Source organism: Eubalaena glacialis, chromosome 19 (assembly GCF_028564815.1).
Source record: "Eubalaena glacialis isolate mEubGla1 chromosome 19, mEubGla1.1.hap2.+ XY, whole genome shotgun sequence".
NCBI classification, from domain to species: Eukaryota; Metazoa; Chordata; class Mammalia; order Artiodactyla; family Balaenidae; genus Eubalaena; species Eubalaena glacialis.
In genome coordinates, this window is record NC_083734.1 from 22,457,702 (window position 1) to 22,710,818 (window position 253,117).

Below are 253,117 nucleotides of genomic sequence, written 5' to 3' on the forward strand. Positions count from 1 at the left end.
GCTAGATTTTACTACTGGGAACTGGCTTCCTACCTTCCCGGAAGGAAAAGTGTGAACGCTATTGTTAGACCACGGGGTTTCACAGGTGGTCTCATTCATTGTGTACAATGCCCCATCCCCTACACTTTAGGTTTCGATATTTCACAGATGATGAACCTGAGGCTTAGAGAGGGGAAGGGGGTGTTCTCTGCCCCAGGAACTATGGGACTGTGAGTGATAGATCCTAAAAAGCCCCTGTTCTTCTGCAGGTCCGGTCCAGCCTGTAGGTCTGGGTGCGACTCCTGCATCCTTCCTTCCCCTGGGCGCCTCAGGGAGAGGCAGGTGAAACTCCGATAGTGCTGAAAGGTTCCCGGCTTCCTTCCTGGGCCAGGCCGGCGTGGAAAAATACTTCTTTCCCCCAGCGGCTTAGTCCGCGCCTTCCCAACTTGGCGTGGGAGACGCCTGCCAGGGCCACCTTGACCTCGCCTCTGCAGAGCGCCGCCCCTGGCCCCGGGAACCGCTGTGTCCTGGAGCTGCGAATAAACCAGAAATCAGTGGGCCCAGAGAACATGAAGCTCCAACTGTCCATCCAGCTGCAGGCCAAGCTTTGCTTTCACTGCCGGAAAGGAAGGCCCAGCAATCCTAGTTTTGCCCCGAAAGCGGAGGCGCTTTGATAGTCCTAGTTTAAACCGGGGAACCCAGTGGCCCAGGCGTCCAGCTTTCCACGGCTCGGCCAGGCTGGGTGCTGGTGCAGACCCGCTGCTGGGGGAGCTCAACTTCGGCTACTCCCTCTGGTCATAAATTAGTCGGTGCCTCCTCCCAAGTGTTCTCCGGGCCTCCTTCCCTCTTGCCTACGCTCTCGGGCCGGCAGTTCTGCAAATCCAAACCGCTAGACCCAGCTGGTGAGGGCCTGGGGTCCGCAGAGCGGTAACTCAGGTAGAAGTAAATGGGACCCCCGCCCCCGCAACCCACACTCACCCCACCTAATACGTCCCATTTTCCCCAGGTCTCCGCGTCCATTCCCCTGCGGTCAGTTTATCCTCCGCCCGCCTGGCTCTCCCGGCCCATCGCCTGCGTCGGTTGGGACGCGTCGGAGGGTCCCTGCTCTTCGCATCCTCCTCCATCTCCTTCTTCCAAGAGCACCCCAGCTTCCTCCAGCTCTCACCTGAACCCCCGAAGCGCAGTTTCTTCTTCTCTCCGGACTAAAGCCGGACCCGCAGCCGGTGGAAAAGTCCCGGAGCCTTCCACACTAGGCTGCAAGCTACTTGTTTAACAAGTCCAAAGGTCAGCTAAAGTTTGGCTGATAAACAGAACCAGGACAAGAATCTCTTCAGCCCCCTGGCGTGAGTACAATGGACCCTGGCAGCCCCGCTCCCGGCCCGGGTCTCCTGCTCTCCCCGTCTGCCCCTCACGCTCTCCCTCTCTCGGTTTTCCCCCCTCCCCACGACCATTTGCATCTGGCCGAAAGCCGGGCCCTCCCCACTAATTTGCATATCTTATATGGCCTAATGGTGGCGATCATGGCAAGTTAGAAGTTTTCTGACTCCTCTCGGAGGAGACTCCGGACCCCGGGGAGTAACAGGTGTTTGGAGGCTGAAGGGTGGGGGGGTTCCTGGACTTGGGGTTCGCTTGTGAAACTCCCCTCCACCCTCCTCTCTCGCACCCACCCACCCCCTCACCCCCTCACCCCCTCACCCCCTTCTTTTTCTGTCCTTGGAAAATGGTGTCCAAGCTCACGTCGCTCCAGCAAGAACTCCTGAGCGCCCTGCTGAGCTCCGGGGTCACCAAGGAGGTGCTGGTCCAGGCCTTGGAGGAGTTGCTGCCATCCCCGAGTTTCGGGGTGAAGCTGGAGACGCTGCCCCTGTCCCCTGGGAGTGGGGCCGAGCCGGACACCAAGCCGGTCTTCCATACTCTCACGAACGGCCACGCCAAGGGCCGTCTGTCCGGGGACGAGGGCTCCGAGGACGGGGACGACTATGACACCCCACCCATCCTCAAGGAGCTGCAAGCCCTCAACACCGAGGAGGCGGCGGAGCAGCGGGCGGAGGTGGACCGGATGCTCAGGTAGGCGCGGACCGAGGTGCGGAGTGTGCGCCCGAGCCCCTTGAGACCCCGGCCCTGTGCCTGAGCGACACTGCGCGCGACCGCTCTTGCCAAGCCTGGTTCCCACCAGAGAAGTCCCCCGGGGGGCGCTCCACTTCTCTCCCAACACCTGGACCCCTCCAAGTCCCTCAACTGGACGGCGCGAGCCCCGAGGCTTCGGGAACGCCTGCCCAGGCCAGCGCCCGGGACCCGCGGGGCCCTCCCGGCCGGGCTGGGACTCGGCCTGGGAGAACCCGAGCTGCGGGGCCCTTTGCCCGGAGGTTTGCCCACGCGGCGGAAGGTGCAAGTGGGCGCAGTGAAACCGCTGCGATTCCCAGGAGACCAGGCTCGGGCCCGCATCAGCCCCAGGCCAAGCCTTTCTCCGAGGTAACGCCTCCGCGGTCCGGGGAAACGCAGCCGGCCTGGGGCACGGCGTCCTGACGCTCTTAGCAGAGGGACAGGCGGCACCCGGGCCGGGATCTGGGGGGCGACTTCTCTGGAGTGCACTCCCATTTGCAGCGCCCGTGCGAGACCCCAGGGTTATCCGGAATCCCCAAAGCCCGTTTAGATTCGCGAAAGGAAATGTTTGCACGTTGTCAGGTTAGGGTGGATCCTCAAGCGGCCGAAGAAACCACGTCACTAAGCAAGCGAGGGGAAAATGCGGCCAAGACCCCAGTTCGCAGCGGATTTGGTGGGAGAAAGGAGGGCGTTTCCGGATCTCGCCGCCGACACCCCGGCGTCCCCGGGGAATCCAGGCAGGCTGGCGGGAGGTCTATCTCCCGGCCCCGGGTCGTTTGCTAAAACTTCCCGAGCGGCCCAGGGCTTTGACAGCTGGTTACTAATTATCCAAGGAGCCGAGCGGTCCCCTTAGACCGCACGTCGCTCCCGGCCACTCTGCTTTAGGACCAAGCCCCTCGCTTGGCCTCGGACCCTTCAGAGCCGCGGTCTCTAGGCAGGGCCAGGACCAAAGTCGCTCCGGGGACTCGGGCAGCCTCGGTCACCCGCCCGCAGTGGCAGTTTGGGATGGGATATGACCTTGCATTTGAATTTGCTACCTGGGGACCCGGCGGCTAACTCTCTAGCAAAACAGTCAGGGGAATTTCTAGATTTTTTTTACTTCCCGAAAGTATGTTGCTACAGTTCTGAGGTTTGAGGTTCTTCCCTCGCGGTTTCGCCCGTGGCGGCGGTTTCTCCCCAGCCGGGGTTAGGGTGCAGGAAGGTGAGAGGGGTCTGAAGAGGAGCGGCTGGGGCGCCAGGGCGGCCCGGAGGTTGACCCGGGCCCGGCGGACCCACCGATCTCCCGCCGCCCACCGGCGGGCACCCCCCCGCCCCGCCCGGGACCTAGGCCCATCTGCCTGGCCGCAGGCGCCCGCCTTCCAGCTGGGATTTGGAAGGACCTGGGAAGCCCGAGGCGACCTGGGGCGCCCCTCGGCACCCAGCCCCGCGCCGGGCCGGACGCGGCAGAGATGTAATATAAACTGCAGCACGTGGAGTTCGGGTGTTATTAATTTATTTCTATAAATCATCAACAGAAAGATACACAAAAAGTCGTGATTAGGTTGAACGGAGAGGCGGGTTATTCATTGGTGAAGTTGTAAACGCGGCGGCTTCGAGGGGGAAGGAAGAGCAGAACGCGGACGCGGGGCTGGTCGCCGCTCCCCGCGCGCACGCACCACGCTGCCGGGCCCTCCCAGCAGAGCCCCCGCGCCGCCCGGAGACCCGGCGCCGGACCCGGGCTGCCCCAGGGCCGCCGACGCCGCAGGCTCGGCGGACAGAGAGCCAGGCCCGGCCCGGAGCCCCGGACCTCAGCGCTCTTCGCTGAGCAGAGCCCCCGGCTCCAGGGGGCGGGGAGCGAGGCTAGGGGGCGCGAGACCCCCGCTGGGGCGGGGGGACGCAGGACAGACCCCAAGGTTTCGCTCCCTTTCCCCAGCGGTTGCTGCCTTCCCTCCCCCAACTTCGGGAGTGGTCGGACTTGATTAAAGTAATTTTTCAAGAAATCGCTAGCGGTCCCCAGGTCACTGCACAGTCGGCTGCTGACCGCCAGACGCACGCACTCCCTTTTTGGCCCACCTCGCTCCCCCAAGGCGGAAAGAAAAGAACAGGGCAAGTCACTCTGGGGAGCGCCCGGCCGCTCTTTCCATCTCCTAGAAGAGAAAGGCGAGAAAAGCAGGCCGAGGTTTGCGCGCTGCCGGGTCCCCGACCCCAGCTCTAGGCTGGCGCGCGGTGGAAAGTTGGAAAGTTGGTTGCTCCCAAGAGGCCGGGCTTGAGGCTTCTTAAAGAAGAATCACGGCGATCTGAGACGGGGTCCAGGGCCTCTCCGCTTGTGGGCGGCCGAGGCATTGTTTGGAAAGGAGCGTGCTGGGCTGGCCAGGCGGGCGCCGAGGTCGGGCGCTTGACACCTGCGTCCTGAGCACAATGCCGGGGCGCGCTTCTCCCGTTCTGTGTGTTTATCGGGGTTGGGAACCCCTGATCACGGGCTGTATTTTCAAATTTCAAAACGTAACCGACTCTCGGGGCTCTTCCCGGTGAATGCATGAGAATTCTGTGGTCAGAGCTGTAAAGGTGTAACTACGCCATCTTATCCCCAACTCTGGTCCTTCAATGCGGGCTGAAAGATTTGCTATCGTTTATAAGGTTTTACTGGTTTGTTTGTTTTTTTTAAACCTTCCCAATTGTTAAGCTAATTCACTCTTAACAACGGAATCATTCGCTCTTAGAACATTACACTATTTCAGTTAGGTTTCTTAGACACACGAAATAAATACAAGTAAAAACATATTAAAACCAAAAAAGTCAAAGAATCTGTCGAAGCAGCATTAACTTTTAAAATCCAAATACTTTTTCTAACTTTCGAAGCTATTGTTGGTATCCGTTGAAGGTGTTTTTCTACCCTAAAAATATCTGTGGAAATATTCACCAGAAATAAGATTTTAAATGAGCTCTGATGTTTACACGGGTATGTGCAAAATGTTACATTACTTTCCTCTTACTCAAGGTGAATTCTCCATGCTTGAAACCGGGACGCAGTTCCTCATTTTTTGTTCCTGTTGTTACTTCATTATGTTGTATTACATGGAAGTACCTTTATAAATGTTTGAGAAATATATTAAGCTATATGTAATTAATCTTGTTTGCATTTCTCAAAACATGTCTGTCAAAGCCTGTGTTTTCATAAATTTAATGTTAGAGACTTGCTAAAATGATCACAATTTTTCAAATGCTTACAAAAATCTCAGTTTAATTACTAGATTTTTAAAAATTCATTACACAAACATAACTTTAGTTGACATATTATAGATACCATTTAGAAATAAATCGGTTATTTCATTTGCAACACTGTAAATGTTGCTTTTCAGCATTGTTTTTTATTACCTCTGAAACTAATTTTTCCCTTCACTTTTTTTCATGTTCTGTCAGGCTATTATATACATCAACATACAGTAAAGGGATGCTGTTTTTTTTTTTTTTTTAGTTAAATAGGTAGCTGCATTAAACAAATAGTATATGTGGATGTATTGCTTCTTGAATATTTTTGTTCTATACTGTGCACTGTTTTCTTAATTTCTGCTTTCAATTATATCTCTCACTTTTAAGTCACCTATTCAGTAAGCAAGAAAAGATATTGGCAAAGTTGAAAACATTTGGAATAAATTCAAAGGCACTAATACAGTGTTCTAAAGAAGCTTTTTGCATTACCTGTGTTTATGAGAAATGTAAGTCCTTATCCCAAGCTTAAAATTTATGAGAAAGATTAACTTCCAGACACTCTTACCCTGTCAGAGGAGAAATGTAAGAATACAGGAAAACATGGCATTTGGAATCATTCATATCTTATTCAGAAATTGAAATTATTCTCCCTCCGTTTGGTCTTATTTGAGAGGCGGGGCTGTGAAGATTTTTTTTTTTTTTTTTTAACTTTACTGGCCTCACTTCAGTGCAGCAATTCTTCAGCCCCAGGGAGGAGCATCATTTCTTAAAACTTTTCTGAAACTCTGAAAACTGTTTAACATTTGGCTAAGAAGTCCTCCTTGCTTCTCAGGAGGTGGACACAAAAGTTTTACTCCTGTTTTATAAGACAAGAAATGGAGACACCCATTCTGAAGGAAAATAATGGGGGAGCAGTCCAGGTGAATTTAGAGATTCTGCCCTCTGTCATTGTCGGATCAGCCAGCCCAGCCCCAAGCTAATGGCACCTCCACTGTCCAGTGGGCCTCTTGCCGTTGTTTAAGTCTCTCACATTCCAGGAAAGTGAAGGAAAGCAAAATAAAGCAGGAACTTCTCTTTCTGCTTCCCAAGAGAGAGTGCTGGGCTGCTTTCCCATTCCTGAAGCAGGGAAATCATCTTCCTCTTTGCCCTCCTAATCTCAGATGAAAGGGATGGAGTACACTCTATAGGAGCTTTCATCTCCTCTTTTGTTTAGGTTCTATGTTGGCCTCTCCCCAGGATGTAACTTGGACAGGAGGAGAAACAGGGGAAGGTCAGAGTTTTACACAGAGTTTAGGTAAACCCTCTAGAAAGAGGGTCTTTCTCCCCGACCTCTTCTACCAGCATCCTAACCATCTGCTTATCTGTCTAGCGAGGACCCTTGGAGGGCGGCCAAAATGATCAAGGGCTACATGCAGCAACACAACATCCCCCAGAGGGAGGTGGTCGACGTCACCGGCCTGAACCAGTCACACCTGTCCCAGCATCTCAACAAGGGCACCCCTATGAAGACCCAGAAGCGCGCCGCCCTGTACACCTGGTACGTCCGAAAGCAACGGGAGATCCTCCGACGTAAGTGCTTTCATCCTGCCTCTGCCTCAACAAGGAGTGACCTTTGCCCTAACTCTGACCCCTGTGCAATGAATGCCTCAGTTTCCTCTTCATCAACAAGGTCTGCGTAGCACTTGGCAAATATAAGGAAGCTGGCATGTGGATCTGGCCTTCAGAGCTGCTGTACAATGGGTTGACTTACATCATTTTCTTCTCCCACGATCCCCTAGTACCCAGCCAGTTGCTTTGACAAGTCCTTCAGTTGTGTGCAGCGCACCTTGCATATTTTGGTCCCTGCTTCCAACATCTTTCTCTTTGAAACCAAGTAGGTAACAGTGGAGTATCGTCCCCAAAGTAAGCCAAGCATCTCCCCTTGATACATGACCACGGATGAGTTTCCAAGGAAGACATTTAGTAGCAATCAATAATATTGATCACTATTATCGTTGTTTTCCTCCTCTCTGAAAAGAGGATAAAAAATAGAAGGCATTTGTATATATAGATATATTCAGAACCTGATCCTGTTATTTGGGAGGGTTGGGTAGGGGGGTGCAACTGAGTTCTGAAGCAACTTAAGATGCTTGCTCACATTTACCAGAATCGGTAGAGTTTTGAGACCCCCAGCCGGTGAGCCTTTCGGAGGAAGAAGCTGCTTCTAGCTAAAGCAGGACACACTAAAAGTGTCTGCATTTGCAACTCTGACCCATGAATTCTAGTCATTCCCATTGTCATTCCCAAATTTCCTTTTTGTCCCAAGATTTCTTCTACCCAATAACACAAAGATTTTTGTTTTGAAGTCTAGGGAAGTTTGAACTGCCTTTCAATAATAAGAGTATCAGTGACCTACTGTTTTTACTTTCGGAAGGTATACTTTTACATTACACTTTGATTATTTCGATCCAGCCCTTTTTCTAGGAAAAATTTATATGAGCTTTCACTCCTCCCACACACACTATCCTCTGGGCCGTGGGCTTCTCTGCCAAGATATGAGTTTCTACCACTTTCTGAGCAGGGTTTTTCCCCTCTCACTGGAGGGCTACTTTTTAAAATCACTCTTGTTTTCTGTCACACACTGACCTGAAGTGATTGTTTCAGTATTTATTGTCTCAATGTCTGTGGACTGCAAAGGACTTCAAGGTGGAGGGAAAGGGTTTAAGGGTTCATCTCATATTGTGGTGGTTTGCTCTTTTGTTGGAAGCATTAGATGGGTAGGTTAGAAGAAGCAAAGTGAGAGCTCTTTGCTACTGAGGGGAAGAGACCCCTTTTAATCTCTGGGATGATCCACCATCCATGGTGACTAGGTCTTTAAGAATTTGTGTATCTGACAAGAAGCAACTCCCTGTAATTCCTGGAAAGCCCGAGAAAATTTTTAAGGAGCCATAGTCTCCAAATGCCAGAGAACCCTTGGGACACGCCCTCATTCCAATACAAGCCTCAGGCAGCATCTCCAGCTTTGAGCTACCTCTCTGTGTGCCATGGGATTTCCCTCAGAAAGGAGAAGGAGGACAGCCGGAAGCTTCTAAAAAGACAAAAGTCCCAAAAAGTTTCTCAAGATGCTTGAGAATGACATTTTGCAAAAATGTATGACAGTCTCCGCAAAGGATTTTAAAATTATTATTATTGTTTTAAAGTCCTATGAGGCATAAAGCTTACGAAGCATCCCTTCATTCTGTAAATATTGTATGAGCACCTATGAGGTGCCAAGCACTTGCTGGGCTGTGAGATACACAGGTCCTTTTCTCCAGGGATTTACAACCTAACGAGGGAGATGAGATGTTTGAAAAAATAATGACAGCTGCTTTCTAAGAGTTGTTATAAAAGTATACACAAGGGGCAGCAGAGGAATTGCTAAATTGCCTAGAGACATCACGGAGGGCTTCCTAGAGGAGGCGACATTTCAACCAATTCTTAAAGGATGAATATAAGACATGCACGCATGGGATAAAATATAGGAAGTGAGATGAATAAAAGAGGGACACAAGTGAACGTGGCAAGTGGTAAGAGAGAGTGGGGAAGATGAAAAAAGATGACACATGATAAATTTTCTTGAGAAACTAAAAATAATAAATGGTAATATTCATGAACCCATCTATGCAGATAGAATCTCCTTGTCCAGGCTGGCTCCTGAGCCTGTAAAGAGGTTGCCGAAGCCAACTTCTCCAAGTTCATTTTTATGGGCAATGAACATTTTCTGTGCCCCTCCCGCAATTAATCTGGAAGGAAGTGGGGGAGAGTTGGTGGTGGATGGAGGACATGGGGGAGTCTAGTTCTTCAAAACGGGCAGCCAGCAGCCAGAGGCAGCCCCCATAGTGTGGGCAACTGCGGGCGTGTCTCGCAGAGCTTCAGGAGTCAGTTCAGTTACCTCTACCCAAGGCCAATTGGAAGATTTTGTGGGTGTGTTGTTTGGGTTTTGTTTCAAGCGAGAGGTGATGCATATGGTGCATCACCATGCATATGCATGGTGATGCAATGGTTATGAGTTTAGCGTCTACAGGTTGGGTTCACGTCCTGGCTCCCGCCCCAAGCCCATGCAACTTTAACTGGTCTGAACCTTAATTTCTTCATCTGTAAAATGGAGATAACAATACTTCTTGCACAGAGAGGTGTGAGAATTAGATGAAGGGATACATTTGGAGAATTCTGTGTAATACCTCACTGTAGAAATGGTTCAGTAAATGTTCCCTGTGATGACATCTGTTCACATCAAATGAGGAACCTCATACTGATCCTGGGTCCTTGGGATCATCCATACTGGCTTTGGCTATTATTCATGGTAACTCCGCAGGGCCACAGGGAGGAGAGGAGTCACTGAGACAGACACCCACTGAGCAGGGGACTTCCTTCTCCCACTGTGATCCTCCCCAAAGTCACTGTACTTAGATGGCTGCTATGAAGACCAAATAACATAGGAAGTGTAAAAGCACTTTGAAAAGTATAGCTTCCGTAGGAACTTGGGTGATCATCATTATCATCACCGTTATCCTGACTAGGGGCAGATGTTCTAAAAGACTATTTAGTGCCCGTAGGTCTTCACCCAGTCCCATTCCACAGGCGGGGAAGCTGAGGGACCAGGAATTAAGGAACTTGGTTGGGGCCCTACATTATTTCATTGAGTCTGTGACTTCCTGCCAGTAAATTTGGCAGAGACATTCTCAGGTATCTAAAGGAATTGTTGGGAACCAGTGAAAACAGAGCCCTAAGCGGCCTGAGAATCATCCAAAGTGGGTGGGGCCCAAATCAAAGGCCCCAGTGACACGTTCAGTCCATCTACCTGGGAGACAGCTCGTTAACTTGGCCGATCAGCAACTGGTTAAACAAAGGCCAACACCACCTGCATCTGGGGTCCAGGCTTGTTAGGGGCCCACGGCTCCTTGTGATGGACCAAAATGGAAATGGATCCTTAGATGGTAGTAAGTTCCCCATTGCTGGAGATGGATGGGCTGGAAGGCCATGTGGTAGGGTGTTGTGGATGGGATTCAAGCACTAAGTAGTGGCCTGACTTTGGACCTTGAGGATTTTCTGAGACCTGTGGGGATGACTCCAGGAACCAAGAAAGAAAAACATCAAGGTCCAGAACCCAGGGACCAGGAGTTAGGAGATGAATCCGTTACGTGTCCTTGTTCAGCAGGGTCCTTGGCCTCTATGCTTGTTCATCTGTAAGATGGAATTAATCACCCTGATGAACCCTTTTTCACGCACATGTGAGGAAGAGGACAACGAGGCTGCCTCTTCCATGAGCAAATATCAAATCTCATTGCAACCACAAAGGCTAGGGAATCACCGTCAGGCGAACTGCCGTCTTTCATTCATTCATTCAACCAAAATATATTGAGGGTCACAGTGTGCCTGGGTCCTGGGAATTGGACTGACAAGGGGCATCATGCCATCTATATTTACCTTTCTCCAGCTCATTAAATGCCATTCCCAGGAAGGTCCTGTGTTTCCTATCTCCTGCATTTCCCATCTTTCAAATGTGAGGGCAGGTCTGTAAGACCTTTCCCTCTTGGGCTGTTTCCCTCCTGAATGGACCCCTGGACACACACACACACACACACACACACACACACACACACACATACATACACACACACCATTGCCTCCGAAATGATCTGAGCTCTAAGGAGCTTCTTCTCTCTCCAATACAAAGGTCCAGTTATATTTATTTCAAAGCAGTAGTCAAAAGATTTGGGGTTTGGGGTTTTTCAAAGAGCGTAACATTATAATGTTGATCCCTAGGAATTATGAGGAGAGTGGTGGGAGGAGCTATTTTCAGCCTCCGAACACTTTGTCTAAGTGCAAATAGTACTTTTGAGCATTTTTTCCCCTAGACCTGAGACTTGATGGAGTTCATCTCCTTGACATCAAAACACAAGAGTTCAGGATTCAGAGTGTTGCTTCATGTCTGAGAACCAGTGAGCCAATGAAATAATAATAATAATAAATTGTCCTGCAAACAATGGTCGGCCACGTTTGAGCTCCTCCAAAGAAAAGAAAGGGGTGGCTTTGGTGGAGCCAACAGAAGTGGGCAGTGAGGGGCCTGAGCCGAGCCTACCCCCTGCACCCCCATCCGCAGTAACAGCAGATCCCAAAGCTCAGGGGAGAGGAATAAAGGTGTTTTTTTCCGTTGGTCTATCTGTCTGTGTGTCTGCTGAGTGAAGGCTACAGACCCTATCAAATCTACTCCTTTCTCTTTTCAGAATTCAACCAGACAGTCCAGAGTTCTGGAAATTTGACAGACAAAAGCAGTCAGGATCAGCTGCTGTTTCTCTTTCCAGAGTTCAGTCAACAGAGCCAGGGGCCTGGGCAGTCCGATGATGCCTGCTCTGAGCCCACCAACAAGAAGATGCGTCGCAACCGGTTCAAATGGGGGCCCGCGTCCCAGCAAATCTTGTACCAGGCCTACGACCGGCAAAAGAACCCCAGCAAGGAAGAGAGGGAGGCCTTAGTGGAGGAGTGCAACAGGTAACACCACCAGAAGCTCACCCGAGCAGGCAGGCAAGCACATGGACCCGAGCCTCCATCCCCTCAGTCCTGGAATATTGAGACATTAGTTATCCAGATAAGTGGCCAAATCAGGGTTTCCCAAAGTGTGTTCCACAGAACCCTCATTTCAAGCCATTAATAAATCAGTTTGAGAAGCATCATTCTGCATACTTCCTCTTAGGGAGTCACGACATACATTAATATTTTAAAGGCTCTGAGAAGTCCTGCAGTCAAGAAACCCACTTCACTTTGCTGAATTGGTTGTTAACCATGGGAGGTCTCTCTGTGGTATACCCCTATGAACTATTATCCCAGAGAATGCTGGAGAATGCTGGTCTAAAATATGATGCCAATGAAGGGAGAATCATGTGTTTGACCTCCCTTACAGACCAGGGAAAAGCTATCCCTTAGCCACAGACTGGCTTTGGCCTCGACCAAATGTTGTACACACATTGGTTCAAAGGAAACTTAGCAGGAGAGCAAGAATTACTCAGATCTTCCCTCCACTCTGCCCACACTGATTAGAGTTCTTTTTGTAGAGTTCATTTGTTCTTAACGACATGGAATTTTAAAGAAAACTATTAGAAATCCTCAAGATATCTTTTTGCTTCATTCCTGCCCCATCCGCCCTGACTCCAACCTTGACTTACTAAAAAATCTGCTCTTTGCTCTGGTTAAGACCTCTCTCTGGGCTGGACTGGCTCTGGCAGTGGGAGGATACAGCCCGGGAGGTCAGGCTGGGGAGTGGGAAGGCGAAACGATCCACCCGTACATGTCACAGCGTCCTCCACTGTGCTCTGGCCCCCTCCTGATGAGAAGCATCCCCCAGTATCCACTGGTGTCTAAGAATCTCTCTCACGCCTGGCACTGGGGTTTCATCAGCAGTGATAAAACTAGAGACCAGCCGTCTTTTGCGTGTCCTCATTTATACCTCACCCAGCCTGCCCCTTGGAGGGGGTTCTGCTGTGTAAATAAGGAATCTCGCTTCCCTGGTACCTGTGTGGGATGTCCAAACCCCAGAAGACCAGAAGTCGTTTCGGGGTGCTTTGGAAGGGCTTAGACAGAGCCGGGAGCTTGCCTTTTGTAGGGTGGGAAGAATAACCACATCAGGAGGAGTCAGGAGGCCCACCTGGACCTGCTCCCTGAGCTGCCTGCCCCTCGGCTTCCTCTCTTTTTCAGGAGCCACACCAGAGGCTGCGCCCCTGACTCCCGGGGCAGCGAGCCTGCTCCAGACCTGTGTTCCGCCCCACTCCCGCCGTCTCATCAGATAACTACATGGGCTGGCCTTTTCTCAGGACAGGCTTTCCCCCACTCTATCCGTGGCCTCTTCGCCCTCCTTGCCAAGGCCCCCCGTGATTGTGCGTCTGGAGCCAAACGCCGGCGGGCCGGCCCCGGGCCGCCCTTGCTCACCACCTCCCCTCCTTCCTGTTCTCAGGGCGGAATGTTTGCAGCGAGGTGTCTCCCCCTCCAAGGCCCATGGCCTGGGCTCCAACCTGGTCACTGAGGTCCGCGTCTACAACTGGTTCGCGAACCGCAGGAAGGAGGAGGCTTTCCGGCAGAAGCTGGCCATGGACGCCTACAGCTCCAGCCAGACGCACGGCCTGAACCCGCTGCTCTCCCACGGCTCCCCCCCGCACCAGCCCAGCACTTCCCCTCCCAACAAGCTGCCAGGTAAGCCGGGCCCCAACGCCTCGGCGACCCGACCCTCCGGCTTCTCCCCACGGCGCTCAGGGTATCTCAGAGGAGGCAGTGCTTTTGGATGGTCCTAGGGCTGGCCTCCTCCTCCTGCTGGAATATTCTCGTGAGAAGAGCGTGTGGCTCTAGTTGGCTTTGCTCTGACTCCTTGCTCGGCCTCCAGGGAGCCCTCCGCCCGCCTCGTTCTCCAGGATCCTCTCTTCTGCCCTTGCGGCTGCTGACTCAGCGGGTCAGGGCCACCACCGAATGAGATGGAGCAGGCTGCCTCGCGGGTTTGCCCGGCCCACACCGCAGGCAGAGGGGTCGCCTCCTCCACCCCATCCAGGTGCATCTCCAGGGCTCTGTCCAGCTGCCGCGGGAGGAGCCCAGGGCCCTCTGGGGAAGGGCCACTCTGCTTGTTGGCGTCTGTGCTCCGCCAGAGTTAGGGCAGGGCGGGTCACTTGAAATCTTGGTGGTGATGAGTTGGCCAAAATTGGTTGAGTACCTATGTGTGCTGCTGCATGCCAGGCCCCGGCCGGGATTAGGTGCCTCTGCTCTGGGCTGTGGGCTTGTCAGGATGGAATCCTACACCTTCCTGGTGGGAAAGCACCCGCATAGGCTGAGGGCTGCGTCGGGCATAGGCTGGGGATGGGATGAGTACATCTTCCCCTGGGGCTTCGTCCTCCCAGGAAAGCCGGCTTCCCGGAGTGGATGTGTTTACTGAGGTCGGTTTGGTGCCTGCTCTGGGGAAGGGTTTGCAGAAGGAGAGCTGAGCGCCATTTCTAACTCGGGGGACGGTTCTGAAACTGCTCGTCCCCTCGCCTGCTGGTTGCCCTTCTGATGGGAGAGGCCTGAGACCTGGGCGCTGACCTAAGTGCTGGGGGCACAGGCTCAGAGCCAGCAGCTGGGCCGTCTCCAAGCATCTGTTCCACACTGCACCCCATCCCCCCAGCATGACCCCTTCAGGTGTCTCTGGGAGCCTGCTACTGTCCAGCGTGAAGCCTGGGGGGCCAGGGAGGGGAGCTTTTCTGGGTCCCGCTGCCACAGAAGGGGAGGGCTCAGCCACACGGGAAGAAAGTTGGGGTTACTCTTGAGAGGCAGAGAAGCCTCCAGATGAACACTGGCCCCTGTGCAGTAGTAATCCGTGAAGCTGGAGCGGGGAGCTCCCGGGGGGGCGTGGCTGGGGTTAGGGGCGTTACTGAGAAGACAATGGCTATTGTGCTGGGACCTGTGATCTCCACACCAAAGTCAGGGAGCCTGCAAGCCAAACAAAGGCCCGGCAGCTCTCTGACAAGCTGGGGTTGTGGTGAGGTCACCAGGCGGTTGTTGGCTTAGGCATTCTGTATGGTGACAGGAGACCCAGAGAGGCGGGGCCGGAGGGGCTGGAGCAGGTACTAGGGACAGGGCAGGGGTCGGGCGGGAAACACAGCCCTGAGACACCACTGAGCTGTCTGAGGAGGCGTATCCCACTGGAAGTGGATTCTCTAGCGTCCCCGGAAGTCGCAACCTTTTTAAAACTCAGTGAATATTAGAACCGGGAGGAACTTGGAAGAAGGAAACTGAGGCCCAGAAGGAGGTAGTGACTTTGCAGAGTTCCACAGGGCGACGGTAGCAAAACAAGGGCTAGAACCCAGCCCTGCCGATTCCCACCCTGTACTTTCCCGCAGCACAGACACGCGCTGAGTCCGGGCACCACGTCAGTGATGAGTAAGACACACACGCGTCCCTGCCCCTGGGGGCTTATGGTCTTGTTGGGAAGACCTCCTGCTGGCGTAGAGTCCCTAGAACTGGCTGGGGGTCAAGGTTATCGTTGGGGGGTTTGTGCGTCTTTCTAGCTATTTATGGAGCAATAATTATGGGCCACTGTGTATTTTCAGTGGCTACCTCCCCCTCTCCCTTAATTTCCATTCAGGGTTCATCAAAATAGTCCCGGGACTGATTCTCTGGACTTAGTTTTGAATCCTGGTTCTAACCTGGTTCTAATTCCCATAACTGCAGCGTGGCCAGTTCACATAACTTCTCTGAGTCTGAGTTTCCTGTCTGTAAAATGGAGATATAGTACCTACCTCATAGGGGCCATGTGAGAATTAAACGAGAGAGTGTGTAAACACCATCTTTCCCAATAAACCATAACTACTATTATCATTATTATTATCACAGAAGGCTAAACAAGCGGCAGTGGAAAGAGTGACGGGCAGCAGAAATCTATTTCCTTTTCAATTTCATACACGGGCGTTGTTCCTAAGAGGCAGTGAGGTGTGTTCTGGGGCTGGGGTGCAAATGCTGGGATCAGGCCCTGCCCCCCTCGCAGGCTGCTGGTGGAGGCAGCGCATGGGCTGTGACAGGCTCCTAGGGAGTGTGCCCAGGGCCAGCCAGACGGCAGGCTGAAGCCCAGCGCTCAGGGAAGGTTTGATCTGAACTTCTCACGATATATTTCCCATCACGGTCCCTACAACCAAGGTATGGTCTCTAAGCAAGCCCCAAACCTACCTGGCTGCAGAAAAGAGCTCTGCGGTGGCCGAGGAGAAGCCAACAGCTGGAGTCAGCACTAGCAAATTCTAAGGCTGAGCTGGGGAGATGAGGTCCCCACCCCCTCCCCACTTTCCCCTCCAAACACCAGTCTCTGAGCCAGGAGGACAGGAGGCACCTTTGAGACAAATCTTTCCCTTGACCCCTCTTCCTGGAGAGGAGAGCATCCCTTCTGTACCTGAGCCCCTTCCCTCCCAGCCACGCTTACGGTGCTGTGGCCCACTTGCCCACGGTGACCACAGGGTGACCCTGGTCCTGGAATGTCCAGCACAATAGGAGTGGCAGGAGGAGCCCTTTGCCTCTGTCAGCAGAGGCTGATTGGTTACAAGGTGCCCTACAAACACACTGTCAGCAGAATCAGCTGTTTTCAGCGTTGCCCCTCCCGACTTTACAATCACACGCCAGCATGCAGCCCAGGGTTGTCATGGCTTTGTCTTCCTCATGCATGCTTAATTGACAATTAAGTTGGGGCTTTGAACCAGCCTGGCTGCCTCTGATGGGGCTTCATCTTTCCAGTGAGTGTCACAGGGGCACCCTTTGTTTGCTCTTCTTGGGGGCCTGGAGTTACTGTAGCAGGCTGCGGGCAGCCATTTATCTTCAGCCGGGAAGGCCTTTATCTGCACCCCCCCCATCCCAGCTCTCGCCAGCAGGAGCTGTCCCTGGTTATAGGCCCTGTGACAGCCCATTCTGAGGCCTTTGAGCAGGCCCGGAGTGATGGCTCCGACCTCCATTCTGGAGTGGAATCAAGAGAAAGGCCCCCCAAAGGTCAGAGAGCAGGGCTGTGGCCAGGAAGCAGACTGGTTGGAGACTGGTGCCTGTATTGATCAGCCCGAGGAGGAGGAAGTTGGCGTGGGATGGAAGCTGGGCTAGCCTTGGCCCAAGCCCTGGGATCCGCTGCACGATCTGCGGTGGCCTTGCGTACTGTCCCCTTTGCTCCAGTCTGTGGCAAACTCGCCTGGTCGCCTCCAGCAAACTCACCTGGCCGCCTTGCGACAGCGAGGAAGGGGCAGAGGTCTTCATCAGCCTTCACTCACCCCACACCTAATGGCCTCCCTCTTGTATCATCTTTCGAGAAGGAGATAGAGGCTCATTCTCCTAGTAAGAAAGTGAGGCCCAGAGGCGAGAACAAGCCCTACCAGGATAACCTTTGGATGTCCTGAGCCACACAGCCTCTTTACCCAAGAAGAGGAGACGTTTATTTCTGTGGCTGCTTACTCCTCACTCCCTTCAAATTCTACTCCTCCCTCTCCAAGCCCAGGGGCTGTGATTGCCCCCATGGTCAGATCAGAGCTTGAGGACCTGACAATCCAGCCTCCTGCCTCCCCCCGAACCCCTCTTACATCTCCTCCTAACTTGCCTGCAGAAATCTAACCCTGGATCTTAGACAAACCAGACTCTGGGCCAGGATATCATGTGGTCGCTGTGGTTTTCCCTGACACTGAAATCTGCAGAACCCAAGGAAATCTCAAAAGTGCCCAGTGGCGGGGTCGTGAGTAAATTTGAATAATCAGAACAGCTAGTGCTGATCGAGCGCTTCCTGGGTACCAGGCCCTGGGCTGAGTACATGCATCATCTTATTTAATCCTCACAACTTTGTAGGGTAGACACCATCCATAACCTTACCCTTATTTTACAATCAAGGAAGGTGAGATATTTCGTATGTCAGTAATTTGCCCAAGTTCATATAGTTTGTAAGTGGCAGAGACAGGTTTTGAGCTGTTACACACTGACTATCACTTTGCTTTACACAGATGCTAAGGACTTTCAGGCATGGAAATCAACACACACACACACACACACACACACAATCCTCCCACAGTTCCTTCTTCTCCTATATTCTTACTGTTCCCCTCTGAATGACAAAGGGGCTTTGCGAGGTGGGTTAAGAGTGGGGTCTCCCAGTCTGGCTAGTTTGCTACTTCCGCCTCCCTCTCAACCTCTCCCCGCCCCCCCCCCCACCAACTGTTGCCCCTGACCAAGGTGGATTCTGTGCCCTGCCCAGGGAAGAAACCAAAGCCCCCTCTTTCACAACCCCATCCCCATCTGGGTGGGGATTTGAACTGCCCTTGCAGTCGGCTCTGTCTGGGGCACTAAATGCCTTAACAACTTAATGGGGCTTCTGAGACAGTGCAGGCACCTCAGCTCACCTCTGGAGCCCCGCCCACTCCCTGGGCAGCAGACGAGTGCAGGGGGTTTATGAGGGCAGTCGTAAAAATATTCATCTCCGCAGCAAAGATCCCCACAGTAAATAAGCCCCATTGTCCCTAAGTAGCAGGTTCTTTGAGTTCAGAAGAGAAACAGATCCTGCCTTGAGTCATCTGCTGTTTTAGAAAACACATTTATACTGATTTGGAGTTCCACAGTGACCACGGCTCCAATGTTCTCCTTGTAGGGACTTTATCTGACTGCCATTTTATCTGTTGAATTCGAAGGTCATTTTATCTTGCGGGTACCACCCCATCGGCTGCCACTAGATTGGGGAAGACAATCAGGATATTAATGAGCTTAAGAGGCCCAGCCTTCAGAGCATTCTGCTGGCAGCCTCCCCCTGATAGCGGACCAACCCTGGTCTGCATACAAAGAAACCCGGCTGCCCTGGCTGGTGGGACTCCAGCCTCCTCACAAAGGGGCCAAGGAGATACCGGAGTTCTATCACTGAAGGCAGCCCTACCTGCGTGCCTAATCCCCCTGAAGGACCCTTAGAGAATTCAAGGACTCCTTGATGCCTCCTGTCCGATCCGAGGAGGAAGGAAGCTGCCTGCAAGCACATTGCCCCAGCCCGCAAGTTATGGGAGAAGTGTCCTTGGAGTCTGTTTGTTGAAGGTTTGATGGAAACTGACAAGAACTGGGAGAGAATTAAGCACCAAAGGTGCAGAGAGAGAGAGGCAGAGAGCTATGCAAGGGTCTATGAGGCTGACTGCTGGCCAGGAAGCCACAAGATCAAACACAAACGGGGAGAGGGGAAAAAATATATATATGAAACGTATAAAAGTAAATATATATGAAACATATATATATATATATATATGAAACATAGCCCCAAAATAAAGTCAAATACATTCAATCCTGGTTAGCATCCTAGCTGTGCATAAGAACTCTAGTATAGGGGATGGCAAACTTTCTGTAAAGAACTAGATAGTGACTATTTTAGGCTTTTCAGGCCATACTGTCTCAGTCACAGCTGCTCAGCTCTGCCTTTGGAGAACAAAAGCAGCCATGGACCATATGTGAACGAATGGCCATGGCTGTCTTCTAGTAAACTTCATTGGTGGGGATTGAAATTTGAATTTCCTACTATTTTCGCATATCACAAAATATTCTTTTTTTATTTTTAAAAACTATTTAAAAATGTGAAAACCATTCTGAGCTCGTGGGTCATACAAAAACAGGCTGCTTGGCCTGCAGACCACAGTTTGCTGACCCGTGCTCTAGGACAACAGTTCCTAAATCTCGCCACCTCTTAGAATCAACTGGGGGACTTCCAAAAATCCCAGTGCCTGGGCTGTACCATAGATGCCTGACCGTCAACAGTACCGACATTGAATATATGCTAAAGATACTCTGGGGAAATGCTGTTATAAATCCAAGTGGGCGTAGCAACAAAGTCATGGGTATGGAGGTCGACCTGAATCCCAACCTCAACTTGGCCACAGATCAGCTGTGTGACTCTGGACTCTGGGCCTCAGTTTCTCAGTGCATAAAATGGAGACACCCGCTCATGCAGATGTGGGAAGGATTAAATGAGATAACATATGCAAAGCACCCCAGATGTAGCAGGCTCTCATAAATGGTACCTATTACCATAACTTGCGGAGCCTAGTGGTTTGGGTTTCTTTTTCCTCTTTACCTCTGTTCCTCTTATAGGTTTATTTCAACCTCAATTTTGAGATGATTTGAGTAGTTCTACTAGATACTCATCTTGATGTTTGCAGTAGACTCAGGCTGGCTTCTTGTAGTAATTGAGTCTCAAGCAGGCTCTCATGCTTCCAGGAAGGACTGCTCTGTGACATCCATAAGGCATTTGCAAGTGCCATATCCAGTGCCACAGGCTTTCAGTGCAAAGACACTAAACAGTGAGAGAAAGCTGGGAGGAACCATGGATGGTGGACGGGATGGCAGGTCATGACCATGTAGCAAGGTCAGGTACATAAGATGACCCTGAATTTCCTGTACCTAATAAGGCATTTCTCTCCTTTAATGAAAGGAGGTGTGAGTACCCCTGCTCGTTGGTAATTAGCCCTGGGAACCTGCCACTTAGAGAGGGTGTGGTACTTTCCTGGTGGAGGCCAAATCTGAGAAGCTTCATGACCTTTGTTCTTAGGAAGGAAGCTCCCCCAAACTTCACGCAAAAGAGCAGTAAGAAGGGGTGGGGTAGACACGATTCCTGCAGTGAACGCAGAAAACCTCAGATGCTCCTGAGGGCTGATTTTCTGGAAGCGACATTCCTCTACCTGAAAGCAGGCATCTGCTTAAGATACCTCCCCAGCACCCTCTGTTCTGGCTTCAGCAGCCCGGTCCAAAGCACCCCTGTGTGAGTTCAGCCACGGAGGAGCTGACCAGCGAGGCTCAGTCTCTCTAGTGCTCTCAGGACATCAAGAAATTTTTCAGGACGTGTACACTGCATGTCCCTCCCAAGTTGGAGACACACCGTGCATGCAGATGATCTTTAGCATTTAATGACTTTCCCAAGGGAAATCCACATCCCCCAGGCGAGCTGGTCACAGGCAGTCCATTGCCAGGACCACACTCAGATGGGTGTGTCTGGGTAGCAAGGTGTAGCACCCCAAACAGGCTTGGGCTTGAATTGTGGTTCTGTCCCTGTCTGGCAGTGTGGCCTCAAACAAGTTACTTAGCCTCTTTGAGCCTCAGTTTCTTCATCCATAAAATAGGGATCGTAATACTTATCTCCTTCAGACTACTGAGGGGCTTAAAGGTGATAAAATGCACCCAGTGCCCCGCACAGTGCTTGACGCAGAAGGGGTTATTAGGTTGACTCAGGAACCCTCAGGGCGTCAAGAGAGAGGAAGAGCTTTGGTTCTCCCTGGGTTCTTGACAAGGCTGTGGTTTGCAGTTTCACCCTGGAAGAGTTTCCCTTCTTATGAACCCTGCTTTTCATCTGAGACATCAGGAACAGTGAAACCCAAGTATTGACAAGATCTGTGGTTCTCAGATCTCCTTCCCAGGCCACATGTAAGGCATCTGGGGAGCTTATTAAAAGTACCCATGTCTCCCCCATCCACGCCTTTTAGAATCAGAATTTGGAACAAGGGGTCAGGCATGGGAAGTTTCAACAAACTCCCTAAGAGATGTGGATATACAATCAGGGCTGGACATCATAGGCTAGACGGGAGAAGGCTAGAGTCTCAAGGGGTTGGCGACAGTCCTGATGGTCCCCTGCTGAAGTAAAAGAGATGAGGCAGCTGGGCTGAGGGCCCCAGACTCGGATCCAGGAGCCCTGAGGCACTGAGGAGCAGGGGTGACCTTGGGCAAATCACTTAATTTCTCCGGGAGTCTGGCAAATGAGACCTTTCAGCTCTGGCCTTTCAGCTCTGACAGGTTATTATTTGGACACTGGGGCCCAGGGCTCTGCTGTTTGAAGTAGCAGAGGGAGCTTTGCCATTGTGATACTTTATTGTTAAACTCATCATCTGTCTCTCTCCCTCCTGGTCTCCCTCACTCCCTCACTTCTTCCCCATTTCAGGAACTGTGTGCCTTCCACCTTTATTAGGGACCATTAGAGCTTTACAGCACCAGCAGATTGGGTGGGGCCAGTCACAATAAACAGATTTAAAATGGGTATAAACGAGGCACCTATAACTGCTGGAGGTTAACACTTTCAGGGCCTTTGAGTGGCAGCCTGACTGCCCAGGCCTTCTGGCCCTGCCCGCCACAGGGTGCCTCTCCCAGTCGGCACCTGTTGGATCAGGCTGGCAATGAAGCCCAGTGAGTCCTTGCTCAGCAAGGCTGGAAAACCTCTGAACAGCATCTCCCATAGGAGAACATCAGTTTGCATGGTGAGCACAAAATAGGTGCTTAATTTATCTCAAGATGTCTTACGGATGGAAACAGAAATGAGCCTTCTCCTCCTTCGTCTTGAGAATCCCACTGCCAGGTGGAGTGTAGGGTTTGCATTCCTACCTGTCAAAGACAGAGAAAAGAACCAAGAAAGTCTTATTCTCACCATGAAAAAGGTAGTCCCTGAAGTCTCTAAAAATCCAGCTCCTTATGGCTTTTTTTTTTTTGGCTTTTTTCACCACTGAGTCTCTAGCCCAAAGCCCCGTGCCTGGCACATGGTAGACCGTTCATATATTTGTGGAATGACAACCTCTCTTGTAGAGGGCTTCCTGTTCAAAAGCTTCATGCATAAATCCCCTGCTTTATAAGTGTGTTATTCACTTTCAAACTGAGCATGGAATTAGTTTCATTCTACATAACTATGTACATATTATTATGTAAAGCATATTCTCCCCTTTCCAGAAACAAGTCATTCAGCTCCACCTCCATGAATACTGCTTAACTAAAGTATACAGTTCACCAAAAAATCCCTCAACGTTAAATGCTACCAGGAAGTTTTCAAGGAACATGTTATTATTCTTTCTCCCTTGTGTTCTACTAATTTAGCTTCTCCTTGTTTAGTGTATTAGCTGAGTTTAGATTACTAGTTCAGTTCAGTTCTACTACATTACTTCCTTTTTTAATAACAGTTTTTATTGGAGTATGGTTGATTTACAATGTTGTGTTAGTTTCAGGTGTACAGCAAAGTGAATCAGTTATATATACACATATATCCACTCTTTTTTTAGATTCTTTTCCCATACAGGCCATTACGGAGTATTGAGTAGAGTTCCCCGTGCTATACAGTAGGTCCTTATTAGTTATCTATTCTATATATAGTAGTGTGTATATGTCAACCCCAGTCTCCCAATTTATCCCTCCTCTCCCTCCCTTACCCCCTGGTGACCATAAGTTTGTTTTCTACATAAGTTTTGTTTCTTATCTGTTTTGTAGATAAGTTCATTTGTACCCTTTTTTTAGATTCCACGCATAAGTGATATCATATGATATTTGTCCTTCTCTGTCTGACTTACTTCACTCTAGATTACTTCCTTTTATAATCTCTTACCAGCATCCCTTGGGCAAGCAAAGAGCAAGAATTACTCTTCCTGAGTTTCTATTGAACAACTGAGGACTAGAAAAGGGATTGGGCTTATTGCAAATCAGTCATTTGGAGAAACGGGAAGGAAACTCCCCAGCTCCAGGCTGCCACCAGGTCTCTGGGGTGATCCCTAAGCACGTTACTGGTGCTCCTGGTCAGTGGAAGCCAGTGATCATCCACCTTGCAAGGTATCAGTGCCCAACACACGCTGCTCCCTGGGACCAGCATCCATGAGCCTGCCGGGTGATCAGTGGCTATCTGTCATGATGATGGTGATGATGATGATGATAATGATGCTGGAGCTGCCCACCACGACGGTGATGAAGAGACTGAGGTCTGGCCAGGCAAGCTCCCATAATGAGGCGGCTCTGACACTTGCCAGGCCTCCAAGGATCTTTTCCCCGGGTACCACTTCCCAGTAGGGTCCTGCTTATGAATAGGTCGCAGTGGAAAACCTCCCTCTTCTAAGGCAATTTTATTAGCCCTTCAGTCACAGTACAGATGTCTGTTTATGGGACCTCACTTTTATGTGGACACCCAGGGGCTCAGTCTGCTGATGACTTTATAGCCTTTCCCGTTCCCCAGACCCACTAGAAGCATCATCATTCTCCTCGTCAGCCAAGCCTAGGGGCCTTTGTTGCAGCCGCATTACCCCTGCCTGCAAAGGCAGCCTCTCAGAAAAGACACCCCAGGAGCCAGACGGTGGCAGGGCTGTGTCTGCCCACACAGACTTTCGGCCTAACGATGTCCGTCATTAACCCTTCTTAGTTTTACCCTAGATTCCTTTGGAGAAAGGCGTTTGAGTTACTCAGGTTGCCACAGTAAATCCCCAGTAATTGATCCTCCTGACCCCCAAATAAACCCAAGGGGCCTAAAACTGGGTTCTAACATGGCAAGTCTAAATTTGGGGCTCCCACCAGCAGCCCAAACACTTTAGAAACGGTCAGCCCATCAGGACCCTAGGTAACGGGTATGTTCTTAGGCCTCAAGAAGTAGGGAATGGGTAGGTCCTTGCAGGCATCCCACTGGCCCTTTGCACTCTGGATAAAGCACTGTCCAAGGTGTCCGGTGCGGAAAGGAAGAGCTGCGACGTCGTACTTACTCCTCAGCACCCCCACCTCGCACCTTCCAACATGAAGTTGCTGAAATGCATCCGTGCTATCTCTTCATTTTGATTAGATTTTAATCTCTCTTTCTGCTCTCTCCTTCTCTGCTACTCCTCCTTAAAAATACATGCCTCCCGTCAACCTCAGAAAACCCGGGAGATCAGAGAATAAATTATACCATTGTGACTTCTCCACTGCTCAGTCAGAGTTGAAGTGCAGGTCAATCATTCATTCATCACATGCTCTTATCAAGGAGGCAGAGCATAGTCTGTACAAGGTGCTGAGGAAGGAGATCATGGAGAAGACAGATGAGGTCCTGCCCTCACTGGGCTTACATTCCAGTGAGAGATGCAGCCAAGAAAACAAATGAAATCATTTCAAACTATTAGTGCGTCACGATGGGAGGCTCAGGATATGTGGAGTCAGTGTGGGGCTATCGGGGAAGAGGGAGAGGGGCCAGCTTCGGGATACTACTGCTTTGCTGGGAGACCCTTAGCAAGAGATGGTGGAAATGACTTCTTCCTCTCTGAACCTCAGTGTTCCACTCTGTCAAATGGGCGTCTGGGACACATTGAGAAGCAGACTGTGTAAAACACTTACAGAGGTGAGGACCTCTCAAGTACTCGAGGGTTGGCTGGGTTTCTTTCACCTGCAGCAGCATCTCCCGGCTGACATGTTCGTTGCAAACCCTCTCTTGTTTGCCTGCAGAAACCAGCTCTCTGCTAAAGAGCAGGCGTGGTAGCCGAGATGGGCTTAGTGGGAAGGACAGGCAGCCCTTTCTACCTCCCCACATGTGCCATTTTTTCAGGTGCACATTCATTTCTGTTCTCAGCCAAGATGCTTTTGATGGAAGCCTTTGTCTTTTCTTGGTTACATTTGCTTTGATTTTTATAAGAAAACCAGTTTGTGGGCTTCCCTCAAGTATCACTCAACTTTTACTCCTTGAGTTCAAGAATGTTTACCGTCCCCGCAGGCCTGTCTGTGTTTCTCCTCTTATGAATTGGGCTCCTAACTAAGCCACCTCGGGTAGAAAGAGATCTGGAATTGAAACCAGCCCCATGTTTAAACTGCTTTCATCTTGCTTCAGATTTTTCCTCCCAGGCTTTCAGATTTTTAGTCTCCTCAACTCTTGGCAAACATTCATCTTTATCCTCAGAGAGAAGGAAATATTAATAAGAACCGGCAATAGTCCTGCGTGACCAATGAGGAAACTGAGGCAGCAGTGCCAGCTTATTTGAAAGCTTTCATTTTTGGAGTTCCCAGTTTCAAGCTGGGGGAATTGTTCACATTCTTTTACCCTAAATGAGTGTCTTAAGAAGTTCTCTAGACTGAATCATATGTGTCTCTGCCTCTCTCCTCAAGAAAGTGACTCGTTTGGGGGAAAAGGGGGAGTGGGTTTATAAGGATGCAGTACTGGACCCAGCGAGACTGGCCTAATTCCTCCTGGTGCCCCTACCCCCAAACCTCTGTTTTGGCTTCATAAGAAAGACAGCTCTGTCTACTTATAATTGATGGACACGGTTGTTTCCTTTTTGGAAGAGCTTTCCCCTCTGCACTCTCCCTCCTGCCTGATTTTAAATTCCCAGTTTCCAGACCCGACAGTGCTGGGCTGCACTCTGCGTGAGGTTAGGAACACAGGGGAAGAATGTGTGTGACAGAGCCCCGGCCGGTTGAGTAATGTTTACTCTGTTGGTGGCTGGGACGCTCACTCGAGCTGGCAGCGGTCCACCAGCCAGAGGAACATTCCTGCATTATCAGGGATGGGAGATTGGCTTTGAAATGTCAAGAGTGAAAGGCAGCCCACCAGATTCTGGGTGCAGCTCACAGACCCCAGTGAAAGGGACCCCCAGGCTTCAGGCTCAAAGGCCACGTGAGGTCAAGCTGAGCCTCCCACTGCCCAGGAGACCACACCTCCCTCTTTGCTTCTTTCTAAAAGAGCAATTCTGGTCATGCTTTCTGGGCTGACGCTGCTGTTCTGTTTGCCCAGCATTTTCTTTTTCAGGAAAAACCAGTGTTTCTCTAACCTTATTTTATTCATTCATTATTCTGGCTTCCGAGGAAGGGAGATCTGTATGCCCATTTTACAGATAAAAATGCCAAGGCCCAGAAGTTGACTGGCCCAGAATCATCAGAGAGTCAAAGCAGAGAGATAGAGAGAGTATGAATTTAAAGTGGCTGGACACTGGTGCCCAGTTGATTTCTGGAGTTGTGGAATTGGGGTCTCAGCTGGTTTTTCTTTTTTTTTTTTTTAACCGCACCACATGGCTTGCGGGATCTTAGCTCACCAACCAGGGATTGAACCCGGGCCATGGCAGTGAAAGCGCCGAGTCCTAACCACTGGACAACCAGGGAACTCCCTCAGCTGGTTTTTTTAAACCATTTTTTAAAATTGAAGTGTAGTTAATTTACAATGTTGTGTTAGTTTCAGGTGTACAGCAAAGTGATTTGGTTATACATATATATTCTTTTTCAGATTCTTTTCCCTTATAGGTTATTACAAAATATTGAGTATAGTTCCCTGTGCTATACAATAGGTCCTTGTTGTTTATCTCTTTTATATATAGTAGTGTGTATTTTTTTTTAATATTTACTTATTTCTTTATTTATTTGGCTGCACCGGGTCTCAGATGCGGCACACGGGATCTTCGTTGCCTCGTGAGGGATCTTTAGTTGCGGCACGCGAACTCTTAGTTGTGGCATGTGGGATCTAGTTCCCTGACCAGGGATCCAAGCCGGGCCCCCTGCATTGGAAATGTGGAGTCTTAGCCACTGGACCACCAGGGAAGTCCCATAGTAGTGTGCATATGTTAATCCCAAACTCCTAAGCTGTTTTTTGAAGCTCATAGAGAGCAGGATTAGATACCCAGGGCTCTATGGGGTAGTCCAAGCCCCTGAAGCACAGGTTTCTGAAAAGTTTCTGTGGTTAATTACACCCTGGGTAGCTCCTCTCTGGGGTCCTCCTGGGAGGCAGTTGCTTCCATCTTTGAACACAGGGGCACAGTCAGTCCTATAGAACCCAACATACCCATCATAAAAACCACCGTGCTTTGCAAGGTCACACAATAAAAACCACAGGGCTTATGGGAAAAAAATGCGGTTAAGGGCACAATACTCCAAAACTTTGTCATTGACACCTTTTGAAAAGATAAGAATCTAATAAAAACATTAGCAGAGTTTTACACCTGTTAAATGCTTAAGAAATACGTAAACACTGTACAACAATAAATATGGCACTTTACCTTGAGAAAGTCCTAAAATTTGCCCATTGAACTGAGCATCGGAAGGGTTGCAGCTGGTGAGTTATTGTGAGGTGGGGGATGGATGTGGCTTACAGCACATGCAGTGAACCAATGGTAGCTGGTAGATGTTTGAAGAGTGTGAGAGTGTGTGTGTGTGTGTGTGTGTGTGCATTTAGTGTATTCCTATGTGAATGGATAAACAAGTTCCTACTGTATAGCACAGGGAACTATATTCAATATCCTGGGATAAACCATAATGGAAAAGAATATAAAGAAGAATGTATATATGTGTATAACTGAATCACTTTGCTGTACAGCAGAAACTAACACAATGTTGTAAATCAACTATACTTCAATTTTTTAAAAAACTAAAAAAAAAAAAAAAAGCAATTGTAGTATATTCCTCTGTGGCTCCATTCAGCTGGGTGCAGATTTCTGAATCCCTCAAATATGAAATTCATGTTGTACTCAAGTTATTCCCTAATATATCAATAGAATTGGAACCAATCCACACTGTTAATACCAATATTACCGCAGAACTGACTGTATTTTCTCCTTCTGCCAGAAGGGATGCTCCCTTGTTCTCTGGGGCAAGGATCCTCAAAGCATCTGAGGGCTTATTCCCTCATTCAATGAATATTCACACATCAGCCCCTCTGCTAGGCTCTGAGGATGCACTAATGAGTAAAAAGCCATCTCTTTAAGAGGGAGAGAGAAGGAAACATATCATCAGAGCATTTTAGTGCAGGGCGACCAGCTCCTGCTGTAAGAGTCTCTACTGTATGTAAAATGCAAAGGATGGAGCAGATAACTACCAGTATGAATCAAGGAGAGCTTCACAGAAGAGGTGACATTTAGCCATTTTAAATGATGGGACATGGAGAAGAAGGGAAGAGTTCTCCAGGCACAGGGAACAGCATAAGCAAAGGCACAGAGGCAGGAGATGGCAGGGTCTGGGTGAGGAGTGGCAGGGCTCTGACATGGCTGTATGGAATGTGGTGACAGATGATACCAATAAGGCAGACTGGAGTCACAACGGCCCAATTCTGCCGTTCAGGTGTTGGGGCTTTTCCAGAAGGCAGTGAGGAGCAGCGTTAGGTTTCCAAACAGTGCAGTGACATGGTGCAATTTTGTTCTAGAAAGAAATCTCAACCTGCCGTAGTGTGAAGAGTGCCCTGGATTGGGTGCTGGTACAGGAAGGCAGGGTATGGAGAAGCTGGCTTCTGGAACCATAAGCTTCCTTCATGTTTTGTCACTTCTGACCAAGTCATACTGGATAGAAACCAAATGATTTGTCTCTGTCCCACATGCTGTCAGGAGTTCAGAAATAGCATCATCACCCATGATGCTGAGGACTGGGAACAGGTGAGAGTAGATACCTCTGCTCCAACGCCTCAGGGATGTCTCTAGATTCCAGCTAAGATGCCTTTTGCTGCAGGACATACTTGCCGTGGTTCTTAGGGCTGGTGATAGGGATGTGGCCAATTAGTGACTTGAGCCAGGAAGTGAGTGGAAAGTACATGACCACCTTCTGGCCTTGTCATTTCTCCTATGGGACCTCTGTGGCTATTAGCCTGGCATCTTCAGTCAGTCACTATTAAACCAGACCCCTCGTCGTATGTTCATTTTCAGAGCCTGCAGTGGTGAAGGGAGAAGGGAAGATGCCATTCCACTTCTTACAGGCTCCCTGCCACAATGCCTGGCACAGGATAGGTGCTCAATGAAGTTTTGTGAACTCAGCCTTCCTAAAAATATCTTTTAGACAAAGACAATCCCCAAATAGGAGGAACAGATGTGTCTCGAGTAACTGTTGTGTGCCAAGCGTGGCCTGGGTAATTTCACACCCATAACTCATCCAATGACCGAAGGGATGGAAATTGTTAACAATAAAGAAACTGAAGCTCAGGGAGGTTAAGTAATTCCCCCAAGGTCACACAGCTATTATGTGGTAGAACCAGGATTTAAACCCATGTCACCTGGCACCAGAGCTTATTCTACTTTGGTTCTCCTTTCAAGCGCTCTTCTGGGTTTGTGAAATACACAAGGACCTGGCCTCTCCTTCCTCCAACGAGAACATCGATTTCTGGTCTCACCAGCAGAGACCTTGTGATACACCGTCCACCTCCGCACCCCCTTTTAAGGCGGCTGGCTGATTACAGCCACCCTCTCAGGAGCCTGAGTGATTGCCAAATTCTTGGCAAGAGGAGTGTCAGTGGGAAAAGCTACAGGTGCACCTGGAGCGGATGAGCAGCCTCGTGCCCAGCTCTCACCACACTCTGCAGTGATGATAGCCCCCTCCCCACAGTAGGCACTCCTCTGGCTGAGAGCTGAGGGAGCTAGAGCTCACCCAATACACTGATGGCAGAGCTGAGTTCAAAACAGGGATCCCCTAATCCCCAGCCAGACGCTATCTCTTAACCAGCGGTCCTTAAAGGGAGGTGCAGAGGTCTAGGCCCATCTGTCTTTGAAGAGAGCAGCTCCATCATTATATTTCTCATATAATGAAGTTCCGCTGGGGGAGAAAACAAGGTTTACAAAGCACAGCAGCCTTGGGCTATGCTGCCGGGATTCTAACAAATGGCTCTTGCCTCCCTCCTACCAGGCTCCCTTGTAAAGAAGGCTTTTGTTTCCTGCAGATATCTTTGGTTAATTATTTTTAAATAAATAATTATGTAGCCTGAGGTAGGGGAGAAGTCTCCCCACGACCCATATTCGATCACCAGAGGGCTGGCCCTCTTCCTTCAGCCAAATTAAATAGGCGAAAACGAGCGTCTGTTTGACTTGAGACTGAATCAATGATGGGGACAAGCTGGGAGGTGAAAACACACCTGACTCCCAGCGTTATCACTGCTCTCTCAGGAGCAGAGCATCTTGGGGAGGTAAATAGCTGGTCAGGGAGTCAGAGGAAGCAGGAGAAAAACAGGGTGAAGTCCAGTTTCTCCAAAAGGAAAGAACAAGAGGGCCAGGGGCCAGGCCTCCCTCCCAAGTTGCTTCCAGGACAAAGCATCAGTGGTTGCAGCAGAGTTGGATTCTTTGGAAATGATTCTCCGTGGAAAGGTAATTCCATTCAGTACTTAGAATCTACCATTCATTGTCCAGAATTCTAGAGCCTTAGGGCAAATATCTTGGACTCCATCCCTACACCAGCTCCCTTCTTGCAGCATCCCTAGCCGTGTTTGCCATTTATTTGGCATTCTGCTGAGAGCTTTATAGATGTTATCTCTAATCCAAACTAGCCCTATTAAGGAAGCGTTCTCTTCACTTTATGAGAGGAAACTGAGCCACAGAGAGAGAGAGTGATTTTTCCAAGATCATGCATCTGTTAAGAGCAAAGTCAGGATTGGAACCTGAGTTTGTCCAGCTCCAGAGCACACAATCTTCCCATTAGCCCTCCTTGTTAGAAAATCCTTCGTTTAACTGATTTGAAGTCTGTCTCCCCCTTTTCTACTGGACCCAGCTGCCTTCTGAGCTCACAAGTTCCAGATCTCTCTTCTCCTAAATAAGCATCCTGCTGGGAACCCAGTGGCAAATATGAGTGGAGAAAAAGGACCTAATTTAACCCAACGGGATGGAGTAGAGGGTGGTAAAGAGGAGACCTAGGGGCTACAGGTAGGTGCAGAGGAAGACAGACAGGACTGGGCAGGCAGTGTTGGTTTGGAGACGTGGAAGTCTTTCTTCCTCTTAGCTTCATGGTTCCTGTTCCCCACCACCACCAAAATATAGTGCTCCAGACCTATAACTACCAAATTCCAGGGCTACCCCTCTGCCAACACCCCCACCCCCCAGCAGCCCCTTGAATCAAAGGATGGGGAAACAACCAATAGAAGAAGCCCACAGAGCATGCATCAAGCCACTTCATAGTCAAACAAGTTGCTCCTGAAGGTTAGAACCCTGCCCTAGCATTTGTTTGTTTTCTCCCTAGCCCTCTTAAGCTCTAGGTCATATCAGCCTTGGGGAACGTCCTTTGCACAATTCAAGGAAAACTAGCTTGGATCTCCTCTTGGCAAGCTTTGTCTTCGTGAATAAGAGGCTGCTGGTTAGGGCAGCTTGCCTGGCTCCCGGGGGTGCGGAGGGGGACTTTTGTAGGCTCCTCGAGCAGATGGGGCTCCAGGTGGGGCAGGAGGCAGGGCAGGGGGCAAGCGGACCAACAGACCTCGGATACTTGATACAGTGATGTTTGATCCTGGGGAACTGGGCAAAAGGGAAAACGAAGGAGAAGTTGGCCCTCCTCTCCAAATAATTCCATGCCTAAGGCGTTTGGTCTCCGTCCCTTGCAGGTAGGAACAGGGTCCCCCGAACCTTTTTGTCGAATCCAAAGCATAAACCAGAACACTGTCTTTCTCAGCTTTGAGCTGAGGGTGAGATGCCCCAGCTACCCCTGGCTTTGTCTTTGGCTGTTTCATGGGCACATCAAGCAGGACTTTGCACACTGGGCCCACGTTCTCTTCCCCCTTCAGCTCCCTTCAGTCGCCTGGTCTCTGCCCAGCACTGTCCGTTTCCTGAGCACAGACCTGCGCTTTGGTTCCCGAGCGAGAGGGAGGGTCAGAGCAGTGACGTTGTACACATGCTTGGTTCTCCCCTCCCTTGCAGACCAAACTGCAGTGGTTTACTAGCCATCCACCTCCTGCCTGTGCATGCTGCCTGCCCCACCTCCCAGCAGACACGCCTTCCCCTGGGCCCTGGAAGTCAGCCAAATGGGACCCCACCAAAGGAATGTGAGTTCCAGAACCAAAGACTCCTAGCTTCAGCCCCATCCTGATCCTGCTCTGCCTGTGTCCCCCTGGCCTCTTGGGCTTGGCCAAAATGGTGGGGCACAGAGTCTGGTGCATTTTGTTGTGGTCCTTAGAAGGGCCGCTGGGCCAGTGCCTCTCTGTAAAATCCGTCAGCTCATGCTTTGAAGCCCTACTCGGCCAAGCGATGCCAGGGAAACATTTCTAGAAGGCATTTTGAAGAACAAAAGAAATACGCCAGCCAGAAAGAGAAGGCCCTAAATCCTAAAAGAACTATGCTGAAGCAACAAGAATCAGAATCCATTCATTTGTTCATTCGTTCGTTCATTCATTTGACAGATATTTATTGAGTGGCTACCAAGGGAATACAGCAATGAACAAAACAAAACAGATCAAAACATGCTGCCCTCATGGAGATCACATTCTAGAATTCAAGCAGAGGCCATGCAACCTCTACCCTAGAGAAAGACAGCTGATACTTCTCATGGGTAGACAGGGGAAAGAAGGCAACTTTTCTTCCTCGTCATCCACCCTAGAAAGCAAGTGTTCTCGGGGTCAGGTGACACTAATATTCGCTGTTGGGTCTGCCTTGTTTTGCAGGAGTGCGCTACAGCCAGCAGGGAAACAATGAGGTCACTTCCTCCTCAACAATCAGTCACCATGGCAACAGCGCCATGGTGACTAGCCAGTCTGTTTTACAGCAAGTCTCTCCAGCCAGCCTGGACCCGGGCCACAATCTCCTCTCACCTGATGGTAAAATGGTGAGTACACCTGGGCCATTGTAGCTCTGGAGCTGATAAGATAAGAGGCAAAACAAACACAACTTCTCACAAGGCCTGCCTCAAACAATGAACCATTGTAGCCCCACAGGGGAAAATGGGGGCCGTCCAGAGTTGGAACGGAAAGGTAGAACCGGTGACCCAGCCTTTGGCGGGTGGAAGAGGTGTTCGGTTTGAACCCAGCCAATAAATCTGACAGAGCCCTGCTCTCGTTTTATTGATTGAATGCCTCATAAAGGAGCAAACCGGGTGGGACACTGTTTGTTTTGGGGCTGCCAGTGACATTTGAGTTGATAAAATGCTCATTCATCCCCCCCAACCCAGGGCCTCCAAAGCCAGTTTTTTAACCCAGAGAGCACCTCACTTTGAAACAAGCCCCCTCTTTCTCTTCACACCCCCCTGGTCCTGGCAAGGAGGGTAGTTAAGTCAGGATTGAGTGGATGGCGAGAGGTGGGGAAGCTTCTGGCACGGGGGTTTTGAAGGACACTGGACGGCAGTGAAGATCACAGCACAAAATGGCAGGTGGGGTGGGGCGGTGCTTACAGGGTGAGTGGGAAACACCGACTTTGAAGTTACAAGGACCCGGGTTCAAATCCCAGCTCTGGCACTTAATAGCTGTGTAGCCTTGGGCAGGTTCTAGCTCTTTCTTTCTCATCTATAAAAAGTAATAACACTAGGGTTGTTGGCGGAACAAATGTGATAACACAAGAGGCACGGTGTTTGGGACAGTAAATATTCAATGAATGACAACGTGGTTATTGTTAGGTGAATGTCAGTATTATTCTCCCTAAATGAAGCTGTCTGTACGCATAACTACAGCCCAGCCCCAGATGTCAGTTGAGCAGCCCCGCCCGGTGAGGAATAGACTAGTTGATGTTGAATTTTCGAGCAACACAAGTGCAGCAGGGGAGGGCGGCTTCCGAGAGAACACGAGCATGACGACACTAGGAAGGGTAGGACGTGGAAAACTTGATTCTTTGGGTCATGCTCTGTGTTTCAGGAGAGGGAGGAGCCGTGGGTTCCTGGCTTCCAAGCTCAAGGTGGAGCCGTATGCCTTCCTTCAAGGTGTCTGACCTAGAGGCGGGGGGAGGAGGGGGCAGGGAGCCGATGCCATTTTAGACCTTGACGTGTGTGCCGTGTAGGCAACATAGGAATGGTGAGTCACAGGTGACTGAGTCCCCAGCTCCCTGGAGGAAAAAACAAAGTGTAATATCCGAGGGGAGCGCCAGGCCCGGCCAACTCTAGTTTGGGGGCTTGAACTGATCGCTCCCTGGTAGTGGTCTCTGCAAAAGGAAACGAAAGATGCTCCTAGGGGAGCCCTTTTGCAGCCCCCCTGCCCACCTCTCATCCTTTAAGCTTCTTCTTTGGCTGCCTTGTGAGACCCAAATAAGTTAAAGGATTGCCCAGACTTCCCTGGAGGAGGGGGCCTTGCGGGAGAGATCTTGGCTTCCCAGCGGAGGAAACAGGTCTCCTCTCCTATTGCTTGAAGGTCCTTGGGGTTTCCCTGTGAGCCCTCCCGCCCTTCCTCCTAACAAGCAAACTGCCTCACCCAGGCCGGGGCGCTCTAAAGGCAGCCGCAGGAGACGCTTTTTTCTTCTCTTCTGCTCGGCAGCGCCCTAATGGGCAGTATGTTATTGGATTGATGATTGACCAAGACAGCACACCTCAACGTTAGCAAACACCTGGAAGCTTGTTTGCAGGGACCAGCTTTTCTCTAGTTTCCAACACCCTGGCTCATATGTTATGTCACTATCGCTGGATGCCCAAATTCAAGAGTCTGTTTTCGGTTAATATATAACAAGCCATCACAAATCTTGGTCCACCAAAGACAGGAGTGGAGTATGGTTAAAAATAACGCAGCAAGGGAACTAGTGTGTCCACGTCTTGGGTTCTGTTGTTTATCAGCCATAGGATGGACGTTGCTTAACTTCAGTTTCCTCATCTGGAAAATGGGGGATAACAATGCCTGCATCACCAGGGTGGTGTAAGGATTGTCTGTAACTCTGCTGTTTTGGGGATAAGACCCATCCAGGGAATGACAGTCTCCGTGTGCTGACCTGTGGTAGGATGTGCATTTGAAATCTTCCCCCAGGGATTGGTTTTGGAAATAATGGTGATCCATTTGAGTTTTCTTTTGCTCTATTTGGCCCCCACCCCATGCCCAAATGGCATGCGTCCACAAAGAGCTGGCCAGGTTTCGGATTGCAGTCTGTGTGTGCTGAACCTTGTGTTTTAGAAAAGCACATGCTGGATACTTTCACAGTATCAAAGCAGTAGAGCTTAATAGTGAAAAGCTCAGGCCTGGAGGCAGATCGCCTGCTCTTCATGGCCACTGTACCACTTGGCAACATTTCTTAACTTCTCCAAACTTCCGTCTCCTTGTCTGCAAAGGAGGGTTAATAGTACCAACCTCGTAGATGGTAGGTATGTAAAGCACAAAGCAAAGGATTGCAAAAGGCATCGTTGATACCGTTCAAACTCTCTGGATTATCCTGTGAGGATCATGACCGATATTCTTGGCAGCTCCCTGGCTTCCATCAGTCCTGAAGGCAAATAGAAAATGATGGTTGCATTTTAGAGTGGGAAGGAACTTGACCAAGGTGCCCCCCAAAATAGTAAGTGGATGGGATTTAAAGCCCAGCAACACTGGGTTTGAATTCTGGCTTCCTCGCTTACTAGTCAGGTGACACAGAGCTACTCTCTCAACTCTTCTGAGGCTCACTTTCTTTTTCTTTTTTAAAAAATTTTTATTGAAATATAGTTGATTTACAATGTTGTGTTAGTTTCAGATGTACAGCAAAGTGATTCAGTTATACATATATAAATATATATATATATTTTTCACATTCTCTTCCATTGTAGGTTATTACAAGACATTGAGAGAGGCTCAGTTTCTTAATCTGTACCATAGAGCAATAATCATAATGCCTTCCCTATGTGTGTCATTAACTATTGAGGACAATCAGTGAAAGCGCTAAAGCCATACACATTTAAATTGTTTTTATCATTAGCACCCACGTTTCTCTTTCACCACTAAAACCAGACATTGAAATGGCAGAGATTACTGTCACTCCATTGACTTTCTCCAAAGGACTGCATTACTCAGGGGAAGTCTGAAGGCAGGTCACTGATTTTTTTTTTTTTTTTTTTTTTAATGACTCTGACATTTTGAAAAACAAGTCCAGCAAACAAGCTGGTTCTCTCTTGTTTGATGTGGTCAGAATTCCTTCTTGGTCACGTGACCCCTAACTCATGTCTTGATGCTCATTTTAAAAACACAAACAAACCTGTTTGGTTTTTCCTTTCTTTCTTTTTCAAATTCACCTTGGAAGCTATGGGGTTGATCAGAAGGGCAGGCAGGAGATAGTGTCTTCCCCCCTGGGTGCTGGTGTGAGACCTATAGTCTAAGGAGCTCTGGGTCACAAGGGAAGGAAGAAGGAAAGGGTGACTCAAACATCTGATGTATGTATCCCAACCCTAACCCACCTGTCAGCATTCCTGATGCCATCAAGAATGTCTGAGTTATTTCAGAGTGAGGGGGGACAGTCCTTTCTTAGTAATACTTTTAAAAATTATTTTAAAACTATAAATAGTAAACTACTTTATCATGAATAAAAGTATGTTGTGTGTATGTGTGTTTTGTGTGTGTGTGTGTGTATGTGTGTGTAAAACTGAAAGCTCCTTATAATTAATGGGGAGACATTGGAAGCATTTCTGATAATATAGAATCAAAGTAAGTACATCTATTACCTCTGTTACTGGTTAATACTACTGGGAAAATTCTAACCAATGCAATATGACATGTAGACATATTAGCACTAGCAAGGAAGAGACCCAATTAGCATTATATGCCTGTGATGCCGTTATATATATACTTGGGAAAATGAAGAAAATCAATAAGCAAAAGACACTATTAGGAATAAATAAAAGGATTCAGAGTGGCCTTGGACAAAAATACACAAAACTCAGTAGGTTTCTCTTACTAATCTGTCATTAAAATATAATGGTGAAACAGAATAGGGGTACCTGGAGCCAAGCCTCATTTAGTAGCTTTGTTATTACAATAGTAGCTCCTTGCCAAAAAAAAAAAAAAGTTGTTTTTTTTTTTTTAATGTATAGTAGAGATTTGGGAAAAGTAGAGAAGCCCAATAATGGCTGATCTCCCCCAGACAAACCTTAGTAATAATTGTCGGGGAAAAGTCCTCTGTAAAAAGTAAGAACTTGAATTTTAGAGTCAGACAGACTTGGGTTTGAATACAAGAGTTACCATTTACTAGTTGTCGGATCTCAGGCAATATGCACAACTACTCTGAGCCTCAGTTTTTTAATCTGTGAAATGGGAATGGCAGAAGTATCTGCCTCGTGTCTATAGTGAGGTTTGTGAGTTAATGCATGAGCAGTGCTTCCTAGAACCTGTACTCAGTGAAAGCTTCCCTGTGCTCCTGCCTGGGCCCTAATCTGCTATGCTAGGGAATCCCAGGGCATTTCTTCAGCTACTATTTTTAGCAATCACGTGTCTTTAGCACCAATAATATAGAGGGCATAGAGCAGAACAGAGGATACTTTCAACATGAGCCAGAGACAATCATATAATACACATGGGCTGAGGAATCTCTAAGGCAAGCTAGTAATTCAAAGGTAGTCAACAAACAGAGGCACATGAGGGAAGGGATTATGGTCAATATTACTTACCACTCCACCCTCTGTACCTAGAACGGTGCCTATCCCTCACTTGGTGCTTAATAATTGTTCCTGAATGAATGAATGAATGAACCAGTGAATTAGCTGTGCCAAGGAATTGCTAAGCCACGTCGTTTTGGACACTGCTCTTTGCAACCCCGATTCCGCTCATGCTGCTGTTGTTTTTTTCTCTCCAGCAGATCTCAGTGTCAGGAGGAGGTTTGCCCCCGGTCAGCACCTTGACGAATATCCACAGCCTGTCCCACCACAATCCCCAGCAACCTCAAAACCTCATCATGACCCCCCTCTCTGGAGTCATGGCCATTGCACAAAGTAAGCTCTGTTCTTGGTCAGAACACCTGGGGGCAGGGAGAAGCAGCGTGGGAAATGAGTCAACCTGATTTTTAAAAAAAACAAAAACAAAAACAGAAGAACTAAAGAAGATCCCCTTAAAACTCACCCACCACTTGTAGGTTTGATTCACCTCGTTTCATTCCTTATCTCTCTCCTCAACAAGATTTGGATTGTTTAGCCTAAAATAAGAGAAAGTTATGGAACGGAGTTGAATCTTGGTCACAGCTCACCAGCTGTGCATTGTGGGTCAAATCATTGAAGCTTTATGAGGGTCAGTCTCCTCATCTGTAAAATGGGTTGCTGAGGCAATCCAATGACCGTGTGTGTAGACACTCCTGTAAATCGATAAAGCATGAGTATGTATAATATTGTAGCTTACACTTTTGTCTGGTGTTCATTCCTATCCCTAAGTATGTGGTGGATTTTCCAGGAGGTTGGCTTGTGTTGATGTTTCTTTGTGTTGGCCAAGATGGAGCAAGACATGAGGGGCTTCCTTCTTAAAGGGGAATTCTGTGTGGTCGAACGAGACCTCCTTGGCCCACGGTGAAAACATACTGAGAAGGAACTCTGCAGGAAACTGTCACAGCATCTCTGAGCCTTCACAGATTTAAGGAGAAATAGGTTGTGTATGCCCAGGCCTGAAGACAGGGAGAGGGGTCAGGTCCTTCCAGCCGCAGCAGCTCGCATCCCACAGAAAGTCTGTCCCCATCCATCACAGATGGGCCATTTCAGGGCGCGGGAAGGCTGACACGGCTGTGCCAGTGGATGTCTCTCTCAGAGTAATAATGTTGATGAGTATTCAGCATATTTCAGGCTTATGGTAACAGCTCAGGCCAAGTCTTCCTTGTGACCCAGGGAAGCATCCCTGAGAAGTCTCGGGAAAGATCTAAGGGCAGTACATTGCTTATCTTTCTTTCACCCTAGGGATCGCCCACTGTCCTCGTGGCCTCACTGTGTCCAGTACCCACAAAGACCGCCTCTTTATTTGTTCCTGCCTTTTTCGCTCCTCCCTCCTCCCTCCCTAAACCATCTCTAGTCAGGGTAGCAACTCAGATCACTTCTGAAGAGAAGGACTCGTGCTCTCCTTGAGGGCAAAACAGGGCTAGGCCCCTAGGAGACACAGGAGTTTGCTGAATGAATCGGTGTGGCTCTGTCTGTCCTCAGCAGCTGGGAGATTGACGCCCTCCCCATTGAGTTTTGTAAAGGGAAGTGGGAAAGGAGAAGCCTTTAGAGAACTCACAAAATAAAGTATTTAAAATTTGCTGCCTTTTCACTGGGCCCTCTCCAGGAATATGGTAACCACACTAACACCAGGGTTTGAGAATGAGATAGGATAACTGAAACCAGCTTGCTTACCTTCTAGAAGATTTGAAAAGGCCCACGGATAAGATATCCCACCTATATTTTTACAACCAAAATGATACACAAACTGTCCTACTTACCTTCTCTCTTCACACGTCCAGCTTTGGCTGACACACACAGTTATATATTTTCTTAGGCACTATGTGAATCAAAATTTTCCCTGGAGCTATTACCTATTTTTCTGTTTTGTTCCTCCTAATTTTTCTCACCCATACTTCTCTACCTTCTTACAATAATCTTAATCTCCTACTGGAGACAGCCAACACCAGAGTACGTTGACCTTAGAAGGGTGTGTGCGTGTGTGTGTGTGTGTGTGTGTGTACTTGAAGCATGGTGAGGGTCACCAGAAAACGTGGCTGAGATGCAGTGGTCCTACCGCATGGAGTGTCAGGATGAAGAATCAGTTACCGAGTCCAAGCTTGTACTGCTCTCCACACGACAGACCAATAAACCGAGAGATGAGTTTTGGGGCAAGGAATAGCCGACTCCTGTCCTGTTGAGTACGTGGGCCCTGCCTGGCAACTGCAGAGGCCCAAGGAGAATGTGATAACAGATTACCCAGCAGTGCCAATTCCTCGTTCTCTACTCACCTACTGGACTGGATAACATGCTTCTTAAGCAGGAACCAGTGCCCAGAAAACAGATGGGAAAGGCCAAGAGTCACACTCCGCAGGAGCTCGAATGACATCAGTGGCTGTCCATCCTGGAATTGAGGCACATCAGGGTCACAGACTGTGTTGAAAATAAAATTCCTGGGCCTCACCTCTAAAGTGTCTGACTCATTAAGTCATGGGTGAGGCCGAGGAATGTATATTTCTTAAAGTGCTCCCCAGGATGATTCTAAAACACAGGCAGGCTGCAGAAGTATGCCCTCCACTGTCATCCACTCTAGACAGCATAATTTGCTTTTCTGGGCAGAGATTTCCCAAAAAGAGCAGTGGCAATGGGCTCGGGGAGACAACAGCAAATCCATGGGGCTTCCTCGGGTACTGAGACCTTACGTAGAAGGTAGGAAAGGGAAACAGGAGATCATGGTATCGGGTGAGACCCTGCCTGGAGGAGAAGCCGAGCCCCCCGGGGAATTGGAGATAGCACTATTCTGAGTGATCAGAGGACCCCACCTCCCCAGTCCCAGCCAGGAGAGCCAGGAGGGGGCTTATTCCCCTTCCCTTCTGCTCATCGGTCTCACCTTTTAGGTTTCTGATAACAGTATCAGCTGGGTTCTGAGCAGGCAATTGTTGAGGTCTTTGTGCTATCTCCACAGAGGACTGCCCCCTCCTGTGAACCTGCTTATGGAACCCTCTCCATCTCAGGAAGGGCTCTCTAGGTGACTTTTCCACATTTGCCTAAAAGAGACCTTTCTCTGGGTTTCCTTCTTCATCGCATTCTTCCCCCCACTTCCCAGAAAGCAAGGGCAAAGGAACCCTGGCAGCTCCAGGAAAGAGGTTGGGGTGTCTTTCCCCTGCTCCTCACATCCCCACTCCCACCCTGCCTCAGGTGCCTTCCCCAGAGTCCCGCCCAGGGAGCCGATGGAGGGTGAGTACCAGGGACCTGATCTTTGCAGTGCCGGCCTCAGTTCTAAAGAGACCTTAGGATACAGACACAGTACAGAACCACGGAGGCCCTCATCCTTCCAGAACAGAAAGCAAACCTACTGTAACTGCCAACCTTCAACTTACTGCTTACTCCTTCCAATATCTGGTCCTTTTGATGCCACCAGCCCTGTGCTGCCAGATAAGATATACCTGCTTCATAGACTGATTGAGTTGCAGTGTTTTATCCCCTCTCTGTTCCAGTCAAGAGAAAGAGCATCTGACCTCTTTCGGGTTTTGCACAGCCCGCTAGACGAGGGGCTTCAGGCTCCATACCTCCAGGACTGTGGAGGGGGTTTTGCTTTTTATCCAAATGTGGGTCCCTGCACACTCCTGCCCCCTGCTGGACAGACATATCTAGGAAGTAATCTGCACCTTAGTGTGGACGCCTTTAACTCTGCTCCCTCAGAGCCAGGCATGGATGGAGCAGGCAAGCATAGAGCCCCGCAACCTCAAGGGAGCTAAGTTTGGGAGGTCACAGGACGACTTTGGGAGACTCTCAGCTCTCCGTCAGATCTGTTGAAAGCCAATTTGCATCCACCACTCGCTGTGGAATTTGAGCGAGTCAACTTAATCTCTCTAAGCCTCAGTTTTTTGGTCTATAAGATGGGTCTATAAAATTGCTTTCTGTGCAGTCTCTTACGTAACAGGCTCAGCCCAGTGCCTGGCAAATAGCAGGGGCTCCGTTGATGACCATTCACATCTGTTCACCTGTCCTCCTCCCTGAAGCCATCTCTAATCTTCCCTCTTGTTCCCACAGGCCTCAACTCCTCCCAAGCTCAGAGCGTCCCTGTCATCAACAGTGTGGCCGGCAGCCTGGCAGCCCTGCAGCCCGTCCAGTTCTCCCAGCAGCTGCACAGCTCTCACCAGCAGCCCCTCATGCAGCAGAGCCCGGGCAGCCACATGGCCCAGCAGCCCTTCATGGCCGCTGTGACGCAGCTGCAGAACTCACACAGTAAGGACACGGGCAAGTCGGGGAGGGAGCCCAAAGGGACCTCAGCAGCCAAGCTCTTCCCTCTCTGGGTCTGAAGTTTCTTGGAAGCTTATTGGTTTGGTCACTTTTCCCTACCTGTGATCAACAAAGCCAATATCTCCAGCATAACTCTTACGCAGTGCTGTGCCTTTTCTGGTCCTCTTCTCTACCCCCAGGATTCCTGGGGGAAGATTTGATGAAGACAATTAAGGCCTATATGGAAAGGCGAGCTGGAGATAGAGAGTAAGGGTAGCGTAGATGTGGAACGAACTCATGCCCCCTTTCCCACCCTGGCCCCCGTGGAAGAGATCCCCAATCAAGCACAGCCCCTTTTCCCAACGAGCCTCAACTTAGCCTTTTCAGTTCAAAATTCCAGGCAGCTGTTACCAAATGATCAGACTTGGCATATAATTTGCCTCCTATTTGCCTTCACTGAAACTGAAAAATCTTCCAGAGTCCCCACACCCTCCAGTTTCCACACCCCAAACATCTCCAATCAAGAACCATGAACATGGGCAGAAAATACCACCTACACATCATCCTGCACAAGGAATATTAGAGTTTCTGCCCCCCACACAGAGGCTGCTTCCCACCTCCAGTTTCTACACCTACCCCAAGTCTACCTTTCAACCATTTAGTTCCCACCCACCCCCATCCCCCGTGTCTCTCCCCCTACCCCCTCCTGAGCCCCAGACCCCCAGTCCTCTGGCCACGTCAGGCTATAGTCCCTGGCCTCCAAGTTTGGGGAGAACTCATGGAAAGGATGGCTTCCCTGCTTCAAGCACAGTTCCCACAGGGACACCGGGAACGTCTCTGGAATAGAGTGATAGCCTTAGGGTCAGACAGACCTAGCTGTCTGATTAAATCCTGGCTCTGAGCCTTACCAGCTAGGTAGCCATTGTTAAGTTCCCTAGCTACTCTCAGCTTCAGTTTCGTCCTCGTAAAATGGAAATAGTGTGCACGTAGAGTGATTAGGGAAATGAAACAAAAATAGGTATGAACTGTGTTTGGTAAGCGTTAAGAGTTGTAAAAATGCAAGTGATTATTTATTAAGGGACTCCTTAATAGAAGGAGGCAGGGATGGGAAAGAGGATTTCAGTTTCTCCTCCGGCTGCCTCAGGCAGAGCTGTGGGTCTGAGGGAGACCAGCCAAGTTCAGCCTTCTGCTATGCTCGGGGCTCTATCCCCAGGCCTGCAGAGCTGGTTTCTAAGTACCATCTCACATTCCAATCACATTTTCGTGGCTTTAAAAAAATCTGCCACAGCCTGTAGCAGAGTCTGGGACCACAGGTGTACCACTGCCCTTCCGCCCAGGGCCAATATGCTCCCCACTTGCCCCCGCCCCTCACCTGGGCAGGATTCCTCAGTGGCGAGGCCCGGGTATGACAGTCAGAGAGTGGTCACCAGTGACCTGTGGACTGCCATGGCCCAGCTGGCCTGGCTGGCTCTGAAGAGATTGCTCATGGGGCCCCAGACCAGGAAATAACCAGCCTCCTTCCAAGGGAAGGGCAGGTTGGGGCGGCGGGCTGTGACCTTCACCCCCGTTCCCAAGTGGAGGACTCCTTGGTAGAACAAGCTGGTCCCTCCCTCAAGGCCAAACATCCACATGCTTTCTGGGTTGGTCATGTGACCTGGAATTTACATGACTCTTATGGATGAACTAGCATGAGTCAAAGGTTCCAGACTTGGTGGACACATACTAGAAAAACAAAAAGTGAGCCACATGGTCCTGTAGGTTTTATTGGAATCTAGTCTCCTTTTGTCCATCAGCCTTCATATTTGTGTGATGTCACAAGGCATGTTAGTGCAAACTGGAACAGCCCAGAATTATACAAGTAATGACATCCGTGTCCATTTACAATTATTAATTAATCTACAGTTGCTAGCACGAGACCTGGTACTTGAGTCATGGCAGAAACAGTAAGCAAACAGGCCAGCTCCTTCATTTTGCCAGCTACTTAGAACTTTTTTTTGCCTTAAGTTCTCAGATGCACCACATATGCCTAAGGATCACTTGTTGATGCCCAGGAGTCTAATACTTTGTTGAAAGTCAGGGGGAAAGAAGTGCTCCCACCCAAGAAGTGCCATCCACCACTGCATACCAGGCACTGTGCAAAGCTATTGATCTATTTGGTATGAAGTGCTTTAAACACAAACTCTTCTAATCCTACATCATTCCCATTTTAGAGGTGAGGAAACTGAGGCTAACTGAGTTGATTAAGGAGCCAGGATTTAAACGCATGGCCGTTCTTTTTATCACATCGCACTGCCTTGCCAGACATAACCACCACCACCACCTTCCTTTTATCTGCCTGGGGAAGCAGGAGCAGTGGTGTGGGATGGAGGTGGCGGGGGTCTGTAGCTATGCTCACGCCTGTGTGATCTACACCTTGATTTTGTCTTCACTCTGTCTCTCTAGTGTATGCACACAAGCAGGAACCCCCCCAGTATTCCCACACCTCCCGGTTTCCATCTGCAATGGTGGTCACAGATACCAGCAGCATCAGTACGCTCACCAACATGTCTTCCAGTAAACAGGTAATGCCGGCAAGAAGATGCGGGGGGGAGGGGAGGGATGACTATGGCTACTCATGTGCAGAGAGTGTGGCGAGTGTGGACTCAGCCACAAGCGTGATCCTTCTGAGGCTCCCCTGGTACTTGCTAAAGGAATCCCTGAGGTCACAGGGCAAAGAAGATGGGCCACAGCCTGAAGGGGAGGGACTTATTGCTCCCCCTCAGCATCCCTAACAAGAGCGCTAGAGTACTGAAGTTTGATCAGTTGCTAGAGACTGGATTACACAGAGCCTATAGGCACTGAGATTGAGTATCTCCAATGGATTGATCAGTGAGCCACGGAAAAGGTATTTCCAAGGAGGGCTCAGAAAGTCAGACCCCCTGCGGAGTTCCATGCTTTGCAAGAGGGATCCCTGAGGATTTGCCACCAATAGAGAAAGTGAACAGTGCGTCCTCAGGCTGATTCACCCAGCCCAGGACCCATGCTGGACCCCCAACGCTGTAAGCTCTAGAGAATGACGCAATTCTGCCAACCCATGGGGACTCCCCAGTAGACAGCCTGGCCTTGCCAGGGACCTGCATTTACTTGGTGTTTTACAGAGAAACTTAGAATCAACTTCCTGGTGCATTGAAAGTGGGGAATCCAGAGGCTTAGTCACCACGTCAGTTGATGACTAATGCCCACCTCCACACAGAGGGGATGGAGAGTAAAGATGACCCATGGTGAGGCTGCAGCTTGGACAGCTGGACTGGAATGAGATGCCGAGAGTTAGAAAACAGGACAAGATGTCTGAACACAGGTCACAATTCCAGAGTAACACAATAGGACCTTTTAGTAGCTGGGGTCTGTGCAGTGTGGGAACTGTTTGGCCTTTATTGATTACTAGATAAGTAGGCGACAACCTTGAACTTCATGTCAGACGCTCTCGGCAGGGTTTGGTCCTGTTGATGGTCTTTTTTTTCCCTCAAATCACACCTCATCCAGTGCCATGTGTTTCTGAGCAAGTTCTTTCACGGGCTCAGCTTTCTCTGTTCTTCCTTTGCCCCCATCTCCTCCTGGTCCTGCAGCGTCAAACAGGTGGGTTCAATTCCTGGCTTTGCCACTTGCTTGGTGACCTTGACCTCTATGAGCCTTCACTTTCTTCATCTCTAAAACAAGTCATAACATCTGCTTGTTCTGAGGATTTGATGATGTCATGTAGATTAAGTGCCTGGCACATCTTGGATGCTGAAACACATACAACCTAGGCATCCAGGCACTGGAATTGGGGGTGTAGGGGAGGGAGAGGTGTGTGGGACCTGCTTTGCTACCCTTCTCTCACCCATTGGAAGATGAAAGGACAGCCCCCATTGCCCTGCCCTTCGACTCCCATGTGATTTCCCACTCTTTGTAGTGAGCAGGGAAAACATTTATCTGTGCTCACAAATCTCAATCAGGGGGGCAGCCAGGCGCAGCAGCCCTGCTTGGGAATACCTTCCCCTTTGAAAGGTTTATCAATCCATCTGCCGCTTGGTCAGCCCTAGATGGGGCTGTGATTAATGATTCCTGTCTTTCCCAAGTTGACTTTGATGCTTGCTTGTTGAAACAAGTCCTCTGAATTCAGGAAATGGTCTCTTAATCAAAATGCTTCGAGATGCTCTCTGAGACGCTGCACCGGCCCCCAGCCGGCTTCTCCCCTCCACCGGACAGAGTGGCCAGCCGACCTTGAAGCCGCACGGACGGCCCTCTAGAACTACTGTGAAGTTGTTTCCGAGTCCCCGGACATTTCAGGAGTCTATGATGGACTCACTTCCAGGATGATGATAACATTTAGTAAGGATAAAACTTCATACAGCACTTTACAGTTTACATTGATACTTCTCATGAACATTATCTCACCATTTTCTTTTTTACCAAAACCTCCTAAGAAGTACAAAGAAATGAACTGAGGCTCAGAGATGCAGGGTCACCTGCCCAAAGTCACATAGATGATATTCTGGAGCCAAACTTCCGGACTTTGGTCTTTGATTCTAAATCCTGGACTCTTTCCACTTAAACAATACTTGTCTTCCAATACCCATCTTTAAAACACCCGTGGTAATCGCTGCTCTTGTGGTCTTTAACGGTCAGGAACAAGAGTAAAAATTAAGCCCACATACTGTATTCCAGTCAGGAAACTTTCTTCCTACAAACTACAGGAGAAGAGAAAATAGGAAAGACAGAATGAAGTAAAAAGAGGGTAAAGATGCTGTCTCCTGGCAGCAGAAGGAACCCAAGGTGAAGAAAAGTTGTACAAACTCTGTTCCAAAGGCAAAGGGTCAGAAGTGAGTTCTGGAAGAGAATTGGTGGCAATTCTGCTTTTTTGTTGTTTTAAAGTAGTATTTTCCAAAAAGAGTTTCAAGGCTATTGCTAGGAATCAGGGGCCCATGGCATGAGGAGAAGATTTGGCATGAGAAGAAGATTCCATGGTCAAATTTGTTGGGGAAACAGCTGGGCTAAACAGAAATCCCACAGGGCAGGGCATCTCAGAATCTTTCCTGTGCTGATGTGGGCAGTGAATAGAGACCCATCCCGGGCAATGCTGCTTTAGAGGCATCGTAGAATGCTAGGAAAAGCCAACAGGCCTGAGCCAATCCCAGCTCCTTCACCCCTGCTACACGACCTTGGGCAGTTAATTCATGGCTGTGAGACTAAGTTTCTTCATCTCTAAAGGGGAAAATCCCACCTCCCTCTTACAGAATATTCAAAGTGCCTGAAGTACAGAGTCACGTGCTCAAAGTGATAGCTTCCTCTCTGTTCCTACCCCTTTCTGTCTGTGATCCTTTAGGAGACACCTTCCATTAGCTCCTTCAATATTTAACTCACTGCTTGGTCTGCATGTGATCAAAGGAGGTTCTGACAATAATATTTCTCAGGGTTAGGACCATCTCTCAAGCACATCCTGCCTCTTGGGCCCAGGCTCCAGATCCCTGCTTCCCATTCTCCTGCTGGAACAAGGATGCCCTCTCACCCACCTCCCAGGAAAAAAGCAAATAGTTCAGGGCCTCTCAAAGCACCCAAGCCCTTTGTGTGTAGCCAAATGCCTGGGCTTTAGTAGATGTTCAGTAAATATGAATGAATGAATGAATGAATGAATGAATTCAGATCTAGCATTTTTTGACTGCCTCCCATTTGCCACACAGCACTCCAGATGCTTGTCCATCTTAACTTCCTGGCTAATCCTCCCACCCATCCTGCAAGGTAGAAATTTGTATGCCTGATTTATAGAGCAAAAACCTGAATTTCAAAGATGGGAAAGAATCTGCCCAAATTCACATGATGGTAAATCTGGAGTCGGAGTTCCAGACTTTGGTTCTTCTCACTCCACATCCATTAAACAACACTCACCTTCTAAGATCCATTTTTTTAACATTTAATTTTTTTATTTTTTTGGCTGTGCCATGCCACACGGCATGCGGGGATCTTCCCAGACCAGGGATCGAACCCATGCCTCCTATGTTGGGAGCATGGAGTCTTAACCACTGGACCGCTAGGGAAGTCCTAAGATCCATTTTTAAAGTACTCATAAAAATGACCCAAGGTTATGCCAGTATAAGACTAAAGCCAGCATTTGACCTTGAATCTGTCTGATCCCAGTATTTTCCATTGTCAAGACAGACATGCCCCAGGGCCTCGTGGATCATGTTTCGGGAACCTCAGGCTGGAACTTTCTTGCTGGGAATCCTTGGCATCTACTGTCCTCCATCCTTTCCAGAGCTTATGCCCCATCCCCCCCTTCTCAACCCTTGGGTGCTGGCGAGTTACCACCTAAGTGAGTCTCTGCCTGAGCCTCCTGCAAAACAACAGCCCGCCAGCCTGGAAACCAGACCACAGCAAGCACCGACCTTGGCTAGAACAAGTGTGGGCAGGCTGTGAGCCGAGTCCTGTTTCCACAACTTCTCTACCCACTGCTCCGCTTCCTAGTTTACATAGAGAGAGGTCAGGAGAGGACCCCCGGAGCAGTCACCCGTCAGGGGTGCTGACGAGAAGGAGGTGGGCAGCCTCATCATCATAAATCCCCTGCAGCTGCCCCCCACCCTCCCGACCTTCCCCACTGGCAGTGTGGGCTGATGAAGAGCCGACGTGGGCGCGAGGCAGACCCGGGCTCGAGATTCTACCGCTGTCTACCTGTGTGACCAAAGGGAAAAGTCTAGCCTCTCTGAATTTCAGTTTCCTCACCTTTAATATGAAGATAACGATTCCTCCTTTGTGGGATCATTGAAAGGACAAAACGCAATAAAACTTGTAAAGCACTCAGCTTGGCGCTTGGCTGGAAACACCCAGTCCGTGGCAGCTGGGTCGATCTTGGCTTTCCCTGATGGTAACCTTGAGTGTCTCTCGAGCTTAGGAAGGAGGATCTTAAATGGCAAAGGGCATTTTTTTCCCCCTGGTGTCCCACTCAAGATAAAAGGCAGTAACCTTTTTTTTTTTTTTTAAATTTTACAATTAATTTAATGGCAACGGGTAATCATCAAATTAGCAATGGTTATCCTCAAAAGTTATTACACAAGCTGTGCTACCATTTTTCAAGGTTGATCGGATACCTAGAGTCACAGACATTTCCCACATAAGATTCATCACATAAATCAGACTTGGTTTATCACCAGCACTTATAAAACCAGACCTAGGAAAAGAACTAGGTCTGGGGACACATGCATGGTCTTAATATAGCGAATGTTTAGCCTGCCCTGATTATTACAAAATGAGAACAGCGAGAATATTCGCAGAAAAGGCAGTAATCTTACGTAGTGGGTAAGAGCACAGAATTTTCTGTTCTGAGACCCTGGGCACGTCCCTTAAAATCTCTGTAAGCCTCAGTTCCCTCATCTACAAAACTGGAAGTATAATCTTTACTTGTAATTAATAGAGCTATAATTAATCTAACTTAATAATAATCTGTACTCACTGTCTCCACTTCCTCACCCCCAATTCTCTTTTTTTTCTTTTTTTTTAATTGAGGTATAGTTGGCTTACAATATTCTATACGTTTCAACATAGCGATTCACAATTTTTAAAGGTTATACTCCATTTATAGTTATTATAAAATAATGGCTGTATTCCAATATCTGTGCTGTACAACAGATCCTTGTGGCTTATTTATTTTATTCATAGTAGTTTGTACCTCTTAATCTCCTTTCTTTTTCCACCCACCTTCCCTCTCCCCACTGGTAACCACTGTTCTGTTTTCTATAATCTGTGAACCTGTTACTTTTTTTATTATATTCACTCATTTGTTGTATTTTTTAGATTCCACATATAAGTGATATCATACAGTATTTGTCTTTCGCTGTCTGACTTCTTTCACTAAGCATAATACCCTCCAAATCCATCCGTGTTGCTGCAAATGGTGAAATTTCATTCTTTCTGATGGCTGAGGAGTACTCCATTGTATATATACACACACACCCCCATTGTATATATACCTCTCTTGAGAACATTCCAGTCTGGCTTTTGTCCCCACGTTCCTGAAACCCCTCTTGGCCAGCTCACTAATACCTCCTTGTCACCAAATCCAGTGGTTATCTCTCAAGCTCTATCTCTGACACAGCCAATCACTCCCTCCTTTTTTCACTTGGATTTTAGGACATTACCCATTCTCGGTTCTCCTCCTATGGCACTGGCCACTCCTCCTTTCCTTGGCTGGCAGCTCGTCTTTGCGACATTTACTTGTCAAAGGGCCCTGGGACTCCTTCTTTGGCCTCTTCTCTTCCATGTTTGTCCCTGGGCAATCTCCAGTACCAGGGCTTTGGATCAAGCGTACACAAAGATGGATCCTATCATTCTGTCTCCAGCACAGACCTCTCCCCTGAGGGTCCATTCACAAACCTGATGCATCTTTGGCACATACAGATGCATACCTAACATACCTGACAAGCCTCTCAAAGTGAACCTGCCTAAAATAGCACCTCTTCATTTTGCCCCAGTTCCTCCTGACCCAAATTGCTTCCTCCTTGGGCTTCTCCATTTCCAAACATGATACCAGTTGTTCCAGTGAGATTCCTGAGGGTACCCTTGATCATTCCATACCCCACATCCCACATCCAGTCCATCAATAAGTTCTGCTAGGGGTCCTTCAAAATGCATCTTCAGTCTGACCGCTTCTCACCACCCCATCAGTCTTTCGCTCCTGCAGCGGCCCCTAACTTCCCACATCCAGTCTTGCCCCACAGGCGTGGGTGTGCTTTGTTCACCACACAGCAGCCAGAGTGATCTCTGGAAAAGGGAAATCCATCATGTCGCTCCCCTGTCAAAACTCTCCACTAGCTTCCCGTTGTAACCAGACTGAAACAGGGACCTCCAAGGCCCTATGTGGTCAGACCACGGCCCTTTCTCCCTCTGTCACTCAGCTTCAGCTGAACCAGAGCTGAAGCAATCCCACCACAGGACTTCTGCTTCTGCGGTATCTTCTGCCTGGAATATTCTTTAATGCATATCTTTACCTGCGTTCATTTCATTCAGTTCAAATGTCACCACCTCAGAGAGTGGGGGGATCACCTTCCGATCCCCCTCCCTAATTTATTGCCTCTTCCCTCCAGTCACTGAAACCTCTTACCATGCTTATTTTTCTAGAGTGTTCATCTCCTCCTAAACTTCTATGTTATGCATTTTGTTTTACTCATTCATTGTTCAAAACCCTCACTAGAATGTAATCTCAGTGGGAATGGGGACAGGGTCTTGTTCACAACTGCACACACGCCCGGTGCCTAAAAAAGGGCTAAGCGTATGGAAGGACCTCCAAACCGTGTGAAATGAATGAATGATGATCACCTGCCTCAAAGGCTTGACGTGAGCATTCAATGCCATGATGCGTGTCAAGCCCTTACTTAGCGGTGCAGCCCGGCACACAGTAGGACCTCAATAAATGTCAGCTCTTCCCCATTACGGATCAAATCTTCTTAGGGTGAGGACGTCCTTAATGATCCCCCAGCCACTACACCCTCCAGACGGGGGCTCTGTAGTCCCTCAGAGGTCCTCGGGCAAGGCCCCCGCGGGGCTGGGTGAGCCGGGCCTCCGTTCTGAGGGAGCACAGTGCACCCCTTATCAGATGTTTGTGTTTAGACTCTGAAGGGGGCAAATAACCCTAGTTCCTTTGACAACATTTAGGGCTCTGCCACCATTTTATTATGTGAGCAAACATTTGATAGCTGGGAAGCCCATCCCTAATGACAGGTCATAGAATCTTGCTGGCGTCTCCTTATCTGCTCTTGGTGTTTGCTTTTCTATTGAAACCTGCAAGGTCACAAGCCATTTTCTCTCTCCTCCACCTGAAATCTGAAAATTGGGAAAAGGCTGATAGTGGGGAGTAAAGAAACTCGAGAGTGGGGGTGGGTGGGAGAAGGAAGAGGAGGCAAAGGGTATCAGAGGACCCTGACCAGGGCCTCAAGAATGAAGAAGGGCCAGAAACCTGTCTCCTCACACGGACGCACAGCTCAGTCCTGCTCTGAGGGGCGCTGGAGGGGGAGCAGCCCCGGCGGGGGCACCCCGGGCAGCCCAGTGTTAACAAGGACAGTTACACCAAGCACCGTGCGGAGTACTGCACGCAGAGCAGCCCATCTGATCCCCCAACGGCCTTCATCTTATAGATGGAGAAACCGAGGCTCAGAGGAAGGAGCTTGACCGAGAAGAAAGCTAGTAGAAGGCTCCTAACCTCGGCGTAATAGAAAGAACGCGGGCTGGGAGGTCTCCCAGAACTGGTTTGAATCCCCACACTCTCCTAGCTCTGAAACCTTGGACAATTCATGGACTCTCTTTGACCTTGTTTTCCTCACCTGTAAAATGGGCATAATGGCAGCCTCATACAAGGCTATGGCTGGGAGCACTGATTAATGAGATAACAGTGGGATAATAGGCCTTTAATAGTAGTGGTAGGTGTGTGTGTGTGCGTGCATGCACGTGTGTGTGTGTGTGTGTGTGTGTGTGTGTGTGTGTGTTGGGTGAGGTCTTGAGAAAATAAGCCACTAAGCCGAAGGGCAGAACCTTCCCCTGAGATGACAACAGAGGGGAAAGAGAAGGAGGAGACAGAGAGAGGAGAAAAGGGACTCCCTGGAAGGCAAGGGCGAGCAATGGTGTTCCAAGACAGTCGAGATGAGCAAGGCCCAGGGCTCTGGGAGCAGAGGCTGCCTCGGATGGGGGTCTGGCTGCTCTCAAAGGCTCCTCCATGCTGCGTAGGTCTCCTGCCCCGAGCCGCCGGGAAGCCTGGCATCAGAGGCCTTCAGCCCTTGTATCCTGATCCTCTGAGCTCTTGTCCTGACAGTAACAAATGTCGTAGAAAGCACTTTGCAATTCCCCGTGCTTCTTCCCTGACGGATCATTTGTGAGTACGTGGTGATTCTCTCATGTGCTTTATGGCCTTGTGGCTCAAAATATATCAGCAGCATCCGCCCAAGCTGGGAGCTGATTAGAAATGCAGGTTCTTAGGCCTACCCCAGGTCCACTGAATCAGAATCTATCAGTACATTTTAACAGGATCTCTGCTACTCATGGGTCCATTACAGTTTGGGAAGGGGTCTAGGGGAACCCCTGCTCTTAGAGGACTTAGGAAGAGACCCTTATTTCCGCCAGAAGCAAGAGCTCCCCATCCAGCTGCCATTGCCACCAAACCGAGCAGTTTATTTATAAACTCACAGGAAGAGGAGCCCAACTTCAGGATAAAGGTCGGCGAGTTATGACTATTTCAAGGTCGGCGGCAATTCACTTCTCTCTTCTGAAGTAGCCAGGCACCTAGGTCTTCCTAAAGGGAGCGTGTTTCAGGACCAGCCCTGCGGGACTCAGCAGGCACGGGGTCCCCAGGCCTCCAGCCTCAGCTCTGTGCTGAGTTGGGTCTCAGCTCCCCCAGAGAAGCCAGGCTAATGGCCCGGGTCCTGGCAGATGTACACAGCTGAGCTGTCTCTCCTCTCTCTCTGCAGTGTCCTCTCCAAGCCTGGTGATGCCCACACATCACTTACTTTGTGCACAGCAACAAGGACCCTATTTTCCACACCATCACCCTCCAGGCAGCTGTCGCGGAAAAGCACAGTGACCTGACAAGCAGCACCTGCGAGAGGTCCCTGCTCACCTGACATCCTGCCAGCGCCTCGGACAATCCGCTCTGAGAGGCGCGGCCCGGAGCCCAGCTTCCCTTCTATGCAGTATTGTCACGATGCCTCTCCCAAGACGTCAAGCTCTCCCGTCTGGTCTGTCCTAAAGGCGGGAGATGAGAAACCGAGGAAGAGGAAGAGAGAAAGCCGGAGTGTCTACATTATGCTCCTTCATCGAACAAACTGATGTGAAAACTTGAATCTGTTACTGAAATGAGGCGAGGAGGACACGTGCTATTGAACTGAGCCAAACACACTGTAAATATCAGCCACCTCCCTCCCCCCCACCCCCCATCCCGGCTGATCTGGAGATTTCTTTTAAAGAAGTAAATTTGTCCAATGGGTGTAAACTATAAACTACTGTAATTAAGTGCAATTTCCCCTCTACTTCCTCTCCCCTCTGCCCTGTATATAATACTAAAGTGTCCATCAGTTTTCTTCGTAAAGGTCAGAGTTGAATTTTCAAAGTGATTTGCCCCCTCTGTCTTCCCCCACGGAGAAATATCTAAGGTGGAAGTGAAGCCCCTGCCCCCTTCCTCGGGCCCGGGCACACACAAGGACTGTGTATTTTGGACTGTCTGCTAGCTCACCCCAATCTCCTGATGTTAAGACACACCTCTGGATCCCTGGAAGGGCTGAACATAGTGTCAGAGTAATGTCCTCGCTTCCGGTGGGGGTGGGGGATCAGCCAGTACCTCCCCAGGAAACCCCAAGACAGGGACACTGGCTGTTGGATAGCACAAGGAAAAGTCGCCCTTTCCGAAAACCTCCCATTAAAACAATTTATTTTGTCACTGCCCAGAGTCTCATATTTCTGTCTGTCTCTGACTCTTCCCCCTGCCACGGTTCCTCCAAGAACCCCCGGCCCCTGGTCTCCTTGGAATTTTCCACTTACTCCACCAGGCTCGCTGCTGCATGCCCCAGTGTCTTCAGGCCGGCTTTACCGCTAAGGTAAGAAAAGTCTGTTCCCCCAGTCAGACTCCAATACCTTTGTCTTTCTGCGACTCACAGGAGTAGACATGGAGCCAACTCTTGGTGACTGTTGGTCACAGGAACAGAGAAAAAGTAGGAAAAGTGGAATCCCCGTGGGTAACATTTTCAACCTCCTTTTAAGCATTAACTCCAGCTCTCTTCCCTTAGTCAGGAGAATGGCTCTTGTGGGGATCGCTTCCCAGGCAGGAAGGTGAAAAGCCAAAAGGTGAAAAGCCAGAGGCCTGAACACTCTGCCAGCAGGGACTTTGCCACAGATGATCCAGTGTTGACTCCAGGAAAAAGGAGGCTGGACCTGTCCTCTTTGCCATCTCCTCTTACGTGCAGCGTAGACCTACCAGCACGTGGTTTCTGGCTTCTAGACAGAGCAGTTCCCAAGCTGGGTGTAAGCAAGGGCATCATGCCAACGAGGCCTCAAGCAACAGGTTTTTCAAAATCCCAGTGTAGTGGAAGATGTAATTCTTAGTAAGCCGGGCAAATGTACTGAGTGCCCAGGACAGGGATGGATAGGTTTGGAATCGCTGACCTCCTTTGGCTCCTGGCTCCCCCAGACGATGTAATTTGGGCTAAAGTGGTCAAGAGAAAATTCATGGTTGGGTTGAAAAGGACTAGGGCCAAGGCCGAGCAGCATGTATCAAGAGAGGCCAAGATTTGCTGTCTCTGGTTGCGATGTCCTATTGGTTGGCTCCTGTGCGTTCCAGGAAGAGGAAGGGAATATAAGCCTCGAGCTCAAGCCTCAACTGAAGCCCTATGTTTGGACTCACGTTGTTTCTGGGACAGCTAGTATCTGCATTTGATAGATTTTAGATCTTGTGTTATTGCAATAACCCTGAGAATCCAGAAGGTCTTAACCATCCAAGAGGCCATCTGGGAGTTGGGGGGTGGGCAGGTAGGAGGAAATCTCTAGGGAGTTTTCTTTACCAAACCCTACGTGATCCAGGACTTGTAGAAGGTGACCCTGACAGCTGAGAACACCTCCCTTCTAAATCAAATCTCCCTTCCCACTGGCTCTAAGAGGGGCAAGGAGGCCCACTGTGTGTGCATTCAGGTGGGCATTACCCACTCTGAAGATTCATTCACAACTAAAACCTCCCCATACCTTCCTCCAGCACGTTATGGACCAACATTTCTGGGGTCTCTCTTTACACCTTGAGCCCAAGCTAACAGACAGATGGTTCTGTTTTTACCACGACCTGCCTCCATCTTCTAGGGTGAGATCTGGGGAAGGCAGATTTCATTTTCACATCCATGGATAAGAAATGAAATGGGTAATGAAAACCTGCCTTAAAATGGATTGACTTGTCCATGCCAAACAGTGGATTATCTCCCCGCAAAGGCAGAAATAACTGGAGTGTTAACTGCTGGATTCAGGTGGATAAGAACACAGTGTAGACAGCCAGGGAACTGAGCTCTTGGGTTGGGGGCAGGTCTTTGATATTCTTTTTGGAGCCAGAATGCCTTGATTAAAATCTCCAACTTCACCACTAAACCCCGTGCTCATTGTCATCTACATAACATTGGGTGATAATAGTAGTACCTACTGTATACAGTTGTTGAGTAATTGAGTTCATATATGTTAAACGCTTAGACGTGGGCCTGGTACGTTGTGAGACCTGTGTGTTAGCATCCTCTCATCCCAGAGTGCCTTCCCATGCAGCCTTCTGGACTTGGTTGATCTTTCCAGACACCCTCATCACCAGTGTGATGCTTGGTAAAGAAGACTGCCAGTCACTGGTGAAATGATTTTGCTCACATCTATGGTATATGACCAATCAAGCAGTGATCCAAGGATGAGTCAGGGAGGAGAGGTCTGAGGAGAGAGGAAAGGCTTGACTGGGGAGTCTGTGTCCTTAGGGAAAGAAGAAGGTAAAATGTGGTGATGAGTGGGAGGGCCACAGAGAGCCAGGAGGCTGGGACTAAAGGTGGCTTCACGTCCCTAAAGGTTGGGGAGGGGGCAGTCATGGAGGAGGAATAGAGGGAGTGAGGAAGGGGGTGGGTCAGGAAGAGGCAGGAGTGAACTTCTTCCCAAGCACGATCAGGGCTGATGCGTCCCCTCTGAATGAGGAAGTAATTCAAATAAATGCCATTGAAATCTGTTCTGGAAAATAAGAGATTGCCAGTAATGGACCACACAGTGGCATATAACAAATCCATGTTTTTTAATACTTTAAACACATCCCAATTGTATCAAACAGACTGAATATTCACGAGAAGTTGCAATCAGCTAAACCAAATGCCTATAAAGCCCCTCCCTGTCTCCCTCCCTCCCTTTCTTTCTCTGTCTCTGTCTCCCTGTCTCTCTGTCTCTGTCTCTCTTTCGTACAGAGGTCATTCCAGCTGGGCAAATACTAGATTGTCAGCCAAGATTTATAACATGACAGCATTTTATAAATGAATCTTTGGGGCATGCAGGGCTTCACACACACCTGGATGACCATATTTTTCCTGGTGTATATAAAATGGTATCTGCGTGTATATAGAGGAAATACTTTCTAAGGAAGAATGAGTGGAACAAACATGAGGGGGGACAACATCAAAAGCAGGAATCCTCAGAGCGGGTTTCATGCAGTCTGCATATGTATAAATATGTTTATTCCAACAGATGACCTGAAATTTCCTCTCCATTTCCACACATTTAATTTTCTCACCAGATACATACTGTTATAGCCCCCAAAGGCAGGTTTCCTTCCTGTGCCTAACTGTCCAGACATCCTTAATAAATCAATTATGTTAAATGATTCCCAATTAATTATGAAAGAGATAAAAAGATAAAGCTAGGGTTTTTTTCTTTTTTTTTTTTTTTTTTGGCTTCGCTGCACGGCATGCAAGATCTTAATTCCCTGACCAGGGATTGAACCCGTGCCCCCTGCAGTGGAAGCGTGGAGTCGTAACCACTGGACTGCCAGGGAAGTCCAAAGCTAGTTTTCAAAAGACAAAAAAAAAAAAAAAAAAAAATCGCACTATAAGGAAAGCATGCCTGATTTCCTGAGCCAGAAGGCCTTAGCCTTCTGTATATCCCTTTGCTTTTGGAAATACCATCTAGTCCAAAATAATATTTCCCATTTATTTATTCAAGAAATACTTACTGACACCTACTGTGTGCCAGGCACCATTGTTCTAGACACTGAAGATACATCACTGAATCAAATAGATGAAAATCCTTGCCCTCGTGAGCTTTACATTCTGGTTAAGGAGATGGGTAGTAAATGTGTGAATGTGTGTATGTGCATGTCAGATGATTTTTTAAAATCTATGAAAAATTCGGCGGGGAGGCTAGAGTAGTTATAGAGCTGAGTGAGCGGGGGTGTGGGAGTCAGGGTGTGAGCAGAGTGCTGGGAGGTGATGACAGATGACAAGGACCTTGTCACCATTGTAAGGACTGCTATAAGCTACTGGAAGGACTTTTATTCTGAGGGAGCTAGGGACCATCAGAAAGTTGTGAGCAGAGCAGGGGCAAGATCTGGCTTACGCTTTAACAGAATCCCTCTGACTGCTGAGTTGTAGGGAGGCGCCAAAAGTGACGGCAAAGAGACCATCAGGAAGCCGTTGCATCATCAGAGCCTGAGACCAGGGGGTGGTGGTGGAGGTGAGGAGAGGCTGTCTGATCGTGGATGTGGTTTTAAAGGGAGAGGATTTGAAGGCACCAGGGTTTTCTGATAGTTTAGATGTGGCATCAAAGAGGATTCCAAGGTCTGAGGCCTGGACAAATCAGGAAATAGAAATTGATGTTATAGAAAATGGAAAACAATATTACCTGGGCAAAGACTCTATCTCAGGCATCTTGTAAAGTGGTACTTTAGGAAGCATCTGGGTAGTATGTCATGCTGTGATGTCTGCTGTTATCATGTCCCTGATATGATGTCAGGACTCTCCAGGTGGCAGTAACCTGACATTTGATCATTCATCCAACAAATGTTTATTGAGTGCTTCCTATGTGCTACATACACTTCTAGGTATGGAAAGAAAAGCAGTTTAAAAAATGTTACTCTTCCCATGGAGCTTACATTCATCTGGGAGGGAGCCAACAATAATGAAATAAACAAATATACAGTATGCCAGGTACTGATTGACAGGTAATGGAAAGAAACACAAAGCCAAGAGAGGGGATGGGAGCTGGGAAGGAGGTGGATTCATTTTTGTAGGGGGATCCCCTTGCTTTCCAAGGTGGGGTTTCTTGGGGGCATCCTGACTAAAAAGAGAATGCATTTCTTTTTTTTTTTTTAAATTGAAGTATAGTTGACTTACAATGTTGTGTTAATTTCTACTGTACAGTGAAGTGATTCAGTTATATTTATATATACATTCTTTTTTTGTATTCTTTTCCATTACGGTTTATCATCAGATACTGAATATAGTTCTCTGTGCTATGCAGTCGGGCCTTGTTGTTTATCCATTCTGTATATAAAAGCTGACGTCTGCTGACCCCAACCTCCCACTCCATCCCTCCCCCAACCCCCTCCCCCTTGACAACCAGAAGTCTATTCTCTATGTCCGTGAGTCTGTTTCTGTTTCGTAGATAGGTTCATTTGTGTCATATTTTAGATTCCACATATAAGTGTACCATATGGTATTTGTCTTTCTCTTTCTGACTTACTTCACTTAGTATGATAATCTCTAGTTGCATCCATGTTGCTGCAAATGGCATTATTTCATTCTTTTTATGGCTGAGTAGTATTCCATTATATATATGTACCACATCTTCTTTATCCATTTGTCTATCGATCGATAGACATTTAGGTTGTTTCCATGTCTTGGCTACTGTGAATAGTGCTGCTATGAACATAGGGGTGCGTGTATCTTTTTGGATTAGAGTTTTGTCTGGATATATGCTCAGGAGTGGGATTGCTGGATCATACGGTAATTCTATTTTTAGTTTTAAAAGAGAGTGTATTTCTGAATCACCTACACTGGTGGTCAAAGACTTGTTCTCCCTGCTGCCTCCTTCTGTAGAAGACTGTATTAGTTTCCCGTGGCTGCTATAACAAATTTCCACAAGCTCAGTGGCTTAAAACACCAGAAATATATACTCTCACAGTTCTGGGGGCCAGAAGTCCAAAGTCAGTATCACTGAGCCCAAGCCAGGGGTCAGCAGGGCCACACTCCCTCCGCAGGTTATAGGGGAGAACCTGTTCCTTGCATCCTCCAGCTCCTGGTGGCTTCCAGGTTCCCTAGCTTGTGGCCACATCACTCCAATCCCTGCCTCCCTGGTGTCATTGCCTTCTCTCCTGTGTCAAATCTCCCTCTTCTTCCTCCTCATAAGGATCCATGTCATTGCATTTAGGGCCCACCCAGATTATCCAGGATATTCTTCCTTCATCACATCTGCAAAGTCTCTTTCCTTTTAAGGTAATGGTTGACAGCTTCCAAGGATTCAGACCTGCTATCTTTGGGGGTCGTTATGCAGCCTAATACAGACTTTACCACAAACCCAGAAAAGAGAACTGAAGGTGATAGTTTCTTTGGCATAACTTTTTCAATGATAATTCATGATTATTTTTGTAAAATAGGTTGCCTTGCCCAGGAAACACAGATGATAATGAGAAAGATGCTTGTTTCTTCATCTTTATGAAATCTACTTTCTATGGGAGCCACACTTTGGAAAAGCTTGAATCAATAAGTAAATGAAAAACTTAAACGTGGTGCTCACGTTTGTATCATGGAAGCAAAACAACAGGCTGCCACTGTAGTGATGGTTAACCATTCATCCACCCCTTTGTTCACCTGGTAAATATTTACTGCTGCCATACAGAGTCATGGTGAGGAGCTCAGGCTTGGGGAGTCAGGCAAATCGAAGTTCAAATCCTGGCTCTACCACTTACTAGCTGTGTGATCTTGGGAAGGCTACTTAACCTCTCTGAGCCTGTTTCCTTCTCTGAAAATGGGGCTGTTGTAGGGATTAAATGAGATACAAGGTGGATCAAGTCCTTCACCAGGTACATGAGAAAGTGTGCACTAAATATTAGTTATTTGCATCCAGTTTTTTCGGACTATGTGAGAGAGAACATGATGGCCCCCATCCCCGCCATCACTGAGTGCCTGCCCCCAACTGGAGTGTAAGTTCTATGAGAGCAGGGACCTGGGAGTTTTATTCACTGTTTTGTCCCCAGCATCTAGTACCTGGTACATATTAGGCACTCAGCAAATATTTTTTGAGTGAATGCATGTGTGTATGTGTGTCGTGGAGTTTACTAGTTTTACATCTGGAAAATGACCCTAGTGTGCACCTGCTACCACCCCCCTCAGCATCTCTGTCTGGGGCCTCCCAAGCTTCAAAGGAAGGAGCAAGTCACTGTTACATCTTCTATAAATGGGGACAAGGAGAAAGGAAAGAGATGAAAATGGAGGTCCTAGGTATCGCCTTATGGCTAGTGCAGTACTAGGGTTAGTTAGACCAGCTTGGAACCCATTCTGGCTTCTGAGCTGGCACTCAGAAAGGAAAACCAACAACAAAAACAAACCACTTCTGTCTATCTGTGAATCTGATCTTTATACCCTGTCTGCAAATATTCCTATCACCCATAGAAACATAACCAGATTGCAGACTTCTCCAGGACAGGAGCCCTGGGTTATGTCTGTCTTTACTGGCCTAACCCAGAGCTTCATCCCTTTGACTATATCCATTGTGCATTTTCCATATGCAAAGCATCTAGGTGTGGTAGAGAGACACATAATAGATGCCCATTCACTCATTTATTCAACAAACCTCTTTTGCACACTGACTGGAGCCAGGCACAGGGGTGGGTGCTGGGGATTCCAAGATGCCTTGAAGGAGTTCCCAGCCTGGCCGGGGAGACAGAAAATTTTGCAAGTTATTGCAATGAATGTGCTGTGTTGGTTGTTAGAAGGTAGAGTGGTAGGCCAGTGGAGGAAATTCTGTCTGGGTGGAAATCAGAGAAGTTTCCTCAGAGGACACTTGAACTGCATCACAAAGAATGAATGTCGACTTCCCTGGTGGCACAGTGGTTAAGAATCCACCTGCCAATGCAGGGGACATGGGTTCGAGCCCTGGTCCGGGAAGATCCCACATGCCGCGGAGCAACTAAGCCCGTGCGCCACAACTACTGAGCCTGCGCTCTAGAGCCCGCAAGCCACAACTACTGAGCCTGCATGCCACAACTACTGAAGCCCGCGTGCCTAGATCCCGTGCTCCACAACAAGAGAAGCCACTGCAAGGAGAAGCCCGCGCACCGCAATGAAGAGTAGCTCCCACTCGACACAACTAGAGAAAGCCCGCACGCAGCAACGAAGACCCAATGCAGCCAAAAAAAAATAAAATAATATAAATTAAAAAAAAAAAAAAGAATGAATGTCAGTTCACCAGGCAGATGGGGGAGGGGTGGGGAGAAGACATTCCAGGCTGAGGACCCACAAAATGCAAAGTGAATGTCCAAAGCAGTTCCAATGTAGTTTCAGCCCAAATCTTCTGTCTTCTGCGTGCCTGAGACCCCCTGCCTGAACTTCTCTTGCCCTGGCTCTGCAAATCGTGATCTGACACAGTGAAATATGTTCTCCAGGCTGCAGGGTCCTCAGGTCAAGGTAACGGGTCACTAGCCAGCCAGTGCCTCTGAGGAGTGAACCAGGGCCTGAGAATCAAATAGGTGGGCCCCCCATTTCAGATGAGCAGAGGTAAGGCATGGCGTAAGGCATGTGATGTTTACATTCAGAAACTGCAAAGCCACTAGCTTGCGGAGTGTCATTACGTCTGCAGGTGGAGGGTAATTTTCCTGTTACTCAAGGACTCCTGATCGGGCTCTGATTGGTCTCTGGGGAATTGTTTTATGACCCAGAGCCAGGCAGCAGATAGATAGGAGATGTGGTTTGCTGGGCAGAAATTTACAAGGCAGGAAATTGCTTCACTGGACACAACCATTCATAAGAAACACCTCTGGGAAAAGGAGCCCAGGCTCCCGGCAGGTCTGCCCCCGGCCGATGTTTACATCAGCAACAACCCGTGTTCCTGGTTACACAATGTGGCAGCGTCACTTTGAGTGGGGAATCTTTGCCCCTTGGAAGAATAAACACATTCCTCACTCGCAGGGGAATTAGCAGACCTCACAAGACTTTTCAGTGGCTCTCCTGGAGGTCTTAATGTCATAAGAAGGTGACTCTACACATGATTAGCTCTACAACCTAACTTACTCCAGATTCGGTTGCGTTTTCTTTCACATGGCAGTACAGGCTAAGATGAAGATACTCCAGCACTGAAGGGTGGAAATGGTGACAATCCAGGCAGTTGCCAAAGCCACGCTAGGTTTCTTAGGAACAATCCAGGGGTTTAGGGGTCATTGGTCAGTCTTTGGGGAGGAGGGGACAGGGCTGTGGGTTGTTTAGATACATTCCAAAGCCCACGTTTCCATTGTCCCTCCAGCTCTTAGCTGAGTTCTAGAGTCCAGATCTTTCAGAACGACAGCTATCAGATCTGCACAGGTCATGGGGAGGAAAGATAAAAGGCTGTGGCCAGAGTCTCCAGAACCATGGGGGTCTGTCTGGCAAGTTACTAGAGGCTCCAGCCCAGCACTGTTCAGTAGAATCAAGAGCCACGCCTGGGCCCTACGCCCCCGGCCCCCGCCGCCCCCCCGTAAACCCCATCGCAGTCCTGGCCCGGCCAGGGGACCTTCCACAGGCTGCTTCCCCTCTCCAAGGCCTCGGGTTCTGCATCTGTGACATGGGGGAGAGCCTGGTTCACGTTGCTGCTCGAATGTGAGGATTGTATGAAACCATGAATTTCCTCACTCTCAGGCATGTTTGCACACTTAGGTTTTGGTGCATTGTCTCTGGGGCAGTTGGGCAGGTCGGGGGACTTGGAGGGGAATTTCATTCTATGTGTTTTTAACCTTCCTATGAGGAGTTGCAGGCAATTCGCCATGACCCCGACTTAGTTCCGGACCTACTCACTGTGTCCTTGTGCTATTGGGCATGACATCCAAGGCAGGAGGGGTCAATGGCGGAAGGCCCTGGGCTTGCCCCGTCTGAGCTCGTTCTATTTGCTTCCTGGAGACCATTTCTTTAATTTTCTCTCCCCCTAGCAAGTTCTAAGGCGGCCCAGACCATGTTACTCTTGTTCACCACTGTACCTCCAGTACCCCGTGTAGTGCCTGGTGCACAGTAGATTCTCTATAAAGACTCGTTGAATGAATAAGCAAATGCATGAGTGAATAAGTGAATCGGTGGCACTTCTCTTAAAAGTTGAAATCCATTGATAGAGTGAATCCATAACAAACCTACTATGGACTTCAGATCACCTAACTTCTGCGTCATCACGTAAGCAGGCAGCCTTGATTCCTAGTTTCCTTGTACAGGTTGGAGCAGTTGTGTCAGGGAAAGCAAAGCCTACCAAGGCCATTGCAAGGACAATCCCTAGCCGAGGACCTTTTAGATAATTGATTCATTAAGTATCCATTTTAGTAGTTATTTTCAACCCACCTCAGGATCTCATACTTACTGCCCTGCTCATTCTCTGTGAAAGAGGCTGCAAAAAGATTTAGAGCCATTGGCCCTAGACATTTGAAGAATAGGGTTACTGGCCACCTGATCTCCAAATTCTGCTAGAGGCACCAGGATAAACCCAGAGGTGAAGGGATGATCCCACAGGGTCAGACTGGAGGAACGTGTGGACAGGGCAGCATAGGACAGACCTAGAGGAGTGTTTGGGGATCAAGGTCATGGGCCATGCAAGCGTGTTACAGGCCCACTTTGGGTTGGAACATGTGTATGGGCCTGATGTCCTAAAAGGCATGCTTCTTCTCAAAGTGGGGCACAGGGCAATGAGTCAGGGGGTCCAAGAAGCCACAGGAAAGGTAGTTCGTCTTCCTGGAGCATCCATTTTATTCAGAGACAAGTAATTTTAACTGCATTTTTATATCAAAGCAAATTGATAGGTCGTGGTAGAAAATACAAATTTTACATGCATTTTTAAGATCAAATATGGGTCTTCAAAGAAATGTCCTGTTTGCAGTGATCTAAAACCCCAGACTCCTTGAGAAATGTGAAATTCACTCTTCTCTGCCACTACTGGTACTTGAGTAGAACAGTTTCAGAAGCACTGGCTTGAAAGAGTCAAGCAGAAAATGCCACCCACTGACGGTGCCTCTACTGTCCATGCACGCTGCTAGACCCCAGTCCATGCAGTGAAGGTCCCCTTGATGAGACAATGGCATTGGTACAGCAATGGCCCCTCACATTATCTGGCCCCTCTGGGACCTCAAGAGATCAACTTGCTGTCCTTCTTCTCCCAGGTTCTCGGAGGTATAAGAGGAGGAGTTACAACCCTGCTGTTATTTTCTCTATTCCTGGTGGCCAGCACAGATGTGCTGAGCTGTGTTGGGATGGCCTGAACTCCAGACAGGTGCCTCCATCTCCTTCCTTCCTTCCTCCTGAGGGCGGTGGCAGCTCTGGCCTCAAATCCCTGGGGAACCCAAACCAAACAGCACGGGCACAGCTAACAAGTGTGGCTCCGGTTGGAGTCCCCCTGGGGACACGTTTCACTTCCGTGGTTCCCAGGACTAAATGGTTGAGAAATCCTTCCCAAGTAGAGACACTACTTTTTTATTCACATTTTTGAGACAAAGTCACCGAAATCACATAGGGAAAAGCTAGACGTGCAGATAATTGGTAAGTGGTTAGCTCCACTCTGGAATATACAGAGATCCACAGTGAATGGGTTTCTGGGTCTGAAGATATCCACAATAAGTTTACTCTTTGGGAAACTTTGGTTGCCAGATTCCCTGGGGTCTCCAGCCCCAGCTCCTTCCTCTGACCTCCCGGCAAGTGAAGCTTCTCTGGGTCTCTCTGATTCTAGCGTAAACCCCTGTGAGCGGGAATGGTGTCTCATTCATCTTTGTACCCACTACTGCTTAGCGGAGTCGCTGCACAGAAGACGTCCTCAATAGATATTTGCTGGTGATGAGTATGACAGCATTAGGCTAAGTCATTTACCAAATATTTATGTTCTGTGCAGTCTGCTGGGCATAGGGATTCAACGATGAATAAGAAAAAATCTCTTCCCTCAAGCGGCTCATGGCTTAGTAGGGAAGGCTGATAGGGACCATGACCAGTGCGCGACAGAGTAGCGAGCAAACTGAGTGGCATCAGCCTCCGCCCACACACACACCGCATCCCCAGACAATGGGGGTGCTGCCTGCGCTCTAGCCAGTGGCCTCAGCAGCTAAAGTGAGGACTTCTTTTTTTTTATATAAATTTATTTATTTTTGGCTGTGTTGGGTCTTCGTTGCTGCGCGCAGGCTTTCTCCAGTTGTGGCGAGCGGGGGCTACTCTTCGTTGCCGTGCGCGGGCTTCTCGTTGCGGTGGCTTCTCTTGTTGCGGAGCATGGGCTCTAGGCGTGTGGGCTTCAGTAGTTGTGGCGCACGGGCTTCAGTAGCTGTGGCTCGCGGGCTCTAGAGCGCAGGCTCAGTAGTTGTGGCGCACGGGCTTAGTTGATCCGTAGCATGTGGGATCTTCCCAGAGGGCTCGAACCCGTGTCCCCTGCACTGGCAGGCGGATTCCCAACCACGGCACCACCAGGGAAGTCCCTGAAGTGAGGACTTCTAAATCCATTGAGGTGGGCTCGGCCTCCTGCAGCTAAAGTCGTGGGGGACCAGAAGGAAGGTCACGTCCGAAGGTGGGCTTTTACAATCACAAGAATGCCCAGAGAGGGCTGGGCTAGAGGTGACCTCTCCATCACCCTGTAGGAAAGTGAGGCCAGGCTAACACCTGTTGAGACAGGTAACTCCCATTTGCCCATTGTCCCATGTTTGCAGAGGAGGAGCAGGGGGCTCCGGGGAGTGAGAGGGGATGGGTCGCAATCAGGTGAGCCTCCTTTGGACGGCACCACAAGCATTAGCACGGAGATAGGGTGGCCGTCCTGGAAGGATTTATAACTCCAGATTTCAAGGTCTTATCGTAAACAAGCTCTTTCTCAATCTCAACATGTGTGTGTGGGGGGGGGCGGGGGGGAGGCGGGTAGGGACGGACCAGGTGGAGCGGTGTTGGAAGTGAGACTCTAGCAGAAATGTGTTCCTTTGCTTGTAGCAGAAGAGGGACATTTAGGAGGGACAGAAGGAGACAGAAATGGAGCTGTTCGTGGCTAATCGTATATAGGACCTTGAACTGGTTAATAATAATGGTTAATTCCTTGTCTCATTCCCTGTGGCCCAGGCCTGAAAGGTTACAAACATGCTTTGGGAACCCTAAGGCAAGCCCTGAGAGCCAGCCCAGTGGGAGCATTGTGTTACCCAGGTTTCTAGAGACTTCTCCCCCCGACCTCCCACCAGGGTTGTCACCCAGTGCATTTTGTTGCTTGCAGGAGGGGCTGGGGGGCAGAGCTTCTGAGGCAGGAACACAGCAGCGCTGCCCGTGGGGGAAGGCAAACTGCCCCCTGCGCTGCTTTGGGGATGGGGGAGAAAGGGTGAGGCACCGTGCGGATACCCAGGGAAGCAGTTGGTGGAGGATGAGAAGGGAGGAGGAGATTGATCCTCAGGTGGGACCCTCAGGCCGGTGGCTACTGAAGGCACCAGGGCTGCCTTTGTCACCTCTTTCTTCCTGTCTTCCCTTGCCGTTTATTCTTACCTGATGCCACCTGAAAAGAAACAGCGCCCGAGGGAAACAGCACACTCTGCCAGCCGCCCTGGGCCACACCCCCGTGGCCCACCCTGAATGGAGGGGGCTAGGTGTTTCCTTCCGTCACAGGCTCAGCAGGAGTTGAAAGCTGTCCCTGGGAGGACCCCCTTGCATGCCTCCCTCCTCCTGCTTCTCCCGAGAGACATCAAACACCCCAGGCCTGGGTGGCCGGGCGGAGTTAACAAACACAGCCAGGCTCGGGGGAGGCTCGCAGCCCTCTCCTTCAGTCTCCCCACTCCAGCCTGAGCAAATCCCCCCTGGGACTTCAAAGCCAGCTGCTTGTTTGCCCGGCCACAGGGCAGCAACAATGCTTTCCCTTTTGACCTACGAAAGCATCGCTGCTGAAGGACGGCTGGCCTGGGCGCTGACCTGGAACACGGAACCCTGCTTAGGGGCTGTGAGGTGGGCACTCCTGCCAGTCCGAGACCAGAGAATAGGAACTGTGTCCCCAGGCCCCTGGGCGAACCTCTGGAAAGACTGCCCCAGCCTGGGCTCAGTTCAGAGAAGGCAGGCTCCACCCTCCCACAGCAGGGCGTAACTGGTCACATCAATGCACCGGGGAATGGGGACCACAAGCCCGTGAACTTGCTGCTCCCCCGAAGGCCACCCTTGTTTCCAGGGCCTGCTCATCACGAATGTGGTGGTGTGGTGTGTGTGCTTGTCTGGGCCAGGTGTGTGTGTGTGCCCACACGCAAGCGTGTGCACAGGAATGCACATGTCTCAGTGATCCCAGACGCCACCCACGGTTCTCTAGGAACCATGCCCTTGACTCATATTCTGAAAACAAATTCTTTTTTTTTTTTTAAGATTTTTAAAATTATTTATTTATTTATTTATTTAATTTATTTCTTTTTGGCTGTGTTGGGTCTTCGTTGCTACGCGGGCTTTCTCTAGTTAGGGCGAGCGGGGGCTTCTCTTCGTTGTGGTGTGTGGGCTTCTCATTGCGGTGGCTTCTCTTATTGCGGAGCATGGGCTCTAGGCATGTGGGCTTCAGTAGTTGTGGCTCGCGGGCTCAGTAGTTGTGGCTCACGGGCCCTAGAGCGCAGGCTCAGTAGTTGTGGCGCACGGGCTTAGCTGCTCCGCAGCATGTGGGATCTTCCCAGACCAGGGGTCGAACCCGTGTCCCCTGAATTAACAGGCAGATTCTTAACCACTGTGCCACCAAGGAAGCCCTGAAAACAAATTCTTATGCTTGATCTAAAAGCAAGAGCAGAAATGGTGTATGAGAAGCAGTAAATTTTTAATAGCAAAAATTATAAAACTTTATTCAAAAATATATTTTATTGAAGTATAGTTGATTTACAGTGTTGTACAGAATTGTGATTCAATGAAAGGTGTACAGCAAAGTGATTCAGTTATACATATCTATATATATTTATATCTATATATATATTTTTTTTCTTTCTCAGATTCTTGTCCCTTATAGATTTTTACAAAATACTGAGTATAGTTCCCTGTACTATACAGTAGGTCCTTGTTGTTTATCTATCTTATATATAGTAGTGAGTGTATGTTAATCCCAACCTCCTAATTTATCCCTCCTCCGCCCTTTCCTTATGGTAACCATGAGTTTGTCTTCTATGTCTGTGGGTCTATGAGAAGCAGTAAATTGATTCAACCCATCAGCTCCAAAGGTGGAGAAACCTATCTTAGGACTTATTTACTTACTTAGGCTTTATTTACCCTTCAGCTTACTTCCACCAGGTCAATGGTGAAACACTCCCATTTTCAGGGACCCTCACTTTGAGGCCTGAAAAGTGATCCCAGATTGTAACGCCCAGCACCCAGCTGGACCTTTAACAGGATTTTTTGGGTAATAATTATGATGATGATGACTTTTCCCTGAAGAATGGTCCCCACATATTGTCCATCTCAGGCACAAGAGGGTATTGAGAGTGTGCAGGCTCTTTCTGAAGATACGGCCCCATGATAGAGGCGGTATAGGGTTGGGGGACATGTGAGGACACTAAACACACCCAGAGGGAATTCCCTGACAGTCCAGTGGTTAGGACTCTGCACTTCCATTGCAGGGGGCATGGGTTCGATCCCAGATTGGGCAAATAAGATCCTGCAAGCTGCGCATCACGGCCAAAATAAAATAAATAGATAGATAGATAGATAGATAGATAGATAGAGGCATCCAGAGCGGGGTTCACATCCTAATGCTGCCACTTACTCCCTATGTGAACATTATTTAACACTCTGAACCTATGTTTCTTTGTCTGTAAAGGGGCTAAAACCTACTGGAAGATTCTACCCTAAGAATCTTCTTAGTGATTATAATAAGAGGAAATCGTTTGCCAAAGAATAGCTTTGGGGCAGAAACGCAGGCTTGGGGCTGCAGATCTCACACGTATGATATCCACTGCAGCTCCCTTCACAGTTTAGAGGGGCAGCATCCATGGTGGTTTAGAACCCAGACACTAGAGTTTGACCTCCTGGAGTCTGACCCCACCTGCCACTTTTAGCTGTGTGACCTTGAGCAAGCACATCTCTGTGCCTCAGTGTCTTCATCTGTAAAACAAGGATAATAACAGTCTCTACCACAAAGAACTGTTGTTAAGGCAAAACGAGTTAACATATATAAAGTGCTTAGAAGAATGGGTGGCATATAGTAAGTGCCATTGAATGTTTTCAGTTTTTATTATTGCATTGTCAATGCTGCAGTCACACAACACTGCCCTTGTAAATACAGTCCAGGCAAAATTACAAATATTTGGTGAAGATGAGGGATATGTATTGGGGTGGGAGAAGGTTTACTAGTTTGTAAGTATGGATTTGTGAGCAGAAGAAGGGCAAGGGAGATTTGGGTAGCTAGGATTTCAGTCTCAAAGACATACCCTGAGATTCTTTTTGATAGTCACATAGAGGGGTGGATGGTAACCCCACTAAACCAGGTGATATAAAGCTGAGCAGAGCACTCTGACTCCTGCTTCCCCTTCCCTTCCTGTGGTCCTTCCAACATTTCTTAAGAAGGTTTTAAAAAAAATCATGAGATTTCTGGTTTCGTGTAAGAAATTGAATTGTAACTCTATAATCAAAAATGTCAAAGTACCAATGCTCTGAAATTTGAATTTTATCCTGTCCTGGGACAGCAGTCCCAAGTGACTTCACCCACCCCTGACCAACCAGGTGTTTCCTGGTAGTCTGTTGGCAGACTCCAAGCTGCAGGTGTTGCCTTATTTGTCTCCATAACAGAGTAGATTTCTGTCCTGGTTGCCTCCTCACAGACTTGGCTCTGACCTAGACCTAGAGAGCTCCAAAGTGCTCAGGAGAGGGTATAGGAGATGGAAGAAAAAAAAAAAACCTAGCATGGCTGCTAGCCTAAATGATTAGTAATTCAGGACAACTGCTCCTTGCATTTTCCAAGTCCAGACCTCACACTATACGGAGAGCAAGGTTTAGCACGTTTATAGATGGTTGATTATGAAGTAGGAACACAAATGATTAAATTTACTGATATATATATAAAGTTAGTGAGATATATAATATATTATATATATATATATATATATATATATATATATATATAAATTCCTGCCTTCAGGACTCTTTTCTTCTCTCTCTTTTTTTTTTTAATTAATTAATTAATTTATTTATTTTTGGCTGTGTTGGGTCTTCGTTGCTGTGCACAGGCTTTCTCTAGTTGTGGCGAGTGGGGGCTATTCTTTGTTGAGGTGAGTGGGCTTGTCATTGCAGTGGCTTCTCTTGTTGCAGAGCACGACCTCTAGGCACGCAGTCTTCAGTAGCTGTGGCACGCAGGTTCAGTAGTTGTGGCTCACGGGCTCTAGAGCACAGGCTCTGTAGTTGTGGCGCATGGGCTTAGTTGCTCCGTGGCATATGGGATCTTCCCAGACCAGGGCTCGAACCTGGGTCCCCTGCATTGGCAGGCAGATTCTTAACCACTGCACCACCAGGGAAGTCCCTTTTCTCTCTTTTAACATACAAATAACACATTTTCAGTAATGTAGTTCAGATGAAAAATGTGTGGGCTTAGCTAACCCTAAACTTAAGTCAGCAATGTGCCATAGTTGCTAAAAAGAAAAAATTCTAGACTGCATCAGTGGTGTGTCTGATAACTGTCCAGATCATGGAACATAAGAGTCCCACTTTGTTTGCAGTCAGACCCCACCCTAAAGTCTGAGCATCGCTTTTCAAAAGGGACATGGATCAATTAGAAAGCATTGAGAGGAGAATAATCAGGATAGTGAAAAGTCTGGAAACTATCTCATTCAGACAATAGCAAATATCCTAGAAATGAATAGTCTCAAAGGGAAGACCTAAGGAGAACAGATACATGGACAGGTGTTATGGACAGGAGAAAACACACTGCTCTCTGGACCAGTGGGCAGATTGTGGATCCATGTGAGAATTATTCAACTGTTTGACAGTGAGGTGAACCCACCCTGGCAGTTGGTAAAGGCTGGAGGATGATCTCTCAGGGATGTAGTATAGGCATAACTCATTAAAGAGGGGATTGGATAAGACAAGAAACCATTCAACTCTAAAAATCTATGAATCTGTAAAAACTGTAAGTAGGCCAAGTCTTCTGTTTAGGCAAAACAGAATATCTGCCTAAAACTCCCACTATTAGAGTCATTTAATTGAATAAAGGCATTGTTTGCTCTGGAATATCTCTTTTTAAATGCAATATATTATCTGAGAAAGGTGACACATTAGCACAAATAGATAGCTAGAAGGAAAATCATGGAAATAGCATTCAACTGGGAATCAGATTTGGGGTTGAATCTCCCACTCATTAACTGTGTGGTCTTAAGCAAGTTATTTACCTCATTGAGTTGCTGTTTCTTCATCTATTAAAAGAGAATAAAAATACCTATTCTCAAACACCAAAGACATTTTGCTGGTACAGATCTAGTAGGTACAACATAGCTCTAGAACCAATAGTTCTGGTGACATATCACAGTTCAGGTGGTATGTTCCTTTGACTAACAGCTATCAGTTTTTACCACTTTCATTCAGTATTTTACTGGATATCCCAGACAAAACATTAAGGCAAAAACAAACAAACAAAAAGTATAAGGATTGGAAGGGAAAAAAATTAATTTGCTGCTATTTGTTGACAATATGATTGTCTTCATAGAGAATCCAAGAGAATTTGTAGATAAATTATCAGAATTATTAAAAGAATTGTGCAAGGTTGCTGAATTCAAGATCAGCATACCAAAAAAATCAAAAGCACGCCTATACCCCTGAAAAAACTAATCAAAAAATGTAATCTTTAGGAGTTTCTGTCACCATATCCACAAAAACTAAAAGGTATTAGTAGCGGATCTAATAAAAGAAGTGTTGATCCATATGGAGAAAAATAAAACTTTATTGACTGACAGAAGGCCTAAATAAATAGAGCAATATACCATATTCATGGATGGGAAAACCCAATATTATTTATTTATTTATTTATTTAGAAGAGAGACTCTCTCTCTCTTTTTTAAAAAAATATTTATTTATTTATTTAATTTATTTATTTGGTTACACCAGGTCTTAGTTGCGGCAGGCAGGCTCCTTAGTTGTGGCTTGCTGGCTCCTCAGTTGCAGCACGTGGGCTCCTTCATTGCGGCTTGTGGGTTCCTTAGCTGTGGCTTGCCAGCTCCTTAGTTGCTACAGGCTCCTTAGTTGTGGCATGCGAACTCTTAGTTGCAGCATGCATGTGGGATCTAGTTCCCTGACCAGGGATCGAAGCCGGGCCCCCTGTATTGGGAGCACAGAGTCTTAACCACTGTGCCACCAGGGAAGTCCCCCAATATTATTTTTTGATCCCAAATTACTCTATAGATTCAATGCAATTCCAATAAAAATACCAACTTGGCTGTATCTGTGTATAGGAAACTTACAAAGCTAATCTTAAAATATGAGAGACAAGAGGCAAGAATAGTTAAGACAATCTTGAAGAAGAAGGAGGAGGCATTTGCTTTACCACATGTAAAAAACTTTTAATAAAGCTATAATAACTTAAATGGTATGATTTTGACACACAGAGAGATAAATAGCTCCAATGGAATGGAATAGAGAGCTCAGAAATAGACCCATGAATATGAGAATTTGCTATATTATAGAAATGGCATCACAGGTCACTGGGAAAAGGATGGACAATTCAATAAATGGTGCCAGAGCAATTGATTATCAAAATGGAAAAATAAAATAAAATTAGCTTCCTACCTCACACCATATATAAAGAGCAACTTAAAGCCTTTGATGTAAAAAGACAAAATTTTAAAGCTTTTAGAAGAAAATATTGGAGAATAGTTTTGTGCCCTTGGGGTAGGGCAGGATTTCTTAGGTAAGACCCCCAAAGCACAATACTATAAAGGATAAATTTGACTATATTAAAATGAAGATTTAATACATTAAATAGGTTTAATGTATTAATTATATTGAAATGGAAAAAACACTACAAACAAGGAAGTCAAACCACAGAGGGGAAGAAAATCTTTACAATGAATGCTACTAACAAAGGATGAGTTCCAGATTATATAAGGAATTCTAACAAATCAATAAGAAAGAGACCAACAGCCTAACAGAAAAATGTTCAAAGAATATGAACAGGTCACAGAAATGGAAACCCAATGGGTAAAAAATATATGCAAAGGTACTAGACCTCACTAATATTTTGAGAAATGTAACTTAAAATCACAACAAGAGAGACTTTTGTCATCACTAAGATAACAGTAAAGATTCTTCTTACAAAAGGAATAAACTCACAAGGATAAAGAGAAAGGAAAAGGAGACTACAACAAATTTTGGAAATTTTGGAAGCTGGAAAGCAAATAATCGAGACATAACTGACTAAGTAAACCTAAGAAAGCTGAATCCCAATCCAGAAGTGGAAAAAGCTGGGAAGTTACCCATGTTATTCTACCAAGTACTTCAAACAATGAGGATGAGTGACAATGGAGTGAAATATATCTAGATCAGATGGAAATCTTTAAAAAGCCAATAGGTTCCCAGATTTTTTCCCCTTGCTTCATGCAGCCAGGACTTTGAAGAGAATAAAAGAGAGAGTCTCTGGAAAAGAAAAGAACAGACAAAGCTGAGGGCAGGTTATTATATGGAGAACAAGAGGATTAAGTGCATGTTCATATACCAAATGCTGATGAAGTGAAGGAAGCGGTTACCCTCCAGGAAGGAGATTGGGCAATGTTTCCCTAGGGATTCTGACTAGTCCAAGAGAAAAAGCTTAACACTTCTGATATCAGGGGTTCACCCAAGGAAATGGCACAGCCAGGTAAATCTACAGTGAGCCCCATAACTGGCAAGCCCTACTCTCAAGTTCAGAGCTTTCAATCAGTTTTTAAGTTGCCCATGTTTAAATATTAGAGAGCATCCAAGAATCACCAGACTCCTAAGGAAGACCTCTAACAAGAACAATAGAGACCAAAACAAATGGGAAAAAGCAACCTGGAGAAAACAGATTCTATTCAGGAAAAGGAAGCTAAAAGCAAATAAACAAACAAAATATAAACAAATGAAAAAGGCTATAATGATTATTCTTAAGAGGTAAGAGTAGATAGTACATCCATAAAACAAGAGCAGGAAACTGTAAAAGGAACATTCAGACAATTTAAAAAAACAAAAAATTAGAAATGTTAAATATATACGATAACATCAATGGAAAACTTAATGAATGAGTTGGAAAATAAAGTTGAGAAAATTCCCAGAAAGTTGAATAAAAAGACAAAGAAAAAAAAACATAGAAGAGAAAATAAAATAAGAGGACCAATGCAGGAGGTCTAATATCTGAGTAACGGGAGTTCCAGAAAGAGAGAACAGATAAAACAAAAGAGAGGAAATTCTCAGATAAACAATCCAAGAAAAATTTCTTAGAAGTAAAACATGACTTTCCAGATGGAAAGGGCCAACCAAGTATCTAGCATATTAATGAAAACAGATCCATCCACACAGACATATTATCAAACACATAAAAACACAGAATGGATTCAAACAAACTTCAGAAAAGTGGTTACTTCTGAAGGATGAGAGGTGAAGCATAGGAGTGGGGAGGGATGCAGAGTGGGTTGCAACCAAATCTGTAAATTTCTTCAAAAAAAAAAACTGAATATGGCAAAATGTTAACATTTATTAAATATAAGCAGTGATATATGAATATCTGTAATAATCTCTGGACTGTTCTGTATATATTTTATAATTAAAATGTAAATGCAATGGGGCTCAGGAAAATATATAAGAATAATCATAAAGGCCTTATTCACAACAGCTAAAAACTGGAAAAAAAATCAAATGTCCATCACAGGAAAATGGATAAGTCATGGTATATTCATACAATGGAGTGGTATTCAATAAAAAAAAGGAATGAATTACTGATACATGAACAATGTGAATGAATCTCAAAAACATGTTTAACAAAAGGAGGCAGATACAAAAATGTGTGTCATCTGGCAACAGGCAAGATGAAACTAGGGTGATAGAAGTCACAATTGCCTAGTAAGGAGAAGAGGAAGACTGGGGGGTTGAATGGAAAGGAGCAAGAGAGAACTTTCTGGGGTGACATAACTGTTCCTTACCTAGTTTTGAGTGGAGATTACATAAGTATATACAATTATCAAAACTCACTGAACTGAACATTAAGATCTGCATTTTATTATCTGTAAATTATACTTCAATAATGAATGAATGAATCAATCAATCAATCAATCAATCAATTGGAAAGAACAGGTGGCAAAAGGGAACTTCAAAATTATGTTTTGGATAGAAGCTCATATCACTCTGTGACCCTGTGGTGTCCATAATGTAAATCCCCAGTCTGGGGTGGGAGAGCCAATGTTCATAGATGATCTAGGTCTCTTTCGTATTTTCATCTTTTTATCTGCTCCAGAGTCCACGTGCAGTGGTACCAGAGTGATGGTCTGCTTCAGAACTCTGGGCAGAGCTAGGCAAACTGATTCTATTAAGCTACACAAAAGTTAGAAAGAAAATTCACAGAATTCAGACCTCATCTTGGCCGACCTCCATCTCATCCATGAATGTCCCTCCCAACATCCCTGACAAAGGGTAAGCCAGTCTAATGCTTGACCCTCTGCAGAGACAAAGAGCTCCCTCCTTCCCAATAATAATAATAATAACAACAACTGACCTTTACTGAGTGCTGACTGTGCCCTGCACTGTTCTAAGCCCTTTGCATGTATTAACCCAAATCAGCTCCTTCCAAATTTGGCCAGCCCTTCAGAAGAAGGTTCAGACAGGACTCCAAAATGTCCCTCCGATCGTCACAGGTCTCTTAACTAAGGGGGAATGAGAATTTTCATCTTGGAATGGGTTGCCCATGGAGATTATAAGAGAAGAAAGAGTCAGTATTCATAGTGTTATGTGTTTATCACCATAAACACAGTCTATGCTGGGCTCTGAAGAAATAGCAATAGTAATAGTTAACATTTATTGAAGCATATGCTCACTTTACATGCATTTACCTCACTTAATCCACATAACAACCCTGTTTTTCTACAGATGAGCAACTTGCTGCTTTGAAAGATTAAGTAATAATCCTAAGGTCCCAGAGCTAGTAGCCAGCATTCTAGCTCAGGCTGTCTGACCCAGAGGCTGAGCTGTTAACCAGTCTGCACAAGTTTTCAAAGTTAATATGTTTCTGAGGAGTGTCATGGAAAAATCTCTGGACCAGGAGGGAGAAGACCTGAGCTCTACTCCCTCCTCTACTCCTTTCTCTGTGAGTTTGAGCAAATTGCTTTCCTCATTTCCATAAGTCTGAAACAAGATGAAACTAGATGACCCCTAAAGCCCAGGCCTAACTCTAATCATTTATGATCCAAGCTAAAGGTGTCTATAATCCTTTCCCATCTTACGAATGTGCCCAGCATAACATTTCCTGGGGCATCCAATTAACATACAGAGATAGTGATGATGGAGAAGAAGAAGAAGAAGAAGGAGAAGGAGGAGAAGGAGAAGAAAAGAAGAAGGAAGAGGAGAAGAAGAAGAAGGAGAAGAGGAAGAAGAGGAAGATGAGGAAGAAGAAGAGGAAGAAAAAGAAGAAGAAGGAGAAGAAGAAGAAAAAAAAGAATGAGAATGAGAAGGAAAAGAAGAATGAGAAGGTAAAGGAAGGAGAAGAAGAAGAGGAAGAGGAGGAGGAGGAGGAAGGAGGAGGAGAAGGGGAAAAAGAAAAGAAGAAGAGGAGAAAGAAGAAATGCATGAATGAATGAATGAGTGAAGTGGAATCTTCAGCATTTTCCTTTGCAGAAGGCTGTCCCTGGTCAGCTACTCCTAGAAAAGGAAAGAAGGTTCTTGTCTCACTTGCTTTTCACCAGTTGGCCTCAAATCTCAGGGCATAACAAAATAAAGCCAGCTCCAACCCCAGTGCTTTCCCTCAAGGCCCAGCTGTAGGCTAGAAGCAGAAAGTGAATATGTGAAGAGTGGCCAATTAGTTCCCTGAGTGCCCTCCTGACCTCTGACCCCTGCTGGGCCACCCCATCCATTAGCTTTCCTCTTCCCCCTCCACCCTCCTCTCTCTCAGTTTGAATCGCTGTCCCGCCATTCTCTTTCAGCAAAGAAACATGCTCAGGCATTCAGCCAGCCGCTGCCACTTTCTGTTCTTTTGTCTCCTCCCTCTGTTGCCCTTGTTGCTAACCTGGTCACCACTACTTGACCCTACAGCTGGGCTATCTCCCCTTCCTGGGGTGGGGAGGGGCAGTAACCGGAGGCAGGGCTTGCCGGGAAGAAGAAGGCGAGCTCTTGCTTTTCCTTTCACTTGGGTTTCATTCCACAAACTTGAATTTTAGTCCTACTCCTCAACGCAAGAAAGTCCCTGTAATGCTTTCTCTGGGCTGATGATTTCTTTCAAAGGCAAGCATTTTGAAAAGTCCATGTGGGCGAAGGCAGTAGTATGTTCCTTTGGGATGTTGGCTATTCCTCTATGAGGTTGGAAAATATAAATATATATATTCCATTGATGGGGAGGGGAAAGGCTAGTTCAAGATTATGGGTGTGTGAGTACATATCTGTGAAAAAATACAAACCAATCATCAAAAGAGGAAAACAAACTACTTTATTGCCCTTGGAAAAAATCTGCCAAGTGTTGATTACATCCACTAACTCTTTAGAATTCTAGCTCAGAGAGCAAAGGAGCTGGTGAGTGAGTTTATTAGACAAGGGTAAGCACTTGGGATTCAGAGCCATTAAATCCAGGTCCTGCCACTTGCCAATTACACACATCATCTCATTTAATCCTCATAATAAGCGTGAAGTAGATATTATTAGCAATTATCATCTCCATTTTACAAATAGAGAAATGAAGGCTAAGAGAAATCAAATTATTTGTTCAGGATTGTATACATGATAAATGGCAGAAAAGGAATGTGAATGAGGTCTATGTGACTCCAGAGTTTTTAAAAGCTGTGCCGTATTTCCTCCAAGTTATAATGTACCTAAGTTATTAAATCTTAATGAGCTTCGGTTTCCTCACCTGTAAAACAATCATCTGTAAAGCACCTAATAGTAATGACTAACAACTCCTGAATGCTTTCTATATGCCAGGCATTTTCTAAATGCCAACATACCTTATCTCACTTAATTCTCACAAAGTCCTAATGAATAGCAACTATTTTTATCCCCATTTTACAAGAGAAACTGAGGCTTAGCGGTGTGAAGAAACTAACCCAGATCACACACGGCTATTAAGTAGTGGAGCTAGGATTCTGATTTGAGCCTGTTCAGCTCCAGAGCCCACGTTCTTTCCACTTTCCACTCTGGGACAGCTGCCTCAAAAGGACCTACTGAGAAAGATACGGTGTATACACAAGAGGGTTCCAGGAATGTAGGGAAAGCTGAGGGTGACAGGGACAGCTTTATGGAGAATGTACAGGAGATTCACTCGATGGAAATTCACTTTAATGCCAGAAAGGCTCAGAAATACATCTGTTTCGTAAAGTGAAGTACATACCTAATTATGTACCAGTGTTTATGCTGAAGAAGAGAGCAGAGTCCTTGTCATAACCATGTCCAATAAATAGTAAGGCAGGTGCTGTGTCTTACTCATTTTGGTCCTACTTCCCCCCTCCCGCCCCCTCCCGCTTCAACAGCATCTAGAATGGTGCCTTGCACCTAGTAGGCACTCACTTGATAGATATTTACTAAATGAATAAGTGAATGATACCTCAGGAAGGATTTGGTTGGGGGTAAACAGCTTTCCTGGTCTGGGGCTGCTGCAGCCCTGCAGCTGGAAGACCCTATTCTCTCTCATCTTTCTCCCTGTAGCTCCCTGGCAAGCCCACAGGCTGCATGATAGGGGGCCCACTGTACCAGAGATGATTTATGGTTCTTTGTTATACAGACCCTTTCACATTCCTCCCCCATCTTCTTTTTGCTGTCAATTAATCATGATATTTAAATCAAACTTTGGGTAGTGAACTATGGCTCACAGTCTTGAAGACAATTGTTCAGGACACGCAGACAACAGACCTAGTATTGAGATCTATAAAAAAGACCACCTCTCCACTGGGATTATCTTAGAGTCCCTGCTTTTCCCCAGGACCCAAGGAAATGCCTTTATTTCTACCTTAAAGAATGCCAGGTACTCAGCCTGAATAATGAAAAGGAAGGGAGTGTCAGGCAGCTAACTGGCTATGGGAGGCATTGCTTGGGAATTTCTCCATAATTAAAATAGTAGAGGCCCCAAGGAAGGTATTTCAGTCTGGGCTGCAGGATACCTTTGCAGAGATAGCTAAGGTATCTTCCTCAGTTCTCCAGGAACCCCAGCTTTGTTGAGTCAATCTGCCGTTAAAATGATGATGGCAAAGTGAAGTGAAACTTTCTTGGTTCTTCATGCTATTACTATAAGCTGAAGTTACACTAATCAAAATAAACCCTTTATCATGGCCATTAGAGTAAAACAGGAGTAAGCATTTCCTTCCATCTGTCATTAAGTCTATTTTCATCACATCACTCATGGGATACTCTGGCATTATCTTGACTATGTCAATATAGTCAATAGAATTGAGACTTAAATTCTTGGGCAACAATCACATACACTCTCATACAAAATCTTGTACAAATGGCCACTTTTGATTTTATTTATTGACTGTTATATATCATCACCTTATTGTGAAAAGAACTATGGCCGTTAGGTACTAACATGCCATACATGATTTTTTAACATGATTTTTTACAACCCAGAAGAGTAGGTGATGCCTTCTCATTTCTTACTGCATGATGCTAAATAAACTCACTGCTTCTCTCTGTGCTTCATTTTCCCTCTGTTGACAATTAGGAGATGAATATTTTGCTGCCTATCCTCCTAAAAGACAGAAAACTCAAAACGCAATGTAAACAACAGAGAGATATTTCATAAACTAATGTGTTCAAAAACAGTTCGGCATACATTTTAATTTCAGTGAACCACATCATACTTTAGATGTACCAAGGAATCTTGAATAATACTCTTTTGTAAAATAATCAAGCCTCTTGTACACTGGTTTAAAACATTCAAGTTTTCAAGTAATACATTTGCTTAAAAAAGAGGTTCAATTAAACTTGCCAAGTTCCTTGAGTTCACTCTATGCACTTGGTGGTATAAAATATTTTTATTACATATATTATCAGCTGAAACATTTATTGTGTACTGTCCTTGCTTCCCACTCCTTAAATGCCAGCATTTACCTTTGACCTATATGATGTGAACATTTTATTGTTCATTCCAGATGATTCTGTTTCTGTTTTATCTGCAAAATAGAAGTCTATGCTGTATAATCTATAAAAATATTGAATCACTATGTTGTACACCTGAAACTACTAAAATATTGTAAGTCAACTACACTTGAATAAAATTTTTTAAAAAGTAATCTATCCCAAAGCAATCAGGTAAAACAAAAGACATGCATTGAAAAGACACATGGAGAACAAGATTTTTTTAATATTAACTCTTTCTACACTTTGTTAATGTTCACGCTATTCTGATTTTGATTTCCCCCCAAGAATTTTGTCCCCCAGACTGAATAATAATTCTGTATTAGCTCTACAGTTCTCAAACTGTGCCCCAAGGCATCACAAGGTGCCACAGCAGCAAGCCTGTGGGGGAACATAGAATATTTTTTAAAGTTTCAAGAGCAACACAGTGACACTCAACATTTGTCAGAATTCATGTGAACTTCTAGTACACAGCAGATCATGGTTTCAGCATTAGACCATCATCCTTTTGATGTTATGTCTTTGAGAAGCTGGGTTTTCTGCAGTTGTGATGAAAAGCAAGTACTGCATGAGTATTGGTGTGGAACAGAAAATGAGTGTGGCCGTGTCTGATCTGAGCTCACGGTATGAGAAGTACAGACCTCAATAGGCTCATACATCCCATTAGCAAGGAATCGTGATTATTTAACAATAAAATAAGAATACACTTTCTCTTTCAATTCAGATGTATTTTTTCATGGCTACTAAATTGTGAAATCATAAATAGATGTTAAGAGATTTGGCTCCAACAACTCAGTAAACTGAATTATTACGTATTTCTTTTGGCCTGAGTTGCCATGAAAAAACTACTGAGACACTAAGAGCACAGTTAATCAAGCAAGTTTGAGAACCTTGGCTTTTTCAATTGTAAACTGAGTCTAATAATAGCATCTACTGCCCAGGGTTGCAGTGAGATTAAATGGGTTAATATATGCATGATATTTAGAATAGTATCTGGCAAGTCATTGCAGTAGTAGTATTCGTTACCTAGGACAGTTTTCAATCTTTCTATGTGATAGAAAAAAAAAAACCCCAGTTTTGGAGTATGTCTCTGTATCAGTAACATCAAAGATTTATAACTGCCATCATAATCAGAAATTTCTATTAAATTTACTATCTGGGGAGAGAACAGAAATTACTCCATTTAAAAGTTCTTTTATTTCTTTGATTTTTAGGTCTCCTGGCATTTAAATTTTCATCCAATTATGTTTTTTTACCAACTAGAAACAGAATTTGTCTCTGCTACATACTAGAGAGCCTTTTATTTTATTTATTTATTTTTTTGAACATCACATTGATTTTTATTTCAGTTAATTACCTATGTATTAGTGTGCTTTTCTTTTTATATATAGAGTATTTTGAGTGAGTAATAGTCTTTAAATGGTTATAGAACTCTCTTGCTTAGTTTTAAGTACAGAAAAGCTTCATTTTTAATTAGCTATATATTTTGTTATTTTATTTTATTTTTATTGAAGTATAGTTGATTTCCAGTGCTGTGTTAGCTTCAGGTATACAACAAAATGATTCAGTTATACATGCATAGTTTAATTGCTATCAAAAACACTTTTTCAACAGGTTTACATCTTTTCAAAAAGAATTTTTGAAAAAATTTTGTTCAAGGAAACATCTAATAAGGTTTTTGCCCTCCTGCCACCTCCTACTCCCCAACAATGACTTTCCATAAACCATTTTGCCAAGGAGGCAGGCAGAATTAACTTGCTATACATTGATTACAGCCTTTGTTTTGCTATAGCCTAGCAAACTCCTCAGAAATGCTTTAATAAGCTTTTCTTTTTAACTTTTTATTTTTATGTAATCTCAGACTTACAGAAAAGTTGTAAAAATAGTACCAAAAATTCCTGTATACATCTCACCAAGATTTCCCAAATATCGGTATTTTACCACATTTGCTTTATCATTTACTTTGATCATTTTGTTAACATGGCGCCTGCCAATTTCTCCACTATAAATTTACTACTTTTCTCTTTGTAATTAATAATATCTTGTGAGAGGACTTCCCTGGTGGTCCAGTGGTTAAGACTCCACGCTCGCAATGTAGGGGGCACGGGTTCGATCCCTGGCTCGGGAACTAAGATCCCACACACCGTGGGGCAACTGAGCCCGCGCACCTCAACAAAGAGCCGGCGCGCTGCTACGAAAGATCCTGCAACTAAGACCTGATGCAGCCATAAATAAATAAATAAATAAATAAATAAATAAAATAATATCTTGTGAGAACATGCTTTGCAGCTATGTAAATATCCTGTTCCTCATCCAAATTTCACCTACTCATTTTACCATCCATTGATGATTCAATTATTACTATGATGGTTGCCAAATAGTGATTTTTCTAATTCCATTATTCCTTCTAAATTTATTAGCTGACATTCTACTGAGACTCACTTTCCCTTCCCCCACATTATTTACTCTTTCATTTATTTATATGCCTATGTGTTCTTATTTTACTCAGTGGATTGTAATACATGACTATCAGTATTTATTTTTATGTTTAATTGTCCCAGATTTGGCTGGCACTAGTCCCTTCAGTACAGCTCTTTTTGTCATTCTGACCTGTCCTACCATTCTTTGAGCATTTCCTAATTTACTAACTTAATACGATGTTCAAGGTTCATCTTTTTCTTTCCCAGCTCTAGCTCTAGAATCCGCCAGTCCTCCAAGGGGCCCTGGTTCCATTTAGCAGCAAACAGAGTTTAGAAACCAAATTGCTCCTGGGGTGTCATTGCTTCTGGGCTTTCTCAGTAGACAGGGCTGTCATGTCCAATTCTAATCCAATACTATAGAATTCATTCTACTCTTCTCTCCATATTTGTAACTCTCTTTTCTCTCAGTGAGAAAATTGAATCTCATTGTTTATATTTATACATTTACTTCTTCACCCAATCTCAGATTACACAGAAAGTAGTTTTAGAATTGCTACCAAAACAAAACAAAACCCAACCACTGCAAAAAACCAAACCAATTTCATTTTAACATTCATTTACAGTTCATTTTTTCTTTAGTCTGAGAGTATATAGCAAAAAATATTGTATTCTAAAGTTACTTGGTTTGAGTTAGTTTTCCCTCCCACACAAAAACATGTGCTTTTCAATGTGTTTATATTATTCATTTAAAACCATTAGGTTGATTTGTTTGTGTTCCATTTTTAGGCTTTCCCCCTATTTGTGTGTGTGTGTGTGTGTGTGTGTGTGTGTGTGTGTGTTTTACTTAATATATGAATTATTAACATGGATCCAAAAGACAGAACTATATAAAAAGGAGTATTCAAGAGAAATGTCACTTTCCACCCTCTACTTACCCTTTCAACTCATCCCCAACTACCTCCTGTAAGTAACAGTAATCTCATTAATTTCTGGTTTATCCTTCCTGGTTTGCTTTTTGGTCAAAATGCAGGCACTTGTGTATTTTCTCACTTCCCTTTTTTTCTTACACAAAAGGTAGCATACTATAGATACTCTTTTGTACTTTGCTTTTTTTCACTAAACAGTATATCCTAGAAATTATTCCTTATCAGTTTGCAAACATCTTCTTCATTCTTTTTTACAGATGTGTAGTGCTCGATTATGTGTTTGTACCATAGTTTATTCAACCTCTCTCCTCTACATGGGCATTTAGGTTGTGTCCCTTATTTTGCAAATACAAACAGTGCTGCAACAATTAACCTCGTGCATATGTACTTTCATATTGTTGGAGGTGTACATTTAGGGTAACTTCTTAGAAGTAGAATTACTGGGCCCAAAGTAGACACTTTTGAAGTTTTTTAGATGCCTAATAAGCTTTTAATATAGAGATTTAAAATAGATCTGTGATAATATTTATTACATATTTGTTTACATAGGTGTTTTGTTATAGATTTTGAGTTACCATACTTTCATATCTTAACAAATGTGTTCTGGTAATTATAAGCAATTGAATAACAAAATTCTTCCTAAGTAGTTTTAGATTTTGCATGTATTTATTTAATTAGATTTTAGCTCTGAGAGTAATGATGTGCAAAAATAATGGGGTGGGGGAGGAATCCCTTAGATCTGAAAAACAATACTTACATAAGGATGGATCACATTCTGCCTGTGGGAATGATCAGGGACATAATATTTTTACATCTCTAAGGAGGAGGTATTTCCTCCCAGCAGAGTTGATGATCTGAAGTCACTGGAAACATGATGAATAGTAAAAGGAGCTGGTCTGCTGGTGCTACAGGGCTGGTTAATTATACTGTAAATCATGCAAACACCGACATGTTGAACAAAAAGCTTCTCTAGACATCTTTTCCTTCTCACTACAAGAACAGTTCTTTAAAGAAATAGACAGATTGGTAATTCTCTTAGACTGAGGATGTACAAAAATGCTGACATTTAGCCCTAGAGAGACAGAGAAGCTATTTATGGCTTTGAAGTCTGTAAGGCATTTAAAAAATGCTTTGTAAATATGCTTTGACACTTGATTAAGCATTGGAGGAGTAAGGACAACTAACTCCCATCTCTACCGTCTATGGTCAGTATAATAACATTATTCTGTAGTTTTATTATTTGTGTCTTTCATTTGGGAGTCTTCCTTTATATAGAGTCCAGGATTCATCAATAATTCTCTACCCCTTAGAAAGGTAACTATTTCATTTGGAAACCTTTGGGGGATTTGGGCTTTCACAGATGGAGATCAAAGATAGAAATTAGTCCTCTGCTCCACTGCTGACCAATTCTGTCAACAGACCCTCCCTGGCCCCTTGTTTTTTCCACTGTAAAAGGAAAAGAATCTGTGGCACAGATATTGATATTTTACCACATTTGCTTTCTCATTTATCCTTTATTGTATTAACATAGCATCTGCAAGATTTCTCCACTGGAAATTTGCTATTTTCCTCTTTGTAATTAATAAATACCTTGTGGGACATACTTTGTGAATATGTAAATATCCTGTTTCTTATAGGTGGTGAAGAGTTTCAGGAAGAGGCCTCAAATTCACAATAGGGGTCCTCACTAGATCTCCCTAAATACAGTATTATTTAAACCACCTCAATCCAAACAGTCTATACCCAAAGAAAACCACAAAGTTTCATTTGTTACTGCTTTAATTTTGGCATCAATAATACGAGGCCATGCAGCCTTGCTTAAAGACCTCAAATTTTGGAATCATACAGATTGAGTTCAAAATACAGCATGGATACTTACCACCTGGATGACTTGAGAGGCAAGTGACTTAATGTCTTTGAGCTTCAGTTTCTTCCTCAGAAAAACGAGAATAATTATCAATTGCACAGAGCTGGTATGAGAGTTCAGTGAGCTCATATAGTATGAAAGGCACCCTGAACTGTATGTGGCACACGGTAGGTACCAATAAATGGTAGCTATTAATACATAATAATGAGGATATTATTTTGGTTAGTTTTGAACCCCGGTGAAATTTCTTTTTTTGGATGGAGACCTGCTGCCATATTATACCCTATACTGTTGATCCAGCCTTAGGTCAGAGCGGATTTTAAAAAAAAGGATATTCTTCCCTGTAAATTCTCCCCAGGTAGTTTAATTGTGTGGTCTATGGACCCAGAGTTTATGCCAACTCTTTACTTCAGAGTGGACTGTCCATTTAAGAGTTTAGTAAGATGATTCCAGAGCCCTTTATTGCGACAAGACTGGAGTGCCACCGTGAGGTCAGCTTTGGTCCTGGCGATGTTTACTTGAATTCTGTCCTGATTACAAGCATATTTGAGTGGTTACATTTATATTGCATTAAACTTCCATTAAAGCCTGAAAAGAACATGTTATACTTTGGACTCTTAACATTTTGTACATTGGACTCTTGATGGCAAAACAGAAATGTACAAAAAGTGTAAGAATCTGGATTTCTTAAGTACTTGATTGGGATTTCTAAAGTACAAGAGTATGGGTAAGGCTTGAGAATTTGATATTGAAAACTTAGCCCCAGGGAAAGTGAGATTTTTGTCTGTGTGAATGGCTGCTGTGTTTGTTATCTATAGCCAATCACTCTCTCAACTTACTTTTAATTAAGACCCTGAAGCTGTGATCTAGAAGTTTCTAGCTCCTTTTGCAAAGAAATAATTACTATTTCCAAATGACCATTAGAAACTCCACTCAGGTGTTCCACAGAAATCTCAAACTCAGACCTTCTCAAAATTAAACTTTATTATGTTGTTCTCACACTATCCTAGCCCTCCAATATTCCCCATCCCCATAAACAGAGCCCCCCTCACCCAGTCACCAAAGTTTGAGACCTGGGAGCTACCTCAGGCTTCTCTCTCTCCGTCTTCCTACATCTAATCACTAAGGGAGTGCTATCAATGTCACCACCTTAATGTCCTTTAGATCTGCTCCTTTCTCCTCTTCCCTTTTGCTACTGCCTTCTTCCCTCACTAAACTACTACCGTGATATTCTTCTGGTTTCCCTGGCTCCAGGCTTGCCTCCCTTCCATGTTGCTGCTAGAGTGATCTTTTAAAATTAAAAAGCTGTTTATATCACTAACTTGACATCCTTTAATGGCTCTCAGTGCCTACAAGATCAAGTCCAAGCTCTTTGGCGTACCCCTAAGGTGTACAGGAGCTAGTCCTTACCCACCTGTCTGATTCCACCTCTTGCTGCATCATCCACTTCAGGTTTTGTTGAACCACTAGTAGATCCCCAAACACAACAGGCATTTTCTTTTTTTTTTTTTCTTTATTTTTTGGCTGTGCTGGGTCTTCGTTGCTATGGGTAGGTTTTCTCTAGTTGTGGCGAGCGGGGACTACTCTGTGCTGCGGTGCGCGGGCTTCTCATTGCAGTGGCTTCTCTTGTTGCGGAGCACGGGCTCTAGGCGTGTGGGCTTCAGTAGTTGTGGCATGTGGGCTCAGTAATTGTGGCTCACGGGCCCAGCCGCTCCGCGGCACGTGGGATCTTCTCAGACCAGGGCTCGAACCCGTGTCCTCTGCATTGGCAGGCAGATTCTCAACCACTGCGCCACCAGGGAAGCCCTGTTCCCTTTATTTAAAAGAGCCTTGCCTGTCTTGTCTAATTTGCCAACATCTTTTTTTTAAGGGTTTGCAAGCTTTGTTTCCTCTACAAACCTTTCCTAACTTCCTACAAAGCCCATCCCATCCTGCCACCATTGAGCAAACACTCCCTTACCTCCTATAACTTATACAGTGCTTAGGGAATTTTCTTGCTCTGTTTGAAAACAGACTCTAACAGACTTTAGTCACTATCCTTAGCAGACTTTAAGCTACTTGAGAGCAAGGACTGTATCTATCTCTGCATCTCTAGGCCCAAGTCCATGCCGATCACACTGTGAAAACAATGCCAAAGTTTGTTGAATGAGAAGCAGGGAGTGGAGGAGAAAAAGATTTTCAAAAACATACTTTTAGGGCATGAAGTGATCACTCTGTCCATAACAACAAGATATCCCAACCAGCTCCCACTGCAGCGTTATACAAAATTTGTGTTCTCACTTGCTACAGTTGAGAAACCATGTGTGTCTACCAGTCAGACCATACTGGTTTTTGGAGAAATTCCACTTATACAAAACCATGATTCAATTTCCTCACCACTTTTATTGACGATGGTTTTTAATTGTTTTGCTTTGTTTTTTTCCCAAGAGGAAATGGTCCCTTAATGAGTCAGCTGGACATTGTCAAGGTAGAAAATGATATCAGTCTGACAGTTTCATTTGACTTTATTCACTCATTCAGCCAAAATTTATTACAAAGCACCAAGCAAAAGATATAGGTCCTTTCCTAAATCCACAAGGTTGGCAGTTTCAGGAATCTTTGTCTATTTTATTTCACTTCATTAATTCAACAAGATTTATTGACCACTTAACTATGAAACAGTATCCATGCTAGGCCAACATAATATGAAGATAAATGAGATACAGGCCCAGCCCTCAAAAAGCTTAAAGTCTGGTATGTGACAGATGTGGAAAACAAAATTACAGTGCAACAGGAAAAGAGCTAAAATAGAGGCATTTACAAAGTGGCATGAAAACTCAAAGAAAGAAGAGGGACTATGTCAAGGAGGGGACATTCAGGGTAAGCTTCAGAGGAGAGAACATATAAACTGAATTTTTTTTAAAAATAAATTTATTTATTTTTGGCTGCATTGGGTCTTCGTTGCTGCACGCGGCTTTCTTTAGTTGCGTCGAGCAAGGGCTGCTCTTCCTTGCGGTGCACGGGCTTCTCATTGCAGTGGCTTCTCTTGTTGCGGAGCACAGGCTCTAGGCGCGCAGGCTTCAGTAGTTGTGGCACGCAGGCTCAGTAGTTGTGGCTCACGGGCTTAGTTGCTCCGCGGCATGTGGGATCTTCCCAGACCAGGGCTCGAACCCGTGTCCCCTGCATTGGCAGGCGGGTTCTTAACCACTGCGCCACCAGGGAAGCCCCTGAATTTTTTTTTTTTAATTGAGGTATAGTTGATTTACAATGTTTCAGGTATACAGTAAAGTGATTCAGTTACACATATATATATTCTCTTTCAGATTCATTTCCATTATAAGTTATTACAAGATATCAAATATAGTTCCCTGTGCTCTACAGTAGGTCCTTGTTGTTTACCTATTTTATATATAGTACTGTGTATCTGTTAATCCCAAATTCCCGATTTATCCCTGCCCCCCCCCTTACCCTTTTGGTAACCATAAGTCATATAAACTGAATTTCAAAGAATATAAGGCATTTGCCAGAGAGGAAAAAGAGAGAGGACAGTCCAAGAAGAAAGAAAAACATGTACAAAGGTTCAGAGTTAGAAGAAGCAAAGGCAAAATCAGATGATAAAATTAAAGCTTACAGAGGATAAGTAACTTGCCTAAGATCACACAACTGGTAAGTAAAAGGGTTGGGGGCAGTTGAACTCAAGCTGAAGTTATTTATGGGAGTGCGTCATGTGTCCTGAGAGAGTTGAGAATCACCGCTAAGGGTCTGGCGTAAAAGTCACAGGAGCTCGGACTACACTCAGTAGACAGTGGAAAATCATGAGAAATTTTTAAGCAGAGAAGCAACGTAGTCTCATTTGGGCTTTAGAAAGATAATTCTAGCAGTGATTCTTAATCCTGAGTGCAATTAGATTCACTTGAGAAGCTTTCAAAAATTACAGGCCAGAGAGCTCCTCCAGAACAATGAAACCAGGATTTCTGGGGGTTGGACCAAGTTTTCTTTTGTTTTCTAAGATTCTCAGAGGATTCTAAAGTGCTGTTAAGGTCAAGAACTATTGCTCTAGGAGAATGGACTGCAAGAAAGAAAAGGACTAATATTTATTAAGCACCTACTGTGTTTGAGATTTTGTTCCAAAAGCTTTATACAATAACACACACATATATATAATACATATTTCTAATATGGATAAATGTAGATAGATAGATAGATAGAATCCTAAGCCAATTCCCACCATTTTGATCTCTGTGTGGGGAACCAGTGTTACTCCTAGCCTTCAAGGTAGGATTATAGGATATTATAATCCTATAATCCCCATTTTTCCAGTGAGGAAATTGAGGCACAGAACAGTGAAATAACCTGCCTACGATGGTCAAATTATTAAATGATACAACTGGATTCACACATAAGTCTTTCTGACACCCAAAACCCATGCTTTTTCCATTATACATCATTGCCCTATGAGCCCAGCTTAATGCTGATAACAATCCTGCTGTAGGTATCATGATCCTCATTTTACAAATGAGGAAATTAGACCAAGAGAGGTTAATTTGACCAGGTCACGGCTGACAGGTGGAGAGGCTGGGAGGAATTTAAACTCAGACTTGTTTTTCTCTAACTATATGCTTATGAAAGTAAAATATAGCACATATCCAACACTCCATACAATTCTTTCCTCTGAAAGAAGGGAAGCAAGTTGGATTATTAATCTAACCCAGAGTATTATTCTGAATAAGACAGCCATTCCAAGGGATTTTCCCCTTCCTTCTTGGGTTTCAGGAGGTCAAATCTGTTGAACTATCAATCCTAGGGGACCTTTTTGAGGTGGGAGAGGGAACACAAGGAGTTCTGCCATAATCCTCTATCATATTTACCTGAAAATACTTTAACCCCGGCTAAATGCAGCAATTCAACTTCTTCACACCCTTATCTAAGCAGCTGAATCATGCTGATTAGTCTCTTTTTTAATTCATTGTTTCCAACTCAAATGAGCATTCACTGCCTATCGGTATTATTGCTTTTTCCCAATAAGTTCATTTTCCCACTCTTTGAGGATGTTATTTCATATAATTTCTTCCCTCCTCAGCCCTCCAATACTCCCTGACAAAATCTCATCCCACGCCCATCCCATTATTCTCCCTTCTCTGTTACATCAACAATTTCCATCTTTTCACTGGACCATGCCTTGCAATTTACAAATATCCCCTAGCACCCATCCTTAAAAACATCAAAAACAAAAAGCAAAACCCCAGGCGCCTGGAGACCTTCTCAGACAGCGGAGCCCGAGCTCGGCGGAGTCCCCAGCGCTCGCCAACCCGCGCCCCGTCCGCACTCCTCCGCCCCACCATGGCCCGGGGTCCGGGCCTCGCTCTGCTTTCGCCGTCGCTGCTGCCGCCGCTCCTGCTACTGGCGGCGGTGATCGGCCACGCGGCCCCGCAGGACAACTGCACGTGCCCCACCAGCAAGATGACCGTGTGCGACCGGAGCGGCCCTGGTGGCCGCTGCCAGTGCCGCGTGCTCGGCTCGGGCCTGGAGGTCGACTGCTCCACGCTCACATCCAAGTGCCTGCTGCTCAAGGCGCGCGTGAGCGCCCGGAAGAGCGTCCGCGCCCTGGTGCGGCCGAGCGAGCACGCGCTCCTGGACAACGACGGCCTGTACGACCCGTTCTGCGACCAGCAAGGCCGCTTTAAGGCGCGCTAGTGCAACCAGACGTCCGTGTGCTGGTGCGTAAACTCGGTGGGCATGCGCCGCACCGACAAGGGCGACCTGAGCCTGCACTGCGACGAGCTGGTGCGCACCCACCCCATCCTCATCGACCTGCGCCACCGCCCGGCCGCCCGCGCCTTCAACCCCTCGGACCTGGAGGCCGAGCTGCGGCAGCTTTTCCGGGAGCGCGACCCGCTGCACCCCAAGTTCGTGGCGGCCGTGCACTACGAGCACCCCACCATCCAGCTCGAGCTGCAGCAGAACACGTCGCAGAACGTCGCCGGCGACGGGGACATCGCCGACGCCGCCTACTACTTCGAGAGGGACGTCAAGGGCCAGTCGCTGTTCACCGGCCACCGCGGCCTCGACGTGCGCGTGCGCGGAGAGCCCCTGCTGCTGGAACGGACGCTCATCTACTACCTGGATGAGAAGTACCCCCAGTTCTCCATGAAGCGCCTCACCAGCGGCCTCATCGCCGTCATCGTGGTGGTCGTGGTGGCCCTGGTCGCCGGCGTGACCGTCCTGGTGATCACCAACCGGAGGAAGTCGGGGAAGTACAAGAAGGTGGAGATCAAGGAACTGGGGGAGATGAGAAAGGAACCGAGCTTGTAGATACCCGCGGGGCTGGGGTGGGGTGGGGATCAGCTTTCAGCAAGGTCCCAGACCCAAGTGAGTCACGCTTCTTGATTCTTGGCCCCAAGGAGGCATTCCTCCTCCCAAATTCCTGCCTCCCCCCGCCGCCACCAAATTTAATAGATCCTGTTCTCAGGGTCACCTCTCTTTCTGACTTCTGTCCTGAAGGAAGCATTTCTAAAATTCCTCCCCTTTCGGTCCAACCAGAAACCTGACTCGAGAGTTAAGGGAAGTTTGGCATAGGGTTATGTATAAGAATCAAGTGTCTGTATGACAACCCAGCATCGTTTACAAGTGACGCAATCATTGCTGAAGGCTTAAATGCGTTTAGATGGGAAACAGCGCTTTTACTGTCTTGGGTTTAGGTTATTGGATTAGCTCCACTTGTATCGTGGCCTTCCTGATGAGGAGTTCGCTACTTGGGCCCGGTAGTATCCTCATTTACCATCGTTTGTATTGATATTACCGACCACACATGCTTGTCATCGGGAAAGAAGCCTGTTTCAGCTGCCTGAACACATTTTAGATGTCTTTGTTTGAGGGCAGACTTTGGCCCAGAAACTCAGCATCTATTCTTCAACTTGCCCTTATTACAGCTGATACTAGCAATATTTCTTTTGTAAAATGTTTGTACATAGGTTGTCTTTGATACTGCTGTTGTGATTTTAAAAAAACAGAATGTAATAAAATATGAAAAAGGCACAAACCAAAAGATGGAGTTTGTGAAAACTTGCTCCAGGTTTATATCACAAAAAAAAAAAAAGCAAAACCCACCTTTGAACCCACATCTGCCTCTAGTTACTACTCTACTTCTCTGCTTTCCTTCTCAGTTAAACCCTTGGAAAGAGTTGGATTCAGGGACTTCCCTGGTGGCGCAGTGGTTGAGAATCCGCCTGCCAATGCAGGGGACACAGGTTTGAGCCCTGGTCCAGGAAGATCCCACATGCCGTGGAGCAACTAAGCCCGTGCACCACAACTACTGAGCCTGCACTCTAGAGCCCACGAGCCACAACTACTGAAGCCCACGCGCCTAGAGCCCATGCTCTGCAACAAGAGAAGCCACCGCAATGAGAAGCACGTGCACCACAACAAAGAGCGTGCAGCAACAAAGACCCAACGCAGCCAAAAATAAATAAATTTATTAAAAAAAAAAAAAAGAGTTGGCTTCATCACAGTCTGCCTTTCTCCACCTCTACCACTCAATCATCTCCAGCCACCATGCCACTGAAACTGATATTAGGTCACTAGTGACCTCCATGTTGCCAAATTCAGTGATCTTTTTTCTTAGTGCTCAGCCTCTCAACAGCCTTTGAAACATCTGATCACTACCTTCTTTTTGAAACTTTCCTCTGGCTGCCAGGACTCCACATTCCTCGTCTTCCTACCTCACTGATTGCTTCTTCTCAAACCTTTGTTTTATAGTTATATCCTCCTCTACCCAATCTCTAAATGCTGGTGTACTCTAAAGGTGAGTTCTGGGTCCCGTTCTCTTCCCTAGTCACACAATGTCTCTAAGTGATCACACTTATGACCGTGCTTTTAGATATGGGTTTGTCACCACTTACATAGGGATTGGGTTCTAAAGTCAGCTCATAAAGAAAAAAAAAAAAACTCATGAAGTGTAATTACTCTTGGAAACTGCTTAAATCACCTATAAACTACAGAAGTTGTGGTTTCATACATGTTGATTTTACACATGATTGTGGCCGTATTTATGTGCCAAACTGAAGACCAACACTCCATTTCCTAAAAAACTCAGTTGATTTTTTTCCCTTGCCATGTTGAGATAAATTGTTTTTATTGAGCAATAGATGAAAAAGTACTTGGGGCTTTCATTTAGGAGCCACATTTCATGAAAAATACTTGTTTTTAAAGAGCAGACACAATTGGAACAGCAAGCTGCTCCCACAATGAGAGAATTGGAGACTGACTCCATCTGAGGGTACAGCAGACTCACGTCTCTCATCTCATCCTCACTCCACACTTGCTTTACTTGAGTGTAAAGGAATCACACAATTTAAAGTATTTCTCACACTCTCTGGCTGAATACGTATAACTCAATTTTAATAAGTTAAATGCTTGTTTGGTATGATTCCATTGTACCATTTATATGTTGATGACTCCTAAATTTATTTTTCTAGCCCTGACCTTTTCCCCTGAGCTTCAGATTCATGGAATCAACTACCCACCTCGACATCTCCACTTAAGGTCAACGAGGCATCTTAACATGCCCAAAACATAAAAACTGATTCCACCCCCCATGCCTCATCCTCACACACAAAAAAGCTGTTCTCCTTTCAGTCTTTCCTAGCTCAGTAAATGGCATGCCACCTACCCTGGATTTCAAACAAAAAACCTAGGAGTATTTCCTCCCTTTCCTTCACCTCCACATGAAATTCATCAGGTGAATTTAGACCTACCTCCAAAATACACCCCAAATCTATCCATTTAACTCCATCAGCACAGATACCACCCTAATCCCAGCCACTATCATCATTTCTACTTTGACCTGTTTCCACTCTTACCCTTTCTATGGTCCATCCTCCAAATAACCAGAGTAATCTTTTACAAAGCATTCACTCATTCATTCATCAAATATTTATTGAGAGCACACAGGAACTGGGGATACAGCAGTGAAGCAAATTAGATCTCTGTGCTCCTGGACTTCATTCTAGAAGGGGGAGGCAACTCATAAGTAAATACTTTTGTACAGTACAAATACAATGAAGAAAATAAATACAAAATGTAATGAACTAAGTCATGTTGCACTCTCAGTAAAAAAAATTTGAATAGCTTCCTAGCATGCTTAGATTAAAATCCAAATTCCTTACCATGACCTTGTTATAAAAGTCTATGAGATCTGATTTTCATTTGTCCCTTCAACCCTATCTGTACCACTCTTCCTCACTGCAACTTGGCTCCAGTCACCCTGGCCTTCTTTCTATTTTATCAATGTTCCAAACCTTTTTCCTTCTTCAGGCCATGTTTCCTGTGTCTGGAATGCTGTTTCCCATATCTGGGAAAGGCTGCCTCCTCTTAGATCAAATATCACTTCATCAGAATGAACCTGACTAATCTACCTAAAAGTGGCTCCTCTCCCCTTTCTCTATCAATTACACTGTTTTGTTTCATAGCACTTTTCTCTTTCAGGAATTATTCTGCTTATATATTTGTTAACATCTTCCATCCCCACTAAAATATAAGTTTCCCGAGGTGAGATTCCTGGGGTGTTGTTTACCAAACTATCCCTAAAAGTGTAGAACAGTGCCCGGCTTAAGAGGATCTTGATAAATACTTTTTTAAAGAACAAATAAAAAACAACGGACTGTACGACGATAAAAACTCCCAAACTCTCACAGCCGCCAGGCTCCGCCCCCCGGAGCCACTTCCGCTCAAGGTCCAGCCCCAGACCTTCCGGGAGGGGAGTCCTCTGCGCAGGCGCCGTGAGACCGCGGAGCTTTCTGGGAAAAGATGGATGCTCATGACCTGTTTCGCCGGCTCGGCGCGGGGGCCAAATTCGACGTGAGACGCTTCTCGGCCGACGCTGCCCGATTCAAGGTACTGTGTGCAAGGCGTCAGAAGCCCGAGTAACTGAAAAGGGGCAGGTGCCGGAGAAGGAACTGGCTGCTGGGGGAGCCGGCACTCGGAGACCCCGTGGCCTGGCTGTGGGGCATTTTCCCTCCCTTGGCGTTCAGCTTGCAGCTTTCTGAATGAACTCTTTTTCCCATCCTTCTGTAGACTTTGTTGGGTCTAGCAAGGAAACGTTTCCTCCCGGCCTCCTTTCTGAGTTTATTCAAAGCACAGTTAGAATCCTACTTTCAGAAGTTATCTTTTCTCCGAAACTGTTGGAGAAGAATTTGAAAAACAGAAACAACCCCAAACGGAGAGAACAGATGATTTCACTGTAGTCTCTCCAGGTTTGTCTTGGCATGCGTGTGCCTTTAGTGGACATGGTTTTTTTTATTCCCGCAACTCCATGGCGTGTTAAGTAACCAATGAGAAGAGCGATTTAGAAATGGGAGATCTTACGTAGGGAAGTAGTGAGTGATAAATCGGGAGTAGTTAGGGCCCAATTGTGGAAAATCTTGAATATCAAGATTTCTTGGTATTGGGACTAGGGACATTTGGGTGTGTGTGCAACACGTGTGTTTCTTCTTTCTGTCTGACGGCATAGCGTAGTTGTTAAGTGTTTGAACTCTGGAACCAGATTATTCAGGTTCAAACCCTGGGTCTGCCAGTTACTAGTTTTGAGACCTTGGTCAAGTTACTTAACCTCTTAATGCCTCAATTTTCTCATCTGTGATATTGCTGTTTACCTCGTTAGGGTTGTTGAAGGAAGAAGGAATTTAATATATCTAAACACGCTGAGAAATCTGCCTGACAGCATGTGTTACGCTTATAAGTGTTAGTTGCTATTATGATTATTATTATTACTTTTATAAGGTCAGAAAAGGTATCATCTTGGATTCCATTTGCCCAAACACACACTTGTCAGCTCAAACAAATATTTGGTGAAAGATAAAAAAGATGGGGAGTCATTGTACCCACACCCTTACTGCCAGCACTGCTAGGGTGAAAACAGTGCCAGTCTGTCTATAGATTTCATTTGAAATTTTCTGGGTTTTAGATAGGAAAAAGGAAATATGACTTTGATTCTTCGGAGGTGCTACAGGGACTGGACTTTTTTGGAAACAAGAAGTCTGTCCCAGGTGAGTGTGAAGCATCAAGAACTCATCAGGAGCTACAAGATGAAGAGAAAAATGAAGAGAGCCTAACTGAAAGGAAGAGGGAGCAGAACAAGAAAAAGAGGAAGAAGATGACTTCAGGTTAGTGCTTGATGTATGTTTTTTTTCTTTTTTTTTTCAATTACAAAAATTATGCAAGCTTATGATTATACCTCAGACAGTATACAGCTATTTGTCAGTTGATGGCATTCAGGTTGTTTCCAGGTATTTGTGATTACAAGTATTGCTACAATAAGATACCTGTACATATATCTTTTTGTACAGGTGCTGTATTTCTGTAATTAGCATCCTAAACGTGAATTCACTAGGTGAAAGGGCATGCACACTTCTTTCTTTGAACAGATGCAAAATGACTTCCCACAGCCATGTCAATGCTGGATACTGTTGGTCTTAACTTTTTTAGCCAATCTCATGAGTGAAACTTTTTTAATTTGTATTTTCTTTTTTTTTTTTTTTAATTTATTTAATTTATTTATTTTTGGCTGCATTGAATCTTTGTTGGTGAGCACAGGCTTTCTCTAGTTGCGGCGAGCAGGGGCTACTCTTCGTTGTGGTGCGTAAGCTTCTCATTGGGTAGCTTCTCTTGTTGTAGAGCACGGGCTCTAGGCTCGTGGGCTTCAGTAGTTGTGGCTCGCAGGCTCTAGAGCGCAGGCTTAGTAGTTGTGGTGCATGAGCATGAGTTGCTCCACAGCATGTGGGATCTTCCCAGACCAGGGCTCGAACTTGTGTCCCCTGCATTGGCAGGCGGATTCTTAACCACTGCGCCACCAGGGAAGCTCTGTATTTTCTGTATTTTCTTGATAACTGGTGAGGTTGAACATCTTTTCATAGGCTTTGTTGGATATTTACATTTCAAGTTTTGTGACTTGTTTGTTTTTACACTTTGCCTGTTTTTCACAAGGTTTTTTTCTGTACTCAACAATAGGGGTATTTACCTTTTTTCTTTGTCTATTACATCTATTAAGTTTCCTAGCCATTTTACCTTTTTAATAAACTAAATACACATGGTTTTAAAAAGTTATACAATGGTGAAAAGTAAATTTTCTTCCCACTATTTTGTCTCTAGTCCCCTATTTCTCCAGAGGCAACCACTGTTAATCAGTTTCTTAGGTATTTTCCTAGAGATATTCTATTCACATGTATTTATACCTCGCTTAAAAAACGTGAATGATAGTGTACTCTGTATGCTGTTCTGTTCTGAACCTTCCCTACCCCTACTCCTTTTATAAAAAACAATATATCTTGGAGATTGTTTGGAATGAGTAGGAAGTGCATTGCCTTGTTCATTTTAACATAGCATAGAATCCCATTGTACATTCTGTAACTGATTTAACAAGTTGCTATGTGATGGGCATTTAGTTTGTTTCCTCACTTTTGCTGTTACAGTGTTGCAATAAATGTTTTACTTTGTGTGTATGTGTGGGTATATCTGTCTGATAAATTCTTAGAAGTGGAATTTCATAGTTAACAAGTCATGTTACTTTCCTGGCTACAAGGAAGTTTAAAGCCTTACACCGAGATGAATTGAAAAAAGACCTGACACCAGCTTAGGTTGCCCTGTTTTCCTGGGCAACCAGAAACACACAGATATATCCTATAACCATTTAGCAACAAGTGTGGATAGACATATATATAGTTTTAATTGGAAAATTCAAGATCTTGTGGATGAGTAATGATTCAGGTCTATTAATGCCAACGGTCTCATAAAAGGGAGCAAAATTTTATTTTTTTAAAAAGTCTTTCCAAAAAAAGAAGTCATTCCAATTGGTGATGCCCACCAGCGATGTACGAGAGTTTTCTTTTTATATTAATTTGCCTCCTCATGTAGTATTGCACCTTTTTCCTGATAATATTGTTCATCTGTGTCTCTTTTTAATTTGTTAGGCCTTATATATATTAAGGAAATTAGCTCTATTCTAGCATACTATGTATACAGATATGTTTTCTAGTTTGTCCCTTGTCACTTATCATCTTTATTTATTTATTGCCATTTTGTGTGTTAAATTTATCTTTTCCTTTATGGTTTTTTGGTTTTGTTTTTGCATTCTAAGCATTAAGCTTATTTTTTAAAAATTCTCCCATGTTTTCTTATTTGTAGTTTCATTTTGTTATATTGAAATCTTTGACACTCTGGGATTTTATTTGGTATAAGGAATGAATGAGGAACTAATTAATTTTTTTCCAGATGGCTAGCTAATTGTCCTAATATATTGATATTACATCTTCTCCCCGTTGGATTTAAATACAACTTTTATTGTAACTTATTTCCCATATATATTTGGGTCTTTCGACTCTATTCTATTTCATTGATTTCTAATTCTGTATTCCTACACCAGTACCAGCTTGTGTTAATTAATGTGGCCTTACTTTATAAATTCCAATAGAGTGGTATGGCATACTCTTTTTATTGATTGGGCAACTGGATATTTTCTCCCTAAAGTGATCTATAGAGTCAGTGCAAACCCAGTTAAAACTCTAGTAGGCTTTTTTGGTAGAAATTGAAAAGGATTTTTTTTTTAAATAAACATGCAATTACCACGTGACCCACCTATTCCACTCCTAGAATTTACCCAAGAGAAAGGAAAACGTATGTCCTCACAAAGACTTGTACACAGGTGTTCATAGTGGCTTTATGTGTAATAGCCAAAAACTGGAAATGACCCAAATGTCCTTCAACAAGTGGAGGATAGACAAATTGTATATCCATACAATGGAATACTACTTGTAAATAAAAAGTTAAAATTATTGATACATGCTCCAACATGGATGAATCTCAAAATAACTATCCTGAGTGAAAGAAACCAGACTAAATTTATTAAATACTATATGATTCCATTTATATAAAATTCCAGGGGAAAAAAAGCTAATTAATCAACAGTGACAGAAAACAGGGGACTTCCCTGGTGGTCCAGTGGTTAAGACTGTGCTTCCACTGCAGGGAGCACGGGTTCAATCCCTGGTTGGGGAACTAAGATCCCACATGCTGTGCGGCACAGCCAAAAAAAAAAAGAAAGAAAGAATACAGGTTTTTACCTAGGGTTGGACTGATGCATTATAAGGGGCCACAAGGAAATTTTGGGAAATGATGGAAATAGTCTTAAATGTGGTGATGGTTTAACAGGTGTATACATAATGTCAAAATGCCTCAAATTGTATACTTTAAATATATGCAGTTTATTGTGTTGGTTGTACATCGGTGAAGTTGAAAAAATTTAAAAGAAATTCCAGAAGTAGTCTTTGCTCATTACTCTTCTTAGAATTTTTTAGATATTCGTACATATTTATTTTCCCATGTAAACTTTAAAGTCAGCTCCTCCAGTTACCAAAACAATCCTATCATTACTTTTCATTGAACTAGTGTTATTTATAGATTTAGTGAGAATTGCTCTCTTTATAATATTGAGTAGTCCTTAAGTATTGTGTTTATTGCTATTATAAGTGAAATCTTTTCTTGCATCATATTTATTTTCTAGCTGGTTGTGGAGATAGAAAAGCTGGCTGCCTCATTGACATCTCTTATTGTTTAAATAGTTTTTGAATTAATCCCTTATTGTTTTCAAGTGTACGTTTAGGTACATATTACAAAGCTGAAATAACTAAAAAGAAAAAAAAGGGAAGAGAGTGAGCTTCAGAGCTCTGATTTTACCAACACACAACTTGCTTCTCCTTTCCCATTTTATTTATTTATTTATTTTTATTTTTGGCTGCCTCGGGTCTTTGTTGCTGCGCGCGGGCTTTTCTCTAGTTGCGGTGAGCAGGGGCTACTCTTCGTTGCAGTTCGCGGGCTTCTCATTGGGTGGCTTCTCTTGTTGCAGAGCACAGGCTCTAGGCGCACGGTCTTCAGTAGTTGTGGCTCTCAGGCTCAGTAGTTGTGGCTCTCAGGCTCTAGAGCGCAGGCTCAGTAGTTGTGGCGCATGGGCTTAGTTGCTCCGCGGCATGTGGGATCTTTCCGGACCAGGGCTCGAACCCATGTCCCCTGCCCTGGCAGGCGGATTCTTAACCACTGCACCACCAGGGAAGTCCCTCTCCTTTCCCAATTTTTATACCTCCTATTACTTTCTTTCATCCAGTTACAACCACTAGTACTTTTTCTTTTGTTTAGTGGAAGGTATGGCCTGTTTGTGCCACCTCAGAATGTTGCACTTAAAATCTTTTAATTTTTTAAAAATATATTTTAGAAATTACTTCTCAAGAAGTTTCTACTATACAGTGGATATCATCTGTGGAAGCAAAGATTGAAGATAAAAAAGTTAAAAGAGAAAATAAACTAACTTCAGGAAAGTTGGAGCAGCTCAGAAAAGAAAAGGTTAGAAAAATGTCTTCATCCAATTGTTTTTCTGGCCTAATGACTTTTTCGCTATCCTTGGGTTATTCTGTTGGTAAAAGCGAGTATGGTTTTGTTAAGATAGAAGATTACTTACATTAGATTAGATTTTACTTTAATGGAAACTTAAAGCAAAGTAGTATTTGTGCTGTGGCTGAAATTTTTAAAGTTTGAAATTCTTGAAAGTATCTTGAAATCTTGAAACTTAGGTCAAAATTGATGATGTGTTTAGAATTAAATTTTTAAAATTTCTTATTCCCTTTTGATAAACATAAAATTGGCCCCCTTTCTCCTTTATGTTAAGCTCACACTGGTTTAGAAGGATTTCCTCTGACAGGGATTTGAGAGTTAGAATTCTTAAGAAACCTATTTTGTAACTTGAGACTAGGAGGAGTAGAATTCAGAAGAAACAACAAATATGCCATTGTCGCGTTTGCTGCGCTCCTGTCATATTGCAGATGGAGAGTATTGTTCAGCTTATTTAGTAATCCCAAATCTAGAATTTCGCTGTCTGGATCAGAGAATGGGAAAACAAAAAAAATCAACATCACTTGATTCTGCTTTTGGCACTCAGTCTTAATAAGTAGAGTTTAGGGTAGATCATTAAAAAGCATTGGCACTTGTATGCCAAGTGCCATATAAAGACAATAGATTGGTTCAGTGCCTGCCTTCTAGAAGTTTATATAAGATTGTGACTGTGACAGTAGCACATTAATATGAATAACACATTATTCATGGCATTGACACATTAATATGAGGAAAGTGTGGATAGATAGGTTTCATTGTTATGAAGGTCTTCCTTCTATGAAAGGGCACAAATTATACCTAATATCTGTATCTTGTAGGGATTGTAATTTAACCAGAAAGTTTCATATGCTACTAAAGCTTATCCCAGAAACCGTTACTGTTGCTTTACAACATCTGACAATGTATTTGACCACATTCATGGCGACTCCTTTATTTCACTTTTCAGATAAACTTCTTCCGGAATAAACATAAAATTCATGTCCAAGGAACTGATCTTCCTGACCCAATTGCTACATTTCAGCAACTTGACCAGGAATTTAAAATCAATTCTCGACTGCTTCAGAACATTCTAGATGCAGGCTTCCAGATACCTACGCCAATCCAAATGCAAGCCATTCCAGTTATGCTGCATGTGAGTATGAAGGCCTGTAAGTGAGTATGCGTGCGTGTGTGTGTGTGTGTTCATTCTCTTTCCTCTGTCTTTGAAATGTGTATGTGTGTTCATTCTCTTTCCTGTGTCTTTGAAATCTTCCTTTCTGCCTTATCTCCCCTTGTTGAAATCCTACCCTTGCTTTCAAGGTCCATCTCTAATACCTGTGCCTCCATAAGATTTGTGTTGATCACTACTGCTAGATGTGATCTTTTTCCTTTCCCAACAGTTTCCCCTACCACCCAGTTCTCCATGTGTTTTCTTTTTCTTGCAACATTTGTCTTACACTTTACACTACTATGTATTTGCACTAATTATATTCATCTTTTCCATTTAACTAAGCGTGTTAGTCTTCTGAGGATAGGGACTGTGTTCTGTTTTTTCATCCATTGTCTGGTTTATAATATTCAAGAACTATTTCAGAAATACAGAATTCTCGTACACAACCTGACTTTGTTTTTATCCCAGTACTTTTTATTATTGAAGTCTATTTAAGTACCCAAAAAATGCATAGATTTTAAGTGCACAGTTCAGTGAGTTTCAACAGTGCATACCCTATGTAACCATCAACTCAATGAAGATGCGTAACATTTCTGTCACTCCAGACAGTTCTCTCATACCCCTTCCATTCAGTCCTCACCTGACCCCCGCCCAGAGGTAAGCACTCTTCTGGTTTCTATTGCCATGTTTTAGTTTTGTTTCTTATAGAATTATATAAGTGGAATCATTCATTATTTACTCTTTTTGGTTTCTTTCACTCTAATACTTTTTTTGAGATTCCTCCATGTTGCATATATCAGTAGTTCGTTACTGAGTAGTATTCTGTTGTATGAATATACCATAATTTGTTTATGTGTTGTTGATAGAGGTATGAGTTAACTTAGATTTTTGGAAATTAAGTTTTTCTGAGGTTTCTTTTTGTAGTGGTGAGAGCTGACTTTTTTCCCCAACATAACCAAGATGGCCTTCAGTTCTAGTAGCCAGAGGATATGAGTTCCCTCTCTCTTCATCTATACTAATCCTTTTCATTTTCTTTGGGAACTGAAATAAGAATATGTTTGAATGATGTTGTTGACTGACATTATAGTAAATTTGCTTTTAGTTTTCATTTAAGGTTGTTTCTGTAGTGACCTTAACTTAAAGCTTTAAAAATCACAGTGACCAAAAAAAAAAAAATCACAGTGATTTTTTGAAGATTGTCACCTATAAATGACTCTGTCACTCAGGTTTTCACCACTTTTTATTTCTTACTTTTAGCCATTCTGTTACTTATTAAAACCTTCCTTAAGGATGGAGCAATGCAGATATCAGGTCAAAAAGTTGGTTTTGTAATTTTGCTTTGATAAAGAGATTTAGGGGAAAGAAAAATTGAAATAATGGAAATAAGGTTGTGATCATCTTTGGGTTTTAGTTATCTACTTTCTTCACCCAGTTCAAATGAACTTTAGTAATAATGCTCAGAAACTATTGGGGCGGTTGTAGCAGGGGTGGGTAGAAAAGCAAATATGGGAGAAGTTAGAAGAGTGATGGGAATGTGAGTGTTTGGATTTATTATGTATAATTTTGTTATTTTTATCGCTGGTAGCATTATTTGACTGGGCTCTGAAAAATTTATGTACTCTTCCTTGTACTTAATATACTCTGTTTTTAGGGTCGAGAACTTCTGGCTTCTGCTCCTACTGGATCTGGAAAGACTTTGGCTTTTAGCATTCCTATTTTAATGCAGCTGAAACAACCCACAAACAAAGGCTTCAGAGCCCTGATTATATCACCAACACGAGAACTTGCCAGCCAGGTATGACTTGTAGTTTCTGAAGAGGTTGTGTTTGTGTTTGTCAGTCATCTTTCTTATTTGAGGGTAATAGAAAGGTCCAAAAGAGTAAGGCCTGTGTCTTTCTCATCACGTATTCTGTTCAAAGCACACTTCTCTGTATCTTACTGCATATGGGCAAGTCTTTTAAGTCTTTTCAGTTTTATAAAATATGTTGTTCTTAACATTTATACTTTGGTATATGCTCTAAGATCCTTGAAGTTGGAAGGCTACTATAATATATAGTTCCCCACTAAAACTTTTTTTCCTCACCTAGAAAAATGAAACCTCATCTCAGTTTTTCAGAAAGTAAAACTATACAATGATCCACTCCACCCTCCCAATGTGCTTAATATAAAATACATGCCAAGTATGAAATAGTTTTGTAACAGTACTGTATTCTACAAACAAATGTAACAGAATGGAAGAGTTTTGGTTTTATCTCTTGGAACTAGTTTACTAGACCGGAAGAAACTACTGAATCTTACTTGGTATTGACGTTCCAAAATGCTGAGATTCCAGGTTAATGTACAGATTACTATGGGCTTAATTTCAGATATTCATGGGTTGATACTAGATTTATTTTGTTAATAATGAAAAAGAGACTATACATCTTATCCAAGTATTTTAGCAGCTAATGTTTTTATCATTTTCTGTTTTAGATTCACCGAGAGTTAATAAAAATATCTGAGGGAACAGGATTCAGGATACACATGATCCACAAAGCAGCAGTTGCAGCCAAGAAATTTGGACCTAAATCATCTAAGAAATTTGGTAAGGGGTTCATGCTTGAGATGTAAGGGATTTGGAAATTACAAGTATCCTAATTGCTACCTAGAAGTTCTTAAAGTGTAGTTAGTTTGATTTTTAGAAAAGCTAAAAGAGATCTCCTCCTTATCCCCACCCAGTAGTTATATAAATATATACCAGTGGTTCTCAACCAGAGGTGATTCTGCCCTTCACCCCCACCTCACCCTCTACCCCAGGGATACTTGGCAATATCTGAAGACATTTTAAGTCGTCACAGCTGGGGAGAGGTGCTACTAGTATAGGGACAGAGCCAGGGATGCTGTTAAACATCCTACAACGCACAGGTCAGCCTCCTACAACAAGGAGTTGTCTGAACCAAAATGTCAGTAGTGCTGAGGTTGAGAATCCCTGTTTATTCTATTGATTTTTAATCTGCCATGGAAATATTCTGCAGATAAGATTGGTTTACATCCCTACTCTTAGATCAGCCAGAGAATCTGTTTTACTTGTCTTTTATCTTGAGCTTCTGAGTAAAATTGCATTTAAGGAAAAGTATTTTCCTGAAAAACAAACAAATGTTTGATAAGCAAACTGGTGGATTATAGTATTCTTGCCTCTTAGAAGCTGAGAAGGCAGATCAAATAAAAGGAGAGTAAGGATATAGTAGTTTGTGCTATGATGGATTAAAAAAATACGTGTATTAGCTTATTGTGTTGTTGGTGTAGTGCACATAACCACTCCTCCGCGCCTGAGGTTATTAACAGAAATTCAGGAGACTTAATCCCCTAATTCAAGAGGGATGAATGTTGTTTTTGCAATTTGTACCATTTATTTTTCCTTATAGATATTCTTGTGACTACTCCAAATCGACTTATCTATTTATTAAAGCAAGATCCTCCAGGAATAGACTTAACAAGGTACGTTACTTTAATGATGTCTTTTATGTGTGTTTTTCATTAAATTGGTTATATTTTGTCCTCAATTACTTGTATTATTGCTCTTTGGAGCTTGCTATGTTGGTGCTGAGAAAAATGGTTTTCATTAAACTCATAGAAAAGTAACTATCCTGGTCTGGAAGAAAGTTAACAGATACCGATAAGCAGTTAGTACAGAATTCCCCTAGAAATTTTCACATCTTTCAGCAATGGTGACGGCATTCATAAGGTTTATCTGAGCTTCTGTCATTGCCAATGGAACCTCATATCTTTGGGGCTAATGGAATAGGTTCATTAATTTATATTTATCTTGTTTTTACCTTTTTCTTGCTTATTTTTCTTATACCTTTTTCTGGTATGATAACGTAGATCTGAGAAGCATCATTGTGGTTTGACTTCTTCATGTGTTCCCACAGGTAGTGAAGCATCTTGGATCTTTCAGTTCAATACCCACAAGTTTTTTTTTTTTATTTCTTAGTGTTGAATGGCTGGTAGTTGATGAATCAGATAAACTGTTTGAAGATGGCAAAACTGGGTTCAGAGACCAGCTGGCTACCATTTTCTTGGCCTGCACATCCCACAAGGTCAAAAGAGCTATGTTCAGTGCAACTTTTGCCTATGATGTTGAGCAGTGGTGCAGACTCAACTTGGATAATGTCATTACTGTTTCCATTGGAGCAAGGTAATTGTTTTTCCACATTATCCCACTCATTTTTTTAAAAAAACACAAGTCATTATTTTAGATAAAAAGAGTTTGACTGAAAGAAATATATTCTTTAAAGTCAAAATTGATTAAGGATTTTCTATTTTAGAATAATCCAAAGGGAGATTCTCACATTGTCATATTAATATTCCTATCCTCATGCGTTTAGTTGGTTTTTCCAATCCACAAAGTATGACACGAGCTCTGTGGCCGCCCAAAGGATTTAATCTCCTTGATGGCTTAACAAAGTAGGGCCACAGAGAAGGAAGCTGATATTACTGAGCCACTTGATTTATAATTGCTTTTTAAAAATATTTTGGGGAGCATTTATGCTAAATGGTAGAGAAAAGTCTTATGAAATTATGATATTGCCACTTGATATACTATAATGCAATGCATGAAATGGTCAGAGTGAAGACTGTAGCTATATGAAAAAGTGTTTGCAATACCATGTTAAGTAAAAAAGAAGCCAAATGAAACAGTAAAGAATATCCTGTCTACTTTCAACAAAAATCTCCTGTGTATAAAAAGAAAAATAGAACAGATTAACCATAAACATAATTATAAAGGCAGATAACAGAATGGAAAAAGTATTTATACATGGTATAGAGTGTTAATAAAGCCTAAAGATACATCACCCCAACTGTTTGTCAATAAGTAAACCTTTGCTAACCATTAAGAAAAAAATTTAGGCATATGTAACAATCCCCTTTAAAATGTTCTCATTTTACCCAATAATTTTACTTTTAGAAAGATTTTATAAGTAATTAGACACATGAAAATTTATGACAAGAACACAACAAAATGTCAAAGTTTATTCTAAAATGGTAGAATTGTGGGTAATTTATTGTTTTTGTCTTTTTTTTAATTTTCTTGAGATAACATTTTCATAATCATAACAAAACATTCAAAGACCTAAATAGAAATTTCTCCAAAGACATCCAGATGGCCAATAGGCACATGAAAAGATGCTCAACGTCACTAATTATTAGAGAAATGCAAATCAAAAGCACAATGAGGTATCACCTCACACCAGTCAGAATGGCCATCATCAAAAAGTCTACAAAGAATAAATGCTAGAGAAACTAACACAACATTGTAAATCAACTATACGCCAATAAAAATTTTTAAAAGAAAAAAGAAATGCTGGAGAGGGTGTGGAGAAAGGGAACCCTCTTACATTGTTGGTGGGAATGTAAATTGGTGCAGCCACTATGGAAAATAGTATGGAGGTTCCTTGAAAAACTAAAAATAGAGTTACCATATGACCCAGCAATCTCAAATCCTGGGCATATATGCAGAGAAAACTATAATTCGAAAAGATACATGCACCCCAGTGCTCGTAGCAGCACTATTTACAATAGCCAAGACATGGAGGCAACCTAAATGTCCATTGAGAGATGATGGGTAAAGAAGATGTGGTGTACACACACACTCAAACACACACACGCAGAGGAATATTACTCAGTCATAAAAAAGAATGAAATAATGCCATTTGCAGCAACATGGATGGACCCAGAGATTATCATACTAAGTGAAGTTAAGTCAGACGGAGAAAGACAAATATCATATGATATCACTTATATGTGGAATCTAAAAAATGATACAAATGAACCTATTTATAATGCAGAAACAGACTTACAGACATAGAAAACAAAGTTACGATTACCAAAGGGGAAAGGCAGATGTGGGGATAAATTAGGAGTTTGGGATTAGCAGATACAAACTACTGTATATAAAATAGATAAACAACAAGGTCCTACTCTATAGCACATGGAACTATATTCAGTATCTTGTAATAAACTATAATGGAAAAGAATCTGAAAAATAATATACACACACACACACACACATATATATACACACATAACTGAATCACTTTGCCGTACACCTGAAACTAATATAACATTGTAAATCAACTATACTTGGATTGAAAAATTTTAAAAAAGAACGAACAAAACATTTAAAAATAACAACTGTCTTTAAGTTAAAATATAAATAATTAGGTACTTATATTGACAGTGGAAAAGGTCATTCTGTTGGAGTTGTGTGTAAATTTTTTCATTTATTTAGAATTAAAGGGGGGAAACAAAAATCGGCTCTTGCAAACTACAAGGGATGTTTTCTTCTTAGGAATTCTGCAGTAGAGACTGTAGAACAAGAGCTTCTCTTCGTTGGGTCTGAGACTGGAAAACTTCTGGCCATGAGAGAACTTGTTAAAAAGGTATATTTGGACTACATTCTTGAGTTTTGTTAATGTTCACCAAGCCTCGTATTACTAGGTGTAATATTACTAGCAATTACTTGTATTACTAGCCTTGGAAGACGGATTTATTATGAACACTTAACTTCCTGGCAGACCCTTGATTGGGGCTCTGCTGGGTCTCCCGCCTCCTGCTGGCAGTTTTGGGGGTCTCTCTGTCCCAGCTTCTCCCTGCCCACACCCTAACTCCCATCCAGAACTGGCTGCAGGGCCCCCAGCTCTCCTCCCTGTCCCCAGGTAGGGTGGTCAGTGCTGTGGCCTGGGTCCCTGAGCTGTATGCTGCCACAGGATTTCTGGATGGGCCCCCCTCCGTGCCCTGGCTGTTTCCATATTTCAGCTGAAATAAAAGGTTTTAGAAACTTTACATTTTATTTTTTAAAAAATGACAGCTATTACATTTTAAGAAGAAACAAAAATGTTCTGAAGCACAAGCAATCAGATGATTATTTCAAAGAGTGGGCATCCATTGCTGTAGAAAGATGAAGGGGAATTAATTAGACAAGATTATTGGAATTAGCAAGATGGAGAGCCTGTACTCCACAACAAGAGAAAGAACCCATTGTAGAGAATGGATGGTGAGGAAGACAGGCAGACTTGGACCTCTGGTCTAAGAAATTTGTCAATTTCTAAATTAAAATGAACTAAAATCATATGAAATACTGCAGTTATATTCTTGATTATGGATAATGTATGCTTTCTTTTAGGGTTTCAATCCACCTGTTCTTGTTTTTGTTCAGTCCATTGAAAGGGCTAAAGAACTTTTTCATGAGCTCATATATGAAGGTATTAATGTGGATGTTATTCATGCAGACAGAACTCAGCAACAGGTAAAGTCAAATGCATACTTTCAAAGCAATAAAGAACAACTAAATTTTTTTTAATTGGCATTAAATTTATGAAGTACTTGTTTTCCATTCCTAGAGTGGTACTAAAACATTTAATGTATGTTCTGTTAACCAGAGAGAGAACACAGTCCATAGCTTCAGAGCAGGAAAAATCTGGGTTCTTATTTGTACAGCCTTGCTAGCCAGAGGGATCGATTTTAAAGGTGTGAACTTGGTCATCAACTATGACTTTCCAACCAGCTCAGTGGAATATATCCACAGGATAGGTGAGTCGTGTGCCCCACCCCTCTCTCTACTCACCTCTCTTAGCACCACTACCAGTCCCTTCAACATGCCCAAGTTTTTAGTGCTGTGAAAATCCAGTGACTTGTATATGTGATTCTTGAACGTCCCATTCCGCCCAAAAGTAGGGTTTTTTTTTAATGGTCTGATTTCTCTTAGGTCGAACTGGAAGAGCCGGGCATAGAGGACAAGCTGTTACATTTTTCACTGAAGATGATAAACCATTATTAAGAAGGTAAATGAGGAGAAAAAACTTAGCATTAAGTTGGCAAAATTGATTCATTATTCTCATACACAGTTAATGGATAATTACAAAATGGCTATGTCCCAAATTCTGTTATGATATTAGTCAAACAAATCTTAGCCATGAAAGAAAGAAAAATGATCAGAGGGCCTCATTTTTGCCCTTCCATTGTTAGATTTTGGAAATATTCACAATGGAATATTCATTAAGTTTCAGACTCACGGGCTTCCCTGGTGGCACAGTGGTTATCTGTGCCAATCTGCCTGCCAATGCAGGGGACACGGGTTCGAGCCCTGGTCCAGGAAGATCCCACATGCCACGGAGCAACTAAGCCCGTGTGCCACAACTACTGAGCCTGTGCTCTAGAGCCTGCGCACCACAACTACTGAGCCCACGTGCCACAACTACTGAAGCCTGCGCACCTAGAGCCTGTACTCCACAACAAGAGAAGCCACCTTAATGAGAGGCCTGTGCACAACGAAGAGTAGCCCCCACTCGCTGCAACTAAAAAGAGCCTGCGCAGCAACGAAGACCCAATGCAGGCAAAAAATAATTAATTAATTAAAAAAAAAAAAGTTTCAGACTCACAGAATTCTCCCAATAGCCATCACTTGATATTACTCAAAATGTAATATTAAGGTTTTTGGATTAGTGAATAGTTTAAAGTTAACCCCTGAGTCTCTTATAGCCCAGTCAAAATGATCTCTTAGCATGGGTGCATTCTTCCCATTACTCTTAGGGGCAGCTGGAGTTTTATGTTTAGTCCCAGGATCACCTGTCATAGAGGAAAAACTGTTTTAGTAACACACTCTAATATTCAGTTGTAGCCCCTTGAAGCCTGGGTAACCTATGATAGATACACTTTTAGAATCTTAATTTAGCCCATCGTCATAGATTTTAATATAGAAGCTGAGTTTCCTACATTTGGGCTGCCTACAGAAATTTTAGGCTGATGATAATTGGCAACAGTTCATATTTCTAACAAATGAAGTTGAGTTGTGAATGTAGACGGTTTGTACTTTATTCTGTTTATCAGTTTTGGCGAAGATTTTGCTTCATGCCTTCTGAGCCTTGGCTCTGTCAGCCTTGATTTTGCTGTGATCAGACTTTCACATGTGGTGTGTAGGGGAGTACATTCCAACAGCCTAGATTCACCTGAGTTCTCAACGACTCCAAGCATGTGCATCTGATGACCCCCATATCAGTGCAACTGTGTACCTCAGTTTTCCATCTGGGAAATGGGGATAATGATAGTATTTACTACAAAGGGTTGTAAGGATTGAATAAGTTACTACAGTAAGTCCCCTACATACAAACAAGTTCCGTTCTGAGAGTGCGTTCGTTAAGTCCAATTTGTTGTAAGTCCAACAAAGTTAGCCTAGGTACCCAACTAACACAACCGGCTATATAGTACATACTGTAATAGGTTTATAATGGTTTTCACACAAATTATACATAAAAAACAAACCCCAAAATAAAACATTTTTAATCTTACAGTACAGTACCTTGAAAAGTACAGTAGTACAGTACAACAGCTGACGCTTCTTAGCAGTACCAGCTACATCACCGCTGCTTTTATGCTTGCTTCCGGACATCCTGGGCTTGAAACAGAGATACTGTACTACTGTATACAGTACTGTACAGTAAAGTACACAAAAGCACAACCACTTGTAGAGGATGTATGCATATGACAATGTACACCAGACGTGAACTAATTTACATGATTGGGCATGCGAATGCATGTTTACATCTTTGAAAGTTCAAAACTTGAAGGTTCATGTGTAGGGGATTTACTGTATACATGAGAAGCTTGAGACCATGTCAAGCTTTATCGTTTTATAAATTTAAGTGTGACTCTGACTTCAGTCAGTGTCTCATCCAAGACTGGGCTTAGTAGCTTTTTAGGGCTTGTAAAATATTGAGTAGAAACAGCTGCTATCTAAAATTTTCATCAAGACATTGATTTCAGTCCAGCAGACCGTTCTCTCAGTAATCCAATATGACTGCATCTGGTAATAATTGGTAATAATTTATCAGAACACTTTACTGGATTACTTTTTTGTTTGTGTAGTTTTAGTTCCTCTTGTGTTGTGCAGAGGGTTTATGTACATAAACATCAGTTTGACAAGATACAAATTTACGCTTATGGGTACCTTTTTCAGTGTTGCCAATGTTATCCAGCAGGCCGGATGTCCTGTCCCAGAATACATAAAAGGTTTCCAAAAACTACTAAGGTACAATCTTGAATTTACCTGGAGCTTCTCTCTCTCTCTCTCTTTGCATATATATTCTTGATTTCACACTCTTATACATTATAGTTCTAATAATACTACTATTTTTAGAACATTTTAAGATTAAAAATTTTCCTTTTAAATATTTGTGAATACTGTCTGTTCTTTCCCTGCCAGTTTTTCATCCTTGAAATTTTAAGTATTCAGATTTTTAAAGTATTATTCAACGTGAGTGAAATATGCTGAGATTTTGTTCTAATTCATTAAACTGGTAAAAAGCAGTTAATTGGCCAAAATCAAACCCTGTTTGATTTTGTTAGCACAAGATATAAGAGTGACACATGACATACTTTAATCATAATCAGTGCCTTTTAAAAAATTGGTTGAATTTATCATCCCTTTGGGTTACCTCTCTAGATGCTGTTAGGTAACCTAGTATATTAAAGTGGATACAGTGGTGTCACTGTAAACCTGTAAGTGGATGAAGGAAACGAATTTTTTGAACCAAAGAACCAAAACTAGTTTTAGCTCTTTTAAATTAAGTTGCACTTAATTCAGTTCTTTCTTTGTAACTTTCAGTAAACAAAAGAAAAAGATGATTAAGAAGCCTTTGGAAAGGGAGAGCATTAGTACAACTCCAAAATATTTCTTAGAAAAAGCTAAGGATAAACGGTAAGTATATGGTAAAAGTTACTGTTTGATTCTGGCATATTCTTATAACGTAAGCATTATTTTTCCTTAGGATAGATTTTTAGAAGTAGAATTTGATAGGTCTACAGTCCATTATAGAATGTAATAAAAGTAATATATCGTAGGTTGCCTGTGATTTGGAAACTTGGATAATTCAATCTTGGAATTTTTCTTTAGCTGTATATTAATGATCTGTTTTTCTCCATCTTTGAAAATATGATGTCAATTCACTATGAATTAGAATTGCACTGTCCACCATCTCCACACAGCCTGCATCTGGGCACACTACTGAGGCCAGTAGCTAGGACTGCTGACTCACATTGATGGAGTCTTCCTTCAAGCTCCATATTCTGGGCAGGATTTCAGTAGGATCTTGGGCTTATGCTGAAGCACATTGTAACACCTCTGAACAGTATGACTTGGGTAAATTTGTAGTCATTTAGCTGAGTTTTTGAGGATTTTAAAGCATAGATTTTTTTTTTTTAGCATACACACAGGACTACCTTTTTTGCCTGTTACTGCCAGGAAACTACATGGTTTCATAGGGGTGGGCTAAAATATTCTGCACAGTACTATTCTTTCCACTATTTAAGGAAAAATGACACTCTTCAAAGTCTATCAGTACCAATTAATATATAACATATATAAAATGTAGGCATTTACCAAGTACTTACTGTCCACCTTCAGTCTTACTACATATATAATACGTAGTAAGGTGTATGAATGGATGTAAAATGAGACCCCTTTCCTGAAGTTAGGGAAAGGAGATTAATATACATGAAAAAAATTAGAGAGTAATTTTTAAATAAAACAGAAGTTTAGAGAAGGGAAAAAATCATTATGGATTGGTGTAGTTACAGAAAGTTTCAAGGAAGTAGAATTATGTTCAAGGATAGGTAAAATTTAGGCATGTAGAAGGAACAAGGTGAACCCAGGCGAGAAAACTGGCCTGCACTTTCCTTCTGAGTGAAAGAGTCTGCCTGACATTTTGTATTGATTGTGGAAATAATGTTCAGCCCCAGTACATAGACTGTACAGAGTGTCCCAAAGGGTTTGGTGGTTTTAAGCTTTAATAACTTGGGAAGAATAAATGTTGCAACCTTACAGAACTACATCATTTGAAAGATTATTTTAATTTAACTTGTACTTATTCAATTTTGTGCATTCTTAATACTTTTTTTTTTTTCTTAATACATTTTAATTTTTATTCTTTGTGGCAACAGTTCCTGGGTGACAGACCAGTGGATTGGTAGAGAAGGTTGCCCTGCTTGGTCACCTTGTCTGTCTCATTAGACTTTTTCTTTTGGTGGGCTGCTGCAGAATTGTTGCGTACACATCAGAACCTCATTCTTTGGGTGATCTTAAAGCTAGGATTGGAAATGCAATCCTTTCAGGCACTGAGCAGCAGCTGATAAAAGTTTTTACAAAGGTCAAAAATTGACTAGAGCATAAGATCATGGCTGTGTTGAACAGTAATAATAAAATCGATATTTTAAATAATGACACTTTAATTGCTGATTTTTTAAGTTTGTAGCTTTTATGATCTGAGGTTATTAAAACTTAAAGCTGCGCTAAGACTTTGAGGACACCTGGTATAAACCTTGTCACTAGCCCTCTGCTTAAGATGCTTTGGTTCTCTCTCTATTTTCTTCACATTTAAAGGCCATACTTCTTAACATAGCATACAAACAAGACCTGATCTGAATCTAGCTTACCTTTCCACTGTAGATGTTGCTTTAATGATCCTACCCACACCTGTGGCCTCAGCTCTATGCTGATAAATCTTAAGTCCATATCTTCAAGCCCAGCTTCCCAACTGAGCTATAAACCTGAAGCCTGTTGCCTAGTGGATGTCACTTCAGGCACTGCAAACTCAAACTGGTGTAGTAGGGCGTAGGGGAGATTGGATTTGGAGCCAGAATAACTGGCTCTAATAACACCTTTTCCTGTGTGATTTTGGACAAGTCACTTCACCTCTCTAAGCCTCTTTCCCCCTATATATAATGGAAATAGTTATATAAATAATACCAGCTCTGCCACTCAGGGTTGGTGGAGGATTAAATGAATTGATATACATCTAAGAACTTTGCATTACTATACTGTAGTATGTGAATATTGATTATTTTCTCAAAACATTTTTTCCTTTTCCTGTGTTAACAGTTAGTTGATGGCATTCACCATTCACCAAATTCTAAAATCAGACTGTCATGTCTAAAATTTTTACCAGTGTCATGTCTAATATTTATTACCAGTGTGTGATGATCAGCAAGTTACTTAACCACTCTACCTCATTTTCCACATCTGTAAAATGAGAATAATAATAGAATCTTCTTCATAAGTTAGGAAGACTTTCTGAGTTGATACATATAAATGACTTATAAACAGTATCTGGCATTTAATCAGTGTGAACTCTTCTTATTAATTCAGGATCAGAATCTGTCTTTTATACCATGTTGTAGTGTAGTTTACTGTGGTGTTTCTGTCTTACTTAGGTGGATGTGGTTTTCTAAAGGGCAAAGACACATCTTTGTGTTCCTAGTGCCTCGTATACTTGATTATACAGGAGGTTTCAGTAAATGTTTATTAAACTGGTAGAGTTTTGGAAAGTACATATATCTAAAATTTCTAATTTAACTTTCCTTTCATTGTCACAGGAAAAAGGTCATTGGTCAGAACAGCAAGAAGAAAGTAACTCCTGAGGACAAAAGTTAAAAACAGACTTCTAAAAAGACTATATCACAAATGTGATTTTATGATTCCAGCATGAATGTTGTTTTCATGGAACACATTGTCTTATAATCACCTGTACCAAACATTTGAAATCAACCACAAGAACATGGGACTAGTGAAAAATGATCGTAAACTATCAGTGTATCATGTCAAGTTTCAATTCATAGGTGATTTTTAAGATGATTATATAATGGAAAAAACATTCCTTGACATTCCTGTCGTTTGAATCCAGAGCAATGCTTCTTACAGAAGAACAAAAGTTTATGCTAAAAATAACAACACCCAAATGTGGTGAACTGAATTTTTCCCTTCAAGTGTAAAGGAGGGTGTCACGTATGCTGTGGAGAGGCATTTGGAACCACATTGCGAAGTAAAGTCTTGAGGTTGAATGCCCCTTCCCACCCTCTTTTTTTTTTTTTTTGGGTGGACAAGAAGCAGCACGGGCTGTCTACCAAGAATAAACCTCCTGCTCTCTTTATTTCACTGTTTCTTCATTTGTTGATGGCCTTTTGTGATACGAGCCACAACAAGATGCCTTTTATATGGCTGGTTATTCAAGTTCACTAGGATTTTAAATTCTTTGATCTATATATAAATACCTTTTACCTCATCCCTATTGTAGCTCAGACCTTACCTTCATAATGTTGCAGCTGTAAGATTATGGTCAGCTTCTCCCTTTCTTACTCCATTTTCCATCATTTAACCATGTTCTTTCCTGTCTCTTTCCATTTGAGATGACTTTGCTCGAAAAGTGATAAACATTTTATCCTGATAAGGAAGAATGTTACTTTTACTTGATCCACCTCTGGCTCCGTTCTCTTACAGCTTATCTTTCCTAAGGCTTTATGGCCCTTCATCCAGATAGTATGCAGGTCTCTGCCAAAGGTAAAGGATTATGATTATACAGTGATAGAGACTATTCACTCTTAGCAGATTTTCCTCAGTTGCTAGTTTCGTACAGTGGAATAAAAAATCGACTTCATACATGTAAGGTACTTGGAATGGTGCCTGACATGAATGTTAGTTATCAGTACTGTAATACTATAATATAGATAACCTTTTCTCAGCAACATTTGACTTAAACTTATTTATTTCCTGTATTCTCAGTCTTTTATTCTAGAGTCAGGATGGGTAGACCGCAACTTAAATATTTTAGATGAGACAAAAATTGTTCATCTTCAGAATTTATGTAAATGGAGACCTATTGCTACAAGGTGCAAGAAATACTTAACAAGCCTGTGATTTTTTTGTTCTTGCAAACAGAGCCTTGACTCAAAATATATTCTGGAAGTGGGTGTACTGGTGCCACCCATTTGCCAGTTGTTTTAAGTTCTTTAATTTCTCAGAGGTTCAGTTTGTTTGTGAAATTGAGGGTAATACCGACTATGTCTCAAGATTAGAAGTACCTAGCACTGTGCCTGACACATCATAACTTCACAAAATATATTCCTTAACCAAACGTTATGTATTTGGTTAGGAATACAAGTCTTGGTAACACAGTCCCTGCCCTTACAGTGTAGTGGGCATAAAGTAAAGGAACAAATAGTGCGGTAGATGCCGTGTTAGACATAAGGCCACAATGCTGAATCATCACAGGACAGCGTCTAACCTGGACTGGAAATATTGTGGAACGCTGACATCCTGAGTCATGCGGTCTATGATCTTTGAAATACTCCATTTGACTTTATTTCCTCTTTTTTTTTTTTTTTAAGTATTTTCTCCTGTGCAATCACCCATCCTTAAAAGTGGCTACATAAGCCTGTATCATCTTGATTTGTCAATGGATTAATACTGAATTTAGTTACATATCAGTTTATGTCGATTGGAACATCTGCTACACAGTTCCATCTAAAGAAGGGGAGGAATGAAGTTAGTGGACAATTATGGGGGAAAAAAGCATAATTAAATAGCTGGCTCTGGCTGAAATGAGCAAAGACTTTGAAGTCAAACACCTTGGATTTTGATCCTGGTCCTGCTGTTTTGCAGCTGTTTGTGCTAGGTAAATTACTACTTCTTTTAACCTTGATTTTCTTATCTGTGAAATGCCAATACTAGCTCTTAGGGACACAGGATTTGAAAAAATACAGTAAATTTCCTGACCAGTGATGGTGCCCAATAAACGATAACTATTATTACAAATTGTTTCCCAGTAAAAGCCCTGAGGCAAGAGTAAAAGATAAAGCTAATTATAATCCGTTACTTGCTAGTAAGCAAACTCCACTTGAGGGCTTGAAAAAGTTTACATTCAACTTTTATATTTACCTACAGTAGTTTGATTACGAAAAAAAAAATCACGGTAAAAATATGCCCAGGAAGGTTCGGAGCAATGAACTTTTCCAAGCACCACTGTTTTGGCCCTGATTGTAAGTATAGGGAAAACGGGGATTACCAGGTGGCTAAACACCTTCGGCTTTTAGGGTGGGTACCAAAAGGAAGCTGCCGAGTTCCTGGGAAAAAGTAGAGCTCATCACTAATCGGCGCTGTGAAGCTATCAAAGGGGCATTCAAGATCCATCTATTCTTTGTGTAAAGAGTAACAATAAAAGAACACCCGTGTACCCACCATCCAGGTTAAAAAACAGGACTCAGCGTACTCTTTTCACTAAGCAAGACGATGGTTTTTCAAACGAAGGAACGATGACGCCTCGCCGCTCGGCGGCCAGCTGGGTTCTCCACAGAGCCTTGCCTGAGAATGAATCAACTCCCCTGGAGCCGGGCCCAGACCACCCCACCAGCACCTGAACTAGAATTGCACCCGGCGGGCCCTCAGCTGTGGCCGGGTCACGTGACGAGGGAGCGCAGCTCCTCCCCCGGACGCGAAGGGTCACGTGGGCGCGCGGCCCCGCCCCGTCGCCCAGGCCGCGGCGAGGTGGGGTCCTGCGTTTGCCCCGGAAGTGGCTGTCGGGAGCTGACAGCAGCTGGGAAGGTGGCGGCGGCGGCGGCGGCGGCGGCGGCGGGGGGCCCGGAGCAAGATGGCGCTGCGGCCGGGAACGGGAGCTGGCGGCGGCGGGGCCGCGGGACCTGGCGCGGGGGCTGCCGGGGGAGGCAGGTGGGTGTGAAGACCTGGGCCGAGACGCGCCTCGCAGACGCAGAGCAGACCCGGCACCGGCGACGGGTGGTCGGCCGTTATGGCGGTTTTCGCCCGCGCCGACCCCTTTTCCCTCGGAACTGCGCTGCGGGAGGAGGGTCGTCCTCCGGGAACCTAGGCCGAAGGGGTGGATGGAGCCCGGGCGCCCGACTCTTGTCCTGCAGGCTCGGGGGCACTGGCTGCTGAGGCTGAGCGGGGAGGAGAGGGGGAGGAGGTGAGTGTCCCATCGGTGCGGCTGCCACTCGGCTGGGTGGATAAAGGAGGAACCCCGACGCCTCGCTTCTAGCCCGGCTGGATCTGAAGCGACCGGAGACTTCCTTTTCCCAGGGCTTGACCAGGGAGGGGCTCTGAAAAATCTGTTCACAGAGCTGCACAAGTGTTTCCAAGGTGTGTGTGTGTGTGTGTGCACTCTTTTTTTCAGTGTTGTCCTTTTTATTTTTTCCTTAACACACCAGAAACAGCAGGAAAATCTGAAGACCTTTGAATTAGTATATAGAGCTCTTGTAGAGGTAGTTTTAACACCTGTTTTCTTACTAAAAAACAATTCACTGTTAAACAGCAGGTACGCAGTTATCGAAACAAAGCTTCCAGACTTTTACTTAGCCCTTAAACAAATCTGCTCTCTGTCAATTCCAGCTACTAATCGCCAGTGGCTCTCATATCCAGAACAATAAAAGAGATGAACATTTGCAACCTGATAAGTTCATCATTTGAGGAAATATTTGATTCTGGGAAGTTTTCATCCCAGTTCTGTAATGACCTAGTCTGACTTTGTTTTGCTAGCCAACCCGAGGTTCATACACATTTGGAGATAAATTTAGCGTTTTATCTTCAGCATCCTAAATTATTTTTGGAAAACAAAGTGTTAGGTTTTTTTTTTAATGCAGTGTTTTATTTTGGAATCATGAACACCACAGTGTGAGCCTTTAAAATCCTCACGTCCTGCAGGTGCTTGTATATATGCGAGGAAAAGAGAGCAGTCACTGTTCGCCTGTGTGCAGCCGCATTTTTCACTTTCTCTTTTTCACATCTTTCTCTCTAGATTTAAAACTGTTTTCTTTCTCTTTTGTTTTCTGATTTCCACTGTTTCATTAGAGTTTTTCATGAATACTTGATATAAGTCAGTTTCTGGCTAGGGAAGACAAATATGTAATAATCTCTCTTTTCTGAATGTGACAACAGTTTCTAAAATGTTCTTGAGTGGCATTAATTTGATCAAGCGTATGATGAATCATGGCACCAAGTTCTGGGGAAATATAAACTTAAAAGAATTTGGCATTCTAGGCACGGGTTTTGGGGGGTTTTGCTGTTGTTTTGGTTTGGGGTTTTTTTGTTTTTTTCAGGTGGAGAGGAGTTTGCGTGTAGAAAGTTGAGTGGATCATTCCCCTTAGTTTGTAGTAGTTTAACATCATTGGTCCATGAACACAATTTTTTTTCTAAATATGGCCTGAATTGTGATAGAAATTAGAATGATTGACTTTAAAATTTCTTTCCTATTTAAAATTTGGTGGTAGTAACATTACATTCTTAAGCTCTAGAGGATATGTGGGAGAGCAAATCAGCCTTATCTTGTAAAATGTGTGGTAAATATTATATTGGAGATTTTCTGAGGCTGAGAAGCTGTATGCTTAATAAAGAAAGAATATGGTTTTTAGAGAGCAGTGGTGAGGGCTGAGGTTGTTTTTTTATAAGGAAGCTAACGTTATGGTTGGTACCCTAAGTATATTTTAGGGAAAAGAAAACCAGGCAACCTTTCTCAGCTTTTAATGGAGGAAATCCGTGAACTGTAATTTACTGTATTTCTTAGATACTTGTCTGTGTCCTTCCTAAGAGGCTAAGCAAAAAGCACAGGCATTTTCCAACTTTATTAATGTTAGCCTACTTTTGATTGGTATCCTGAATGGACTACCTTAGAATAAATAGTAGAGTTGTATAAAGGGCAAAATTTACGCAAGAGATGAGAAGTATAACTTTTTTTCTTTTTTGAAGTATGGCAGGAAAAAAAAGAGTTGAAAGATCTTGATTAGACTGTGTCCTTCTGGGATAGTATCATTTGTGAGCTTGTCTATCTCCTGCTTTTTTAAGCTCCTTAAGGGCTTCGTCATCTTTTTATCTTCCACTGCTTCTAGCACATTCTACACATAGAAAACATTCTGTAAATATTTGTAGATTCAAGCAACGTTGTAGGCAAAGAAGAGGTATTTCAATTGGGCCTCATTTCAAGGAAGAGGAAGGTGTCAAGAGATTGTCATGGAGATGGAAGGCCCAGTGAACATTAGGGGACAGCAGGTAGGCCAGATGGACTGTGGCCCTGAGTGGGAGAAAAGAGTTTTGCGAGATAAAACTGAAAAAGTTGTGTTCAAACTGGAGAGGGCCTTGAATATAAACTAAAAAAATTCAGTTTAAGGGGGAATCATTACATTGTTTTAATCCCAGGAGTAGCTTTATCAAATGGTCCCTTAGCTAGATGCGCCTCACCTGTGCTACGTGAGCTGCGTTAGAAGCCACAGAGTCTGCAGGTGGGGAGATCCATTAGGAAGTCTTGCTGAGTCCAGGCCTCAGAAGTGAAGGCTGATCTGGGTTAGTAGCAGAGGTAACTGAAAGGGGAGGATGAATGAGATAGGCATTTGACAAGCAGGGCTCACAGTTCTGCTTCAAATTGTTTGTCATCTTGTTGCCCATTTTTTGGCCAAACTTTTGCTGTCTTATCAATATCTTACTTAGCTGTTTGTCTAACCAGTCTTTAAGCATGTTGCTGTTAGTAGTCTAAACATTTCAGAGAGTCCTATGAATGGTACATAGGTCAGTAGGTAGTTTGGGTTGTATAATTACTGGAGTAAGTCATGTTTGTCAGTAATGTTCTTAATTTAGTTTTTGTTTATGTTTTCAAAGTAGCCTTTATACATCTGTACGTTATTTGGTTGTCTTAGCTAGGACCTTGGCAAACTTGTGGTTCTGTGTCCTCGTTTGACAAAGGGCAAACAGGACAGGGTGGTGAAAGGGATTGCATAGAGCTTCACGGTTACTTTGTGGCGGAGCTGGAGAGAAGAAAATGTCACTCGAGTGTCCAGTTTTTACTTAGCCACTAAGCCCTATTGGTGATTGTAATCTTTAAGACTGATTTGGAAAGTCTCAATAGGTTGGCTACTTAAGTCTTAGTGTATGAGTAACTTTTTAAAAAATTGAGTCCTACTAAATTTCAACTTGCAGTTTAAACACTTTATCCAGTTAACACATTACTTAGCTAATACGTCTTGTGTGCAGTTCGGAAAAGCTGTTCACTGTTCAGACCTCTCTTTGGTGCAGGCTCGCTTGTCAGCAGAATTTGCGAATGGTTCAGATCCTCTACAAGGCTGTAATCAGGTAGATGTCCAACTAGAAATTTGTGAACCACCTTACAAAAAAATCTTGTTGATTAAAATATTTTAGAGCTAAAAGACTCTAAAGTTTGATTTTTAGCCCTTTTCCTGGGAAGGGGGAGTGTTGTGCAATAGAAAAATGCAAGGACACATAAATTTGGCATACCGTTCCTGATCTCACTATATCTTTAAAGACTATCCAGAAACCCCCTTCAGATCCTTGACTCCCAGATTAAGGGCTTTTCCCACTCAGATTTTTTCTTCCTTGATCTGTCCCATTTCCTTTCCCTCCGGTCTCAGAGAAAGAAGTCCCTCTTCCTTTTGCTACGTTAATGCCATCCTCTCAAAAACCTTGTTTTAGCTATCACTAAGTATATCTTTTGTATCCTAAATCTTTGTCTATGAAGGTCCCTTCCTCTTCCTCTGTTGAAACCGTTCACTCAAAGATCACCATTTTCGAAAACAGCGATCTTTATTTAGTAATCCTCATTCTTATCAGCTTCTCTACAGCGTTAGACACTTTTTCCTTAAATGCAGTCCTTCCTTAGTTATAACTCTCAGTTATAAGCAGCTTCTTTGGTTCTCAGTGACCATTCCGTACTCAGTTTTCACTAAGAATTCTCCAAGGTTTTCCTTTGTTGTCTTCTCACTATGTATACATCCCTTTGGCTCTTTCATCCACAACCAGACTTTAATTTTTTTCTTTTTTTACCTTTATTTAAAAGAGCCTAGGTAGATTGATGCAAACCCTTCCCTTGAGCTGGAGTTACTTTTCCGGTTGCCTATTAGATTGCTCCTCGTGGACACCCTCCTAACACCTTTCTCCCCAGACCTGCTCACACTGGGTTCCTGTCAGCAGGTAAACAGTGTCACCATCCTTACAGTTGCTCAGGCCCAAAATCTCGGCAGCATCTTCAGCCCTTTCTGCTTTTTCAGTGCTGTTCTCCATCCTGGTAGTTGCTAAGTCCTGTTGATTCTTCCTTTTAAATAGATTTCATTCACCTCTTCTTTTCCATTCCCACTACTCTGGTTATGACCCTTTTCATTTCTTATTAAGATTATTGTAATAGTTTCTTAGCTAATTCTTGTTACTTCAAGTCTTCTCTGTCATACCCCATTACCAGAGAAACCTACAGCACATTTCTTTTTTTTTTTAATAAATCTAGATTGTTTTTAATAAGTGTATTTCTTTTATTTATTTACTTATTTATTTGGCTGTGTTGTGTCTTCGTTGCTGCTCAGGCTTTCTCTAGTTGCGGCGAGCGGGGGCTACTTTTCGTTGCAGTGCATGGGCTTCTCACTGCGGTGGCTTCTCTAGTTGCAGAGCTCGGGCTCTAGGCGCACGGGCTTCAGTAGTTGTGGCACGTGGGCTCAGTAGTTGTGGCTTGCGGGCTCTAGAGCGCAGGCTCAGTAGTTGTGGTGCACGGGCTTAGTTGCTCTGCGGCATGTGGGATCTTCCTGGACCAGGGCTCGAACCCATGTCCCCTGCATTGGCAGGCGGATTCTTAACTACTCCGCCACCAGGGAAGCCCTACAGCGCATTTCTGATCATTTCATTAGAGAAAAATGTATGACATCAGGGAAATGTAGATCTAAATCACAATGAGATACCCCCCATACCCATTAGGATAACTATCATTATAAACAAACAAACAGAAATTCAGAAAATAACAAGTGTTGGTGAGGATGTGGAGAAATTAGAACCCTGGTGCATTGCTAGTGGGAATGTAAAATGGTGTAGCTGCTGTTGAAAACAGTTTGGCAGTTTTTCAAAAAGTAAACATAGAATTACTCTATGACCCAGCAATTCCACTCCTAGGTGGAAACCCAGAAGAATTGAAAGAGGGACGCAAACAAATACTTGTACACCAGTGTTCATAGCAGTATTATTCACAACACCCAACCCAGCTGTCCATCAACAGATGAATGGATAAGCAAAATGTGGTACATACATACAATGGAGTATTATTCAGCCATAAAAAGGAATGAAATTCTCACGTGTGCTACAACATGATGAACCTTGAAAACGTTATGCTAAGTGAAATAAGCCAGATACAAAAGGACAAGTATTGTATGATTCCACTTAATATAAGGTAGCTAGAATAGACAAGTTCATCAAGCCAGAAAGTAGAATAGTGGTTACCAGGAGTTGGGGGGAAAAAGTAATGGGAAGTTATTTGTTAATGGGTACAGAGTTTCTGTTTGTGATGATGAAAACGTTCTGGAAATGGATCATGGTGATGGTTGTACAACATTGTAATGCCACTGAACTGTACACTTAAAAATGGTTAAAATGGTAAAATTTTATATTGTGTATATTTTACCACAGTTTTAAAAAAATCTCTGACTTTATACAATACTCAAAATAAAATCAAACATTTTAAAGGCCCTCTACATTTTGCTTCCTTTTCCAGTCCTATGTCTTATATTCAACCTTAAATCATTTCTCTGAACGCACTACAGCTTCGGCCTCTGAGATTTTGCTCAAGCTATATAGTGTGCCTCTCTTTAAGATTTAGCTCAAGAGATACCTCCAAAAAACTTCCCAAGATATAACCCATAAACTTAATCTTTTTCTTCTCATTTCTGTTAGTATTCTGGCCCTCTCACAGCCCTTAGCACATTCTGTCCTATGTTAAAGTTATTTGCCTGCATCTGTGTCTTCAGCGAGACTGAGCTCATTCAGGCCTTTCATGTAGTAGACACCCAATAAATGTTCAGTGAATTGAATCTAATCCAGCCCTCTCATTTTATGGATGGGGAGATTGGAATCCAGGGGAGTCACACAGTGACAGAACCAGGACCAGTTTCAAGGTCTTCTGTCTTCTGGCTCAAAAATTTTCACCCTACACTAACATGCTGACTGTCATGTGTCTTATGGATGGTCAATCTGTATTGATGGTGGATAATTCAATATTGTACTATGGAACAGATGCCAGGGCCCGGGCTATAATTTTTTTATTTATGTGAAATGTTACATGTTTTATCTGAAATCTTTGCACATAGGAAGATCCTGATATATTTTTGTTCTGTTTTCAGCTTCATGTTTCCAGTTGCAGGTGGAATAAGACCCCCTCAAGGTATGTGAAAGCTTAAGTTTTCAACTTTCATTTTTCACTATTATGTTTCTGAACTTGGGGATTAAGTGGGTAAAAAAGTCCTATTGCTGCCAAATAGAGTAAAGTTTTCTTATAGTCTCGAACCTCTGTGACAGCTTACTCTTAAAATTTCTCAAAAATTGTGTAATTTGGCGAATAAGAAGGATCATTCCTCATTTCTCCAAACTTATTTAAGCATTATATTGACAGGTTATTATTTAACCTCAGAGATGAAGGAGACTCTCAAGACAAAAGTATTAAAGAAACAGATGACAAAGATGAAATGAGTTGTAGTTCTCTGAATGCCATCTTTCTCCTGTCTGTCTTCTAGATTGTTAGCTCCATGGGGCAGGGGCTATGTCTTCCTTACGCTCGTCAGTATCTCCAGCACCCAGCATGCTGATAGAAAATAATAGGGTCTTTATAGATGCTTGTTGAATGAATAAATGAACCCCTTTAGTTATTTTATACTTAGGTTTTCTCTATATGAATTTGGTCTTATTTTAATCATGTACATAAGAGATCACATATTCTGATTCCGTTTAAACTATTTTAAGTTTCAGTTTTATTCCTAGCAGTTTCTCCACTAGGTATATCCCTTCTCTCTTGGTTTCAGACAAGGGCCCACCAATACTGATTCTAGCTTTGTCTTCAAGGAAACAGTAGTGAAGGGATATAATCTTGACTCATGCTTCTGTGCCACTGGAACACAAAACTGGTGAAAGAATATGTCTGCACTTCTTTCTGCTCACTTCTCCCACTCCAGTGTGCCCCCTCCTCTCCACAGGCCAGGCTGCTCTGAAAACTGGCCCTTCTCACAAAGCCAGTGTTAACTGGTTATGGTAGGCTTGCTAGAGAAACAGAGACTCCTAGGTCACCAGTAGAGATGAATGATAAAGAGCAGCTCAGTAGCAGGTGGTCAGTGTCTCCATTTATAATCAGTGATGGAGGTTGAGTTTCAGGTAAATTTTTCCAAGGGTCAGTTGTACTCTTTTCATTGTGCTCACATTTATGCATTATTAAGCTATCTGTAATTAGATGTGTCCCAGATTTAGATCAAATGGTTTGAGATCTTTTGTTCTTTAGGAGGGCATTAGAGAGTTGTGTGTTCATTATTGTGGCTCGTCATTTTGCATTTTTATAAACTTTCAAGTAAAAATCTACATATGGAGCAAAGGAACAGGACAAGAAGAGAGCCCAGAAGGTTGCCTGATATTTTCTCTTTTGGAATTTGGAATTGTTTTCAAGAATTTTTTACAAAGTATGTTAGAGCGGACTTTTTGATCTTTTGAAGGCATTAAATTGTGCATGGGTTATTTCTGAAAGCATATACAAGGAACAGACAAAAAGAGTAGCTACAAGATCATTGAGTAGGTGAATAGGAGACAGGAGAGAAACAAGACTTGTTTTTCACTGTGTATACTTCTGTGCCATTGAATGTTGTACCAAATCCTTGAGTTACCTGTTCGACTTAAATACACTTATGAAAATAAATAAAACTGTAGGTCCAAAGGCATAAGAGGGAAAACATCTTACTATGCTATATTCAGTCTGTGCGTTCTTTTTTTTTTTTTTGGTAAATTTATTTATTTATTTATTTTGGCTGTGTTGGGTCTTTGTTATTGCACGTGGGCTTTCTCTGGTTGCGGCGAGCAGGGGCTACTCTTCCTTGCGGCGTGTGGGCTTCTCATTGCCATGACTTCTCTTGTTACGGAGCACAGGCTCTAGGCACGTGGGCTTCAGTAGTTGTGGCACGCGGGCTCAGTAGTTGTGGCTCGCAGGCTCTAGAGCGCAGGCTCAGTAGTTGTGGCGCACGGGCTTAGTTGCTCTGCAGCATGTGGGATCTTCCCGGACCAGGGCTCGAACCCGTGTCCCCTGCATTGGCAGGCGGTTTCTTAACCACTGCGCCACCAAGGAAGTTCCCAGTCTGTGCATTCTAATTCTCCATGACACCTCAAGGCCTTCGCACTTGGTGTTCCTTTGTCTAGAATACTCTAACCGAATATCCGCATGGCTCCCTCCCTTCAAGTCCTTGCTTCAATGCCACCCTTTGGAGAAACCTTTTCTGACTGTGAAACAGCAACCACTCCTTTCCCTGGCTCTCCCTTTCCCCCATCCCCACCTGATATCCACTTATTTTTTTCTTTTTTTCTTATCTCCCCCAATTACAGTGTAAGTTCCATGAGAGCAAAGACCTGGCTTTGTTCAATGTTGTATCCCTAGAATGGTGCCTGACATGGAGTAGGCCCTCAAATATTTGAAAAAATGATTAATATAAATGAATAGTTTGCCACTAATAAATGTTACCTACAAATGTGGTGTCCGTGCTTCTGAAATTAAACTCTGTATGAATAACCTTGAAGGTACACAGAATCCACGAGATCAATATGGTATACTTTACCAGACCTTTAAATGTTTTAAAATCAAAATTTGATTTTACAGAGTTCCTTATACTAGAACCAACATGGATGTAATATGTTGTACAGTGCAAAATTAGGATGAAATTTGTGTTCAGGCTATGTAGGGATTTTGTTTTATTCACTGTTGAATACCAGGTATCTAGAACTGTGCCTAAAATGTGGTAGGCATTTTGTATTTATTAAATCCCTGAAGGGATGTAATCTTTATTCTCCTGTACTCTTGGGAATACTTCATTGGAAAAGTTTGGGAGGTACTATACTATAAAACATACTTTCATGATGGTTTTCCTGCCATTGCATTATATACTTTGCATGCTGATAGCTGTTTTGTGGTGTTATATTAATTATTCATGTAAGGAAAGAGAAGAGGAATATCATTTCTTTGAGCATATTAGGTATTAAACAGTTTCACAGATGTGAAACTGAGGCACATAAAGAAGTTAAGCAAGTTGCTTAAGGTCCCAAACCTAGCAAGTGACATTTTTAGTTGGCTTCCAGAGTTCATGCTCTTAACTACTTTTGTATTAAAAGTAACTTAATTAGTATTAGTATTAATTAGTATTAACTCTTAACTACTAGTAATCTGCTGCAGTATAAAAAATTACCCCAAAACTTAAAGAAAATAAACATTTTACTGTTTTACACTTTGTGTGGGTTAGGTATCTGGGAGTCGCCTCACTGGGTGATTTTGGCTTAGGGCCAAGGAGATTGCCTTAAAGATGTCAACTAGGACTGTAGTCATCGGAAAGTTTGATGGGTTTGGTAGATCTGTTTCCCAGATGGCTCACTCACATAGATGGCAAATTCGTGCTGCCTTTTGGCAAGAGATTTCAGTTCCTTGCCACATGGATTCTCCATTCCCCCTAGGACTGCTTGAGTATTCTCATGATGTGGCAGTGGCTTTCCCCAACAGGTGATCCAGGAGAGCAAGAAGGAAGCTGCAGTAGTTATTAGGAACCTTGGGGGACTTCGCTGGTGGTCCAGTGGTTAAGACTCTGCGCTCCCAATGCAGGGGGCCTGGGTTCAATCCCTGGTCGGGGAACTAGATCCCACATGCCGTAACTTAAGAGCCCGCACGCCGCAACGAAGATCCCGCACCCGCATGCCACAACTGAGACCTGGCGCGGCGCAGCCAAAGAAATAAATAAATATAATAAAGAGAGGGAGGAAGGGAGTGAGAAAGAAAAGAAAAAAGAAAGGGAAAGGGAAAGGAAGAAGAATCAGCCTTGGAAGTTACACACCGTCATTTCCACAATATCCTATTGGTTATTCTGGTCCGCCCTATTCAGTATGGGAGGGAAGGACAAGAATATGAATGCCAAGAGGCAGAGATTGCTGGGGGCCATCTTGAAGGCCAGTTAGGCCATACTGTGTATTTTTTAAGTATGCACAAAAATTCTGTGGAAGAGGTATTATTATCTTCATTTTACAGATGAAGTTTTGTAACTTGCCCAAGATCACATAGCTAAGTAAATGATGGAATTGGAATTCTTACTCAAGTCTGTCTCACTCCAGAGCCTGTGCCTTTTCCTCTATACTGTGCCACCTCCCAAGTAGCAAGTCCTTTAGGTGCTTATGGTTTTAAGAAAATAAACTGTAAAACACATTGACCTTAGTGATATCTTTATGTTTTTCAGCAGGTCTGATGCCGATGCAGCAACAAGGATTTCCTATGGTCTCCGTCATGCAGCCTAATATGCAAGGCATGATAGGAATGAATTACAGCTCTCAGATGTCCCAGGGACCTATTGCTATGCAGGTACTTGCCTCTTTAGCCAATGTTTACAGAGTTATCGTTTGCTGTTAATTGTCTATGTTCTAAGAGCTACATACTATGAGCTTAATGTTATATTTAGAAATAAGTGTAGTCTGCCTCTTACGTGGCTTCCTTCAAAATAAAATGAATATATGTTTGTAAGAGTGAAAAAAAAAGATAAATCATTTAAGAAAAATCTGGTGACCTCTATATTTGACTACTGACTTAGAAGAATTATAGAATGGCATCTTGGAAAGCTTAGGGACCTGAGGCCATGAAATCACATTGTTAGAAGAACTCTACTGTTCTCATGAAAGGAGCAGTATTGTCGTTTGCAAGGCTTAGATACTGCTTTGTATTGAATTGTCTCATCTAATCCCCATAACAATTTTTTAAAAAGGTAGTATCTCCATTTTTCTGATGAGGAAACTGAAGTGTTGTGAGGATGCTCACAGAGCATAGTCAGCCACGATTTGAACCTGTGTCTTCAGTAGGTCTGTACTTGACTATTTATACATTGAATTCTCTCTTGAGAGCATCAGGGAGCCATTGACTGGTATAAAGCGTGGAATGATGCAATCAGAATTGTGTCTCAAAAAGATCATTCTGACTGCTGATTGGAGAATGATTGGAAGGAGAGGGGAGAGCGAAAGTGGATGTAAGGAGAATCATTAAGAGGCTGATGTAGTGAGAGCAGGCGAGATGTTGGCTTAACTTAGGGTGGTAGCAGGCGGGTGCAGAGATGGATGTTTTTGAGAACTTCTTAGGAAATAAAATGAAGAGAACTTGATGAAGGATTGGATGTTGAAAATAAAGGAGAAGGTGGTATCACACTGATTCCCCGTTTACTGCATGAGCCACTGACTGGTCATTTATTAATAAAAGAAACACCAGAAGAGATTGTTTGCTGGAACATAATTGTTGACTTTCAAGGACCCATGAAATATTCAAGTGGGGCTGTCCAGAGACAATTAATCAGTTGACCTGGCACTCAAGATTTTTCACTCTGGGTTGAAAATTATAGATTTGGGAATCATCCACACATAGAAGGTAATTGATGCCATAGGGGTGAACTAGAACATCCAAGAACCCTATAGATGGAGAAAATAGTCCAGGATAGAGCCTTCAGAATTTCAGTGTTTAAATCTGAGGGAGTGAGTTGCAAACAGAGGAGATTGAAGAGGAACAACCACAGAAGGTGGTGGGGTTGGGGGGTGGGGGAATTAAAGAAAAAAAACATGGGTGTCAGACAGACCTAAGTTCAAAGCCCAGCTTTGCCACTTACCTGTAAAATGGGGATTTAATAATAACTTGCCTGTACGGTTATAGAAAGAATTGAAAAAGGAATTATATAAAGCACTTGGAATTGTACCTGGCACACAGTGAGCAGGAAGTGGCAAGAAATTTTTATTTCTTATATTGTTAATATCAGGAATGATCTTTCCAGTGGCATGGCACTATTTCATGTTCTGTTTTTAATATTTGTCTATGTTTCCATGCTTTCATTGGCTCACAACCCCCATTTCTGTCTAAAACTTTCTTTCTTGAATAATGGTAATAAACAGTAATAATAATAATGACCACCATTTGTTGTTTACCTGTGCTATATTCATTGTGTGTATTATATATTCAGTCCTCATAACAACTCTATAAGTAATATTTTTATTCCCATTTTATAGATAAGGAAACTGCAGTCAGAGAGGTTCAGTGCCCTGTTCAGTGTCGTACAGCTTGTTTCAGAACAGAGACTGAAACCAAAGCTATCTTACATTTTGGAGCCTGAGTTCTTAATTACCAGTGTTTCCCAGCCTTTAGTCATTTGAGTATCACCTTCATGATTTTTGCCATGTATTATTTAATTAACATTTTTAATTGGTTAGGTTTGCAGCAAATTCTTAAAGGTATCTTTTCTTGTTAAGTAAATAGAAAACCTCATTTCTTATAAGCAGAGGGTAACCAAAAAATAAATATGATGAATCAAAACAATATTACCAAATTCTAGCTAGGTACTGTTACTTATTGGAGTTTATAAACCTCATGTTTACTTTCTCTTTGTTTAAAAAAAAAAAAGTAAATTATGTCTACAGTTTACCCACAAATGGTTCAGCAAAAGAAAAAAAGAGTGTATGTATGTGTAGAAACAGAGAGCAGGGACTTCCCTGGTGGTCCAGTGGATAAGACTCCATGCTCCCTATGCAGGGGGCCTGAGTTCAATCGCTGGTCGGGGAACTAGATCCCACATCCCGCAACTAAAGATCCCACGTGCTGCAACTAAGATCTGATGCAGCCAAATAAATAAATATTAAAACAAACAAATATTTAAAAAAAAAACAGAACAAATAGGGCAAAATGTTAACATTATACTGTTCTTCCAGGAATTCCCTGATGGTCCAGTTGTTAAGAGTCCATGTTTTCACTGCCGAGGATGCGGGTTCAATCCCTGGTCAGGGAACTAAGATCCTGCAAGCCCCTAGGCACAGCCAAAAAATTTAAAAATAAAACAAAAAAATATATATTATACTGTTCTTCCAAATTTTCTGTAAATTTTATATTTAAAAAAAGGGAGAGTTTAGGTAAAAATTAATAACACTTAAAACGAGACATAAATGGGAATCTGAATGAGAGTCGCAGGGGAATTGTAGAGAATTTTCCTGCTAGCGTGCCGAGCGTGTGTCCCTGCGTAACTGGTCGTGATCGTAGATAGTGTAGATTAAAGCAAATAAGGTTGTTTTGTTTTGCTTTTGTTTTGGTTTTAGAATTGGTGAGTGAAATTGATGGTATCATGATTTAATTAATAAGTACAGCTTAAGGAATGGGCTTTATCCACATTGGTAAATTATCTTCTTCAGCCATGATACCTATTTAAACCAAGTAAACTGAATCCAGGAGTCAGATCTTTGGCTGAATCCAAAGTGTTATATTATTGAAAAGAAAAAAAAAGAAAGAAAAAGAAAAAAATCATTCACAAATAAACCAGAACAAAAGGATTTTGTACTATTAATATTTTAAGTGCCATATATTTCATTTTTACCTAATTATTTAATATTTTCTATTCCTGCATGTTTTATGTATATATTAGTATAATAGCACATGTATATAACTTATAAATAATATTGGGAGTTAGCAATTAGAATTTAAGTTTAAACCATTGTCATGTCAAAGTCATTTAAGCAAATAAAGCTTCTATGTTGTATGTAAAGATTTAGGAGAACTTCCAAATCATTCTTTATTCACCTCCAGTAAGAAGAAAATAGGAATAAATTGAGCTTTTGTAGGTTTTAAGTCCAAGTTACTCAGCTTTCACTAGGTTATGCTACAGAAACAAAAATCCCCAAGTCTCAGTGACTTACAGAAACAGATTTATTTCTCATTTATGATACGTGTCCTTTATGAGTTAGCGGATTCAGCTCCATGTTCTCTTTATTGTGAGACCCTTACCAAGGACATCCCAGAGATGGCCAAACCCTGTGATGGCTTTTAAAGCTTTCTCTCTAAGGCAGGATTTATCAATCACTTCTCACAAAGGAATATGACCCAAAAGCGTCATTAGGAGAGTATACCAGGAGGAATGCACACCACATAGGGATGTGTCATCTTATAGTAAGGGCAGCAAGTAATTGGAAACAATCTACCAAAGAATACCATGTGTTTCTAATTAAGATTTAGTAAACTTACCACTGAATCTTAACAGCTGATACAATTTTTTTTTTGCCACCCCCGGCGGCTTGTGGGATCTTAGTTCCCTGACCAGGGATTGAACCCGTGCCCTCAGCAATGAAAGCGCAGAGTCCTAACCACTGGACCTCCAGGGAATGCCCACAATTTTAAAATCATTAATTTTCACACTAAACATTGTTTTATAACTTGCGTAATTATCTAAAAAAATTTTTTAAAGAGTTTGAAACAACCAAAAACAATAAGGATCTCTAACATGCAGAAAACAATAAGAAAGTGAACTACCAGATTTGATATCACCCAAATAATTTCGCTGAATATCAGGAGTTTAGGATTAATGGTTCTAAAGTAAAGAAGCCAAAATCTTTTTCTTTAACCTTTTTTCTTGCTGACAGGCATTATACTGCTTGGAAGCTGCTCACTGTTCTTAAAGGAGAAACTTATTCAGATCTTATTTTTTTCCCTCAAACTTAATAACCTTAACCAACCACAGACATGTATGAGGAATACCCAGTATTCTTTAGTCACCCCTTAAATGTTTGAGGGGTGCACTTTCAGATAAAAGTCAAAGATGAAAATTAGCCTTGGTTGCCGCATAGCCCTCCACTCCCCAAAACTCATAAAAAGAACACACTTCACAAGATTTAGAATAAATTTTAAAGTTATTATTCAAAATATTTCAAGTATATAGGGAAGAATAGACTATATGATGAACATGTGTGAGCCAATTGCACAGCTTTATCAAAACATTTTTCGTTAAACTTTTAATTTTGAGGTAAATGTCTGTACACATGTACATAAGAAATAATACAAAGAGATCTTTCCATTTCCCCCCGTGGTAACAAGTTGCAGAACTACAGTATAATATCACAGCCGGGATGTTGGCATTGATACGGTCAAGATACAGAGCATTCCCATCACCCCAGGGATCTCCTCATGTTGACATTTTACAACAAAATTCATCTCCCTCCCACTTCATACCCCCCCCCAACCCTTGTCAATCACTAATATGTTTCCCATTTCTATAATTATGTGATTTCAACAATGTTACCTAAATTGAATCACTAGCCTTTTGAGATTGGCTTTTTTTTTTTGTTCTCCATAATTCCCTTGAAATTCATCCAAGTTGTTGCATGTACTTCATTTTTATTGCTGAATAATATTCCATTATTGTATATACTACTGTCTGTTTAACCATTTACCCATTGAAGGACGTCTGGGCTGTTTTTAGTTTTTAGCTATGACAAATAGAGGTTTTTGTGTGAACATAAGGCTTCATTTCTCTGGGATTAACACCCAGGAGTGTGGGGTGGCATGGTATTTGGATGTTTAGTTTTTACAGAAACTGTTTTCTGGAGTGGTTGTACCCTTTTACATTCTCACCAGCAATATATGAGTGATCCAGTTTCTCTGCATCCTTGTTAGCATTTGGTGTTGTTATTTTTTATTTTAGCCATTCTGATAGGTGTGTTGTGATATTTCATGATTTTAATTTGCATTTCCCCAATGACTAATGTCAAAAGAAAATTCAAGGAGCTTTACTTGATATGGGTATTTTACTGGGCAAGAAACAAACTATTCCCCAACAGGGAGACCTCAAGCCGCAAGTGCTCTCAGCAGTTACAGTTAATTAGAAACATGAATGAGTACATTGTCTTCTACTGTGATGACTTTCTAGAAACTTACTTTCCTTTTCATTGCTAAGCTTACTTGTTTGTAGCTGATTAGCTAGGAAACTGTAAGGTCATACTGACATGAAGAACGCTTAGGTTTTGTTTAAAGTCAGAGTCAGCATTTGGGGGAACTCAGGACAGTGTTACATTTTGGTTACTGTGAGCCTTTGGTCTAGGGGTATATTCAAAGTGCAGCCTCCATATTGGCTTCTCTTTAACACTAATGATGCTGGACATCTTTTCATGTGCTTATTTGCCATCATTACATTCTCCTCAGCGAAATGTCCCTTCCTGTCTTCTGTTCATTTTCTAGTTGGATTTTTTTGTTATTTTACTGTTGAGTTGCACATATTTTCTTCCAGTCTGTAGCTTGTTGTCTTAGTCTGTTCAGGCTGCTATAACAAAATGCCAGAGATTGTGTAGCTTATAAACAACAGAAGTTTATTTTTTCACAGTTCTAGAGGCTGGAAGTCCAAGATCAGAGTGCCAGCATAGTCGGGTGAGGACCCTCTTCCAGGTCACAGACTTTTAGTTGTATCCTCCCAGGGGGGAAGGGACTAGGGAGCTCTGTGGGATCTGTTTTTGTTTTTGTTTTTGTTTTGTTTTTGGGTTTTTTTGGGGGGGGATCTGTTTTTAAGAGCACTAATCCCATTCATGAGGCTTCGTCTCTCACGACCTAATCACTTCCCAAAGGCCCTACCTACTAATACCATCACCTTTGGGGTTTAGAATTTCAGCATATGAGTTAGGGGGAGACACAAACATTCAGACCATAGCACTTGTCTTTTCATCCTCTTAACAAGGTCCTTCTCAGAGAAAAAATTTTTAATTTTGATGAAATCCAATTTATCAGTTTTTCACTTTATAAAACATGCATTGGTATAAGTCTGAGAATTCTTCACCTTGCCCTAGATGCTGAAGATTTTTCTGATTTTTTTAAATTTTTTCTAAAAGTTTTACATTTTACATTTAAGTCCACGATCCATTCTGAGTTAGTTTTTGTACAAGGTATGAAACTTTGGTTGGGGTTTATTTTTTTGCCAATGGATGTCCAATTGCTCCAGTACCATTTGTTGAAAAGGCTGTCCTTCCTCCATCAGAGTGCTTTTGTATTTTTGTCAAAATCAGTTGGGCATGTTTATGTGAGTGTTTTTCTAGGTTCTGTGTTCTGTTCCATTGACTTATGTGTCTACTAGTCTTGATTACAGTAGCTATGTAAGACTGATTCCTCCCATGTTTTCTCCAACTTTATTGCAGTAAAATACACATAACAAAGTTTACCGCCTTAACCATTTTTAAGTATACAGTTCAGTGGTATTAAATACAGTCACATTGTTGTGCAGCCATTACCACCATCCATCCTCATAACTCTTTTCATCTTGTAAATCTGAAACTCTGTACCTATTGTACAGTAACTCCCCATTTTTCCCTCCTTTCAGCCCCATGCATCCACCATTATATACTTTAGGTCTTTATGTTTTTTGGGTTTTGGGGTTTTTTTTTGGCCGCACTGCACGGCATGTGGGATCCTAGTTCCCTGACCAGGGATCAAACCTGCGCCCCCTGCACTGGAAGCGCTTTGTCTTAATCACTGAACTGCCAGGGAAGTCCCTAGGTCTTTATAATTTTGATTACTCTAAGTATATCATGTAAGTAGAATCATACAGTATCCGTCTTTTTGTGACTGGTTTATTTCACTTAGCATAATGTGCTCAAGGTTTATCCATGTTGTAGCATATTGCAGAATTTCCTTCCTTTTTAAGACTAACATTCCATTGTATGTATATATGACACTTTGCTTACCCATTCATTGGTCTTTGGACACTTGGGTTGAGTCCATGTTTTAGCTATTGTGAATAATACTGCTATGAACACGGGTGTACAAATATCTCTTTTAGACTCTGCTCTCAATTCTTTTGGGTATATACTCAGAAATGGAATTGCTGGGTCATATGGTAATTCTATTTTAATTTTTTGAGGAACCTCCATACTGTTTTCCACAGCAACTGTACCATTTTATTCCCACCAACAATATAAAAGAGTTCCAATTTTTCCACATCCTCGCCAACACTTATTTTCTGTTTTTTTGATAGGATCCATACTAATGGTTGTGAGGTGGTATCTCATTATAGTTTTGATTTGCATTTCCCTAATGATTAGTGATGTTAAGTATCTTTTCATGTGCTTATTGGCCATTTGTATATTTTTGGAGAAATGTCTGTTCAGTTCCTTTGCCCTTTTTTAAAAAAATTTTATTTTATTTATTTATTTTTGGCTGTGTTGGGTCTTCCGTTGCTGCACGCGGGCTTTCTCTAGTTGTGGCGCTCAGGGGCTACTCTTCATTGAGGTGCACAGGCTTATTGCGGCGGCTTCTCTTGTTGTGGAGCACGGGCTCTAGGCGTGCAAGCTTCAGTAGTTGTGGCACACGGGCTTAGTTGCTCTGCGGCATGTGGGATCTTCCTGGATTAGGGCTCGAACCCGTGTCCCCTGCATTGGCAGGCGGATTCTTAACCACTGCACCACGAGGGAAGCCCCTTTGCCCATTTTTGAACTGAATTTTTTGTTGTTGAGTTTTAGGAGTTTCCTATATATTTTGGATATTAACCCCTTATCATATATGTAATGTGTAAATATTATCTCCCATTCTGTGGGCTGCCTTTTTACTCTGTGGATTGTGCCTCTTAATATACAGATTTTTAAAATTTTCATGAAGTCCAACTTGTCTGTTTTTTCTTTTGTTGCCTGTGCCTTTGGTGTCATATTCAAGAAAGCATTGCCAAATCCAGTATTATGAAGTTTCTATTCTATGTTTTCTACTGAGAGTTTTATTGTTTTAGGTCTTACATTTAGGTTCTTGATACATTTGGAGTTAATTTTTGTATAAGGTGTTGGGTAAGGGTCCAATTTTGTTGAAAACCGCCATTTGTTGAAAAGACTGTCGTTTACCCATAGAATGGTCTTGGTACGTTTGTCAAAAATCATTTTGACCCATATATGCAAGGGTTTATTTCAGGGCTTTCTATTCTTTTCCATTGGTCTATATGCCTTTATGCAAGTACCATTACTGTTTTGATTACTGTAGTTTTGTAGCAGGAAATCAGGAAGCCTGAGTCCTCCAGTTTTCTTCTTTTTCAAGATTGTTTTGGCTATTCAGGGTCCCTTGAGTATGAATTTTATTTTATTTTATTTTTTAAATTTTTTTTGAGGACTTGGTATACTGTTTTCTTTCTTTTTTTAATTTATTTTTTTAATATTTTGTTTATTTATTTTTGGCTGTGTTGGGTCTTCATTGCTGCACGTGGGCTTTCTCTAGTTGCAGAGAGCAAGGACTACTCTTTGCTGCGGTACGCGGGCTTCTTATTGCGGTGGCTTCTCTTGTTGTGGAGCACGGGCTCTAGGCACACAGGCTCAGTAGTTGTGGTGCGCAGGCTCAGTAGCTGTGGTGCACAGGCTTCGTTGCTCCGCAGCATGTGGGATCTTCCCGAACCAGGGCTTGAACCCGTGTCCCCTCCATTGGCAGGTGGATTCTTAACCACTGTGCCACCAGGGAAGTCCCATTGAGTATGGATTTTAGGATGGGTTTTTCTATTTCTGCAAAAATGTCATCAGGATTTTTATAGGGATTGCTTTTGTAGTTTGCTTTGGGTAATATTGACATTTTAACAATATTAAGTCTTCCAATCCATGAAGCATGCATTGTGTTTCTATTTATTTATAACTTCTTTCATTTCTTTCAGCAGTTTTTGGTAGTTTTCATTGGATAAATCTTTCACCTCCTTGGTTAAGTTAGTTCCTAAGTTTTTGTTGGTTTTTTTTTTTTTTTTTTGATGCTATTGTAAATGGAATTGTTTTTGTAATTTCCTTTTTGGATGTTCATTTTTTGTGTATAGAAATGCACATGATTTAAAAACATTATTTTAATGTCAAGTTTTTTCTAGTGGTACATACCTCACTTTCTTAGTGCTTAGGGAGAAATACAATCTGAAAGCTTTATTTTGTTTCAATTTAATATTTGAACAATATTATTTCTCTAAGTTCTAGAACAGTCCATTTTTCATTTAATTTTGAGCATTTTATGCCTTTTCTTTTTGGTGGGAAGAGTAATTGTTTCTGCTGACATTCCTTCACCTCTTTTGGCTCCCACACCCCTATAGCAAGGTTGGCTCATGATTTTTGTGTGTTGACTTTGTATCCTGCCCCTTGCTGAATTCATTTATTAGTTCTAACAGCTTTTTTGTGGAGTCTTTATGATTTTCTACAAATAAGATCATATCATCTGCAAGCAGAGATCATTTTACTTCTTCCTTTATAACTTGGATGCCTTTTATTCCTTTTTTTCCCTAATTGCTCTGGTTAGAACTTCCACTACTATTTTGAATACAAGTGGTAAAAGTGGGCATCCCTGCCCTATTTCGTTTTTTTCCTTTTGGCCACGCCGCGCAGCATGCAGGATCTTAGTTCCCCAACCAGTGATTGAACCCGTGCCCCCTGCAGTGGAAGCATGTAGTCTTAACCACTGGACCACCAGGGAAGTCCCCCCCTGCCCTATTTCTGATCTTAGAGAAAAAGCTTTCTGTCTTTCACCTTTGGGTATGATGTTCACAGTGGGTTTTTCATATATAACCTGTATTGTGTTGAGGTAATTTTTTTCTGTTCCTAGTTAGTTGAGTGTTTTTTGTCATGAAATGCGGTTGTATTTTGTCAAATGCTTTTTCTGCATCCATTGAAATGAATGTGTGGTATTTACACGGATCATTTTTCATATATTGAACCAGCCTTGCACTACAAGAATAAATCCCAATTGGTCATGGTTTATAGTCCTTTTACTATGCTGCTGAATTCTGATTGCTGGTGTTTTGTTGAGGATTTTTGCATTAGTGTTCATAAGGGATATTGATCTGTAGTTTCTTTTCTTGTAGTGTCTTTGTCTGGCTTTGGTACCAGGGTTATGCTGGCCTTAGCGTAACCTCTCTCCTCTTCAATGTTTTGGAAGAGTTTGAGAAGAATTGCTATTATTTCTTCTTTAAATGTTTGGTATAATTCACCAGCAAAACCATCAGGGCAGGGCTTTTCTTTGTTGGGAGATTTTCATTACTGGTTCAATCTCATTAGCTATAGAAGCCTGATTCCTCTCACGTTGTTATTATTTTCAAAATTGTTTTAACTATTCTAAGTTCCTTTGCCTTTCCATAAAATTTTAGAATAATGTTGTCTAGGTCTACAAAAGCTCTTGCTGGAGTTTTGGTAGGAATTATATTAAACCTTTGTATCAACTTGGGGGAAATTGACATCTTTAATATGAAGATTCTTTCAATATATGAACATGGTATGTCTCTCCATTTTTTTGGGTCTTCTTTGGTTTCTTCATCAGCATTGTATAGTTTTCAGCATACAAGTCTTGTAAATGTTTTGTTAGATTTACATCTAAGTATTTCATTCTTTTGAGTAATTGTAAATGGCATTATATTGTTAATTTCTTTGTTAATGTGTTCATTGCTAGTATATAGAAATACAAATTGATTTCTGTATATTTGTCTTGTAAACTGAAACCTTGCTGAACTCACTTATTAGTTCTAGGAATTTTTGTGTAGATTCCTTTCGATTTTCTACTTAAACAGTCATGTCATCCTTTTATCAAGTTTTAACCCGCCATATTTGCTTCACATTTTTTAAAAGACTTTAACAATATAGGTATAATTTTCTTCCTCTACTTCCCCAGAGATAGTTATCACTATCATGAATTCACTTTTTATTGTTTCCATATGTAGTTTGTACTTTTTTAAATGTTTGTATATTCATGAATGTTATATAATATTTTCTAGGTTTTAAAATTTTACATAAGTGTGTTCCCTTTTGCATTTGATTTCTTCATTTAACATCGTTTTTCTCCAAGATTTATCCCAGTTGGGGAATGATGCCAAGTTTGTTCATATAGCTGCTAGTAGTATTCCATTGCATGAATATATATTCTTCTATTGATGGACATTTAAGTTGCTTTCAATTTTTTGCTCTTTGTTTTGGTTTTATTGATGTCTAAGTGTTCATTATATATTCTGGATTCTAACCTTCGTGGTTATTTGTGCTGTCAATATCTCCTTCTAGACTTTGGCTTGCCTTTTAATTTTGTTTATGGTGTCATGTTTTGTGGAAGTTAAGTCAGATGGATAAATCATTTCTTTTATGGTTTGAGCTTTTCGTGTCTCATCTAAGACATAATCCTACCCTGAGGTAATAATGATATTCTCCTGTATTTTCTTATTAAAAATTTAAAGTTTCTTTTTATATATAGGTCCTTAACCTACCTGGAATTGTTCTTTGGTATCAGTGTGAGGCTGAAGGGTCTAATTTTATTATTTTCCATTTGAGTAGACAGTTGTCCCCAAAACCATTTATCGATAGCCCATTCTTTTTTGTGCAGCATGTGGGATCTTAGTTCCACGACAAGGGATCGAACCCATGCCCCCTGCAGTGGAAGCGTGGAGTCCTAACCACTGGACTGTCAGGGAATTCCTCTCAGCAGCCCATTCTTTTTTTTTTTTTAATTTATTTATTCACTGTGGTGGCTTCTCTTGTGTGGAGCACAGGCTCTAGGCATGGGCTTCAGTAGTTGTGGCTTGCGGGCTCTAGGCATGGGCTTCAGTAGTTGTGGCTCGCGGGCTCTAGAGCGCAGGCTCAGTAGTTGTGGCACAGGGGCTTAGTTGCTCTGCGGCATGTGGCATCTTCCCGGACCAGGGCTCGAACCTGTGTTCCCTGCATTGGCAGGCGGATTCTTAACCACTGCGCCACCAGGAAAGCCCAGCAGCCCATTCTTTACCTGTTGATTTCTAAGATTACTCCTGTAATATCAAATTTCTTTATATGCTTTGGATTAGTTTTTGAACTCTTCTATTTGTCCCATTGCTATTCCTGTCTATCTCTACATCAATAAACATCTTACTGTCTTAATTGTTCTAGCCCAAGATAAGCCTTGATATCTGGTGGTGTGGATCCTCCTTTTTCTTTTAAAGAATTATAGCTATTCATGGTCACATCCCCTTCAGTATAAATTTTGAGATAAGCTTGTCAAATTCCATATAAAACCTGTCGTGATTTTGATTGAAATTGACATTTTTGGGACTTCCCTGGTGGCACAATGGTTAAGAATCCACCTGCCAGTGCATAGGACACGGGTTCGAGCCCTGGTCCAGGAAGATCCCACATGTTGCGGAGCAACTAAGCCCGTGCACCACAACTACTGAGCCTGCGCTCTAGAGCCCGCGAGCCACAACTACTGAGCCCGAATGCCACAACTGCTGAAGCCCATGCGCCTAGAGCCCATGCTCTGCAACAAGAGAAGCCACCCAATGAGAAGCCCGGGAACCGCAACGAAGAGTAGCCCCCGCTCACCACAACTAGAGAAAAGCCTGCGCACAGCAACAAAGACCCAAGGCAGCCAAAAATAAAAATAAATAAAAATTAAAAAAAAAAAAGAAATTGACATTTTTACTCTTTTAGTCTTACTGTCGTACCTCTCCACTTACTCAAATCTTCAGTAGCCTTCAGTATCCTTCAACTTGGGATGAACTTCTTTATCTTTTAGTCTTCTTAGTAGTTTATTGGATGTATCTCAGATTTCTGAGTTATTTCTTTTGCTGTGTTATTCACTCACTGTATAGCTAAGGATTCGTGTCTCTTAACCTTTTGGTTTATCTAGATTTCAAAAGAATGTATAAAATTAGACTCTATGAAATGTATAAAGTTACTTTTCAGGAGAAGGAGAAACACAAAATGCCATTTAGCAAGTTTGAATCTTCTTGAAGAACAGAATTGTGTAAATAGAAAGGTAATATGCATAATAACACCTTCTTTCATTCTTTATTATTTTTGTGGAATGTCTCATTTTGTCTTTTAGCCTATATGATTTGGGTGGTTTCTTTTGTGTTTTGTGTGCCTTGAGTAAACTGAGTCAAAATTTAAAAAGAAATTTTAATCCCGTACCACAAAAAAGAAATGGTAATTATGTGACATGGCAGAGGTGTTAGCTAATGCTATGGTGTTAATCATTTTGCAGTATATAAGTGGATCAAATCAACATGTTGCACACCTTAAACTCATACAATATTATATGTCAGTTACATCTCAATAAAACTGGAAAAAATAAGGAACTGATTAAATTATAGATTGGGGAAAAAAAAGAAACGTAATACTAGGACTCTGGCACTAATTTTTAGCAGCAAGAGAACCACAGTGTGATTAAAAATAAGTATGCATAGCCATTACTACCCAAGATTTAGAATAGGGAGTGTTAGTAATTAAGCAATATTACTTGTAATTCCAGTTGTAAAGTACTAGAAACCATTCATAAGCCTTACAGGCTGCTAGTATTTATTGAGCAGGTATGTGTCTGAGCACATGAATAGAAACAGAAAAAAAAATTTTTTTTTAATTTTAAGTTTGAATTTTATGGTGGTTGTTGGTAGCTGGAGAGGGAGCATAGCATAATGATGGAGAACATGGATTTGGGGACCAGAAGCTGCCTGGATCTAATCCTGGCTCTGACACTTGCCAGTAATGAGTGAGATACTTAACTATTTTCTGCTTCAATTTCCTCATCTGTAAAATGAGAATAATAGTAGCACCTACTGCATAGATTTGTTGTAAGGATTAAATTAATTAATACATGTAAAGCACTTAGAAAAGTCCCTGGAACATAGTACAGGCTTCATAAGTGTTATTACTAAGGTCTTCTTATTGATCATTATCGGAAATATCCCTAATTCTGATGATCTTACACATATATTGAGAATAATGTATGTAAATGCCTAGTTCTATAGCTGACATATGGCAGGAACACAGTAGAATGATACCTATAACTATTGTGTTCTTTTTTCTTATCTAGTTGCTTAATTCTGTATTTGCTTGAGGAATCTTATTTTGTTTCAGAAAAAAATTGAATCTTTACTGTTTTTGAAAGTGTTCTGTTATGTCATTAGTATTGTTTCTAATGTATAAAGTATATTTCTAATGTATAAAGATAATTATTTGTATCGTAGCTGTTATTTACTCATATGTACTAGACAGTGTTGTAGGTGCTTTACACATATTATATTGCTTCTAGACCTTAAAACAATCTTCCACTGTCTCAGTAAAGGTTCAGAACAAGAAGGTATTTTGGATAAGTTCAAAAGAAATACTTTTTTTATTTGAGGGAAACAGTAACATGATTTCTGTTAAAAGAAAATCAGACAAAATATACTTTAAGGCAAAAAGCCTTAAAAGCCTGGAGGTAAAGAGGATATTTCATTTTGATGAGAGATTAAATTCACCAGAAAGATTAACAGTTTGTATGCACCTAATAACCTGGCCTCAAAATGTATAAGACAGAAACTGACACAAAAACAAGGTGAAATAGACAAATCCACAATCAGTAAAGATACAGGTTTAAACAACCTTCTTAACAAGCTTGACTAGTGGATAAATAGGACACTGTTCCCAACAATTGCAAAATACACTTTATTTTTAAGCAAACATGGAATATTTATTAAAATTGAAATATGCTGGGCCATAGCAAATCTCAAGAAATGTCAAAAGGGTTGAAATCTTACATAGTAGGAGTCCTCATAAGACTCCTGCGTTGGGGATCCATTTGAGATCTGTAGTCAGGAATTTAAGGTGAGTCATCAAGGTTTTTTCCTCCAGCAAGGTTAAATGGTTTGGTTGTAAGGATAAGAGAAGGTGATTAGTTGACTAACCAGGAATGAGGTTTCCCAGGAGACCATACCAAGGAAGCCAGAGGTAAGGGAGCTAAGGATGTTTACAGAGGCATTTAATATTGAATCCTGGAGTCTAAGCTGAGCAAGAAGAGAAGTGAGGACGTGATGAGGATGATGGACAGTGGGAAAGTGGTAAGATTAATAGGTGGGAGGGAGGTATTAATGAAATAAGAGAATTGCTGGAGTACATGAGCTGGAAGGCTGGAAGGATAGAAGGTGGTGGTCAAGTGTTGGGATGTTTAAAATCAAGATTTTGGAGATGATGCAGTTACTGGGGCGGATGATCAGGGGAGATGGCCGTGGAATGGGAAACTGGAATGGTATGTTGGACATGATTGTGATGAGGAGACCTGAAAGGCCACAGTGTTAGATGAGTCATCCATATGATTATTGACGTCACCAAGAGCAGTTTAGGAGTAGAATGGACCATAGCAGGGTTCTGAAGCCTTTAGTTGAAGAGTGAGGGAGTTAAGGGTCAGTAGATGACATAAACAAGTTAGGATAGTAAATGATGAAGTCTGATGGCAAGAAATTAAAATGTGTTCAGGTTTTTGAAGGAAAAGAGGAGAAAAAGGGTTTAGAAGAAGCAAGGAGGAATATTGCCCGTCTACAGGAAATGTTGGAAGAAAAGTAGCAATCTCCAAATGAGAGGGCTTCCAGGGACAGCCAAGTTTCAAGTTAGGGAACTGAAGAGGAACTTTTCAGGGAGAAGGTTGAATAACAGAGGAATTTTCACTCAGTAAAAATTATCCATTGCCATCATTTTGATCATCATCATCATCATTATTCATGTTAGATTTTGTGGTTAGCTGTTGTGTAATACCATTCTTACTTCTGGACACTTCAGTAAACTTTATACTGTTGTATTGGTATGTCATTTACTATTGATTTTTTTTATTATTGATATTTTCTGTAAAAGTTTGGATAGCCAAGCCTATGATAATGAATATCAAAATAATCATTATCCTATCATACATATTGGAAAATCGTGTTTAATCTCATTTGTGGAATAACTACCATATGCCAGGCGCTTATCTATTGCTGGAAATACAGAGACATGTAAGATATGATACCTCTTCTCAAAGAGTATGGATCAGTGAACTCACCAGATATAACTAGTGAGTTGTACACACACACAGCCTTACACACACAGACTGAAAGATTTTACACACACACCCTCAGACTATTCTAGCAGTGGTGGTCCCCTCGAAGACATGAAGGAAATGGAAGGGGCAAGATATTAAGGGGAGCTTTTCATTTTTAGCCTGTGTTCTTTGAATCTTGTATTAAAATGCATTTATATAGTTCGTTAATAAATAATATTAAATATTCTATTAAAATGCCTTTATATAGTTCATTAATTAAAAATAAGAAAATTTATGGAAGTTACAGTTTTTCTTTGTAGTAATTAAAAGGAGAAATTGTGGGGACTTCCCTGGTGGTCCAGTGGTTAAGACTCCGTGCTTCCACTGCAGGGGGCACGGGTTCAATCCCTGGTTGGGGAACGGATCCTGCATGCTGTGCGGCGCAGCCAAAGGAAAAAAAAAAAGGATAAAAGGCGAAATTGTGTTTTTTTAAGCTTAAGTCTTTGTCTGTTTTTTTCTAGGCAGGGATACCAATGGGACCAATACCAGCAGGAGGAATGCCTTACCTGGGACAAGCACCTTTCCTAGGAATGCGTCCTCCAGGCCCACAGTACACTCCAGACATGCAGAAGCAGTTTGCCGAGGAGCAGCAGTAAGAGACCTCAGGATGCAAGGATAAGATACATGATAGCAGTCAATTTGAAAATGTCAGATGATCTGTAGTGCAGATTTGAAGCTGAAACATTTACGGTGCCTTTAAAACTCTTTAATATATACTCTTATTATTTAAACGTTTAAAGCCAGAAGGGACCTTAGAGATCCTGTAATTCAATCCTCTGACTTTACATCTGGGGAAAGTGAGGTCCAAAGAAATAAGCCACGTGTCAGCCTGGGTTACACAGTTACCAGTAAGACCTGGACCCGAGTGCGGGCCTCCTGAGTCCCAGAACCACTGCTCTTTCTGATGTATGTTACTGCCTCCTCCAGTAGAAGTTTCTTTTTTGTATGCAGAGCAAAGAGTGTTTTTATTTCGTCTACCTCCCTCTCTGTTTATTGTAATTACTTAGAATGTAAAATGTTGTCTCCTCCCCTTGCAAATTAGACAGGAAATAAATTCACGTCTATAATTTAGGTAAATCACTTTTTAGACTTATTTCGTATATTTGGAAATTAATATAGTGGTGAAATAGGATTGTCTTCAGAAAATTAGATATAATTATCAGTGAAGTTTTTAGTTCTAGAAATGCAAGATGACTTAGAAGAAATATGAATATAACAGTCGATAATCCTTGAAGCTGGCTCTTTACTAGATTGTTTTTCCTTCAGAAAACGATTTGAACAGCAGCAAAAGCTCTTAGAAGAAGAAAGAAAAAGACGCCAGTTTGAAGAGCAGAAGCAAAAGCTCAGACTTCTGAGTAGTGTGAAACCCAAGGTAACGTATTCCAGCACACAGCATACCTCCCCGAATGTGCCTCTTTTCAGTCATTTAGTGGATTTTGTTACGTGGGCACCAGCGCCAGCTGAGGCTGTGGTTGATTCGTTTTGGTTTTGTCTAAGTCCGAAAGCAAAGGACTTTTCTTTTTCTGTAAAGATACTTTATTGTTGAAGGGAATGGCATAGCAGCCATTATCTTCTCAACTCTTGTTTTCTACCTTTGGAATGCTTGTAATCTTTTCTTGGGAAGCATTAATACTGGATACTTAATATCTAACAGCTGTAGCCTAAAATATTTCTAAATGGGCCTTTTAATAATCTTCTTTAGAGTGTTGTTTTACGCCTTCGCTTTATGTCAATGTTTTTCTGACTTGGAAAATTCACTATCCGAAGTATGTGGTAAAAATATTGTAAATTGACGAATATCTGCACTTTTCTTTCAACTTGTGTGGATTAGGACAAAGTGTGAGAGACAAGTGAAGAAATATATATATATTTATTGTCTCCCAGACAGGAGAGAAGAGTAGAGATGATGCTTTGGAAGCCATAAAAGGAAACTTAGATGGGTTTTCCAGAGATGCTAAGATGCACCCTACTCCAGCATCACACCCTAAGAAACCAGGTAGTTTTAATTTAAAAATTTTCTTTTGTTGGAAGGTGACTTATAGTGCCTGTGTGTTTAATTGACCATTATGTGTGTGTGCGGAGAGTGAATGTTGAACTCCTCCTTCAAGCTAAGTACAGATTTGGATGTTTTAAAATTTACAGTGGGTTAAGAGCTCTGGTCTAGACAATCTTGGGAGGAAGAAACCTCTTTGTCTTCTAGTAAATGTCAGTTTGACAACTTTACTTGTAAATCTTCTGTATAAATGAGTATGTTAACGTTAGTAAAATCCATTCACTAAAAGCAAATGTAATAAAGGAGTTTACCATTTCATTCTCATTATTTTAAAGTAGTTTTACTTTTGAGGTACTAGTTCAGATTTTATTCAATGTGATGAAACTTACAAATTTTCTAAATGACTCCTTTAAAAAGTCATGGATTTATATGTATAAAATAGATAACTAATGAGAACCTACTGTATAGCATAGGGAACTCTACTCAGTACTCTGTGGTGACCTAAATGAGAAGGAAATCGAAAAAATAGGGGATATATGTATATGTATAGCTGATTCACTTTGCTGTACAATATAAAATAACACAATATTGTAAAGCAACTATACTCCAATTTAAAAAAAGTCATGGATTAAATAATATTTCTCGTGAAATTTTAATTTTTAAAATACATTCCTTTGTAGTTTTTATTTTCATTTACCATCAAATAAGCAAAAGAAAAGTACCTAATAGAGCAGGGTAAAGAGATATTTTTGGGGGGTTTTTTGCATGTGTTTTAAACATTTAGCAGTTGAAATGAGTCTTATCTTCACATAACTGTTACCATATCCTTTTTTAAAATTTGATATTTTGACATTTTATTCTCAGCTAATTTCAAGAATAACATACCATTAATAGGTGAATAGTTTTCATAAATCATTCAGCCAAGTGCTATTTTCTGCAGGCATGTATTACATTGACAGTTTTTATAGGTACCTTTTATAGGTGATATCAGGAGGGCATAATCTAATATTGGCAGAGTAACGAGTTCTTGACTTTCTGGGACAGCTTTGCCTCTGTGCTATTAATTTCACTTGCTAGATTATATACTCAGATTATCGTTACAAAAATATGCCCCAAAGTAAAATATATACTGATATTGAAAAGGGAATGGGTATTAGCAATCAGAATGAGTTCAGAAAGGAAAAACATACCTAAAAATGAAAATTATAAGCTGAATAAGCTAGTCAGTAAGTCATTTAAATACAGTCATTGGAATGGTAAAACTGGACCTAGCATGGAACTTAGATAAAGGAGAAGAAGGCAGAGAGGAATGGTCATTGTTAGGTCACATACTGTTCTATCCATATAGAATGCCCCCTTTGGACAACGGTATGGTTTAACAACTTCATTTTAAGTAATAAATTGGTGTTTTGATGTTCAAGTAATCTCTTGAGTTCAGTCAACATGCGTGCAGTTAGCTGTTTCTAGTTAACTGCTTCATGCTTCGCTAGAAAAATATGTTTTTGAAGCAAGCCCAAGGAATTTCCAGAGCTTCTCCAGCTAGGGTCTTAAACCTAGGCCTAAAGTATGTAAAAAGTTTCCAGCCTTTTTACCACCAGAGGCATAAACGCCCATAGACTGTTTATCTTAAAATATTGAATATACAAACTGTATCACATAATTTTTATACTTCTTATTAATCATATATATATATAGCTACAAGAGTTTCTAAGCCAAAATATATACCACATAGAACTAACATAATTCCAGTCAAAGGCAAAGAAATTTTTAGCCTAAAAAAAAAAGAAAGAAAAGAAAAAAAGTTGGTTTAGCCTAAACAGTCAGCTACTATATCCATAGTAGCTGTCAGTCTTGCATTGTTACTATTTTCTACCAGTACTGATCTGAGAACCCAAATTGAGAGCTTAAATACACACTCTCAGTAACCATTATTGGGAGGGTTGGGATTCATTATGACATGGCTTTTTTTAAACAAAATTCATTAAGGCAGTAATTTTGCATATTCATTTTGCATCTTTCATAGAACTTTAATGCTTCCAGCCTTTATTTCATGGATCCAAAAGAGAAGGGTCCAGAAGAGAAAAACATAGTGTCCCCATTTTTCAAATGAGAGCCTTTTTTAAAAAAGACTGCTCCTTGTGACATTAGACTTTAGTAAATGTTAAAGCAATTCAAAGAAGTTAAAAATGTGAAGAAGCAACAATAATAGTATTGTTAATGAGCCTAGTATTAAACATAATCCCTGTAGAGAAGGTTTATTACATAAGTGAATCTCATATTTAACAGTAAAAAGCCACAGTGATGTTTATGTCTTTTAGAGGCAAAGATCTTTTAAACATAGCTCTTAGGGTTTACTTTCTTAAATTGGCTGTTGAGTTATTTGACTTAGCACTTTATGATGTCCTAATTTTGATGCTTTTCACAAGAAAATATCACTTTGGTAATATGTTTGATGTTCTTGTTGCCTTTGTAATTTTCATTCCCCACACAGTAAGTTTCATCCTCATATGAAATATGAACTATGCTAAGTGTATGGATTAGGCATGATTTATCAAAAATTACAAGTGTGCGTCATGCACTGTTTTTTACTGGCATAATGAAATGTAATCATCAGTATATATCTGTCTAAAATGTATTCAGCAGCATATAGGTGGGTTCTCTTATTTATATTGGTTTGAGAAAATATTATCCAGATAAATAGATCAATTGGATTTCAAAAATAATCACCACTTTGATGTAAATTATTAGTGGTCTCAAGGAAAAAAAATAAGTTCTAACTTAATGAAAGAAGGAAAGAAATTTTGAGTTTTACATTTTTCTGTTTTTGAACAAAATGCAAAGTAGCTATAAAACCTCTTTTTAAAAAAGACTAAAAATGAAATTGAGTTATTTGTAGTGAGGTGGATGGACCTAGAGTCTGTCATACAGAGTGAAGTAAGTCAGAAAAGCAAATACTGTATACTAGCACATATACATGGAATTGAAAAAAAAAAATGGTTCTGATGAACCTAGGGGCAGGATAGGAATAAAGACGCAGATGTAGAGAATGGACTTGAGGACACAGGGAGGGGAAAGGGTAAGCTGGGACGAACTGAGAGGGTAGCATTGACATATATACACTACCAAATGTAAAATAGATAGCTAGTGGGAAGCAGCTGCATAGCACAGGAGATCAGCTCGGTGCTTTGTGACCACCTAGAGGGGTGGGATAGGGAGGCGCAAGAGGGAGGGGATATGGGGATATATGTATGCATATAGCTGATTCACTGTTATACACAACAGAAACGTAACACAACATTGTAAAGCAATTACACTCCAATAAAGATGTTAAAAAAAAAAAGACTAAAAAATTGTAAATAGACATCAAAGTGTTTTGCATTCATTGTATGATTCTGTTTGTTGTTACATGTTATTTCTTATTCACCTCCACTATTCATGTTTCAGTATATTCTTTTGGGGTTATACTACATCTTAATTTCTTTTCCCCTGTTGATTTTCATTTTTGTGTGTTTCATTGCCATTTTCCATTTTGCAGATTATCCCACATCATCTCATTCTGCTAAAACTGTCTCCCCATCACCCGCCTTTCTTGATGAAGAAGAATTCAGTGACTTTATGCAGGGGCCTGTTGAAGCTCCCACATGTGGGCCTTCTTCCACTTCCCAGCCTTTTCAGTCTTTCCACCCCACCGCCCCACTTGGCCAGTTGCATGCTCAGAAGGCTGGAGCACAGTATATCCCTCCAGGTCAGAGTCCAGTGTCTGTTGCCTTACATGGTGTCCCTGGGCAAATTCCTTATTTCTCTACTGCTTCAGCCTCATACAATGTGCAGAAAGCAGGTAACTACTAGACTATTAATGAAAGTATTTTTAAAATAATCTAGGATAATTTATTTCACTTATATAAGTAGAATAATACAGTGATGTTGGCACAGAAACATGTGCCTGAATATATGAGTACTATTGAAATTCACCAAAGTAAGAATATAGATTTTTTAATTCTGGGGGCTTCACATTCTGGAAAAGTGATTGGAAACATCTGCTCCTAAATTAGGACCTATTTAAACCACCTTAGAACTTTAAGAACACACTGATTTCTTCAGGAGATGCCTCTTGTTTGGGGGAATCACCACCATCATTTTCTTAAGAGTAATGAGCCAGGGAAAGCTGCTTTAGAAAGTGCTCTCTGTGATAAAGCACGTTGGGGTCAGAAGCCCAGGTTCTCCATTTACTATCAGTTTGTCCCTGGACAAATCTTTAAACATTTCTATACCTCAGTTTTATCACTTGTGGGGGCGGGAGGTAGTTACTGTGTCTTCAGGCACAGAACAGTGCTGAGAGGGATCCTAGCAGACATGTACTCATCTACACGTTCTCGGTTGACAGGTGAAGAAATAGGCGATAGCTAGTAGAAGTGTCTGTATCTTGTATAGGTCACCAGATTTCTAAGGTAGAACACCTTCCACTATACCATTCTACCTACTGTCTCACAGAATTCCTGAGAATCAAAGTAGATAATGATGTTTAAGTTCTCTAAAATTGCTAAAGTGTCTCAAGCCCTAGACAAATGTGTGGACTTGAATTATTTCAATATTTATATTATATGTGGCAGGGCCTTCCCTTTAGAATTGGGGGGGTGGAGATGGATGGTTGAAAAATTAGAAGCTTGCAGTTATATACAAATAATCCTTCATGCTGTTTGTTTAGGCCCTTCCTTGGAGGAGAAGCTCCTAGTATCTTGTGATATAAGTACATCTGGGCAGGAACAAATTAAATTAAATACTTCTGAAGTTGGGCACAAAGCCATAGGCCCAGGTTCCAGTAAGAACCATCCCAGTTTAATGGCCAATAACGGGGGTGCTGTAGATGGACGTGTAAGTGGTACCACTACCGCAGAGGCAGAAAAGACTTCAGACCTAAACCTGTCCATTGAAGAGAGTGGTGAGCTCATGAAATATTCAGCAAAAAGTTCATTTAACCAAATGTTGCTCAAATGCTAACACCTTAGGCATTAATCTTAAAATGAATGCTGCTTGATTTTGCTAATCGAAATTTTGCTTAAAATATATTTAATGCATTCCTTTCTCTAATTAACCCCTACAATTTTGCTCTGAATTCTTTCAACACACTGTTATTCCTTTTAAAAAAATTTCGATAACCAGTTTTTTTAATGGGAATCATTCCTGATTTAAAATTTCTTCTCCTTTTATTTTATAAAAAACTTTTTCCCCCTCTTAAACTTTCTGTTCTTCTATAAGGTTGAAAAGTTAAAATTTAACTGGAAAAGTCACCAATGAGAATATAGTTTTGCTTCTCTGAAATTAATCGTACACACCGCTGCCTAAATTAGATCCACATTTTTATAAACTCAACTTGCAGAGATGAATTACAATGTGGGCAGCCCAGGAGGCAAACTTTTGGAGGCTATTTTACAGGACAAAGTGAAAAACAAAAATTTTAAACAAAAATGCTATACATCTAAGGCAGCAGTGTCATATTCAGGATTTTAAAAAATCAGACTTTGCAAAGAAGTGTTATTAAAAGCTGCAAGTGAAGCTTGGGCTTTTTTTTTTTTTTGCGTATGTAATCTTTAAACCGGCATGTCTCATGTTTTTGTCTTTAATTTGTAATATATGTGACTGGCACAAGCCTCATATGATCCAGAATATTGATTTTGTACATCTTAGGGATATTTTTTTGTTTGTTTATTGTTAGTTTACACCTTAGGACATAGGTGTACAAGAGTTGCTTAGAAACTAAATTTTAGTTGTATTGGTGACTTTTGTTTTTTAATGTCTCCAGTGCTCTTCTTATAAAAAAACCATGACACAGTGTGATTTCCCCATCTGCTACATGGACCAGTATATACATTAGATAATGTTCTTTAACTTCTTAGGTGTGGGAGTATTTCCCTCACAGGATCCTGTTCAGCCCAGAATGCCTCCTTGGATATACAATGAAAGTTTGGTTCCAGGTAAAAAGAGCTTTTTTGTCCAAGATTCCTATCTGGATACTTTACTTTAAATGTTGTAAATGTAGTTATAAATATTTACTATTGTGGTTACAGAATATGCAGAAGGAATTGTAACTTTTTCTTATTTATTTTTTCTAAAAGAGTACAGAAAATTAAATACATCTAGTGTTTAAGACTGCCTTATAGGGCCTTCCCTCGTGGTCCAGTGGTTAAGACTCCGTGCTTCCAATGTAGGGGGCCAGGGTTCAATCCCTGGTCAGGGAACTAGATCCCACAAGCTGCAGCTTAAAAAAAAAAAAAGATCCCACATGCAGCAACTAAGACACGGCACAGCCAAATAAATAAATAAATAAATATTTAAAATAAAAAAAAAAGACTGTCTCATGTATGAAATAACTATATAAATGAAGGAGAAGTATTTTGCTTTAATGTTTTATTGACCATCATATACTTCTATATCTAAAAGCTTTTCTTAGATTTATTATGCTTTAAAAGACACTATCAAATATTTATTTCACAGATTATTAATAACATCAAGACTAGTACTAATATGTTTAGTATAATTTTCTGAACTCTTGGTGATTCGTTAATATATTTAAAAAATATTCTTTGACTTTGTCAATATAATACTATATGAAGTAAAACACCAAGTGGCATCTTTTCCTACATTGGAAGGTGTTGTTTGCTTTTTTCCTTATGTATGTTATTAACTGCTGAGCCAAAAAATCACTGAAGTACACATTTTGTGATGTAGTATTCAATTGGTACAAGGGAATAGTGTGTTTAAGCCATGGTTGATGTGCATAGAATAATGACTATTACAATGGCATTATGTTAATCACTCTTAGTATATTGTAACTTGTTCAATTTGCTTTGCAAACCCCTTAAAAACTAAAGGTAACTTTGATCTTTAGCTCTCTATGTTGGTCATAGACTTGATCTAGGTTGATTCTACACTTGATTTAAATAAAACTCATGCAAGATCCCTGTAGCTCAACTTTTTTGGGGAAGAAATTAGTAATGTCTACCTTTCCTCAGAATCACATAATCACAAATTGAAAGGCTCATTTCCCAAAACCACAGGGGACTTCAGTTGTACATAAAGATAATTGATTTCCTCCCAACTGCCCGTTAGACAGATTGCATCTTTTCTTCTTCCTCTCTGTCTACAAGCCAAACAAACAAAATCTAGATCTTCGTACATTTTGGGATTCTGTCCCTTTTCTGCCAGCTTGTATTTCTTTCTCCCTTCTCCCTCCAAACATACACGTACACATAATTTCCTAGCCAAAATATGTGTTCTTACGGTCAGCCTACTAACCTGTAATCCATATCTAAATGCTAGATGTAAAATTTTTGCTTTAAGCATTTTTCTCCGTCTGCCTTAGCCCTACTTTCATCCCCCAAACTCCTCTAACTAGGCTTGCCAGATTTAGCAAATAAGCATACAGAACATCCAGTTAAATTTGAATTTCAGAGAAACAGCAAATAGTTGTTTAGTATAAGTATACCCCATGCAATAATTGGCGTCCTGTATTTTATGTGGCAACCCTGTCCCTAACAGCCTTTCCCACTTTGTCCTTTGGAAAGGCCATTTTATAGTGAAAAACTCCCCAACGGTCCCTTCCTTTATTCAAACACTTATTCCGCTCTCTAACTGAAACCGTGTCTTTCTCTAAAGGCTGTGTTCCCAAAGCACCTTACCCAATGATGTTTCCTCTAATAGCCTCTAATTCACTGGGACAAGAGAAAGGTGATATTGGTATAATTCTTGCTTCCCACTGCTATTTTCAAATTAGTCCCACCATCATTACTCTACAACTTCTTTTTTAAAGTCCAAAATATCTGCTTATACCACCTCCATCTTATTGTTGTTACTATCTACTAATGAATTATAAGACTTTCTCTTACCTTTAACCCCAAATCTTTGTCTGTAGGGCCAGGCTCCAACCTCTCTTCTAAGCTCCAGACCCTAATTGTCTGCTGGATATTTGCACTTGAATATCTTTACAGCAGTTTAAACCCTTGATGTGGCTTCATGCTCTTAGAGCAGTGTGACTTAAGATTATTCTTGTATAAGCAGCAATGACAACAAAAAAGATGAATCACTTGTAATATGTTTACATTTGTAATCTGGTCTTTCCTTTAATAGATGCGTATAAGAAAATTTTAGAAACCACAATGACTCCGACTGGAATAGATACTGCTAAACTTTATCCCATCCTGATGTCATCCGGACTTCCCAGGGAAACTCTTGGACAGATATGGGCCTTAGCTAATCGAACCACACCTGGCAAACTTACTAAAGAAGAACTTTATACTGTTCTCGCCATGATAGCAGTAACACAGGTAGACATTGTTTCTAAGGTTAGGTCAAATGACTTTCCAATATAAACTGAAAGAATATGAATCCTTTTTTTCTACAACCTTGCAGAACTCCTTGGACATTAAAATTTAGATTAGTTTCAGGATACAGTTCTTCAAAAATGTACAGTTTATATGATGTGCATACTAGCAAAATATTCCTTTGTTTAAAGACTTTAATATATTAACATTCTCTGACCTAACTGTAACCCTTCTGAACTTGAAAGTTAGTTAGTAATAGATGAAATTACTCTCTGTCCTTTGAAGTCCTTGTCTAAAATTCCTTAGATATAGATAAAGTATACTCGGTCTGGCAGCAGTTTTTCTCATATTACAAAATCATTGTAAATGATTTGATTGTAGTGAATTAACCAAACTTGTCAGAGTGAAAATGTCAGAATTGGTATGTGTTGGCCATTTCTTTGCTAAATATTAGATTCACATTAACCTCATAACTTATTTTCTTGTGTCAAATTCCTGAGTTTTGGGAGAGTCAGAGTGGAAACATACCAGGGCTACAGATTTTACAGTTAAGTCTCTCTTTGCCAGATTTGGGTTGTATGTGGTTTTCAATTTCCTAAAATGTTTCCATTTTCCTCCTGTTCTATGTAGAGGGGTGTTCCTGCCATGAGTCCCGATGCTTTAAATCAGTTTCCAGCAGCTCCTGTTCCAACTTTAAGTGGCTTTCCTATGACTTTGCCTACTGCTGTGAGTCAGCCAACTGGGATGCCTTCAGGCCCTGCAGGCTCCATGCCCCTCACCCTCGGACAGCCAGTCATGGGCATTAATCTTGTTGGACCAGTCGGGGGAGCTGCAGCCCAGACTTCCAGTGGCTTCATGTCAACTTACCCTGCAAATCAGGTAAATGGAGAGGCTGTGCAAAATGGAGAGGCTGTGCATATTCTAAGTTATCCCTGAAAATGAATCCAGGCAACTTTTTTTTTCCAGGAATGCAGAAAAGATTGCTGGATTATGATGGACACTGGGGGTGAAAATTAAGCAGTATTAAAACAATACAACATTTAATTTTTCATTATTTAAAAAAAAAATTTCTTAAGCCTTAAGATACTTGAATTTTGGCTAAAAGTTTATAGTTCTTTATCATATATGTCTTAAACACCAAGCTTAATAAAGCTAATTAAATCCTTAGGCTGTGTCTTTTGAGGAAGCTGCTAAACCTGAAATTAAGATGCTTCAGTTTATTTTTCACTTCTCAGATTAGCAAAAAGAGTTTTAAACATATATTCAGTGTCAGTAAAAATGTAGGGAAAAGGGTTTTTTGGTACAGCCTTTTTGGAAGGCACGTTTGGCAATAGCTATCAAAATTCTAAATGTTTGTATCTTCTGACCCAGCAGTCACTCTATTAGCGGTCTCACAGAACTTAGTAACTCAAATTAGCAAAAATATACAAGGATATTTGTTGTAGCATTGTTTGTTAGAGTAAAAAATTAGGAATAGCTGCATATCCATCAGAAGAAGAAAGGTTAAATAAATTTTGGTTTATCTCTACAGTGGTAAACTATTAGATTATTAAAATGAATGCCGGTAGATGTACATGTACTGCATGGAAAAGATGTCCATGTTATGTAATTACATCTTTTTTAAAGTGCAGAACAATATAATATAAGCTCGTTTTTCTATAAAACAGATGAATTGTTAACAGTGCTCACTTCCTAAGCATGGGATTAGGAGTCCGTGTCACGGTTTCCTTTATACATGTATGTGATGAGTTAAAACAAACTTGTATCACTTCTTTAATTTACAGACATGATTAAAATGTTTTGTAAAGATGGCAGTTTCTCAGTAATCTATTAAATGTGATTCAGCTATTTAAAAATTATATAAATTAACTGTTTAAACCAGTCTTTTACCGTTTGTACAAGAGAGAATTTAAAAATATTAGGCAGCATTCCTGCCTTACGCACTTGAGTTGATGTTTATGTCTAAAGGGTGTTCTTCTAAAATTAGGTGTTTGTACTTAAATGGGAAGCGTTAAAAAGTAGTCTTTGAAAAAGAAAAAAGTAGTCTTTGAGGTTGACAGTTGAAGATTTGTTATTTACCTTTTTATCATAAGACGTTTTCTATTTCAACGTTCTCTGTAAACCTAGGTGGTCAAACCAGAAGAAGATGACTTCCAGGATTTTCAAGATGCTTCCAAGTCAGGATCCCTTGATGACTCATTCAGTGATTTCCAAGAGTTGCCTGCTTCTTCAAAATCAAATTCTCAGCACGGAAACAGGTAGAAAAGAGTTGAATATAGTTAACACTGTATTTAATAATTGAGAAAGAGGCCATCCACAATGAGAAGCCTAAGTATAAATAAGAGAATTAGGACTCCTTACTCTCATGCTTTCTTGGTTATTCCTAGTGTATTCATACTTTCACTCTTCAAACTTCCTTCCCCTTTGTCCACCTTAAACTTCAGCTTCTACCATTTCCTCCCAGTACACACCTGCTTAACAATATTTCTTTTTGCTTGTGCTAAACCTGATTTATTACAGCTGAGTGCACCTGTGCCAGGCATGACTTCATGTTCTTATATTAGATCCAGGTCTTCAACTGCTGAAAAGCTTTTTAGGAAGGGGCACATAATTTGACATTTTGCAATATAACATACTATTGCTTTTCCACAGAAATCATCATTTAGAGATCTAAATATGATTATTTATCCATGTCGTTCTTCTGTTTGAGATCAGTGGCTTTTAGGCCTTCAGGTTTCTGTTTGTTTGCATAGACAGTTGCGTAAACATTTTTCTAATGTTTTCTAATGTTTTAACTTTTAGGTACAGTAAGTGATTCAGTATGTTGTCAACACCTTTCCATTATTTTTTTTTTTAACATTTTTATTGGAGTATAATTGCTTTACAATGGTGTGTTAGTTTTTGCTTTATAACAAAGTGAATCAGTTATACATATACATATATCCCCATATCTCTTCCCTCCTGCGTCTCCCTCCCTCCCACCCTCCCTGTCCCACCCTTCTAGCTGGTCACAAAGCACCGAACTGATCTCCCTGTGCTATGCAACTGCTTCCCACTAGCTATCAATTTTACATTTGGTAGTGTATATATGTCCATATATACACTACCACTTTCTCACGTTGTCCCAGCTTACCCTTCCCCTTCCCTGTGTCCTCAAGTCCATTCTCTAGTACGTCTGCATCTTTATTCCCACCTTGCCCCTAGGTTCTTCATGACTTTTTTTTTTTTTTTTTTTTAGATTCCATATATATGCGTTAGCATACGGTATTTGTTTTTCTCTTTCTGACTTACTTCACTCTGTATGACAGACTCTAGGTCCATCCACCTCACTACAAATAACTCAATTTTGTTTCTTTTTATAGCTGAGTAATATTCCATTGTATATATGTGCCACATCTTCTTTATCCATTCATCTGTCGATGGACACTTAGGTTGCTTCCATGTCCTGGCTATTGTAAATAGAGCTGCAATGAACATTGTGGTACATGACTCTTGTTGAATTATGGTTTTCTCAGGGTATATGCCCGGTAGTCGGATTGCTGGGTCGTATGGTAGTTCTATTTTTAGTTTTTTAAGGAACCTCCATACTGTTCACCATAGTGGCTATATCAATTTACATTCCCACCAACAGTGTATGAGGGTTCCCTTTTCTCCACACCCTCTCCAGCATTTATTGTTTGTAGATTTTTTGATGATGGCCATTCTGACCAGTATGAGATGATATCGCATTGTAGTTTTGATTTGCATTTCTCTAATGATTAATGATGTTGAGCATCCTTTCATGTGTTTGTTGGCAATCTGTGTATCTTCTTTGGAGAAATGTCTATTTAGGTCTTCTGCCCATTTTTGGATTGGGTTGTTTGTTTTTTGATATTCAGCTGCTTGTAAATTTTGGAGATTAATCCTTTGTCAGTTGCTTCGTTTGCAAATATTCTCTCCCATTCTAAGGGTTGTCTTTTGGTCTTGTTTATGGTTTCCTTTGCTGTGCAAAAGCTTTGAAGTTTCATTAGGTCCCATTTGTTTATTTTTGTTTTTATTTCCATTTCTCTAGGAGCTGGGTCAAAAAGGATCTTGCTGTGATTTATGTCATAGAGTGTTCTGCCTATGTTTTCCTCTGAGTTTGATAGTGTCTGGCCTTACATTTAGGTCTTTAATCCATTTTGAGTTTATTTTTGTGTATGGTGTTAGGGACTGTTCTAATTTCATTTTTTTACATGTAGCTGTCCAGTTTTCCCAGCACCACTTATTGAAGAGGCTGTCTTTTCTCCATTGTATATTCTTGCCTCCTTTATCAAAGATAAGGTGACCATATGTGCGTGGGTTTATCTCTGGGCTTTCTATCCTGTTCCACTGATCTATATTTCTGTTTTTGTGCCAGTACCATACTGTCTTGATTACTGTAGCTTTGTAGTATAGTCTGAAGTCCAGGAGCCTGATTCCTCCAGCTCCGTTTTTCTTTCTCAAGATTGCTTTGGCTCTTCGGGGTCTTTTGTGTTTCCATACAAATTGTGAAATTTTTTGTTCTAGTTCTGTGAAAAATGCCAGTGGTAGTTTGATAGGGATTGCATTGAATCTGTAGATTGCTTTGGGTAGTATAGTCATTTTCACAGTGTTGATTCTTCCAATCCAAGAACATGGTATATCTGTGCATCTGTTTGCATCATCTTTAATTTCTTTCATCAGTGTCTTATAATTTTCTGCATACAGGTCTTTTGTCTCCTTAGGAAGGTTTATTCCTAGGTATTTTATTCTTTTTGTTTCAGTGGTAAATGGGAGTGTTTTCTTAATTTCACTTTCAGATTTTTCATCATTAGTGTATAGGAATGCAAGAGATTTCTGTGCATTAATTTTGTCTCCTGCTACTTTACCAAATTCATTGATTAGCTCTAGTAGTTTTCTTGTAGCATCTTTAGGATTCTCTATGTATAGTATCATGTCATCTGCAAACAGTGACAACTTTACTACTTCTTTTCCTATTTGGATTCCTTCTATTTCTTTTTCTTCTCTGATTGCTGTGGCTAAAACTTCCAAAACTATGTTGAATAATAGTGGTGAGAGTGGGCAACCTTGTCTTCTTCCTGATCTTAGTGGAAATGGTTTCAGTTTTTCACCATTGAGGATGATGTTGGCTGTGGGTTTCTCATATATGGCCTTTGTTATGTTGAGGGAAGTTCCCTCTATGCCTACTTTCTGCAGGGCTTTTATCATAAATGGGTGTTGAATTTTGTTGAAAGCTTTCTCTGCATTGATTGAGATGATCATATGGTTTTTCTCCTTCAATTTGTTAATATGGTGTATCACATTGATTGATTTGCATATATTGAAGAATCCTTGCATTCCCAGGATAAACCCCACTTGATCATGGTGTATGATCCTTTTAATGTGCTTTTGAATTCTGTTTGCTAGTATTTTGTTGAGGATTTTTGCATCTGTGTTCACCAGTGATACTGGCCTGTAGTTTTCTTTCTTTGTGACATCTTTGTCTGGTTTTGGTATCAGGGTGATGGTGGCCTCGTAGAATGAGTTGGGGAGTGTTCCTCCCTCTGCTATATTTTGGAAGAGTTTGAGAAGGATAGGTGTTAGCTCTTGTCTAAGTGTTTGATAAAATTCGCCTGTGAAGCCATCTGGTCCTGGGCTTTTGTTTGTTGGAAGATTTTTAATCACAGTTTCAATTTCAGTGCTTGTGATTGGTCTGTTCATATTTTCTATTTCTTCCTGGTTCAGTCTCAGAAGGTTGTGCATTTCTAAGAATCTGTCCATTTCTTCCAGGTTGTGCATTTTATTGGCATATAGTTGCTTGTAGTAATCTCTCATGATCCTTTGTATTTCTGCAGTGTCAGTTGTTACTTCTCCTTTTTCATTTCTAATTCTATTGATTTGAGTCTTCTCCCTTTTTTTCTTTATGAGTCTGGCTAATGGTTTATCAATTTTGTTTATCTTCTCAAAGAACCAGCTTTTAGTTTTATTGATCTTTGTTATAGTTTCCTTCATTTCTTTTTCATTTATTTCTGATCTGATCTTTATGATTTCTTTTCTTCTGCTAACTTTGGGGTTTTTTTTTTCTTCTTTCTCTAATTGGTTTAGCTGTAAGGTTAGGTTGTTTATTTGAGGTGCTTCTTGTTTCTTAAGGTAGGATTGTATTGCTATAAACTTCCCTCTTAGAAGTGCTTTTGCTGCATCCCATAGGTTTTGGGTCGTCGTGTTTTCATTTTCATTTGTTTCTAGGTATTTTTTGATTTCCTCTCTGATTTCTTCAGTGATTTCTTGGTTATTAAGTAGTGTATTGTTTAGCCTCCATGTGTTTGTATTTTTTACAGATTTTTTCCTGTAATTGATATCTAGTCTCATAGCGTTGTAGTCAGAAAAGATACTTGATACGATTTCAATTTTCTTAAATTTACCAAGGCTTGATTTGTGACCCAAGATATGATCTATCCTAGAGAATGTTCCATGAGCACTTGAGAAGAAAGTGTATTCTCTTGTTTTTGGATGGAATGTCCTATAAATATCAATTAAGTCCATGTTGTTTAATGTATCATTTAAAGCTGTGTTTCCTTATTTATTTTCATTTTGGATGATCTGTCCATTGGTGAAAGTGGCATGTTAAAGTCCCCTACTATGGTTGTGTTACTGTCAATTTCCCCTTTTATGGCTGTTAGTACTTGCCTTATGTATTGAGGTGCTCCTGTGTTGGGTGCATAAATATTTACAATTGTTCTCTCTTCTTCTTGGATTGATCCCTTGATCATTATGTAGTGTCCTTCTTTGTCTCTTGTAATAGTCTTTGTTTTAAAGTCTATTTTGTCTGATATGAGAATTGCCACTCCAGCTTTCTTTTGATTTCCATTTGCATGGAGTATCTTTTTCCATCCCCTCACTTCCAGTCTGTATGTGTCCCTAGGTCTGAAGTGGATCTCTTGTAGACAGCATATATATGGGTCTTGTTTTTGTATCCATTCCGCCAGTCTGTGTCTTTTGGTTGGAGCATTTAATCCATTTACATTTAAGGTAATTATCGATATGTATTTTCCTATTACCATTTTCTTAATTGTTTTGGGTTTGTTATTGTAGGTCTTTTTCTTCTCTTGTGTCTCCTGCCTAGAGAAGTTCCTTTAGCATTTGTTGTAAAGCTGGTTTGGTGGTGCTGAATTCTCTTAGCTTTTGCTTGTTTGTAAAGGTTTTAATTTCTCCTTTGAATCTGAATGAGATCCTTGCTGGGTAGAGTAATCTTGGTTGTAGGTTTTTCCCTTTCATCACTTTAAATATGTCCTGCCACTCCTTTCTGGCTTGGAGAGTTTCTGCTGAAAGATCAGCTGTTAACTTTATGGGGATTCCCTTGTATGTTATTTGTTGTTTTTCCCTTGCTGCTTTTAATATTTTTTCTTTGTATTTAATTTTTGATAGTTTAATATGTGTCTTGGCGTGTTTCTCCTTGGATTTATGCTGTATGGGACTCTCTGTGCTTCCTGGACTTGATTAACTATTTCCTTTCCCATATTAGGGAAGTTTTCAGGTATAATCTCTTCAAATACTTTCTCGGTCCCTTTCTTTTTCTCTTCTTCTTCTGGGACCCCTCTAATTTGCATGTTGGTGCATTTAATATTGTCCCAGAGATCTCTGAGACTGTCCTCAGTTCTTTTCATTCTTTTTTCTTTATTCTGCTCTGCAGTGGTTATTTCTACTATTTTATCTGCCAGGTCACTTATCCGTTCTTCTGCCTCAGTAATTCTGCTATTGATCCCATCTAGAGTTTCTTTTTTTTTTTTAATGGTATTGTGATATGTAGGAGAATGACTTTTTTTTTTTTTTTAGTTTATTTTTGGCTGTGTTGGGTCTTCATTTCTGTGCAAGGGCTTTCTCCAGTTGTGGCGAGCGGGGGCCACTCTTCATCGCGGTGCGTGGGCCTCTTACTATCGCGGCCTCTCTTGTTGCAGAGCACAGGCTCCGGACATGCAGGCTCAGTAGTTGTGGCTCACGGGCCTAGTTGCTGCGCAGCTTGTGGGATCTTCCCAGACCAGGGCTCAAACCCGTGTCCCTTGCATTGGCAGGCAGATTCTCAACCACTGCGCCACCAGGGAAGCCCTAGAGTATTTTTTTTTTTTTTTTAGAGTATTTTTAATTTCATTTATTGTGTTGTTCATGATTGTTTGTTTGCTCTTTAGTTCTTCTAGGTCCTTGTTAAATGTTTCTTGTATTTTCTCCATTCTATTTCCAAGATTTTGGATCATCTTTACTATCATTCTGAATTCTTTTTCAGGTAGACTGCCTATTTCCTCTTCATTTCTTAGGTCTGGTGGGTTTTTACCTTGCTCCTTCATCTGCTGCGTGTTTCTTTGTCTTCTCATTTTGCTTAACTTACTGTGTTTGGGGTCTCCTTTTCGCAGGCTGCAGGTTCGTAGTTCGCATTGTTTTTGGTGTCTGCCCCCCAGTGGCTAAGGTTGTTTCAGTGGGTTGTGTAGGCTTCCTGGTGGAGGGGACTAGTGCCTGTGTTCTGGTGGATGAGGCTGGATCTTGTCTTTCTGGTGGGCAGATCCACGTCTGGTGGTGTGTTTTGGGGTATCTGTGACCTTATTATGATTTTAGGCAGCCTCTCTGCCAATGGATGGGGTTGTGTTCCTGTCTTGCTAGTTGTTTGGCATAGGGTGTCCAGCACTGTAGCTTGCTGGTTGTTGAGTGGAGCTGGGTCTTGGCGTTGAGATGGAAATCTCTCGGAGATTTTCGCCGTTTGATATTACGTGGAGCTGGGAGGTCTCTTGTGGACCAGTGTCCTGAACTTGGCTCTCCCACCTCAGAGGCACAGCCCTGACACCTGGCTGGAGCACCAAGAGCCTGTCATCCACACGGCTCAGAATAAAAGGGAGAAAAAAAGAAAGAAAGAAAGAAAAAGATAAAATAAAGTTATTAAAAAAAAAAAAAACATTATTATTAAAAATATTTTTTTAAGTAATTAAAAAAGAAAGAAAGAACAACCAAACCAAAAAACAAATCCACCAATGACAAGCGCTGAAAACTATACTAAAAACAAAAACAAAAAAACCGGACAGACAGAACCCTAGGACAAATGGTAAAAGCAAAGCTATACAGACAAAATCACACCCAGAAGCATACGCATACACATTGACAAAAAGAGAAAAAGGGAAAAAAATATATATATCGTTGCTCCCAAAGTCCACCTCCGCAATTTGGGATGATTCCTTGTCTATTCAGGTATTCCACAGATGCAGGGTACATCAAGTTGATTGTGGAGATTTAATCCGCTGCTCCTGAGGCTGCTGGGAGATATTTCCCTTTCTCTTCTTTGTTCGCACAGCTCCTGGGGTTCAGCTTTGGATTTGGCCCCGCCTCTGCATGTAGGTCGCCTGAGGGCGTCTGTTCTTCGCTCAGACAGGACGGGTTTAAAGGAGCAGCTGATTCGGGGGCTCTGGCTCACTCAGGCCGGGGGGAGGGAGGGGTACGGAATGCGGGGTGAGCCTGTGGCGGCAGAGGCCGGCGTGATGTTGCACCAGCCTGAGGCGCACCGTGTGTTCTCCTGGAGAAGTTGTCCCTGGATCACGGGACCCTGCCAGTGGCGGGCTGCACAGGCTCCCAGGAGGGGAGGTGTGGCGAGTGACCTGTGCTTGCACACAGGCTTCTTGGTGGCGGCAGCAGCAGCCTTAGCATCTCATGCCCATCTCTGGGGTCCGTGCTGATAGCCGCAGCTCGCGCCCGCCTCTGGAGCTCGTTTAGGCAGTGCTCTGAATCCCCTCTCCTTGCACACCCCAAATCAATGGTCTCTTGCCTCTTCGGCAGTTCCAGACCTTTTCCCGGACTCCCTCCCGGCTAGCTGTGGCACACTAGCCCCCTTCAGGCTGTGTTCACGCCGCCAACCCCAGTCCTCTCCCTGCGATCCGACCGAAGCCAGAGCCTCAGCTCCCAGCCCCTGCCCGCCCCGGCGGGTGAGCAGACAAGCCTCTCAGGCTGGTGAGTGCTGGTCGGCACCGATCCTTTGTGCGGGAATGTCTCCACTTCGCCCTCTGCACCCCTGTTGCTGCGCTCTCCTCCGTGGCTCTGAAGATTCCCCCCTCCGCCAGCCCCCGTCTCCACCAGTGAAGGGGCTTCCTAGTGTGTGGAAACCTTTCCTCCTTCACAGCTCCCTCCCACTGGTGCAGGTCCTGTCCGTATTCTTTTGTCTCTGTTTTTTCTTTTTTCTTTTGCGCTACCCAGGTACGTGGGGAGTTTCTTGCCTTTTGGGAGGTCTGAGGTCTTCTGCCAGCATTCAGTAGGTGTTCTGTAGGGGTTGTTCCACGTGTAGATGTATTTCTGATGTATTTGTGGGGTGTGGGGAGGAAGGTGATCTCCATATCTTACTCTTCCGCCATCTTGAAGCTCCTATCTCCATCATTTTTTAAAAGTACTTAGTAGATACTTCTTCCACCGAGTAGAGCACATGAGGCTTTGAGTAAGCAATGTGAATGTCTTTGGTTGTTTTTGGAACTTGTTTTTGTCAGGGTACATATTCCGTTTCTCTTATGTTCCTATTTGTGCAGTTTCATTCATCTTTTCTATTTTAACCAATTGATTATTTCTTAGTCAACACTTCCTGCAGACACTGTAAGAAAAACTAAGGGATAGGCCTTATAGAGAATTAGAAATTAGGGAAAGAATTATTCTCCTGATTTTAAGAATACATCAGACACTTGTAAATGACACATAGAAGAAACATACAAGGGGTGTGACTGTAAAGTACTGGGAGTTCCAAGCCCGCTATACCAGCACACACACGTATTAACCTGATAGACACATAAAACTTCTTTCTCAGGTCTCTTCCTCTGCACAAATTGATATGTTCTACTGCTATCTAGAACATATCTGAATGACCCAAGGCATCTCAAATTACCTCCATAAAATGATTCATTGTTTTCCTGCTCAAAGCTAAATAAAAATTTGTTAGATCACCATATCCAGTCACCTAATCAGAAACATGCTGTTTTTGTCTCCCTTCTCTCTCCTTTACCGCCATCAACTCTGTCAGCTCTGCTTGGCGTGGGAAAAGGCCATGTGTGATCTGGCTCCTGCCAACCCTCTTGACTGTTGCCATTTCTCCACAGCTTACCTCCAGCCACACGTAAACCACCAAACTGACCATGCTCTTTCAAGCTTCTGGCCTTTTCCGTTCTGTTTTCTTCAATCTGAAATTCTCTCTATAGTTAATTCTAGTTCCATGTTGAAAATCGGTTCATTATAGGAAGTATTTACTAACTCCACTCCATCAGTCCCCACCTCTAAGATGAGTTAAGGGCTTCTCCTTCTCTACTGCCATGGTAGCCTGTGAATATCTGTGTCGTAATTGCCATTACTGGTTTACCTGACTTTTCCCCTCACTAGGCTGTAAGTACCTGAAGACAGTATTTCATGTCTCTGTATGTAATACTTAGCCTGTGATATGTAATTAATAAAGGTTTGTTGGATGAATATATTGTAGTATGAAGGTTACAAACTGAATTTAACAAATTGATGGTTCATTCCTCAGGGAGAAAACTTTCAGCAGATGAAATTAAAATTTGGGCATAGAAAGTTTTAAGATGGTGGCCAGACCTGAGATATATGGGGTATTAGCAATTTTGTGTGGCATTATCTCCACACAGTAGTTTACTTTCATATACAGCCATACTTTGCAGATTTTTCTTCTTCAGTTCTGGCTTGACTACTTCTGTGCTTTCCTTGCATGAAAACATTTTGTTCATGTCTAAGAATCCACACTCATTGTTTCTTTATTCATTCAGAAACATTTACATAGCATCTCCTGTGTGCCAGACATTGGGGTAGGCACTAGAAATACAGAAGCAAAAAGCACAGTTTCTGCTCTAAAGATAGTTAGTTTTATCTGGGTATTTATATTATCTAATAAAACTCTCTTAGAATTGCTCCTTCAGTGGTGTGTTTGTGTGTTCATGTATAATGAATTCCCTAGTTTATGATGATCTGTATTCCATATTGTGAGTTATTTTAAAAGGATATTTGTTAAATCATGATATAAATAGGTAAGACCACTTTGAGCAGTATTTTTAAGCAAAAATGGACATTATTTGTTCGAGTAGATGAAAAGGCAAGTAAGGTGTTAAAATAGGCTGGAGCGGAGAGTATTGTTAGTCTGAAAAAATGACACTAGTTAAGGGCAGGCACCAGTTATGGGATGCCTTATGATTTGTGACATAATCTGTAAAGCATTTTAGAAATAAGTGGCATGGTGAAAGTGATTTTTGCTACTAGGTATGGGATAAATGCAGCTTCCATGGTAATCCTGTTGTGAGGTTATGAGAGTTACCCTGGGTTTAGAGTTACAGATACCAAAAAGTATGTATCTGAGAAATTGGTTGGACTCGGTGTTGAACTGAATGTCAAAGTCAAAGGAGGAATAGCACTTGAGCTGGCATGAAAGGGCATCTGGAAGGGAGCAACATCATTCATGTATCCATTCGGAAAATACTTCCCGTGTGCCGGGCACTGGGGAGCCTCGTATGATAAACAAAGCGGTCATGGGGCGCTGGCGATAGAATAGTTCAAAAAGGATTAAGGCGTAGGAGTTTTGAGTTGGTTTATTTTCTTTGCTTTTTAAATGGGTGTATTTAGCAGGTTGAGCAACTAAGTAAAGTCACCTACCACAGCCACGTGAAGTAACTGTAAAACACAGGTGACACACTAGAGAAAAAGCAAAGCACTTTTTTGTGGCCAAATTCTCTAAAGTCTCATCTTTCAATAGAATGCAGGTTCTTAAATTTTAAAACAGTATGCTTCTCTCACTGAGTACCTTTCGTTAGTATTAAACAGTAGAAATAACCATTTGCATGTTTGGAACAGATAACTACTTTATACAACTGGCATAAAAACTTTCATGGTGATTACGGTTTTTTTTAATTTAATAAAAACTTTAAGGAAAGAACTGGAATGAATTCTTCCTTTGTAATATGCGTAAAATTATAGTCTGAGTCATAGCGTTTTTTGAATGGAATTTTATTTTGTTGACTTCACTCAGCAGTACTACATTACTCTGAAGATCCTCTGGTTTTTTTCCCAATTCTGAAAATAATTTTTAAATTAATAACATTCAAATAAACGTCATATTTAGTAGAAGATTTTACCATGGACTTTAAAGGGCTATAGCTAACGTTGGCGATCATGAAAAAACAAATAGATCATTCAACTTTGTGGTTTTTTCCTAAGACATTAATTACCTTTATTCCTATATAACATTCTGTTCAGTGTGTTATAGTTTAATTACTTATGGAACTTCTAGAAATCCACCTATACTGTATAAACAGTGACCTGTTTGTCCAGATCAAAGATGTAGCAGCTGTTTGGTATTGGTGTGAAATTATAACATTTGATAGCACTAAGTCCTCCAGGCACTGCAGACGCCCATTAGCATGCATGTGCAAGAGCAGGGTTTTTACCTTGCTTGTAGGCCACTGATAAGAAGATTTCAATGACTGTAGAAAATTTTTGCTCCAGGGCAAAGAACTCAATTGAAATCCATTTATATAACTTGTGTGTATGGTATTGAATGACACAAACTAGTAGTGGAATGTAGTCATTCATATGTAAAGGTGGTTCTTCCAGGGAGCTGCCTGGGTCTGATAAGGGGAAAAAAAAAAAAGGCAGTGCTTTTATAGTCTGTGTTTAAGCCGCCCAAGAATTACCCACACAGATACTACTCATTACACTATTTTTCCATCCAGCAGGGAAATGTGACCACAGGCAAAAGTATCTTTATCTAATTTTGAAGTGATTGTTGTTTTGCTGCAAAGATAGCTTCTGGAACTGCTGATGTGATCCTTGTAAAAATGCAAATTATATTAACTCTACTCCTGCTTATCAGATGTGGGAACTTTTGCCAGTAAGCAATGCAGTGTGATCAAAAGAAGGACAGTTTACATCTTGGCTTGAACAGCATTTCATAAATAGATTTTTATCTTAACTATTCCACCTCTGCATTCTGAACCCATTTTAGAGAATAATTTATATTAAGGTTAACATAATTTACTTTAAAATATTGGGTATACGTACTTGGAGCAGTTCACTTTCACAGTTTTATGGACCTAAATTTAAAATTACAGGAAGTCATCATTCTATAATAATCTATTTCTAATGCCTTTCCAGTGGTTCTCATGGCTTAAAGATGATTAGATGGTCAGCGTGGATCTGACTCCTCTTCACATAATCAAGAAAAGAATTATTGCTTGAGTGTTGTTTCAATATATTTTTTTTCAAGGAAAAGGATGTTGTTTTTTTTGTCATTTGTGGTGTACATATATAGTTTCTAACTTTTAAAGCATGGAGCCATGAGTTTTAACTAGGTATCTGTGTGCCATTTTAATTCTAACTTCTTCCTTGATGACAAGGTAAGGAGACAATGTTCTAGTCATTAAGAAATATTTCTTTTTCCCTTTTAGTGCCCCTTCTTTGTTGATGCCACTTCCTGGAACTAAAGGATCAGCTTCAGTGGATAAATATGCTGTGTTTAAAGGAATTGCAGCTGACAAGTCCTCTGAAAATACTGTTCCATTTGGAGGTAAAAACAGTTCATAAATTCATGAACCTATGAATGTAAATTTTTGTCTTTAGTGGTGACCTTTTATGGTGAATGTCCTTGAGCTGTGATCTTAAGGCTCCTAACCTTAATTGGGCTTCTGTCTTTTCATCATAGAGCCTGGTGATAAATATAGTGCTTTCAGAGAACTTGAACAGACAGCAGAGAGTAAATCTTTAGGTAAGTTTTTGTTTCCTTAAATGGATAAATTATTTCAATTTTTAATAAGAGATTTTTATGGTTCTTTCAGTAGCATCCCAAACATTCTTTTATTTTACTGTGTGTGGTTGTTTTTGTTTCGTTTTGTAGCTCTGGAAATTACAAGAAAGAAAAATGTGGTTCAGTTATTAGATAATAAAATAACTGATAATTTAGAAAAATTATTTTCTAAAATTTAGGGCAAACCCCACATCAATGCAATTTCCTTTGAAGATAGTGCATTCCCTTTCACTGGAAGCCTTCAAGCCAAGTTAGACTCCTGTGACCACTTTCGGTTATTTTAACGCTCAAAACAAGACTTGAGCTGTTGGCAGTGCAGCAATCTGTGGACTGCGCGCAAGGCAGCAACCAGTCTTCTACGTCTCAAGATTTTCAAAATTGGCTGTAATTTAATGAGAAGAAGTGAGAGGGCTTTGTGTGCCTGTGTGGTTCCTATCTCTGATAGAAGGGCTTAAATAGAGTAGAAAGCAATGTAGAAAGATAATTTGAGAGCCATATATGTAAAGTCATATTTGTGGCTAAATCCTACTAGAAACCTGATGTGTAGGATTTAGATAATCCATAGGTCAAATGATGTCCTTCAAAGCTTAACCGCTTTGAAGGACATCATTTCCCAGTTCTTCCTCGGAACAGTACCACACTCTACCTCTCTGTATTGGACAATCAAATTTGGAACATCCTTCCACAATCATTTGTTCTAACCCTTTTCTCCGAGCAATGGGGAGGGCGTGGGGAGGTGGGGGGAAATTACAGGAAAGGTAAGGTATATGTGTGAAAGTTAAAGTAGAAAGTGTACTGCTTAAATATCTCTAGAAATATTCAATCTTTTACAGCTCTTAGGTTCTAGAAATGTTTCCTTGTGTTTCATTCAGGCCTTTAGGATGTAATAACTTTCTTCCTCAGTGCCTGTATTAGGTACTAGGAGTACAAAAATAAACCCCAGAGGAACTTCTGGTTTGTTAATTTGGCATTTACTCCTAGTAATGCTTTTATCAACTCTTGGGCCAAGGCAAGTTTGGAATAAAGAGCATGGTTTAATATCAGGGTTCTTTATATACTCTGGTATTAGTGATCGTATGATATGTATGTTATTCCTGGGAAACACCATGGTGCCACCAAAATGTAAGCAGCACATCTTAGCCCTGCTTTTGCAGTACTTTACGAACAGAATCCCAGACGGTTGTTGCCATTGTTGTGTGCTTGCTTTCATTCCTGTCTTACCTTTACGGCTTTCCAGGGAGAGATGCCAACTTTGTTCATTTTAGGAGAATATATTTTTTTCTACTCTCATTGAAAATACAGGGCTTCCCTGGTGGCACAGTGGTTAAGAATCCGCCTGCCAGTGCAGGGGACACGGGTTCGAGCCCTGGTCTGGGAAGATCCCACATGCCGCAGAGCAACTAAGCCCATGCACCACAACTACTGAGCCTGTGAGCCACAACTACTGAGGCTGCATGCCACAACTACTGAAGCCCACATCCCTAGAGCCCATGCTCCACAACAAGAGAAGCCACCGCAGTGAGAAGCCCGCACACCACTACGAAGAGTAGCCCCCGCTCGCCGCAACTAGAGAAAGCCCGCGCAGCAACGAAGACCCCAACGCAGCCAAAAATAAATAAATAAATTAATTAATTAATTTTAAAACTTAAAAAAAAAAAGCAGTGGACTGAAAAGCTACCCATGAAGTCATATGCTTAATGTACCTCCTGATAAGCAAGCTTCCAGTGTCTGCAACTAATTTATTTGCCCAAAAAGCCCCTGTGTTTTTGAACATGTAAACCCACCCATTTTTATTTCTTTTTAACCCTTTCACCCAGCTTACATTTCTAATGGAAACGTTTACAATTCATCAGTAAGTTTAGTTTGCTGTGGTGATTTCCTTTACAAAATAACCAAGCAAAACTTGTCAGTTTCACAGACATTTTAAAGCAGCACATCAAAAATTTAGGCTGTGACAAAATTGGCTGCTTATTACCTTTTTATTTACACAAATAATACAAATATTATCAGTGATGTACTTGTCTAAAATTCTAGGGCGATTTTTAAAGTTTTACATCTTCTCCTGTCAATTTGTGAAATTGACTTTAGTTTTATTAGTGGTATGTATAAAAACATAAAATACAGAAATTCTGAATGCTGTTCGTCTCTTTCTAAAATTTCCCTAATATTAAATAGATTTCTCTGCGTTGATAAATTATGCTGGTGAATTTGTTAAGTAGCTCAAATTAGGGGGAAAATAAGCTTCCATTATTTTCCATGCTTTTTTCTTTCTTCTTTTTTTTATAAATTTATTTTTAATTTTATTTATTTTTGGCTGTGTTGGGTCTTCATTGCTTCAGGCGGGCTTTCTCTAGTTCCGGCGAGTGGGAGCTACTCGTTGCTGTGCACTGACTTCTCATTGTGGTGGCTTCTCTTGTTGCAGAGCATGGGCTCTAGGCACGCGGGCTTCAGTAGTTGTGGCACGCAGGCTCAGTAGTTGTGGTTCGCGAGCTCTAGAGCGCAGGCTCAGTAGTTGTGGTACACGGGCCCAGTTGCTCCGTGGCATCTTCCCAGACCAGGGCTCAAACCTGTGTCCCCTGCACTGGCAGGCAGATTCTTAACCACTGTGCCACCAAGGAAGCCCCCATGCTTTTTTCATATGATGTATCAAAGTATATATCATGTTATAAGCACAATATATTTAAAGCCTGTATTATTTTAGTGACAATTTGCAGAATTATATTTTGGTTTTACACACATTTTTATAGTTCATATGCTTCTGTATCTCATTTTTAGGGAAAAATAGAATTATAAAAAATGGATGAAGAAATTAAAGCTTGTGTTTTAATTTATAACTCTCCAGAAATGGCATTCATATTTTTAAATAATAAGTGATGTTAGTATAGCTATATTTATATTTGGTTTATCTCTGGTTTTCATTATCTGGTATAACCTAGTGGATTTTATGGAAGACCTTCAGGCACTATTCGAAAACTGAGATCATCTGTGTCCTAACCTCATGCCTATGAGTGATAACATTATTGTGATAATAAAGAATAGAAACCCTATTAAGAACCATGGGCCCAGATTTTTATCAGTATCTTAACTGCGTCTATTTAATTATTTATGAGAAATACCTTAGTACCTATTTTCTCTAACTAAAAAAATAATTTAAAAAATGCTGCCAGTAACCCCATCCTCCGAGTAGCACAACATAAACTAAAGTTTAAATCCGATCCTCAAAATTTTTTTAAAAATTTATTATTTATTTATTTTTGGCTGTGTTGGGTCTTCATTGCTGCGCGTGGGTTTTCTCTAGTTGCGGCGAGCAGGGGCTACTCTTTGTTGCGGTACGCGGGCTTCTCATTGCGGTGGCTTCTGTTGTTGCGGAGCACGGGCTCTAGGTGCGTGGGCTTCAGTAGTTGTGGCACACGGGCTTAGTTGCTCCATGGCATGTGGGATCTTCCTGGACCAGGGCTCGAACCTGTGTCCCTGCATTAGCAGGCGGATTCTTAACCACTGCAACACCAGGGAAGTCCCCTCAAAATTTTTAATAATGGAATTGGTATTCAAATCCCTTTGAATTGTAATAAATAAGAATAAGTGCTGATTGGTACAGTGAGATTGCTGATTTCAAGAAGAGCCCAAGTACTCATGGATTTTTTTGGTAAGATTCAGCTTATTTGTTGGAAAGTGTGGAGGGAACTACTTTATAATGTGCCCTTAGCAAGAATGCTTTGCAAATAAGCAGATGCCTTTTCAGAATTTTTCATCAAATCCCTTCAAATTAATGCCTCAATATACTTGAGCAAAACCACATAGTATCTAACCATAAGCTTAAGTGCCTAGTTGAGCAGAGTCTTGTACATCCTAAATATTAGATGTGGCATCTTTCATAATACTTCATTGGTACCTGTGATATTTTTTTTCTGATTGATCACCATGTAACACATTTTATCTTTAAAGGGCCACTATGTATTTTAATATGCCTCTCTTCAGGAGCCTCCAGCGCCTATTTCCTTTTTTTTTTTTTTTTAATTTATTTATTTAATTTATTTATTTTTGGCTGCGTTGGGTCTTCGTTGCTGAGCACAGGCTTTCCCTAGTTGCGGCGAGCGGGGGCTACTCTTCGTTGCGGTGCAAGTGCTTCTCATTGTGGTGGCTTCTCTTTGTTGCAGAGCACAGGCTGTAGGTGCACGGGCTTCAATAGTTGTGGCGTGCGGGCTCCAGTAGTTGTGGCGTGCGGGCCCAGTAGTTGTGGCTCACGGGCTTAGAGCGCAGGCTCAGTAGTTGTGGCAGACGGGCTTAGTTGCTCCGCGGCATGTGGGATCTTCCCGGACCAGGGATCGAACCCATGTCCCCTGCATTGGCAGGCGGATTCTTAACCACTGTCCAGCGCCTATTTCTTATTCTCCTGTATGCTTGGCTGGCTAGAAAGAGTGAGAAAACATCCTTAGAGCAATGCTTTTGGACAGCTGAAGGCTCTGGCACAGACATATCATGTCACATATCATATCACACTGAAATGAGCAAATGAAAATTGTGTGATACATGTGCTCAGTTTGATTTTTATTTATTTCCCTATCACTAGCCTTCAGTGTGGAAACAAAAGGGATATTTGGTAGGGATATTATTAAACTATGGTTAAATAATGTGAAGCCAGTGAGGGAAAAGTCTGTAATATGCTTGTACTTTAATATGGATCATGGAATTTTCAGCTCAGCATTCTTTTGTATTTGGTTGTGTTTTCTCTTTCAGGAGAAAACTTTGCAGAATTCAGATCTGCAGGAAATGATGATGGTTTCACCGATTTTAAAACCGCCGATAGTATCTCACCACTAGAGCCACCAGCAAAAGACAAACCTTTCCTGGCAGCCTTCCCCTCAGGAGCTATCCAACAGAAACCACAAACACAAGTGAAAAATCCTCTGAACTTAGCAGACCTAGATATGTTTTCCTCAGTTACTTGCAGCAGCGAGAAACCATTGTCCTTTTCAGCTGCATTTAGTGCATCAAAATCTGTTTCCTCACGACCCCAGCTAGCGGGGTCTGCGGCACCCATGACGACATTGGCGTCAACTAAAACTTCTAGTTTGGCTGATGATTTTGGAGAATTCAACCTTTTTGGGGAATATTCTAGTCCAGCATCTGTTGGGGAGCAGGATGACTTTGCAGATTTTATGGCTTTCAGTAATAGTTCTATTTCATCTGAGCAAAAGGCAGATGACAAATATGAGGCCCTTAAAGAGGAAAGTAGTCCTGTTCCTCTAAGCAGCAGCGCGAGCAGCACAGTGAAGAACGGACAGAACTCTGCCGCTGCGTCTACCAAATACGATGTCTTCAAACAACTCTCTCTGGAAGGATCGGGACTAGGTGTTGAAGAGCTGAAAGATAACACTCCCTCAGGAAAGAGTGATGATGATTTTGCTGACTTCCACTCCAGTAAATTTTCTTCCATGAACTCGGACAGATCCCTGGGAGAGAAAGCAGCGGCTTTCAGACACACCAAAGAAGACTCTGCTTCGGTGAAGTCCTTGGATCTCCCTTCCATTGGTGGCAGCAGTGTTGGCAAGGAGGACTCTGAAGATGCACTCTCTGTTCAGTTTGACATGAAACTGGCTGATGTGGGAGGAGATCTTAAGCATGTCATGTCTGATAGCTCTTTGGATTTACCAACAGTTAGTGGCCAGCATCCTCCTGCTGCAGGTGAGGAATTGGTGAGATTGCTCTGGTGATGGTGATATAGATTTCAAAGATGGTTCTGTGGGTGTTGATTTACAGAAGAGGAAGGCTCTGGCTCTTAACCCTTACGAATGTCTAATAATTAACCTCTTCATTGCCAGTCCCCTTAAAGCAGTGTTGAATTGGATTCTGTGGATGCTTGGATATGTGGATACCATGAATACAATGAAACTTAGATTGGATAACTAAAATATTTTTGCGTTTGAAATCTAACACCAACTTGGTGTCTGAGGCACATCAAAATCCACTGCTGAATGAGCCACACATTGCCAGAAATTTTATAAGACTTTTGCAGTGTCAGTAACGTTCCTCCATTTCTCTGAGTGAAGTCAATGTTTCCTTCTCCTTTTTTCTTCTCTTGGGTATATTTGGCAGCTGCCAATAGAGTATTCTGTTTGGTTTATAGAAACCGACTCTTGTTAGGCCAAGGAAGTAAAAATGTCTAGCCAGTTGTACTGCAGTTTTGCCACATCCCTACAAGAGAAGAAGAGGGCAAGAGCTTGTATCTGGATGCCCTGTGTGCCAGGGTCTGGCAAGGAGGAGGGCAGGAGTTGTTAGTGGAATTGAGGTACGGTTTTCAGTGTTAACGCTATTACTGGAAGTAGTAAATTGTAACACAACTGTAGACGGTAGATAGGGTAACTACTAACTTTCTCGTAAAATGTTTGAAAACATCTTAGAAGAGAGCCCTCTTTAAATTCCATATGGATTTACGTGTAGTAGTTGATTCTCTAGTCCAACTTCCTGTCAGAAAAACTAGATTCCCAAGTGTCCTAGTTTTTATTTTGTTTTGTTCTTTGATATGTATATAGAAAGATAAACCTATTTTGTGGCCTTTAATAATGAGAAATATCTCAGCATTACTGTATTATTCCAGAAAATGCATTATGCGTACGAAGGGTTCATTGTCGTTTAACTAGAGAGGGACACATAAGACACTCCCAAGTTTACAGGTTCAGGAAGAAATAGTAAAGTATGGCGGCTTTTGCATATATCAATTTGGTAAGTCAGAAAACAAAATTGCATTCATCCTTTGGCTATTGAGATGTTAGAGGTCTTCTTAAACAGGGTGCTGAATTGGGAGCAAGGTATCGCAGGAGTGACGTGTTCCACGGGCTACTTGCCAAGTACGGTGGGCTGTCTGCAGGGCTCCTTGTGCCCCTGACTGTCTACTTCTTTTTTTAATGTACCCTTCTTCAAATGTTTTCCCTTTTTTTTTTTTTTTTGGCCGCTGTTTGTTTGCTAGAGTGATTTTGTTTCTTTTTTGTATGAGCTGCTTGAGCTACAGCAGTTGGTTGCAAAGTGCTCCATTTTCTGAACAATAATATTGGCTTTTTATTTTAAAATCTCATAACATGTATACTAGCCTTTTGGACTCTGAAGTTATTAATTAGAAGCTATTTTTCTGAAAGTGAATCTATATTCTTTCACAGTGCCAAACTAGATTTCTTTGTGAGACGAGTCTAATCTGCGTTTGGGAGGGTGTCTCTTCTTTTTTTTTTTTTTTTCCATTTGGGGAGGGGAGATTGGTTTCGTGACTGAGCTTGTTCTCATTGACCTGTTAAAATAATCTGTGCTCATGTCCTTTTATGTATGTTTGGAACATTCCCAGCTTGGAACCTGTAATGTTCAAGCCAAGTTTCTTCAGTTTGAGGATATTCTTAAAAGAGGATTGTTCCCTCCTTTTGATCTGTAAACCTCCTGTCCGAAAGGAGCAGTATCCCTTTAGAGTGGTTGTTAAAAGGGGTTGATGTCTGACCAATGAGCTATATCGTTCTTGAGCAAAACTGCTGCGTGAATGTATTGGAGAGGGTAAATGGCAGGGACTTCTCCAGTGCAACTTGGTTTTTCTTTATCCTCATGTTGACGCACAGTATCTCTTGCTCTCTTAGTTTGAGGGTTAAAGGTACTTTTTGTTGGAGAAATAAGAAGTGGGCTGATGAAGAGAGAATAAAACGTAGTAGATTATCATCTCTGGACCTTAATCCTGTTTAGAAACCCTAACTTGACTCTGAAGGGGATACTGTCTCTTTTAACTCTTGCTATAATTCTTTGTATGGAAGGTAGATAATACTAATAACATTGCCTGATTTCTCTGCGTATTATTACATTTAACCCTTTGAGCCCTTGCTGCATATAATTTCAACTAGGCTGCTTTTGTCCCCCCTCTAAATTGAATCTCTCAGCACTGAAGCATCTTGATGTGCAGTCATTAAGATCATCTGGTTTCGTTGGCAGCAAGAGCTGACCCTCATTTGTGACACTCTCAAAGGGTTAGCAAGGCTTCTGTAGCTACCTACCTACCTACCTACCTACCTGTAAAGTAGCTCCTCTTTGACATTGAAAATCTTTGTATTTTAATCAGCGCTTTATTATTATTTTTTTGGCTGCTTTTCTGATGTCTTTTTTTTCAATTTAGACATTTTCTGTGTGAATGTGCCTTTTCAAACTTGCTTTGGTATATTCCTCTGCAAATACCGATCTGCATGCTTATTCTGATGACTTTTTTCCCAGCTCTTCTGTACCACTCTCTTTTGTGATCTGTAAGTCTTAACGTTAATAAATAATTCTTTCACACATTTTGAAAGTGTGGGGATGTGTGTAATTTGTACTTTTCCAGGGTTAGACCAAAGAAATACCTGGTCAGTATCAAGTTTAAACCCTCCTGTGGTTAGAGGGCTTTTTCCCTTTTGTTTATTTTGTTTCTTCAAATACCTTTCTCCTAAGGAAGTATTGGTACATTTTAGCCTTTTCCCCTTATAATTCCACTGTTATAAATTTCTAACATGGCACTGGATTAAAATATAAGTTAAAACATTTTAAAAGATAAGTGTAAACCTTACATTACGTTACGCAATAGAGAGAAATTTTATTCCTTACTTCTAGTGAAGATTTTATTGCTTAGTAAACATCACAGAGCCTGTCTCCACTAGGACTTATACTGTGAAGAGAAGGGGAAGACCTAAGAGTTTAGTGTTGGGGAAAGGGCCATATCTATTAATAACTAGGTATATATAAATTTAATTTAAAATAAATTATCGAATGGTATTGAGATGAACTTCTGAGCAGAGTGAATGTAAACTGAATTTAGATTGATAATCTCTGTAATGAAAAGTGTTCATTGTTAATACCAGGGAGTCTCCAGGACTGAATTTGATTTGAGTTTGAAGTTGGGCACTTCATCCACTAATTGTAGAGCATGTTATCTTTCCAACTTCAGAATGTAGTATGAAGCCACCCTTGGTCTTTTTTAACTTAGTCCGTAAAGCAAGTTCTTAACTCTTTTCATTTTTAAGAAAACAATTTTAGAAAGACCCACAAAAGTTAGCTGCAAGAGTAGGCCAAATTTAGACATTTTTTTCCATTTTAGAGTATAATAATAATGACAAACCTTGGGAAAAGGGAGTTGTTTCCATGGTTTAAATTTTTTTCCTTATATTTTGATGCTTTGGTTCTTTGTTCTTTTTAAAAGTTTGAGTCAGAAAGGAAATTAAACCATTGAAGGTGAGGATTTTGAATAGGATTCCTGAGAGATTACTTACAGTATCTGAACTATGCCATTTGAGAAAAAAGAAAAGTTGCATATTGGGATTTAGATTAACACTAAGAAAAGCTGGGTCTGCCATTCAAAATATCGTGTTTTCCAGAGCATATTGCTTTACAAAGTGAATAATACTTGGTTTGCGAAACCTTGTATAATCATACTATGTTTTAATTATGATGTGTATTAACTAATTTGGAAGAAAGAGATTTTGGTGTAGCCTCCATCTAGTGATAATATCAGTTGCCCTTCTTTTAGAATGTTCTGGTGCCAGTCTCGTGGTGGCTTTGGCTAAGGAATTCCTCTGTCAGTGGAATTGTTTAGTGCTATATTGGTCCATCTGGGACTGCTTTATTTTAACTCCTTTCTGTATTTAAGCAGGCTCCAGAAAATGAATATACCTGTGCATAAAACATAATCACATTCACAAATTGAGCAATTAATGTTTCCAGAGTAATATTACTTTTTAGGGAGGAAGTTTTGATAATACATGTAACAATATAAACTTTCAGTAAAGACTTGAAGGCTGTATTCTATAAGTTCCAACAAATCAAAAAACACCATTTTGTTTATCCCAATGCCAAGTAAAGTAAGATGTGGTTAGTGCCTGACTTCACACCTCAGTGCCTGAGAAATTATACAAATGTATTTATATTTTACGATCACTGTATTTCTCACATTAAAATCCCTGCTGATTTTTAAAAGTAGCTAATGAACATGAAGGGGATTCTGGCAATATCAAAGAAGCTGGGCTAAATCCTAAAATAACTCAAAGAATCAAACCAATTTAATATTTAAAGAGCTGCTTCCAGCTTTGTTTTTCCATCAGTTGAATGCTTTTCATAGGTTGTTTTGGAAAATGTTGGCCCATTAGCTATATAGGGTCATATGCAGAGGATGGTCTTCTGGGTGCTCCCCTCTCCCTTGCATGGTCACAAGGCCCTAGTTGTAATTGCCATCTTTTGTGCTCATTTGATTTTTTTCTGTGGGATTTTTAATGATGACCATGTCCCACTGTATGTCTTGGCACCATTCTGTGGCCTTCCAGCCTCCTCTGGACTGAAAATATCCACAACATTGCCACTTTTCTTTACTGAACTTAAAGCACTGACCCAGAAACCTGCAGGTGCTTACTGATAGCCTGACAACATTTAAACTATAGATTTATATGAGTAAGTACACATGAAGAATGGGAGGTTTCTATGCAGATTAGGAAACACTGGAAGGCGATTATACAGCAACATTTTATGGCCTGTCATTCTTACACTATGATCACTTTCATTCCTGTTTTCTTCAGCAACACCTGTCAGGGTGTTTGATACTTAGAGGACACAGTCGGGCCAGGTTCTGTAGTTAATAGAGAATGTAAGTATGACTGACTTCAGAAGTAGAATAAGGCCAGGAATGGAAAGAAGTTTAAGTTTATAAATATTTCATGATTTGCTTTGGTAAAATGGAATTTGAATTAAATCAGTATTGGAAATTAAAAGCTGTTTATTCCTTAGGCCAATGAACAATTTAATTGCTATATAAAACACTAGGGAACAGTGGAATTTGCACATGTATCTCTTTTCTTTTTCTAAACCCCTTTCTCAAAAGCCAGTAACTCTTAATCACCTGGGCACATATGCTTACAGCTTTAGAAAAGATCCATGGGAATCGGTATGGCCTTCTGTGTCCTGTAGCAGCAGCTGACATTCTTTGTTCCAAGAAATACCTTGTTTTCATGTACAACATCCGTGCAGAAGGGATGTGAATATAGGTTATGGAAGAGACTGATAGGGTTACTTGCCAGTGTAAGCAAGAAATCTATGTCTTAATTTGAGACCCATGATGGAAAGCAGATTGTATAGTTTATTCCTTTGGCCTTAGTAACAGGACATTCCTGGTTGCAAACAAATACATATATTAAGGCACACAATTTGGCACATTATCTGTGTGCAATTGCAGTTCAACTGAGCACAGCCTAAGAGTTTTCCAGTAGAATCAGAAATACAGCAGTGATTCTCTGTTCCTTTTATTGCATTCATTCTGTTTTCTTTTCCTTTTTCTCTTGCAATTTTCAGAATTCAGCTATCAAATTGAAAACCCACCTACAGTAATTTCAGTGATTGCGAAATAAAATGTGGGTTATTCCGTATTATTTTTTCCATCACTCACGTTGTGGCTCTTATAGAATCTTTACTATTTTTAAGACCATCGTACAATAATACATATCGTTTGACTGCTTAGAAAACATAGAACTGTTAACATGGGAAATAAGGAATTTTCTTGGTTTAACCTACGCTCAGTGAACTGATTTACCACGTTTTTCTAAAAAAAAGGTTTACTTAAAAAAAAAAAAAAACAGTTAACTAATATTCACCATGCTAGGAAATACAACTGTATTTTTATATTGCTTATAAATGCTAAGGTTTAGGAATACAGTGTTCTCATGTTCCTTATGTAATAGCAGTACTTCCTTATGTGTTCAAATGAATTGCACTTTAGTAAATTGTTTTTTTACACTGTATAGCTAGTAAATACGCAAAAGTAAAATTTAAAAAATCAGCCTTGAGGCTTGACTTTCATATACCCGGTATCATTACTCTTCATTATCTTTTAAAATATAAAATATTTCTTTTTTAGTCTTTCATTTGGTCATTTCTTTGAGTTGTTCCAAAAGGCAAAATGTTATGTTTATCATTCTTAATAAAAGTAACATTTCTTGAAGACCTATAGTGTTATAAAAAACACTTAAAAGGTCTTCAACTAAGGTATTCCCTTATTGCTTATAATGCCTTTTGCCTGATTATATTACAGCCATTTCTGGTTTTAAAAAAAAAAAGAAAACTTGTTTCTTCTTGCTGCATAATTGCACAAAAGGGTCTTTTTTATTACCATAGCAACTTAGTTGTAATGTTTGAACAAGAGCTTAACTTTTTATTAAATTTATCTTTGGTCTCTAGGAAAATTGCTACCCTTTTTAGTAGATGAGATTCTGGGAGTAGTTCACAATACAGCTTCTTCAGAGAGCTTTCTGGTAGGATGTAATAATAAAAAATTCATGTTCTGACACATTCTTCTGAATGTACCCCTTGAAGACTCACTCATCTTGTGTTTAACTGCATCTGCCTCCTGATTGAATTTCACTTCATTTGAGTCAGGGCACCTTCTGATCCCTTTAAATAGTGGGGAAAATAAACACTACAGCCAGAGACTAAGAGGGTGTTCTGCCTAAAGTCTTGTTTCATTCATTCTAAACTGTACATTTTTCACCTGAATCTTTTTTTCCCTCCTGTTTAATAAGCTAAATTTGAAGGGTACCATTTGCACTACAGAGTTTTAAAATATACTGCTGTTCTGTGGCAGTTATCTGCTTTTCACTGGTTGGCCTTTCTGTAAATCTTGGGTTTTCCATTTTTATTATTAAGTTAGTGCCCTTTTCCTAATAGGGTTGAGAGACAGAGAGCTATTTGGGGTGCACTGTTAGAGGAGCAATGTCAGGAATCCCTTCCTTCTCATAAACTATGCAACATTGCTGTGTAAGAGAGATGAAGAAGCCCAGTGTTGTTTTACCTGTTGACTGAGTTATGAAAATCTGGGTCACAGAACTTTTGAGCATTTTCCTTTAAGCCATGTTTGTGGTTGTCAGAGAGGGAGTCTTGCATTTGGCCTTCTTACCTGGTATACAATGACCAAAATAAGACTAAACACCTCTCAGCCAGACTGAATGGACAGCACTGCTGGAAAGTTGCTTCTCCACACCAGTGTTACTCAGCATCAGCTGGTTTTGCTTTATGAAAATGAGCAAGAAATTTTCCCTACTAAGACCACTAAAGTGATGGGTTGACTTTTCATTTTTTCTTTGAAACAATTCTATTTTAGGCCCTAAGGCAGGCAACTAAATATCACATTGAGGCTGGTGGCAACTATGCTGTATAGTAATTGCTGTGTTGCTCACCAGGCACTGGGCTGGGCCCTTTACACATGTTATTAATGTCGTAACACAGCCCTTCCAAGTGCATGGTCTTCTCTTTTTACAGATAAGCAAACCGAGGTTAAGAGATATTAAGTAGCTTGCCTAGTGTCACACAAGTGGTAGGTGGCAGAGCTGGGAGTTGAACCCAGGTCTGTCTGAATCAAAAACCTACATTCTTTCTGCTGGTTTGTGCCATCTCTTAAATTATTTAAAGATATATTAAGCATGTAAAATGAGTCTTCTGCCCCAGCATTTCTTTTCTTTTCCTTTTTTTTTTTTTTAAATGAGGGGGTTACACATAGTTGAAGGAGAAACAGGTCCCAAGAGGACCCAGACCTTTGATTCTATTTTTTTAGGGATTTAAGTAGTTTAGACTGATTTTTCTTTCCTCATACTCCATCACAGCAATATGACGTCCATATTGACCAAAATAACAACTAGGTAAGTAACTGCTTAATTAAAATCTCATATTTGGCCTTGCCTAGACAGAAACTCCTGATAACTGATTAAAAGTTAAATAACATTATTTTTACTTTAGTTTCAGGATATTGTCAATTTTTAATTAGTTTGTCATGTACATTTCATATGACCATGTTATAAAGGAACATTTTCCAACAAAGTCAAAACGAAAGAGACTTGTTTTAGGCAGGGAATATTGTAAATACATTTTAAAGTTCATAAATGAACGGACATTTTATTAAATGACCCTATTCTTATATCAAACTGTATATACATTGGTGGATGAACCTCCTATCTTTTTTTAGGAATTGTACTATCCAAAGAAGATGGCTCTTTGTTACTAAATATAAATGCCAACTCAAGGCTAATGCGGGTTTTTCAAGATCAGATTTTACAGCCCAGCTTCTTTAATTTTAGTACAAGCTCTAAATTTAGTTAACTCCAGCATCGCGTAAAACGAATCAAAAGTGCTAGACATTTTGCTTCTGCAGAGCTTAGCGCATTTTGCCTAAATGGTGAGCTTGCCTCTAATTGTGGGGTCTTATTTCCCTTTCAGATATAGAGGACTTAAAATGTGCTGCTTTTGGAACCTACAGTAGCAATTTTGCAGTGAGCACACTCACGAGCTATGACTGTTCAGACAGGGATGATGCCTCTCAGGGCAGAAAACTCTCTCCATTTGTCCTCTCAGCAGGAAGCGGAGCCTCCTCAGCTGCCTCAGCCCTTCAAAAGAAAGAGACTTCATTTGGCAGTACCGAAAACCTCACCATGACATCTCTCTCCAAAGTCACAGCCTTCACAAACGAGGATGCTCTTCCAGAGACGACCTTTCCAGCTTTTGCCAGTTGTAAAGATGTGATCCCACAGGCCAGCGAGCAAAAGGAGTATAAAAGCGGGGACTACAGGGATTTCACCAGACAGGACCTGCCTGCGGCTGAACGGAGCCAAGAGGCCACGTGCCCAAGCCCAGCCTCCAGCAGCGCTTCTCACGACACCCCCAAAGAATGTGCAGATGACTTTGGAGAGTTTCAAAGTGAAAAGCCCAAAATCAGCAAATTTGACTTTTTAGTGGCCAATTCACAAGGCAAAATGAAATCCAGTGAAGAAATGATCAAAAGTGAGCTGGCAACCTTTGACCTTTCCGTTCAAGGTGAGTGGCTTCCAACATAGATTTTACGTCATGGTTTCTTCCGCTGCAGTGTTAGATGTTCTTTCTTAGAATAAGAAGTTGGTCCCTGGGATAGCAGGAAATAGATTTTCCAGTGTTTAAAATCAGAGTCTATGACAGATAGCTATAAAAGAAGGTTTCCCTGAGACTGAACTGAAATTAAACCAGTATCCCTCAGATAACTGCTTTTGGGGCTAAAAATAAGCATAGCACCCAGTCTGTTGTTCATTTGCTTGTTTGAGGTAGAGGTGTGCCGTGTTAAAAGACAGAGAAATGGTTTGATCCCCTTGTGGGCAAGTTAGTTCTGCTCTTGTTCGCTGGCTATGGACTATATCTTTTCATCCAGAGGCTGCAACATGGTAGCTGTGGATCTGGATCCAGCCTGCAGACCTGTTTTGATTGACCCACATGGAAGGTTTTCTAATATGTGAAGCAATTGCAGATACATAGAAATCATGACACTTCATAACCTGGATTTCTAGCTTTTCTTTCTTCTTTTTTTTTTGTAAGCGTATTTTTTTTTAATTAATTAATTTATTTCTGGCTGCGCTGGGTCTTCATTGTGGCTCTCTAGTTGCCGTGCGCAGGCCCTAGAGTGCGCGGGCTTAGTTGCGGCATGTGGCATCTTAGTTCCCTGACCAGGGATCGAACCCGAGCCCCCTGCATTGGGAGCGTGGAGTCTTAAGCACTGGACCACCAGGGAAGTCCCTCTAGCTTTTCTTGAAAAGTTGCAGTATCTGGCAGTACTAGGCCTACATTCCCACCTCTTGACAGTCAGCTGGAGCTGAGTAGCAACATCCGCCTCTGACAGCTGAGGTGTGCTCTCCCCAGTGTCACAGTCACCGCCACGTCCATCTCCAGCTGACCTTCTTCAGTCATTTACTTTGCTTGCCTGTCCTCTGAAGGCATTTAAGTTTGCCCCTTTTGCTTTAATCCCATCCTGACAGAAGGGCTCGTTGATTTCCATTAGACTGGGAGAGATGGAGGAAGTCGGTACAAATCCCTAACTGATGACTGGAGAAGCAACACACCTCTTATGCACTGATACTTAGAAAGACCCTTTAGCCCTCCAGACTCCAGTGATTCCGCACTTAGAATTATGGAAGAATTATGATAGATCGGAGAAGCGTAATGGAGAAAATTAAAGGCAAGGAACTCAAGCAAGAGAGAACAAATGAAAGCGTTCAACATGTAGCTTGCCAGACAGGCTGAATGAGGGGTGTGAACGCCTCCTGACACAAACATCTAAAAGAAGAGGGTCGTGTTAGCAAGGAAGAGCCTCCGCTTGGACTAAGCTGAGTAATCAGAACCTTTGTGCCCTCCACTTCCCCCAGGATCGCACAAGAGGAGTCTGAGCCTTGGTGATAAAGAAATAAGCCGTTCTTCTCCTTCTCCGGCCCTGGAGCAGCCTTTCAGAGACCGCTCCAACACACTGAGCGAGAAGCCCGCCCTGCCCGTCATCCGCGACAAGTACAAAGACCTGACCGGAGAGGTGGAGGTGAGCGGGCTCCTTGTCCACAGGGGGCTGAGCCCCCGAGGGCCCTGAGCAAAAGTGCTTGCAGCTTTCACTCGGGGAACCAGGGGCAGAGCGTCACAAAGCACCAGACGTAAAATACATAATTACAGTGAGAGAATGGCGATGTTAGCCCCAGATGAAAATACCTCCCAGACGTGGCATCACTGAAAGTAGTTAGTGACCCTAAAACTGGAATTATTCCTGGACCTCAGAGGCAGGCAGGTGTTTCAGGGAGTTCTTTTTGAGCACGTAGACTTTTTCATCTTAGTGAACGGTAAAGCGTCAAAATAGAGGAGAAAGGGCAGATGTCCTGGGTCCTCTCACTGTTCATGTTCACAGCATCTTAGTCCCATGCTGCCTTCCTCCTCCAGCCAATACTCTTAGCGCTCCTCTTCCCCCTCCCTGTCACACACGCGCACACGCACACACAGGAAGCCATGGCGCAGGAGGCCGTGGTTTGATATTGGCCCTTGTACTAGACACCTACATGGTGAGTGCCTTTAAAGAAGCTTCCGCTGTTAGTGGAACAAATGAGGCAACATTTACAAAGGGAATCAACGAAGGAACATTTCCCTCAGATTTACAAGTCGTGTGCTTGGAAGTTACACTTACCAGGAATAAAAATTGTCACTAGTGGGTTCAAAAGATAAGTTGCGCGTGGACTAGAGTGATTTTCATAGACAGGAAAGTCTTCAGTACTCTGAATTGCAGAAGTCACAAATGGGATTCCAGGCTTGCTGGTTTGACCCAGTTCTTTTTATAAAATTCACAGGAGAATGAGAGATATGCATATGAATGGCAGCGGTGCCTGGGGAGTGCCCTAGAGGTGAGTCTGTCACTTTCGTGATGTTCACACATGTGGAAATGCCCCTTGTGTACATATCTTGCCTTCTGGGTTCATTTGGATAGACTCGGAGAGCTCTGCCTCGATGGCCTTGCGCAAAGAGAAGCTGTGTGGAAAGTCACACATCTTAAGCGAGGCTTCTTTCCCATCTATGATAGTAGACACAGCTCACTTAACTGCTGTGCCCTCTTCTGTCACTGTGTTTAAGACATAACAAAATGATATCATTATCTCTGCCCAAGTTAAAATAATATTTAAGCTAAAGAACCTCTATTTTTCCTCTTCCAAAAAAAATGAAGGATTGGTTCTTCAGTGTCAAAATTAAATTCTCAGATTTGTTTCAGCATAGTCATCTACATACATCAATCAGTCATGTGTTTTCACACCTCCTGGCTTTCTGTTGGGTTTTCTACTAATAGTAAATTGATTTGTAATGACTTTTCCTGATTACATAAGGTGATGTGATTTCATTTCTTTGTAGGTCATTAAGAAGGCCAATGATACCTTAAATGGAATCAGTAGTAGTTCTGTGTGCACAGAAGTAATTCAGTCAGCTCAAGGCATGGAATACTTATTAGGTATGTGCTTTTATATTTTACTTATCCAAAATCATGACACTTTGCAGTCTTTTCAGTTGTCCCTATGTTACGTCGCTTAATCTAGATCTCTCAAGCCACATAGGACTTCACTAAGTAGCATCTGCATTTGTAGAGAAGACACTTAAGTCCCAGACAGGAACAGCTATTTGACTTCGGGTCTCTTTGGCCAGGTTTCCCAGTCCTTGTTATACACAGTGTAAAATTACTGGTTTATCAGAGTCTGAACTAGATGAGGCATTAAAATTAAATCATTCGTTTAAAAAAGAAAATTAAATCACTGGGTCGGTCTCCAATCAATTCATACCATGCTGTGTTAAATTCTTCCTTTCTACTCCTCACTGACATCACAGATTCCTGAACTTCCTGGCCGCCTTCAGCTGTCAGACGTGCCAGTCCAACATGAAGTCTCAATCCCTGTCCGTTTCAGTGGTCCTCTCCTCCCCAAGCTCAGGCTTGTCCCGTGGCCAGAGCCACACGCACTGGACCCTAGTCTTTTTCAGATCTTTACTCAAATGTCACCTTCTAAGTGACGTCTTCCTGGCCTGTCTCACTCAAAACCGTGTCGCCTCTCCCCACCCTGGCACTTCCCGTCTCTTTCCCTGCTTGATTTTCTCCCTAGCCCTGTCACCTTTAATATCTTAAATCCTTTACTTAACTGTTCTTATTATCTGTCTCCCTCCACTAGAACGAACCTCCAAGAGGGAAAGGATTTGGGTCCGTTTTGCTCACTGCTGGGTCTTCAGCACCTAGACTAGGGCCAGGCACATAGTCGTCACTCGCAAATACTTGCTGCATGAGTGGCTACGAAGGGATGTGAGCTCTCCTTACTCCTGCCACCTTGCTCTGGTTCCGCTGTCCTGCCCAGATAGGCACAATTCTGCTGCATAAACAGATGTTCACCGGGTAATGGGGTGCCTATCTTTCCTTCTACTAGTTTTCTAGTGTAGAAGACCATCTCAGAAGCCCCCTCACTTGGCTTAGAGTGGGCAGTGATTCCTGCCCTTCCCCTGGGGGAGGAAGGACAAGCTGTGGTGCTGTACGGAGGCTGAGCATGTACCACTGAAGACCCCCTGGGATTCCTCCAGTCCTCTCTTACAGCGGCTGGTGGAGGGGTTGGGGGTACGTCTGGCAGCTGTCCTTAGAATGTGGAGACCTTGGCACCCTCATCCTTGCTGGAAAAATTCAGCCATAATTCAGCGACCACAGGAAAAGAACCATTCTGTGTCCTGTTAAGTGTATAAAAGATACATGAAGCCACAGACTTTGTAGATTTTTGGGCATTCAGAGGAGTGAGATATTTCTTAATTACAGGCAGACCTCGTAGATATCACGGGTTTGGTTCCAGACCACCGCAATAAAGCATATATCTCAAAAAAGCATATATCTCAATAAAGCGAGTCACGTGAATTTTTTGGTTTCCCAGTGCATAGAAAAATTATATTTACACTATTACTGTAGTCTGTTAAGTGTGCAATAGCATTATGTCTACAAAAACAATGTCTATAACCTTAATTTAAAAATACTTTATTGCTAAAAAATGCTAACCATCATCTGAGTCTTCCGTGAGTCATAATCTTTCTGCTGGTGGGGAGGCTCTTGCCTCCCTGTTGATGGCTGCTCGCTGATCAGGGTGGTCGCTGAAGGCTGGGGGGGCCGTGGCAATTTCTTAAAATAAGACGACAGTGAGGTTTGCTGCACCGATAGACTCTTCCTTTCGTGAACCATTTCCGTATACTATAAAACGCTGTTTGAAAGCATTTTACCCACCAGAGAACTTCTTTCAGAATTGGAGTCAGTCTTCTCAAAACCTGCTGCTGCTTTATCAACTAAGTTTATGTAATATCCTAAATTCTTTGTTGTCATTTTAACAGTCTTCACCAGGAGTAGATTCCACCACAAGAAACCACTTTCTTTGCTCATCCATAAGAAGCAATACCTCGTTGTTAAGTTTTATCATGAGATTGCAGCAATTCAGTCACATCTTCAGGCTCCACTTCTAATTCTAATTCCCTTGCTATTCCTACCACATCTGCAGTTACTTCCTCCACTGAAGTCACCCCTGAGGGTTGGAATCAACTTCTTCCAAATTCCTGTTAATGTTGATATTGTGACCTCTCCCTGTGAATCACACATGTTCTTAATGGCATCTAGAACGGTGAATCCTTTCCAGAAGGTTTTCAATTGACTTTGCCCAGATCCATCAGAGGAATTACCATCTGTGGCAGCTACAGCCTCACAAAATGTATTTCCTAAAGACTAAGACTTGAAAGTTGAAATTATTCCTTGATCCATGGGCTGCAGAAGGGATGTTCTGTGTTTAGCAGGCATGAAAACATTAATCTTGTTGTATATCTTTATCAGAGGTCTTGGGTGACCAGGTGCAATGTCACTGAGCAGTCATATTTTGAAAGGAATCTTTTTTTCTGAGCAGTAGGCCTCAACAGTGGGCTTAAAATATTCAGTAAACCGTGTTGTAAACAGATGGGTGTCATCCAGGCTTTATTGTACCACTTATAGAGAGAGCACAGGCAAAGTAGATGTAGCATAATTCTTAACGGCCCTAGGATTTCTGGAATAGTAAATGAGCATTGGCTTCAACTTAAAGTCACCAGCTGCATTAGCTCCTAATAAGAAAGTCAGCCTGTCCTTGGAGGCTTTGAAGCCAGGCATCGACGTCTCCTCACTAGCTATGAAAGTCCTAGATGGCATCTTCTTCCAATAGAAAGTGGTTTCATCTACACTGAAAATCTGTTGTTTAGTGTAGCCACCTTTGTTAATTATCTGAGCTAGATCTTCTGGATGACTTGCGGCAGCTTCTACATCAGCCCTTGCTGCTTCACCTTGCACTTTGATGTTATGGAGACGGCTTCTTGCCTTAACCTTCATGAACCAACCTCTGCTGGCTTCACACTTTTCTTCTGCAGGTTCCTCACCTCTCTCAGCCTTCACAGAATTGAAGAGAGTTAGGGCCTTGCTCTGGATTAGGCTTTGGCTTAAGGGAATGTTGTGGCTGCTTTGATCTTCTATCCAGACCACTAAAACTTTCTCCATATCAGCAATAAGGCTGTTTTGCTTTCTTATCATTCTTATTTTCACTAGAGTAGCCCTTTTGATTTCTTTCAAGAACTTTTCCTTTGCATTCGAAAGTTGGCTAACTGTCTGGCACAAGAGGCCTAGCTTTTGGCCTGTCTTGGCTTTCGACATGCCTTCCTCACTAAGCTTAATCATTTATAGTTTCTGATTTGAAGTGAGAGATGTGAGACTCTTCTTTTCATTGAACACTTAGAGGCCATTGTAGGGTTATTAATTGGCCTAATTTCAGTATTGTTGTGTCTCAGGGAATAGGGAGGCCTGTGGAGGAGATGGACGGGAACAGCAGGTCAGTGAAGCAGTCAGAACACATGCTACGTGGTTCGTGGTGCCCTAAAACAACTACAATAGTAACATCAAAGATCACTGATCACAGATCATAGCAAATATGATAATAATGGAAACGTTAGAAATATTGTGAGATTACCAAAATGTGACAGAGATGCAAAGTGAGCAAATGCTGTCAGGAAAATGGTGCTTATAGACTTGCTTGATGCACAGTTGCCACAAACCTTCAATTTGTAAAAAACGTATATCTAGAAAGCATAACAAAGTGAAGTGCAATAAAGCGAGGTGTGCCTGTGTAGTGATATTGACATTCCGATTCTTTTAAACTGTTAATATTCCTATTTTCAGTGAGTTTAATGGTATTTCCCAAATTCAAACAAATGGACTCATAAAGAAGCCAGAAAAAAAATAGCTAATACTTGGTTAATGCCTACTGTTCTCAGCCTTTTACAGTATTAACCCTTTTAATCCCTTAATTCAACCATCCTTTGAGGAGGTACTACTATTATCCCAATTTTACAGATGAGGAAACTGAAGCACAGAGAGGTTATGCAACCTGCCTGAGGTTACACAGCTAGTTAAGTGGCAGAGTTGGGACTTAAATCCAAGCAGTGTAGCTCTAGAGTCTGTGCTCTTACCAGTGAGTTTATACTGCAGCATTAAGAGTTGATTGGTCCCAAGGAATAGTAAGTTCACATCTGTCCAGATAGAGTCCCAGTTTCCACCTAGAATATCAGCCAGCAGTAAGGCTGTCGTGTCTTGCTCAACTCTTTCTGTACGCTTCCAGCACCTAACTCTGTCCTCTCTCACCCTGTCAGGTGTTGTTGAGGTGTACAGGGTAACCAAACGTGTGGAGCTGGGGATAAAAGCCACTGCAGTGTGCAGTGAGAAACTCCAGCAGTTGCTAAAGGACATCGATAAAGTATGGAATAACCTAATTGGCTTCATGTCACTCGCCACACTCACGGTAAGCCCACTAGACAATTTAGCAGTTGCTTTCCTTCTAGAAACCTAAGCTGTAAAGCTGAGTGTATGTTCCTATGATGGCACTTATTGGAGGATGAAGGTGCCTACTGTATCAAGTTATGTTAAAGGAAGGAGATAACATTTGTTCCATTAGTTGAATAGTACCAGGTTGGCTTCTGGGTAGCTCCCAGGACCGTTGTACCTAAATAAAATGAGAGTGTAGGAAAATGTTCTCTATCTACATTCTTCTTAAGTCACATATGTATATGCATGTTCTGCAAAGCACTCGTTTGAGTTTCTCCCTTTGCATTTCTAGTTATTTCTGTCCCCATTTGTGTCCTTTTAAAAAACCGTGCGATGAAAACACTAATTCAGAAAGATACGTGCACCCCAATGTTCATAGCAGCACTATTTACAATAGCGAAGACATGGAAGCAACCTGAATGTCCATCAACAGAGGAATGGATAAAGAAGATGGAATACAACTCAGCAATAAAACAGAATGAAATTTTGCCCTTTCCAACAACATGGATGGACTTCAAGGGCATTATGCTCAGTGAAATAAGTCAGACAGAGAAAGACAAATGCTGTATGATATCATTTATATGTGGAATCCAAAACATAATACAACAAACTAGTGAATATAACAGAAAAGAAGCAGACTCGGGACTTCCCTGGTGGCGCAGTGGTTAAGACTCCACACTCCCAATGCAGGAGGCCTGGGGTTTGATCCCTGGTCAGGGAACTAGATCCCACACGCATGCTGCAACTAAGGAGCCCGCCTGCCGCAACTAAGACCCGGCACAACCAAATAAATAAATATTTTTAAAAGAAGAAGAAGCAGACTCACAGATACAGCGAACAAACTAAACTAGTGGTTACCAGTGGGGTAACCAACCACTAGTGGTTAGAGGGAAGTGGGGAGGGGCGAAGTAGGGGTAGGGGAGTAAAAGGTACAGATTACTATGTATAAAATAAATAAGCTACAAAGATATATTGTACAACACGGGTAATATAACCAGTATTTTATAATAACTATAAATGGAGTATAACCTTTTGAAATTGTGAATCACAGTTACATACCTGAAACTAATATATTCTACATCAACTATACCTCAAAAAAAATTGTTTTTTAAACCTAAGTGAAACAAACAAAAGACTGTATGATACATCTTGTTGCTATCCTGTGGTTCATTTAGCCGGTTTACTTTCTTAGGGTCTTGGATTGTTTTCATTGTTTTCCTGTTATGAATAGTTTTACTCTGAATACCATTAAACAAATGACTGTTTCCCCTTTTGGGGATATAGTTTCTCCAAGCGGACTTAAGAGGTCAGAGTGCATGGCTGCACGTGTACACGCATGCCTGCATATAGCTGCTGTTACGTGTGTTATATGGATTTACAGGGAGCTTAGGGGCTAGCTGACAGTGCTGTCAGCAATATATAAGTATACATTTCTTTACAGTGTATTCTAGCTTTGTCAGTTTCTTACTTTAGCAGGTGTGTAAACGATTTCATGAAAGTGTTTTTTAATTTCTTTCATTTCCTGAGGGGCTGGCCAGTGTCTCAAATGATAATTTACTATTTTTATTTCCTTTGTGTATGAACCGATCATCTATCTCTTTTGATCATTTGACCATATATTCAATGAAATATTGTATTGACCATACATATTTCATACTTGTAATAGACTTATTCACACACGTGCGTGTGCTCATAAGATTACATCAGTTATTTTTTCCTCTTCTATTTCTTCCCCTTTTTATTTTTTTTTAATTTATTATTATTTATTTATTTATTTTTGACCATTTTGGATCTTCGTTGCTGTGCGTGGTCTTTCTCTAGTTGCGGCGAGCAGGGGCTACCTTTGTTGCGGTGCGCGGGCTTCTCATTGCGGTGGCTTCTCTTGTTGCGGAGCACGGGCTCTGTGCGCACAGGCTTCAGTAGTTGTGGCTCACGGGCTTCAGTAGTTGTGGCTGGCGGGCTCTAGAGCCCAGGCTCAGTAGTTGTGGTGCACGGGCTTAGTTGCTTCGCTGCATGTGGGATCTTCCTGGACCAGGGATAGAACCCATGTCCCCTGCATTGGCAGGCGGATTCTTAACCACTGCGCCACCAGTGAAGTCCTCGTCCCCTTTTTAAAATCTTTCATGGGGCAAAACTATTTCATTTTTATATATTCATACTTATTCAGTTTGTGTGTGATAATATCCTTTATTTCACAATTTATCTTCCTTCCACAGCTGGAATACATATGCTGTTCCATTTTCTTTCTTCTTTTCCTTACACTTTACCATGTGCCCCATCTGAAAGAGCAGCCAGTTCTCATTGCACTGCACTGATGGTCAGGAGGACTCCGGCTCTCCCAGCAACCTGTCTTCAACGGCAAGCACATCCTCTCTCCATTGTTATGTTGCTTCTGGCTTGTACTATTAAGTTCTTAAAGCATTTGAATCATTTCCCAAATCTCTTATTTTGTTCCCTTTGGCCATTTTTCAATTATAACTTAATTATTTTAAAAAAATACTGTGTGGCCAATACAATAAGAAATGAAGTATAAATATTTGAAAAGAAGAGATAAAATTATGTTTATTGGGTGATAAGAAATAATTCTAGAAAACTGAATTCAAGAGGTTAAATTTAACAAGTTTGGCAAAAATTCATAGCATTCTTTTTATTTTTAAAGACTTTTTGATGCGGACTGTTTTTAAAGTCTTTATTGAATTTGTTACAATATTGCTTCTGTTTTATGTTTTGGTTTTTTTGGCCGCGAGGCATATGGGATCTTAGTTCCCCAACCAGGGATCGAACCTGCGCCCTCTGCATTGGTAGCACAGAGTCTTAACCACTGGACTGCCAGCGAAGCCCCCTACTGGTTCATTTTTTTATCCACTATCAATTTGTTCTGCACACCACTCTCAGATGTCTCTTTCTAAAATGCTAATCTGATTGTGTCATTTATATCCCATTTAAAATCCTGCAGTGACTCTCTGTGGTCTTCAGGGTCAAGTTTAAACTCCTTAGCTCAGTGAGTAAGGTCTGTTCCATCACTTGGGCTGCCCTGGCCTCTCTTTCTCTGTTAGACTGCTTTCCCCTCTGGACTTTGCATCATTTGTCCCAGAATTCATTCCAAGAGGCCTTCAGTCTGCATTAGATGCCCTTCCTGTGTGTGTCCATAGCACATTCTGTCAGGGCACTTACCACGCTTCTTGATAGTTGTGTTTGCTTGTTTCTTGCCCACTAGCTTCTCAGCTCCTTAAAAGCAGGACTGTGTCCTTTATTTCTTTTTGTTTGTTTTTTTAATTGAAATATAGTTGATTTACAATATTGTTAGTTTCAGGTGTATAGCATAGTGATCTGCTTTTTTTTGTTTTTTGCAGATTATATTCCACTATAGGTTATTACGAGATATTGAATATAGTTCCCTGTGCTATACAGTAAATCCTTGTTGCTTATCTATTTTATGTGTTTGTATCTGTTAGTCTCATACTCCTAATTTGTCCCTCCCCCTTCCCCCTTTCTTTTGGTGGCCATAAGTTAGTTTTCTGTGTCTGTGAGTCTGTTTTTTATATACATTCATTTGTATTTTTTAGATTCCACATGTAAGTGATATTGTATAGTGTATGTCCTTTTTTCCTTTGTGTTCTAACACAGTGTTTGGTGGGACTTTGTACCTTTTGTTTTATACTTTTTTGAACTTTCCAGTTTTTTTCAAGCAAGATAAGCATTTTTGTACCTCATTATTTTAATAACTGTTTTAAATTTTTTTAATAAATGGATAAGGAAAATAAAACAAAGGGAAAATGAAACTAGGGAAATAAGTTAAAGCCAGGTATGAAGTGTACAGAAATATGTGCTTTTTGTTTTTTTTTTTTTGTTTTTTTTTTTTTGGCCTTGAGGCATGCAGGATCTTAGCTCCTGATCAGGTATTGAACCCTCCCTTGGCAGTGAAAGCCCAGGGTCCTAACCACTGGACCACCAGGGAATTCCCCAAAAATGTGTGCTTTTAAAGTGCTGGCATTTGCTAGTGGTGAGCTGTACAGTTGACCCTTTCTAGGCACTGATGTAAGGAAGGCGTGATCAGTTCCATGATTCACTGTGTTCATAACATAAAAATAAACCCTCTACTCAGGAAGCATAATTATTCCTGGTACTCAGAAAGAAACTTCTTTTGTGGGTTCTCATAAAGAGGAAAGTAACATAATCTACATTATCTTCAAAAATATCCTTTCAGTAAAGAAAGCAGCAGGTTTCATGGAGTAGTTTCTTAGGAAATCTCTCCATAGAGATCGAATGGCATAGCTCCAAGTACAAATTAGTGGAAGTCCTTCCAAGTGGGAAAAAAATAGATGAAATGGTAAACGAGAAAAAACGTGTGGCAGCGCATACTGACAGTGACCGCAAGTCTTTGCTCTGTAAGGAAAACATGTAAATTAGTGAGAACTATACCAGCTTCCAGTAAAATCGGAACGAAAACATGAAGTGATTCATAGAGGAGGCACAGCTAAGCAGTAAACATTAATTCAAATTAAAACAAGATCTCAGTTTTTACCTCCTAATAAACCCAGTGTGGGGTTTGGTTTATTTATTTGAACCCTGATCGTGTTGATGTGGTAAAATTGGACTACTTCTTAGGGAATTTATTAGGAATTCATTGATTAGGAAATTGGTACCACCCTATGGGAAAGGTGTCTGGCAACATGCTTTCCCCTCCACCTGTGAACTCATTGAGAACAAGGACCAAGACCACATTTTGTTCATCTTCTGTCTGACCAGGCACCGTGTAAATACCCGGTAAGTGCTGAATGAATGAAAGGACTTGAAAACATTCAGAGCAGTTGACCTGGTAATTCCACTTCTCAGAAAACTGCCTAAGGCAAGAGTTCTACATACAAACTCACAAAAAGAAGCAAGTTAAATGCACAAGTTGTTCTCTGTAAAAGTGAAAAATTGAAAATAACCTAAAAGTCCAAATCTGGAGAATTAGTTGTGTGACTCTTCATACTAGGATGTTAGGCCGCCATTTTTTAAAGAAGCACAAAGTTTGAAATAACACAGAACTATTACTACAGGGCTAGAAGGAAATATGCCAGAATAGTGATAGAGTTGTGTTTGGGTGATAAAACCCTGGTATTTTTAAAAAATACTTCTAAACTCCAGCTACGCATGAAGTTGGTTGGCTAGTAATGTACGTGGCGTGCCTGTGAGGCTGTGGGATGGAGAGGGACATGTTACCAGGTGTGTCCCCTTTGCATCATTAGCATCGCAGTTCATCAGAGCCTCTCTACTCGGACTCACAAAGGTCTCACCTTTAGGAGAAAATCTAGAGATTCTCTCACCTTTAGGAATCTAGAGATCAGTATGGGTCTGGGTCTCTCCTAATTCGCCCACCTTCTGCTCCTAACCCTGTGCTGATATGACCACATTAAGCCTAAATATCATCATCATCATTAGCCAACTTTTACTGGGTGATTACTGTGTGCTAGACCCTATTCATAACTCTTTACGTAGATATAATTAATACAACAGTCTTGAGGGTAGATACTGTTATTCTCCCCCTTTCTTACAGATGAAGAAACTCAGGCACAGAGATATTGGTGAGACCTGGACTCAGTCTGAAAGTCCTAAGTCTGCTTTTTCAACCACTATATTCTGCTGCCTCCTTGAAATGGGCAAGTTGGCTGGGTAAAAGCAGAAAGGCAAAAGCCTTTTGGGGAAGAGTGGGTTGTTATTTAGCATCAAGGTTAATGAGATGAAACATCAGGAGTCTATCTTGGCAGCGACTTGATATAAACAGGCAAGTTCTTTTCTGTACACTTTTTCCCCTGTTTATATCCCAGGACTATAGAGTAGCTTAAAAGAGTCCCCCTTGCCACTTAGATTTTAAGTTTCTTTGTTCTGGTGACAGGCAGTTTCTTCTTGTAATTAACATTTTGAAAACTAGACTTCTAGACAAACCCATCTCTTCTGGTGCTATTAGAAAAAGATGGCTGTGGGAATTCCCTGGCGGTCCAGTGGTTAGGACTCGGCGCTTTCACTGCCGAGGGCCCGGGTTCAGTCCCTGGTCGGGGAACTAAGGTGTCACAAGCTGCCTGGCAGGGCCAGAAAAAAAAAGAAAAAGAAAAAGATGGCTGTGATTGCAAAGCATCTTTCTTTGCCGTGAACTCCTTAAAGAAAAGGTATCACAAAAGACCAAGTGTGTTAACCAGGTTCATTATGTATTAGTCCTTTTCAGTTTGGAGCAAAGGATATTTGGGGAGAATCTTGGCCTGGATTACTGCTTTAAGGGAGCTGCTGTCAGTGGGTGAGATGGAAGTCAGTTTCATCCTGGTACATCTTGCTCATGAGAAAGGTTTGCCTTCTTGACTCTGATTGCCCCTCCAGACCTTTCTTTTCTTTTTTGATTGCCCCTCCAGACCTTTCTTTTCTTTTTTCTTTTTCTGTAAAATACATATACAGTAAAATGCAAAAATCTTAGTTATACCGCTCAATGGTTTTTACATATGCATACCCCATATAACCCATACCCCTATCAAGATACAGAATAGCCCATCATCCCAGAAGCTTTCCTTATGCTCCTCTGTTGTCATCACCCCACTCAGAGATAAGTCATATTCTGGTTTTTTACACTAAGGATTAGTTTTGTTCAGACCTTTTTAAAGAAGCCATAGAATTTGGTTTTGTGATTTCAAAGGAAGCCTGTTGGGTTTGGTCACACATCTAACTTAGGAGTGTTGCCCTCTCACTTACGGTGGTTCTAAATCCGTCCACATGGCAAAATAGGAGGTAAGTGGGAAGAGTGGCCAGGCATTCTTGCCCTCTCCTTCAAACTCCCATTAGGAACATCCATTTCTAGCATCCATGTCTAGATGCTAGAGTGATTTTTACCTGACATTTTTTAGGCACCAGGGAAGGGTAGGTATCTGCCGCTAGACAACACAGGAATGCATTGCACATTGTACATGACCGCCACTGAGTATTTGTTTCCCCAGTTACCCATGCTATTCCAGTTATAGTTGCTTTTTTCACCAGGTTAGCTGTGACAGAAAAATAGTCATTCTTTACTCAGGTATCTTTCCTGATAATACCATGGCATTTCCTCTTGGTAACTGGTAGGTCCTCGGTCTATAAAACTTACTTTAACTGCCCACTGCATGAATAGCATACATTCTACAGAGGAAGTGTAAGGTTAAACTTGTCATGAAGAAGACAAGATACTTTAAAAATAGATGCGTAAATGTAAATGACACAAAAACCAACATCTGTGTAATTTAATTCAGTTGCAACAAAACTATACATACGCCAAGGACTCTGTATTAGAGGCTCAAAGCAGAGAAATCATCACTAGAGAGAGGCATAATTGAGGTTGTATAGGCAGCTTTTAACTTTTTACATCATTACTTCGTTTTAAGTAGAATTTAAAGTTATTTATTGAACTTAATTGCCACAGTCAGGGTCTTTGATTCCAGTAACACTGATGTAATAGTTACTGTTTCTTTTGCACCTAAAACCTGCTTGGCATTGTGCTGTATGCTTTCCATTCCTTCTCATTTAATCCTGGTAACAATCCCACAAGGTCAATAGTGTAATCCCCATTTTTACAAGGGCAGAAATTGGGGCTCAGAAAAGATGAAACTTGGCTGAAACTTACAAATCTGGGATTTGAATGCAGATCATTGTCTAAAAATCCATTCTTCTTCCTTCTGTGTTGGTCCCAGCTTCCAAGGTATTAAAAAATGACTTGTTTCTTCCCACGAAGACTCCATGAAACTATTCCCATCAAAAGGAGGCTGCATTACTTTTCTCCAGTGAAAAAGTTCCAGGATGCAGCTTGGGCTAAGGAAAGCAGAGTACACAGTCTTAACCTCCAAACTGTGGCTCCTTAATATTTCTTTAAGCTGGAAGTGATACTAGCAAAGTTTTACATTTCCCTTTCCCTTTCATGCTCCCTTTATCCATGGACTAAAACTCCCTCTTGTGGCAAAAGCCTATCTCCTCTGGGCACAGGTTGAAGGAACTTTTTTCTCAAGAGATAAAAAGCCCCTACTTCAGTGAGATGAGTGAATTGTTATCGTAAAGTTTTATTTCATGGTTGTGGATTGAATTGAAGTTCAGTAGGTTTGTAACTAAGACTCAGTCCTGGAAAACAATACTAATCCATTTTTGCCATATAAAATCTACGAGAAGAGACAGGACTGTTATTCTCTGACCTGTGGTCAACTGAAAATCACCCTGGCTCTGTGATTCCACTGTTACCCTCAGTATAATAAAATTCTTCTGTACTTCCTTTTGATGTAAAATAAGCAGTGAATTTCAGAGTACTTACTTCCCATTGCTGTGGCATGTCAGGAGAACAGTTTTTTTGTTTTGTTTTTTAATTAATTTATTAATTTATTTATTTTTGGCTGTGTTGGGTCTTTGTTGCTGCACGCGGGCTTTCTTTAGTTGCAGCGAGCGGGGGCTACTCTTTGTTGCGGTGCACGGGCGTCTCATTGCAGTGGCTTCTCTTGTTGCGGAGCACGGGCTCTAGGCACGTGGGCTTCAGTAGTTGTGGCATGAGGGCTCAGTAGTTGCGGCTCGCGGGCTCTAGAGCGCAGGCTCAGTAGTTGTGGCGCACGGGCTTAGTTGCTCCGCGGCACTTGGGATCTTCCCGGACCAGGGCTCGAACCCGTGTCCCCTGCATTGGCAGGTGGACTCTTAACCACTGCGCCACCAGGGAAGCCCCAGAACAGTTTATTTTTTTTAGTAATGATAGCATTTTTGTCATCTTGCCAGTCTGCACAGTGTTTTAGAGACAGAATCTTCATCATGTCTCTGCACGGCTGTCTTCAGTTGGCAGAAGGTGGATCTGGTAGACAGAATAACGCCTCCCTGCCCCCCAAAAATGTCCACGTCCTAATCCCTAGATCCTGTGAATGTTTTACCTTATGTGGTAAAAGGGACTTTGCAGATGTGATTAAGTTAAGGGTCTTTGGATGGGAAACTTATCCTGGATTATCTGGGTGGGCCCAGAGGCATGACAAGGATCCTTGTAAGAGGATGGCAGGAGAATAAGAATGAGAAAAAGCAATGTGACAGTCGAAGCAGAGAGAGAGATTGGCAGATGCTACACTATTGCTTTTGAAGATGGAACCGTGATCCACAGAGTGTGCAGGCAGTCTCTAGAAACTAGAAAAGGCAAAGAGGCAGATTCTCCCCTAGAGCTTGCATAAGGAGGAATGCAGTGTTGCCAACCCACTTTAGACTTCTGACCTCCAGAAGTGGAAGAGAATAAATTTATGTTGTTTTAAGTCACTAAATTTATGCTAATTTGTTATAGTAGCAGTAGGAAAAATTACCAGGAAAAAAACATTGTAACCAAGAATGGTTACATTGTAACCAAAATCAAAGGTGTGGAATTGCTTGTGGAACCTGTGTCTAGATCACTCTTTGTATCAGTCAAATTAGGTTCTGCAGCGGTAACAAACAACACCTCCCAGCCCCAGTTCTTAGCAATGTGAAACAACAGAGCTTTATTCCTAGCTCTTGTTCCAGATCCATCTCAAGTTGGAGGGTCTCTATGCCATGTCCTCCTTACTCAGGGATCTGGGTTGATAGAGCCAACACCAAGTGGAACGTAGTTGGTCACCATGGGAGTATCAAGGGAACATGAGAAATAGCACATTGGTCTGGCTTCCTTCCAGAAGTGACCATATTACTTATACTCACAGTCCATTAACACCATGGCAAGTTACACGACTGTGCCTAATTTAGAGGGACAGGGAAGGCCCATCCTACATTTGTCCGGAAGGAGGAGAATAAGTCTACTGGTAAAGAACGCTAAAATACTACCAAACTCTTCTTCCTTAATAATGATTTTCTTGGATGCCATTTTAGTAGTTTATTACTGGCTAAAGATTCAGGATTATATATCCCAGTCTGACTCTGGGACTTGTCAGTGTATGCAGGTCATGTCTAATATAGCTGGGTTTTTAATCTTTACTAAATGCATGACATACTTGCCAGTTAAAGTAGGTGATATGCAATTTAAGGTGCCAGTAGAGGGCATACCTCCTTATAGAATTAGGGCCATTTGATTGGTGTCACACTGTGTACTACAATAATCTCCCTGCTAATAGATGTGTATTTATAAAGGTTAATTTTATCATTTGAAAGATTAATTTGACTACAGGGTAATTTATGCAGAACCTTATGATTTTCACTGGAGATTACGATATGACCTTTTCATTGGCTTCTTTTATTCCTTTGGTAAACAGGTATTAAAAGGGCTTTTATTAACTTGGATTTGATTTCAAGATTCAGAGAGTTTCCCCGGGTTCTAATTATTTCTCAAATTGTCCTCATTCAGTAACATGATAAATGTCTATAATGTAGATTATAGACATGCTACTATGTTTTTAACCTCTTCAAAAAGCTTGTTAGATTTTGTCAAAGTGAATAATTGTGATGATCATTTAGAGTATTTTATCCTTTCCAGAGCCCTTTTTATGTATCTGTGAGGGTCCTAACACTAATTGAAGGAGGGAGGGAGGTAGGGCAAGTGAAATTGTTACTATTTTACGAAGGACAGAATTGGACAGCAGACAGATGATAATTCCACCTGCTTCTAGGTTTGACCAAATTGGCCGTGATTACACTAAAAAACAAACAAAAAATTATTCTCTGGCTTGGCTAAGGCCATGTAGGTTCACACAGTTGAAACTTCCACCTCCCTTTTTCTTCTCTGAGAACTGTGTATCCTTCCTTCCTTAAGTGTGAGCCAAATGGATTCAGCTCAGGTTAGTTTAAGAGAGGTTTATGGAACCTAGCACATGGTTTACTATTTCAAATTAGAAGTGGATGGGGAGGGACTTCCCTGGTGGTCCAGTGGCTGAGGCTCCACGCTCCCAATGTAGGGGACCCGGGTTCGATCCCTGGTGAGGGAACTAGATCCCATATGCATGCTGCAACTAAGAGTTCGCATGCCACAACAACGATCCTGAGTGCTGCAACTAAGACCCAACGCAGCCAAATAAATAAATAAATATTTTTTTAAAAGATACTTATTTCATATTAAAAAGAAATGGTTGGGGAAATATCATATATAATCTACACATTTTTCTAGGGAGGAACCTTTTTTTTCTGGGGAAGAATAATACAGTTTTGCAAATACAAAGACAGTATAGTAACTCCTCAGTGGTTCAGCCTAAAGTAACTATAGAACATGTAGCTATTATTTTATTGTCAAATCTGCCATCATCCTGGTCACCTCAGTATTCATGAGGAAAAACCAGCCAACATGCCAGGCTCCCAGATCCTTGACTCTCTGGACTACAAGCCCCTTGTCTCTGTTTCACTTAAGCCACCCACTTGCATGATCACACTGGACTGTGTTATCACATCACACTGCAGAGCCTGGGCAATCTTAAACTCAGACATCTTTCTGAGCCCAACTTGGTAACTCTAGAACTTTCTCACACTTGACTTGCTCTGCTCTTGTTTTTGGTTCTCAAGACAGGACAATGGACCCTTTTACTTTGTTCCTATCGACTCCCTTCCATCTTCACTTCCTTTCGCACCTGCTTTGTCCTTAGTGTTTGAGGTTATTGATGTCTGTCATAGGACAACCAGCTGTCCTGGTTTGCTCAGAACCGAGGGGTGTCCTCAGAGCTAAAATGGCAGCAGTCTGGCACAGACCAGGAAGGTGGTCACCCTAGTCCATTGTATCCATATGTGGACATACTATATGGCGGTGCTGCATGCATCTCTTCCCAACCCCATGTTCAGTGACATCACATTGGTAGCTCGAAATCGACCATAGGGGGAGCATTTATACCATGGAAATCAGCAAATGCTTCAAATCAGGGCTTGACTTGTTTTGTTGATTGTCTAGACTTAAGGTGATAGAGAAAATGTTAATAATGTAGATTAAACTTAAAAGTATGCTGTGTCTGTAGCCATTATGTTGTGAGTAGAACCAAAAGCTGAGGAAAGATTCTCCAGTATTCAAGAACTATTATCTGATTCAGCAAAGAAGTCACTCATGTATTTGACAGACAAGTGAAGTTCTGAAGTACGTCTGAGTCATTTCACTCTAGCCCTAGTCCTTCACATGAAAACATCAGCCTTCGCATCAGAACTAACACTCTTTCAGGAAAGCAGGCAAAGGTTGTTGATCTAAGAGTTGGGCAAAAATCCAAGAAAGCATTTTGTGAGAACAAGATACTATGTGGGATTTACAATAAAGATGATGGTATATTTTATCATTTGTAAATTGTGTGCTACACATTCTTTATATCAGTAAAATTTATAATCAGCTTACATACGTGTGTGGGTTTATGTGTATATATGTATTTATATGCGTGCACACATAGGTCTTCCTCTTTGGAAAGTCAGTTCTTAATAGTCGGGGAGGGGAGCAGTTTTGCCCCAAATTAGCCAGGGATCCTATGTGCAGAGGACAGATCTTACAGGTCTTTTAAGCTCGTCTTACAATTATCCAGCTTAAAATGTCAATGGTGCCAAGTTTGAGAAACTCTGCTCTAGGGCATGTATAATAAGAAAAATAAATTAGTTCATGTATACCTAACTTTCACACACTAAGAATCCAAAATCTCTTTTTCTTAATTGTTTTAATTGAAGTATAATTGATTTACAATGTTGTGTTAATTTCTGCTGTACAGCAAAGTGATTCAGTTATACATAATACACATTCTTTTTTTTACATTCTTTTCCATTATGGTTTATCATAGGATATTAATATAGTTCCCTGTGCTATACAGTAGGGCCTTGTTGTTTATCCATCCTATATATACTAGTTTGCATCTGCTAACCCCAGCCTCCCACTCCATCCCTCCCCCAACCCCTGCCCCCTGTGCAGCCACCAGTCTGTTCTCTATGTCTGTGATTCTGTTTCTGTTTCATAGATAGGTTCATTTGTGTCATATTTTAGATTCCACATATAAGTGATATCATATGGTATTTGTCTTTCTCTTTCTGGCTTAATTCACTTAGTATGATAATCTCTAGTTGCATCCATGTTGCTGCAAAGGGCATTATTTCGTTCTTTTTTACAGCTGAGTACTATTCCATTGTATATATGTGCCACATCTTTACCCATTCATCTGTTGATGGACATTTAGATTGTTTCCATGTCTTGGCTATTGTAAATAGTGCTGCTGTGAACATAGTGGTGCGTGTATATCTTTTTTGAATTATAGTTTTGTCTGGATATATGCCCAGGAGTGGGATTGCTGGATCCTATGGTAATTCTATTTTTAGTTTTCTGAGGAACCTCCATACTGTTTTCCATAGTGACTGCACCAACTTACATTCCCACCAGCAGTGTAGGAGGGTTCCCTTTTCTCCACACCCTCTCCAGCATTTGTTACTTGTAGACTTTTTAATGATGGCCATTCTGACCGGCGTGAGGTGGTACCTCATTGTAGTTTTGATGTGCATTTCTCTAATAATTAGCGATGTTGAGCATCTTTTCATGTGCCTCTTGGCCATCTGTATGTCTTCTTTGAAGAAATGTCTATTTAGGTCCTCTGCCCATTTTTCGATTGGGTTGTTTTTTTGCTGTTGAGTTATATGAGCTGTTTGTATATTTTGGAAATTAAGCCCTTGTCGGTTGCATCATTTGCAAATATTTTCTACCATTCTGGTTTTTTGCTTTGTCTTTCTGGGGTTTTTTGGCTGTTTTTATCTTCTTTTATTATTCAAGTGTTTTTCGTAGTTGAGGAATCACGTACATACAGTGAAGTGCCCAGATCTTAAATGTATAGTTGGACCAGTTTTGACAAATGCACACACCATGTAGTACACACCCCATCAGTATATGGAGTGTTTTCATCACACCCTAAAGTTCCCTTCTGCCCCTTCCCCGTCAGTCCCCTGATCTGATTCCAAAAACAACCAGTGATCCATTTTCTGCAGATTTCCATCACCATAGATTTGCCTGTTCTAGAACTTAATATAAATGAAATTATGTAGTGTATATATTCTTGTGTCAGCTTCTTTTACGTAGCATTTCGTAAAAATTCATCTGTGTCGTGTGTATCAGTCTGATCCCTTTTATCACTGAGTAATATTCCACTGTATTAATATACTGTGGTTTTTTCAATCCATTTTCTTGTTTAAAGATACATGCTATTTCCAGTTTTGGCTAATATGAATAGAGCTGCTATGAACACTTCTTGTACAAGACTTTTGTTAACATGTTTTCATTTCTCTTGGATAAAAATATCTAGGAATTGCAAGCTCATATAATAGATGTGCATTTTAACTTTTAAGAAATTAACAGCTTTCAATCATTGGGCTTTTCATCATTGGGCGACACGCTCCCTATTTCATAGATTTTTTTGTAAGGAATAAATTAAATAATGTATGTAAAGAGCCTAGTGTACTGCTTAGCACAGGTAAAGACTTGTTAGCTGTTAATATATTTATTCTCCCTAGCCGATAACATCCAGATCTCTCGTTCTTGAGTGCTAGGCCTGTATATCCATCTGCCTGCTCATATAGCATCAGAACTCAGCTGTCCCACAGGCAGCTTCGACTCGGCTTGTACCAAATTGAACTCTTCTCCCCAGTCTCCATCCCCAAACTGGTTCTCCTCTCACGCGCCCCGTTAGGGTGAATCCTCTCAGTTGCCCAGTCCCCTCCCCTCCTCGCACATCTAACAGATCCCCCAGGCCTGTTGATTCTGCGGCCTTAATAGCTCTTCATGTGTCCATTTCTCTCCATTCCGCACTGTTGCTCCCTCAGTTCTGACCTTCGGGACCCGTCTCCCGGCTCGCTACTGCAGCCTTGTAACAGAGGCCCAGACCCCCAGTTCAGTGCCTGCATTGCAACCAGAGGGGTCTGTCCACAGTACAAACCTGATCCTGTCACCATCTAGTTACAACCATAGGGCTTCCCAGGATAAAGTCTCAACCCCTCATATTCCTTTCAAGGCCTTCGTGCTCCAGTTTCATCTCCTCCCTCCTTCCGTAAGCTTGGCCCCCACTCCCTAGATTTCTTCTCATACCTGATCTTTTGCTTAGAGGCCTTTGCCCAGGCTGCTTATTCTACATAGAGTAGATACCCTTCCCTCCCCTACCTCATCCTACCCCACCCCTTTCACCTAGCAAACACCCATCAGGACTCAGCCACCGTGTTTCGAAGTTCTCAGAAGCATTCTCTGCCACCACGCTCCTTTCCCCTTGAGTCGGGTAAGTGCCCCCCCCCTTCCCCCTTGTGCTCCGGCGCTCGGTCCTTACCCCTAGTGTGGGCCTCGTGGCACAGTGTGGCCTGATACCCACCTCGCCCTGACCCTAAACTGAGCTCTCAGAGGACAGGGACCACTTTGTGCTCATCCTAACGTCCCTAGCGACTAGAACACAGCAGGGCAGGCACTCGGAAAACGTCTGGGAAATGGAATAATTGTACTGGTGGTGGTAGAGAGTGGACTGAATTTGCTGCTGGACCTGTTGGGACGTGTGATCAGGGAGCGAAACCGGCAGCGTGTGGAATGGCTGGCTTCTTACCGTTTGTCTTGTCCTCACAGCCTGATGAAAATTCACTGGATTTTTCCTCTTGTATGCTACGGCCCGGGATCGAAAACGCTCAGGAGCTTGCTTGTGGGGTGTGCCTTTTAAACGTGGACTCCAGGAGCCGGGTAGGTCACCCGCCTTCCCCCCTCCCCTGCACGGTCTGCTTCCCTGACCGACCCAGGAGGCAGCCCCGTCTGGCCCTTCTCGGCAAGGTCTGTGACCAGAGGCGGGGAGTTTATCAAGCCCTGAAATCTGACCACAGAAGCAGACACGTTCTTTCAAAGGGGCAGCGGGGGGAGCTGTCGAGGGGTGGAGGCAGCTCCTGCCTTTCTAAGGAGCGGGCTTGTTGGCACGTGCCTGCCCACCCTCTGCACAGTGGGGTGGCAAGGAGAAAAGGTTAAACCTGTAAGGACTCGTTTGGAGGCCAGCGGCCCTGTTCTGGGAATTTTGTTGACCTTATGGTTTCAACGTTATTTCAGAAAGAAGAGAAGCCTGCAGAAGAACATCCTAAAAAAGTATGAACCAGTTACACGTTATCTTAGCGTCTCCATCTTAATTTTGAGTGTGGAAGGCAAATTCAATGATTCCACTGCCATCCTGAGCTGTTCCAATCATGGATCCTTTGCTGAGTCCTTTTCATTCCCATAGTGTTTGATTCGGTCAACTAACATGTCCGTGCGGGTCCACTTCCGTCTCGTGTGCATGCTTGTGGCTGGCTCATAGTTGGCTTCTGGTGTTGCGGTTATTTTTCTCTGGGATGAACACGGTAACAGAAAGAGCAGCTTCTGGAAGACGAAGTGGTAGTGACACACAGAATGAGATCAGAGAGCTTCAGGACTTGGCCGTTAGCAGACAAAAACAAATTGTTTGGGTTTTAGAGCTTTATTTATTTACTTGCTGAGCTTTACAAAACACCCCAGGAAGTGATTGAGGTTAGGCCTGGCTGACTGTAACTTACTGGTAAGCAGTATTCATCTGGAAATCATTCTGCTGTGTTTAACATCTTTATTTTTTACAAATCCTATACCTATTTGGACTTTTTAATGATGTCAGTTTGGTTATCAGCTCCGAATGGCATTAGACCCTAAGAGTCTTTAATCTTTCATTTGCTTTCATGATAGGACTGTAATCAGCCTCAGAAACTTAACGGATGGCATGTTAAAGTCAAATGCCAGCCTCAGGGAAGGGCTGCTTTCTTCACAGAGAGATCAAAATGATCTTCAGCCCGTGGCTGTTTTCGTCCCGTGTCAGGACCCCTGCCGACCCCCACAGCCTCTGTCTGCCTTTTCTAGGAACGATTTGGCCTCCTTTTGCTGAAACTGGGTTTAACAGTAAAGATTTTTTTTATACCTTTAATTAGCGGCGAAAAACTTTCTCGCTTGAATTCCTGTAGCCACCTGCTCAGCTTTTGTGTGTGCGCCAGTTTGGCCTCAGCCTCTGTGAGCTGGAGAGGGGTCCGTGCCGGCTGCTGGTCAGTGCCCAGGTGTGGAGGGAGCCTGACTGGCCCCCCATGTCTGTTTCCTCCCGGCAGGCGTTCAACTCGGACACGGACAGCTTCAAGCTGGCGTATGGGGGACACCAGTATCATGCCAGCTGTGCCAACTTCTGGATCAACTGTGTCGAACCGAAACCTCCCGGCCTCGTCCTGCCTGATTTGCTCTGAAGTCTCCTGAGAGCTCCTCTGGGAAGTACTGGCTGGGTTTGTTTGTTTTCCATCACACCCCTTGGGGTGACAGGGACCAATAAACAGAATGCGAATGCTGCAGAGCTCCCCCCACCGCCATCAGTCTACGTGAAGAAATCCTCAGGAGGTGGCGGGGGAGGAAGTGCTGCAGAAGTTCCCAGTCTTTCCCACCGACCACCTTTGCCCCCAGGTTCCCACGGCCAGTCTTTGGGATTCGGGGTAAAACTGCTCTACCCAAACTGCACTGGAAGTTTGCTAACTTATCTCTAGTTCTCTTAAGATGTTTTAAAACATGGACCACAGTTTTCTTTATCTAAGGAATATTTGCTGCTGCAGTATTGAAACTGTGAAGAATTGACATTTGAAGAAAACTGGAGTTGGAAGGATGTTTTGAGCCAGTGTTTTGTGTGTATCTAGAACACCTACTGTTCTGTGAAGTAGAATGCATTTATCCGCATTTAGTTTGTTAATATCTGACATGAATAAAAAGGGGAAAATTGTGATTAAACTGATATTCTTTTTATAGAAAAAATGCTGCTTCTCTCCATTGGACAATGGCAGGTGGGTGAGGGCAGATTTACCAGCTTTACTGTTGCAACCGAACCAATTCTCTACTCTTTTCGTTCATTTCTAAGACTGTCAACTTTTAAGAAAACTTTCTCAAAACATGCCTGGGAACTTTGCAGTGAGAAGAACGTTCATTTTGATAGAGGCCTGAATCTCGGGTATCGGGGTGAGTATCGTTGCCCTAAGGCGCCGTCACTGAAAGCCTTGTTTTACCTCACACACAGACTGTGAACGTGATATTTTTTTCAGATGAGATTTGCAAAGCCAGCTGAATGAAATCTCTTTGCAGAGGCTTCTAGCCAAATTTCCAGAAATGACTGCACAGGGACCAATACCGTAGTATCTGTGGGAGACCGGGAAATTAATTCAGGGTTAGAAGGTGGAGCTCCTGGCCTAGCGAGGAGAAAAGTAAGATGTGTATTTGTGGTTAGAGGCACGTGACTTAGAAGCAAAGGCAGGAAATTATTCAAAAACAGCACTGAGTTTTAGAAGGAAAAGGCTCATGCTCTCTGGTATAGGGAATTTTCTTTGCCACTTAAACTGAATGCATAAAATCAGGGGGAAAAAAGCCAAGTGGTTAAAGACTGTGTTATTCCTGGGAAGAACCGGCCAAACTAGGACACACGTTTCTCTCAATTGTTCATTACGTGCTTTGTGAAGAGATTTTGAATCTTGTGTGTTTCACTTTGTATGGCTTAAGCTCTCTGACCTAGACTGTTTTTATTTGTAAACTGGAACAGTTGGTTTTGTCTGTGTAATTGCTGCTTTACATAATTAATTAGATCATTTTCCCTCCTGAGGACAAAACTTGAGGAAATTCTGTTTTGTTCCACCTTACTACCTTTTACTTCCATCCGCTCCAAGAAAGGTAGACAACGTTTTCATTCCCGAGCTGTTGAGGCTTCTGCTTTACCTGGCTGCGCGCCAGAGTGCACAGAGAACTGTTGATGAGGTAAATCTGTTTTTCTCATTTGCTCCAGATGATACCATCTCCAGCTACTAATGACTGGGACTGCTGTCTCTGAACTGTTACCTTTGCCCTCCACAGAGCCAGTGGGTGTTAGTGACAACAAAAGTGGGCTGGTTTCTAGCAGGTTTTGCCTGAGGCCTCTGGGTTCCGCTTTAGCCTGTGCAGCACCTAGGGTTTCAACATGGCACCAAAATTCAAGCAGCCTTCTAATTGGTCTTATACATTCCATGATAGACCATGATAACAAAATCTACCTTTGCGACAAGAAATGTCTCCCAGTTTGACAGAATTTACATTGCAGAGACATTTTTTGGAAATGCTATGTGGACTATTATTCTGTCACAGTGGTCCATACTGATGACATTTTAGAAAGTATGCTCACCTGTTAACTAGATTGGCTTCCATTTCTAGATATATTCCAGAATGCCTCAGATACAATTCGTAAGTATAATTACTGCTGACCTTACCAAGTATCATAGGTTTAGTCACTCCATGGGAGGTGCCGGGGAAAATACAGCAGACATCAATAAAAAGCCTTTGCTATGAAGAGTATTCACTACTTTCAGTATCTGTTTAGTACTGGAAATGTTTTATTAGATCCACCAATAAAGATCTGGAGAGTGTGGAATACCGTTGCATTGATTTTCTTTATGCAGGTTTATTAAAATGAGTTAACACTGCATTCAGCTTCACCTCAGCGCTTGCTAGCCAAGAGCCCAGTGTCCTTGGAAACAGTAACCAAGGTTACTTACTTCCATACAGTGCATTGTGCAAGCTGCTTCACCCCCTTCTTGAGTGGCAGTTAGTAAGCACTGTTTTGGTGTTGTATTTTGCCTTTAAATTTTTTATGGCTTAGTGTGTAATTTTTGTCCGGACATGCTTGAGGTAGAAGCAGCACAGGGTGTATTAGGATATTATCCATGCTTTATTTTTCCTGTGGCTACTAGTTAGTTCACATAGGTTGCATATTTTAAATTATTTGAATATCTTTTGTGTGCATATGCATAATTCTTTGCTAATTTACAGATACCTTCTACTTGCCTTTTATTTAATGACTAGCGTGTTCTTAAGCTTTGAAAAGATTATAGGGCCTTTATGTTATAGAAATCTGAAATGTTTGCTCTGCACTGGGGATCACTACAAAATATCCCATCACACCTTGGAGGTCATGTACCTTCCTTCGTGACCTTTAGCTAATAAACTCCAACATTTAGATAGGAAAGGTGTTAGGCTTCCCAAGTGCTAAGTTACATCCCAGTAGTGGCATTTGCCAGGATTTCTGCAGGAAATTTTTCTTAATTACCAAGAACATCTGTCACCAGGTGTTTTCTTACTATATACAATTTGATTTTTGCACGTTTATCCAGAGACTACCAGACTTACTAGAGTTTGCCTTCATACTGTAGAAGCCGTAACCTCCAGCGAGAGTTTGTTTTTTCTGATTGATTTTTGATCATGTGCTGCTGAGGCATTTATGGGTTGCTCTGATTTCCCATAGAAACTATTAATTTCATTTTAATTTTCCCTTCTAGACAGTAATGGTGCATGTTTATAAAAGTGGGCAAATTGTATAAAATAAGAAAAGGTGGAATTTAGAGGGAAACCGTTGCCACAAACCAGGTAAAATCTGGAGGATATAATGTATATAAATATGCGGCCACTGGCATTATATGTAGGGCTTCTTGCCAAACAAACAGACTGAAAATCTAGGAAATTTTTCTACAGATAAGCAAGGAAATGAAGTAAAACAAAGCCGTTGCTGGGACAAGCAGCTCCCCTATAAAAGTAAGGAGCAACCTGGTAACTCCCAGTGGTTTCCCAGGAGCGTGGAATAGAGAAGAGCTAATAGAAACTTCTACCAAGTCCCAACCAGTTTCTGGGGGCTTCCCTGGTGGCGCAGTGGTTAAGAATCCGCCTGCCAATGCAGGGGACACGGGTTCGAGCCTTGGTCCGGGAAGGTCCCACATGCTGCGGAGCAACTAAGCCCGTGCACCACAACTACTGAGCCTGCGCTCCAGAGCCCACGTGCACAATGACTGAAGCCTGTGTGCCTAGAGCTGGTGCGCCGCAACGAGAGAAGCCCACGCACCACAACGAAGAGCAGCCCCCACTGGCCACAACTAGAGAAAGCCCGCGAGCAGCAACAAGACCCAACGCAGCCAAAAATAAATGTTTTTAAAGAAGTTTATAAAAAAAAAAAACAACAGTTTCTTTGATGGAGGACTCACTGCTTTGGTGCCCTCCAGTTCCCAAGAGACAACTGAAAACTGTACCCTTTATTACACTATGCTGTTTTCTACTGTTCCAACACTGTGAATTATTATGTTTGTTTGTTAATATCTGCCCATCTGCAAGGATGGGCAACACTGACATGATTCAAGTGGGATGTCTGGTTTAAGGAGCATTCATAATTATCACAGGAGCCATATTTTAATAGTTATTGGAGAGCATCTTTTTTCCCTCATCCACACACACACCACACACACACACACCCTGAAATTCTTATTAGTAAAAATTCCAATATGTTAAGCAGATATATTTATTAAAAATAATGCTAATATAGTCCTGGGGCACATTGATTCCAACAGGGTGTTTGCAGCAGATTTCAATATAATTACTTAACAGCTAAATAATAAAGGCTTGTTTTTTTAACTTACAGAGTCACTAAATAATTAACGGGGGGAAAGGAAAGAGGGCTGATCCAGTAGAGACTGACACTGGTATCAATGTTCCCTAAGCATGTGTTTGGTCGGCAGCCTTGGGCAAAGCTTGTATCTAAAGGGTTAATCAGGGCCCAAAGTGATTTTTGCACTGAGCTCCTCCCATGATGCCAAAAGGCATGGGATTGAGAATAGAGCAGAACCAGTTTGTTAAACTGTTCAAATTGTTAAAAATGATTAAAAGCCAGTTAAAGATTTTCATAAACACTATTCCAAAATGTTAGTTTTAAAAATGTCAGTAGCCGTGTAAGCATTCCCCTTACGTTCCTCCCCTCCCTCTCTCTCTCTTAAGATGATAGACATGAACACCCAGTGTAAAAAACACTTCAGGGAGAACCAAAAGGCAACCACTTGGAAAGAAAGGTGAAGAGGGGAGCAGACGCGTGCAGCAGATGCTGGTACTGCTCGAGGGGCTGCTGATGCAGGCTTCGGTGACTTATATCCCCCAGTAAGGCATCAGGTGTCGGGACTCCTTCTCGTAAACGTCTGGAACTACGCCATAAGGTGTCTGTACCATTTTAACTGTCGACTTCCCAAAGAGCTGGCGCTCGTAGTCTATCAGCTGCCTCCAGAAGCCCACGTTGGGCCTGATGACGGGCCTCCGGGCTTTCACCCAGGTGTACGCCTCCAGCAGGCACACGTTGTGGTATTTCATCAGGTACGCGATGCAGAGCGTGGCCGAGCGGCTGACCCCTGCAGCACAGTGCACCAAGGTGGCCCCGTGTTTCCTGCTCACGCTGTGGATCTTGTCGGCCACGGTGTCAAAGTATAGTCCAATGGGGGCATGAGGCATGTCAGCCAGAGGCACTTTAACATATTCAAACTGGGGCCAGTTGAAATTGGGGATCTCGATGGTAGCATTAACAATGCAGGTGATGCCACGAGCCTGGAGGAGGTGCCGGTTGGAGGCTACACTGCCTCTGCCCAGGAAGAGCGAGGAAGTGATTTGAGCGATGCCTCCTATGTCTCCCTCAGAAATCATCCGAGGGGCCATGAGAGTCCGTGGTAGCGTGCTGTGACCTCTGGAGCTCATGAAGACGCCAGCAATCACACTTGCATCATTGGAAGCAAGACCAGAGTGTTTTGTTTTCCTCCACCAAGGAACTGGAAATTACAGTCACTTTCCTGCAAAATACAGGTATATGTCAGTACTTTAAATGCTACTGATTCATCACAGCCTTCTGCAGTGTTTGTGGAATGGGAAGGTGAAAGGATTAGAAATGCTTACTGTCTATAATAGTGTGTTCTTTCCAGGACATAGACAAATCATTTTCATCAATTAACAGGAAAAGTAGTCTAAGATGCCAATATGCAAAACCAATGTAAAAGCACTCTGGTGATTTTTTTTTTTTTTTTCAAAGGCACTAAATAGAAAGTCATCCTATTTTAGGAAAAGTTAAAGACAGAAAGAAGCCCAGCTAATCCCTGAACAACAATCTTGCAGGGTCTTGCTCTTATTGAAGGGAGTGGTATTCCCTGGTAATCAGGAAGAAATCAGAACTTGTGATCCTTTCTGTGGCCATGTTCTTTCATATACTTCTTGCCTACCTCCACAGCTATATGATGGCCATATTTTCCTAAACCTAAATCTAGACATAGAGATCGTACATAGATTATACTTACAAAGTATAAAAACGATATCACTTTAGGTAATACATCCAATACATGGCCTTTGTGGACTAAAGAGATACTGAATTGGATCAGTTACAGAAAAGCCAGGATATATGGTCACCTTAGCCCTTTATAATTTAAAAAATAGCTAACTCTATCATATTTGTGACATTTGAATACCTGTGCTATGTCATTTCCATGGAAACAATCCTAGGCAACTGGAAGGCCATGGTCTCAAAAATTCATTTCTCTAAGTTAATGAGCATTTTAGCTGACCTGACCCTGGGTGTGGCTAAATAACTTCACCTTCCGCAGCCAATTCTAAACTCCAAGATGTATCCCACTGGCTTAAGAGGTGTTGGAATTAAAATTTAACATTTGAACATCTATATTCTTTCATTAGTACAGTGGTCATTATAAAAGACATTCAATATTATATAGTCTTTCATACCACTTTATAGACTGTGCCCTCTGAGAAGCGTGCTTATCCCCACCCAGGGTACCGTAGGGATGCCCACAGTGATTTCAGTTAGACAAGAACATCCCCGGTTCCACAGACTGGTGGTGCTGGGGCTACTCACTTGAGGAGTCTGATTACTCTGGAGTCCTGCGTCTGGAAAGTGCTAAGTGAGTGCTGATCAAAGTGGATGCAGCTCAGATCTGCAGAAAGACAAAGGGGCAAGAATATGGTCAATCAGGAAGTTCAAAAGAATTCCTCCTGGGTTTTTACTACGAAATTGGGTTTGACTGGAATAAATCTAGGAAGTGGAAAGCATGTTAAATATAGCTCCATGTGCCTTTAAAGAATGTGCCAGTAAGAAGTATCAACCCAAGTCTCAGATTTTTGTTAATGACACATAACCCATGGTGTGAAAAATATTAAGTGCCGTTTTGGCCACAACCAAGATGAATTTGAGAGGAGATTCAGAGACTACAACATACTGAAATGTAAGGCTCTGCTCACGGGGCCAGCAAGAGATGCAGAGCAAGCTGGAATCTCTTCCCTGTGCCCACAGTCTACCTGGCAGCGTGGGACTGTGTGCAGCGTGCTAGATGCTACAGTGGGTGCAGCAGCCGGGCCAGGTGCCCGCAGCCAGCCAGCTTTGCGAAGAGCTGTGCTGCAGAGGTGGCTGCAGCTATGAACATCAACTACAGAAGGTGCTGGCGGTGGAGACCAATTTGAAATTGCTTTCATTTTGTATTCTCTTCCAGGTTGGCCCTCTTATTTACTCATTTATGTAACAATATGAGCACCAATCAGTATCATTAAAAATGTGTTCCTGGGCTTCCCTGGTGGCGCAGTGGTTGGGAGTCCGCCTGCCGGTGCGGGGGACATGGGTTCGAGCCCTGGTCCGGGAGGATCCCACGTGCCGCGGAGCGACTGGGCCCGTGTGCCGCAACTACTGAGCCTGCGCTCTAGAATCCGCGAGCCACAACTACTGAAGCCTGTGTGCCACAACTACTGAAGCCCGCGCGCCTAGAGCCTGTGCTCTGCAGCGGGGGAGGCCACCACAGTGAGAAGCCTGCACCCCGCAACAAAGAGTGGCCCCCGCTCGCTGCAACTGGAGAGGGCCCGCGTGCAGCAGCAAAGACCCAATGCAGCCAAAAATTGAATAAATGAATAAATAAATTAAAAAAAAAAAATGTGTTCCTTCCCCAGTGGCATGCAAATCAATGAAGTCAGAACACACCCTCACAAAATATAACTCAAAATGGCTTAAAGACTTAAATATAAGACATGACACCAGGGCTTCCCTGGTGGTGCAGTGGTTGAGAATCTGCCTGCTAATGCAGGGGACACGGGTTCGAGCCCTGGTCTGGGAAGATCCCACATGCCGCGGAGCAACTGGGCCCGTGAGCCACAACTACTGAGCCTGCGCTTCTGGAGCCTGTGCTCCACAACAAGAGAGGCCGCGATAGTGAGAGGCCCGCGCACCGCGATGAAGAGTGGCCCCCGCTTGCCGCAACTAGAGAAAGCCCTCACACAGAAACAAAGACCGAACACAGCCAAAAATAAAAATAAATTAATTAATAAATTAAAAAAAAAAAAAAAAGACACGACACCATAAAACTCCTAGAAGAGAACACAGACAAAAACATTCTCTGACATAAATTGTACCACTGTTCTCTTAGGTCAGTCTCCCAAGGCAACAGAAATCAAACAAAACCATAAACAAAACGACAACCTACAGACTGGGAGAAAATATTTGCCAATGATGCCACTGACAAGGGCTTAATTTCCAGTATATACAAACGGCTTATACAACTCAACAACAAAAAAACAACACAACTGAAAAATGGGCAGAAGACCTAAACAGACTGCTCCAAAGAAATAGAGATGGCCCATAAGCACATGAAAAGATGCTCATCACTGCTAATTATTAGAGAAATGCAAATCAAAACTACAAGGTACCACCTCACATCAGTCAGAATGGCCATCATCAAAAAGTCTACAAATAACAAATGCTGGAGAGGGTGTAGGGAAAAGGGAACCCTCCTACACTGTTGGTGGGAATGTAAACTGGTGCAGCCACTATGGAGAACAGTGTGGAGGTTCCTCAAAAAACTGGAAATAGAGTTGCCATATGATCCAGCAATCCCACTCCTGGGCATATATCCAGACAAAACTATAATTTGAAAAGATACACACACCCTTATGTTCATAGCAGCACTATTTACAATAGCCAAGACATGGAAACAATCTAAATGTCTATCGACAGATGAATGCATAAAGATGTGGTACATATATACAGTGGAATACTACTCAGCCATAAAAAAAGAATGAAATAATGCTATTTGCAGCAACATGGCTGGACCTAGAGATTCTCATTCTAAGCGAAGTCAGAAAGAGAAAGACAAATACCATATGATATCACTTATATGTGGAATCTAAAATACGACACAAATGAGCATATCTACGAAACAGACTTACAGACCTAGAGAACAGACTTGTGGTTGCCAAAGGTGGGTGGAGGGGAAGGATTGGGAGTTGGGGATTAGCAGATGAAAAGTATTATATACAGGATGGATAAACAATGAGGTCCTACTGTATAGCACAGGGAACTATATTCAATATCCTGTGATAAACCATAATGGAAAAGAATATAAATAACTGGAAAAAAAAGTGTTCCTCCCCCGTATGTCCCTCGGACTTTCCCACATAACCACTGCACTTAAATTTTCATTTTTTTACAGCTCTGTTGAGACATAGCTGATATACAATTTGATGTACAACTTGATGAGGTTTGACACATGTGTACACTCAAGACATCATGACCTCAAAATGATAAACATATCCGTCACCCCCAGAATTTCCTCATGCTCCTTTATAATTCATCCCTCCCTCACCCTCTAGCCCCATTCCCAAGCAACCACTGATCTGCTTTCTGTCACTACAGTTTACATTTTCTAGACTTTTATAAAATGGAATCATACAATGTAGGGTTTTTGTTTGGTCTGGCTTTTCACTCAGCATAATTATTTTCACATTCATCCGTGAAGTTGTGTCTATCAACAGGTCATTCCTTTTTATTGCTGACTAGTATTCCATTGTGCAGATACAACATGGTTTATCTCTTCACTTACTGATGGAAATGGGTTGTTTCTAGTTTTAGATTAGTACAAGTAAAGTTGATGTAAACACTCATGTGTAAATGTGTGGATATATGCCTTCCTTTCTCTTGGTTAAATACCTAGGAGTGAAAGGGCTGAGCCCTATGACATGTGCATATTTAACATTTTTTAAATAGTTTTTTAAAAATAGTTATAGCTTGCAGCCTAAGAGGCAGGCTTCTAATTAAACACACATATAAGGGTCTACTGTAAGCCTCTCCAAAGACCTCACAGGGCAGGCACTGTCTTTGCGCTGTCCCTCTGCTGTGTTCCAGAGCACCAGTGTTTCTCGGAGAGTAGCTTCTATGTGTGTCTGGCACCTTGGCTTTTGTGGCTGCCACCCAGGGGACACCTTTTGATCACCTAGCTCTGGGGACAAACACAGTTCTTGGCTGGCTACCAACCCTGGGGCACAACACAGACAGCCAACTGAAACACACCCTCAGTCTTTCTGTGAAAGAGGCCTATTTGCTTTTCCTGGAGCTTCAGCCTAAGGGGCCAGCTTCTGCTTTGGCACACTCTGGGGACAGAGGCCAGTGGACGCCATCTGTGTGTTCACCCTTTGCCTCACTCCAAGTCTCTGGTATCTTCCAGAAAGGAACTTGTATACTCATCTGGTATCCTGATTTTTGTCACTGCTGCCCAAGGGACACCTCTAGATCACCTGGCTCTGTTAGACAGTGGGACTTACTGCTAGTCATCCCACAAGACTGTATATTTACATACTTTAAAAGCTGGTGACTGAGACCCTTCCCTATCGAATACTGACAGGTCTGGGCCCACCTGCAACTACTGGAAGCCACTAAAAATAAAATAGTCTGTTTGGACAATCACAAAGGTTTGAGAGACAACCAAGATTAAGGCAGGGTTGAATGGTAAGATTCATCTCCTACACAAGGTCACTCCTCCAAGACTGGAAGAGGTGGCTCTTTTATCTAATGCACAGAAACCAACAGGGAGAGTCTAAAATTAAGATGAAAAAGTAGGGCTTCCCTGGTGGCGCAGTGGTTGAGAATCTGCCTGCCAATGCAGGGGACACGGGTTTGAGCCCTGGTCTGGGAAGATACCACATGCCACGGAGCAACTAGGCCCGTGAGCCACAACTACTGAGCCTGCGTGTCTGGAGCCTGTGCTCCGCAACAAGAGAGGCCGCGATGGTGAGAGGCCCGCGCATCGCGATGAAGAGTGGCCCCCGCTTGCCACAACTAGAGAAAGCCCTCGCACAGAAACGAGGACCCAACACAGCCAAAAATAAATAATAAATAAAATTTTTTAAAAAAAGATGATAAAGTAGAAGAATATGCTCCAAATGAAAGAACAAGATAAAACCTCAGAAAAAGTCATTAATGAAATGGAGATAAGTGATTTACCTCTTAAAAAGAGTTCAGAATCATGATCATAAAGATGCTCACTTGAGAAAAGAATGAACACAGAACTTCAACAAAGAGAGAGAAACTATAAGGAAGTATGAAAAAGAAGTCACAGCTGAAAAATACAATAACTTAACTCAAAAATACACTAGAGGGATTCAACAGCAGACCAGATGACAGCATAAAAAGGATCAGTGAACTTGAACACAGAGCCGTAAAACTCAAACCACTGGAGCAGTAAAAAGAAAAAAGAATGAAAAAAAGTGAAGATTGCTTAAGGGTGGGATAACATCAAGCAGACCAACATTTACATTATAGGGGTTCGAAAGAGAAGAAAGAGAGAGAGAGAGAAAAGGGATAAAAACATCCCTGACCTAAGGAAGGAAACAGACATCCAGATCCAGAGAGTTCCAAATAAACCAAACCCCAAAGATACCCACACCAAGACACATTATAATTAAATTGTTAAAAGTAAAAACACAAGAGAATTTTAAAAGCCAGAAGAATACAACTAGTTATGTACAAGGGAACCCCCCATAAGACTATCAGCAAGTTTTTCAGCAGAAACTTTCCAGGTCAGAAGGGAGTGGCATGATATATTCAAGGTGTTGAAAGAAAAAACTTCCAGACAAGAATACCAGCAAAGCTGTCATTCAGAATTTAAAGAGTTTTCCAGACAAGCAAAAGTTAAACTGGCCTTACAAGAATGAACGCAACTTTTTAAAGCTGAAAATAAAGGCCACTAATTAGTAACAGGAAAACATATGGAAGTATAAATCTCACTGGTAGAGATAACTATAGTACACTTTAGAAAAATATAATGTAAAGGTGGTATGGATTAATCACTCATACAACTAGTATGGAGATTAAAAGATATAGTAGTAAAAATATAATAAGGGATATACAAGATAAAATGGCGTAATTAAGGGATATACAAGATAAAATAGTGTAAAATGTGACATAAAAAACAAAAATGGGGATGGAGGAGTAAAAATGTGCTTTAGAATGAGTTTAAACCTAGACTGTTATAAGTTGTTATGTGTAAGCCTCATGGTAATCACAAAGCAAAAACCTATAGCAGATTCACAAAAGATCTAAGAAGAAAAGAATCTAAGCATACCACAAAGAAAACCATCAAACCACAAAATAGCAGAGCAAGAGAAGAAAGGGACAGAGGAATTACAAAACAGCCAGAAAACAATTAACCAAATGGCAGTAAGTACATACTTATCAATAATTACTTTAAATGTAAATGGACTAAATTCTGCAATCAGAAGACAGAAAGGGGCTGAATGGATTAAAAAAAAAAAGACATGCTGCCTACCTCAGATGTAAGGATACACACACTCACTTCAGATGTAAGGACACACACAGACTGAAAATGAAAGGATGGAAAAAGATATTCCATGCAAATGGAAGCCAAAAGAAAGCTGGGGTAGCTATACTTAGACAAAATAGACTTTAAAATAGAGACAAAGAAGGGCATTACATAATGATAAATGGGGTCAATCCAACAAGAGGATATAATAGTTGTAAATATTTATGCACCCAACATAGGAGCATCTAAATATATAAAGCAATATTGGAACTTTCCTGGTGGTCCAGTGGTTAAGACTCTGTGCTCCCAGTGCAGGGGGCATGGGTTTGATCCCTGGTCAGGGAACTAGGTTCCCACATGCTAAGATCCTGCATGCTGCACCACACAGCCAAAATTTTAAAAAAGTAAATTAATTAAAGCAATATTAACAGACCTCAAGGGAGAAACAGACAACAATACAATAATATGGGACTTTAATACCCCATTTTCATCAATGCATAGACCATCCAGACAGAATATCAGTAAGGACACATCAGCTTTAAACTACACATTAGACTGGGTAGACTTAACACATATATACAGAACACTTCATCCAAAAGCAAGAGAATACACATTCTTCTCAAGTGCACATGGAACAATCTCTAGGACATATAATAGGCCACAAAACAAGCCTTAATAAACTTAAGATTGAAATCACATCAAGCATCTTTTTGAACCACAACGGTCTGAAGCTAGAAATCATTACAAGAAGAAAACTGGAAAATTCACAAATAAGTGGAGATTAAACAACATGTTACTGAACAACCAATGGGTCAGAAAAGGAATCAAAAGAGAAATCAAAAAAATACCTGAGACAAATGAAATTGGAAATACAGCATACCAAAACTTATGGGATACAGAAAAAGCACTTCTAAGAGGGAAGTTCATAATGATAAATGCCTACACATCAAGAAACAAGGAAGATCTCAAATAATGAACCTAACTTTAGGGACTTCCCTGGTAGCACAGTGGTTAAGAATCTGCCTGCCAATGCAGGGGATACGGGTTCGATCCCTGGTCCGAGAAGATCCCACATGCCGCGGAGCAGCTAAGCCCGTGCGCCACAACTACTGAGCCTGCGCTCTAGAGCCCTCGAGCCACAACTACTGAGCCCACACTCCACAACTACTGAAGCCCGCGCACCTAGAGCCCGTGCTCTGCAATGAGAAGCCACCACAATGAGAAGCCCACACATCACAACGAAGAGTAGCCCCTGCTCACCGCAACTAGAGAAAGCCCACACACAGCAATGAAGACCCAACACAGCCAAAAATAAATAATTATTTTTTTAAAAAAAGAACGTAACTTTACACTTCAAGGAACTAGAAAAAGAACGAACGAAAACCCAAGTCAATAAAAGGAAGGAAGTAACAAAGATCAGAATGAAAATAAACAAACTAAAAAGACAACACTGTAGAAAAGATGAATGAAACTAAGAGAAACTCCTTGAAAAGATAAAATTGGCAAACCTTTAGCTAGACTCACAAAAAAAAAAAAAGACAAGAGGACTCAAAATCAGAAGTGAAGGAAGAAATTTTACAACTGATACCACAGAAATACAAAAGATCATAAGAGACTACTATTAACAATTATACACCAAGGCTGAATCATGAAGAAAAAGAAAATGTGAACAGACCAATAACTAGGAAGAAGATTGAATCCATAATCAACAACCCCTCAACAAACAAAAGTACAGGACACAGTCAGCTTTTCTGGTGAATTCAACCAGACATTTAAAGAATGCATACTAGGGACTTCCCTGGTGGTCCAGTGGTTAAGACTCTGTGCTCCCAAGGCAGGGGGCCTGGGTTCGATCCCTGGTCAGAGAACTAGATCCTGTATACCGCGACTAAGAGCCTGCACAACGATGATCCCATGTGCTGCAACTAAGACCCAGCACAGCCAAATAATTTTTTTTAAAAAAGAAAAAGAATACATACCAATCCTCAAACTCTTCCAAAACACAGAAGAGGAGCAAACACTTCCAAACTCATCCTACAAGGCCAGCGTTACATTACTACCAAAACCAGACAAGGGCACCACAAGAAAAAAAAAATTACAGGCCAATATCTCTGATAAACGTAATGGAAAAATCCTCAACAAAATAGCAGCAAACTAAATTCAACAATATACTAAAAGGATCATACACCATGATCTGGTGGAATTTATCCCATGGATGCAAGGATGGTACAACATCTGCAAATCAATCAATGTGATACACCACATTAAGAAAAAGATAAAAATCACATGATCATCTCAATAAGTACAGAAAAAGCATCTGACAAAATGCAACATCCATTTATGATAAAAACTCTTAACAAAGCAGGTATAGAGATAACATACCTCAACATAATAAAGGCCATATATGACACGTCCACAGCTAACATCATACTCAGTGATGAAAAGCTGAAAGCTTTTCCTCTAAAATCAGGAAAGAGACTGGGATGCCCATTCCTGCCACTTTTATTCAACATGGTATTAGAAGTCCTAGCCAGAACAATTAGGCAAGAAAAAGAAATAAAAAGCATTCAGATCAGAAAGGAAGAAGTAAAACTGTCACTATTTGCAGATAACATATTATATATAGAAAATTCTAAAGACTGGACACACACAGAAAGAGTTAGAACTAATCAATGAATTCAGTAAAGTAGTATACAAAATCAGTATACAGAAATCTGTTGCATTTCTATAGACTAATAGTGAACTATCAGAAAGAGAAATTAAGAAAACAATTCCATTTAAAACTGCATCAGGAAAAATAAAATATTTAAGGAATAAATTTGACCAAGGAAGTGAAAGACCTGTATACTGAAAACTGTAAGACATTTATAAAAGAAACTGAAGAACGCACAAATAAATAGAAAGATATATTTGGTGCTCATGAACTAGATTAATATTGTTACAATGTCCATACTACCCAAAGCAATCTACAGATTCTGTGCAATCCCTATCAACTTTCTATCAAAATTATCAAATGCCTATCAAATGGCATTTTCACAGAAATAAACAATCATAAAATTTGTATGGAAACAAAAAGTCCCTGAATAGCCAAAGCAATCTTGAGAAAAAAGAACAAAGCTGGGAGGCATCACATGCCCTGATTTCAAACTATATTACAAAGCTATAGTAAACAAAACAGTATGGCATCAGCATAAAAAAGACACATAGATCAATGAAACGGAATAGAACCCAGAAATAAACCCATGTGTATATGGTCAATTAATTTACAACAAAGGAACCAAGAATATACAATGGGGAAAGGACAGCTTCTTCAATAAATGGTGTTGGGAAAACTGAACACCACAAAAGAATGAAACTGGACCACTATCTTATACCATACAAAAAAAAATAACTCAAAGTGTATTAAAGAGTTGAATGTTAAGACCTGAAACCATAAAACTCCTAGAATAAAACATAGGAGGTGATTGGGGCTTCCCTGGTGGTGCAGTGGTTGAGAATCTGCCTGCCAATGCAGGGGACACGGGTTCGAGCCCTGGTCTGGGAAGATCCCACATGTCGCGGAGCAACTAGGCCCGTGAGCCACAACTACTGAGCCTGCGCGTCTGGAGCCTGTGCTCCGCAACAAGAGAGGCCGCGATACTGAGAGGCCCACGCACCGCGATGAAGAGTGGCCCCCGCTTGCCGCAACTAGAGAAAGCCCTCGTACAGAAACAAAGACCCAACACAGCCAAAAAGAAAGAAAGAAAGAAAAAAAAAAAACACTCCATAAAAAACATAGGAGGTGATAAGCTCCTTGACACTGGTCTTGGTGATGATTTTTTGGATTCGGCAACAAAAGCAAAAATAAAAAAGTAGGACTAAATCAAACTAAAAAGCTTTTGCTTTTGTTTAGGAAACTAAACAAATGAAAAGACAACCTATGGAATGGGAGAAAATATTTGCAAATGATATGAACAATAGGGGTTAATATCCAAAATACATAAACAGTGTGTATAATTCAATAGCAAAAAAAACCCCCAAACAATCTGATTTAAAAATGGGCAGAGGATCTGAATAGACATTTTCCCAAAGAAGAAATACAGATGGTCAACAGGTACATGAAAAGGTATTCAACATCACTAATCATCAGGGAAATGCAAATCAAAACCACAATGAGATATCACTTCACACCTGTTATAATGGCTATTATCGAAAAGACAAGAAATAACAAGTGTTAGCAAGGATGTGGAGAAAAAGGAACCCTTGTGCACTGTTTATGGGAATGTAAATTGGTGCAGCCACTACAGAAAACAGTATGGAGAGTCCTTGAGAAGTTAAAAATAGAATTACCATATGATCTAGCAATTCCATTTCTGGGTATTTATCCAACAAAAATGAAAACACTAACTCAGGAAGACATATGCACCCCCATGTTCACTGCCAAGACATGGAAACAACCTAAGTGTCCATGGATGGATGAACGGGTAAAGAAAATGTGGTATATATATATATATATACACACCATGGAATATTAATCAGCCATAAAAAAGAAGGAAATCTTGCCATTTACAACAACACAGATAGATCTTGAGGGCATTATGCTAAGTAAAGTAAGTCAGAGAAAGACAAATACTGTATAGCATCAGTTATACATGGAATCTTAAAAAAAAAAAAAAGCTCATAGATACAGAGAACAGATTGTTGGCTGTCAGAGGTGGGGGCTAAATGGGTGAAGGAGGTTAAAAGATACAAACTTCCAGTTATAAGTCATGAGAATGTGATGTACAGCATGGTGACTATAGTTAATACTGTACTGCATATTTGAAAGTTGCTAAGAGAGCAACTTAATCTTAAAAGTTCTCATCACAGGGAAAAAAAATTTTGTTAACTATGTATGGTAACAGATGTTAACTAGACTTACCATGGTGATCATTTTGCAATATACACAAATATCAAATCATGTTGTACACCTGAAACTGACACAATGTTCTATATCAATTATACCTCAATTTAAAAAATTAAAATAATTCCAGCTTTATACTGCAGTGGTTCTCACACTTGGCATGCATCAGAATCACCTGGAGGGCTTGTTAAAACACAGATTGCTAAGCCCCGCCCCCAGAGTTTCTGATTTAGTAGTTCTGGAGAGGGGCTCTAGAGCTGGCACTTATTTCCCAGGTGATGCTGATGCTGCTGGTCAGAGGACACACTTTGAGAACCGCTGCAGAGGTGGATGCTGTGGTGTGCCACCCAGATTCCCCTTCAAGACTGAGGCACTCAGAATGCAGGTGCCGACGAATCACAAGTCTCTCCCCAGAAACCGCCCGTGCCTGAAGGGAGCTGCCTCGCCCAAGCTTACCACCCCTCGTTTGGGGACCACATCTGCTGACCAATGATACAGAGGTACACAGACGCATATAGGTGAAATTGCATCATGAAGACGAACAAGGAAGTAGTCGCATAAGGAAATGTGTGCGGATGTGAGGGTCAGATATGCATGGAAACGGGCAGAACTTTATAAGAACAGCCTGGGGCTTCCCTGGTGGCGCAGTGGTTGAGAATCTGCCTGCCAAAGCAGGGGACACGGGTTCGAGCCCTGGTCTAGGAAGATCCCACATGCCGTGGAGCAACTAGGCCCATGAGCCACAACTACTGAGCCTGCGCGTCTGGAGCCTGTGCTCCGCAACAAGAGAGGCCGCGATAGTGAGAGGCCCGCGCACCGCGATGAAGAGTGGCCCCCACTTGCCGCAACTAGAGAAAGCCCTCGCACAGAAACGAAGACCCAACACAGCCATTAATTAATTAATTAAAAAAAGAACAGCCTGTCCTGCAGCACAGCACAGTCTCATGCCACTTTCAAGTCTTTCCCTGGCAGAATCCTAATAGTTTAAAAAGCAAAGTCACCGTGGTAATAAACACACAAAGTTAGGCTTTTGAACTGCTGGTGATAACTCCACCCTCAATGTGGAAGATGCTAATCAAATTTCCAACCAGGTTATCTAGTTACTGTCTAATTAAGAGGGACTCAGTCTTGTGGTCTCCCAAATAATTATCCTTTTGGGAAAGCCACTTGCCCTCCTGAGGCCTGTGTCCCAGGCTCACTGGCCTTTTCAGCAGAAAGGTCTTCATCAAGGGCCATGGGTAAGTGATGGGTGGGCTGAAAGCCTAGCTTACTCAGTTAACTCCCATTCGTCAGGCAGTGATAGGGTACTTGGTGCTGCAGGGAAAAGAACGCAGATTGTGAGTCCTCAGGGCAGAATCCAAGTGAGACAGACATGATGCTCCCTCCCTGCTGCTGCTAGTCAGTCTCGTGCCAAAAACCTGCTTAAAATGCCAAAGCTGAGTCCAAGGTTTAGAAAAACAACTTCTGCCAGAGAGCACTCAAGAGGGCACAGATATACAGATGCTTCTCTGACCAACACTCCCGACCCCTTTTACAGATCGAAAAATACAAGGTTCAGAAAGGGTGAGATGATTTCAACTTGGAGGAGACAAGTCACAGGGCCAAGAAAAGATCCAAGGTGTCTGGATCCCTTGCTCAAGCCCACACAGCGCTTCTCTGTGCCTGTGCGGGGGTGGCTGCAGCCTCACTACCTGCCCTACAGGATGCCCACACCACCAGCACCTTCAGTGCATGAGGGGCCTTAGATCTGCCTAAGCAGGACATGTTCAAATGCTACACACAGAGAAGACTGACCCCAAATGGGCTGCTCCGGTTTCTCCTATTGCCCAGAAGAGGGAAATACTGCCACAAACAGGTACACCTTTCAGGACCCAGAACGCTCTCCTGATAGCAGAGGGACCTCAGCAAGGAGCAGTCCCAGAGTAGGCACAACAAGAAGCCCTAGTTTGCTTCATTTCTAAGATTAGCAGATTCTGATCATAATGAATAAAAGAAAACATGCATATTACATCACAGGTGTGTCAAAATCAACTTAGTGAATGTGTACAGGAAAACAGAGAAGGATATCTATTAGGAGAGTAAAAGACTGACCATGGGCTTCCTTGGTGGTGCAGTGGTTAAGAATCTGCCTGCCAACACAAGGAACACAGGTTTGAGCCCTGGCCCGGGAAGATCCCACATGCCGCGGAACAACTAAGCCTGTGGGCCATAACTACTGAGCCTGAGCTCTAGAGCCCGCAAGCCACAACTACTGAGCCCACGTGCCACAACTACTGAAGCCTGCGCGACTAGAGCCCGTGCTCCACAACAAGAGAAGCCACGACAATGAGAAGCCCGCACACCGCAACGAAGAGTAGCCCCCGCTCGCCGCAACTAGAGAAAGCCCACGCACAGCAACGAAGACCCAATGCAGCCAAAAATAAATAAATTTATTTATTTATTTAAAAAAAAAAAAAAAAGACTGACCATGTTTGAGGGATCAATGATTGCAAGATGCCCTCCGAGTGACAGCACCACTCCCACTGCGGCACACTGGTCTCTGGGACAAGGATGACCAGAGAGAACACCAAGGAATGTTCATGTCGCTGTCCATGGTGTTCAACTCAGCCCTCCCAAGTTGCTCTGGCAGCTGCATTTACTTCTTGGAGGGAAAAATGCTTTCCTGGCCAGGGGAATGGGGGTGGTGTGAGGTGAAAGACAAAAAAGAGGAGGTGTCCTAAACCAACCCCAGAGAGGTGTTTTTTGTGTTTTGGGTTTTTTTTAACAAGTTATAAGAAATGTCAGGGATGATGCTGGTCTCTTTGAATAACGAACATCAAAGTGCTAAGTGCTAAATAAAATGTAGAATTAGTGTCTACCCAGTGGGCCTGTAATCTCAATAATGCATAAGCTATTAACAACTGCCTGCTCCCTGCACTGGAGAGCTCCTGGAATGTGGCACCTGCGTCTATACCGGCAGCAGATGCAGAATTGCTACCTGGAGTCACAGTCTATTCAGAGCATCCGTCCCACTGCCACAGACGCTACTTTTTTTTTTTTTTTTAATAACAAAAATCACTAGAATCAGGAGTTAAAGAACTGAAATTCTATCTACCGCTTTTTCTCCTCATGTTGAATAAGCAGAAAAATGGCCACAGTGGTGCTACAGATGACCATGTAAAATGATCTAAGATATTTTTAGCTTTAGGGATTTCAGAGGTTCGCAGTATATACTGGAGGCCTACGTTGTTTTTATTTTTTAATACATGAAAAGCCTACGTAATCACATTTTCTTCTTCCATTGAAGTAAATGTTTATCTAGTTCTTTCAAAAAAAAAAACTCTTAAAGTCACCCTTTTTAAAAGAGAGGTGGGGGCTTCCCTGGTGGCGCAGTGGCTGAGAATCTGCCTGCCAATGCAGGGGACACGGGTTCAAGCCCTGGTCTGGGAAGATCCCACGTGCCGCGGAGCGGCTGGGCCCGTGAGCCACAACTACTGAGCCTGCGCGTCTGGAGCCTGTGCTCCGCAACGGGAGAGGCCGCGATAGTGAGAGGCCCGCGCACCGCGATGAAGAGTGGCCCCCACTTGCCACAACTGGAGAGAGCCCTCGCACAGAAACGAAGACCCAACACAGCCATAAATAAATAAATAAATAAATATGTGCGTTCCCTTTAAAAAAAAAAAAAAAAGAGAGAGAGAGGTGGGCTTCCCTGGTGGTGCAGTGGTTAAGAATCTGCCTGCCAGTGCAGGGGACACGGGTTCGGCCCTGGTCCACAACTATTGAGACTACTCTCTGAAGCCTGCGAGCCACAACTACTGAGCCCGCATGCCACAACTACTGAAGCTCGCAAGCCTAGAGCCCATGCTCCACAACAAGAGAAGACACCGCAATGAGAAGCCCACGCACCACAATGAAGCGTAGCCCCCGCTCGCTGCAACTAGAGAAAGCCCACACGCAGCAACAAAGACCCAACGCAGCCAAAAATAAATAAACAAAATAAATTCATTAAAAAAATAATTAAAAAATAAAAATAAAATAGAGGCATTTTAGCCTACATTGTTGTAAATAAATACTACTTTTCTCATTACGTTTCGTTATTAAATCAGAAATGTGTTCCAATGGGGAAAGAAGTTAAAATACTCTTACAAATAAAAATCAGTGTGGCAAAATTCAAGGGAAAAAACTTTCTGATAAAACATTAAGAACAGGGACGTCCCTGGTGGTGCAGTGGTTAAGAATCTGCCTGCCAATGCAGGGGACACGGGTTCGAGCCCTGGTCCAAGAAGATCCCACATACCGCGGAGCAACTAAGCCCATGCGCCACAATTACTGAGCCTGCACCCTAGAGCCCGCGAGCCACAACTACTGAGCCCATGTGCCACAACTACTGAAGCCCGCGTGCCTAGAGCCCATGCTCCACAAGAGAAGCCACCGCAATGAGAAGCCCGCGCACCACAACGAAGAGGAGCCCCCCTCCCTGCAACTAGAGAAAGCCTGCACGCAGCAACGAAGACCCAATGCAGCCAAAAATAAGTAAAATAAAATAAATTTATTTTTTAAAAAATTAAGAATAAAATTCAAATATTGAGTTATATTCATGTTAAAATAAAATGAAATAAAAGATATTCACAAATTGTTCTCAGTTATCTGAAAAGCTTTAGTAATTTGCTGAAACACCTCAACATCTTACATTTGGAGGAGGGATTGTTTTGCTTTTCCCACCATATAATTTCACTGATAAGATGGCTGGAAAGAGGATAAATACACATAATACACATGGAACTAAAGAATCTGAGAATCACCATTTTAGTTTGGCCACAGATATTCCCCCAGTGTGTAGCTGTAGAGCAACTGCCTGTGTAGTCGTGACCTGGCTGACATCTCAATATCCTCATGTGGACCACCAGCCCATGAACTGAGCCTAACAAAGGCTGATCATTTTAAGACACTAGCCAGCTGCTGGATGGAGAATATACCACAGTCCAAAGGAGGACACAGGCAGTCCACTTGATGAGAGCAAGGAAAAAAAGCATGCTAATAGTGACAGAGATGCACATTCTTTAGAAGTTTAGTTCCATACGATAAATTCATAGATTCTCATGTTGGAAACAGAATAAGTAGAAAGAAGAGACTATAAATAACTATCTATAAAAGGTGAACGTGGGGCTTCCCTGGTGGCGCAGTGGTTGAGAGTCTGCCTGCCAATGCAGGGGACACGGGTTCGGGCCCTGGTCTGGGAGGATCCCGCGTGCCGCGGAGCGGCTGGGCCCGTGAGCCACAATTGCTGGGCCTGCGCGTCTGGAGCCTGTGCTCCGCAACAGGAGAGGTCGCGATGGTGAGAGGCCCGCGCACCGCGATGAAGGGTGGCCCCCGCTTGCCACAGCTAGAGAAGGCCCTCGCACAGAAACGAAGACCCAACACAGCCATAAAGAAAGAAAGAAAGAAAGAAAAAAATAAATAAATAAATAAATAAAAGGTGAACGTATGTATTTATTTGGGTATCAGGGGGCAATCTGTTTACATTTGGAACTGAGATTTTTAATCTGGTTCTCATCCATCTTGGTGTTTAAGTTACTTGTCACTCATTCACACAACAGCATTTACTGAGTTCATGCCACGTGTTCAACACTATTCTAAGTGCTGTTGGGGACTGTGACAGAATGTACTGGCAAAAAATGGCCATAACCATACCCTGCATCCCCCATGACCTTCTTACAACGTGACCAACTCAACCAAAAGAGAACAGTAGAAATGACGCTTCAGAGGCTAGATCATAAACATGTCAAACACCTCTCCCTAGTCTCTTGAGACTTGCTCTTGGAACCCAGCTGCCATGCTGTGAGGCAGCCCAAAGAAGCCAGGCAGAGTCACCATGTGAAGAGGTCATATGTGGGTGTTACAGCCAGCAGCCCACCGGAGATCCCAGCTGATAGCCAGGATCAACTACTAAATATGTGAGTCAAGACACTTCAGTGTTTCTAGCTCCCAGCCATTAAGTCACCCCCAGACACTGTGGAGCAAAGACAAGTTGTCCCCACTACATGAGGTCCAAATTCTTGACCTACAGGAATCTGAGCAAACACACAGATTCCTGTAGGTCAAGAATAAAAATGATTTTTATACCACTGAGTTTTGGAATGGTGTGCTATGCAGCAATAGTCACTAGAACAGGGATATAAAGTAACAGAAGACATCACCCTGTGCTAGGATTTTATCATCTTCAAGAAACGACACATGATACACATATAAAACAGATGAGGACTTCCCTGGTGGCGCAGTGGTTAAGAATGTGCCTGCCAATGCAGGAGACACGGGTTCAAGCCCTGGTCTGGGAAGATCCCACATGCCGTGGAGCAACTAAGCCCATGCGTCACAACTGCTGAGCCTGTGCTCTAGAGCACACAAGCCACAACTACTGAGCCCGCGTGCCACAACTACTGAAGCCTGCACGCCTAGAGCCTGTGCTCTTCAACAAAGAGAAGCCACCGCAATGAGAAGCCCGTGCACTACAACAGAGTAGCCCCCGCTCACCGCAACTAGAGAAAGCCCGTGCACAGCAACAAAGACCCAACGCAGCCAAAAATAAATAAATATTTTTAAAAATGAATAAAACAGATGAATAACAATTAGAGATAGACTAACAATAAGCGAATCAAATGAGTGGTGCAAACAGCAGGTGCTGCAGTAATACAGAGAAGGCACAGGGTCAAGACAAAGTAAAACAGTCAGTGGCATGGAAGCAACCTAAGTGTCCATCATCGGATGAATGGATAAAAAAGATGTGGCACATATATACAATGGAATATTACTCAGCCATAAAAAGAAACGAAATGGAGGTATTTGTAGTGAGGTGGATGGAGTTAGAGTCTGTCATACAGAGTGAAGTAAGTCAGAAAGAGAAAAACAAATACAGTATGCTAACACATACATATGGAATCTAAGGAAAAAAAAAAAAAGGTCATGAAGAACCTAATGGCAAGACGGGAATAAAGACACAGACCTACTAGAGAATGGACTTGAGAATATGGGGAGGGGGAAGGGTAAGATGTGACAGGGTGAGAGAGTGGCATGGACATATATACACTACCAAATGTAAAATAGCTAGTGGGAAGCAGCCGCATAGCACAGGGAGATCAGCTCGGTGCTTTGTGACCACCTAGAGGGGTGGGATAGGGAGGGTGGGAGGGAGGGAGACGCAAGAGGGAAGAGATGTGGGAACATATGTATAACTGATTCACTGTGTCATAAAGCAGAAACTAACACACCATTGTAAAGCAATTATACTCCAATAAAGATGTTAAAAAAACAAAAAAAAACAGTCAGTGGTGCTGAAAACCTGAGTTGTTTGTTTCTTGGGGAAGTGTCTCATAGATTACACTATCATGCTTTTTCTGCAATCCATTTAAAACATGCTGCCATTCTTGCCTTGCAAGAGCCTCCTTATTTTTGAGATTCCAAATGAAGAACACTAGCCCTTTTCTATAGCCCCTCACTACTCAAAGTGTGGTCCAAGGCCCAGCAGCATCAACCTGGAGCTTGAATGAAATGCAGAATCTCAGGCCCCATCCCAGACCTACAGAATCAGACACCACAGCTTAACAAGATCCCAGGTGATCTGTATACACATTAAAGGGTGAGAAGCACAGCTCACATTAATCCGCCTCGGTCTGTCCCACTGGACTTGCTGAAGCAAACTCGAGCGCCTGTTTTGTTTAAGCCACACGAGCATGTTCAGCCTCTCACAGATTAGCATCATTCTGCTGTCATGGTTTCCAGATGAGGAATCAGAGGTAAATGGAGGTTAAGAGGTTTTTCCAGACTCTACACAGAAAATGAGTAACCCCACTGGGACCAGAACCCCTTCTCCATGAGTTGTCCATTTGTTAATTAGTCATACAGTCTGACCACAACAGATCAACTGATCTAAAGACTACCAAAATGTACACTTCACTGGGGAAGAAAATAAAAACTGAAGAGAAAGAAATTAAGGAACATAAATTTAGTCTGACTGTACTTTATCTATAATCTGGATATTCATCTAAAAAATCCTAAACTGCTAAGCCGTATGAGATGGTTTTTGGGTGTGAAAAATCTGATCATCCTGAACCCAGAAAATGCTTGCAAAATTCCACAATCACATTTAAGCTTGTTTGGTGATAAGTGGAAACCAATTTGTGCCACAGCCTATACAAATAATACTTTTAAATCTTCAAAGAATAAGTGGTAAAAATTAAACATGAATCATAGACTCCTGGTTAGGTGGTGAACTTTGATTTGTATAAGTCAGAACATCTAGACCCAGAGTACTTAAAAAAATCACGTCAGCAATTAAACCCAAGGCACGTATAAGTTTGCCTCAAAATTGCGAAAGTCACTACTGCCCTCTGAAAAGCAGAATCATGAAATCTCAGGTCCTTTCATAAATAAGATCTCAGTCCTTAGAAGTTCACTATTACTTTAAGGGAGACAAAAACGAATTTATAAATTAGAATAAAGTTCACAGGACTAAGAGCTCAATGGTGAACAGTTGAGCACTCTTTGATCATCTAACCATTTGATGTCTCACTAGATATATCAACATTTTTAAAAGTCAAGCAGTGAGCCTCAACTTTCTCCCTGCAGGGACTTCTATATCATACCTCTGGCCCGCTTCCACATTTTTGGTGCTTTTATACCTAATTAACTTCATTTGTAAACTGCTGATGAATTAACTTCCCATTTTTCTTTATAAACCAAAGGCATCTGTAATTATCTATGAGAGTGTCTGAGCAGAATAAGATAACCAGGTAAGTCTCTTGCATTAGCTGGATGCTCCATACCCTTATCCTTGCTGAGGGACAGCAGGCCTCCCGAATTTTGAGGGCAACTGGGTGTATTTGAGCCTCCCTGGAGCAAAGGAAGGAATCAAGTTTTTAGCTAAATAGGAGTTAAAGAACATAGGATCCTGAAGTTATTCCCTTGGCTTTAATTGTCTCCTAAAGAAATAGTCTTATACAAAAAGATAATATACATAGTTCTTTGTAGATTATACTACTAATAACTAGTCTTACACTAAACGAGAATGCAGTGGTCTCTGAACCTCATTCTACTCTTGTTCAAATCAGGGGCCGACAAACTATGGCAGGCGGGCCATGTCTGCTCGGCCACCTGTTTCTGTACAGCCCAAGAGATAAGAATGGTTTATACATTTTTAAATGGTTAAAAGAGAATTCAAAAGAAGAACACTATCTCATGGCACATAAAAATTGTATGAGATTAAAATTTCAGTGTTCATAAATGAAGTTTTACTGGAGCACAGCCATGCTCATTTGTTACATATTAACTGTGGCATTTTCACGCTACAAAGGCAAGCTTAAAAAGGCAAGTTAAATAGCTGCAACAGAAACTATGGACTTCCCTGGTGGCACAGTGGTTAAGAATCCGCCTGCCGATGCAGGAGACAAGGGTTCGAGCCCTGGTCCGGGAAGATCCCACCTGCCGTGGAGCAACTAAGCCCGTGCGCCACAGCTACTGAGCCTGTGCTCTAGAGCCCGTGAGCCACAACTACTGAGCCCACGTGCCACAACTACTGAAGCCTGCGCGCCTAGAGCCTGTGCTCCCAACAAGAAGCCACCACAATGAGAAGTCCATGCACCACAACGAAGAGTAGCCCCTGCTCACCGCAACCAGAGAAAAGCCCGTGTGCAGCAATGAAGACCCAATGCAGCCAAAAATAAAATAAGTTAAAAAAAAAAGAAAAAAAAACTGTATGGCCCACAAGCCTAAAATATTTACTACCTGACCCTTCAAAGAAAAACATTTGCCAACCCCTAGTTGAAATTATGTTATAAAGCCATCATAGTATATGGCAAAGGAATATTTTTCCAAGTGGTTCTAAGGACCCTGCATGAGAATCCTGCATGAGAATCACTGGGCTGCTGGTCAGAAGGCTCTGGTGGTGCTCTATCTGCCACATCAGTGTTTACTAGTTAACAGAAGCAACACCCTCTTGTTCAAGAGTTTTCTCCTGTGGCTCTGCAAACTCAAAGACCTAAGGCGTCACAAAGGCCTGCCGTGCTCCACTGATGCTGAAACTGTTCTGGGACAAGGCACCAGTAAGCCCAGCAGTTGCATATAAATTTCAGAAGGGCCTTTTTGTCCACTGAGACCTCCAGATGGCAGGGGAAAGCTGACCAAACTGGATAGGAGGTTACTCTCTGTCAGGGTAAAAGCAAGAATGGGAAGTGCTGAGGTGAGCGGGGAGGGCCATGGGCTGCACGTAACACGACACGGCCGTACCCTTGGCACCAGGGCTCCCCGCTCTTCCCTGCAACAGATGGAAAACAAAGCTCCTCCGTAAATTACAGCCTTTGGAAAAGGATATCACGAAACACAAAATTTCTCCCCCCATCACTCAGATTAAGAGGTTCTGACACTACTTTTCATCCTCCCACTATGGGTATCTTTTCTTAAAAACTTCTAATTTATACATATGTAGTTTTTTAAATTATGGTTATTTTAGAGAATCTGAAAAAAAAACCTTTAGTATATGAGTAAAAAAGTATTCATGATTTGTAAAGACTGAAAATAGAGCAATTTAGCCATTTTCCAAGATGTCTTACAGAAGAAATTTAAAGGAATTACAAATCTCACATTCTTTGGACTACTGTTCTTCTACCAACCCTCCAACTAAGAAAAAGATCTACTTAGGGGTGATTTTTTTTTTTCAGATGCTAGTTTATCTTATTATTCAGAGATAATTTCATGATGACAGTTGAAAGGTGTTTTCTAAACGTACAGAATTGTATTTCTGCCCTTAGGATAGAAAGAGACTGTTAGCAGATAACACCAGGCACAGTAGATGCTCAACAAACACCTGAACTTAATAATTTAATAACTGTCCTGACGTGACCTTCCCATCCCTCCCTATCCTCTCTCCCTTCCTCTTTCTCTTTCCCTCTCTTTCCCTCCCTCCCTCTCTCTCTCTCTCACACACACCCCAGCTTTAAATCCAGCTAGCAACACCAAACACAGGCAATTAAAGTTAACCTGGCAACTGTCTACTCAGAAAGCAGGAACTCTCTATCAAACCCGGTACTACTTCTACTGTCGAGTATAAAGGAAGACTTGGAGAAAAGGACACTTCAAAGACTGTAAAAGAAGCATTTATTCCTGTAGCAAAGAAGCTGTGGTTCCTTTGGAATTGCCAAGGAATTCCTGTGCTGGTGCCTCTAGGGGATCTGCACGTGTACACAAGCATGTGAGTACTGGTCCTTAAGAGGGTATTTTCACAAGTACTGGCCTGGGTTCCTGCACACATCACACACTAAAGCCAGCACTGCTGGCCTGCACATTCAGAGCTGGGAGCAAGGCAAGTATTCTCCAGCACAATGCAAATCACCACATCAAGGCATCTGGTGGCCCAAGAGGTAAAATTCTTCCAAAACCTTTAAAACTTCTAGGTACTAGACATTTTAATTTTTAATACTTCATTTTGCATATTTAAATTTCCCTATAACTACACATCTGTTTAAAAAAATAAAATCAATGGAAGGATTCTATTGGGTACCTGTCAGCCACATAGAGTGGAAAACCATCTCTGGCTTTGGATGGTATGTAGTCCAAACCATACAAACTTAAGTGTATAAAAATACAGTGGCACATGAAGGGCCAGGGATCAAGGCACCTAGGTGAAACTTATTCATTCATTCAAGAAATAACCAGACATGTTGTGGTTAAACAGCAAGTACAGTGGATTATAAGTTCAAGGCTGACACCACTGGAGGAATTGGTACAACCACTTTGGAAAACAGGCATCAGCTAGTAAAGCTGAGGATATGCACATCTATGACCAGCAGTATTCATAACTGCCCTGGGCCAGAAACAACCCAGATGTCCATCAACAGTGGAAGACAAATAGATAACCTGTGGTATATTCATAAAAATATGAACTAATTACAGTTACAGGTAACAACATGGATCTTAAAAACTATAATGCTGCAAGAATTTGAACCAAAAAATTATATATGTGTGTATATACGTATATATATATATACACACACTTACATACATATACATATATATGATGTTGACCCCCCGCCCAAAAAATGGATTTACATGAATACCTATATTAATTCCATTTGCATAAAAGTGAAAAACAGGCAAAATGAAACTATATTGTTTAGGGTTAGTATTTAGGTGATAAAACCTGTAGAAAAGAAAGGAAATGACTTTCACAAAAATGAAGCTAGTTACTGGCTGGGTTACCTCTGGGGTAAGGAGAGAGGTGGTCATTGGGAAAGAGTGGGAAGAGGGTACTTCTTGACCTGTAAGATGGTTACAGCTGTTTTCTTTAAAATAATTAAGTTATCCATTTATGTTTTATACCCTTTTCTGTGTGTTATAATTCACAATAAAAAACAGTTAAATAAATACAATGTTGGTTTCCAGTAATTCAGAACCCTTACAATTCTGGCCTATCTGGGGGAAGAACACTTCCTCTCTGAATATCATTACTGGCCTGTCAGCTTCATGAGGCAGGGACCTTATTTGCCTTCTACCCCAATAGTCAGCATTGAACCTTTCTCGTGGCAAAAGTCTCAATAAATGTCTAAACTATAAACCTATAAACACTTTTTTTTTTTTGGCCGGGCTGCGCGGCTTGTGGGATCTTAGTTTCCCAACCAGGGATCGAACCCCAGCCCTCGGCAGCGCAGAGTTCTAACCACTGGACCACCAGAAACCCATACACTCTTGATGCGAATTTTGTTTTAACTCACCTATCTTCTGAAATTACTGATTTGAACTGTGCCCACATTAACATTTCCCTTTCTCTGTCTTCACCCCAGTCAGGCTTTCATAAATAACTAAAGCTACCATCTTAAATATTCGCTCTGTAAGTTTATACTTAGGTGCTGTTGCTTTAGCAACTCTCCCTGCTTTCCACTCCCTTTTATGCCTCCTCACAAGCAAAGAAAAGACGAACACAGTAGATTTTTTTTTTTAATGGGGAAGTTTTCATTTGCAACCAAGAGTAACACCAAGGATCTTAATGATTTAACTGTTTTGAAGTTAAGAAGGGGTCATTTCTCCATTGTCTGGAGAAATACTACCATGCTATCAGGGTTAATAAAACTTTACGACCAGCTGTACTTAAAACACATGCTACCTGTTCTAGACAGAAACCCAGTCTCTATAAACAGGATTGGTTAATTTTATAATAATTTATTTCAATTAAAAAAGTCACTCAGGAAAAAAGAAAAAAGCTAGAGGTTTTCAGACTATGCAAACCAGAAAAAAAAATCACTTTGTGCAAACAGACATTTATGAAAATGCTTAGAAAAGTCTAAAAGAATACACATAGACCAATAAAGATATACGCAGCAGTTACTTTTGGGACAGATGCTCAAAAGAAGGCTTTAATCTTATCCGTAAAGTTTTAATTTTTTTCCAAACAGAGAACGATTAATTCTTGGTATTCGGAAAAAGTATTTGTAATCCACCTCGCCTTAAAATAAAATCCCAATTGCTAAAGAATCTACCAAACACAGTTCCTTCCCTAAGGAGCAACATTTTAAAATGCTAAAGTTTTAAAGGATTTCCTGTACTCACCCACCTGGCCAATTTTTTTATGGTAAGAATATACATTTATACCATTGTATTAAAGAATATTACACAAATCATACCTGCATTCAACCAATGTGAGAGATTTCAGCTAAGAACTCAGCATAGACACGTTGGACACTAACGTTAAAAAGCCTTCGAATGAAGTAAACTGTCTCCCATTTTATGGGGGAAAGCCAAAAATATCAAGCATCTACCTCTCCTCCCCCAAGCGTCAGAAGATGAGTCAGAGCTGGAGGCAGGAGTAGGGCCCATGTGTCAAGCCGCCTGTGCAGGGCTCCTTCCTTCCTCCACCAGGCAACCCTCTGCTCCCACCCACGTCGGGGTCCCTGCCTCAGCCTGTCCCTGATGTGAATTCTCAGGTGCCTATGGTGAAGACGAGGCGATTATTCATTCTGGGGGCTCCTCCTTCCCTGCATTTCTAAAGAGAACCTGAGAATGGGGGCCTTTAAGAGTCCACAACAAGTTAACAGTCACCAAATGCAGCTCAAGGAAGTGGAGCTTCCAGACACACTCACACAACTTTGCAAAGAATACAGCACCTTTGTTCCCCTCATTTTAAAGACTAGGAAACACGCAGAGAGCAGCTGTGACTTGTCCAGTATCACTTAACTTTGTGACAGAGCTGAGTCCCAAGCGTGGAGCTGCTGGCAGCCCCACCCTGTGACTTTTAACTGACCTGTACAATCTCAGGGAGTATATTTCAACATTCCATGACTTTTCTGAGTGGCCTCATGGACTAGGAATTCCAGGAACTCTGGTCCATATTCCTTTCAGGTGAGTAAACAATCAGGACTTGGCGTTTTACTTCCGTTTTCAAATCCGTAAAATGGGACGTAATGCTTTCTACTTACCGCTCTCATAAAACTACATTGAACAGCTAGTTAACATGTGCTAAACGCCCTGAGGTCTTGCTGGATGAAAAGCACAAGGCACTTTAAAAAAAAAAAAAAATCCCTACACAGTAGAACTGCATTTTTAAGTCACTCCTCCTTCCCTTGCCTCTGGGATGCCCAGTTACCATAACACTGGCTGGCACCATTGGAAACATCCACCTAAATAAAATATAGTTATACAATCCACTTAAGGCAGCTACATACAGCATGCAACTCCTCTCGCACACAGACAACTACTCAACTTCGCTTTGGAGCAAGGGTACTTAGGAGAAACAAAAAGACATGTTAGCGCTGTGCTCACCAATCCACCACCGCAGAGAAACACTCAAGTTGAATACTTGGCATTGCTGAAAGTCAAGTTGCTTCTACCAACGCACCAGAAACCTTTGGAAGATGCAAAAAGCCGCCGACGCTACCGTGGCTCGGAGCGGGCGAATGGTGGCGACGGGGTGAGAAGGCAGAGAGGCCATGGCTGCACCGCAGAGCAGAGGGGTCAGGGAGGGGGAGGGGAACAGAAAGGATGCTCGCGAAGGAACCAGAGGGCTGGGACCCCGGCCCAGGCGTCGCCGCAGTGGGGGAGCAGCCGGGGTGGCGGGGGGGAATGCGCGCCGAGAGCCCGCGAGGCGGGGTCGGGCGGTGAGGAGGGGGCGCTGCGTTGGGCGCCGGGCCTCTCCTCTCCCCGCCGCCCAGAGGATGCGAGAACCGCCCGGGAGCAGATGGGGGACGCCGGCACAAAGTTTCCAGAGACCACGTTCGCGCAGGCCCTCGGCCAACCGGTCCGGCCAGGGCCCCGGGGCCCGGTCAGTGCCAAGTCCCGCCCTCCCGCTGCCCCACGCCCGAGCCCGCGGGCCCCATACCGGCTCGCCCGGGCTCGCGGCTGACGCTCTTCCCTCCTGCGCTGCTCCCAGCTTCTGCGGGCTGGCCGCCGCGCGCGCGCCCCTCCTTCTCCCCTCCGCCCGCGCCCGGAGCGGGCCGCGCGCACGCTCCCTACGCCCCACCGCCCTCTCCCCAGGCGGGGCGGGCGCTCGGGGCGGGGGCGGGGGCGGGGCCTCGGCGCTAGAGGCGTGCCGCGCGTAGCGGGGCAAGCCGTGGGGGGGGAAGCGCGGAGCTGCGGGCGGCGCGCGTGCGCACTGTGCCCTCCGCCGCCGAGCGGGGCATCCGGGGCGTGCCCCGGGGTCGCACCCCCGCAGCTGCCGCGGCAGACCTCTGCTCAGGGGGCACTTGTTGTGTCCTCATCTGTGTCTCAACATACGCCTCCGCTCCTTCCCCACTTCAGCGTCTACCTACAAACTGGGTTTGGGCGTGGGTGCAGGGATGGTGAACTAGGGTACTTTCTGGATGTGAGAGGATTAAAGGCAAGAAAACAATACAAATGTAAAAGATGTGAAGACTGCAATTAGTGACTAATCTCCGCCTCTCCCCCCACCACCACCTTCGGTCCTGCAAGGGAGAGCCCAGGAGCTGGGACCAAAGAGTGAAGGGGAAATAAATCTCATGGCAACTGTTGGATGAATTTTGCTTGGGCAGGTATGGGCGGTTTCTAACGACTGTGGGAAGCTGTGTTGTCTGCGACTCAGAAGTAGCTATAGATATGGCCATCTTCTGCCTGCCCCGAGACCGCCAACCCACCATCATAAACCACAGGTGCCACCTGAGTTTCAAAACACCAGGTCCACAGCCCGTGCCTCCAAGGCAGAACTGTAGGGTCTCCGGAGCCCAGGCTGAACGCATGGATTCGTGAAAGGTTTATTTGCTGTGTCACTCTGAGGGTCTTTTTTTAAATGTAGGTTTGTCCATCTATAACATGAGTAGATGCAAAGCGGACTTTTTTCAGCACAATCTTGCCCTGTAAACAACTTCCTCGAGGCTCTGCAGTGAGTCAGACACCTAAGAGTCCCGACTCCACGCCCAACCCTTTGCTCACCAGCCCCAGCTACTCACCGTTGTAAATCATTGACATCAGAACTGCTGAACACTCAAACGAGTAATCATAGTTTTAGGGGGAAGGATTGGTGAGAGAAGTAAAAACAGCGCTTTGGGTTTATATCCCACCCCCACCCCCACCCCCACCCCCCGCATCTTCAACCACAAGCTTTGGGGATTTTTCATGCTCTTTCTGGTCTCCAACCGGATTCCGAGTCATCCCGTGGGTGCAGGAATATCTAAAAGTTCTGTCTGCTTCCCGGACAAAAATATAACATCAAAGCCATTTTAGTGATAATCCTAAGGGAGATGAAAAGGCCTAGAATGGAGAGATTTATTTTTCCCTTCATAAAGAGAGAATCAAAGCTTTAATATTAAGCAAAATTAATCTTTCTGCAAGAGAACAACGCAGAATCTGATTCAGGATAACACATTAAGAGTTCAAATCTTGCCTGGGAAAGGCATCTTCCCAGCACCAAATTGCTCCACCATCAATTCATCTAGTGACTTATTTTTGACATGCCAATACCAAAATAGCAAAATCTCTAATAGAAACGATTGTATGACGCTTTCTTTTCTGTTTCTCCCCGCCACCCCCCGCCCCGCCCCAGTCTTCCTTCAGTCAATTCAATGACTCAGCAGCACAAATAGATACATCTCTCTTCAGATTCAAGCTTATTTGTTACACAGAAGGCAGGTTTCCAGAACAGCACTTGTTAGTGACAAGGAACTGGGCATTTTCACGCATTCTAGAACTAAGCCTACCATGAAGAATCAAATCCTCATCAGCGAAGAGGAGGGAGGAGGACTAAAATAGAGTTTGTATTGAGTGTGATGTATGTGTGAAGATCTAGAGATTAAGGAAAGTAGGAAGAAGTGCTAAACTCAGTAAGATCATATAGTGACTGTACATATATGCCTGTGGGTAGGGAGGTGCTTTATGCCTTTACAGAATGTGGAAGTGTGGGCTTATAGGTATCTCTCCAAAAAAAAAAAAAAAGAAAGAAAAAATGCAATTTGAAGGTGTTATCTTCTAAACCAGCACTGTCTGATAGAACTTTGGGGGCTGGAAATGATCCGTACGTGCACTTTCCAATACAGTAGCCACTAGTCTCATGTGACTTTTGAGCTCTTGAAATGTGGTTTGTGTGACGGAGGAACTGAATTTTAAAGTGTAATTAATTTTAATCAATTTAAATGTAAATAGCCACATGAGGCTAGTGGCTACCTTACTGGGCAGCATATTACTAGACTGTAAATAGGTACCTTTAAAGGTGTCGACTACTTTAGATGTAGAAACGTCTTAGAGACCGTCTGTTACAAAAGTCTGACTTGTCTATGCCCAGAGAAGGTGTGGGTGCTCCTGACTACATCTAAATAAGCAGTGCTTTAGAGCAGTGCAGCTTCTGTGCAGAATAAGAGCTGATCTGATTAGACACAGTAAACAGAGGGTGGAAACTTCTACTCTGCTTAACTTCTGATGTCTGCCTTTCCAAAAATATTCTCCTTAATTGCTTGGGCAATGACTTCTCCTGAGACTAATCAGACCTTGATGAGCCCCTCAAAGAATAGCTGCATCTTCCATTTGCATCATTTCTTCTGGTTAACAAATTGGCAACAGATTTGATATATCTGTTAGAATTGGGAGACAGCTGTGATCAGGGCTCCCGGGTCTACAGAAGTTAGATTTCAGGGTGCCATCAGGTCCCACGGCTCTGGAACGCCTGCTTCCTAATGCCTGTAATTCCAGAGTATATGCCATTAATAGCTACAAAAATGCAAATCCCCCAGAGAAGTAAATCTTTAAGCTATCTTAAACTTTCACACGTTTAAGAGAGACAGTGGACACCAGGTATCTGGGAGAAAACTCTACAAATGTGGAAAAGATAAAAGAAGTAGGGGGATAGAAGTCCAAAAACATATTTCATCTACTATACAAACTTGCCTAATGTTTGCACTATTTTATAAGACGTAAGATAACACCTTATATAGCTATCATAAGGATTAACTAGATATTAATTGTAAAATACTTTAAACTTTTATTTATAGAGTTTTATTTTATTTTATTTATTTACTTATTTACTTTTTGGCTGCATTGGATCTTTGTTGCTGCTTGCGGGCTTTCTCTAGTTGTGGCGAGCGGGGGCTACTCTTCGTTGTGGTGCGCCGGTTTCTCATTGCGGTGGCTTCTCTTTGTTGTGGAGCACGGGCTCTAGGTGCACAGGCTTCAGTAGTTGTGGCTCGCAGGCTCTAGAGCACAGGCTCAGTAGTTGTGGCACACGGGCTTAGTTGCTCTGTGGCATGTGGGATCTCCTCGGACCAGGGCTCAAACCCATGTCCCCTGCATTGACAGGCGGATTCTTAACCACTGTGCCACCAGGGAAGTCCTATTTGTAGAGTTTTAATAGTTCTCATGTAATTTATTTTTCCATTAATAAAGTCACATTACAAAACAAAACAGGAGAGAAAGCATCACCCCTAATTTTACTACTTAACGAAACAAAAATTAGCATCTTTTTCTGTTTTTTTTTCTATGCATGATTTTTTTTAGTTTTCTTTACACAATTACAATCATAGTGTGCCTACAGTTTTGTAACCTGAGTTCAAGCTTCTTGAGCTAGGCTTATATAAGGGAGTATTACAACATATCTAGGATGACTAGGTCATTTAATATCTGTCTGAAATTTTCTGCCCTTAATTCAACCCTGGGGCTGTGGCAATGATGCACAGTGATGAAGATTCCAATATAAACAACAACATCCATGAAAAATGCACCTGTGCCTATCTTAACATTTGCTCTGTGTCCTTCAGAACTTAGTGTCCCTCTGTGAGACTTTATCATGGTGTGACTTTACCATTTACCATGGAAAATCAAGGGCTTGTTCATACCTGGCTGAAGTTAAATGAAAATATCGAAGGCTCAATGGGAAGGGAAGGGAAGGGAAGTGTCAGGTGTAATATATACCTTATCCCATTTATCTTCATCAAACCCAGTCAGGTAGGTTTTATCAACCACAGTTCAGATATGAGGGGTTAAAAAACTTGCCCAAGGCTGTATCATTATTAAGTAGCAGAACAAGGATTAGCACTTAGGTCTTTCCAGTACACCAGGCAGGTAAACAAGAAAGCATATACACCCTTTATTTAAAAAGGAAAAGAGAGGGGTTTAAATTATTTTTTAAACTAGAATATATTCACGTATTTCTTGAGAAAAAAAAAAGGTTTTAAAAGAAACCTTTAAAGAAAGGGGAAATGAAAAATTAAAATATTTCCCCCCAAGAGTTAGTAACCTCTGGTAATAAACAATAATGAAATGGTAAGAGACATAACTTTAAGGACTGCCTAGGTAATTAATGCCACTTTGCATAATCTCCTACAACACCAAAGAGAAAAAACCTGGTCCCACTAAAAGGGAGTAAATGTCCATATCAGCCCAAGAGCCTGAAGACCGGCCCTCTAGTTATAAATTGTTATAATATTCTGATGTCAAGCCTCTGACTATGCAAATGAAAGAATGGAAGGTGAGGGGTAGGGCGCGTAGCAGAGGTTCCCAGATTGGTTAGGAGGCAACATCTAACCTACAGTGTTGTTCATCTGCTCTCTGCTTTGCCAAATAGTAGCAAATCTGTGTTACAGGAAGTTGTAAGCCTCAAATAAGTCTTCACCCACCCAAAATGTACACATTGTTGCAAACATATCCCCTGCCGCGTGTCTCCAGAGCCCTGGAAAATGTCTGGCTACATCCTGGATGCTAATCAGGGGTACCTCCTCTCAACAGAGGGCCTCTAAGCTCCCAGCCCCTACATCCGCCCCCTCTTGCCGCATCTGCTGGAAATCCATGGCTTGCCTGCCCCCGCCCCCAGTTTCCATGGAGATGAAACAGTTTACTGTTTTCCCCCAACTCTAAGCCACGGTTATTTTTAACTGTAAAACTCTGAGCCAGGTCACAGCTGGGATCTGGAAGATGCAATGACGTCTATAGCCATCCTTCTCTCCCACCAACGCCTTCTTTGCTGCAGTTGCTGGGGGCGGAGGCACTCCTGGGAGATTTTGCTCTCAAAAGCGTTTTGCTTTGCATCATTGAAGTTAAACCTGTGCTCACTTAGATCTGACAGGTGTCTTGAATCTGAAACTATGCACACCCCAAACAAGGCAAAGATCTTCTTGTTGGGGCAGGGGCAGCCAGGTAAGGTTGACATTGCTGTCACCTCCCTGTGGCTAGAGCTTAGATAAGTGCCCTTTGGTAAAAATATATCAAGGTGTCATCCTCTAGGCAAAAAATAAGGGCTCTGGCTCCTGCCCCCAGTAGAGTGGCTTTTTCTGCTGCAGCTTGACTTTACTTAAAAAGAGGCTCCAGACAAGATACTGTGTGGGAAAACTGTTCCACCTCTCCAAAGCAAAGCAAATTCCCATGGGGTAAGGGCTGGGACACTGCTGCCCTCTCTTCCTTTAGTGAAAGTTCCTATCAGTCCCCCCCATCTCTGAGGCCCCTGGTACTTGGGAGCTCGTGTCTTCATGGCACTTTGGAACTTTTCACCCTTTTTCAATAATTTTGGTGGAAAAGCTATTAAATTACCCTGAAAATTGCCTTTTTCTTCTTAGACAACATCCTAAGATTGGAAACCGAAGTAAAAACATCAGACACTTAGCCTCAACTCAAAGTCAGTTTTCTGATAGGGTATATTGTATGGGAACATTAAAATTAAGCTCCACAGTGCAGGTCCCATTATTTTTTTTATTTCTTACAATAATATATATTTTATGTCATGATAATGGGGAGGGTAGGGACGGGGGATCCAAATCGTTAGCTATCTATCATTTAATGGGAGAAAAGAGGTTAGGTCACTGCCAACAATTCAGATAAAGGGAGTGTACTTGGCAGGCAGCTCTCTGGGGAGGAGAGGTGCATTGGAAGTGTCGTGAGTTGGCACTTGGCCGTCAGTTCACTGAAGTGTGATTTCAGCGTTTTTGCTTTGATTAATAAAGTGTTGGTTTCTTAAAACAATTGTGAGGTCTTCTCCTTTCCACACTTCCTAAGATGCTACTCCTGTTCCACGTAACTCTGGACCAAGGCAAGATTATTAGCAAGCTACCTGGAAGCTTTCTGCCACATAAGACCTCTGGGGAGACCAGAGAAAGCTGAAAAAAAAGTGTGGCTTGGTTAAGAACGTGCGATTAATTCAACCAAATGATTAGTTTGGTGCCATAGAAATCCATCCCCTGTGCTCCAAAGTAGAAAATAAGTGCATCAGATTTAATTCTGCAGCCCTGAAAGACACAAAACAAATCTGGGCTGGCAAAGGTTAACTACGGCTTTCAAAGGCAAGGGGAGGTACGGCGATATTCAGGGCTACGGCGATATTCAGGGCTGCAGCTATCAAATCAAATTTTTTGTAGCTTTCAATTTGGGGTTTTAAACCTTTTAATGGTCCCTTTCTGCATTCTTATCTCAATTTCCTTATTCTTACTCTTAACTGGGAAGGGGGCCCAGCACACAACACATACCAAGCAAGTAACTCCTAGTGACAAAGGAATTTTAATGTCAGATGCAAGACATTCCTCCTTCCTTTAAATACCTATGTCTCTTGACTTGTAAGCCTGGTCAGTCAAATCAAAGGGCAGTTAATCTCAGTGCATCTCAACTGGTAGAAGCCAAGGCAGCAGGCAAACAATGAATAGAAAAAGAACTCCCTCCCATTAGATAAACTGGCTTTCCAAGCTTCTCAGAAATGATTCACCTGTCCCCACCCCCCCAGCCCTCAAAAGCAGCATACAAATGAACACTCAGTGCCAATGCATATTTTGTGGATACTTAGGTTCCAAAATATTCCCTAGTTAAGTGCTATTCACTATTGTTCTCTCTCCCAAAGCAAGTATTTGTCAGCACGACCATTACTGTTCTAACCAGGTTGCTCTGACTCTCCTTGCACCCTGAGATTCTGCTCAATATCACTTACACTTCACTAAGAGGGCTGGTTATTGTGCCTGATTGAAGGGAAATTCTTTATCTTAGCTGGACTACCTCTTCTACACAGGGCCACAGACAGAGCAGTGTTCCATGGTACCAGAGGTGGTTCTTTCTGACAGATCGGAGAGAGGTTACCCACATTTGGCTAAACACATTGGAAAGGAAAGCAAAGCTTCCAGATCAGTACCTCTGGAACAGAAATTAAAACAAATAAAAAGCCAGGTACATGTAAGTTGTGGAAAAGCTTTTTGTGTTAACAATAACAGTGTATATCTAGAAGGTATCTATAAAGACATCCTTAAAAATGAATGGGCAAGTCATTAAAAATCTACAAACAATAAATGCTGGAGAGGGTGTGGAGAAAAGGGAACCCCCTTGCACTGTTGGTGGGAATGTAAATTGATAGAGCCACTACGGAGAACAGTATGGAGGTTCCTTAAAAAACTAAAAATAGAACTACCATACGACCCAGCAATCCCACTACTGGGCATATACCCTGAGAAAACCATAATTCAAAAAGAGTCATGTACCACAATGTTCACTGCAGCTCTCCTTACAATAGCCAGGACGTGGAAGCAACCTAAGTGTCCATCGACAGATGAATGGATAAAGAAGATGTGGCACATATATACAATGGAATATTACTCAGCCATAAAAAGAAAACGAAATTGAGTTATTTGTAGTGAGGTGGATGGACCTAGAGTCTGTCATACAGAGTGAACTAAGTCAGAAAGAGAAAAACAAATACCATATGCTAACACATATATATGGAATCTAAAAAAAAAAAAAAAGGTTCTGAAGAACCTAGGGGCAGGACAGGAATAAAGACCCAGACGTAGAGAATGGACTTGAGGACACGGGGAGGGGGAAGGGTAAGCTGGGATGAAGTGAGAGAGTGGCATGGACATATATACACTACCAAATGTAAAACAGATAACTAGTAGGAAGCAGCCGCATAGCACAGGGAGATCAGCTCGGTGCTTTGTGACCACCTAGAGGGGTGGGATAGGGAGGGTGGGAGGGACACGCACGAGGGAGAGGATATGGGGATATACGTATATGTATAGCTGATTCTCTTTGTTATAAAGCAGAAACTAACACACCATTGTAAAGCAATTATACTCCAATAAAGATGTTAAAAAAAAAAAAAAATGAATGGGCGACATTCTAGAATGCTGTTTAGAACACAGTACCGCTCTCCTGGCTGGAGACCCGTCGAAGTGTTTTGGAGTAAATATGAATGAGTTAGTTTTTCCCAAGCTTCTCTTTGTAGTTTGGGCCTCTGACTCATCACACTGGAAATTTTAGTTCTTATCACATACCTACCTATTTCCTAAAGCTGGAATGACTTCCCAACTAGAACTTTGTTATTGATGAATGTCATTGGTCTTCTCCCCTTTCCCGCTAACTACATGCTGAGGATCTCAATACTCAAAACTGGGAAACTTGTTATCACTCAGCAGCGACTGGTTAATTAAATAAGTTCAGATTTAAAAAGGGGGGTTGGGGTGGGGGGAGTTGTAAACAATAAAAGGATGAAAACTGGAACCCAAGAAGAGATAAATCATAAATAGTTGGTCTCAATAGAGACAGTTGAGGTCTCTGAGCACAAGAAAGGATCATTATAAATTTACTTATTTATTTATTTATGGCTGCATTGGGTCTTCGTTGCTGCGCATGGGCTTTTCTCTAGCTGTGGTGAGCAGGGGCTACTTTGTTGCGGTGCGCTGGCTTCTCACTGCAGTGGCTTCTCTTGTTGCAGAGCACGGGCTCTAGGCGTGCGGGCTTCAGTAGTTGTGGCTCGCGGGTCTAGGGCTCAGGCTCAGTAGTTGTGGCGCACGGGCTTAGTTGCTCCGCAGCACGTGGGATCTTCCTGGACCACGGCTCAAACCTGTGTCCCCTGCATCGGTAGGCAGATTCTTAACCACTGCGCCACCAGAGAAGCCCAAGAAAGGGTCATTACACGGAAGGAAATTTGTTCTCTATTTCCCACCAGGACAGAGGAGAACGATATGCATAAAATTCCAGCAGAATTCTTTAATGTTAAATTGTAATAAAGTTCCTAACAGTTAAAGGTCTTTATTCATTGTTCATTGTTGTTGAGTTTCAGAGTAAACTCTCTTTCTTCTGAGATGATCTGCACCAAGAAGGACCTAAATTAGTGTAGTTGGTTTATGGCTAATCCCATCTAGCAGAAAAGGGGAAGGATGGAATATTCTTTGGAAAGTCCTTGCTAGCTCTGGATTTTTAGTAACAAGAAGGGCCTTCCTTTGGTGACAAGAAGATGGAAGGAAATAATGTACTAAGCTAGTGATCGACATCAAACGTCAGCAAGTGCTTTTCTAATGACTCCTTTCAAGAGTACTCCTCACCCAAAATTATGGCTTGATCTTTGAGAAACCCACTAGGATTCTAGGTCTTAAATTTTGCGAAGTTGGGCTTACCAAAACCGTAATAATCCTACTTTCTAAAATCCAGTCATTTGAAATTACAGCCTTATTTTTCTGTCACTCTTTTCAACAATGCCACTTTCTTCATCCAATCTACTGATTCGCCAGTTTTTCAGACTTCAACTGGTTCCAGGGTTTCTATCAGACTGTCCTGCCATCCTCCCAGCCCTGAGTACCGCAGCTGCTCCTCGTGTCCTAGCCAGCTAAATCTCTTGGCACTGTTTCCTTACTCATCACCCTCCACCTACTACGTCTGGAGCAGTCTCCCACTTCCATCTGCCATTTTATTTCTCTCATCTCCGTCTTATCATTGCCTCAAAAGCGCACCTCTCCCAGGAAGCCTTCCTTAATCAAGATCAAGGACTCTTCAGACTACAGCAGACATCACCTGACATAGATGTCTAATGCACTTTCAGAACAGGACTTACCTTCCAAGGATAAGAGGCAACCCCTTTATAAGCAACTGAGGATGATGCTGGTGGTAGAATACGTTTTCTAAGAGACAGGACTACATCAAGAAAACCACAAGCCGCCCTTTTGAAACACTGAAGTCCTTTATTCTATTTCCCTCAGATCCTAAGAGTTTCCTTTTCATTTGTTACCCCCTAGATGAAGTCTATTAGCAAACTGCATGCATATTTACAGCAGTCAAGAACTTTGAGCAGATACTTCCAACAAAGCATATAATATTTGAATCAGATATTTTGAATGTTGAAAGAATTAAAGAATC

At 42.4% G+C, this 253,117-nt stretch overlaps 5 protein-coding genes and 1 non-coding gene across 27 annotated transcripts; 4 read left to right on the top strand and 2 right to left on the bottom strand.

Annotated features, from left to right (window-relative positions):
• Window positions 1-996: 996 nt before the first annotated feature.
• Window positions 997-54,380, top strand: HNF1B (HNF1 homeobox B). Of its 6 annotated transcripts, none has more exons than XM_061176750.1 (9): window positions 1,197-2,043; window positions 6,638-6,837; window positions 11,514-11,778; window positions 13,235-13,470; window positions 32,834-32,994; window positions 37,893-38,025; window positions 41,761-41,955; window positions 44,392-44,510; window positions 53,412-54,380. In XM_061176750.1, exons 1-9 carry the CDS (start codon window positions 1,700-1,702, stop codon window positions 53,430-53,432), a joined length of 1,674 nt encoding a protein of 557 aa, XP_061032733.1. In that variant the 5' UTR covers window positions 1,197-1,699; the 3' UTR covers window positions 53,433-54,380. The 6 variants fall into 6 exon arrangements, with proteins under 6 accessions (XP_061032737.1, XP_061032736.1, XP_061032733.1 ...); XM_061176752.1 differs by having other exon boundaries at window positions 1,199-2,043; window positions 11,592-11,778; XM_061176749.1 differs by having other exon boundaries at window positions 1,201-2,043; window positions 37,890-38,025.
• Window positions 49,101-49,232, bottom strand: LOC133081056 (small nucleolar RNA SNORA72). Its single transcript, XR_009698725.1, has one exon. It is a non-coding gene; the product is annotated as a small nucleolar RNA SNORA72 (small nucleolar RNA).
• A 37,007-nt stretch (window positions 54,381-91,387) lies between the features above and the next one.
• LOC133080538 (tumor-associated calcium signal transducer 2-like) lies at window positions 91,388-92,359 on the top strand. Its single transcript, XM_061176482.1, is given in 1 exon segment — window positions 91,388-92,359. A coding segment is annotated over 1 exon segment (972 nt).
• A 3,479-nt stretch (window positions 92,360-95,838) lies between these two features.
• DDX52 (DExD-box helicase 52) lies at window positions 95,839-116,587 on the top strand. Its single transcript, XM_061175217.1, has 15 exons — window positions 95,839-95,938; window positions 97,008-97,206; window positions 101,304-101,431; window positions 102,423-102,608; window positions 104,278-104,421; window positions 105,099-105,210; window positions 106,031-106,103; window positions 106,600-106,803; window positions 108,958-109,048; window positions 109,792-109,914; window positions 110,048-110,198; window positions 110,374-110,449; window positions 112,621-112,692; window positions 113,269-113,361; window positions 116,034-116,587. Exons 1-15 carry the CDS (start codon window positions 95,852-95,854, stop codon window positions 116,089-116,091), a joined length of 1,797 nt encoding a protein of 598 aa, XP_061031200.1. The 5' UTR covers window positions 95,839-95,851; the 3' UTR covers window positions 116,092-116,587.
• Window positions 116,588-119,076: 2,489 nt separating this feature from the next.
• SYNRG (synergin gamma) lies at window positions 119,077-212,684 on the top strand. 15 transcript variants are annotated; one of them, XM_061174689.1, is made up of 24 exons: window positions 119,077-119,157; window positions 125,595-125,635; window positions 129,711-129,832; window positions 146,536-146,666; window positions 147,341-147,446; window positions 147,959-148,070; window positions 151,603-151,905; window positions 152,773-153,006; window positions 153,962-154,039; window positions 156,192-156,388; window positions 157,016-157,264; window positions 158,513-158,643; window positions 170,815-170,933; window positions 171,069-171,131; window positions 175,908-176,855; window positions 185,409-186,002; window positions 187,355-187,518; window positions 188,309-188,362; window positions 188,862-188,958; window positions 193,176-193,324; window positions 208,431-208,514; window positions 208,850-208,960; window positions 209,315-209,350; window positions 210,367-212,684. In XM_061174689.1, the coding sequence occupies exons 1-24, from the start codon at window positions 119,081-119,083 to the stop codon at window positions 210,496-210,498; spliced, it is 4,332 nt and encodes a 1,443-aa protein (XP_061030672.1). In that variant the 5' UTR covers window positions 119,077-119,080; the 3' UTR covers window positions 210,499-212,684. The 15 variants fall into 15 exon arrangements, with proteins under 15 accessions (XP_061030672.1, XP_061030679.1, XP_061030680.1 ...); XM_061174696.1 differs by having other exon boundaries at window positions 185,544-186,002; XM_061174697.1 differs by having other exon boundaries at window positions 185,547-186,002.
• Window positions 212,685-214,581: 1,897 nt separating this feature from the next.
• DUSP14 (dual specificity phosphatase 14) lies at window positions 214,582-243,034 on the bottom strand. Of its 3 annotated transcripts, none has more exons than XM_061175444.1 (3): window positions 242,904-243,034; window positions 216,969-217,047; window positions 214,582-215,901 (listed from the first exon to the last, which is right to left on the bottom strand). In XM_061175444.1, the coding sequence occupies exon 3, from the start codon at window positions 215,807-215,809 to the stop codon at window positions 215,213-215,215; it is 597 nt and encodes a 198-aa protein (XP_061031427.1). In that variant the 5' UTR covers window positions 215,810-215,901; window positions 216,969-217,047; window positions 242,904-243,034; the 3' UTR covers window positions 214,582-215,212. The 3 variants fall into 3 exon arrangements, with proteins under 3 accessions (XP_061031427.1, XP_061031428.1, XP_061031429.1); XM_061175445.1 differs by lacking the exon at window positions 242,904-243,034 and adding an exon at window positions 242,348-242,833; XM_061175446.1 differs by lacking the exon at window positions 216,969-217,047.
• Between the last annotated feature and the right edge of the window lie 10,083 nt (window positions 243,035-253,117).

Coding starts and splice junctions, on each gene's coding strand:
- HNF1B (XM_061176749.1), top strand. CDS start 1,700: ATGGTGTCCAAGCTCACGTCGCTCCAGCAAGAACTCCTGAGCGCCCTG. Junction 6,838..11,513: donor GCAACGGGAGATCCTCCGAC/GTAAGTGCTTTC, acceptor TTCTCTTTTCAG/AATTCAACCAGACAGTCCAG. Junction 44,511..53,411: donor ACATGTCTTCCAGTAAACAG/GTAATGCCGGCA, acceptor CTCTCTCTGCAG/TGTCCTCTCCAAGCCTGGTG.
- DDX52 (XM_061175217.1), top strand. CDS start 95,852: ATGGATGCTCATGACCTGTTTCGCCGGCTCGGCGCGGGGGCCAAATTC. Junction 110,199..110,373: donor GGAATATATCCACAGGATAG/GTGAGTCGTGTG, acceptor GATTTCTCTTAG/GTCGAACTGGAAGAGCCGGG. Junction 112,693..113,268: donor GGTTTCCAAAAACTACTAAG/GTACAATCTTGA, acceptor TGTAACTTTCAG/TAAACAAAAGAAAAAGATGA.
- SYNRG (XM_061174689.1), top strand. CDS start 119,081: ATGGCGCTGCGGCCGGGAACGGGAGCTGGCGGCGGCGGGGCCGCGGGA. Junction 147,447..147,958: donor TGAGTAGTGTGAAACCCAAG/GTAACGTATTCC, acceptor ATTGTCTCCCAG/ACAGGAGAGAAGAGTAGAGA. Junction 208,515..208,849: donor CTCCTTTCCCCTTGAGTCGG/GTAAGTGCCCCC, acceptor TTGTCCTCACAG/CCTGATGAAAATTCACTGGA.
- DUSP14 (XM_061175446.1), bottom strand. CDS start 215,809: ATGAGCTCCAGAGGTCACAGCACGCTACCACGGACTCTCATGGCCCCT.